Below are 241,217 nucleotides of genomic sequence, written 5' to 3'. Positions count from 1 at the left end.
ATGATTTAGCTATTTTCAATTGTGCAGTTGAATTAAGTAATTGAACTCAAAGCTTGTAGCTTTTAGATACACGTCTTACTTATTCATTTTAAATCTCTCACTGGAAATGCAGCAGAGTAGAATAGTAGGTAGTAGGTAGAACATTGTATATAGCACATACCTGTTCTTTAATGATGTTTTGAAATGGATTTATGTAAAACCTGGCATTTGTAGAACAGTTTTCTGCATTCCGAGCAGGGCAAATCATCTCTAACGTTTAAGCATGTTACTATGCATGCAACATATTACTATGGGTTCTTTCTTTCATTCTCTCTTTCTTGAATAATTCAACCATGGCACTCTTAATTAATTTATGCACATGTAATTATCCTTCCATGTGTAATTTGCTGCCTTGTTCCTTCCTCATACATATTGTAAGAAGTGGGTAGTGGGAAGAGGACTTGCACCAATTCTACGTATACACAGTCTTGACCTCTAAGCAGGTTATTCATACCAACAATTATGTTTTATATGTTCAGAGTTGCTAAGAATAATAGGCCGATTCTAGATGTTTTCTTCTTTTTTCCCAAATAACTGACTAATGTCTTGAATGCTGTAATGTACATGTAAACTTTTGCCCCTTAGTGGTGACAGGTATAGAGGAAATTTCTATGAAGAAATTCTATCACATTTGGAGCTATAAAGCTTACAATACATAGTAGAGAAATTAGGCTGAATACAGTGACTGTCCATCCTATGGCTGAGACCAGTTTGTTCCAGCAAAGGATTTATTTCTCTAAATTTTCTTTTTAAAATGCTGATGGTGTCTAGTGCATGTTAACATGTTAATTCATTCCCAAGACCTAATTTCACATCAACCTTTTCAATTAATAGAATAGAAAGCATAAATTTATTTTTAATTTCCAGGCTAGCATTTCAAAAGCACCAAAAAGAGAAGATGCAGCCTTTCATAACTTGAATCTAAATCTGGCCTATTCACATGTCTCAGTAATGATTGTTTTCTGTTATTTCCTCATAATGTTATCTTCATGTGATTTCCTATCCTTCACCAGAATTCTTATTTCAATGTAGTGATATTATAGTAGTGTTTTTCCTCTTTTGTATACCACCCTATGTCCTTCAGCAATGATTCCGTTGGTAGGGTAGTCAAGTGATCCCTCAAGAATGGGATTAATCGATTGGCCACTTTATACTAATAAGGACATCCCCTTCTTCTGTCTCTGAGCACCAGGGGCATTTAGATTTAAAAGTAGGAGAGTTCTTCAGGTATAAGCATCAGGCATCTGAGTTGACCTCTTGTTTGAAACCAGGATCACCCTAAATAGCAGCTGACAAGCAATGGTGGTGAGGAGGGGATGCACAATGAAGTGAGAGAATGGGAGTGTTGGTCAGAGCTGTAGGTGAGACTGGGAACTTGAAAAGGCCACCTTATTTGATCTTGTAACTAAATTTGGTTCTTTAATTAAGAAAACAACATGAAAGTATGCATGAAGTCACTAGGAATGAAGCATAATTTGTTTCCTCAATACAAGAAGCAAGTGTCATAATCTGCTTCCTTAATTTTGACATTTCCATGAAGTAAGAAACATTGTTTCTTTCACATGAAATGGACTGACCATTTCCCAATTTAACCAAACATTTAACCAGCATGCTTAGTTGATTTCACAATATAAAATGGCACTTACTGTCATGAGAAATTCCACATAAAGCTTATGACACATGTAATTCTGTGTATGTGTGGGAAAAAAATAAATACAGTCCTATAATGGTATTTTGTTAGTTTTGAAGCCCAGATTTAGTAATAAAAATTGGCTGTGGAGAATGAAGTCTTTGTGTTAAAACCTTAAAATTGTTTGGACTAAGAAAATTGACTACCCGCATGCACACAATAAAATATAAAGTGATGATAATGGGATTTTTTAATTGCCCTAAAATAGAGATGTTCTATTGAAATATAAAATGCTGTAATCCCCACTGGAGAATTAGACAACCCAGCATTCAAGTGACTGAAACTCTGTACAGGCACAGTAGGCAACCCATTCAGAGATTGAATGTACTAATTAAAAAGCTAAATGAATATTTATGTAATCTGTCAGGTGAGAAGATTTCATAGAGCTCTAAATTCAAAAGCTATATTTCATGAACAGTAATTGCTTTCCTAAATCAAGTTTTTGCATATAGCTGTATTGCAACATGATCTTATAATATATTTTATGTATTGTTCCAAATTAAGCTCCATCATCAAGAGCAGGCATTATTTTTATATAATGAATTTTATTATTAATATATTATTGCCTTTCATTATGAAAGAGTATAATTATTTTTTTAAAAAAAGATGTAAATTCAGGCATAGAAGAATCTATAGAAGAAAGGAGATTATAACTGATTTGCTTATATCTAGTCATATTATTAATATAAAATATAAACTGATGTGCGATTTTTCCGTGACCATCTGCATGCATGGCTTTTTAGATTAAATACAGTTTTGGTCACTACCAGTAAAATTTTCCCATTCCTTCTTGGATTTCTGTTTGTAAAATATAAAGATTTTAAAAGCATATTCTTTTGTACTGTAAAGATTGTGATAATCTTTAAAAGATATACAAAGATTAAGGACCATATGCAATCTACCACCAGTAGAATTTCTAAGAATTGGTGGAATTGCAAAATTGATCTTTTTACTGTTTTTAAATTTTTTTTTAAAGGTTTTTAAAGAGAAAAATGCACAGCACAAACTTTACAGAGGCTTAAATTTCTATTTAATCTCTTGGCTCCTAGCATGCTTGAGCAACCTTCAAGTTCACAGAAGAGGCAAAACTAGATATAGTTGAAGGTAAAGCACTAAAATGCTGATAGAATATCAGAAGAAAATTCTGTTCCAAGCTAGGTTATGAAAAAAATGCACTGGACAAGGAGGGTAGTTTATTCTACAGCATGGGTGTCAAAACTCAATTGTGTCACATGACATATCGTGATGTATCGTGACATTTTTGCTTTTACAGAACTGGCCTGGCACGTGACACATCCGGCCTGCGAGATGCCCGTTTGACACCTCTGTAACACAGCATAGGTTACAGCAATTCAGGTAGCTATCAAATGGGAGGTCCAAGAGTGGTGATATTTATAGTACAGTTGGTCATTTGTGAGGTGTGGGATCAAGGTGTTTGTCCTGGTGGACATGCCATTCCAGAGAGTGAAGACATCATTTTTTTTTCACCTTACTGGGTATCTTGATGCTACTGCTAAGCTTGTAAGCCGCCCTGAGTCTTCGGAGAAGGGCGGGATATAAATGGAATTAAAATAAAAATAAAAAAATAAAAAAAATATTTCTTGAGTGTATCTGGAATGTAGAATTAGGGGTACCCCCTTGCGTAATTTCAAGACTTCTGCATCCTGAAGAGATTTATTTTTAATTATAATTAAATGGCTGGTGTTTGCTTTTCCCAAGGCGACATGCTTTTATCAGTTTCAGTCCCGCCGTCAATTATGGGCTGAGAAGAACTGAAGTGGTCTTTTGCAAGATTGTATGTTCCCTGCTTGCCACACTGTATATCTTGCTTTCAGTTTAGTCTGCAGCTCAGTTTTTCCAAATGGAAAAAGAATGTTGGAGCAGCAAATAAATATGATTTTTCCAATGAATATAATTGTTCCTCTTGCAACAGTATACTATGTATCCGGGTATAATTCCTAAAACATGTTTTGCATCATGATTACTCATGACCCACTGTTTCCTTAAGAGACCCTCTGAATGGAATATTGTAAAGTAACTGAGCCCAGAGGGAAAGACAAACCAAAGTTGCTGCTTTCTCTGTTACTTTAAAACGGCTATAAAAATGGATGCTGGCACAGAAAACTAATTTTGAAATGGTGCCCTTGTAATGTGTGTTCAAATTAATCTATGGATGACCAGGAAGAAGCTGCGAGAGGTGATTTGCAGTGGAGCAGTGTGAGACAACTGAAAATCACAGACAAACAAAGTCAAAAAGATGCCCAAACCCTGTCAGATGACCTACTTAATGGAGCAAAAAGTAAAATATGATGGACCTGAAACATTCATGAATGGTAGCTATTTAGTCTTTAGTAAAATGCTTCTAGTGATGCATATACAACCAGCTCCTGATGTTGTCTTCTGTTGCAGAGGTAAACTGTTCTTGCCATTAATAATTTTCTTATACATTTATCTGAAATTTCTCCCTGCTTGTTCTACTTCTGCCCCTTGGAGCAAGAATTCTAGAAGAGATTACCAATGGTCCCAACAGACTTTATTCTGCTTCTTTAATTTATTTTTGCTTGCTCATGTATTTCTAAAGTTGAAACTATCCTAAATATCTTAGATGAAAGTAGTATTTTCATGGTCAATCTTTTCTTGAAAACCTCCAGTGATGGAGCACCCACAATTCTGGGAGCCAAGCTGTTCCATTGATTAATTGTTCTCACTGTTAGGAAATTTCTCCTTAGTTCCAGATTGAATCTCTCTTTGAAAAGCTTCCACCCATTGCTTCCTGTCCTGCCCTCAGGTGTTTTGGAGAATAAGTTGACCCTTCTTAAGTATTGTAAGAGTGCTATCAACTCACCCCTAATCATTTTCTTCTTTAGGCTAGACATACCTTAGTTCTCTTAACTGTTCATTGTATGGTTTAACCTCCAGATGCTTCATCATCTTTGTTCTTCTTCTCTGCACTTTTTCCAGAGGCCTAGCATTTGTTTTGTATCATGGTGTCCAGAATTGGATGCAGTATTTCAAGTTTGGCTCCACTAATGCAGTATATAGTGGTACTATCGCTTTTTGTGATCTTGATGCTATCCCTCTGTTGAGGTGGCCTAGGAGTGCATTGACTTTTTTGCAGCTGCAGCACACTGCTGCCTCACTGGTGGTCCACTAGGACATCTAGTTCTCTCTCACAGTCACTGCTGTTGACTTAGTTACTGCCTATTCTATACCTGTGCACTTAGTTTTCCTGCATAGGTGCTGGACCTTACTTTTCATACCAAGCAACATAGCAGAAGTTGTAAAGAAAAAGATGAAAACAAATCACATATTTAGTAGATGTAGCAAAATTGCTCAGCCTAGTGATAAATGATGTTACAACAGAGTAGCCACTTTATTCCATTGGCATCTATGCAAAAATATAATTTCTGAGATTCTTAAATGTAGTATGATGACAAAATTAAGAAAATAGTTGAAATGAGGATGTTAAGTTGTGAGACTTTTGCATACAGGTTGATCGCCATCTAGAATACAGCAAACCAGATATAACAAAGAAAAGAGTATTTTTTGTATATGTGGCAATATACCTGGATAGCAGGATCAATGAAATAATTCAAATAAAATAAAATATAGAAATATAATCATCAAAATAGGTAAATTATTGCAAAGGCACTGCTTTATTTATTGGTGTATTATGTGGAATACAAGCAAATTAAATACATTTTACTTGTATTAAATATTTCACCTGTATTAACTATATATGTGCTTCCCCACTTTTGTTCATTATAATTATGTTATATGGATAGCTTCCTGACTGGCATCTGAATTTACAAAAATATAAGTCAAAGATGTGAATGATTATTTTTATTTTTTGCACTGTTATTCCTTGATTCTGAAATAATTATAGCAATACACCCTTATTATCAAGCAACAAAGTCTGCCTATCTCAGGTCTTTGGAAAGGACTGAACAGATGGATGAAAATGCCAAATCCAGTCTAAATATCTGGTTGATTATGTGACTAACCATAATAAGAAAAGACAAACAACAATTCAGACATGGAATTTGATATATTTTGTGTCAGCAGTGTTTGGTGTGGCTAGCAATATGAAAATTTCATCTCATTTTTTTTGAGTAATTGACAAGCATAAATTGAGAGGGAATTTTTTTGCAGCCTATATTGCTTGTCCAAACTTATTCTGGTGTAAAATTATTTCAGGCTTCTTCTAAAAACGGTTACTTCTCCAAATATCTTTATGGCCAGGAAGCAGTAATCTTACACCTATGGCCCAGCTGATGATTTATCATTTATGCCTACAGGAAAATAGAACCCTTTCTGGGTTCTCCATAGTGGGCATTATAAATAGGGGCTGAATGGCTTCTAAATTTTGGGGGCAGGCCGATAACCTACCTGCCTTCAAGCAAACTCTAAAAGCTTGGTCCTTTCCCCAGGCCTGGGATATTTGAAGGGAATGTTTGTTTCTTTCCCTGGAGTGATTATTTTTCTTTTTATATTCGTGTTGCTTTCCTTTTGGCTTCTCTTAATCATGCCCAGAGTTGTTTTGAAATTGGGCAGCCTAGAATAGATGGTTAAATGAGTACACAAATACACATTTGGCATTTTGCTCTCACACAGTGGATACCTTGTGAAAAGTCCTCCCAGTACTAAACTACCCTTTTAGCAAAACACACATTGGTGAGATTCTTTCTCCTTAAATTCTCAGGATTGTCATCCCATTTTTCCTTTATCTTTTTCTTGGGAGTGGGGGGGGGGAAATTCAGGCTTTATTTTTATTTTCTAAGAACATTTGAGGCTACAGGTGATATCCAGAGCTATTCAAACTTAACTCGGCGTTTTTACTTTTACCATAAATTAAACAAATGGAAGGGTAATAAACTGAGTTTAGTGACATTTTGGAGATTCAGAGAGTGCAAGGCCTTACATATGCCTTCTGCAAATTGGGCTCAGTGGGTTAGGATGCTGAGCTTGTCGATCAGATGGTTGGCAGTTTGACGGGTCGAATCCCGAGTGCCGCGTAACAGAGTGAGTGCCTGTTACTCGTCCCAGCTTCTGCCAACCTAGCAGTTCGAAAGCACGTAAAAAATGCAAGTAGAAAAATAGGGACCACTACGGTGGGAAGGTAACAGTGTTCCGTGCACCTTTGGCATCTAGTCATGCCGGCCACATGACCACGAAGACGTCCTTGGACAAGCGCTGGCTCTTCGGCTTTGAAACGGAGATGAGCACCGGCCCCTAGAGTTGGAAACGACTAGCACACATGTGCGGGGGAACCTTTACCTTTACCTTAGGCACTACAAACAGAGGGGCAGAACGATGGAGATCACCCTTATGCCTCTTCCTTTCTCAGTTCTGGCTGATCTATGCCCTTTCTCTGGGAAGTCAGTGTGAATAATGATGAAAGCTTTGCAAGCTTGGTGGTGCCATGGAGGACACTACATTTCTTGTGCTGCTGTTAAAAGCCACTAGCCAAGTCAGTTGCAATCTGTTGGAGTGGCTGGTTAGGTTGTCAAGAGAACAAATCTTTGTTTTTAGGATCTCCTGTGTCCTGGGCATTGATTAACTATTTGATTGCATCATATATTTTTGTTGCACTGATGTAGCAGATACAGATTACACAGTTAGGTCTCACTGGAACTTCTTTAAGTAAATATTCAGAACTGATTAACATAGTTTACGTAATATTCCTTAAATACCTTGTAGCAACTTTTGTATTTCCATTAAGTAGTTTCTCTTCACAATCTTCCAGTGTAGAAAAAAAAATGTTAATTTGTCATGCAAGTACAAAAACAACACATGCTAACACATTCCATCAGTCAATGCATTTAATTAAGGAACCGATGTGGTTGAGATATCCTGTTTAAGCCAAGTCATAGTCAAGATCAGATAGATTGATTTTACTCTCTCATGCCAGTTTATAGGAGAAGTGGGATTTCACTTATCCCACGCTAGCAATACCGGGCATGAAAGTGGGGTTCATAACCTACTTTAGATCTGAGGTACCCGATCTTGTGTGGAGGATATTTGAACTTGGAACTTTGAAACCTCATGAGTTACTGGGGCAAAGACAGTGAGTGTTGTCTGCTGTCATGGGAACTACATCCATGTTATTTTTTTTAAAAAAAAAGCCTTTAAAAATCTCTCTGTGAAATTTGGCCTAGGGCAAGAGAAGGAACAAACCCTGCAAGTATTGGCAAGGAAGGATTCGTCTCTTCTGGGAAGGGCGAGTGCAGGGCTCTTTTCTCCCTGGCCTCTCTATCCAATTTCACCCCGGCGCTTGATCCTTTTTGTCACCCACCGCCACCCTCGCCGTCTCTCAGCTTTCCAGGGATGTTTGTCTGCGCGTGTGGGGGTGTGACATTTGCCTCTGTGGGCGGGCTGGGTTGCCATCCTGCCGCATCCTAAGCCGCCCTTTGCTCTCCCCGCGTACGTATCTATGTATGTCTCCCACGTAGGAAAAGAGCCAGACCCGGGGGGGAGTCTGTCTGTCTGCCAGCCAAGTGCTGCTCCCTGGTGCTCAGAGGCTGCTCCATCTCCAACTCCTCTCTCTCTCTCTCTCTCATTCATTTCGCCGGCTAACATGAGAGATCATGGCCGCCTTCGGGCTCCTGAGCTATGAGCAGAGACCTCTCAAACGGTCCCGTTTGGGGCCGCCCGACGTCTATCCTCAAGACCCCAAGCAGAAGGAGGTAAGCTGCTGTGTGTCCGTCGCACACACCTGGTCCGGGGGAGAAGTTTGCCTGGCGACCACCTGATCGGGGGAAGGGAAAGCAGGCTAGGTGGGTTGAAGGAGAAGGAGGAGGAGGAGGAGGCGCCTGCCAGCTTCAGAGCGGAGTTCCTCGCAAGGCTGTTGCGGACCCTGAGAGATTTCGTAGCGTTGAGTTATTGTGTGTGTGTGTGTGTGTGTGTGTGTGTGTGTGTGTGTGGAGTGATATGCTTGCGCGCCGGGCCCTGACGCACTCCGGGGCTGTGTATTAGATACCCGCCCCCTCCTCTTCGTCTCTTTTCGGTCCACTTCCTTCCCCCCCCCAAACTTTTGAAAGACATCAGCTAGAAAAGAAAAGGGCGCTTCCCCTCCTCCACAACCCTGACTTGCGTTTTACGCACCTAAACAAACCCCGGGCTAGTCTTGAACCCCGGGTGACTGAAGCCACCCCTCCCCCTAGCAGGTGGAAACGGCTTCTCTTCCCTTCCCTTCCCTTCCCCGGATTCCCGAGCTTTTCTTAAACGGTGCTTTTCTGGCAGACATTGCCTGTGGACCAGTGACTTGACATTTGATCACTTCTCTTAGTCACTAGCCACCCCAAATCAGATGACTTTCAAAACACTGGTACTTTGCATGTATTGTTCCAGCTAGTGGCACTGGGTTGTAACCATGACGTTATGGCACTGTGTAATTAATATAATTGCTGGGGGGTGGGTGGGGGGGAAAGGAAAGTTGTTATAATGCTCAGTACAATTTGTCAAGGGATTCCTTAACTCACCTGCTACTCAGTTGCCACTAATTTCTGTCTCTGTAGGTTAAAGTTGCAAGTTACTAAGAAACTGATAAATTAAGGGCTCCTTTAACTGTATTACAGCCTTTATGTTGGAGGCCTTAGTAGTCTGGCTGTAATGTTGGCAGACCGTTTCTTGCTTTGTTATGACCATTCCCATAAAAGGACTGTGTTTGGCCCACAGGAGAACTATAGCTAACCATAGTTAACAATCAACGCTGTCAGTATTCATGCATGCTAAGCCAAAAGAAGCAAGCAACAATTATGTCTTATCCCGATGGTCTGGTTCAGTCAACATGCTCCAACATGTTTTGGCTGGTTACTTAATCATAGTTTACACTTCATCATATTGGATGAATCCAAGTAAAATCTGTTTTAATACTTTTTAGAAATGGACGTTATACTAGGAATTTTGTGCTATTGGTGCAACTCTTATGTAGTTTGAAACTCTCATAATTCCTATAGGAAATAGTTGTAAACAATAAATGTATATACAGGGGCACTATAAAGAATTACTTTTGGTGCCTTCATTTCCGTGTTGACTCCTGGTGACTGCCTGGAAAGGCCTCTGCAATTTCCTTGGCGGTGTTTTTCACAAGTGGTTTGTCATTGCCTCTTTCCTAGGACTATGCTGGAAATAAGCTAAGTACTGGGTCTAGAGCAGGAGTCTCCAATCTTTGCAACGGACTTGTGGACTTCAACTCCCAGAATTCCTCAGCTAGCATGGTCTAGAGAAGTTAATCCAAAAGGAAAGGGAAAAGTGTGCAGAACTCTAGTCAGCAGCTGATTTAAGAATGGGGTATATAATATATTTATCTTTTACAGTGATGTTTATGTTATGGTAAATCACACCTACTTTTTATTTAAAAATATTTAAATTACAATAGTAATTTAAACTAAATTGAGAGAGAGGAAGACAAATAGAAAAAAAGAATAAAAAGGGCAAAGAAAGAAAAAGAAAAGTAAGATAAAGAAAGAAAATGTCATCTTTGTCTTAGCATTTGCTAAGATAGGCTGGAAAGTACTGTGAGCTGTGGAGAAATCTTGATTCTATTTTATAGTTCACGTTTTCCAAAACACTTTATGGCTTTATGGAATCAATTGCCGGTGGAGCTCCGGATGGCACCAGACCTTCGAACTTTCCGTCGGGGCCTGAAGACCCATCTGTTCGAATTAGCTGGTCTGGCCTGATGGGGGATTATGGGCTTTTAATTGTTTTTAATCTGTACTTCTGTTTTAATTGGGCATGGATTTAATTCTTTTTAATTTTTGTATAGTGTTTCTTATGTATGCCCTGTGAACCGCCCTGAGTCCCACCAAGGAGAAGGGCGGTATATAAATCAAATAAACTATAACTATAACTATAACTAACTTTAGAATTATAATACTAAAGATCTTTCTTTATCTCTCCAGTCTTTCTGTTATTAAAAATACCCACATGAAATGTGAAAAAATAAGTTTATTTTTCATTTTATTTTTCAGATTTTTAATAACTTTTGTCTCATGTTATGTAAGAAAAATCAATTGTTCCAACATCTATCAATTTATAGAACAATTTTGTGTACTATGTAATATGTCATCAGTATATTGTTTACTACCATTTAAAAAACTTAAACTAGGCATTGTTCTCTGGGTATACCTTAGGAAACTGATATTTGTACTGCTGGGCTCTGCATTCTAATGAATCTCACTCCTATTCTTTAATTTAATGTATATAAGTATGTACCATATTTTCATGCCATCTATCTTCTTAAAATAGATTCAGAATGACTTAAAGAAATACAACTTAGAATCTTTGGTATGGAAATATATTTCATGTTTTGATTATGCCTGAAACAATAATCATTGACCTAGCACAGGGGTAGGCAACCTCGGCTCTTTTATGACTCATGGACTTCAACTCCCAGAATTCCTGAGTCAGCTGACTCAGGAATTCTGGGAGTTGAAGTCCATGAGTCATAAAAGAGCCGAGGTTGCCTACCCCTGATCTAGCATCTTTCTTTGTAGAGATTTCAATTCAGCTGTGGTTTTATGGGCTTGAATTCCCTTGATTCCTATTTAATACACTCTCTATGTATTGATGATGTAAATATAAACTCCCAGAATTCCAAATTAATCTGATGTAATACATTAGACTTGAGTTTTCAAACAATTTTAAGATATAATGTGGTTTGTTTGGTTTGGCTTAAATTATCAAGTAAATTTAGCCATTGTGGTTATTAACCATTGACTCTAGCTTAATGTGATGCTTAAGTCTAACCAATAGTTGTATCTTCAGCAAAGTATGATTAAGTTAAGTATCACATAACTGTCTAGATGCATGCATTACACCATTCAAAACTGAACAAAGCACATTATAGCTTAATAGGTTGCCTGGATTCAGCCAATATATGCAAAATTCAAGGTGCTGGTGATGACCTATAAAGCCCTAAATGGCATGGGTCCGGATTACCTTAGGGAGCACCTGCTGCCAGCATCAGCTTCCCATCGTCCTGTGCGCACCCACAAGGAGGGCCTCCTTAGGGTTCCGCCAGTTAGAGATTGCCGGTGGGTGATTCCCAGGGGGAGGGCGTTCTCTGAGTGTGCCCGCCCTTTGGAACGAACTGCCGATGGAGCTTCGGACTGCCGCCGACCTTCGCTCGTTTCACCGGGACTTAAAAACCTGGTTGTTTGAATTGTCTGGCCTGGACTGAGGGATTTTAAATTATATTAAATTAAATTAAATCAAATTAACTTAATTTTAAATTTTAATTTTTAATGTTATCTTAATTGTGGGCTGTATTAATTTAATTTTATTTTATTCTCTCTTTTGTATTGTTTTTAACTTGCCCTGTGAACCGCCCTGAGTCCTTCGGGAATAGGGCGGTATATAAATTCAACTAATAAAATAAATAAATAAATAAATAAAATTTAATAACCAAAATATCTAAAACACTGGACGTTTTTAAGAAGAGACTGGACAGCCACTTGTCTGAAATGGTATAGGGTTTCCTGCCTGAGCAGGGGGTTGGACTAGATGACCTCCAAGGTACCTTCCATTGTTATTGTTATTGTTATTATTAAATCATTGCTTTTGTGCCTTGAGCATACACTGGATATACAACATATCGTATAACCCTTTCTAATATGCTGAGCTGGTGTGTTAATTTATTGTAGTAATTTTCTAGAACAAGAAAAGTTTTGTATGTATTTTTTGGTCTGCCTTTCAGCCAAGAGATTCCCAAAAGTTGATGCATAGCAATAAATAAAATTACATATATAGTTGTGCAATATTATAAATTAAAGTATTACTTTTAATATAGTTTGTGTAGGGCTAGTTCTTCATGCAGTATATAAACATTTGACTGACCTTGCCACTTTCTCTTTTTCTTTCTTTTTGCATAAAAACATGCCATTAAAATAGTACTGAATTAAACTGCAATTGTAAAATCTTCCCTGAAGAATCTCTTAGTCATAATGTAAAAGGGGTCCAACTCTTGAAACTGCTGTATTAGTTGAAATTGATTCTAGTCTCTTGAAAAGGTTGTATGTGCTTAATGTGATCCTTACTAGGGTGTTCCTAAAACTTGGGACAAAGTTTGAACTTGGACCTAATGGGGAACAATTTGGATAAAACTTTACTTATCAAAGATGAGGCAGTTGGATCCATTTTGATTCAAAAACTTCTACAAAACCCTAGGACAATTTCACCAGGTCAACTTCACCAACAAAGTTTTGTTGAAAAAGGAAAACACATTGCTACCTAAATTGCAATCTTACTTGGAAGATATTGGAGAAGGTGTCACATGAAATAGGAATAGGAGAGCTGTCATAGTGAGGAATGTCATCCTTATAAAGAATACCAACCTGCTTTATCTCTCTAGAGATGTGGAATGAACAGATCTTTATGAGCATTTGATGATTTGTAGCCTTGGGCTAAATGGGCATTGTGAACAGGCTTCTAGATAAATTCTAGCCTGTTGACTGCCTAGGAGGGAGGGAGCTGCTTTTGCACTATTGTATTTGACCCTCCAAGTGAATATGGTAGTCTTTGCACAGTTGTTAATTATGTATAACTAAGGTTGGGGAAACCATTTTAGACCTTATTGTACACCTTTTAGTATTTTATCTGAAAGTTCCTGTGAATATTTATGAATATGATGGAATTATACTGGGGAAGTGTTTGGGCTTGAACTACACAGAAAAAGTCAGATGGGTGCATCCTAGCAAGTTCTTATACAAAGTCTATATTAATTTAATGATGGATAGTTCTAACTTTCATCCAATAGATAAACCTTTCTGGCTGTTACACCTTTAAAGGAGAATATTTGTAGCTCAGGGTTGAAACGAGGGGTACTTGGTGGTCTCTGAGCTTGGCTATTTTCTTGCAGATGTTTCATTATACAAACTAGGTAATGTAATCAGTGCTAGTCATAGTGAGTAGCACTGATGTGTTACCTATTTTAGGTACCCCAATGTGTACCACAGAATGTTACACAGAATGTGTACAGTGCTTGTTTGTCTGGCTTTATGTAGCTTCATACAATCATCAGGGGAAATAGTCATAATATAAAGCATACATATTATGGGCTATGCTATTTCTCTTATCTCAGTCCTGTCTAGTACTTATAGAATATATTAGCAAGCAGAAGTTCAATAGAATAGATTTCCCCCCCCCCCAATTTGTGATATTATGACAAGACTGGCAACATTTATATGCATTTCAGAATCTTTTCATATCCCTAGCTCAGCTATGCTGACTCAGGAATTCTGGGAGTTGAAGCACATGAGTCATAAAAGAGCCAAGGTTGCCTACCCCTGCCCTAGCTTAATGCTGGGAAAATAGCTTCCCCCCTTCTCTTCTACTAAATAATTTTTGGGTTCACTTTTGTCTTTTTTAAAATTAACATTATGAATAACTGGTTCTTTAATTTAGAATTTATAGGTTTAGAGTATTCTATTTTTCAATATTATATAAACATTCAGAATCAAAATAACTGGCTCCATGCTTTTTCTTACTGAACACAATACTTAATTTAATGGTATTATTAAGAATTCAATGAGTTTGGATTTAATATCATTCCTGATTATGGATTAAAATGAAATAAATTACATTGAACTTGTAATTATCCACATCTGGATTCAAAGCAAGAAATCTGAATAATTTGATGCCCAGGTTTCCTCACAGAGAAATGCTATTACAATATAAGGGAATCTATCCTTTCTGGCAATCAAAGCATGTCCTATGAAAATTAGTTCATAAATGTTGACTTGGGATAGAAAAGATAATACAGATAATACAGATTTCAAGAAGTGTGGGAAGGTTGCTGTTGCAAAAATTATGTATGGAACTCATTGTCTCCTTTGAGTAATTCTAATTTTTATGTTCTTTCCCCCCCTTTCTGGTACGCTAAATGAAAATGTGCAAAACTATAAAAGAATCACTTTTCTTTTTCTTTTAAAGAATTGGGCGTAAGACCAAGCAGTATTTATAGTGAATAAATCCAATAGATTTCCTCAAGGTTTTTTCAGAATAAATATGCATTTGTTGTTTGGGATATGTAGAATGTCAGGGAGTTACAGTTCAGTTTTCCTTTAATTGTCTGCCAATAATTTCCAAGTGTAAAAGCTTGAAAAGAGGAAAAAAAATCTTCCTTTGTATAAAAACTGTTGTAATTCAGGCTATTCAGGTCCTCTGTACAGTTGTGCACTGAACAGTGGTTGCTCTCTGAAAGCAATGTGTGATTCTGTCTGTCAAGACTACTGAAATGACAAATTCAATGGAATAAAGACAATTCAGAAAAATTAAATTTGGGGATAAACACTGTAAATTGTTTACAAGATGTAAAAAAATCAGAACTGAAAATTACCAATGGGATCTAAAGGTAGAATGGTTCCAAATAGTTTGCAGATTCTGATTGTGTATTGTATCTGTAATTCTACAGATTGCATCCTAAAGTAGAAACAATTTATTAGAATATGTGGTTGTGCTGTCTTTCACAGGTAGTTTAAATGCAGGTTATGATTTTGTCCAGATTCGAGTGAGGATTTGATTGATTATGTGAGATTAGTGGTGTTGACTTTTAGCAATCACATAGATTTTTACAAGTGAAAATGAATCAGGGATCTTATTATCTCAACGTATGGAACCACCTTTGAAACATTTTTTCCCATGGAATGTGAACACATTTTGTTTAACCTTGGTCCTTTTAAACCATCATTTCCTTGTGAGTGTAATCTTAATTTGTAGCTCTAGTGAAGAAGCAGAAGAAGAGCAACTGAGGTATAAAAGGGGAGATTGTTCTATACTTGGAGACAGAGAATGGGTTCCTAGATCATGGCAAATTATAGTTTGCTTAGTTTTGTCACATTGTCTTCTGTGAGTCCAACCACTATCATTTGTGAATTTTTCTTTATGGCTTAGGGCAGTATATGAACCCAGCCAATTGTGATTTAATTTGAGGAATAAACTAGGTCACTATGTCATGTCTGAATCATTGCTGTTTGGCAGCTGGTTTTAATTGCTGAATAACTCTAATAACCCCTAACGCACCTAACCAGATCAATAAGATAGATTGCCATTAAACCTTTAGGCCATATTGGCTGGATACATTGGGAGTTGTAACCCCAATACTTCTGGATAATGAAGCTGGGCTCTCATGAAGTATTAAAAGAATAAAAATGCAATTGGTGAATATCATGTTCTATACAGCAAGGCCAAGGATGCAGGAACTGCAAGTAGCCATTGACTTGCCACCACAACTGAGCCCAAAATTTCTGTGGCTAACTGAGATAGTTGTTAAGTGAATTTTGTCCCATTTTATGACCTTTTTTTGTCACAGTTTTTAAGTGAATCATTGCAGTTAAGTTAGTAACACAGTTGTTAAGTGCATCTGGCTTCTCCATTGATTTTGCTTGTCAGAAGGTCACAAAAGATGATCACATGACCTTGGGACACTGGAACCATTATAAATACATGCCAGTTGCCAAGAGCCTGGATTTTTATCATGTGATAAAATGGGGATAGTGCAGCAATTGTAAATATGAAAAACTTTCATAAGTCACATTTTCCAGATGGTCACTAAATGAAAACTTCAAATGGTCACTAAATGATTGGTTATAAGTCAAGGTCTACTTGTAGATGATTGAATGGTGGACAGAATTCATGTTAGAGATACCTATCCTGATAGAACACTTTTATTACAATATTTTACGTCTGCTGTTCCTGATTTATTTCTAAAATTTATCTGTGTTATCTATGGTTAGAAAAAAATTACTTTTCCCAACAGAGAACAGCCAGTTCTTGGATAAAAATAAGATCTAAGGTGCAAATCAATTGAATGCTTTGTGGTTGCTGTTCTTTGAAGCTGTTCATCAGGTTCATGTTCTGAATCAGGAACTGTGTACATTTGATAATGTAGTAGTACAACAAAGACAAACAGTATGGGCTTTTTTCTTGCAAACGTTAAGGTTGAACACACATTTTTCAGGGAAGTGCTGCGATTACAAGCCTGTAGGCACAAAGAACATTTTTTTGTTCAAAAGTATCCCTATGCATTTAGAGAGTTAGTGTGCTGGCTTTATTTAATCAGAAGGATGTGTCTACGTTGGCTCAAAAAAAATCCTTATATACATTTTGAAATTACATAGTTGAACTTGTTCATAGGATTAAATTTTTGTTTTTCAATAAAGTTCTGCCATTTGTTTATATAACATAGTACATATTTTATGGCTTAGAAAATACATTAAAATATAGCATTAGTTTCTATCTCTTGCCCTTTAAATGGGCCTGATATACTTTTTTTTTGAACTGGGAAAAATGCTATACTTTTCTGATATGCACTGTTTGATTCATTACTCTTCCACCTAGTAGCTAGTATATGCAAGACAGAAACTTAGGAAACATATGATGATGATTTATTGATTTGTAAATAGGAGTTAATTTCAATGGAAAGTTGATGTGGCAGAAATATTTTAAATGCTAAGCTGTGACATGGTATATAGTTTTCACTTTATTTGCACATGATCGCTGTTAGATTTTTGCAAGCTTATGCATATGGAAGGTCTTGTACCACTGATGGATATGGTATAAGAAGGATATATAAGGATATCTTCAAAATTATGTCTACATCTTTTAATTAGAAGTTCAGATGGGTTACAGTGGATCCCAGTCTCATCTGTACAGCTGTGCTATTGTTTAAACAGAAGGCTGGTTAATCTTCACTGTTGAAATGAGTTAGCTTCAAAACTAATGACCAGGATTTGAAATTTAGATCTCTGTTGAAGTCCAGAGCTTTTTTGTTGCCGAAACAACAAAAAAGGCTAGCTTTAGTCTTAACTAAATTAACTAAAAGTAGAAATCTAAACCTCTGTGGAAGTTCTCAGTCATCCAGGTCACAGGTGTCTCAAAGGTGAATTGTTGTTTTTCTCAAAAGGCAACTGGACTGTTTTTTCTTTGAGGAAGAAGAAGAAAATGTTTCGTTTCTCACCCAAGAAGCTTCATCAATTCTGATGGTGGGGGGAGCGAAGGATAGTTTCTGATAGAATGGTGGGGGAGGGGGAATGGAAAGATTGTATTTCTTTGGAGTCATCTGGTCATTAGCACCTTCTCTAAGAGCTGTTGAGACCCCTTGAGAGTTTACCTGTGCCTTCAGTGTCACCTGAATCACAACCACAACCAATTACACCCTAGGTTGTCTAATGATTTGTTATTGTAATGTAAAATGCTGACTGAAACAGCTGAATGAACTAACTGAAAAATAACAGAGTAAACCAAAATACTCAAATATAACAGCAGGGGTTTTTTTTGTATTATCCATAAATTGTCTCATTCTTAAATGCCAATCTAGGTAAGATCTTTGATTTTTTTCTTCTTCTATTCAATCATGTTCAGTTCTTAGAGACTGCCTGGATGAGTTCCTTCATTTTTCTTTGCGAGCTTTTTTTCCAGAAGTGGTTTGTCACTGCTTCCTTCCTAGGACTGAGACAAAATGATTGGCCCAAGGTCACCCAGCCAGCTTCATGTCTAAAGTGTGACTAAGACCTCATGGTTCACTAAGTTTCTAGCCTGATGCCTTAATTGCTACATTAAACTGGCTTTTCCCTGATATTACTTTAGGGTAAAACAAGAAGTAGTGGAAGAAATGATTACCTATATGTTTAAGAATCCAGAGATTGTATCATTAATGTATGAAATCGTCTAGATTTTTTAAAGTATTTAGATGACTTTGATAACTATCAAATTTTAATTATTTTTAGATAATATAAGAGAATTGTGTATGAAATATTTGTGACAAAAATTCATAAACAGATTTGCATTTGCAAAGAAAGCGTGAAATTAGTATATCTTACACATAGCACAACAGAAGTTTTAATTCCTTAGTGAGAATCTAACCTCACTAAAATTTGGAACTGCTGCAAAACTAAGTTAACATTATACTTTATTTGCAGGATGAGCTAACTGCTGTGAATGTAAAACAAGGTTTCAGTAATCAACCAGCTTTCTCAGGAGATGAACATGGGTCTGCTAGAAATATTGTTATTAACCCATCAAAGGTAAGCGCTTTTTGCAACTAAAAAGTGCTTCCTCTAAAGAATTTCTAATTTTGTATGCTGTTTTACAATACCTTCTTTATTGATTTGGTAATGTGTGTCTTCATTTTTTAAAATTTTTTAGACAGAAAATTTGTGTAACCTGTAAGTTATAGACACATAGGTGAATGCATGCAGGGTCAAAATGTTGATTTCCTAATGCTGTGAGTGCCTTCTTCTTCAGTTTGAATCAAAACATCTGGATATATTGATTAGGCTTCATTTTTCTGAAATGAGCCCTCGATATGCTGATCAAGTATCTACTTTTACAAAAGATTTTTAATTAAAGTATGAAAAAAGAAAATGTCATAGGCTTCAAATTTAACATTTGTCTTTTCTGGACAGGTTCTTTAACTGCAAATATCCTTTAATAATAAAGTTTATTTTTATTATAACTTAAGAGATACTTTAATATTCAGAGTCAATAACTTTTATATCCATAATATCTATACCTGAAACATAATGGGAGACCATTTTAGTTATTCATATTATCAAGTTCCTGATGACTACAATAGAGAATTTAGAAGCTAATCTTATGAAGATAATACTTAAAGTACACTTGATCTCTTTAATCCGAGACATTGTATATATTTCAAGTTTTAGAAAATGCTTATTATGTTTTTGTTTTCCCCCCTTATCAGATTGGTGCTTATTTTAGCAGCATATTGGCAGAAAAGTTAAAACTTAATACATTCCAGGATACAGGAAAGAAGAAATTGCAAATAAATGCTAAAGACAATTACTGGCTAGTTACTGCTCGTTCCCAGAGTGCAATTCATACTTGGTTTGCAGATTTGGCAGGAAATAAACCTCTGACTTTGCTAGCAAAAAAGGTAAGCCATGGTGGCACAGTGGGTAGAATGCAGTACTGCAGGCTACTTCTGCTGACTGCCGGCTGCCAGCAATTCGTCAGTTCGATTCTCACTGGCTCAGGGTTGACTCAGCCTTCCATCCTTCTGAGGTCGGTAAACTGAGGACTCAGATTGTTGGGGGCAATGTGTTGATTCTGTAAACCGCTTAGTGAGGGCTGTGAAGCGGTATATAAGTCTAAGTGCTATTGCTATTTTGAAGGTTTCTTATCTATTTGGGAAAGCTATTTGGGAAAGGAAATTTCAAGAGTTCTTGTTTTAGTTTTTACCTCTAAAAATCTCTATTGTTTTTTTCATCTCCTTTTCTCAATTTTTTTTGGTGTCTTCTTTCTTATGTATGAGCTGATGCTAAGCCAACTGAAAAGGATGGCCGCATAAATGATTTCTGAGGACTCATGCAAGTTTCTACAGCTGCTTGTGCAATGTATTACTTATGACACTCTGGTGGACAGAACAATTTTGTTCCTATTGCTATTGTGCGATGAATGATACCTTAATTACTTCTTGCAAGAGATTTAAGGAAAGGGATTGGTGGATTTTTCTCCTTGATTTCCCTTGATTGGTGGAAGAACAACCACCAATCATTTTTGCTCATGTGAGATAGTGCAGAGTAGTGTCAGTTTGGGCAGATGTTTAAAATGCTAAGTTTAGTCACTGGTCAAGGTGACTAAGGGGTGTACGAGCTGGAGCAGGAGAGAATGACTGATAAATGAGTACTTTATCTGGCCAATGTTACAAATGCTGGCAACAAGTGGCCAAGGAATCAGGTTTTGACTCTGTGCCAGCTGTAGACAGATGTAGCTACTGGGATATGTATTGGATATGTATTAGAGCAGACTTCTGGATTTTCACAGTTATGATTGGCTTGTACATAATGGCAACAATAACTGCTGTGACCCTTTTATTGCCTACGCTGAAATGCAGTGGAAAATAATGACACCTCATCCTCCAGTGAGTTGTAAGTAACTATGGTATATTGCACAAACAGATACTGAAGCTTGCACGAGTCCTCAGAGATAATAAAAAGAGTAAAAACTCATAAAAATGTATAGCTGCATGAAACCTCTTGTTGCTAACTCTGAGAAAATTATGTTAGAATTTTGTCTTTCACTAAGAATCCACAACTTTAGGTGCTGACTTGCTTGTATTGTTTCAGACTAAAGCAGACACACTGTGTGTAAACTAAAAAGGAAGTGTTTGAAAATAACAGGAGTCCTAAACACAAGAGTGGAGGAAGCTGACTTTTCAATATTTCAGGAAATCTGATAAAATCTATTTCTTGTTACTCATTTTTAGATATTGTTAAGATCAAGCCTAAATTTCACTTAGGAGTGTTTACCAAGTCTGCATTAGTGGAACTGATCTTTTTTCACAGGGCTTAGATGCAACACTTTTGGGCTTGCATCTTTAAGAAACATGGCATTTTAAGGATTGGCATTGATGGGAGCTGTTAATTACATTAAGATGTAAGAGTAGTCATTGTGACATAATATATAAGTTTACCATATTTTGCCTCAAGCATTTTCAGAAGCAGCATATTATAGCTATTATGGCTATTTTTGAAAAAAAATGTTTGATCAATGAATAAAATATTGATTTTGCCAGCAAGTGTGTTTTAAGCTCACAAATTTAAAATCAAGCAGGTTTTAATGGGAATAATAGATAATTTCATTTGATCCAGGTTAACTCTGTATTATTTGAACCTATAAATTATTTTTGACATACCAAAGAGCAAAAATCTGACTAATCTGGTACCAGTAGTCACTAGCTTACTTTCTCTAATTACTGTCATTATTTTTTTCTACATATCATTCAGTTATTCCTAGATCTCTGTAGTTGAATAAAATTTTACAATTTGTCATCTAACAGGTTTAGAGTATTGTAGCCATTTTTTAAAATTATTCCTCTTTTTTTTCAAACATAGGTCCCAATTCTCAGCAAAAAGGAAGATGTTTTTGCTTATTTAGCAAGATATTCGGTGCCACTCTTGCGAGCAGCATGGTTGATAAAAATGACTTGTGCCTACTACTCAGCCATCTCTGAAGCTAAAATTAAGAAACGCCAGGCAGCTGATCCAAATCTTGGTAATAAAAGCTGAATGAAATATCTTTGCATCATTAATGTACCTTTTTGTACTGTTGTGTGGTTGCACTATTGAATGGAGGGTATAAGTTGATAAGCTTCACTTTATCCTGTATGCTTCATAAACTACAGTAGGTGTCAGTGCAGTTCAAAAAACCAAGAATCATAAGCTTGTTGTATCAGAAAATGACAAAACAAGCTTCCATTTCCTTTAGGTTCTCATTATTGATCAATGAAAACATATTTGAATTTTTAGTACAAGAGCAGAAATAAAGCAAAAGCATGATTAATGACCTACAGAGAAAAATGTATTAACTGCTTTCTTCCTGTTCTAAATGATAAATTTGAGCAGATTCTAGACAAGTAGGCTGTATCTATTAAATGACTTTTGGTTTTTACAGTATGTACATCATTAATACCGCCGGGTTTTCAAGAATGGTAGTTACCACTATTTTAACTAGAAATTTAGTAACTGTAGATTCAATTTCCCAAATGGAGAACGCCTTTTATTTAAAATATTGATATTTGTAGATAATACATCCCTATCATGCTACTTCCTTTGGGGTAAACATTATTTGGAGTCAAGAAACGTAGTAAAAAATAAGTCAAATAATTTAAAGGAATGGGGTAAAAAATGGAAGGAAATACAGCTATAGCGAGTGTACACTATAGCTCTCGTATCTTGCTAGCAAAATTTACAAAGATAATATAACTTTCTATACCTTTTCACTTGAAAACTTGTATTTTTAGTCAACTTATATTCAGAATTCTTTCAGATTTTTCCCCATTTGTTTAAATGTGGCTTCTGAAGAATGATATTCTGCCAACTTCATTCAAGGGACTTGTTTTCACTAGCTTTTTCCATACTAACCTTGAGAGCTCACCTCACAGTAAAATTCTTTAACTTCTTATGCAAAGCACTTTTCCTTTTTAAGAGTAATTTGGAAAGTTTAAAGTAAAAAATGCATAATCCAAACCCCACAGTAGAAATACATCATACTGGCATTTAGCTTTTTAAAAAAATATTCTGATTGTTGCTGTTACTTTAAAGATGTTTATACCTTTATTTTTCCACAAAGTAGATTCATTCTTGCATACTAACCTATTCTGTTTTTTGGGGGGCATTCACTCAATAAGAGGTGCTTCGTTGCATTTCATTACAAACATGCATATAGATAAGAGTTTCCCTTACTTAACTGTTGATGTGGCATGTTCAGGATGCCTAATTAAACCTGCCTCACTCAATAATTCTTTTCAAATACTTTTATATTATAGACTTTTGTCTTCCTACTTGTCTGTTGGTGTCTCCAAGCAAATATAATTGGCTTGCAAAATATGACCTCTTATGTGTAAAATAGTTTTTCAACCTTATGCTCTCCAGAGGTGTTGAAGTATAGCTTCTAAAACATCTGGAGAAGAATAATGCAATGTATTCCTTGTCTCTGATGAAGTGGGTAGCTTTGCTGCTGTATTTATGCTAAACCAATATTTAAATCATGGGTTGTTGAAAAAGCCATAGTGTTCCCTTTGGCATGTAATGTTATGATATCCATTATACTAAGCTGAAAAGAAGCCAAATTGTGCCTTAGGTTTTGTTAACTAAACCAGAGAATCTTCTAGTACTTATTTCATTGTCGTTGTCAGCCTTTCAGTCATGGCCGATCCTTGGCCACTCTATGGATCAGCACTCTCCATGCCCCTCTGTCTCATACCACCTCCTTCAGATCTGCCATGGTCATCTCAATGTCATCTTTTATAGTGTCCAAACAGTGGCCCCTTCTCCTTTTTCCAGCATGATTGACTTTTCAAGTGAGACAGCTCTCATGACATGACCAAAGTATGACAGTCTCTATTTGGCGACTTTGACTTCAAGTGATATTTTTGGTGAGGTAAATAAATCTGGTACTTACAGCACTAAGTAAAATGCCAGAATACAATGTACTGTGGCATGTTTATTGATATAGCAAATGAAGTGAATTCTAGTTTTTTTTAAATAGCTGTCACATTAAATTTCAGAGATACTTTATTGACTGATCTATAGATGTAATAAGACTAATTTATTTTCTTGAATGCCCAGAGGCATCATTTTATATCTAGGACTGTTTCATATCTGCTCTGTAATATGTTGATCTCAGTGAGTATCTCAGAGGCATGGATTATGAAAATAGAAAGGCTCACTCAGTAGTCAGCAGGAAATAGAGTTTTGCTGTAAAGATGATATGTTGACAGTTTGATTTGAATATTTTTCCCTTTGGCATGTTCCATCTGTAACTCTAATGCAGTACTGCATAAATCTTTGATAGCGATGGAGGATTCCATTCTGAAATATCTGCTATCTATTGAAATGATTCTCTTAGTTTATTTCTATAATATCTCTTGAAAGAATAAAGAAAGTATGTATCATTATATCTCTAAAGAAATGGAAATGTGAAACTTATCATTTTTACATATCATTTTTATGGAAAATGTAGGCTGGAAAAAAACTGAATTTCTGGCTTGTAGGAAATAGAAGCAATTTAGTCACCAAGACATAATCATTTCCCAAAGTGTTGCAGATAATCAAGAAGCTCTAAAAGATTATTCCAAATTGCAACTTTTCATGTTACAGAAGGGGAAAATCAGTAACTATATATGCAGAGACAAATATCTTAAGTATATTTAATTTCACTTAAATTATGCAAATAAAATAAATTTTGTGATTTGTTTTCCCTCTACACATTGGTTTGAGGAATATGTCCTTCTCAATATACCGCACAGATGTGTGATCTTCAGCTAATAAAAGCTGTGTCAAAATAGCTGAAAAATAAACTTTGTAAAGGTCATTTCTGAAGCATTTGACTCTGTAGAAATCTTAAGCTCAGCTATCATGTATTTTAGTGAACAACATCTAGCTTTAAACTCTATGCAATGAAATCAAAATGGTGTATTTAAATGTAACTACATGTTATGTAGAAGGGACGTGGTGGCTCAGTGGGTTAGGACGCTAAGCTTGTCGATCAGAAGGTCGGCAGTTTGGCGGGTGGAATCCTGAGTGCTGCGTAACAGAGTGAGCTCCTGTTACTCGTCCCAGCTTCTGCCAACCTAGCAGTTTGAAAGCATGTAAAAATGCAAGTAGAAAAATAGGGACCACTACGATGGGAAGGTAACAGCGTTCCGTACGCCTTTGGTGTCTAGTCATGCCAGCCACATGACCATGGAGACGTCCTCGGACAAGCGCTGGCTCTTCGGCTTTGAAACAGAGATGAGCACCGGCCCCTAGAGTTGGAAACGACTAGCACGCATATGTGGGGGAAACTTTACCTTTACCTTACCTTACATGTTATGTATTAGATAAAAGGAGTACCTTTGGTTTAAAATATGTTTGGGGATTAAAACTGCATTTTGGAAAAGATTCAGCATTCCTGAACTGCATTCTCCTTTTATAGTACATGATGTGTAGATGGAAGCTGATTTGAGAAATACAGTAAGAAAGATACAGATAAGGAGGAGAAGAAGAATTGAAGTTGTTTTGTTGGAATGGATGTTATCTTGAATATTAAAATGGATTGCTCCACATCTCTTGTCACCTGAGTTCATATCACTGGGGTTTAAGCAATCAAAATACGTATTGTTAACACTGAAATAGAATCTTAAAATAATATGCTACTCAAAGTTGTGTTGCTGTCCTTTTCTGAAAACTGTACACTTAGTTGCTCTCAAATGTATAATTTGAATCCAGTAAAATGATCTGGATTGCAAATATCAGGTAATCTGGGTCTTCCTGCTGCTACCTAATGGCAGTTTTGTAGCTCAGATAATAGCCACAAGATGGTGGAAAGTGAATAGCTATAGAAACCTAGGAAAATCCAGGGGTAAATTTCTAAGCAATGGGCAGCCAGATGTCACAGTTCAGCAGCCTAATGGATCATAAATGAAGATATTCATGTTTCCAAATGCAAAATGAAATTTGTTTCAGCATTGTATGCCTCTGCCTTAAAGCTCCAGCCTTCAGGTCTACTCTGTGTTCAGGAGCAAAGACTGGTTCCTAAGCAGAACTCTGTGTGTGAGGGAGATAAATATATGTTCCCTATAACTGAACAATTTCTCACAGTTTCAGAGGCATCTGCTCTTGTGAGGGCTGAGAATCTCTCCTTGGATTCAACTGTTGAAATATTGCAAAAGATAATCATGCTCTGAAGTCTGTAGGGTTTGTGTTAGAATCAGATGAAGACTCCTCCAGAGTGAGAGAAGAATTAATATTAATTTTAAAGGTAGTCACTTATTTTACATTAAGAGTCTTTTTATGTAAAGCCCATAATCAATTCTGGATTTAATTTCCCAAAGTGATGCAAATTATTTTCAGTTGATGACTGGATACTTACATGGAAATGCTTGAAGAACAATTTTTATTCTCACATGAATTATCAAACCTGATTCATATCAAAGTACAATTCATTTCTCCTTGCTCAAAAAACATAAATGTGATCCATGAAAATAAGACATTTGCAGAATAGACTTCCTTTAGCAAACTTCAGTACCAGCTTGCATTCTTTGAAATCACTGCAGTAAAGAGACTGTCATGCTAAAAGTCATTCAAACTGAATTTTGGTAGATCTCCCACTGATCACTGTTTTGAAGATTATGGGTTTGTGACAGGTCACTTGAGTATAAATCAAATTGTGATGAATTTTTTGGCCCAGTTTTGTCATTGAGGAAAAATGAATGTCAATGATTACTTAATTTGTGTCTCTATAGAATGGACTCAAATTTCTACCAGGTACCTAAGAGAACAATTGGTAAAAATTGCAGAATTTTATCACATGACCACAAGCCAAGGCAAAAATTCTGTACTTGTGCCTCGTGAGGTGGAACAAGCTCTGAAGCAGTGGGAATATAATGAAAAGTTGGCATTTTATATGTTCCAGGTAACCTTTATTTATAACGAAGCAGGATGAAGTTCTATAAAGCAGTACAGTGTGATTCTAGTTTGCTTTCAGTCTCCTTGCTCATAATGTGTTTAGTGTCTGATTATATTAAATATGTTAAATACTAGTAATTAAAGCCAGTCTTATTTCCAGCTAAATAGTCCTTTTACTGTTACATTTGAAATATCCAGGATGAAGAAATGTAGAATTTAAAGTAATGCTAAATAACAATAGTAGCAACAGCAACATTACAGATTTGTATTTACCGTATGTCATTCATCATCTCATGCAATGATCAGAATCACTGCCCTGACCACGAATTATTTATATCTGCATATATATTTATGTGAGCAGCTATAAGGAATGTCAGGTTATAGTGAAAAACACGTGTGTTAAACATATTCAGTGAAGACCTATTAGTCAGATGATTCAAAATTAAACAACTGCAAAAGAAATATGAATTTACTGCTTTAATCAGTCCTCACTTTATGACCATTCATTCAGTGACTGTTGAAACTTATGGTAGTGCTGAACAAATGATATTGATCACTTGTCCTCAAAGTTATGGCTATTGCAATGCTCTCATGGTCAGTTGATTAGAATTCAGGTGCTTGGCAGCCCACCTGCATTTACAATCACAATGTGTGCTTCAACTTCTATCCACTTAACTCCCTCCCATCTCTGCTCAGTTGGCTGCCCTGCACTCTGTTTCCCCTGCCATCTTGGCTTCTGCCATCTCTACAGCCCTGCACTCCATCCTGCACCCTCGCCACTCTGTACTCTCTTGCTGCTTGCTGAAAGGCCTGGCTAGGCACACCTTAGCAGCAGGAGAAGGAAGATGGTGAAGACAGCTGGGATGGCAGAGGTGCAGGAGCACAGGATGGTCAAAAGGCAGAGTTGGGGGCAGGTAGATGGGGGCAGAGTTTAAGTGGAAACCAGCATAGCAGGACAGGAGAAGTGTGAGGTCTTCAGCTAACATGGCATGGTCCTGGCCTAACAACTGCAACTGGGACCAACAAAACTGCTTTCACTAAGCGACGTGGTCACATGACATTTCATTTAAGAACTGCATCACTTAGTGGTAGAAATTCTGGTCCCAATTAGAGTTGTTAAGTGAGGATAAATGCTGTTAATTGATACGTAATGATATTAAAAACATCAGAAATGCCAAGACTGTGCATCTTTAATGAAAAAGAAAACTATACTAGTTGTAGACTAAATAAACCGTGTACATTTGGAGAAAGATGTACCTCTGTAGAATTATCCAGAAATTCCATCCTTTCATATTCTTTCCCAGAAAAGGGAAGTATAGAACTTGTTTAGCACATTTTTACCACATTTTGGATACACACTTAGGCTTTGCCAAGGAGAGAACAGTTAAAATATACTACAGCTGGTAGTTTTACACAACAAATTGTAGAAGACTTCTATTCAGACTTTCAAACATTTAGTCCATTTGTTCTCCCTACATTTTTTTTGCCTCCTGTCAGAAGAGAAAGCATTCTGTTCCCATTTAGTATGGCCACTCCATGTTTAGCTACACTTATATCAGTAAGTGCGTAAAATAATTTTTCAGTGTAAGTAAGAAATGAAAAATCAGACTACAAGAGCATTCTGCTCTTCTTAAACAAAAAACTGTGCCTTTTCTATTTTCTTCCTTGTTCAATCACTCAGCTTCATTCATTCTCCCACCCATTTGGGTGTTGTTTTGCTTAATGCTGATCTCTGACCATTGCATTTCACCGAAGTAAATCTATTGGCTTGCTCTTCTGATTCTTGTTTGTGAATGATAAGGTTTTGGTTTCATTAGCACCATCACAGGAAGAATTCAGTTGATACTGTAGGATGATAATGATTCTGTGCAGTCATTTCACATCTTTAGGTTACTGGTATGCAACTATTAATTTTAAATTTTAATTTTTTTTTGTAATTTATCAAAAATGTTCAAATGTTTATGTGTCAGTTTTGTGACATTAAATTTTGTTGCATTTATTCTTAAATGACATCTTAAGCAATGAAGCAGTGATGTAGTTGTTTTCTGTTGGATTTGGGAATTTCTTTACATATATTTCTAAAATTCATTAAGGAAGGAATGCTTGAAAGACATGAATATTTAACGTGGATCCTGGATGTCTTGGAAAAAATAAGACCAGCTGATGACGAACTTTTAAAACTCCTCCTCCCACTAATGCTGCAGGTACAAACGATAATATAATTTGCCACAGTCTCAAAATGCTCAAACAGATGATGTTTTCAGAATTCAGTATGTTAAACTAAGTTTATCTTGTTTGGAGTTGATTAGGTTTCATTGTCAGATAAGAAATCAAATAGCACAAATAAAGAATAACTGCCAACTTTCAGTCTGTTAGCTAAAATATCTGCCTCTTCTATGTAGTTAATAGTTTTAAGGCTATGAAAGAAAGACTCAGGTCTCAGATTCCTACTACATGGAAATATGTTGATTCTAGACCAGGGGTGTCAAACTCAATTTCATTGAGGGCAGCATCAGCATTGTGGTTGCCCTCAGGGGGCTGGGTGGGTATGGCCAGGGTGGGCGTGGCCTACTGGGTGGGTGTGCCTAGAGTGCATATGGCCTACTGGGTGGGCATGGCCAACTCTACATCATTCGCATCAAGGGTGCCTATGGGGGCTTGGGCAGGAATGGGACAGATTTGAGGGTCTCTGGCAGAAGGAGGGTCTCTGGGCCAGGGCCAAGGCAGTGGGGGCCGTTCCCTCACTGTTTCCAGGATGGCTTCATGGGCCACATGAAACCACTTCGCGGGCCAGATCCGGCCCCCGGGCCTTGTGTTTGACATGTCTGTTCTAGACTGAAGGTCATTCAATTTTTGGAGTTGTTGCTTCAGTACTAACATTCACCTTAGTAAGTCTTGGTAAAGAGAACTCAGTCAAATTCATGTCTGCAAAAAATTACTTTCAATTCATATATCTACTAAAGGCTTGACATTAGAATAGAATAGAATAGAATAGGAAGGGACCTTGGAGGCCTTCCAGTCCAGTTCCCTGCTCAAACAGGAGAATCTATACCATTTCAGACAAATGACTCTTTAGTCTCTTCTTAAAAACCTCCAGTGATGGAGCGCCCACAATTTCTGAAGGCAAGCTGTTCCACTGGTTAATTGTCCTCACTGTCAAGTTGCTTCTTTCTTTGGGACTTCCGGTGGCGGCGCGGCGCCGAAGACAGCCTTCCCGGGCTGCCCGCGGCTCAGCTGTTTGTTTTTTTCGCCCGAAACAGCGCTGATCAGCTGTTCGGGCGAAATTGAAGCCCCCTCCTCGGGAGAAGAGGAGGGGGTGAGGTCTCAGGTAGGGGTAGAGTTCTCCGGGGCCGCCTGAGCTTGGAGCTTGGGCGGCTGAAGGATTGAACTCCCCCGAAGCCTGGGTTGCTCCCAGCTGGCCGGCGTCTCTGCTCCGAACTTCTTGGAGCAGAGCCAGGCGTCTGCGAACCATCCCTGCCTGAGGAAAGAACTATGATTTAAAGGAGCAGGCAGAGCGGTGCAAGAGGGAAAGGTGAAGAGGATTATTTTACTATACTTTCTAGCTTTTTGGACTTTTTAAACTTTAAGTGAAAGTGCGTCATAATTGAGGACTAAAAGATGGCGGCGAAACCTCCCCCTAAAACTCTTCGGAGCGGTGGATCCTCGCCGGTGCAACAATCATCACTACAGGCGTTGCACCCTTCTGAAGTGCTGACACCGAAGGATTTACGAGATGCTCTGGATAAACTTTTGGAATCAATCAATCAATCAATCGGTGATAAATTTGCACAGATGGAGGAGAAATTGGAGAAATTGGAGGAGAGAATGGAAGAGAGGATGGAACAGAAGTACAGCGTGATGAAGGTAGACATTTTGTCTTCAGTGCATAAAGTGGCGGGATGTGTGGAAGAATTAGATGAAAAAATGGATGATCTGGCTCAAAGGAACGCTATATTAGAAGTAAAAGCACGGGAGAATGAAAATGCAAGAGACAAAATGGAAAGGGAGTTAAGCCTAGCCCAATATTACCAGATGCAGTTTGCTGTTAGAATCAGAGGGTTAAAAGAGAACATTAAAGAAGATTTAAAGCAGCTGATTTCTGAGGCTCTTGAAGTGGTATTAAACCAGCCAGCATCTGAAATAAGAGCAGCTATGGATAAAGTGTTTCGGGTGAATTCATGGATTGCCAGACAGAGAAAATTGCCTAGAGATGTGGTGGTCTACTTTGCAAAAAGAGAGATTAGAGATCAAGTTATACAAGCTGCCTATGATGCTAAAGTGGTGATTGCTGAACAAGAAGTCTTGGTTTTAAAAGAAATTCCTCCAAGGATTTTAAGGGGAAGGAAGGACTATACATTTCTCGTGCATGAGCTTAAGCAAAGAGATATAAGGTTCAGATGGGAGATCCCAGATGGGCTGATGGTGATGCATGAAGGTAAAAGGTATCGGCTGATTACTGTGAAGCAAGCGCGTGATTTCTACAATAACGTCTTAAAAGCAACCCCATCAACACTTCTGGAAGCTGGAAAGGGATCGGGAGAAGGAGAACATCAAGAGGATGAAACAGAGGAAAGTGGCCCTGGAGTAGATCAAGATACAACTTCTTTGGATGATCCTAGAGAGCAAAGAGTAACGCGTGCTGCTTTAAAACGAGCAAAGAAAATAAAAGAACAAGATCAGCAAAAGTCTTCAGATTCTTCACAACGTACGCAAGCTGTGGGAGGAGCACGGCCTAAAGAAATTAGTCCTATCAAAGCTGTGCTCCAAGAGCTTTGGGAGGATATGCATGGCAACTAAATTTCTAACCTGGAATGTTAATGGACTAAATTCACTGCAGAAGAGGAAGAAAGTTTTTCAATATTTAAAACAATTTAAGATAGATGTTATATGTTTGCAAGAAACGCATATTAGAGTTTTGGATCAAAAGTATTTATTGAACTCGAGACTGGGTACGCAATTTGTTGCCTCTGCAGAGAATAAGAAAAATGGAGTGGTTGTTTATGTTAAAAGTGCCTTAACAGCAGACTTAATTGAAGTAGATAAGCATGGAAGATATGTTATGATTGAGCTGTTGTTAGAAGGCAAAAAGACGCTTCTAGTTGGATTATATGCACCTAATCAACAACAAGCGGATTTTTTTAGCTTACTCCACACAAAGCTTACCCAGTTGGATTATAAATCTTTTATTCTTATGGGAGACTGGAATGGTGTCTTGGATGCACAGTTGGACAAGGCTGGAGCTTTTAAGCGCATTCCAAGTCATGCTAGATTGCCTAAATCTTTTTTTGAAATGAAGGATGACCTGGAATTGAGAGATATTTGGCGTGAGAGGCATTTGCAGGAGAAGGATTATACTTTTTATTCTGATAGACACCAATCTTTTTCGAGGATTGATTTTATTTTGTTGACTAATGATTTTTTTTTGAGAACTAAAAAGGTGAAGATTTGTGCAAGAACTATTTCTGACCACAGTCCAGTTTGGTTGGAGATTGATAAGGAGAAAAGAGACAGGCGCTCATGGCGTGTAAATGAGAATTTGTTTAGAAATCAGAGAAATGTGGAAGAATGCAAACAGCGGATGAAGGATTTTTTTGAGATTAATATGAATAAGGGTACCTCTATGGATATGGTTTGGGATGCTAGCAAGGCATATATGAGAGGGGTGTTGATATATATGAATAATAGACATAGACGTGCAGTGGAAACTAGAAGGAAAGAACTGGAGAATGAAATAAAGGAAAAAGAAAAGGCTTTGATTCTGAATCCAGAGGATGTGAAGGTTAAGGAGGCTATTAGACTGCTAAGAGGACAATTTGATAAATTAATGGCAGATCAAGTGGCAACCAATCTGCGGTTTGCTAAGCATAATACTTTTTGCAACGCTAATAAGCCAGGCAGATGGTTAGCTTATAGACTGAGGAAAAAACAAAGGGCCTCTAATATAGATAAGATTGAGTATAAAGGAAGGGTTGTGTTTCAACAGAATCTTATTAAGGATGCTTTTGTGGATTTTTATTCGAAATTATATACTAAAGAGGAAATTAATGTAAAAGATATTGATATATATTTGGAGAATGCTAGCATCCCAGTTCTTACGCAAGTACAAAAAGAGGGGATTAATCAACTGATTACAGAAGAAGAAATTCTTACAGCAATTAAGGAATTGAAGTTGGATAAAGCGCCAGGTACGGATGGCTTGACTGCAGCCTATTATAAAAATTTACAATTTGAGATGATAAAGCCGTTAAAGGAACTGTTTCAGACAATTCAGAGGGAGGGAAAGGTGCCACCGTCTTGGAGAACAGCTTTTATCTCTTTGATTCCGAAGGAAGACCAGGATGCTACTCAAGTTAAAAATTACAGACCGATATCGCTTTTGAACACAGATTATAAGATATTTGCTAAGGTTTTGGCTAATAGACTGATGAGGGTTCTGCAACAGGTGATTCATGGGGATCAAACGGGGTTTATTAGTGGTAGGCAAATGAAAAATAATGTGAGACATATAGTTGATGTTTTAGAGTTTTTGGAAAGGCACAACCAGATCTCTGCAGCGCTAATTTTTTTAGATGCTGAAAAGGCCTTTGATCAATTGAATTGGCAATTTTTGTTGAAAGTTTTAGATAAAATGGATTTTGGGGAAAATTTCTTACAGCCGATTAGGGCATTATATCAAAAACAAACTGCCCGAATCATAGTTAACAATAGCCTGACAGCAGCATGTAACATTGAGAAGGGCACAAGGCAGGGGTGTCCGTTATCACCCTTGTTATTTGTGTTAACATTAGAGATATTATTGGTTAAGATTCGGAGTTCGGGAAAAATTAAGGGGATACAAGTTGGGGATCAGGACTATAGATTGAGAGCATTTGCAGATGATCTGGTTGTTACAGTGACCCAGCCAGAGCACTCTGTTGTGGACCTGATGGAGATAATAACACAATATGGGAAGGTTTCTGGATTTAAGGTAAATACACAGAAAACTAAAATTTTGGCTAAAAATATGACAGTTTCACAGAAGGCTCTCTTAGAAGGATTAACTGGATTTGAGATTGTTAAGAGGGTTAAATATTTGGGGGTGATTTTGTCGCCCTCTAATACAAAGCTATATAAAAATAATTATGAAAAACTATGGGGGAAAATTCAAAAAGAATTGGAGAGTTGGCAAAAATTGCAATTGTCTTTGTTGGGACGGATTGCAGCAGTGAAAATGAATGTCCTGCCCAAATTTTTATTTTTGTTTCAAATGATACCGATCCTTAAGAAAGATTCTAATTTGGAGGAATGGCAGCGTGGTATCAATAAATTTGTGTGGGCAGGGAAAAAACCACGAGTTAAACTTAAGATTATGCAGGATACTCGTGAGAGAGGTGGTCTTAAACTGCCTAATTTTAAATTATACTATGAAGCTGCTGCATTAGTAGGAATAAGCGATTGGATTAATTTGACGCAAGGGAGGTTATTAAATCTTGAGGGCCATGATTTGTGGTTTGGCTGGCATGCATATTTGTTGTATGATAAGAAGGTAGACAATGTGTTTAGGGTGCATATTTTAAGACAGGCATTGCTGAGAGTTTGGAAGAAGTATAGACATAAGTTGAGTTGCAAGATACCATTGTGGGCAATTCCAAAACACGCAATAGAAAATATTCATGCTGGCTTCAAACATGATGTGACTACGTACAAGGAGATTTTAACTTTGGAAAGAAATGTTTGGTGTTTGAAATCATATAGCCTCTTGCGAGAAGAGAAGGTTGTTCAAAACTGGTTTCAATATATTCAGCTACGGGCCAGGTGGAAAGAAGACCAGAAAAATGGTTTTACAATGACTGATGAAAATTTGATAAAGCAAGTTAGAAATCAGGGATCAGCACATATCAAACGGATATATCTTGCATTGATAGAGATTGATTCAGAGACAGAGCTTGTTAAGGATTGTATGATAAAATGGGCCCAAAACATCCAAGAAGTTATCACAATGGACATGTGGGAAAAGATTTGGGTGAGGAACGTAAAATTTACTCAAGCTCAAAATCTAAGAGAGAACTTTTATAAAATGTTTTATAGATGGCATTTAGATCCTAAAAAGCTTGCAAGTATGTATCCGAATTACCAGCCTAAATGTTGGAGGTGTGGTGATGAAGATGCAACATATTTTCATATATGGTGGACATGTAAGAAGGTCAAGGCTTTTTGGATAAAAGTCTGGTGGAATATGCAGAAGATTTTTAAACAGAGGATAAAGTTTTGTCCGCAACTTTTTTTGTTGGGAATAATTGCAGACGCTACAGTTGTGGACACTAAGTTGATGTTGAACCTAATTACGGCAGCAAGACTTTTGATAGGCCAATATTGGAAGAAAGAGGAATTGCCGACCATAGAAGAGTGGACTTTAAAGGTTTCCGACCTGGCAGAGATGGCGAAGATTTCGGCCTATTTGAAAGATCATTCGCAAGAACGCTATATTATGGAATGGAGAAAATGGATTGAGTTTATCCAGAACAAGTATAGGGTTAAGAAGTTTTATGTAGCATTCGAATAAGTCTTCTTTCGTTTTTTTTTTTTCTTTTAGTTTTTTATGTATAGTTAATATTGTTAAGGTGTGTCTTATCCTATATAAGCTAGAGAGTAATGGATTTTAGATTTTATAGTGGGTAGTATATGGTTGCTTATGATTGCCTTTTTATAGATATATACCTTGTATTTAGCTCTGGGAAGTCGGGGGGGGAGGGGGGGATGGAGGGAGGGGAGGAGGGAGGGAGGTTGGGGGGAGGTAGGGGGGGAGTAGGGAGGGGGAAGGTGGGTTTTTTAAAGGAAAATTGTATTTTAAAACTTTTCAATTAAAAAAAAAAAAAGTTGCTTCTTTCTTTGGTCAGTTTCCAACCATTGTTACTTGTCCTGCCCTCTGGTGCTTTGGAGAATAATTTGAGCCCCTCTTTGTGGCTGTCCCTCAAAGTTTGGAATACTGCTATCATGTCACCCGTTTCTTCTTTTCTTTAGACTAGCCAAACCCAAATCCTGCATCCATTCTTCATATGTTTTAGTATCTAGGCGTTTGATCATTTTAGTTGCTCTTCTCTGAACTTTTTCTAAAGTCTCAACATCTTTTTTGTAGTATGGTGACCAAAATTGGTTGCAGTATTCCAGTGTGGTCTTACTAGAGTTTTATAAAGTGGTACTAATACTTTGTGTGATTTTATGCCTCTGTTTGTATAGCCCAGGATTGCTGCATCATCAATAGATCTTGTGAGATTTCAGGCAAGAATGCTGAAATCTTGCAATTTTTTTAAAAAAAATCTGGTAAGATTTGGCCCATTTAAAACATTGCTTACATATTCCTATACTGTTTCCCGATACTCCCATGTAACACCTCTACTCCGCGAGCTGCATTGGCTTCCGGTTGCCCTCTGGGTAAGATTCAAGGTGCTGGTAATGACCTATAAAGTCCTAAATGGCATGGGTCCGGATTACTTACGGGAGCACCTGCTGCCGGCATCAACTTCCCTTCGTCCAGTGTGCTCCCACAGAGAGGGCCTCCTTAGGGTGCCGTCGGTCAAAGAGTGTCGACTGGTGACCCCCAGGGGGAGGGCATTCTCTGTGGGCACGCCAGACCTTTGGAACTGTTTACTGGTTGAGCTCCTGATGGCTCCCGATCTTCGCTCCTTCCGACGTGACCTAAAAACATACTTATTTGAACAAGCCGGCCTGGTCTGATGGGTTTGGGGTATTTTAATATTATTGTATTAATTTTATTGGAATTGGGCTGCATTATTTAATTTTTTTAACTTTTGTATATTGTATTTTTATTGTATTTGCCCTGTACACCGCCCTGAGTCCTTCGGGAGAAGGGCGGTATAGAAATAAAATAAAATAAATAAATAAATAAATAATAGTGACTGAGAAGATTCCAGTCCTGATTTTATACTATTTAACATTTTAAAAGTCTATTTTAGAACTCACACTATGATTTTTGTTTACATACCATACTACTGATTCTGTCAGTATATTGCTTTTTTTATCCCTGAGGCTTAAGGTTTCCTTATATCCCTTAGCACTCACCAGATTTCTCCCCCCCACCTAAACAAGACAAAATGGACAACACAGAGCTTGTCCATGGTGGGAATGGTCTGGGACAGAGATGGGCCTAGAAAATCACATAAAAGGTGACAGAGATCCTGCGGCTGCTGTCTGCTAACTCTGATTTAGGAGAGAGGGGTTTGAAAAGTGATAGTTGAAAAAAAGATCTGGCAGATTCGATACACCAAACACTTCCTAGTGTGAGAGACTGGAAGTCCTTGGAAGGACTTAAGGCTTGGCTTTGGATGTTTGGGGATGCTAAAGAAAGTAGCAACAACTGGGTGGGGAGTTCTGATGTACATTTAAAATGAATGATCTGATGATTATTTTTTTTTAAATAATATCTTTCAGTATTCTGAAGAGTTTGTTCAGTCAGCGTACCTGTCGCGTCGCCTTGCTTATTTCTGTGCCAGACGTGTCTCTTTGTTGATAAGTGACAATACTAACCTCATAGCTGCCCATTCACCTCATATTATTATTGGACCAAATAATCCTCCTCTGGCAGCTCCCAGCTCTTCTACAACTGGTACTGTAGTCAATCCTGCTCAGCTTGCCTGTTCAGATTTTGTTTCCTGCCCCCAACACCGCCCTCTTGTTTATGGCCTAAGCTGTATGCTGCAGGTAAGTGCATGCCAGAGAGGAAATTCTGAAATGACGTTTATTGGCTATTTCATAGCTGAATAACATTTCTCTTTCTCCCCCTCCTCCTCCTCCTCCTCCTCCTCCTCCTCCTCCCCCTCCTCCTCCTCCTCCTCCTTCTTCTTCTTCTTCTTTCCCTCTCTCTCTCTCTCTCTCTCTCTCTCTCTCTCTCTCTCTCTCTCTCTCTCTCTCTCTCTCTCTCTCTCTCTCTCTCTCTCTCTCTCTCTCTCTCTTTCTCTCTCTCCCCAATCTGTATGCATTTAAAATATATCAGTTAAGCTTGAAATTTAATCAGGAAGAGATTGGAATTAAAATAGGTTTTTTCCTGAGAAATACTTGGCAATTATTCCTTATTTTCTAGCACATTTTCTAGAAAGGCTATTCTTTTCTTAATTTATAAAATAACCACATAGCTATAAAATTAGAGTAAAAGGTTTAGGGTTATACCCATTCACAGTGACTTTTTGTAATGTAGTATGAAGATAATAATACTAAGTATCTGCTTTTGTTTGTTGTTCATTTACTCCACCAAAGTCTGTAGTAAAAGTGGTGGAGAAGTAAAGCTCTGTGGTGGTTTTTTTGGTAGGAGGGGGAGAAACAGTGGTTTTCTTTTTAGTCTTTAATTTTAATTTTTAATCCAATCTGATGATTTGCTTCAGTATGAGAATCTCATTCAGAGCAGCAAATGTTTAATTTTTAAAAGTAGCTTTTGAGCTTTTGTATTTTGAACTGTAGTATGTTATATTTGTTTCTTTGTTGGTTTCTGTAGAATTGAACAATCTAATTACATGATTTAAGTTTATCTATTTTCTACTTCAGACTATAACTCTCTGTTGCCCAAGTGCCTTGGTCTGGAATTATTCTACAAATGAAAGTAAAACCATAAATCCTGGCTCACCTTTGGATTTACTTCAAGTTTCTCCATCTAGCTTACCAATGCCAGGAGGAAATTCTGTATTCAATCAGCAGGTAGTTTTTACTTGTATTTCAAAATGTGAACAATCTGCTGAAAAGTTTAATAATTATGTCTTTCAATGATTGGCTTTAAATAGGTAGTGGCCATATCTCCAATCATGTATCACCTTTCCCTGCTTCTTCATTAAAGGGTCCATATATTTATATAGGAAGGGGAGGGGGTTTGTTTCATGGAATATAGAAAGGTAGAAAAAAGAGTATAATAAAAGTGTTAAAATGAACTTTCTTAGAATGTTGGAATACGTATATAAAAGAATACACCATATAAACATGTTTAATTCTCATGGCTGTGAAAGTACTGTTTCACCAACGTTGTGCATATATCTTGAATCTCAAATGCAGTGGAATGGCTTTGATTGGTCATACGGTTTCAGTGTACCATACAAGTTCTTTACTCCTTCCAATATTGACAAGAGTTGTATAAATTTAAGTAAAATAATAAATAATGCACATAAGCTGAACCATTTATAAGAGATAATAAGCATCTTTAATATCAGTGCAGTTGTAAGATAAACAGGTAAAGGTTCCCCTGCACATGCGTGCTAGTCGTTTCCAACTCTAGGGGTTGGTGCTCATCTCCGTTTCAAAGCCGAAGAGCCAGTGCTTGTCCGAGGACGTCTCCGTGGTCATGTGGCCGGCATGACTAGATGCCAAAGGCACACGGAATGCTGTTACCTTCCCACCTTAGTGGTCCCTATTTTTCTATTTGCATTTTTACGTGCTTTCAAACTGCTAGGTTGGTAGAAGCTGGGATGAGTAACAGGTGCTTACTCTGTTACGCAGCACTCGGGATTTGACCCGCCAAACTGCTGACCTTCTGATCGATAAGCTCAGTGTCCTAACCCACTGAGCCACCATGTCCCTGTAGTGCAGTTGTATTCCCCATTAAAGTGAATGTCAAAATCTTTGAAGATATCACCTTCCATGTTTTTTTTTAATTAAGGCAGTAGCCTAATCCTAAACTATCCTAAAGCTCTTTCTGCAGTAAGGACATTTGCTCATTCAATTTTAATAAAGAATCTCCATGACATCATCACCACCACCATCAAACTCTTGTTATAATAGTTTTTATGGAGACTGAAGAATTGAATGATATGATATGCCAGTACCTTACCAATTTTTTTATGCTGGCAGCATTTTAGCTGGTTTTAAAAAAATAAATTTAACATTTAACTTGTTCTATTTCAAATAGGAAAAAGCATTGAAAGAATTATTAACATAGTTTTGCAGCAGACTATGAAGAAGGCATGTCAATTAGCCAATGTAAGTGACTTACATGAGAGTCTCCCCTAATTTATCTCCTTAACACAAATTGTTTGAGATAAACTTCAGCTGAATGAGTCACTGAACCAAAGGCCTCAGCAAGCTTCTTCTGAGACAAACATTTAGAGCTCATAGTACAACTTATCCTACCTCAAAAGAGATATCATATATGTCTCCTTGAACTCCTAGAGAATAGGCAGAATATAAATGTAATCAATGAATAATATTCATATTCAAATATCTGAAAAACTTGCAGCCTTTCAAGTCATTGTGTTTTGATTTTTATTTTATGCTGTTTTCAGCAATATTGCAATAATTGCACAATACTGTACATTTCAAAATATTTAAAAATTGAGCAGTTTTATAGACTATTGAGATGATTAGTTCTGCTCCGTCTTCACAAATAGTATCCTGTCCATAATTTTGAGCAGAAATCAAGGAATATGTTCTTTCCCTGAACTGTTGAAAATAGATTTCTTTTGTTGCTTTACAGTAGAGGAGTAATGATTGGTTAAAAAAATAGTGTCTTATTTTTAAAATGCTAATGAATTTGATTAAAACTTTCAGGAAGATGAACGTTAAGAATTTTCAGTTCAAAAGGCTATTTTGTTGTAACTTACATGAGTATGTTGCTTTCCTGATTTCTTGTGGTTTATCTGTACTTATTTTTCAAATAAATGCTCTGGCAAAGCTAGCACATTATGTGTTAATGTAGTAAATTATGTATTATATATTCTGTAATGGTTGCTTTCTTTACAGGTTCGTGCAAAGATTTTTGAAGTAGAACAACAGATAAAACAAAGAGGCCGTGCTGTGGAAGTACGGTGGTCATTTGACAAGTGCCAAGAATCAACTGCAGGTAGACACCAAAATGGATTGTAAAAGCCATAAAGCTTTATGGGCTTGTATTTCATCTAGTGAAATTTATTGACTTTTAAAACTAAGTGGTAACTGCGTTTTAGTTACCATTTATTGCTTTTCAGTCTTGGATTAAAGCCTTATTCTAAATGTATTGGTGTTGTCCACTTGAGTGTAGAAGATGAATTGATATGGAAGGAGTATGTTCAAAAATATTTGTTGCTACTTTTATGTCAGTTTTTAAAGTTTCTCAAAAACAACCCCATCTAAAGATGCCGAGTCATTGGATACGAGATGGGCGGCAAATAAATTTTCTAATAAATAAATAATGAAGCAGTGATTGCAATAGTAGAAATATATGCAGTTGTTGTTGTTATTACTATTATTATATACACAACAATGTGCAATCACAGCTGCCAGTTCTTTAGCTCATGTTGGCCTTCATACGCATGATGTTCTTCCCAAATTCTAAACACTTGGGGAGTTCTACACAGTGTGTGGTGTAGTGTACAGTATGTGTGGATCCAAACTATCCATGAATTTGAATATCACACTATAAAGATCTAGATCAGGGGTGTCAAACAGCCGGCCCACAGGCCGGATGCGTCATGCGGAAGCTGCGCCCACCCCATTGCCGGCAATGGCAAAACTCTCCCGATACGTTGCGTGACGTCACGTGATGTTGCGAGTTTGACGTGTCTGATCTAGATGCTGAATGCAACAATTCTAGCCCTGAATAATTAGTATCAATACTTAGTTTATTAGACTGAGTTATTTATTTGTGCAAAAATCATCATTATTATAATTGATCATCATCATTATGATAATTCATAATCATCATTCAAATAATTTTTTCCCAATACTTGGCAACACTTTGCTAAGAGGAAAATAACAATGCTAATTTGTATGGTGCTTCTCTGGAGGTGGTTGCTCCTCACCCACTTTGTCTGAGTTTGGAAGATAAGATGGCTCTGATTTGAAACTGTTGGAGATCACAGGAAATTCCAGAGCTTTGGGATAGACCTGGAACTTGAGAGAAAACATCTCAGAACAAGGCAGTGGAAATACTTCTGCATTATTTCCAAAACTCTGTGTGTGTGTGTGTGTGTGTGTGTGTGTGTGTGTGTGTGTGTGTGCACGCACACACACACACACAGACACACACATTCAAATTTACTCACTAGGAGATGAGCTTCACTCAAGGTCATCTTTTTTTCTTCTTTTTGAGGGAGGCTTGCTTTAAAAGTGATACTTAAAGGTGGTAATTTTTGCTTATGTGTTTGTTGAAAACTCAGTGAAAAAAATGCCTGTCTTCTAAAAAGAAAAAATATATATGAACATCTGGCCTTGTCTATATTTCAATTCTGGTTATTGACATATTTTGTCATATTTTGGGAATCTTTTTGGAACACTATGACCAGGTTATTTTTGGAAGGATTGTTTTGATGTAAGTAAGAAGCTGAATGTATTTTTGTACCCTGAGATCCCAAAAATCACAGCCTGTTCCTAAAGAAAAAATAGGAGAGAAGTCTGGGAACATGTCAGTTTATCTTTCTTTTTCTTCCTTTGAAAAGTTATAGTTTCCTCTGGTAAGCAGGCCAACTATTTGAAGGATACATTTTGTTCTATTGTTCCAGTAGTTTTATGTATTTTCCCAAGAGATTTTTGTTCCACATTTCACAGTCAAGCCTCATAGTACTTTCACATATAATTGAAAATAGCAGAAATATTCTTTCATGTTTTAAGTCTACAAAACTTTTCCATTTAAGCTCATCCAGAAAAAATGTATTTTCTGCAATCAACTGATAAGTTTTTATCACTTAAACTGAATAGATACTCACACTCAAATACTTATGTCATTAGTGCCATTTGAAGTTTTATCCATGTTTGTGCAAGAATCTACTCAGTTAATGTTCTTAGCATCTTTAAACTTTCTGTAGTATAGCAACTTTTCCCAATATGGTAGCCTTCAGGGATCTCAGGCTCCAAATCCCATTATTTGGCCATGCTGGTTGTGAGTTAAAAGATCTGTAGCCTAAGAGGTCTGGTGGACACTGTTTAGAGAAGCTTATCTTATAGATTTACTTGTGTCTAATAAACAATACAAGTTTTATAACTATTAAAACATTTCAAAACTCTTGTTATCACTGTAGCAGTTAATTAGGAGATAGAGAGCTCTTAGTGTAGGCATAGGGCTTGTGGGAGAGAGGTTAGTGATAAGGAAGACACTTAAAAAGTATAGTATGGGGAGTGGAGATCCATAAAACAACACACAGGCAGCTCCCAATCAATACCAGTTTTCTTCTAACAAATTGTAATAATTTTGATGCCAGAACTTGAATGTACCATCATTTTTTTCTTTTCTGTTTTTTCTTTATCCAGGGGTTACTATCAGCCGTGTTTTGCACACTTTGGAGGTTTTGGATAGACACTGTTTTGATCGTTCAGATTCTAGCAACTCAATGGAAAGCCTTTATAACAAGATTTTCTGGGGAACCCATAATAAGGATAACCAGGAGGTATTTGCATTATTCATATTCATTTTTCCATAGTGTTTAGTTATTATATTCTTCTTTAATATATTTGCTTCAAGTTTGATTTTCAAATCGTGACTGTATAAAATGTAGTTTTCAAGGTCTGAGGCAATTTTTCAATGTTGTGCCACTTCATTTACGGTGTGTTTTGTGATCCCAACTTGTCGAGAAACTGCATTTTTTTTTAATTGAAAAGTTTTAACATACAATTTTTCCCTTAAAAATCCCCCCTCCCCCTCCCTTCTCCCTCCCCCCTTCCTCTCCCCCCTCCCCCCCTCCCCCCCCGACTTCCCAGAGCTAAATACAAGGTATATATAAAAAAAAACCAATCATAAACAACCATATACTAACAACCATAAACTCTAAAATCTATCACTCTCTAGCTTATATAGGATAAAACAAACCTTAGTAATATTAAATATATATATAAAAAAACTAAGATAGAAAAAGAAAAAAAGAAAAAAGACTTATTCAAATACTACATAAAACTTCTTAACCCTATACTTATTCTGGATAAACTCAATCCATTTTCTCCCTTCCATAATATATCGTTCTTGCAAGTAATCTTTCAAATAGGCCGAAATCTTCGCCATTTCAACCAGGTCGGAAACCTTTAAAGTCCACTCTTCTTAAATTCAACATCAACTTAGTGTCCACAACTGTAGCATCTATAATTATTCCCAACAAAAAAAACAACAACAAAAAAAAGGTTGCGGACAAAACTTTAACCTCCGTTTAAAAATCTTCTGTATGTTCCACCAGACTTTTATCCAAAAAGCCTTAACCTTTTTACAAGTCCACCATATATGAAAATATATTGCGTCTTCATCACCGCACCTCCCACATTTAGGCTAATAATTCAGATACATACTTAGCTTTTTAAGATCTAAATGCCATCTATAAAACATTTTGTAAAAATTCTCTCTTAGATTTCAAGCTTGTGTAAGTTTTACATTCCTCACCCAAATCTTTTCCCACCTCCCACTGCTTGGCTGTAAGTACGTTGTGAAAGTTCCATAGACTTCTGCTGATCTTGTTCTTTTATCTTTTTTGATCGTTTTAAAGCAGCACGCGTCACCCTCTGTTATCTGGGATCATCCAAAGAAGTTGTAACTTGATCTCCTCCAGCACCATTCTCCTCTGTCTGTCCATCTTCAGCCTCTTGATGTTCTCCTTCTCCAGATCCCTTTGCAGCTTCCAGAAGTGTTAATGGAGTTGCTTTTAAAACATTATTGTAAAAATCACGCGCTTGCATCACAGTAACCAGACGGTACCTTTTACCTTCATGCATCACCATCAACCCAGCTGGGATCTCCCATCTGAACCTTATATCTCGTTGCTTGAGCTCTTGCACAAGAAATGTAAAATCCTTCCTTCTCCTTAAAATCTTTGGAGGAATTTCTTTTAGAACCAGAACTTCTTGATCAGCAATCACAACTTTAGTATCATAGGCAGCTTGTATAACTTCATCTCTAATTTCCCTTTTTGCAAAATAAACCACCACATCTCTAGGCAACTTTCTCTGTCTAGCAATCCATGAATTCACACGAAACACTTTATCCATGCCTCCTTTTATTTCAGATGCTGGCTGTTTCAATACCACTTCGAGAGCCTCAGAAACCAGCTGCTTTAGATCTTCCTTAATATTCTCCTTTAAACCTCTGATTCTAATGGCAAACTGCATCTGGAAATATTGAGCAAGACTCAAGTCTCTATCCATTTTGTCTCTTAAATCTTCATTCTCCAATACTTTTGCTTCTACTATGGCATTCTTTTGAGTCAAATCTTCCACTTTTTCCTCCAAATCTTCCACACATTCAGCCACTTTATACACTGAAGACAAAATGTCTACCTTCATCACACTGAACTTCTGTTCCATCCTCTCCTCCATTCTCTCCTCCAACTTCTCCAATTTCTCCTCCATCTGTGCAAATTTATCACCCATTGATTCCAAAATTACCTGGGTATGTTTTTCAAGAGCATCTTGTAAATCCTTCGATGTCAATACATCAGGAGGATGCAATGCCTGCAATGATGATTGTTGCACCGGAGAAGTTCCAGCACTCCGAAGAGTTTTAGGGGGAGGTTTAGCCGCCATCTTTTACTTTCAATTGTGACGCACCTTCACTTTAAGTTTAAAAAGTCCAGCAAGCTCGAGAGTAAAATAAAATAATCCTCTTCACCTTTTCCTCTTGTACCGCTCTGCCTGCTCTTTTTATTCCATAGTCCTTCCTTCAGGCAGGTGTGGTCGCAGACGCCTGGCTCTGCTCCAAGAAATCAGGAGCAGAGGCGCTGGCCAGCTGGGAGCGACCCAGGCTACGGGGGAGTTCGATCCTTCAGCCGCCCAAGCTACAAGCTCAGGCGGCCCTGGAGAACTCGACCCCTACCTGGGGCCTCACCCCCTCCTCTTCTCCCGAGGAGGGGGCTTCAAATTCGCCCGAACAGCTGATCGGCGCTGTTTCGGGCGAAAATCACTCAGCTGAGCCGCGGGCAGCCCGGGAGGGCTGTCTCCGGCGCTGCGCAGCCACCGAAAGTCCCGAGAAACTGCATTTTTGATCTGACAATTGTGTACAGAAATGTCAAATAACAGCTGTGCATATAACAACACAATGAATGTGTGTTTACATGTTTCCAGAAATGATTTGTTTCTAGCTGCTCTTTCCCATTCTTCTGGCACTCAAAATAAATTTTGTGATGCTGATTCATTGCTGAAACCAAACATTTATATAAACAACTGTACAAACCATTTCTATAACACTGCAGAGGACTATATTTTTATTTTCACATTCGGGTTAACACTAAAATTACAAGGTTGAATATTGAATTGAATATGTTCCTTTTAGTATTTGGATTTGATTGTACTTATATACCATATTTTGATTGAAGGACATTTCTGATCTGCTTTGGTAAACTAACAGCAGCATCTTTTCTTTTTATTCCCATTAAGTTCAACAAGGCTTACTATGGTAGTTGGAAGATGTACTACTGAGAAACCAAGGGGAATTTTGGTCACAATAGAAATATACATTCAAATATAGGATTTATCTTGAAAGATAGAATAAGGAAAGTATTGATTTCTTCCTATAGGTAACAGGATAATAGTTTGGAAAAAACTAAGTAAGATCAGAAGTGGTTATTACTGTGTGTGCCCTATTTCCCCAGAGACCTAATGGCCCCAACCTTGTTTGCTTTTTGCAGTGCATTAAATTCGCAGGCATTTGGGCCAGATGAGCCCCACTGGCTAGTTGTTTAGTCATTGCTTCAATAATTATATTAGAATTTTTTTTACCTCAAGGATATAGTGTATTATGGTGTCTCCCTGTGTGTATTTGTGTTATTTTTTTAACTTTATCTTTTGCATTTCATCTAAAGTCACCTCATGAAATGGGCTGCTATTTCAGTGGTGTGAATATATGAAAAAATAACTAAATTAATTAATATTCGGTGGGACACTTCCAAGAGACACCGGGGCTGAACTAGACTGGGAAAGAAAACTAATAGTCCTCTGAATATAAGCTTAACTCTTCACATTTATTTAAGAATGTTATTTGCATTTTTAAAATGTTCAAAGCAAATTCAAAAGCTTAATAATTGTGTTGTTAACATTGATGCATGCTTATGGTTTAATATTCTAACCTGTGTTGTGCGATTAACTTGATAACAGTGGAAGAAACAAAAAAAGATGTGTAAGTAGATATACCAAAATCCCTCAGTATAATATTTACCACAAAGGTTCATTTATTCAAGAACTGCAGTAACTAATGTTATCAAAGGAAAGGGAAAAAGAGCATTGTTTTGTAGAACATCTAACCAGTAAATAATCAGGATACCATGCTGTTTTCTCATGTATATTTCCCATTGTCTTGGCAAAATTGCATATAAGTTGAATGCTGCATAAGCTCATACAGGTAGTTCTCGATTTATGACCACATAAATGGGACTGGAATTCCAGTCAGGATGGTTATTAAATGGGTCACTACATGATTTCATTTGATTTTATGAGCGTTTTTACGATGGCCACAGTTTTCCAGTTTTCCATGCTGGAAATGACAAAAACATCGTAAATCATGGTCATGTGACGCTGCAAGCTGTCATAAGGGCAAGTTGGTTTCCAAGCAGCCGACATGTGATCATGTGACTGTGGGGGATGCAGGATGACATTTCATAACAGTTGGAAGTGCTGTTCAGGCCATAAAGTACCCTTTTCAAGACCCTCATAACTTCGAACAGTTATTAAGGAACTGGCTGTTAAGTGAGGACTATCTGTTGCTTGCTGATCACCCCTAACCTATATTATTTCATGATTCTGAAACAAATAGGAAATAATTGGTTTCTCTTCTACGCTATACCAAACTATTTTTACTATATTTCCTGGCTTTCATCTATCATACCAAATTGTTTTTTTAACTTTTAATGGAGGTAATATGTGTAACTCAGGCTTGGACTGAGTTTTGGTTATCTGCAAGAAAACAATATCCCAGTCAAGGAACTACCAAGGGAAAGCCACAACCTCATCAATATTATTAGGGCACACTACTGTATATAAACAAGGAGCAACCCCCCCGACTCATTAGCACTGATGATATTTCCTAATCAGGTAATGAAACGTCTACTAGCAAACAACAAAGACCTTAATTGATTTGTTGAGCTTACTAAAAATCAGTGTATTCACTTAAAGCCTTTAGCTTGCAACTGACAAAACAAATGCTATAATTGTGTATGTGCTGGTGTTGACTTCTGGCTGCAACTGCAGAAATTGCCAATTCTTCTCAGCTACAGAGGAATAACATTTTTAGAAAGTTGTGATAAACTTTTCTGGAATACATGGTCAAAAAACTGTAGCCTTTTGATATGGGATTGACAATATTGTTAGCTGGAATATCTGTTTTTCATGATCTCTATGAGAGCCTTAATGTCATGTAACAGATGTAGCACTTTTCCGATATTATATTTTGGCCATAATGACCACTAAATCATGGTTCAGTTGATCATGGTTTATTGAATAAATAAAATTAACTTACTGTTTTGTATATACCTAAAATTTGAAAAATTGCATCTGAACCACTAGATGGCAGTTTATTTCTTTATTTAAAAAGAGCAAAAATGTTACAGCCTATCTTCTTTTAAAGCTGGACACCGTGTTAGAAAGACATGAGTATCTTTCATGCTATTCTTTTTAAAAATAGTTTTTGTCCTTTTTTTCTTTCTAGCAAGTTATTGTTTATAGTTGAATTTTTATTCAGTTTGAGCATATAAATTTGGAGCCTCTTGTGCATATACAAGAGTGAAATTATTTCATAATTACAATGAAAAACAGTTAAATTATTTAGACTGAAATATTGACAAATTGCAGTAAAAGTCTACAAAAACATCTGAGTGACTAAATTTATTAAAAATAAAAGCAAGTGTTCGCTGATGTAAGTTAAAAAGTGTCATTTGGTTGATGTGCACAGCCATAGAAAAATAAATAGATAAATAAAAAGTTACCTTAGCAGTATGATTTTACTGTTATTTAATGTTTAGTTTGCTGTACCATGGAGAAAATGTATTTATGGGGTCAGAAAGTGTCAACACTGGGCACATAACCACATTTTTGATAATGAAAGTCATATACCTTTATCCTTGTAAGTTTGTGTAAACAAAGCCTTTGAACATAAGATTTGCAAACAAAAAAATTGGATTACCGTATATACTTGAGTATAAGCCGAATTTTTCAGCCCACTTTTTGGGCTGAAAAATTCCACTTCGGCTTATACTCCAGTCAACAAAAAAACTTACCGAGGACTTGTGCGCGGCCGAGGCTTTGGTGCTTCCGGGATCGCGCGCACCTCTCCCAAGCCACCGCAGTCCGAGACCTGCAGGTCTCCGTTCCTCCGCGCCCTGCCTGCCTGCTTCTTTCAGCTGTCTGCCCATCAGCTGTCCATAGGGATGCTGCAAAGCTCTCCTTCTCTAGGCCTTGGACTCCCTCCTGGCTGAAGAGTAGATGAACCAAGCCAGCAAGGAGACAAAATGTTTCTGCAGCTGTTTTTCCTCTGAAGGTTTTTTTGTTTTTTTTTTTAAAGTAATCTCCGAAGGTTATGCCAGAAAATGGAGGACGCTGGGTCTTTGCAAGCTTTAGCTGTCCGCCTGGCTGCCTGAAGGCCGCCCTTTTCAGGCAGTCTGACAGACAGCTAAAACTTGCAAAGACCCAGCGTCCTCCATTTTCTGGCACAACTTTTAGGGATTTATTATTATTATTCCTACTACTACTATTACTACTACTACTACTTCAGGAGTAAAAAGTTGCAGAAAAAAATTCTCTCCTTACTAGCTTAGTTCCTCTACTCTTCCATCTGGAGCCAAGGTAAGATTTTAAAAAGGGATATTGGTTGGAAGGCAGAGGGAGAGTTTAGTTTTAGCATCTAAAAAAAGGGGGGGGGAAATCAGCGAGTACATCCCAACCAGCTTTTTATGTTTTTGTTATTGAAGAAATATGGGGGAGGGGGAGGGGTTCTGGGGTGGGTTGGGGAGGGGATAATATTGTAACTTCAATAAAAATTTTCAATAAAAAAAAAAGAAATATGGCTTTCTGGGGGAAGGTGGGGAGGGCGTTAAGGAAGGAAAGGGTTTTTGGAAGCTCGTCCTGAAGCTGCCTTTTGTGCAAGGGGCCTTTTCTCAAAGCCTAGAGAGGCAGCTTTGTTGCCTCCCCGTAGACAGCTGATGGGCGAACACCAAAAGCTCCAAAAGGCTAGGGAACTAGTCCCAGAACACCTTGGTAGGAGGAAGGGCAGAGGCAGAATTGGGAAAGAGGTAAGACAGGGTTTTCCTTCCCAGATGTTTCTCTTTGGCAAGACAGCCAGCTGTGCTGAAGCCCAGTATCTGGGGGTGGGGGAGACCTGAGGCAGGCGGGGTGGTGCTTGCATTAGGCCTCCCAGGATCCCAGAGGCTTGCAGAGCGCGGATCCAGCCTCCGAGGCATGCAGAACGGCGGATCGGCTTATACTCGAGTCAACAACTTTTCCCAGTTTTTGGGGGTGAAATTGGGGGTCTCGGCTTATACTCGAGTCGGCTTATACTCAAGTATATACGGTATTTTAGCTTGTTAGAGATGTATTTTAATTTTATTAATTATATAACATTTTAAAAAATATGCAGAATTCTTTTAAGAACATATCAGGGCAAAGCCAAGTGTTTTGAGGTGATATTTATGACATGGTCATAAACATAAGTTGTATCCTTTTTATTTCATGTTGTGGGAGAATAACTTTTGGAAGCTTTAAGAAATAAAACTTCTGGGTAAAGGACAGAGGGAAATTACTCACAGCAACCTTTATCCCTTCTCTGCCTGCTGAGTATTTATCAGAACAAGCCTTGAAAGTTTTCCAGTAAAGTCCTTAGTAAAAATATCTGATTTAGCACTAAATTATCCATGGGTAGCAAAAGGTTTGATTCAGTCAACATCACAGTTTCATTTGGTTGCTCAAAGCCATGTTTTGTGTTCTCTTGAACTCTGCTCTTTAATACTTACCCTTTGATGTTACTTTTCATCTCACTTTGTGGAGAAGATACCCATCGTACTAAAAGTCTGTTTTCACAGACAATTCTGTCTACTGTCTACACGAAAACAATTTATTTTGGGAAATCAGTTCTTAGAGCTGTCTTCTGTTGTTGAGAAAGGAGCTGATCAGAAACATTTGCCTACTTGCTTAGTTTGCTTATTTTTCACTCGCTTGCTGCAGTTTCTCTCTAACTTTCATTATTCATGATGTGTGATCAGTTCATGCAAGGAGCATTAATGTATACATTAAGCATGCCTCAGCCTCAGCCAGAAGACTAATATAACCCTCCTAAACAAGCTGAGTTGGAGGAAAGATTCATGTCATACATCTTGTTGTCAGCAGCTGAAATTTGTAGAAAGGCTAACACAGACATTGAGTCAAAATGAAACATGTTCTTAAAAGTAAATCCACCCTTTGTTTTTGCCCATTTGGAGTGAAAAACTGGACTCTTACTCTTTTGGAAATGAATAAGAAAGCATAGGCTACCAGGAAAACAGTTGGGAAGGATGCCTGCCCTAAATCCTTATTCCACAAGTTCTGTGCTAGAAGATAATTAGAGGATCTTCATTAACCATTTTCCTAATAAGAAAAGTGCTAATTGAATAAGGAATAATGATGGTATGCTTATTCTCTTTCCACTACTACAGTATACAGTCATATTCATAAGAACCACAAATGAAATTAAATGAAAAATATACAATCCATTAATATAGATCAAAGGAACAGATGTGCAGATAGAGAAAATATCCAGCAGTCCAAATTATATGTGCCATTGTTTGCCCACTGAAATTCATTTGCAGGTTCTATCCCTGATTACCATAGGTTCCTAAGAGTTGAGGCCCACAAATCTTAAAGTTGCCAGATATGGAGACCTCTGATTTAGACTATCGAGTCTTATCTCCTGTTCAGTGCAAGGATCCAAATTAAAGCATCCTAGACAGATTGCTGTCTAGCATCCATACTTAACTACATCAGATCCACTATTTTGTATAATTGTTTCCGTTGTTGAATTGTTCTTACTATTAGAAAATTGTTTTCTGACATACAATTGGTACTGTATTTTCTGGCGTATAAGACGACTGGGTGTATAAGACGACCCCCTACATTTCCTGTTAAATTATAGGATTTGGGCTATACTCGCCGTATAAGACTACTCCTCTTCCAACGCACACCAAATAAAAATTACAAAACATCAGATTTGATTTTAATATGGTAATTTTAATTCAAATGCTTATGACATGCAGGTACTTAGTAGGAAAACTGTCACTTATAAACATAAGGCTGTTTGTCATCAAATATGTAAATATAAAACAGTGCAAGTGGATTAAACTTTTCCTAATTCACTCTAAAGCTTTCCCTGTGCAGACCAAATGGGAGATCCGCTCCAGGTTTTCCAGCCAGCCTGCCCAGTTCCTGAGTCAAATGTGTTCTTAGAACTAAGGAGCTGCTCTGGCTGCTGCATTCCCCACCTGCCTTTCAAGTTGGGATAGACTGCAGCTGCTCTTCAACTTTAGAAGGAAAGACGCCCAGACCCCAGCCTGTAAAAAATCACAGACTGCAGCTTCTTCTCCAATTGGTCCCACTTTCCCTGCACAGACCAAATGGGAGATCCGCTCCAGGTTTTCCAGCCAGCCCTGTCCCTAAAGTTTCAGCACCCGGCGTATAAGACGACCCCTGACTTTTGAGAAGATTTTCATGGGTTAAAAAGTCATCTTATACGCCAGAAAATACAGTAGATTTTTTTTTGCAACTTAGACCCATTATTGTGTCCTGAACTTTCAAACAAAAGAGAATATGTCTTCGAATCTTGATCTCTATCCATGCAGGCCACTCATGCTGAAATACTGGATCACATGTTTTATTGAAATCAAGCTATACTATATATAAAACTTTCTTACAGTCTGGTAAAGAAATTATTTCATCCAAACATGAGACAAAGTTGATTTGGCAAAATTTGTTCATAACAAGTTCGTGTTGACTTTTTTGGCCACCTGATCATCAGCTACCGTATTTTCCGGCGTATAAGACGACCCAGCGTATAAGGTGACCCCCGACTTTAAGAAGATTTTCAAGGTTTTTCATCTTATACGCCGGAAAATACTTACATGCCAGTTGCCAAGTGTCCGACACAAGTGTTCTGAACCAGCCCTCTTCTCGTAACCCCTAATTAAAAGAAGAGTCTGGAAAGCGTCCAAGGCTAAAAGGCTTCTGCCAAGATTTAATTACGCAGTTAACAAAAACACAAGAGCTTGTCTTCTCAAGCGGAAAAGTTGCTTTCAGCAACCAGCCCCTCCCCAAACACTTCTTTTATAGAGAGCTCAGGGCGTGGTCTCCCTGTGCCTCCTCCCGAGGAGTCCCATAGTCTTTCTTTGTTTGTCCCTGCTCGTCTGCCTCCTGCGTCGGGCGTCCTTGAACAGGGCCAGCTGTGGGTCATCATCCTCCGCACTCTCGGGCTCACACAGCTGAGAAGAGGTCCCCGGCTGAGGACTCTGCAAAGCCTCCAAATCATCATCAGCCGGTTCGTTTCCCTCCTCCCCCACATCTGAGTCTTCCGATACATCGGACCCGGCTGTCGGACCCACAGGCTGGCCCTGAGTCACAACAACAAGCCCGATTCAGCCCCGTCTGATGCAGATGGTGCAAAGCCTCCCTTTTGAAGCCCAAAGGGGCTTTTCCTTCCACCCACCCATTTGAGAGCACATTTGCAGACGGAGCAGCCGCGCGTCTGGAGCCAAGCCCCGCCCAGGAGGCGGTCAGCCACGTGGGCTTGGAAGACGTGCTGGAGAGGCGGGCTTGGGGCAGCCATGCCGAGGCTGGCTGGCGAGGGCCGCTGCGTGGTCTGCGGGCGAGAGGGGTGCCAGGCCCGCCGGAAGTTCCCGGAAGTTCCTGGAACAGGCTGGCAGGCATGCTCTTCCCCGGCCCGCCGGAAGTCCCCGGAAGTTCCCCAAACTTGGAACGGCCTGGTGGCGGGCGGGTGCTCCCTCCCCGATCCGCCGGGGAGCGTCTCCCAAAGCGCAGCGTCTGGCGGCCGGGAGTCCATCGGCCTGGTCACTGGCGAGCTGGCCCGCAGCTAGGGCCAGGGCCCAGGAACCGGTAGCCGGGTGCGGGTGGGGGGAAGGAAAGCCGGGCGCGGGCTTCTGCAGCTGGTTGCGAGGCCGGATGCGGGCGTCTGCCGGGAGAGATAGCGGGTAGCAGGGCGCGCTCTGCTTATGCTCAGATGCCGCTTGGGTGAGGGGGAGGGGCTTCCTGCCGCTCCCGGGGTCTGGCGTTTGCAAGGGGGAGGGGAAGGGGCTTAGAGGCTCTTGGGGGTGGGAAGGGAGAGTCACGATGGAGGGGGGACTGGACTAAGGAGGCTTGAAGTTGCTTTGCAAGAACGGGGACGCTCGACTGATTTATGTTTTTTTTCCCGGCGTATAAGACGACTGGGCGTATAAGACGACCCCCCCAACTTTTGAGAAGATTTTCATGGGTTAAAAAGTCGTCTTATACGCCGGAAAATACGGTAATCTAGCAATTCTTATTTTTTTCTAAATCCTCTACTGGCTTTTATTATATACTTTAGTTCTTACAGAAGAACTTATATTTTCATATCTTTTTAGTCAGAGTTTGGTCAAATATGGCTGCAGCTCCTGCCTTATTTTATCATGCATTACTATCAGCTATGGCTAATCTACACTAGATTAGTATTGCTGGCTTAACAGATGAACTTTGTCAGTTTATTGATGTACTAATGTATTTTTCAGCTGCAAAGTGTTTTTTGCTTTAGTGGATCTGTGGTGGGTGATACTTCATTAAAAGGCCTCAATAGCATAATCTTAACCTCTTCCTGTCATAAGAGGTGGTTTGCTGATAAAATTTGGTTGGCATACGAAGAAGATATGCTTTGCTTAATAAAAGCATTGCAGTCAGATGTGCTTTGCTTAATAAAAGCATTGCAGTCATTTTACAACTAAATATTATTTAGCAAACTCTAAATGGCAAATTAGAAAGTTGTCTGCAAATCAGAAGATAGCATTACATGCAGAACAGAATGAAGTTTTGGGAAAATTCAGAAATACCAAGGAGAATCCTATTAGTTGATTTTGCTGAATTGTATGAGAAATTTTGACTAAACTAAACATTAAAATGTTTAATTTTAATTCTAAAATAGAATTTTCAGTTGACTTCCTGTTGTAAAGACTGAGCTGTGAAGCAAAAAATATTGTAAGATATGAAGCTGCAGCTTTTGAAATTTACTCTTTGATGCTTGGGTTGACCTTTGGGTTCTTCTTCTGTTTTTGTCAATTTACCTAGCATTAAAAAAGAGCAAGGAAATTGGTAACACATATCTTACTAAGAATCAGCAGCACACATTTAGTTTACTTGAAGAGTTTACTGCATATTAAGAGCAAGATTTTTTTTAATGTAGGATGCATTTGCCATCCCACAGGAAAGGAACCTTTAGCAAGCAGACTTTCAGATATTTTTTTTTATTTTTTTTATTTTAATTCCATTTATATCCCGCCCTTCTCCGAAGACTCAGGGCGGCTTACAAGCTTAGCAGTAGCCTTCATTCTATGTATATGCCTGCTTATTAGGGCTTTCACACACCCCCAAGTGGCATTATTACAAAGTCAGCTTAATTGCCCCGAACAATCTGGGTCCTCATTAAATGCCCATGTTCCAATAGCTTAAGCTAATTTCACTTTTTTGCTACGATTCCATAGAATTGGGAAGTTGAATAGGCTTTTTTTGCTTTAAGCATCATTGAGTCAACAGCTTGTCTTTTTTCAGTTTCATAAACATGGCCATAAAAGGTATTGAAAATCTTCCATGCATAAAAGAATTGTGTCAAAAGGTAACCATACTAGTCTTCCATTAAAATTCTTGAAATCTGGATTAAAATGATATGTAACATAATTTCAGTCATCAATACAGTTTTAAAAATGATATTTTACACATTTCTCACTATTTGTATTAAACTATTGGTAAGCGTTCAAACATTATCTCACATTCCTTTTTAAATAGAAAATTTAATTTACTTCATGTAAACGTTTACACATTGGTTGCAGAAAGTCACTGTTGTTATTCTGAGTTGCTTAAGAATGTTTAGCTTTTGTGAGGCAGAACAAGCTGGTTTTTCATATTTTTGCTTTGTTTGTGCTACTGTCTACCCCTCACCCAGTTTTCTGGATCTCTGTTAAACAAGCAAGGAATTTTTACAAAACTGAATCCCACCATACTTTCCTAATGAAGAATTTACTGTTTCTTACAATGCTATGCCTTGAACTTTGCCTAGCAGCATCTTCCTTATCTCTTTGGTCAGTGCTGTTAGACTGGAATGTCACTTAGGAACAAGGACTATGGGATACCCCGTGCTGCTTCTGCATTGAAAGATCAGGTTAGGGATAGATTTTCGTGGTGAAAATCTATGTAGTTGCTAAGAGTTGACAACCTGTTGGCATGTAATCAATTAACCAATTGTTTGTTTAAAGAAATATTCCACATCTATCTAATAATATATTAAGCTCTGGTACTTAATTTTGTAATATTCACTGTTAGAATCCTTCATATGAACTTAAATTGCAAGAAAGTATTGTATAGATTAAGCAGAATCTGGAGTATGATGGATAAATAAAAGATGGAATAACAGACCTATGGTTCATAGAGATTCTGAAGTTTTAAGGTCAATATTTTTGACCTAAAGCAGGAAGATACATAAGCATGAGGCTACAGAAATCCAGACCTTTTACAGCTTATTTTGTAATTAGACTCATCAGCTGTAGAGTAGCCTAAAAAAAGGAAATGGCATGAATCTTCATACTATTTGTAGTCACAATGCTGGTAGTACCCAAAATAGCTCAACATGGAGAACATCAGTTTTGTTATTCATAAACCAAGACATTTTTAGTGGTAAATTTAGTTATATACTTTGCCTACAGACCTTAATCTGCTTTTCCTAGCAGTAAGTTTTACTCCTACTTCCTGGATTTCTCCTTGGTTTTAGTCATTGTGTTCTCCTGTTCATAATCAAAATCACCTTCCATACAATAGACAATATGGACATCTATAATTTTCCAACTCAGAAAAGATTAATTTAGAATAATTACCTGAAGATTATTCTGTTTCAATAAATTGTTGCTATTTCTAATTGAGCTCTATACTCTGTATGCTTTTGGAGAAGTCTCTGAAAATCATAAATTCTGAAATATGAGCAGAACTTCAATGCTGGCAATTGGGTGTTTTTATTCTTTTATGGTATTAATTCAGTCTCTGGCTTTGGTCTGTAGATAAAATTATTTTGCATGATCTTGTTTCCAGGTGTTCATAGGAACAACTGTGCTTCTCTGAAACTGGAAGCAAATATTTTCTATTTCCTCTAATTGTGTCACTATTAGTTTTTACTCTATAGTACCATAATATGTCTATTTATATACATTTATTTATTCTAAACATCTCTTTTGCAAATCTAATTTATTTCACATTTGGGGTTATAGATATAGCTGGAAAAAAGGTGTGTAATAAATAGATATTTAAATACTTAAGGCATTTATGAAATGAACTTGTTAAAAACATTTCTTCAGTTTTACAATCGAATTTATTCTGAACACTCTGTTTGAAAATTGTACTGTGAATTTATTTTTTATTTTATTTTTTATTTTAATTCCATTTATATCCCGCCCTTCTCCGAAGACTCAGGGTGGCTTACAAGCTTAGCAGTAGCCTTCATTCTATGTATATGCCTGCTTGTTAGGGCTTTCACACCCCCCCCCCAAGCGGCATTATTACAAAGTCAGCTTAATTGCCCCCAAAAATCTGGGTCCTCATTTTACCTACCTCGGAAGGATGGAAGGCTGAGTCAACCTTGAGCCTGGTGGGACTCGAACCTGCCCTAATTGCAGGCAGCTGGTGTTACTTAAGGAGGCATTAGCCCACTGCTCCACCAAGGCTCACCAATTTGTATCTTGTGTGTTAGATATGAGGACTTTGTGCACTTATTCTGCTTACATCTTTAAACCTTTGAAATGTTTGCTTTAAATCTGCAGTTCCAAATCAGAGCTGTGTCAGTCTGAAAATTGCATCAGGATTTACACAGTATAAGAGCCAAAAGTAAACAGGGCTTGTTTAAAATTCTTTTTGAAAACAGCACTAGACACTGGAAGGACATGTAATCAATCCAGTGAAGGATAACATTATTAAGAGTTAGATACAAAATATATCAGGGATGGAAAGTATGGCTTTAGAGATGGGGCAGTCTAAAACCTTCTTGATTTCAGTCTTTTCGTACTCCATGTCTTGTGCCATACCTTCTAACACCTGGTGAGGCTATTCCCAGCAAGATAGATAGCTTGTCAAAGGGTGGGACACAGACATCTATATATCACTCATGCAGCGAGAAATGTGCAGTAAGATGTATATGTATGCAAAATTATGCAAAAGATATATATGTGTGCAGCAAAGTGGGCTACAAACACATTTAATAAACAAATAAAACACTTTTGAACTTCACTGCTGGAGAAGACTCATGAGAATACAGTAGACAGCCAAGAAACTGAACAAATGAATAATCAAACAAATCAACCCAGAGCCCTCACTTGAGGCACAAATGATCAGGTTAATTTTTTTCTTCTTTAGACATATTATGTGAAGACTTAACTCTGTGGAGAAGACTCTAAGTTAGTGCTGGGAAAAGATGAAAAGAAAAAGAATAGAATGACAGCAGCAATGTGGATGAATTCAGTTACCATGACAATGGATTCATTGTTAGAAGATCTGACAAACAAGATTAGGGACAGATTGTCATGGGAAAAAATGTATGTGATTGCTAAGGCACATAATCAATCCCAGCTGTTGTGTTCTTTAGCCATTGCTTTCTTCCTGGAAATTTTGGTTTCCTGGCATCTGCTACTTCTCTCTATCTTATTTCTGTTTCAATCCTATCCCTCTCTTGTGGCATCTTTCTATTTGTTACTCATGACTAGAGGCCTGAGATGGCCTCTGTTGAGAGGAACAAGTGACATTTTGTGTGGGTGACTACCAAAAAGTGATCAATTCCTATCATACTAGGATTGGAAGTGGTGAGCAGCTGTGACTTATCTATTTCACTATCTTGGGGTTAATTGTTATACGCATGGTAAAGAAAGAGAAGAGGAAGAACAGGATGTTCTTAGCTGTTCTTCCCCTCCTTCTACAAGGCCAAAACTCTGTTTTGCAAGAGTTTCAGTTTCAGGTGTGTAATGGGTTCTTAAAGCATTCCCTTGCTGTTGTTACATTTTTTGCTATTTTTTAAAAAAAAATAATTCACAATTCCATTCTATCTTGGATCAAAAACAGTACTTCCATTTTCCTATTCCTCCTTTTTATTTTTTCAACCTAATGAAATACTGAAAAGAAATGATTAAGAAAAGTTTTTGCTCAATCAGCTGAAGGCTGTTACCCCTCCAGACCCACAAAGACTCCAGGCACTGAAAAAGGACATCAACAGCATCAATTAAGCTCACTAGGAATAGAGATGTAAAGCTGAATATCATCAGCACGCTGATGGTTTCCCACCCCATGATGACAAATTATCTCATCCAGCAGCTTCAGATAGACCTTAAACAGGACTGAAAAGAATCCTGAATCCTGCAGGGCTCCGCATACTATAGGCTGAGGGGGTGGAATCTCTCATTTCTGATCAAGACTCCTTTACAATACCACCATCCCCTTACCCCCTTCCTTCCTTCCTTCCTTCCTTCCTTCCTTCCTTCCTTCCTTCCTTCCTTCCTTCCTTCCTTCCTTCCTACCTTCCTTCCTTCCTTCCTTCCTTCCTTCCTCCCTCCCTCCCTCCCTCCCTCCCTCCCTCCCTCCTTCCTTCTTTCTCTTTCTTTCTTTCTTTCTTTCTTTCTTTCTTTCTTTCTTTCTTTCTTTCTTTCTTTCTTTCTTTCTTTCCATCTTAAATTTTCTGACAATGCACTAACTAAGGAGAAGCTGTTCTTGGAACGTATACCTTATCTCACTTCTTTGGGCAAACTGTCTCCAAGGCTATCAATAGTGAAGAATAAGAAGACCAACAAATCTCAAACAAACTGAAATAAAACATGATTTATGAGTCTTAATAAAAGTGTAAACACTCTAAAATATTTTAATATTATATTCTATAAAAAGTTCTAACATTCAAATGAATAATACATTTGCTTTTGTGATTTAATAGGTTGCACCTAATGATGAAGCTGTTGTAACATTGCTTTGTGAATGGGCTGTGAGTAGTAAAAGATCTGGTAAGCACCGGGCAATGGCTGTAGCTAAACTATTGGAGAAGAGGCAAACTGAAATTGAGGCAGAAGTAAGTTATCTGCTAGTCTTCATTTCTAAAGGAAAATTTGGTTCATTTTTTAGAGACCAAGCATGATGTTCCTGATCTTCAGTGCAAATCTGTCTACAGAGAATCTTTTGGACAATTCTAAAGAAGCTTTAGCATGCTTCTCACATTTTTGGGACAAAATAAAGAAAAAACACTTACATATTGGACTTCCTATAGTTCACTTTGAATTTACAGATGGTACATGATCAAAGTTGCATAACCTAAAGAAAGTACTAAACTGCCACTTTAAAGCTGCTGGAATGATTTTTCAGGCTATGGTTAAATATCTTTTACCACATCATGTAAAAAAAGTATTTAAACATAGTGGATAGATGCAATAATCCCCTTTTATTCATGTATTTCAGTAGCAGCCATAATAATATTTTTAATTCATAGAGGCATGCATTAATTATTTTGTTCTCTGTAGATAATATTTGTATGCAACCTAGAGTCCTATCGGTGCTTGTGGCTATTTACAGAAAGATTATAAAAGATGTTCCAGTGTTGAAGAGCGTATACTCTATATTTATTTATTTGTTGAATGTATACCTACTGCAGGGACACGGTGGCTCAGTGGGTTAGGATGCTGAGCTTGTCGATCGGAAGGTCGGCAGTTTGGCGGGTCGAATCCCGAGTGCCGCGTAACAGAGTTGAGCGCCTGTTACTCGTCCCAGCTTCTGCCAACCTAGCAGTTCGAAAGCACGTCAAAATGCGAGTAGAAAAATAGGGACCACTCCGGTGGGAAGGTAACAGCGTTCCGTGCGCCTTTGGCGTCTAGTCATGCCGGCCACATGACCACGGAGACGTCCTCGGACAAGCGCTGGCTCTTCGGCTTTGAAACGGAGATGAGCACCGGCCCCTAGAGTCGGAAACGACTAGCACACATGTGCGGGGGAACCTTTACCTTTACCTTTTTATACCTACTGCAATTAACTGATCCCTGGCAGTTTACAGCACATGAAAGAATAAGCAGCAATACTTATCATATTTTAAAATGTCCACAATAGAAAATAAAATTAACAAATTTATAAGCTCACTAATTAATAATAATTAAGCAAGCTTAAGTCAGGGAAGAGGTTAAAAGTGACTATATCATAACTATGAAGAAGATAGGTAAAAGCCCAAACTCAGTGGGATAAATACAGTTAATGCAATTAACACCTGGGCAATTCTGCTCATCAGACGCACAGTTGGAATAGTGAACTGGACTCGAGTAGAACTAAAAGTCCTAGATAGGAAGACCAAAAAAATGATGTCAATGAATCATGCCTTTCATCTCCACAGTAATGTTGGCATATTCTACTTACCAAGGAAAATAGGTGGGCGTGGAATGTTATAAGTACATCAGACAGTTGAAGAAGGAAAAGGGGTACGGAAGAATATCTGGAGAACATTGTAGAAGATGCAGTGAAGCTAGTATATCATGAAGGCTTACTGAGTACTGGATAAAACAGACTGACCTACAAGCAAGAACAAATGAAGAATAGAATAGACATGGCAAAGCAAAATGTTAAAACAAGATCTAGCAATGGCTAAGAAGAGAAAAAATAGAAGAAAAAGAGGAGCTAATTCTGGCTCACAAGATCAAGCCTTAAGAACAAATGAATACAAAGCCAGAGAAGATAGCCATAGACAAAAAATGCCATATCTGCAAAGAAGCTGAGGAAATAGTGCATAGACCAGTTCATTGCTGCTGGAGGATTGCATAGATTGACTGAAAAAATATCATGACAAAGTAGGGTGCATTGGAAGATCTGCAAGAAGTACCATTTGCCGCAAGCAAGAACTGGTCGGACCATAAAAACAAAACAAGAACAAATGAAGAAGCTAAAGTGCTCTGTAACTTTAGAATTTAAACAGACAAGCATCTACCACAACATTCCAGGTTTAACATTTGTTCAAAGAAAAGTAAAAAAATGTCTGGATAATGAACATGGCAGTATCTGGACATAGCAGAATAGAAGAGAAATAACTGGAGAAAATCACATAATACAAAGACATGCAAATAGAAATAGTTTTACTTGTAATAGCTTACATCCTTGACAATACCTTTAACACCATCAACCAACATCTGCCTACCCTAGACTCACCTAAGGTACTGGTAGCTGTGACTTCACATTGTTGTTAAGAGATCTCAGTCAAAGGTATCTTCTATAATTCTAGTGTTTGAGAGTGATGTAGGAATAGCTTTTCATTTCTTTAGCAAAAAGAACACAGTGACACTGCAACACAGTTTCTTAATTTGCACTTGTGTTTTATTAAGCCAAGATTCAAATAACTCTTGAATTAGATTTTTTTCATAGAATATCACATTGTTCCTATTACAAATGAATTGATAAGTCCTTTCTCCTTAATTTAGTTGTTCTTTGGAATTTCTGGGAAAAGAAGGGGAGGAAAGTAATTTTATAGCTATAATACTAAAAGTCTATTATTTTATTTTATATACTTTTATAGAGATGTGGTGAAATTGAAATCATAGATGAAAAGGAGTCCATTTCTTCAGCATCATTTGCTGGATCTAGTCTGCCTGTTTTCCAGAATGTTCTCCTTAGGTTTTTAGATACTCAAGCCCCCTCATTACGTAAGTATCAAATTATATCTGTTCCAGATTAGGATTAAGTACATTTAACATTTTCCCCAACAACTGTATTGCTTTTTGTACCTGCTTGGATTTATTGGGAAATTAACAAAATTCAACCCTTTATCTATTGTTAGCTGATCCAAACAGTGAATATGAAAAAACTGAATTTGTGAACCTAGTGCTGCTTTTTGGTGAATTTATACGGCATGATGTTTTCTCGCATGATGCTTACATGTGCACTTTAATATCACGTGGAGATTTATCTGTCACTGCAACTTCTAGAGCACGTTCACCAGCTGGGGAAAACATGGATGACCACTATTCTAAGGAACATGATGTGAAACTTGAGGTGAGGAGTCCATTGTTGCCTTATCATGGAGATGGGCAGCATATACATTTAATAAATACTTTATGTGTATAAGATTGGATTATTTGACCTCTGAATTGATATATAATATTAGAAGAAATCTGAAACAGTAAGTTTAAAAGATAATTTGTGATTTGCCATAATCTTTGGGCTTCCATGGCTGCTACTGGATGAAATGAAATAAAATGCTACTTGAATGTGACACCTATCATGTTGTAATTGTCTGGCTCTCCTACATCAAATGGTATTTATTAAAAAAAAGCAATAGACATAGTTGCTTTTGAAAAATAATATAAATGGATTTCTCTCATTCAAATACTTCCAAAAATGTGCAACTCCTGATGATTTACAATAATAAAAACTAACAAAACAATGTGGCCACAATAAAAATACAATATTAAAAAATGAAAGAAGTAACAATAAATGTTATAGAATCATTGTGCGAACACATGCCAGGCAACAGCAACTTTCCAAAGTCCTGAGAGACACATCTTTGAAAGGTGACTATAGTTAGTGCAAGTCTATTATTCCTGTGTGGGGACACCAACATGGGAAAAAGGATGTAGTTAGAATTTGCAAGCAAATTTTGGAGAACTTTTTGTTTTAATTATAGAGGGTCTTGCTTCCCTCTTTGAGGCATTTGGTAAAATCTAATAATGTCTATGGGACCCTTTGTGCTTTCTGACCTTGGTGGTTTTCTTGCACATATTTCACTACCCAACTGTGTGAGAGGAAACTTACAAACATATATTTAATACTGCTTATTGTTTGGAACTACAAGAATATTTCTTTCCAGCTTTCAAATACATTGTAATTTATGCTGCCTTAGAGAAATTTTAATCCTCTAGAGCAGCTGAAATTGGTTTGCCACACTTTTTCTTCCTCTTCACTGAAGCACCTGATCCCACAGCAGAAAGACACATTTCCTGAGAGATCATTCATTCATTGTAAACAAACCTACAGACTGATCTTCTGAGTACAGTCTACTCAAGCTTGTTAACTTTATTATTTTAAGCACAACTCCAAAGATAACCTATCTTGATTGTAATGTCTATTGATTATTATAAAGTATTCACTCTTACTGCATATAATCAGTAATTTATATTATGCTTGAATTCATATAATTTGTGACGAGTCCAAAGGGTTTTCAGTACACTCTGACTCACATTATTGTTTTTTGTCTCTTTGGTGACAATTAGGAACATAGTCTTATGGAACACATGTATATTGACTCAGGAACCACTAATATTTTTGATGATGTAGACAAGAATGACTTTAAGACAGACTTTGGTTCGGAATTTCCAGTAGGTTTAACTCCTTATTTTAAAACCCACAAACTATATATTTATTCATTATTCCTTTTGCTACATGACATCATGGAATATGCTCTGCTTATCTAGTGTACATTTCTTTTCATATTTTCACATACCTCAACTTGTTTAGCAGAAATCTACTTTTATTCTGTGAAACAGTATCACATTAGGTTTTCAAACTTCCTCATCTATTTCCACTAATGTTCAAAATATCATTGTGGTTACTGCGTCATGCACACCTTCAAGCATAACTTCATATTGTTTTGGGTTTTTTTTTCTGTTGAAAATCCTGAAATTCAAATAATTTCATAGACCTGGCAATGTTGGTATTTATTAGTGTAACTTGGATAGCCACTTCATTTGAACCAAATTTCAGAATGTAGAGGCTCAGGTTCCCAGAGAGGATGTTTGAACATGGTGCGATGAGGCACTTCTGAATAATCAGTCATCAGTGGCCTGACAACAAAGCCGAATGTTTCCCATATAAAAAAAATAAGAAAAATAAATAAATAAATATATTTTACATTTCTTTGATGTACAGTATTGTACAAACACGTAGTGTAATTGTTTTCTTGCTAAAATAAGAACTATTAGTTGTAGATGTGTCTGAAAAATGTTAATCCTTCCTCCCAAAATTTATGCAAAATTTACTGTAAGCATTTACCTCAGTGTTAGCCTTAGTTATAGGTTCTTCACCATTTTGTGTGATAGGCTATTTTCAATCTTTATATCAATAGCATAGGGAAGAGGTGAAAAGGCATTTTTAAAGAAACTCTTTCTATTGGGCATGCTAATTGAGGTTGTCCTCTTGCTAAAATCCTGGAGAGCTACTGCTAACTGTTGGTACTAAGTTAATTAGTACAGATTTAATAGAAATCTTGCAGTAAAATGATTGCAAATGTTATTGTGTCACTTGCGAATTGCAGTGAAGGAACTGGATGTTAACTGAAAACTTATAAATATCAGATAGTCCTTGACTTAGAACTGGTCTTCTAATGATCCCTTCAAAGTTACGGTGGCCTTGGGAAGTGTGCTTTATAGCCCGTAAAGCACTTTCGGATGTGCTAAAATTAATTAATGTATAGGTCGCCCATGTTACCACAAGGTAAATTTGGGCAGCTTATAATCATGAAATATAAAAATATGTATCTATGTTAAAATAAATAAATTAATACCCTCAAACACATTTATAGCTGGCAAGGGAGGGGGAAGGGTGGGAGGGAGGTGGGATATGTTAATTGATCAACTATCACTGTGATGCTACCCCATTGGAGCCCCAAGCCAACTGGCAAAGCCAGGCCCTTAATGAACGATCAGGAGGGTTGGGGTCAACCTCACATCAGGGAGGAGGGCAAGAAGTTCCAGGTGCAGCAGCAGAGAAGACCCTTCTCCTGAATCCTGCTGGCTGGAACAAGTGGGCTGACAGGGCCTGCAGCATGCCTGCTCTACTGGCATGGGTGGGACGGGCCAATCCTAGTTGCCAAGCATCTGAATTTTGATCATGTTACCATGGGGTTACTGTTACAGATTACAGTCGTAAATGTGAAAAATGGTCATAAGTCATATTTTTCAGTGCTGTTGTAATTTTAAACGGTCACCCAACAAATAGTTGTAAGTTGAGAGCTACCTGTACATAGGCAGGTTTCTTTGGCATAAGAAACGGTTACCCTATTTTTATGTCTTTTTACTCAAAAGCTTTGCATTTGCTCCATTTTCTTATTACTACAACATAAAGGCTGGGAGCTGGAATAGGAAATTGTTCAGTAAAATTGTCTGTTGGTGCTTTCATGGAATGTAGAAAGTTTGCTAGAATAGTAACTGTTATATTGTTGGTACTGAATGCTATTCCAAACTCCTCATCAGCCTCTACAATCATTATTGCATATTTGAAGATAATTCCATTATATTCAAAATAAATCATAGATACCTTTGTTTTATTTCTTTTTTTCTTTTTTCTTTTTAAAAAAATAACCATGCTATAAATCTGGAGGACATTTCTGTTTATAATATTAAATATTTTAAATGGTCTAGATCTTTTCTCCAATGCCTGGGGAGTCTTGTGAAAATCTGAATTCAATACCAGTACAAGACAGAAGAGCTTCAGTAAATAATGAAAAGTCTACAAAGAAAGAAAAAGTAAGGGAGCTGATTTTTCCATCAAATTACCACCTTCTTCGACATTTGCAGTATGCTACACATTTTCCTATACCTTTGGTAAGTAACCCTTCCCATCTTTAAGAGTTGATGCAAACTTCTCAACAATGAGATCCACTTCATATATATATTAATTAGGAAATATGTCTGTGTAAGTTTATTGGGTTCCAAACTTATTGTCATCAGTTCATAATGTACATCACAATTTAGTTGGATTGAGACTGGCACTCTGATTGGCTTCTCCATTATTTAAGTTTCACTGAAAAGAGTAACAGTTTAATCATAGTTAAACTATTCTATTATGCATAACGGGATCTAATCAATTAGAAATACAACTTGGGATGGATAGAATCAATATTATGATATGATGTAAACAGATTAAACTTATGAATGATTTTTTGTTAGCTAGACTTCAGGTGTATTAGTTAAAGGCATTAAGGCACAAATTGAGACTGTGAGTTCTGGTCCAATCTTATGCATAAAGCCAGGTGAGTGACTTTGAGCCAGTCACTCTCTCTCAGCCTTAGAAAGAAAGCAGCAGCAAACAACTTCTGAATATCTTGCCGAGAAAGCTGCAAGAACTTGGCCAGACAGATAAAAGCATTTTGTTTAATGAACGCACCATGGATTTTATAAAGAATTAAAAATGCTGGCCTTTTGAAAGGCGCACTACCTCACAGGTGTGAGATATTAGGTGTAGAGCCAGAGTTGGTAATTGGTGCCCTGTCAGATTTTGAAAACTGGATGTGAAGCTCTTAAAAGCTGCAAATTCAGGATTACTTATATTTTTGGAATGCTTCTTATTGCAAATAGGATGAAGTAATGTTTAAAGCCTAGCAAAGCATTTCTTCAGAACAACTGATACCTTGCATAATTAAGGCAGAATTAGTTTGACTCTCTTTCACATACTTGCCTCTTTCCTGAATCAGTGTTCTACCTCCAGGTTCCTGGGGTCTGTTAGACATTCCTTCATATAGGACTAACATTTTCAGATTTTTTAGAAGGTGTTCTTCAGAGAATAATAATTGAAAATTGTACAGTCCCTCTTTAAAGAAAGAATTGCCTGAAGTTACTCAAAAGGGAAACAAATTATGGAAGTTTCTTCTAATGAAATCCTTTGAAAACTGTCTTCCTATTTAGTTCTACTCAGAGGTGCTTAACATTTCCATAGCTTTGAAGGACACCAGTTTGGGAATAATGACCTGAGACACATCTGTTCTTCTTTTTTTAGCAATAGCAGATGTGCAATAAGGGGAAGAATAAGGTAGAAAATAGTGTATGAAATTATATATATCTGGTTCAGATGCATGCATGAGGAAGTTCTCTGTGTATTTTTTTCTTTTTTCTGTGATCAATTTGATTAAACTTTTTCTTCCCACACATATAGTTTATCTTTGTATTAAAAACAGCAAAGTAAGAATTTACTTACTATTAAGCAGATCATGAAAACATGGTTCTCTCTGAAGACCTTTGTGTGAGTCACCACATTCAGAAGTTCTTAATCTGAACTCTGGCAACATCTAACAATTATTGCTGAAATAACTTTTGCACTAACTTTGGAGACATTTTCCAGTAACAAGTGAGATTTAAATCTTACCCAGGCCTTTTAAATGAGCTTTTTAGCCAGTCTTTCAGCTGTTTTCTACTGGTTTAATTATAGGTTTGTATGATGATGCTGATCTTATATTTTTACTATTTAATTTTTACTATTTAATTATGAACTATTTTGGGAGGTTCATTGCAATCTAGAACAGGGATCCCGAACTCCGGTCCACAGCCCAATGCTGGCCTATAGCCTATTCAGAAGTGGCCTACAGATGTGGTGGGTGAGTGTGTGTGTTTGAATCTGCATTTGTGAAAGTGGCGTGTGTGTGCACAAAACCATCCCTTATTTCACTCCCGACCACCGTTGCTTCCACTGGCACTGGTTCACCAAGCTGCCGAACCCAGAAAGGTTGGAGACTGCTGATCTAGAGGGTGAAGTATGAACTACTGTTTGGCATACCACCAGAAATGTCCATGTTCTTCTCCTGTTCAGTCTTACCACCTCCCCAACAATCTGCAACCTTATTCAAACCATAGAAATCCAAACTATGCCAAAGAAGTGGGAATACAAATGTATTTTTAATGTCCTGTTCATGTGGAAAAGATTGCAATTTCAGCTGAAACCTGAAACTGTGGTATTTTCTCTCCATGCATTTCTTGATCACCTAGAGAAACATGTCTACCTTCAAAGGGTACAAAACGTTTAGTCTTTGTTAGCCTAAATGTTTTTGAAAAATAAAAACACAAAATGGGGTCAAAGCACAGATTTGATACACCAAAGAGCAAGGTGGATTCTTTTGCTTTGTAAAGAGATTCTCTAAGAAAACAATCTGTGATTATAGTTTTACTTTGGCTTAGCGTATATGGGATTCGAACAATATGGTAAGGAACAAAGCATATGATGTAGCTTGCAGTAACTAAAAGGATGTTTACCAGAGCTCTTTTTACCCTGGGATAGCCTTCTGTACCTTTGTTTTGATATAGTAATCTGATCACAAGAAAATTAGAGATAAGCACCATAGCTGAAAAATACAGAAATATTGCAGTACATATGAAATTGGTGAACACATGCCAGTCTCTTCCCACTTTTGTTTTGAAATCAATGCATCCTACATTTGATGATTCTTCGATCTCTGTGATTGGAATAATCATATTTGGTACCATGATGAAGAGAACCATTACCCATACAACTGCTGATATCATCTTGGCAAAACCAGGTTCCTGAATCCTATAGATCTTGTATCTCTTTGTTAACTGGAGACATCGGTCCATGCTTAAAAATCCCAGGAATATGATTGATAAGTACATATTAATATAGATCAGGCATGCTGTGACTTGACAGTGGAAAATTTTCAGTTTCCATGGGGCAACTCCTAAATCTACAATTATTTTCATTGGCAGGGCAAGGGTCAGCAAAAAATCTGCTGTCAGTAGGTTAATTAAGTAAACATTCATGCATTTGTGATGCTTCTTGGTCTTCAAGAAGTTCCAGAGGGCAAAACAGCTCCCAATGAACCCAATAAGAAAGATCAAGTAATAAATATAAGTGAATGGCTGCATCTGAGAATAAATATTGCATTCTGAAGAATTGATGGAAGCCATCTGAAATGTTTAACAGTAAAGGCAAATTATAGGAATCACCTTGAATCTGTGAATGAAAGAGAGAGAAAACAAGAAAGAAAAAAAGAGAAGAAAAATAATTGTTTGGGTAGAGTAACAAAACACAGCCTAACATACCTATTAGGGTAAGAGCCCCTCAACCTATACATTAGACCAAACCTTATGTAGAAAAAGATTTTAAAGTTTTTGAATGAAGTCAGGATAGGAAAATTTTAGGCATTGCCTATAATCTTAAAGGTAGTTTAATTAAGATGTTAATAGTAGTGTTGTATAGAATGTTGGGATCATGTTCAAGTGCTACTCTGCAACAAAACTAGTATTTTTTTTACCAGTATAAGTAGTAACAATTCTTTAAAAAATGTAGTGTCACTAATAGGGTAGTGTCACTAATAGATAAAGAGAAACCAGTACTCTGATGATGTTACCTAGTTTGGGTTATAAAACAACTGCAAGAAAACAACCAAGCACAGAGATCACTAAGGACCTTTTATTTCAACCCTACAAATATCTACAAATATCCTGCTTTATTGGTACCACATTATGATTGTCCATTATCTTCACAATCAGAATGAGAGAACCTTCTTTTTTGCATTTCTTCAGCAATTTGGCTATCTGTTCATTCATTCTTTTATTTCTTTGCTAATTGTTTAACCAATGTTGTACCCAGAAAAGAGGGGGAAAAATAACAAAGAAGGCAATGAAAGGAAAATAAAGAAGTTAAAAAACCCTCATCTCCTGATCAATCTATATTTCACCTAGAAGAGAGAGAACTGTGGAAATTAAGACCTACCTCAGTCTGCCATAAATAAAGAGAAGCTCCGTTGTGCTGTTTTGTTTCAAAGATGGTTTTGCATCATGTTCTATGCCTGTTTATTTAATAGTAGAATAAACTTATAATAACAATAATACATTATCCAATCTGGGTGGGCATTTCAATGGTTTGAAGAAGCTTTAGTAGTATAAACCTTGCCATGAACCTTTTATATTACTTTTAATTTCTCACATGCTTAATTTATCTCAGGGTAAACCCCTAATAACTGGTGAAATTCAACATTATCCTTGAGATTTAGAAAGAAATATGGCAGTACATATGACATTAAGCATAGTTAAAAAATGATAATGAGATATATTTTAAGACTACATACCTGCTGTCTTAGCTAATGTTTCAGAAAAACAGAAGTAGTTCTGTTTAATGTTGCCCAGTGAGTTCTTTCTTCGGTTTGTGGCTTGTAAAATAGAATTTCCTGTGTCTTTCAAGTTTTCCAGTTGATGCATGGGAAATCAGAAGTTAGTTGAAAATCTTAGGTGTGCAAGATAGCTAGTTAAAAGCTGCTTAAAGAAAGATATAGAACAATATTTTATGCAAGATAGCAAAGTAAAGTTGTTGCAGCAGCAGAAAATCCATTCTCTGTTTTTGTAACAAGGATTTTGTGTTTTTGTGTGAAAGAGAAAGTGAGAGCAAGTAAAGTTAGGAATATGCAATAATGAATTTTTATGAGAAGAGGAAGCTAGTTTTCTTGTAGAATTGCTATTGTTGTATTTCTGTTGTGTAAAGATTCCCCTGTCCTTCAATTGATTTAACTCAAAGGAAAGACTTTGCTGAAGAAATGAGAGTAAGAAGAGCATTGAATGGAAGATATTATGCATTGGTGGACATTTTGTTTTTAAGAGAAATTGATGCTGAGTGTAGACAAACACTTATCTAGAACTTTTAAAAAGGTAGGGAATGAGGACTGTGAGGTTATCTATAGGACCCAACCCCCCCCTTTAACTTGAGAGATGTTACAGGAGTATTTAGCCCACTCAACAAGCTAGCGCACATGGCTGCCTTGTCTCAACCAGGCGAGTCACTCATCCCCAGTTAATACCGGGACCTAACTGAAGCATTTAGTGAGAAGGAATGCCACATTCCCCATTGTTGTACAGGCCCAGGGCTGGGTGGTCAGTAAGCACATTGATCCGAGGTTTGGCTGTCCTGGTGATGGTTCGTGCTCTTATCCCGTTGGCAGTGATCTGGGCTTTTGGAGGGGTGACGACTGGAGCTGTCTCTCCCCGCAGGGCTGGAGGCCATGGTCAGTGGCTTTGAGGATGGGGAGGCTACCTGATCTGCACAGGGGGGACTGGGGGTTCTCCTTGGTAGGAGTTGGTGGCTGCCTCGCCCATCATCATGATCACTCGCATATGGGGAGCAGGAAGGTTGTTCTCCACTCTTCATCTCTAGCTCCTCAAATCTTTCCACTAACTTCTCCACTGACTGACTACGGGCTGCAGTCGGGTACTTCCACTCATCTGAGTCCTCAGCGGTAGATGGTTTTGTGGTCCTCCACCAGTCTGGGGAACGCGACGTGTGGGAATCCCCTCTTTGCAGCTTAACCTCATCCACCTTTGAAGCACTTTATGGTGGCAAGGCCATCTCAAGGTGTCTGGAGTCGCTGCTGGGTAGGGTCCATTCTGATGACCAGATCAGCTGTCCTTGCAGCTTGGGCTTTGCCCCCAGCTGGGAGGCCTGAAAAAATTCCTTCTCCACCAGTGCGCTGGCTGTTGCTCCTCCCACTGGGGTAGCAGCCGCTGCCAGGGTGCTGGTTTCAGGCGCTCTTTCTTTCTCCATGCTGAGACCTTCCCTGAATCTTTGTTGGTTTATCCCTCAATTCTAGGGACAGCGACTGGGGCTTGGGACCCCGAGATAGTTAGGGAAAAATTGGAGTTTTTGGCTTAATGTCATGGTTCCGACAGATGAAACTCTTTAAAAGAACTTTGAGGCATTGTTTACCTTAAAGAATCTTTTATTCAAGAAACAGAGTATTCCCCTCCCCCTGGGCACAAAGTATCAAAGCACAATTCCCTCCTCCAATTAACAGTCATAAATCACATTCCCCAATTAGCTTGAAGTGCAGGCTTTCTCTCCAGCTCTCCAGCCTGCCAAATCTTTATCAGCTGTAGGCTCAACAACCTTGATTCCCATGGCTGAGTACTTGTTATGTCTAACTGGACTCTCATTCACATTGCCCTCCCAGCATCATCTAACTCTAAAAGCAAAAGAGAAAAGATGGCTACATTCCCATCTGTTGTCAAAACAAGAACATCCGATGCAAGCAGTGTTGACATCAGATTTTAATGAACTCAGAGCAATTATAATAGCATTTTATGGTAGGAGCAGCTAAGGAATCAGCACTGACTGAAAGGCCCCACCCCCTGCTCTGCTGCCTTATTGTGCTGGTAGTGGTGTGTTCCAGGGAGGGATGAGTGAAGACTGTTAGCAGTGTATACCAATGTTGGGAATGTATGCTATGTGAAGGTCAACCCAGCTGCCAGCTAAAGCAAGCAGGCACCTATTAGGGGCAACAGTGATATAGGGAGATGCTGGAGGCAGATTACCACTTTAGTGATAATGGCAAAGACATCATTTCATATACCTGAGATAAGGCAATGATAAACCACTCCTATATTTTTACCATGAAAACAGCATGCACAGAATATATAATTAGAAGGGAAGAGAAGGAAAGAATGACCAGCATCAATGGATTTAGTTACAAAGGTATGAGTGCACCTTTGGGAGACATGAAATAGGTTAGGAGTAAATCATATATTGGTCACTAGAAGTTAAAAATAATTGAATGGTATATAATAAATCAATTGTAAAGAACTTGAAAACAATACAGTATTTATTTCCCAATGTAGTTATTTTGTAAGGACTCTAGGTCCTTACATTGCTTTATAATGGTGTGTGTGACAACAGAGAAAGTAATCCCAGTGTAGGAGAGAAGAGGAATAATTCAAAACATAGAATGCAAAAACATTACAGTGCTCTCTGATTATTTTTACTCATTAGTAAATATTTCTCCCAGTGTTGTCATATTTATTACTTGCCTTTGGGCACTTAAGTTTGAATTTGAAGTTGATTTCCATGGTTTCTAGGCATATTAATAATGCAGATTAGAAGAGCTTTGAGATCTGAAGCTAAGGGAAAAAATCCTAAATTGATGTCTATCTCATTAGAGATATGAGTTGCAAATGACAACTGATGGGAAACTTGTTTGATCATCACAAATCTTTCATAAACTGTCAGATAATGCTAAACCTCAAGTTGTCAAATCTTAATATACTGTCTATCTGGTTCAACTTCTGAACTACAATTCAGGGACATCTGCCAATGAATAAAAACCAAGATAGCGTGTGCAAATCATATGATTGAAGCCTGGCTCCTTTGTACATGCATACAATGTTGACATATATACAAAGAATCAGGATTTTGATCATGAGGGCTTTGATCATTGATCAAAACTCAGCTTTTTGACTTTTTTGATCTCTCACCAGCAGATGCCCCTGCAAATGAATACTAAGAAATACAACTTCCAGGAACATATTGTTGAAAACAGAAACAGTATCTCATATACTGTATGAGATAACTTAGTATATCATGTGCTCTGATGCACATTAAGTAGTCTCAAAGTTAAGATTTTTGTCTATTGGCCAATCCCATGCAAAGCATCACATAGAGACTAAGAAGGTTCTTGTCTAATTCTTGTGAGCGGATGTCTGCCTTTTGGAGCAAATATCTCTAAATTTGGGCTGTGAACAAGGTAGTTGGTGCTGTATAGCCTGGGGCTGCTATGTGAATGAAAGAAAAATTAGGGGAAGAAAGGAGGAATGTGTAACTAGGGATCTAACAGCAAGCATGACTTGAAAGCAAGGAGAAAAGTATCTGTTGAAAAAGAACTAAGATGACAGCAATTGGAAAGGACAAACCAGGAGTCAGTGAAGAAAGTTTGACTAGGGCCCTGGAATTCCAAAAGGTTCAAAAAGACTTATTTTCCCCTTTGCCATCACCTCTCTAGGTTAAAAGTAAGCTTAGAAAGTATGGAGGGTAGGTGTCTAACAGAGTCTAACAGAGTGAAGATATCAAAGCACAGATACAAATATCTGTGTGAAGAAGGAGGGAGAAAGAGAAACAGTTAAGAACTTGTAAAAAGTTCTGAGTAGAAACGTATGCACGTATATAAACACATACTTTGCTAAGCTAAGGCCAGCACAATTCTTTAACTTGAAAAGCATGGTAAGAACAAACAACACTGTATTCAGAGAAGAAGTCTGCATGCACGCCCGTACGAGTGTTTGTGTCTGGAAAGATCCTGTCCTTTTTTCACCCTCTGGCATTCCACTCAGCAGAATGTCTTTCCTTTATTTGGTAATTCAACTTTCTGCTGAATGTTCTGTCTGCTGTCCAAAATGGCCTGTACAGTTGAACTGGCAGGTGAGTTGACACACTTTTACTGTGTTGAATCAAAATTGAACTACATCCTGATTTTCTAAGGAAGAATCATAACCCTCAAAAGACAATGCTTATTTCTCATCCAATTGTTCCCATTCCATACAGCTCTCTGCTTCAAATGGGACTGAAATACAAATATTGGTATCAAGCTGTATCTCTAAAAGGAAGAAAATCTCTAGGACTCTGTCCTTATTGTACATATGAAATCATTTGACGTTTTCATACATTCACCCGCATGCCCTTGACTGGGCTACCTAGTAGGATGTCTGATGGCTGAGTTGAATTTGTGGATATGCTAATGTGGACGAGGGTTTCTTTATAAAAGAAAAATGATGAAACAAACTGGAAATCTTGGAGAAACTCAGAAAAAACACAGCTAATTTCTTTAGTATTTTCAATAATAAAATCAGTTCTAAAATCAGTTGTTGGGCTTTCAAAATGATATTTGGTGGAATGTGTTTATTTTGCTACACTTTAATTCATATATCATTCACATGTATGTAGTTGGACATCTTCATAATCAGATGTATTAAGAAAAAACAGAAACTAAACCAAAAACAGGTAGTCCTTGAGTTACAACCATTCATTCAATGATTCTTCAAAGTTACAGAAGCTCTGGGGGAAAAAAAAGTTGACTTACAACCGGTCCTCGCACTTACAATGATTGCAGAATCCCAGCATCATGGGGTCACCATTTGTGACCCTCCCAGCTGGCTTTTGCCAAGCAAAGTCAATGGGAAAAGCCAGATTCATTTAACAACTGCAGCAATTGAAAACAATGGCAAAAAGGGTCCTAAAATTGGAAAAAGTCACTTAACAATTACCCTGTTTAGCAATGGAAATTTTGGTCCCAACTGTGGTCCTAAATTGACTATGACCTGTAATCAATTCATAGTGTAAGGAAGGGGAATTCTGGATAGGTATTGCAGTGATAATTGAGTAGGGCAAATATTCTTCATCAGTCATAAACTGTTTGCTTAATTTAACAACATGCCCACATCTCCATAACGTTGAAAATGCTTGCTATTAAATTTATAAAATAGTAACTGTTTCGACAGCATTTGACTTTCTTGATTTAGAATTTTCGAACTCTTCGGATGTTTTAACTTTCAGATGCAATTTTTGGTACAGTTTTTCCTTAAATGGTTGACAAAGGAATACATAAATAACTGGATCAAGACAAACATTTGCAGCAGACAGTAGCAAAGTAAGTTCTTTTAGGTAAAACAGTATATTTTTAATCTCACAGGGGTAATCACCTTTGATTTGATTTAATGTATATGGGGCTCTGACCAGGTGGTATGGAACAAAACAAACGATAAACACAAGCATGATGGTGAAAATGTTTCGATTGGTCTTTTTCTTTGCCAGCTTGGAATTTTTCTTAAATTTTTGGTGTGAAGTATATATTTTCTTTGCAATGGAACTGTAGAAAACTATTAAGAGGAAAAACACAATCCAGAAAATTCCTAGACATGTATAGTTTGAAGCTGTGTGCCATTGGATTCCAAGATGGCTTTTGAGTTTCATACAGTCATTTGAATTGTCTTCCGTAGGAGTTTGGTTTGTTAAAATAATATTGGGAAAAGAGATAAAAATCTGTAGGAGCCATATGACCAGACATACAATTTTGCTACATTGGACATTGTAAGCCGAAGTGCTGAAATGGGGCTTCATTATTTTAAAGCATCTGTCAAAACCTATGAGTCCAAGTAATGTTATACTAATATACATATTTAGGTAAAAGATGACAGCAGAATAGCGGCAGACAACAACATTAAGCTGCCAATGTCCAATTTTGGAGTCAGAAAATATTTTAAAAGGGTAAGTTAAGCTCATAATAAGGTCGGCTGTGACAATGTTCTTGAGATAAACAATAAAACTTGTCTTGCTAGGAATGTGAAGAAAGATCCAAGCTGCCACTGCATTTAACAGTATTCCACCTATAAAGTTGAAACTGTAGATCAATGGAATAACTTGTTGTGTAATGATTTTATTGCTACCACAGTTATTTTCTGAAGTATTGCTTGAATCCACCATGTTTAATGCATTTTCAGCTCCTGAAAATAAAATTTAAAAAATCAAGTTAAGTTGAAGAAAACAATTTGCATGCATTTTTCTCTTTTAAGATATCAGAAAGTTATATGCAGGCCTTTTTTTTGTCATAAAACGCTCAGAACGGAGTTCCAGCACCTTTTTTGGATGGAACCTTGTAGGGTAGGCAAGGCGGGTTGTATGACATGTAAGTTCCGGCACCTTTTTCTTTTACAAAAAAAGCACTGATCATATGCAATTGCAAGTAAAAAGGCAACGTTCTAAAAGTATTACTATTTTGAAATATAATTTCAAACAGAATCAAAGAAATTTCTAGCAAATACTTGTCACAAAAGCAGCATGTGATTTTTTAAAATGCTTTTATGTTACTATATTTATGTAAACAGCTTCATCTAATGCTGAGCAGAATTATCACTGATAATAATTAATGCTGAGATGCACTACCTAAGCAGCCCCTTGTAGTCCTGGGTACTATCAGAGAATTGTAATTTTGAATATGATAGAAGAAATAATTACTTCTACTAAAAGTTGAAGTCAGCCTCTGATAAAATGTGCTTTTCTTAATAAGAATAAGAAACATTTTGCCATTATTTTTTTATGATTTTTTTCAACTTGCCAATTTAGTTTAAAGCCTCATTTCCTGTTGGTTTTCCAGTCCAGTATTAGCCAGTAATAATTCTGCTCAGCTTTTAAAAGTTCTGCAAAGTGACATATAAATATTTTAAGAAACACATAAATAGTAAGAAATATTCATTCCTGGTTCCTCCATACTTTAGAAACTCACCTTTTATAAAGCAGCTTTAAACAAGGAAATAGCCACAGTTCCCGATTATGGACATTGATTTCTGCATATATAGAAGCCTCTTCACTATGAGCAATTTTTTAGAATATAAGATCATTATGTGATATTTTTTAAAATAAAATCATAAGTATGTATATCATCCCTTCCCAAACACACAGAAAAAAAAATCTGTCGCATCCTTCAGTATATTGTTGTGTAATCCTGTTTTAATTGGGGAAAACATAACCGGATTAAAATTCTTGTTCAGGACACCATAGTTCAGTTATTATAATGATAAATATTACAATCATCCTTTCACTTCCCATAAATACAGCTTTTCCTTTCAGTCTCCTTTTTAAATTATAAGTCTATAAAATCAGTTTTTGTCATTTTACTATTTCTCGTTCTTTTGATAAATTGAACATGAGAAAATTATAGGCAAACTTTTTCAGTAGGAAATTGCTATTGATAAAGATACCCTGGGGCTTATTTTTAATAAGATTTCATGGGACAAACACTGAGGATTGCAGGAAATATGATTTTAGAGAAAAGAAGCAGTTCATGTCAGTTTATTACATTCATTTAATGTTGTACTGAGAAGTATGAATTGAAAATTAATGTGTTAGGTGCCAGAAATGCAATTATTGAATCCAAATTACATGTAAATGTTGAAAAATTAAAGTAGATGAACTTATGTACCTTGGTAAAAGTTTTCTAAAATTGGAACATAGGCGGGGAAACTTTAAGATGTAGAAATGCTGAAGGAAATGCTGAGTAATGCTGAGTAATATGCAATCTCTTGTAAAGGATAAATGATTCTTGGAATAAATGAAAATGGCTGTCTTGAAGAACATGCCAAGAAGTATGTAGCGGATGAATGAGGACTAAATTACAAGTAAGCTATAGATGGTTGGAATTATGTTTTTCAGAGAAAAATGAGAAATTTAAAAAATAAAAGACAATATATGAACTATATGAAAGTGATAGAAGGTATAGCAAATGGTATTGGTATTACCCAGCTTTCTTTTCTTTTCTTTTCTTTTTTTTTAAAAAAATCCCTTCTTTAGTTAAATCACATTAACTGACAAGTTACATGATTGCAGCTATTAAACAGGATCTTTTCTCTTCCAAATCTATAAATGGCTTTGTGAGAAATATTTTTGCATATATGGGAAATTTCTGTGATTGTCATTTACAGCTGAAAATTTAATGAGGTGATTTAAAAAATGAAGAAACAGCTAAAAGAAAAATGTGATATTTATGCAATTGAACTTGACTCTGTACATGGGAAGGCCAAAGAGATTGCAGAAATAAACCTTGCACGGGATTACATATATACTGTAATATATTCCATACATTTACGGGAATCAGTAAAAAATATATCAACTGTTCTCTCTTTGAAACAACTCCAAAATTTCATGCTGCAGTTGTATGGCCTCTAAGACAACAGCTCCATACATACTGTAGATCCATTTCCTTCAGTCAAATTAAGATCAGAGAAAAAGTGAAACGTTGGAGACACTAATGAATGAACCTTTATTGTCAAAGTACAACCATGTATACATTGAGATTGGCTGAGCCTCCCTTTGTGCCCCCACCCCCAACTTACAGTGACACAAACCCTCCATCTTATTACACCATGTGGGCTAATTGCACAACACACCGGCCTCGCAAGTCAATCATGCATAAAGTTTATAAAATTATATCCCGTTCAAAAGCGTAATAGCCCATGGATAAAAGCTGTTCTTCAGCCTGTTGGTATGGCTGGCTATACTCCTACATCTCCTACCCGATGGTAGGAGAGTAAAGAGATACCATCCAGGGTGTGAGTCATCCCTGAGAATTTTCCTCACTTTTCAAGGCCGTGAGCCCTGGCGATGTCATCCAGTGCTGTCAGGGGACAGCCCACAATGCCTTGTGCTGTGCTCACCACCCTCTGTAATGCTTTCCTATCCATGGCTGTCAGACCAGCATACCAAACCACAATACAGTACGAGAGGACGCTCTTCTGATCTTTTCAGACTGGTTGATTTCTATGTGAGGAACTCAATACCTACAATAATTTTTGTGACAGCTTAGCACAGTATGGCCCAAGAAGAAATCTGGATCCATTTCATTTCTCTGCTTGCAAACCAGAGTAGCATTTATACCAACTGTTAACATCCAAAATAGAATTGCAGGCCCAGATAAAAGCCCCTAAACCAAATATATCTTCCCAAGGAAATCAAAGCACTACTTGAGTCTATGGTGTTCAATTGAGCCACAAAATATATTACAAAAATGTATTTCCAAGAAAATTAAACTTGTTAGCTCAGCCATTAAATATTTTGAAGGCCAAGGAAAGCTCGTAAGTTAGGAAATGGGAAGCAAGGGAACAGGAATAGAAAGTGAACAGGAAAAGCAAAAGAAAGTTACTTCCAAAAAAGAAACTCTGTTCATAAAGTATTGCTTCTTTTTTGCTCTTTTGTTTCCATAAGCCTATTATCTTTGTAGTCCTTCCTTATTAGTTCATAATTGTAGCCTAGTAGCCTCACTGAGTGGCCTAAGCCTATAAGAGGGTCAATTATTTTAGACCTATTTTTGCCTTCGGTACTGTCCATAGGGCAGTGTAATGTATCCTAGTATCCAGTTCAAACCTATCCCTAAAATGCACAGCCGTTTTTTTTTTCATTTCTACTGTGCAGAGCTTTGAAATCACTGGATTGCTTTGATGTCACAAACTCAACATTATTCTGCCAAGTATGAAGTTTACAGAAAAAGAAAAGGGGCTCTAACAATGAATTACACTTTTTTTAATAATAAAAAATAACTTAGTAAGAAATATAGGTTAAATATTGTTACTTGTATAATGTGTAATATTTCTGTACAAAATAATAATCAGCATGGGCTCAATAATGCTGTATTATTACTGAATATTCATAGTAAGAGGTAAGTCATTTATTCAGTAGCACACTAAACATGCTTAGTAGACCATTGTTAAGTGTCCAATCCAATGACCTAAATAAGTCTTTTCAAAGAGTCTTAACTTGGCTTCTTTTTCTAATTGTGGTACTTTTTGCCTTTCTGGTTTCACAGATGCACATACAACTTGTTTTCTGTTTTTATTTTTCTCCAGAATCTTTTTTTAAAAATTAAATTCTCATCCCATCCCAGTAACTATAAGTACTGATATACTGATATATTTGAGATGGAAGCAATCTTTACTACAAATGCAATCAGATTTAACTTTTTAAAACTTTTTTTAAAGTACCAGAGGTACAAAGATGATATAAGTTAACTAGTTTTATAACTACTTGAATAATTAGTTCAGTGGAAACTATATTTAATACAACGTAATGTAACTAATGCAATTTAATGCAATGTAACTAATAATGAACAACAAAATATTTTCTTTATTTTTATCTGTAAAACTATTTCTTAAAATAATATATACTACCAGTAATATGATGACATATTCAGCATACATTTACTCATTTGTTGTTTTTCAAATATCTTTTTCTAGTCTGCGGTTTGGAGTTACAATCCTATGGCAAGATTTGAGAGTAAGCATTTTGACAAGAATGCATTTTTTAAAAAAAACACCAAACAAATTAATGTATAGGAACTTCTTACCAGTACAGACTTTGGTAGTTTTTCACATGATTCAGAAGTGATGATACCCTTTCAAATCCAGCCCAAAATAAAGTTCCCAGCACTTCCCCACACTGGTTTAAAAGTCAGAGTTGTAGAGTTTGCTGCTTCCAGCTGATGCTGCAGCTGGCCATGAGAGGCTGATTAAACTGTGAGTGACAAATCTAAATAACTCTCCCCCCCCCAAAAAAAAAGAAAAAAGAAAAGAAAAAGGAAATACAAGAAGCTGAAACCATAAAAGTTCCCTACTGGTCATAGCAACTCTTTCAAAATTCTACCCTCTCCAGTTCTTAGAAACTAAACAGTTCCCAAGAAATTGGCTTAAAAACAAACTACACATTTATTTATTTACTTTAGAAATTTCCCAAAATTACTGAAGTACATATCTTTGGTCATAAATGTTCTACTTCCATATTAAGCAGAAAAAAAATATTTGACCATACTCGTTTTTGTTTTCTTTTTTTAAGTGGTACAATTTGATGAACTTTTTCAAAGTGATATGTGCCTTGTATGGAAGGAGTGAAAATCTTTTCTAGGATTGCATTCTTTTTATGGAAGCAATGTTGGTGCTTTGCAAAAAGATAATACCCTGTTTTACAATAGCTGCAGACAAATGCTGTTAGATTTTAATTAGTATGATTTCCTTTTTGGTTATATTGAGACAGAAATGAATACTGTTTAAAATGAAAATATATGAAGTCATGATGAGTAAAATGTTAAAAATCCTTGTGGGAACTGCTGTATAAAATTAGTCATATCTCATGGAAAATTGCCACCTGCTGAGAGCAGCACAGGAAGAGCCCATAGTTGCAATTCCTGGTGTAATTATGTGAAAGAAGGGGGGGGTTGGTGCTCTTTTTTCTGATTTAAAGTTAATTATATAAGGAATAACTATTTCACTCTGACCCAATATTAATATTATTGAACACACTGAAATTGCTACAGTATAAATTCGAAGGGACAGTGGTGACATGAAATATACCACTTGAATGAACCATCAACTAGATTCACCTTTTGTCTTCTAAGATTGGGAAACATCTTGTACCACAATGTCTGCTTTACTTCCATATGAACATTTAAAAGGAAGAGGTAATGGTGCTTATATAAAGTAGACTAAATTGCTGAAGTCATACATAAGAATGAAATAACATTGGGTGCTAGAACAATTCTTTCTGTACGTATTTAAATTTCCTTAAACATTGGTATTACCCTCGGCATAATTCCTATTTTTTATCTTTCTTTCTTACCTTTCCCATATTCTATGTTTACTTCAGTTATAAACTGTTCTTGAGCATTCTTATTAAGAAGAAAATCTGTCCCATTGGGGCTTACCATCAGGAAGATAAGATAACCTTTGTCAATTTTTTTACTGTGAGCACACTAGCCCACAAAACAAAGTATATATCTAACCATACATAAGTTATATTTACACACACACACACACACACACACACACACACACACACACGCTATATTAATCACTGTCCATTCTGAGTACATAGCAGAAAGAGGAAACTTGTAAGTTCAGAAGGTTGATGCTATATGGAACAATATAGCTGAATCTGGAAGTTCTGCTTCAGATACCACAAAGCCTCCCAGAAGGTAACAAGAAAATATAACTTGGTATCAAATGTGTGCAAACTTTCAGCCTCAAAATGCCAATCCAGTAGAGGTGGTCCTTTACAACTATTTGTAAACCATTTACAACTTTTTGAAATTACAATGGCACTGAAAAAAGTGACTTGCAACCAGTCCTCACTTTGCAGTATTCCTTTGGTTATGTGATCAGAATTTGAGCATTTAGCAATAGGCATGTATTTATAACAACTACGGTGTTCCAGTCAGCTTATGACAAGCAGTGTCAATGGGGGAAGCTGGATTTGCTTAAAGATTCACTTACAATTTCAGTGATTCAGTTAACAACCATGGCAAAAAAGATTGTAGAAGAAAGTATGGGCTCACTTAACAATTTAGCAATGGAAATTCTAGTCCCAATTGTGATTGTAGGTTGAGAACTACCCGTATGTCACTGTTATTTCCCAAGAAATTCACAGGAAAGTTTTGATGTCCTTATACAAGCACGCAAAACAACTATGAGTAGAGTGCTCTGTGTCAAACCCTTCCCAACCATCTGCCACCATGAAAGTTAGAAGATCACAGAATGTTATTAACCAGATTTATTTAAAGGGAAACAGAAGTTGGATGATAGAATCTTGCCAACTAAGTATGTTTACTTTAGCATCATACTTCTCTCCAATAGTTTGTTGCGAGCAGCTTTCCTTAATTTTTCTAATTACAGGAAGTTCTCAACTTGCAACCAAACTGGGACTAGAATTTCTATTGCTAAGTAAGGCAGTTGTTAGGTAGTTTGTGCTGGATTTTATGACCTTTTTTGCAAAGATTGTTAATCTGCACTTGTTAAGCAAATCCAATTTCTCCCATTGACTGTGCTTGTCAGATGCCATCTGAGAAAGTCACAAATAGAAATTATATGCCTGCAGTACACTGCAACAGTCATAAATATATGCTGGCTGCCAAGTAACCGAATTTTGATCATATGACTATAGCAACGCTGCTATGGTCATAAGTGAAAGGATGGTTATACGTCACCTATTTCAACCCCATTGTAACTTTGGATAGTTGCTAAATAAATGGTTATAAATCAAGGACTAGCTATATCTGTAAATGTGGAGGAGAGATGGATATCTATTTTCTGGTAAGGGAGAGGTGTACAGTTATGATAATGTTTGGCTAGTTTGCTGGTGAGACAATAATTCCAGATTAAAATACAGTATCTTCAGTATTAAAGTCATTGTGCTGATAGGCTTTCAGCCCCAATTTAAAATGCTGATTATTACCTTTAAAGTCCAGTAAGATGCAGCACTGGGATTCATCCAGTGTTGTCTTGCCAGTGCCGATTATGCCTATGTGGTCAAATCTACAAAGTCCCTCGGAATCCCCACTCCTCAGGAGCTCCATGGGACAAGGACTATAAAACAGGCTTTTGCTGTGGGAGCACCTTTGGCCTTTGGAATATCCTGGATGTTTCTACAAAAAAATAAAATGAATACACTACTTTTTCTGTCTCTCTTTGGCTTCAGTTAATTGTGATTGGCCATCATAGGAACTGATTTTGTTTTGTTTTATATACTTTATATTATTTCTTTTGCTTCTTTTTAATACATTTTATATGTTGCTGTTAGCTGCTGAGAAACCTTTCCAAGTAGGCCTATTTTAAAATAATGCATAATTAAATTTATATGAATTTTTAAAAGGCTTGATGCATGTGTTAAGATACCTCTGTCATAAGATCAAAGAGTTGCAACTGGATTTTGTTTAACTATACACTAAAGGTAAAGGTAAAGGTTCCCCCGCACATGCGTGCTAGTCGTTTCCAACTCTAGGGGCCGGTGCTCATCTCCGTTTCAAAGCCGAAGAGCCAGCGCTTGTCCGAGGACGTCTCCGTGGTCATGTGGCCGGCATGACTAGACGCCAAAGGCGCACGGAGCGCTGTTACCTTCCCACCAGAGTGGTCCCTATTTTTCTACTTGCATTTTTTACGTGCTTTCGAACTGCTAGGTTGGCAGAAGCTAGGACAAGTAACAGGCGCTCACTCTGTTACGCGGCCCTCGGGATTCGACCCGCCAAACTGCCGACCTTCCGATCGACAAGCTCAGCGTCTAGAGACACTTAAAAATGATTTTTAGAGTGTAGTAGAAGTGGTAGAACCTAAGGGTGGAGTTAAAAGAGAGATCAGCCTAGAATCCCTACATAGCCACAAGCAAACCAAGTCCAACCTCCCTTGAATTCTTTTGACCTTTATCTGACTCCAACTCTAACTCCGTTCTCCATTAGTTGAGAATATTTCTTTGCATAGGTGTGAGTAGCAATACATCAGTTTAATTGGACCTTCAAGTATGGAACTGTTCTTTCACATCTGACATGAATTGCATCTAAAATCCACATCTGAATTAATGTTAGCATGAACTTGTTAGGCATGTCAGTTTATATATTATTAACAGAGATATATTGCCACCTTTTGTCTGTGCAATATAACTTTTTAAACTTCCATTTGATAAAATTAAAAAGGGCATTTTTGCTTCTATTGATCATTTTAAAGATTTGCATTATGATTTGCATTGCTTTAGGAAAAGTTTGTGGAGAAGTTAATATACTTTTCATACTTCAGGTAATGCTATAAATATGAGTAAGTGGATTGGCTTGATTTTTAATTAGTATTCCTTTTTTCAAGGAAAAAAATTGATTGGAACAGGACTACCTCTTATCTTGGCACAATGTGAATCCTTTCCTGATTATTTGTTTGCTATTTAAATTATTCTTGTGGTTGATGCCAAAGTTAACCTGACTGGAAACTAGGTTGGAGAAAGTGTCTAGCCATATCTTGTCAGATGAATTAAAAATAGCTTATTATGAATTCTGTGCCTAAATTGATTGTATTATTGCCTGATTTAAGTCTTACATAATATCAGTTAGGCAACTGTGAGTTTGGGCAAAGCCATACTTTCTGTTTGGCCCATTGCTAGTATAGCCACCTATCATTTCTTGATTGCTGAAACCTATGACATCCTCTTTCTCCCTTTCCCAGGCCAATGGAAATGAACCTCACACCTGTATTTTCCAGCTTCTGGTTCAAAACTGCTCTGTTCTGGCCTAAGCAGATAGTCTTAAGGGCTTCCTTTCAATCTATTGACAGCTTAGGTCTGATTGGTCAAAACTCCTTACATGCTTCCTCCCCTCCAATATTGGGTCATTGTCCTTTGCAGCCATTTTGTTCTGCTCTATCGGGTTACAATGTCCTCCGATGGTTAACAGATGCTATTTTTTTTCATAATCTCATTTGATCCACCAGTGGCCAGTTAAGTCAATGAACTATTCTCAGCTCCAGAAATGATGCTCCATTCAATCCTTACCTGTCCCAATAAGCTCCCTTTTGATATCTACCAATGCTGAATGAAGTATGTACCCCCTGATTTCCTGCCCCCAGCCTTAGTCCTGCAAAGCTTCTCTGTCTTTTCATTTTCATTTTTTAAACATCTTAAGGATGTTTAAAAGTGTAGAAATGTTACAATCAATGTTCTTTGCTACAAAATTCCCATGGATCTTCAGATGAGTAAAAGCAAAAGGAAAACATGTCCCTGAATGCATTGAGTACAGTAGCACCACTGCAATAATGGTACTCATAGGTCCACAAAGGAAAGGTTATTGTCAAAAGACATAATATGGGAAGGGTGGGGCATGAAGGGCAATAATGGCTTCCATGTGTGTGAATATCTGGGAAAACAAAGGAAAATATGAGGGCTGGTTAGGAGGGAACAATCAGCAAGGCAGGGATGGGAAGGGCAAGAAATCAGGCCTTATGTTTATGGCTCAGCCCGATTGCCAGCTCATCAGACTGGGATTTCTGAAGTTGGCGTTAGAAACAGTTGGGAGTAGCCTGGGAGAAAAGCAACTTAGCCTACCTGCAGTTTTGAACTCTCTTTAGATAGCATTGTTTGAGCCACTCAGTCCTTGCATTGTATCACAACCTTGCTTTTGTCCACTAGATGGCACCATATATCTTTTAAAGTCATCCTAATGTAAGTAAAAAATACTCAATGGTCAAGCGGAGATATATTTTGTAATAGTGGACTGCCCACCTCCTTTTCAAACTGAGAATCATGGAAAGGATGTAAACGTTAATCATATGTTGCACGGAATATATTCAAATTTGTATAACAAGCAAAGCACCTTTATTTACAAATAGAAAACATTGATACAAATAACATTTTTTAAAAAAAAAATATGCTTAGCAATGATGTCACAAGTCAGTATATTCATGATATATGCGCACCTCTGACTTTCTGATACTCTGAAAGGATCTGATGCTTTCGCTCCTTGTCCGTATGTTTGATTTTCTGAAAAGCCTCCGTGAAAATGATCTACACATAAAAAAGTAGATGATTGGATCTAGGCAGACATTGCATGCTGATAGGAAAATAGTCACTTCCTTGCAGTAGTACAGAATCTTGTGAGCTGAAGCATCTAAATAATAATCTAACTGGCAGAAATTAAAAAGGATCGTGCATAGGTGGTATGGCAAAAAACAAATAAAAAATACAGTCACCACCACCCTTATGCTTTGACTGTGTTTCCTCTTGTGACTTGAAGAGCTAATAAACTGCTTGCTGGATTTATAGATATATTTGGATATTTCAATATAACAACCTATTAATACAATCATCACAATGATAAATATGCAATTATTGAAGTAAATGACAGCATTGTGCCATTTGACTCCCAATGGGGTTTTCAGTTTTAAGCAGTCACCCGTATTTATCCTAGTTGGGTTATTAGTGAGGACCAGATCTGGCAAAGCTAAGAATGCCATAACAATCCAAACCACAAGTGACAGAATCTTAGTGAATGTAATGCTATACATCCTGGAATCTCCAAATGGTTTTACCACTTTTAGATAGCGATCAAGGCTAATAAGTCCAAGAAAAACAATTGTTGTATACATGCTGGCATAAAACAAAACTATTGTATACCGGCATAGGAAAAAATGGAAGTACCACGGTCCCAATCTTGAATCTTGAATAATTTTAAATGGAAATGTCAGAGTCATCAGCAAGTCTGCGACTACAATGTTTTTGAGGTATAAAATAAAGCTGGTCTTGCTTCTGATGTGGAAGAAAATCCATACTGCCAAGCTATTCAGAAAGATGCTTGCCAAGAATATAAGGAGGTAAAGCATAGGTAAAACAATAGTTGTAAATTCATTACGGGTAGCATTCCCAATTAGGTCTTGTGAATAATTGGCCAAAATATTGTCTTGACCCGGAGATTGATGATCTATAGAAATGATGGTTAAAAAGGTTGGTTAAAAATTGTAACTATTTCAACGATGCTCTCAGGTAAGTATTAACAGAAATCATAATCACATTGAAGCTGGCTCTGAATGATGAACATTAAAGTCTGACTCATTTCTCTCTTGATTTTAGTTCACAGGCCCAGGACTCATAAATCATAAGAATTTGCAGTGTGATGTGTGTCACTTTCCTTCATTATGACAACTCAGTATTATGTTGAAGTTCCCCTCTTTGCTCAAGCCAAGATTCTTTAAGAAGTACTTTCTAGGCATCCTCTGATAAATAAAAATATATAAATCTCTTTCCTAGCATCTATTTAGTATAGTAGGACTGGCACATATGGTGATATAAGAACTGACCAGTTTTCTACCAGGTTTATATATATAACTGTCCTTGAAGCTAATCTTCATATTGTATTATTTTATTATGATTGTAGAGATGGTATATAACCTACCAAACCATTAGAATTAGTGCTTTAACATCATGTCATTTTGGTTTTATGGCAAGGATGCAAAACTGGGAGTTACAATAAAGTAGCATCCTTTTAAAATAAGTCTTTACACATATGAATTGATCATGCAGTGGATAATAATAAAGAGCATTTGATCATTACGGCCTATTAATGTACTACTACATGCATTCACACAATGTCCTGTAAATACTTGAAAGTAATTCTGAACATGTAATTGAGAAATTGCCTGAGAATGCAGCAATAGAATTAGTGGATGAAAATTATAAAAAGGCAAAGTTCAGCATTAGAAGGAACTGTGCAATAGAAGAATGGTGCAGCAGTGGAATGGACTTACTTGGGGAATGTTGTTTCGTAATTAGTAGGAAATATTTAAGCCAAGGATAAGGATAGTAAAAAATATGGTAAGCTTTCAAAAATGCTGAAGTTGCCAGAAATGAGCTCTGAGCTGCTTGTTGGACTTGAGGTTCTCAAAGATCACTTTATGGTCCCTCAAGTGTCTAGGAATAATGCTATTGGGCATGATAACTGAGTTTGAGAGTTTCCATATTCAAACGAATATAATCACTGAAGAACAACACAGGAAACTGTTGCTGCTTTAATTCATCCTTGAGAGTTTTTTAGAATCTTCTGGTTGACCACTATAAGAAACAGGAGACTAGACATGATGGATTTTAAGTCAAGCTTTTTCTGCAGTGGATCATATAAAGTTTGACATCTAATAATCCATTTGGGAAACTTTTTCCTCTAAAGCTGCCTTTCAGCAACAAAACTGGTATTTCAAGAAAATTATTATACTCTACTGTGTTAGTATTTTATAAAAAAAGCTTTAGACCACAGTTACAGCAATGAGGTGGCAGGGAGTATATTGTTTTAAATAATGAATACGTTTAGTGATGCAGATGACTAAGTTCCTGCTGCATGCAAGGGCTTGTTGAGTTTACTCTCTGAAGACTTAAGACAGGGACACAAAGAGGAAAAAAATAACTCCTGAAACATTTGTTGTGTTCAGCATTTGGACAAGCTCGCTAAGAAAACTTTGAAACCTTTTTTTGAATACTCCACGGCTAAAATATGAGATTGTCCAGTAAGATACATATGTGTGAACTACTGAATAAAGGAAAAATAGTTATATAGGATTGGAGAGGTAATTGAAGTCTAATTCTAAATTTATGCCAGTGTCGTTGCTTTTTTAAATACAAAGGTCATACAAGTATGAATCAACTATACCGAATTGGGCTGCATTTTTGTAGCTAATTACAAATACTGTACAACATGTACCCTAGATACTATTAAACATGGTTTACACTGTTAGAAGGATGCATAGACAAAGAAGGAATAGTTTATGGGAAATTCTTGAGGAAGATCTTCAACCCAATGCTCTGTGACTTTAATTTATAAAAAGGAGGAACTCTTTTAAAGATTAATAAAATAAATGAGAAAGATGGAATAATCCATAGAATAGCTTTATACATGCTTTTAAGACAGGAACACAGAGAGCAATTTTAGATTGGAAAGGTTTGTGGGGACTTTTAAAAACTAAATAATGTAATTATTAGGAAAATTAACAACTTTAATAATATGAACTATAATTGAAATAACTTTATTAGGCCAATTAAAATTTTGCATAATTGTTGCAAGCTTTCAATTCATTAGAGCAGGAAATAAATTTATGAAATATTATAAAGACAATACAGAGAAGGAAATATAGCTGATATATGGACTGTGTCTAGGAAATCTAAGTTGGCATTAGCATAATAAAGTTATTGCCTTAATGGTTTTTGGAATTTTTTTCTCCCTAATTTCCAAAATAGGGCTTCTTCTGTCATGTTCATCTCATGATTGAAATAATATTATGTTCCTGGGCTAAAACTAATAATGGTTGCAGGAAGGAAAAGGCACTTTGCCTCTTTCAAAACAAATTATTTTCTGATGCCTTCTTTTAATACTTAATGAAATTGGGATTCACAAGCATCTAAATGTTTCTCAGGAGCTTCATGAAATTGCATTGTTTTTGTGGATAGCAGAGGTTTAATTTTGTGGGAAAACATATGCTTACCTAATGGAACAACTTTACACCTTAATCAAATATAATTCACATGTAAAACAATAAATAAATTGGCTGCGGTGTCAATAGTTTCCTTTGAAAGTATTTGCTTTCTTTGTACCATTAACACTATTTTGTATGACTTCGTCAAGAATACAGATTATTCAAAGTTCTGACAATTTTTCTTAAATGTTATATGAAGATTAGAAAAAGTACTCATTATGATACTGAAGCCAATTTGGTGTAGTGGTTAAGGCTCCAAGCAAAAAAACGTGAGACCGTGAGTTCTAGTCTCAGCTTAGGCATGAAGCCAGCTGGGAGACCTTCAGACAGTCACTCTCTTTCAGCCCTATGAAGCAGGCAATGGCAAACCACTTCCAAAAATCTTGCCAAGAAAGTAGTGGGGACTCATCCGGGCAGTTGCCAGGAATCATGACTAACAGTATTGAAAAGGAATGAAATAATCATAACATTTGCTTGCTAAATGTTATGTGAATCTTGCAAAATTATGCTGAAAAAGCAGTGGAAACTGTTTAAAAGTTATAGAAGTCCTTTTCTATTTTTTTTCTAAAAAAACAAAAAACAATTACCTGTAAGGTTCAGATATGATCTATTAGACCCCATTATTACTGTTGATTTGCACATCAAATGCTTTTCAGAAGTCATGTTGGTGGCAACTGATCTGCAGTATATGATGGATTGTGCAAATTTTAATTTCTGTAAAATATAGAAATGAAAATATTTACAGTGAGCAAATAATTCAGTATAACTATCTTATCTATAATTGGATAGAGAAATAAACAGATGGAGATGATGGTATCTTTGTTAAGAAACATGTTACAGTTATCTTCTCTACTGCCGTTATTTTATGTTTTCTTTCCATATCTTATAAGTAAACACAAACCAAATGAGTGGCCTTGATTTGGCTGGAATACTCGATTTCAAGTTATGAATGAACCTTTATTATCGAACTACAACATGTATACAGTGAGATTGGCTGAGCCTCCCTTTGTGCTCCTCCCACCACAACTCACAGTGACAACAAACCCACCATCTTGTTACACCATGTGAGCTAATTGCACAACACACTGGCCTCACAAGTCAATCATACATAGAGTTATTTCCCATTCAGGAGCCTGACAGCCCATGGACAGAAGCTGTTCTTCAGCCTGTTGATGCAGCTGGCTATACTTCTATATCTCCTACCTGATGGTGAGGTGTTAATATTAATTTTTTTCCAATAATGACAATATTTCTAATCGTTAATATAGTTTGCATTCTTCTATATGAATGCTTTCTATTTTGTTTTAGCTGTGTCTTATTCCTCTTTTTTAATCCTTCCTTTTCCAATAGAAAACATTTCAACAACTATAGTTGAATTCTATGCTGCAAAGTTGGTGGTTTAGTCAAATTACCAAACAAATAAGAATTCTCGAAAGCCTCCAGTTATGGAGCATCCATAACTTCTGAAGACAAGCTATTCCACTGGTTGACTGTTCTCACTGTCAGGACATTCTTCCTTAGTTCTAGGTTGCTTCTCTCTTTGATTAGTTTCCATCTGCAGTTTCTTGTCTTGCCTTCGGGAACTTTGGAGGATAGCTTGACTCCCTCTTCTTCTTTGGGCAGCTCCTCAAATATTGGAACACTGTTATCATGTCTCTCCTTCACTAGACTAGCCATACCCAGTTCTGCAACCATTCATCGCACATTTTAGTCTCCAGGCCCTAATTATCGTTGTTGCTCTTCTCTGCACTTAGCAATGTTTTCCAGTCACATGAAAGTTAAATAAATTAAGAAACCATATCATTATAAACAGAGAAAATAATACTATTGAATCATTCTGTTCCTAGAATTATTTAACCAGGAAAAAAGAAATACTAATATGTGGAGTTTATTTGGATGATGTGAAGGGATTTTCCACTGTTTGCACAAGTCATCAAACCTCCCCTCAACTTAGTTTCATCATGATACTTCATTGAGTGATTTTTATAAAGCTGCTTTAGCTGTAAACAGAGAATTTGAGTGTATATATGGATAAGCGGAGCTAATCTTGGCTTTCTACATGCATCAGAAATCATTTTAGACTGAGGTGGAGATATATCACATAAATATTTGTCAGCAGAGGTTTATCCACATAGTATTTTTAGTGGGCACAGTCTTTTTTCTCCATTTTGTCTGCATTTATGACATTTTCTGACATTTTCTGACCAGCAACATTGTCCTTGTGTACAGTATATTTGTATAAAAGATACTTTGGAACCTGTATGAGAATTACTGAATACCAGATGGTCTTCTATGTTTTGGGCACTTGGAAAATAAAATAGTTTGTATGCCTAGTGTTTATATAATAGCAAAACAATGCTTATATACAACAAGTATTGCATAAACAGAACTTATTGGGATGAAAATAGTTCAAACTATTTGACTCATTTGAGGCTGCTTGAAGAAGAGAAAGTGTGTGTGAGAGAGACAGGGAGTGACAAAGAGAGAAAGACAATAGTGTATTGGGACCATCATATTTTATATGAAAGTCTGAAATTTTTCCTTCATAAAAATGACTTCAGGTCTACTATCTTCTTTGTCTCTCTGTGAATGCAAGCAAGAAAGAAGGTAGGGATTGAGATACAAAATGAACTAAACCCAGACTGAATGTAAATATGGGAAGACAGCTTTGATTTGGATTTATTTCAAAAATTTCAGGAGAAGAACAGAGCCTGAGGGCAGAGTCAAAAAAGGAATCAGCCTAGAGCCACTATGTAGCCACAAATGGACTAAGTCCATCTTCTTTTTAATTCCATTAATCTTTATTGCATGCCAAAATTTGCCTTCCCAAATACATTAACCCTTATGGCAATCCATGCAATCACTGGCAGTGAATTTCAAGCAGGTATAGCCTATTCAAATATAACATAGATTATGATTCCATAAGAACATATGTTGGAAATGGTTTAAAAATCAAGTAACATTTAAGGAAGAGTGTATGTATAGGGTTGGAGTAGAAAGGAATAAAAGTCAACTAATTTATTATGAATCTCCAAATGGAAGCTATTAACATTTTGCTGTCCATCAGGTCTTAAAGTCATTCTGAAATTTCATGGCCAATTGAAGATTGCCTCCACATTTCATTTTGTCAAATGCATATGATTGTTACTTGTGTATTCAGAAGGGAGTGACAATCAGTTTGGTTCCCATTGTTTGCACTTTTTCATTTTGTGCATTTTTGACATTAATTTATGATAAAGCAAGTATTCTTGTTTCATTCTTAATTGCGTATTGGTCATAAAGATCTGAACTTCGCTCTTGAAGGAATTCAGTTTGACAGCATTTAACATGTTAAAAATTCCCCCTATTGCTCAACAAAATAATCCACTGCCTTGCAGTCAATATACGTAAATTGCTTCTCATTCATATCCAAATAATCCTAACCAGGTGTGTCCAAATAAATGCTATAAAAAGTTTATTAGGTGTGTTGTAAATATTTTAGGTTTGATAATTTGACTATCAACACAGGTTTTAGTTGTCCTTTGCTAGTGCACTATATGTGTGTTTCTACAAGATTTGTTTTTAAAAGAGGAATATTTATAACCACTAATTTTAACAGATTTTGTTATTCTGTGTTTGTTTAGCATCTATAAAGTTAGAGTTTATCAGATGGAATAATTGTATAAAAATATGTACAGTGTTACAGGTATTATGTAATTTGTCAGTAAGGTTGATGGACTGGTTTAGGTATAGAAGTAACAATCTTACTCAAGAAAAAAATCATAGATTGAAGGATAATAGCTGATATATTTATATATGTTTCAAAACGAAGGATGATAGAAAACATTGCATAAAGAGATACAAAACTCATCTTGAACTGCCATTTCCATTTCCATCTGTTTTGTTTGTTTCAGTATCTGATAACAAGCAATGCAAGAATTTGAATTCTGGATGTATTTTTGATGTAGCTGCTGTGGATGCTCTTTCCTTCTTGAAGCCTGTGGAATAAATATTTAACAGGTTGACAGAAAGTCTGTTCTGTTGGAGAAAAATCTCCTTCTCCACTCTGATAGAAATGAAGGAGGCTGACAGGGTGGGAACATTTGCTTTTTGTATATTTTTTGTTGAATTCCATAAGAGAAGATTTTGTGTAATTGTCTACTGCAGTGGAGCACCAATTCAGCACTTGTTATTTGAATTAAAAATTGCCATCATTAGTTTTTACAAGTTATTATTCTAGTGGATTAATACAAATTTAGATTTTTCAAATAATGGTAAAAGGTATCTTGGGAACTTTCTTGTATATTTTAACCATTCTTCCAGTTGTGAGGTAAAGAGCCTTGAACAGGGCAATGCTACTTTTTTTTGCAGGCAAACTTTGCTATATATACCAGAGCAAATATGGAATATACTGTATATTAGAACAGATCAGTTTGGTTAATATAATCACACATCTTTTTGTATATATCTTCAATCAAAGCAAACACCACTGTTTGACTAGACTATATTTTGGGGAATATAGCTAGAACATTATCTCTACCCAATGAATCCATTATATTTATATTTTAGACTACAATATTGTTAGGTAACTGTCAGAATTTCAATTTAATTCTAGACACAGTGTGAAATTATCTTTTAATTTTAATAACACATAAATTTATAGAATTGGGAAGAAGGTTAGAAGCCATCTCCTGCAACCCATGCACTATGTAAGATCCACTAGCACATCTCTGACAAATGACTATTCAACTTTTATTTGAGGAGTGCCAGCAAAGTAGAACTCACCCCTTCTTGTCATAGCCTGACTGACAGCTTGCACAATCAGGAAGGTCCTTCTGACATCTAGACTTTCCTTGTACTTTTGCAGATCATACAAAATGACAGTGGGTGGCTAATATTCTAAAGGAGATTTATTCATCTTCCTTATCATGTAATTGCTGAGAACAGAAATATAGATCATTACAATATAGATTATTAGAAAATCAAAGCTTTGCTGAGATCCATATAAAATATGTGCATAGTATTCACATAATCTACTAAAATAATAATTCTGTTGAAGGAAATAATGTTCATCTGATATGATTCATTAGAAACTAAACCTTTGCTAGCTCCTCTTAATTGTAACATGCTGTTTAATAATCTATTGGAAATTTATTACCTGTCAATAATACTTGGCAAATCTATATTTATGGGTTTTTCCCCAGCCCCACCATTTTGAAAATGGAGATAGAATATGTTCTCTTCCAGTGTCTTGGCACCTCACCGATCTTCCAGGAGTTCTCAAAGATTATAGACAGCAGTGCCATTCTCATTTCTGCTAGTTTCATCATAGCTATATTTCATCAATTTAATAAGCGTCAGGCCCCACCTTCTTCCAATGGCATAACAATTGCTAACTAGGTTCTGTTTCCATTTTGAGAGAAGAAAAATGCAAAAGAGCACTTAAGAAGTATTATCTTCCCATCATCAGCCATTACCAGTTCATCACTTTCTTCTCGCCCTACACCTTCTGGCATTCTCCTTTTGTCATTCTTTTATCATATAAATTTCAGTTCAATTTTAGCTTTTTAATACTGTTCCTATCAATTTCTGAAGACTTCATAATCTTCGTATTCTTGATTGGTTATGTGTTTCATTTCCTATCCATCTCCCCCTTTTCAGCATTTTAAGAAATCCAAGTTTGTGTCATAGTTTCTCTATTTTTTTCTTGATATTCATGATAGCTCATAGCTTATATATTGAATTCAATGATAATATGATTGTTATTCCTCAAGGTACAAATCACTTTGATTTTTCTTAACAAATTGATGAGAATTATATTTAGGAAAGCAGATCACCCTGTTCTTTCTTCCACCATCTTCCATACAATGTTATCAGCAAGAAAGGACATGCATTTGTTAAGGGTACAGCTTGACAGAGTAAGATTCCTAGTGGATATTTGGATAATTGAATAATTGAAACCCCCCATTATCCCTATCATCTGACACAAGGCCTGATATTAATTTTTTGTCTGCTCAAATAGTCCATAATAAACTCCTTGGACAATGATATTTTTCTTCTCTCTCCGTTTATTCTTACATAAACTTTTAACAGAATTTCCATGTACTGATTACTCAATGTTTTGCAAGTATATTTCTTTATGTCAGGTTCAGATACAGAAATATAAAATTACCTCAGTCAAACCATGATGTTTGACTGAGGTAATTTTGTATTTCTGTATTTTCAGTCCTCTGTTCTATTACCCTGGCTATTGTTTTTTTTAATTTTTATTGCAAATTTTATTATTTAAAACTTTGGACAAGGTGTTAACGGTCTGACATTCCTTCTTGTCTTACTGTACATCATTTTTGTGTTTTATATACATATATACACTTTATGTACATATCATTTATATACAGTTATACAATATTCAATCTTATCAACCACCTAGTTCTAGTAACACGTGAAATCAGCATCCTGTATATTTCTGTTGAGACCTTCCTTTCTGTTCCCACCATAGGTAAAACTTATTCCAAATTTTGTAGTAATCTGACTGATCTTTATTTTTAATTTCCAAAGTTAAATTGTCCATTTCTGTGCACACCCAAATTTTATTTATCACTTCACTCTCATCCGGCATTTCACTGTTTTTCTATTTCTGGGTGAACATCATTCTCGCTGCTGTGATGATGTGTATCTTTATATATAACTTTTCTTTGGTATGCTTCTCTGTTGTTATGCCTATTTTTTGGCTATTGTTGAAGCCAAAAAAATATATATCTAGGGAAAGATCATAAGAGAGCAACCCAAATGGGTCCAAATCAATCTGGCAGGCAGCTCTTTCACTCTCTGGCTGAAAATATCCTTTTCTGCACAGGGAGTGGATGGTGGGGGGAACTCCTTCTCTAGCCCAGCCAAAAAAATCCATGCATTGTTCAGCCAACCCAGAAAAGGCATGTACAGGGAGTGAAATAATTGTCTGTTGAAGGAGGACAGGCTGCTCTTTCACTTCCTTTAGGAAGTTTCTTCTTCAACGTTTTCTGTGGAGTCTCCTCCTGTGCAGAGAATGCCTTCCACTGGGTGGGCTGAATTTTCCCCATCTAGTGGAGGAATTCTTTTCTGCACATGGAGTGAAAGAACTGCCTGTTCTCCTTTGACAGCCAGCTATTTTGCCTATATCCACTTAATGACCCATATGGTCATTTACCAACAGCAACTGGGTGAATGAAGTGGTTACAAGGGCTTCTCATTTAACTGCAACAAACTATGACCAGATAATTCTGGGCTCAATTGTGATATTTAGGTGAGGACTACCTATGTTGACTTTTTATTATAACATTCATAGCCATTCTAGAAAATTATAGGGTGTATATAACAAAACAAAATTCAAAATCCAATAGTTCAATAGCATAAACATAAATTAATACCGCTAACCAAGTCACTAGTTTATTAAACCAAAACAAAATCTGCATTATTTCAGTTGCTTTGTATTTAACTGCCAGAGCATTTAGCAAGATTAGTTAATGTTGAAGGGTGAGTACATGTTGAAAGCAGAAGTAAACCAGGGTTTTCCCCATAATAACAATACATTAAATACTTTCAGAGATTGAATAATCCTGAACAAATGCCATGGAATATTTCTACTTCACCAGAGTAGATTCAGAGTCAGTCTGGTGGACATTGAGTCCCTTAATCATATTCTTGTCAGGCATGAAAGACTAGGACCACATTTGAAGCTCCAATGAAACTGATTTATTCTTACTCATACCTATCTACAGGAATCTAAACTAATGGTTAGCACTATTTTGGTGCTAAAGATGGGTTAATGATACTTAAGAAGAGTTGAACTTAATATGTTTATGGCTATATAGGGATTCTAGGCTGATTTCTTTGTTTGACTCTGCCGTTCTGCCACTCCTGCTCCTACAATTCTATAGAGTTGTCATCCCAAGTTATACAAGTGTTAATAATAGCCTATCCACCAAATTATATCACAATTATGCTTTATTTTTCCCCCAAACACAAAATGTACATAATCCATGAAATTCATAATTTAAGAAGCAAAATAATTCATTATTTTGAACTTCAAAACATGAAGTACATAATAGTGGAAGCACAATTACTTTATCCATTCTACGTATACCAAAATTATGCAATAGATGTTTACAGTCAAAATATTTTGTTTAACATTGACTAAAAAGGAGAAAGTTACAAGAGCTGAAAAAATAGGCATATTAATTTATGCATCTATTATATTGATTTATTACCTGATAGTTAAGAAATGTGTATCATTATTTCTTCAATTTGGGTGTTAGTATAATAGTTTGGACAATATTTAGTATATTAAAAGAATTAAAAGTCCAAATTACAGTAACTTAACTGCATACGTCTTGCCTTGCTTACCTATGGTATTAATTTTAATACTGACAGAGTTTAAATAAAGTAAATTTACTTTGGCAAATTGGTAAAATAATTAACTAATATACTCTGGGACTGCAACAACAAATTGAAACTTCTTAAATTCCTTAAATTCCTGCTGTGATCCTGTTCAAGATTGTGCTGCACCTGCCCAATGGTGGAATGGCTTATCTGTCTATATAACTTACTATGAAGAAAAAAACACAGTTAACATAATTTTAGCCCTGAATAAGTAAGTCTATACACAGTTAGTAAGAAGTCCCAGCATAGCTGGAGGGGAGGAAGTGTACATTGTTCTTTCCTCTATATGTGCTTCATATTGACTCCCTGACTATATATTTAATTTAACCAGTCTTAATTTAGGATTATCAGAGAAAACTAATTTTATTGCTTTGTTCTATTGAACTAGGGCTAAGAAAATAAAATGGCCCTAATTCCTAAGATGCATTTATGTAAGGAGAGGCTGAGACGGTGTTGCAGTTTGTTTCAAGGCTGGATTTTTGTCTTCTTGTCAGATACATGAGAAATATCACATAGCAATTAAATCAGTGCAGGAATTCCAAGAAGCTTTGTACTTAATTGTATACCAGGTAGTTAATTAGACTTGTAATTAAAGTGTATAGAAGTCCACTGTATGTTATTAAAATATAAATATAACTGTGTTGTTGTTAGTTGCGAAGTCGTGTCCGACCCATCGCGACCCTATGGACAATGTTCCTCCAGGCCTTCCTGTCCTCTACCATCTTCTGGAGTCCATTTAAGCTCACACCTACTGCTTCAGTGACTCCATCCAGCCACCTCATTCTCTGTCGTCCCCTTCTTCTCTTGCCCTCAATCTTTCCCAGCATTAGGCTCTTCTCCAGTGAGTCCTTCCTTCTCATTAGGTGGCCAAAGTAGTGCTCTGAGCTTGGTTGTTTTCTTGCAGATGTTCCATTATCAAACTAGGTAACATCATCAGTGCTAGCACTTTGCTAGCAGTGATGAAGTTACCTAATTGGATAATTAAACAAGTGCAAGAAAATAACAAGCTCAGGGCAACCACCAAGGCTCCACAATTTACCTTTTATCCCTAACTAGGAACCTGTGTTTGTGTTTTTGAATAAGATTTACTGAAGCACAGTCTTTTAAAAGTTTCTGGCTGATATCATTCTGCACATGATCAAAATAAGGATATTTTGAATGTGTTATTTGTTAAATATTTATAATTGAATGTATATCCTGCCTTGCTGTTTATAACCAACAAACAACATGCTTAGAACATGCTCAATATCAGTGATTGATGAGATGGGCTCATTGTCGCATGCATACTAAGTTAACACTCTTAACTAGTGATCTCCAGATAAGTTGGAGATGAGAATTTCCAGGATACCTATTTAATATGATTTTGTTAATTGGAAATTCTGAATCTGGGATTGTGAAGGTGCAAATTTGTTCCAAGATCAGAAATGTTAACTACTTTATCCTAAAGCAGTAAAAGCATCCATCCACAACACATTAATATAACACTAATTTTACATACACACTGGAATTCTATTAAAAGAATATTATTGACTATCTCTAGGAAAGACAATTCTGTGCCTGAAACTTGCAGAACAACTAAGAAACAAAGTAAGGCAATGCTGGCTTTAAGAAACAATAGGAATGATAATTTTAGTTTCAGTTTATGTTGGGTTTTTTTTGACTATGCTACCAACTGACCAGGTTTCCTTTTACATCAATCTGTAATCTTAAAGTTGTTAAAGTTGAGAAACACTGCTTTATATAAAATTTCATCAAAAAGGAATTTATGGATGTCCATTGTAAAATTCTTATAAAATTTAACATGCATGATATGAGCCTTGGTGGAGCAGTGGGCTAATGCCTCCTTAAGTAACACCAGCTGCCTGCAATTAGTGCAGGTTCGAGTCCCACCAGGCTCAAGGTTGACTCAGCCTTCCATCCTTCCGAGGTAGGTAAAATGAGGACCCAGATTGTTGGGGGCAATTAAGCTGACTTTGTAATAATGCCGCTTGGGGGGGGGGCAAAAGCCCTAATAAGCAGGCATATACATAGAATGAAGGCTATTGCTAAGCTTGTAAGCCGCCCTGAGTCTTCGGAGAAGGGCGGGATATAAATGGAATTAAAATAAAATAAATAAATGATATATTTCTTTGTCAATCAAGATATAAATTCTTAAGGTAATGCAGATTTCAAGAATTGTTTTTGTAAATGGATACGAGCAGGGTCATCCATTTTCAGTGAAAAAGACTTCCCCTTTATCACTTGACACAAAAGCTGTTTCAAGGAAGTAGCAGAAGGATCCAACCACTTGTCTGAGGTGGTATAGGTTCTCCTGCTTGAGCAGGGGGTTGGACAAGACCTCCGATGTCCCTTCCAGCTCTATTCTATTCTGTTCTCTTTCTGTTCTGTTCTATTCAGTTCTATACAAAAATAGTTCAGTTGTTAAAATTCTTGTAATTCTTGTAATTTATGTCATAAAAACTCTGGGGCACATGCTTAGGAAAAGGAATATTTTTATTTTAAGACCCTGACATTAGTGGACAGTATTGACCATGTTAATTTCCATTTTTTATTTTTGTGAATAGTTTCTCTTCTATATTAAAAATGTTTAGATTTTTTACAATGCGGTTTGGAAAGAATAAAACCTCGATATTGTACTAATTGCCCATGTCAAATAAACTACAAACACTGGGCCTGTGGCTGCTTAGGGGAGCATCTTATGATCCTTGGACCATGACCCATAGGATTCTTTTGATTTCTTCTTCCAGCGTCAAGACCCTTCAGTATTTCAGATCTTGAGATCTCTACTCATGCCTTCTTTCACTGGTCTGTTTTTTCCCACTTAATTTCTAATTGTGGAACAAAGTAGGACAAATTTTGCTTAATGTTTTTGTTGTTGTTAGCTGCGAAGTTGTGTCCGACCCATCGCGACCCCATGGACAATGTTCCTCCAGGCCTTTCTTTCTTCTACCATCTTCTGGAGTGCATTTAAGCTCACACCTACTGCTTCAGTTACTCCATCCAGCCACCTCATTCTCTGTCGTCCCCTTCTTCTATTGCCCTCAATCTTTCCCAGCATTAGGCTCTTCTCCAGTGAGTCCTTCCTTCTCATTAGGTGGCCAAAGTATTTGAGTTTTAACTTCAGGATCTGGCCTTCTAAAGAGCAGTCTACTCTAGGACTGACCGGTTTGATCACCTTGCAGTCCAAGGGACTTGCAGGAGTCTTCTCCAGCACCATAGTTCAAAGACCTCAATTCTTTGGTGCTCAGCCTTACTTATGGTCTAACTTTCACTGCCATATATTGCAACTGGGAAGACCATAGCCTTGACTATACACACTTTTGTTGACAGGGTGATGTCTCTGCTTTTTAGTGTGCTGTCTAGATTTGCCATTGCTTTTCTGCCGAGGAGGAAGCGTCTTTTAATTTCTTGGCTACAGTCCCCATCTGCAGTGATCTTGGAGCCCAGGAAAATAAAATCTGTCACTACCTCCATTTCTTCCCCATTTATTTGCCAGGAATTGAGAGGGCCGGATGCCATGATCTTGGTTTTCTTAATGTTAAGTTTCAGCCTAACTTTTGCACTCTCCTTCTTTACCCGCAACAAGAGGCTCTTTAGTTCTCCTTCATTTTCTGCCATTAGAGTGGTATCATCTGCATATCTTAGGTTGTTAATATTTCACCCGGCAATCTTAATTCCAACTTTTGATTCATCTAGCCTGCCTTTCTCATGATGTGCTCTGCATATAAGTTAAACAGGCAGGGCGACAGTATACAGCCTTGCCAGACTCCTTTCCCAATTTTGAACTAATCAGTGGTTCCGTGTCCAGTTCTCACTGTTGCTTCTTGACCTGCATATAGGTTTCTCAAGAGACAAATAAGATGGTCTGGTACTCCCATCTCTTTAAGAACTTGCCACAGTTTGTTGTGATCCACACAATCAAAGGCTTTAGCATAGTCAATGAAGCAGAAGTAGATGTTTTTCTGGAACTCCCTAGCTTTCTCCATGATCCAGCGTATGTTGGCAATTTGATCTCTAGTTTCTTTGCCTCTTCGAAATCCTGCCTGTAGTTCTGGTAGTTCTCAATCCACATACTGCTGGAGTCTAGCTTGTAGGATGTTAAGCATAACTTTACTAGCATGTGAAGTGAGTGCAATGGTGCGATAGTTTGAACATTCTTTGGCACTGCCTTTCTTTGGAGTTGGAATGTAAACTGATCTTTTTCAATCCTGTGGCCACTGTTGAGTTTTCCAAATTTGTTGGCAAATTGAGTGTAGCACTTTTACTGCATTGTCTTTTAAGATTTTGAATAGCTCAGCTGGAATACTGTCACCTCCACTAGCTTTGTTGTTGCTCAGCTTTTCTAAGCCCCACTTCACTTCACATTCTAGGATGTCTGGTTCGAGGTCAGTGACCACCTCATTGTGATTATCAGGGACGTTAAGCTCATTCTTGTATAGTTCTTCTGTGTAATTTTGTCACCTCTTCTTAATCTCTTCTGCTTCTGTTAGGTCCCTGCCATTTTGGTCCTTTATCATGCTCATTTTTGCATGAAACGTTCTCTTCATCTCTCCAATTTTCTTGAAAAGATCTCTGGTCCTCCCTATTCTATTGTTTTCTTTTATTTCTTTGCACTGTTCATTTAAGAAGGCATTCTTATCTCTTCTAGCTATTCTCTGGAATTCTGCATTCAATTGGGTATATCTTTCTTTTTCTCCCTTGCCTTTCGCTTTCCTCCTGTCCTCAGCTATTTGCAAAGCTTCTTCAGACAGCCATTATGCTTTCTTGCATTTCTTTTTCTTTGGGATGGTTTTAGTTGCTACTTCTTGTACAATGTTGCAAACCTACCTCTAGGTATATCCTGCTTTAGAAACAGCCTTCTATTTACAGTAGGTGTCTTCTATTTATACTTAAAGGAGTCCAATATCTGAGGATTGCCTCAAGTAGACCATTTAATCTTCATATCATGGCAAATGGTATCTGGCCAACAACCTTAAAATGAAATCTTTCTAATAAAATGTTCTCATCATTCATTGACTTGGTTGCTAAAGTAATCCATTCTTATTCTACTATTCTGTAGTTATTTTTATTTAACTTTGCAAGCCATTTAAAAAGATACTCAGAGATGAGCAATAAACATAAGGTAGCTCATATTTACTCTAAATTCCTCTAATTTCTCAGCTCCTATCTTCTTTAATGTATCTGCTTAAAATAAGTTCTGCAAATTGAAAAGCTGTTCTATTCTGGGACAAATTAAAGCACAGACAAAATTAGTTCCAATAAATCATCACAAACTTGCCTTTATTCATTTGGCATTTCACAGTCACCTCTGCTTTTTTCCTGGTGTAAGTACATGCAGAATAGGTTGTGAGACTGTACTGGGCACTGTAATACCTTTATGAAGAGCACATTGTACTGAACAACATGTCCTAAATTGCCAAGTAGCTTGGAAGTGGAGTAAATCCAGAGAATACTGCATGCTATTACTTGCATAAGAAATTGTATAGCTGAGTGACTTCACTCTATCCAGAGTTCCTTTAGGGTGGGGAGTGGAGGAAAGGCAATCATAATTAAATTTTGGAGACACTAAAAGACGACTTCTATGTAACGGGGAAGGTTGCAGATGAAATGAAGTAAGAAAATACAGGCTGAGAATGTTCAAGACTTGTGGACCATCTCTATGGTCCATGTCATATGCCACTGTGAGTCAAAAATGTTTGTTGACTCTCCACACATTCATGTAATTTTTGGCAACAAACAAGGAGATATGGTTTCACAATGTTACTTGAAAACCACAGAATGAACAAATAAGTTGTAAAGAAAGGCACTTGGTCTTTGGTTCTACTTTTGAAGGAATCAAAAGTATTGAATAATTACGTATTGAATAATTCTACATATTTAATAGAAATAGAAAGAATGATTTGATTAAAGAAAAATCCTAAAGCAATGTATCTGCTAATGTGCAATGTTTGTAAAATTATTCAGAATAATGTGTAACAGAAGCTTTATCTTTACATATAAAAGGGGAAAATATTAAATATAAGTGCAGTAGGATAGCTTTAATATTTTATATGATTTATTTCTAAACTTCCTGAAAATTAGATAATTAGATAACTTTCAGATAAATTACAGTACTGTCCTGTTGTGTTTTTTTAATAAGAGTGCAGCTTTACCAACTATATGGGTATTTAAAACTCTGGAATTTTGTTTATGGTAGTTTCTAGAATTTCTAATCTGACATGTGCTAGCATGATTTCAGAACTCCTTCTGTAGCCTTAGTACAATTAAGAGAGTTAAAATCCAATGTTGTTTTTCTTGGACAAGAACAAGCAGTTCTAAGAGCATACTTTCACTTTTTTAAAAAAATTGGAACATACACAATTTACAATAGAATGCTAATTTGCCTGTAATACAATTTTTAACTTTATCTTCTTTTACATATAGAGCAACTTATTTTTTCTTTCTATATAATTAATTCAACAAAAATCAATATACCGTAGATTTATCTATAGAGATCAAATTCTGCATTCAGAAACACTTTCCTTATCACTAATTGCACTTCACTTCAAGTTACACTTCCTTGTTGAACAAGGAGATAATGAAATAACACAAAATTCAATCATGACTGCCCATAGAGAATCCCTATTTGAGAGCTTTTAAACATTACCTGTCATTTTTCTTTCTTCATTTTCCCACCACTGCTTCCAGGTTGCATCGTATTCTTCCCCAAAAGTACAACAACAACAAAATCTTGTTAGCTTGAACCAGGAGAGAGAGAAAAAAAGATAAACATATATCCTGAAGGGAATGCTGTAAAATCTCTTTGAATAAACTGGATTTGTTAATAAGAAGGGGCAACATCTGATCCTCAGTGAATGTCCTTCAGATCTTCTATGCCTGAAGTGTTTCAAATGGCTCCAGCAAGGAGAGAGCTTGGGAAACTGGCTGTCTCAGAACCTGGGCATGACTCACAGACTAGTGTAGGTGAGATTTGGAAATTAGGACTATTTTTCTGAGTCAAGGGTAAAATTAAAGTGACAGACGGCGTAGAAAAAGTTGGAAAAAATGTGTTTTACCAATATAATATATGTAAAAGATGCTTACTTTTCATTTGAAATATGTGCAAGGAGAGCAATGCTGTTTTAAAAACAACCATGCTTCACAGAGAAAATAATTCAAAGGGACAGAGAAAAATAAATTATAATTTATAATAATTTATATGGTATATTATCACTGAATAAAGCAATTAATATTTTATGCTATTTTTGTTTAAATACTGTGCTGTACAAGGATGCTGGGGGGTCGTCTGAAGGAGAGATCATGTTTAGACTGACTTTAATTCAGAAGAGACACAAATGCAAATAAAACATCAGCGGAACATTATTTTTACCTGCAAAGATTTGGGGGAAAAGTCTGAACTTGTCTCTCTGCTTGTTCAAAGACTGTCATTTTTTTTTACCAGTTGAGCTTTCCTAAGAAAAGAAAATCTGCACATGATAAACCTGGTCATTTACCAGTATATAGGTAGTCCTTATTTAACAAATGCAATTGGGTCAGGCAACTTGGTTGTAAAATGAAGTGGTCACTAAGTGAGACCTCCAGAGATTACAAATGTGAAGACTGGTTGTAAAGATATTTTCATCACAGTCATAATTGCAGCCACTAAATGGGCCAGTCTCTAATCGAGAACTACCTGCATAGTTTTGTAAAATCCAAAGGGAAAGCATTTTCTAAAGTGCCTTTTACGTCTTCTGCAATACTACGAGCTATTTCTGTCTAAATCTCATTGTTATTTAACTAAAGCTTCAGTTTCTTTCATGAAAAATAATATTAAATGAGAGCTAATTGCATATTGTTGATATATTGGTTTTTTTAGTTTCTATTAACTTACACATTATTGTTATGTGTATTGTATTTGGCCTACAAGAGTCTTTTTAATTTCTTTGCTGGTGATTTATGAAACACGGTGGCTCAGTGCTTAAGACACTGAATCTTAGACCATTGAAGGTCTATAGGTCTATAGTTCGGCAGTTTGAGACCCGAGTGCTACAAGATGGAGGGAGCTGCTGTCACTTGTCCTAGTTTGTGCCAAATGAAAGTAGATGAATAGGTACCTCATAAAAGCATTCCGTGTTTCATCATATGTTCTGTGTTTCGTCATATGTTCTGTGCTGTGGTGTGATGTCATGCTGGCCACATAACCACAGAAACATCTCTGGACAACCTGAGATAAGCACAGTCCCCTAATGTTGGTCACTAATAGTATAGTAAAACCTGCAGGGAGACCTTTATCTTTACTTTTTCTACATCTGGTGATTATCCCAATTTTTACAGCCCAGAAACTGTAGGGCTGATATTGTGGCAACATAGACACAACATATAGTTGAATTGATAGATTCAAAACAGTCTGATGGGTTAACATAGTTATTGTACTGAGGTAGTTGAAATTGAACTTTGATTTGCTTCTGACATAGGTATTTGTTTGCCAGCTCACAAGCTAAGTCTTGTTAAACTCATTCAGCAGGTAATGGAAAACATCATGACATTAGTAACAAGAACAATGCCAATACAAAGTAGATAGTTGACAATCTATATAGAGTATTATTTCATTTGTATTACAAGGTGGATTAGCAAGAATTCTGTAATAAATAATGGCATGGGAGTGAACTGGGAAGAGATTTTATCCAGTTTACAGGTACTACTTAAAAACCAATGTGTTGGTTGTGGGATGTGTTGGATGAAAAGCCAGACAAACTTGTATCAAGATGGCATTACTTTTACTAAACTTTTACTAAAACAGTAAAAGTTCAGAGTCTTTCAATAGAAAATACAAGGTTTCTACTTACAAGTTGTCTAAGTATCATGTTTGCAACATTAATGTTCAGATCACTTAAATCCCAGATGTGAAACTGCAACCTGGGCATCCTAAGAAGGGACATTAACTCCATCCATCAGTTGTGTCCACTATCTTGACTTTTTTGATCTCCTGCAAGCCTCCTCCTCTATTGGAATGTATTCCTTAACAAAGTGTGCAAAAACTTGTATGGCCACTGAGCCATTTGTAACCAGTGCCAGTGCAAGATGCCCCTAGGCCACATTGACTGATGACTCCACATCCTGCTGATGTGAAAATTAGCACTTTGTAATGATTCAGATGAAGAGGTTGTGTTGATATTGCCTAGATTTTGGCATGCTAAGTGTGAGCCTGCTCAGCTTTGGCCTAAAGGTGACCTTACTTGTGACAAAAATGTTTAGATTTCATAATTGTAACAATATTAAAGATATTTAATATGAGTTTGTTTATATGGATTACTTGTCCATATTTTCATAGTTCTTTTGCTTATCATAATAAACATATTTTGTTGCTCTCTTTCTGAAGTAGAAGAACTCTTACTTAGTTTTTAAACCCTCCCACTGCTGACTCAGTCAGTCTATATCTCACTTATGTTCTCAAGTTATATAAATTTCACATTTGTTCTTGCCAAAATACTTTAATCATTCAACCTCTCCTGCAGTTTTACTCCCTGAATCTTTTACATTCTAAATGAGATTTATTTGTTCCCAGCATGGCTGATTATAGTGATTTAACAACCATTTGTTTCATGATCATCCAAAGCTACACTGGCACTGAAAAAAGTGACTTATGAGTGTTTTTCACTTTTACAACTGTTGTAGCATGTGATCAACATTCAGACATTTCCAACTAGCAACTGTTTTTATGATGGTTGCAGTATCCTGTCATGTGATCACCTTTTGTGACGTTCTGACAAAGTCAATTGGAAGGACAGATTCACTTAATAGCCATGTTACTAACTTAACAATAACAGTGGCAACTGCTGGCATGAAAAGTCATAAAAAAACTCATTTAACAAATGTTTTACTTAGCAGCAGGAATTTTGGGTCCAATTTTGGTCGAGGAAATCTGTACTGTTATGCATTATGGTTTGCTAGCATACATTTTATAAACTATCCTTTGTATGTTGTTCACATGGAATTGGGTCTTCGTATGGGTCTTTTGCTTGTGTCCTCAAGGTTGCATTAAACTGAGAATTTCCAATTTCCTAATATAAAATAAACAATAGATAAGATAATTGATAATTGATATTCAGCCAACCTTTTCAAGCCACAAATGTAACAAGGAATGGAAGGCTTCTGCCATTGCCTGGACATTGCAGGCTGATGATGACATCTGCTCACATTAGGAAAGGCCACTACTAGCATTTGCAGGGATAGTTTCTGTTATGTATTGGGCTTGTGGTGTTAAACCACGTGCGTTACTGGAGCAGCTAACAGCTCTCCAGCAACCCAGACAAGCCGTCTCCGGTCCTGCAATTGGTTAGCCCCAGAGGGCAAGAGTGGGTTCAAACCTATTGGCTGCTTCCTAGCGGCTAGACTATATATTGTGGCTGGTTGCGGCCCAAGTTCCAGTACAGTTCTAGCAAGAATAAAAGTATGACTTATCCTGTACTCAGCCCCATGTCATCATTCCTGCTCCCAAGAGCCCACGACTTAACAGTTTCAAATCCGTGTAAGGTGTACGTAAGGCATAATTCTAATTCAGTGGCTACTTAACTTGCCTTCTGCTACTTCTTGTCATTCAGCAATACCCTCTTCCTTTCTTAGTCATGCTGTTCTAGGAGTTATTCATAGTGAATATTTGAGCATGTCTTGATACATAGGCCTGATGGTATTTGTCAATACTTTTTCATTACATTCCTTCTAAAAATACCAAACTCTTTTTTCAATTATCCTTTCAGATTTCTGAAATCTTTGGAGGTATGTATAATGCATATTATGTACAGTGCAAATGATGTACTGAAGTTTCATGGTTCACAAGATGCCTAGTTTGTTTACAGTAATTTCTGTTTTGATGGTAATATGTTTCAGCATGAGATTATCTTCGTGCTGATAATGGAGGAATTAAATGTTCATATTTGGTACTTTTGTATTTATTTGAAGAGGCAGATCTGCGTGCCAAGATAGTTTCTGATTACATAACCATACTGCTATAGGAATTTGAGTTAATACTCATAAAGAAATAATTATACAAAATAAATTCATAGCTTTATTGTTCAGATAAGATTATATCCTGCAGAGAAATAATGTTATAAAGAAGACTTATAGTTTTAATCAATTCTGTTAAGGAACTGCTTTAGTGTAGCACATCTGATTTTATAAATAATGCAAAATAACTACAGGCAGTCCTCAACTCACAAGGCAGATGTTAAGTGAGTCACATCTGATTTACACCGTTTTTGCCATAGTTGTTAAGTGAATCACTGAAGTTCTTAAATAAATTATGCTGTTATTAAGTGAATCGGGTTTCTTTCATTGATTGCTTATCAGAAAGCAGCTGGGAAGTTCACAAGTGATAATAACATGACCCCAGGCAGTGCAACTGTTGTAAATACAAGCTGGTTGCCAAGTGTCTAAATTTTGAACACTTGATCATTGTGAGTGTGAGGACCAGTTGCAAATCATTGAATCAGTGCTGTTGTAATTTTGAATGGTTGCTAAACAAATGATTGTAAGTCGAGAACTACCTATATACAAATAAAATTAATAAATAATAAAGAAAGAAAGAAACAGCCTGAATATTTTATGAGTAGAGCTTTTCCCACCAATTTTGTGTGAGATATATAATAAAAGGATATTGCCATAGGAAGGATAGTTTAAAGGAGATATACCACAAATTTTTGAAATGTAAGATATGGAAAAGGCAAATGATGATAACAATTGGAAGAACAAGTAAACAGATGTGAGTCTGTACAAATGTACAGCAGAATGATATTGTGTACTTTATGCTAGTATACTTTGTGGACTGCAAAACTCCTAAAAACCATAGAATTGGAAGGGATCTCAATTATACAGTTCAATTCCCATTACGATAAGAAAGCCACTGCTCAGCACCCCTTAGGACTGATTCTAGCCTGTGTTTGAAGCTTTTAGTGATGGAGTGGCCATCATCTTCTGATGCAATTAATTCTATTGTGAAATAGGTCCTACCATCTGGAATTATTGTTTACTTTGCTTTGCAATTTGAATTAATTGGTGTGTAATACTTAAGTTATGCAATGGAAAGACATACATCGTGAGAATGCCCAACTAGAGAGGGGTTTTACTCTAGTTTCAAAGAAAAAAGTACAAACAATGTGCACTTTTGCAAATGTAAAAACAAGATTAGAACTTGGTGAAAGGAAAAAAGAATTAAAGAGAATAAAGAGCCTCACCCCCTTTTTTTGCCAAAGCTCTGGAGGCAACAGATGATTTTTTTCCCCCTTCACAACAGACCAAAGATAGTACTGCTTTTAAAAAGGGAGGAAACCTTTTGCAGGGTTTGAGATTGACTTTATCTAAACATAGAGCAAAAAGAGATGTTTTTCCTGAACATTTTTGGATTTACATCCTTCATCCTAGCATCAGAATTTCATATTTTTTTTCATTTTATAAGAAATGCCCCACAATTCTCAGATTTATTGAAAAGATTGAAAAAAATAAAAAAGCATAGCTAGCAGCTTTTAGTGCTAAACTGATTTTGAATTCATAAATATGCAATAATACTTCTGGTAATGAATTAAGATTATATCTCCTTTTATCTGTGAAGATCTTTGAAGTAAATACAATATGATTGCCATTCTGAAAAGCTGTTTTAGTTATCTTAAGCTGATATGTGAACATTTTCTCCTTTTTTGTTTTTTGTTTCAGTAAGCATTTTTGTAGAGGAGCTTGAGAAAAATTTAAGATGCAGAAAATTTAGTTACAATTAGTAACTTTTGAAAGATATTATCACAAATGTAGTTACCAAATTATATATCACCTATATCTGTACTTTTGTGCGTGTGTTTTCTTAGTAATGGCTCCATATGCCTCTGTTAAATTGCACTGTTATTTTTAAATCCATTTCTCTAAGTTTTCCAGATTGCTTAAAATTTTATTTCTTTTAACCTATTCACTAGTTAATTCCAGCTGAGTCAGCTGCAGTGCTCATAAGCATTTTCTTCACTTCAATCAAATTATTAATAAACTGTATTGAAAACACTAGGCCTAGGAACTAACAACAATAGTTTACCCCATTGTTTTCAAGACTGATTTATGCTTATTACCACCTGTTTTCACAGATATAAAATATAGAATTACAGATACAAATATTAGGTTATTTTTAATACTAAATTTAAATTTACATCAATTTGATCTTTGAAAGAATCAAAATGCAATGTCTCCCTTTTGTCTGAATCAAACTTCCTATAAATTGATCATGGTATTAATTACTTTTTAGGCAATACCTAAAAGTTTTACTTACAAAAATGTTTTTATAGGTTGTTTCCCTAATATCAATTTATTTTGAATTTTGGCTTTTTTGGTATCCTCTTTCCAAACGTGGTTAACTATTCTTCCTTGGTTTTCTCTCCTTCTTTTCATTTCCTATACATATCCTTTTTTTCATTTTCATTATCTTAGTTAATCTGTCAGGCATAGATTGGCATATAAAAAACTGAAAAAGATTACATCGCTTTAAATCTTTTCTAAACAGTATAATGTTATTTAAATAAGCAAAATAATAATAACATTTGTCATTTCATTGCTCAAGTTCATATTTCAGGTTCAATAAAATGAAAGTATTATCTCTTACAAGCAAGAAATATTGCAATGGTAGAAGGTAACTTCTAAGAAGATTTTGCTTTTCTTTCCTGGAACTATGGTTTTGAAAGATTGTCTGTCAAACTAATGAGACTGATTGTCCTTAATTTTCACTCATTAGGATCTCTGATAAAGGAGTCCTAATTCTAAATTGCAGCTGCTTATGTTTGCAAAACATGATCATAGATTTTAGCTTAATGTGCAAGATACCACTCATTTAATATTATGCCAAGTATATTACTAAACAGAACTCACCAAATAGGAGCATGTATGTTTTGATCTGAAAAGATTAGATGTACATATTAAGTTACACAATCCATTGAAAGTATCAAATGCAGTGCAAAATGAAGAAGGCAAATAAGAACAACAAATATATTAGAAAATTACATTTCTAATTAAAAAATTAGAAAAATTAGCTTATTTATTTATTTTTGTTTTATAAAATACATGTTACATAAATATGATTATATAATTATAAAACATACTGTGCTGTATTTTAAAGGTACTGCAAAGCTCTCCATGGTCTACCAATAGCTTTGAGGATCCAGAAATAATTGGAGAAAATCTGGAAAATATATTATTGATTTTCCCTGATGACTTCTTTCAAAATGCATAGTACAATACAAAGTACTTAAATATAAGATAGCCTACAAGAGACATAGAGAATAATTCAGTTATGTATTATAGACATATTTCTGAAGGTTGAATATGCAGATGTCATACTGAGAGAAGCATAAAAGTATTAATACTACATTACAATGCCTTGGTAAGACCACACTTGGAATGTTGCATCTAGTTTTGGTTGCCATAATATAAAAAAGATATTGAGATTCTAGAAGAGGGGTCCCCAATTCATGGCTCACAGCCCACTTAGTATCCCCTCCATACCCCATCGTTCCACAAAGCCGAAAAGATTGGGGAACTCTGCTGTAGAAAAAGTGCAGAGAAGAGTAACAAAGATGATTAAGGGACTGGAGATTAAAACATATGAAGACTGGCTGCAGGAATTGGGTATGTCTTGTCTAATGAAAAAAGGACTAAGGATGACATGCTAGCAGTGTTCCAATATTTGAGGGGCTGCCCCAAAGAAGAGGCAACCTATTCTCCAAAGCAAAATATTGTGAAATATTTCCTGATAGAACAATCTATGGAATAGCTTGCCTTCAAAAGTTGTGGGAGCTCCACCATTGGAGTTTTCAAAGAAGAGATTGGATAGCCGTTTGTCTGAAATGGTATAGGATCTCCTGCTTGAGCAGGGAGTTGGTCTAGAAGATCTCCAAGGTCCGGTTCTGTTATTCTGTTATATCTGCTGTCCTTTTAATCTGGTCCCTCGTTTAAGTCTTTCCAGCACAATTGTTCTAAGCTACAATGGGCCTTCCCAGAGCTACTTACCAAGCATTTTTGGACTTGCAACAGCTGCACCCTCTATGATTATATTCTAGGTGTTTGACAACCAGCTCACCTTTATAACCATTTGCAACATTCTGCAGTCACTTGGCCACAATTTGCAACAGTTTTGGCTGATTTCCAGCATTTATTTCTGGTTTCCAGCAAAAAATGCTTTGGAGAAAATTGATTCACTTAATGACTGCAGCATTTCACTTAATGACCATCATTAAAAATACAGTTGTAACTTTGAAGTTTGTCACTTGGTGCTGCAATGACTTGTAACCATAATTCCAAGCTCAATTATGGTTTTAAATTGAGGACTATTTGTAATACAGATTCCACACTTTTCTCATGTTGCGTGCATAACCTTAAGGGCCAGGAATGCTTGTAGCAAGTTAAAAGGACTTCTTTTGAGAAAAATAACATGAGGACTTAGTGGTATGGGTAAAGATAACCTTTTATGTAATCTGGATCAAGTTCATTGAAATGTTAAAGATTAAAATCATAACCATTTTGAAAATGAAGCATTACCAACCAGGCACATTTATCTATCTATCTATCTATCTATCTATCTATCTATCTATCTATCTATCTATCTATCTATCTATCTATCTATCTATCTATCTTTCCAACATTTATTTAGTTCACTCAGAAACACTCTTTCTCTAGGTGGTTTACATAATATATCATAAGACATATGCAATATATATTAATACATAATACTAGGACAATTATTTTTAAATGCTTGAGAGAATATTAAAATATTTATCTACCACCAAAAGGATTATTAAAAATCCCAGTCAAATTACTATTTAATATGAATGAATTGATAGTAACCAAAATGGTCAAAGAAAGTACACAGTCTAAGTCCAAAGCCTTGGAGTGCAGATCTGTATTCTGCAAAGTATGACACTAAACACAGGTAGTCTATTTTCATTTTAAGAAAAAAATCTTTCTCAAAAAAATGGACTATGATAACAGCACTGTGGTCTTGCCTCTGAAGCACCTTCAAATAACAAGTATAGTTCTATTTTCCCACATAAGACAATACATAACTCAGGTATTGAGATACAGTGACATATTAGCCAATCATATAGGAGTGTTATTTAATCTTTTTCTATTAATAGCCTGCAATTAGCATTCAAAAATAGTTTCCAACACTTACTTACTGAAAATTGAACATCTATGTAGATATTCCAGTATCCAGTGCCAGGGTTGGACTTTCTTGAATTATATACCTGGATTTTTGTAATTTAAAACAAAATGCTTTTTCTATAAATTTCCGGCATAAGAATACATATATCAAGGGATCCATACATATATTTGCAGTAGCTAACCAGAGAGTGCTTTCTTTGGCTATGAATAATTGATTCTGTTTAGTGCAACCCATACTTCGGGCACTTTGGCTAAGAGTATAAGGTACCCGAACAAAATGAAAAGGGGCAAAACAGATGAAAAAAACAGCTACAATTATAAATACCTTACTTTTGGCTTTTTGTTTAATTTTACACTCTGATATCTTTGTTCTTTTATAAGAGCTGTAAATCTTTTTAGCAATAATTACATAAAATAGAAGCATCAAAAGCAGCACAGTATAGAAGACGATTTGACAGATGTAATTGACAGCTCCATGCCATTTCAGTCCCAAGTTATTTTTCAATGAAGCACACTTCCTCACTGAGAGAGGTGTAGCCTCACGGTCTGTCAAAATCATATTGGGTAGGGAGAGGACAAAGAAGAAGAGCCAGACAAATAATGAAACCACTTTAGCTGAAGTGATCTTGTGCAACCAGAACTTTCCAAAGGGCTGAATGATCTTGAGAAACCTATCTAAGGAAATAAGTCCAAGCAGCACAATACCTATATACATGGTCTGGTAAAATATTACGGCTGAAAAACGACAAACAAATGCTTTAAGTTGCCAAAATCCTAGTTCTGAGTCTGTTAGAATCTTGAAAGGCAGCATGAGAGTCATGATGGAGTCGGAGACCACGATGTTCTTAAGATACACAATGAAACTTGAAGTAGATGGAATCTGGAAAAAAGCAATTACAGCCACGCTATTCAGTAGAAATCCCACAAGGAAAAGAATGCTGTACAAAATTGGAAATACAACATGAGATGTCCTGGTATCTCGGTAGCATTGCCCAGAGAAGGATGTCCAGTTGGAAGCGTTGATACTTCCATTCATGGTTTAATCAAGAAGCTGGAGAAATAATAATAATTATAGAAAGTAAGTATGTGTAAAGGTTTTTTTTTAAAAAAAGGATAAAAGCAAGAAGATCAGAAAGCATCTGGGCTCTACAGTGAAATAGAACCATTTTGGATTGCTGGAGCAATATTATGACATACATTTTGATAGTATATATGACATCATTTGGGACATTTCTTAGCAAAAAAAGAGGTTTAGTTTTCTATGTAGTTAAGAATTGTGTGAACCTGGTTCTACATTTTGGTGCAAAATAAAAGGGTAGGTGAGTTGGTTCACATGGAAAAATGATCTGAGTTTTTTCTTCTGAATCTTCTGGATATTCTAGAATCATTGAAACCAAAGCAGTTACATTATTTCTTTAACTAATATTACTTATAGACTATCATATATATTCATGTCCAGGAATAGAAATTAGATTATTTAAGATATAAATTTTTTTTAAAAAAATACTTACCAGTTCAAAAACACCATAAAAGTAATGCTGAAAAGACCCTTTCACTTATGGTTATTTGCTGGATTTCATTTGGCAGAGACCTTGGGAAAAAAAAGGTGCACAAGAAAATCCTGCAGTTTAGGTTAAGTACTTGTGGAAAGAGACATTCTTCCAATTACTGTAGGTAGACCTCCAAGCTGGAAAACTGCTTAAAGCTCAGAACCATCAGTTTGGCTGAAGAAACAAACTGGCTGCACATTCTGTTTGGCTGTTTTTGTTTCCTGGAAAAGGAAGTTAAAAAGCTAAAGCTTTTGGTGGAAATTGTGGTAATCCGACTTAATGAATTCATTTTAACAAAAGACAGGATGGAAACTGGACGCATACATTTGGACAGCTGCTAATGTTACACAAATGCCAAATGGGAAGGAGAAAAATGTGCTTGCCATATTTCTTAACCCATAGTCCCCCACAAAATTACAGATGTGCATTTGTGATATAAATATAAAACTTTAGGATAAACATACACTTAGAAGTTCAGGTAGAGTCAGTGGAAAACTAAGCAAAACAAAAGCAATAAAATAATTCCATTGCATTTCTGAGTGCAATCTTTTCTTGTTTATAACTGATTTTTGAGATTTTGTTGTACACATTTGTAAATTACACCCTGAGAAGGTTCAGGATTGCTGGCAAAGCAATCCATCTGAAGCAGACAGCAGATCTGTGCCTTTTCTCTAAACAGTAACCCACCGAAGAACACTATTCATGTACAGTATTATGTGTGTGATATGATAAAGTTGTTGGTTTAAAATTTGGTTAGTTTTCCTATGCATTAATGTGTTATGAGAACCCAGCCTTTACAATTAGTTCATGTTAAATGTTATATATGAGTAAAAAATGGGTTAACTTATTAAATGGGTGAATGTAATTTCTCTTTCACATCTGGCTATATAGACTTTTATAAACAGCAGCATTTTTCTCTGTGGAAAGTCAGTGGGATTGATGTCCTTGGATTAGTTGGGTTTGTATTATATTCCTACTTCAAACAGTAAATTAGATAATTAAATTGGTCAGCTTAGATAGCTCAATATTGTATTTTATTACTGGGTTTTGAATTTTTACTGCGTTCCAAGTATGACATAAGCTGTACTTTAAGAAACTTCCTCCCTTTGTGAAAAGACAAAGATTCTGCTCTGTGCTTCAGACCAGATGGTTTCTTTGGAGCACAGCTATTGATAACTTGGGTGGCCTTAAAATTGTCACATTTTTATTTTATTTTATTTTATGTTCTTCCATATCCTCTCTTCCTAACCTGCAATGGGACTGTTGTAACTGTAAGTGAACAGAGTTTCCTGCAGAAGTGCAATAAGAATAAATAATAAACATGATTTAGCCAACCAATTTTGATTTTGTCTAAATTATAAGAAATGCCTTTCCTTAAAATATTTCATATGGAAATAACCCATTTTAAAACTTTTTGGGGAAAAAATGACCTCAAGGATTTCTCTCTGTAGCTTGATAATAATAATACTGATGTTAATGATCCGTAAAGCAAGAATAAAATGCTTACCTCTCTGTGAAGAAATACTGGATTGCTGTTAGACTTGGAAATATACTAATGTACTAACAACAGAAAAACCTAGTTTCGTAAGCAGTTTTGTTGTAGGTTTGTTCCTCATTTTTCACAAGCCTATCTTCTCTTTCTCCATCCTCCCCACTTCCCCTAATCTGGATAAAATGCTACAAATCTCAAGAAAAATATTCACATACAAATATTTGGAGATATCTTACTTAATATGAACCTCTTTCTGTGCACAGAAAAAAATTTGAAACATGGAACTGAGTTTGGCTAAATCTAACAACCAAGGAAAGAATGTTGGGAAAAACTGATATCATGGGCAGGAAATATAGAAATAGGAAAAAATGGCAGTACAATATCGGATGTATGTATATGTGTGTGTACTTTTCACTGATTGTTTTTAATTGGTAGTTTTGGGGATTCTAAATAATGTAAGAAGTCTTTAGAACAATGGATGTTCAATGGCAGTTTCTGTTCTATACAGTTGTAATGGCTAATGTCTCCAGAGAGACTCAATTATCTTTTAATTCTTTTAAAAATTCTGTACATTCTAATTTTGCAAATCAGAAGATAACAAATTCTTCCATCAAAATACCTCCTATTGATGTTATTTACAAAATGACAGTGACCATATTGTGAAAGGTATCTAGATCACCTTCATATTGTGACTTGAGATATAGAGTTTGTGACTTTTGCAATTGTAGCTTGCCATGATTTTCTTACTTATAATTTGCTACTTCACAGTAGCAAGATGTTATTTCAGTAATTAGTTAGCAATTGATTACCATTTTCATGTCAGTAAAATTCAGTTTTATATTGTATTACATGACATCCATACCAGAATTATAATTAATTTATATATTTAAAAAATGAAATTGAAGAACATGAAGCCATTTATTTATTGTAAGAAAGCGATTTAGAAAAAAAACGCTGTTAGGATACTTACAGATCAAGCAACAGATACTATAATGCATGTATTATTCAGGCTACACAACTACTGTGTAGTTGCAATAAGTTTCACCCTAAATGAACTTGTCCAGATGTTTGTTTATATCAACATTTCTATCCAAATCAGATGGCAACCAGAGTTAAAGTTTTTGACATGGAACAGACTCACCAGAAGGACTGATTAGCTGACATCTAGCTTCAGACTTTGAAATCTGTCATGTTGTGATTAGGTTTGGTCTCTTTTTTTTAATAGGTTCTGCTTTTATCTTGTTATGTCCTTTTGGATGTTTTTTTTTAAAAAACACAAACCACAATCTAGAACTGCTTTCATTTCCCATTTATTTAATTCTCTAATTCCTCTACCATTATCTTACACAGCAATTTCTTCAAGCAAAAATTGGTCACAACTGTTCCCCAGGAATTTGTGAATTAGATTAAATTCATGCAAAATTCCATGCAAACATATTGTGAAAGGTATCTAGATCACGTTCATATTGTGACTTGAGATTTAGAGTTTGTGACTTTTGCAATTGTAGCTTGCCATGATTGTCTTACTTATAGTTTGCTACTTCACAGTAGCAAGATGTTTTTTCAGTAATTAGTTAGCAATTGATAACCATTTTCATGTCAGTAAAATTCAGTTTTATATTGTGTTACATGACATCCATACCAGAATTATAATTAATTTATATATTTAAAAAAATGAAATTGAAGAACATGAAGGCATTTATTTAGCGATTTAGAAAAAAAGGCTTACTAAGCAGAGATTTTTTTTATTATAAGGCATATTTTCTGTTATGTAGGGGTATTTTTTGAACCATCAAAATATTACTTCATTTAATAAAAATAAATTGTATATGACATTATTATTGTATTTCTTAAATTATTTTTAAGGCACACAAACAGTGATTTATAAGTTGTTTATTGATATGTAACCTTGAAAAATATATGGTCACTAAACACCATCAATTTGATGGTACAGTTCATAATCAGACACTAATATGGAGCAAATAAGATCTTATTCTAAAGTAAAAATAATGAAATGGCCTTATAAAGTAAGAACAGTGTTATTCTATGTTCTTAAATATGCATTGTAGTAGAATGTTATAAACCAACTAAGTGCCTCTTTTCCACAATTTTGGGGAAAATGATTTATAATAAATAATTGCCAGTGTTATTTAGTTTTATTAACTAAATAAACTACCAAGTTATATATTAAAAACTGCTTGGTTAGCTTACATAAGTAATCCAAGGAAGAAAGACTTCTAATTAATCAAGAAACAAAGGGCCCAAGGTTCCTTGAGAAAATTCAGTTATAAATATAATTCTTAATTTATTGATGCATAAATAGTTTTGCCTTTCTGAAGGGAAAGGGAGTTGAGGGTGTTGATTATTAGAGTGTCTGGGAACTAGACCTTAAAAATATGTAAAATTACTAATAGCAGTTTCTGGATTGACGATTTTGCAACACCTTTTTCTTTGTATGTGTGTAGGATTTCTGAGTGATGTCTACTTATCAGTATAACTGAACTTCTTAATAGTTTTTTGTTTTCTGTATACTTAGTTCTCCCTGCCTTCCTCTAAGGAGACTTTTTCTTTAAGTACACAGAATTTTTTTTATTTTCCAGTTATTTTTTTCTTAGTATGAATCAATCTTTGTAACTATGATATTAAAAGAAAATGCAGCAGTGATAATTTTGTAGCTGGCTGTTAGTATCATGGGCTATGTGTGATTTCTGTTTTCTGTAAAACCAAGAATGTAGAATTTAGAAAATATATCTTGGATCAGACTGGTACAAACTATATTTGGCTAGGTTTCTTGTTTATCTACATTGGTGTCTCTTCATCTGTAGTTTCTCTACTATGATCCTCTCTTGTTTTTGTTACACATTTATGCAAAATATTTAGAAGAGACTTTCTAAATGATCTGCAGAGGGCAAAATAAATGAATGGGTCTAAGCATGCATTCAAGGAAGTCAACCACAATGTGCTCTCTTTTATATAAAATAAAATATTCTGGGTTGAACACTGAAAAACATCTCTGGTTTGGCTCAAAGTATAAGGAATTCTAGCAAAATGGAAAGGAACAAAGCAGATAAAAAATACACCAATAATTATGAAAATCTTGATATTCACAGTCTTCTTGTTTGCCTTTCCCAAATGTCTTGTTCTTTTGTAGGAGTTGTACAGTTCCTGGCTAATGAGTATGTAGCATACAACTATTATAACCAAATTAATCCAGAAGATAAACTGGCAAATATATGTAACAATTTCATGCCACAATAGTCCTAAGGAAGATTTGAGGTCTGCACATTTCTTCACATTCTCATATGTTGGCTTCTGGTCCGTCAAAATCATGTTTGGGAGGGAAATAGAAAACATGAAAATCCAGATAATTATAGACAATATCTTAGCTGCTGACACTTTGTTAGTTCTTGATGATTTGTAAGGTTTGACAGTCTTCAAATATCGATCAATTGTTATAAGTCCAAAAAAAATAATGCTGATGTACATGGTGAAGTAAAATATGACCTGAGTCAACTTGCAAACAAGCCCTCTCAATTTCCAGGAAGTCAGTTTTGCATCACTGAGAATTTTGAATGGAAACGTTAATACCATCAGGATGTCAGAAATCACTATGTTCTTAAGAAAGACAATGAAATTTGATTTGCTGGAGATCTGGAAGAAAACTCCCATGGCCAGGCCATTCATGATTATGCCAATGAAGAAGATAATAGTATATAACAAAGGAAAGAGAACTTGATTCATCTTGCTGCCAGTAGTGCAGTTGCTGCTGTTTCCAGGAGGGCTGTATTCCAGTCCCATCGTAGCTTTAATTGCTTTCTACCAAAGCAAAACAAGCACATTAGTCATAAATGTCAGCTATTTTAATTAATGCTTCAATCCAGCATTTTTAAACCCTCTCTATATACAAGTAACAGCATGAATAGCTTTTTAATATAGAACTTATGATATAGAAAGATTTTTCAAAGTCATGAACAGATCACTTTGTGAGCAAAAGACCTGTCCTGAAACGAAGGGCTGGGGGGGGGGGGGAAAGAACAATGTTCCAGACTTCCTTGAAGGAGGTTAAGATGAAGAAATTCTCCCTGATCCTTGTTTTTCACTACTACTAAAAAGCCTGTGAGGAGGTTGGCCTGAGAGCAATGGCCAGAGGTCACTCAGTAAGCTTTTATGATTGAGGGTGGTCTTGACCCTGAGCCAGTTCTAAACCATCACCATCACCATTACACCTCACTGCCTAAGAGGTTGCATGAATTCACCAAAGCACCAGAGGGCAGGACAAGAAACAATGGTTGGAAACTGATCAAAGAGAGAAGCAACCTGGAGTTAAGGAGAAACTTCCTAACAGTAAGGACAATTAACCAGTGGAACAGCTTGCCTCCAGAAATCGTGGGCGCTCCATCACTAGAGATTTTTAAGAAGAGGCTAGACAGTCACTTGTCTGAGATGGTATAGGTTCTCCTGCTTAAATGGGAGGCTGGACTAGAAGACCTCCAAGGTCCCTTCCAGCTCTATTCTAAATGATCTGGGATGCAGCTGCCAGTAATGCCAGCCAGGACTCAGCCATGCTGGTTATGAATTCTAGGAACTGAAAATCCAATCCACATGGGAAGCATTAGTTTGGGAAAGGCATTGCTGGAAATAATCTGCTTGTTTAAGAATTGCAAAAGTACAAATTCAAAATTAAATTAAATAATCTTGCAAATAAATGGCAGTTTAGGTTTACAGCTCTGTAATCCAGAGGATAAGCATATAAAATGCACCCTGTTTCAATAACCCACATAATTGAGTCTAAAAAAAAAAAACTTCAACCAATGTTTTCGGTCAGAAAGTAATATACTCAAATGGAAGAACAATACAATCAAATTGAAGGAATGTCAGTATAGTAAAAAATAAAGACATTATGACTGCAATATCAGTGAACTCAGAGACCTTTTAATAGGAATCCTAGTGCTTCATCTCTCTCATAAAATCAAAACAAGAAAACACATTTTACTCAGTTCACATCAAAACAATTCCAGCTGTTTTATATATCTTTACTTTGATAGGCAAAGTTAATTAATGCAAGTGTAACTGAGCTTATATAAATACACGTGATGCTGGTTTGTCCATTTATTTCAAAAATTTAAGACATGTTTATATTTAAGTTGCTTCTTAAGCAAATGTTTGAAATCTCAGCATTTTATATAACTTTTCCAAAATTAATGAAAGTAAAATGTCTTTACTTTTAGAAGTCATAGAGTCAATTTTTGTTGGACTTCAGAACAACAGAAATGTCTGTTGTAGCTAGCATTTTACTTTAAACATTACACAATTACAACAAAACAAAACACCAATAATCTGAGTATTTTAAAAGATTAAAATGTACATACTGAACTGTTTGCTTCTGGAAATCATAAAGAATGGTCTATTGAACAGAAAGGAAATGCATACTAAAATTAAAATGAAAAATATGAAGTTACCTCAAGTACCTGGATTTTCCTTCATTGGAAAATTATTTTTCCTGGAAAACAAAGGTTTCCTGATCTGTCTTTCTCTCTTTTTATTTTGGCTTGACTGATTGCTCCAAAATAAGGCTTATATAGAAAATTCCATCAGCAGAGATCTTTCTTGCAAAACAGAAGTGATAGAACTGAGTGAGTCAGAGCACACATGAGGAAGTAAAGAGCTTACTTTTTTTCTTTAAACAGCTGGAATATAATCAATTAGAAACCAGAAGGAGGTTTCTATATTTGTACGCTTGCTGTCCTGCATAATCAGATTTTCTGATTAAGAAAATAAATTAAAATATATTTTATAGCCAATGTCATTATTCCTTTAGACTCGACTAGAAGAGCGCTTATATAAACTAGTAGAGTCTGGCACTAATCTTTTGATGAAAATCAAATTAAACAATATTTCTGAAATATAACCAAAAATACTCACTATAATATAATTTAAAAGCTTTTTGGCAAGAACCATGCTGGGTAGCTCAACCACATTAATGAAATGAATGGCTTTCTGATTAGTAAAAGATAAGAGTACCTCTTTTCAGAATGGATTCAATACTGAATTCTTTGTGCATTTTTTATTATTGTGAAGTCTTGTTTTAAGGTGTAATCTTTTGTGCAAACTCCTAAACACTGCACAAAGCCCTCTGCTAATATTTTATTTTATTAGCCCTCTGCTAATATTTTATCACCATCAAGATGAATTTTTAAATTTTCATTGAAATGAAGAAAATTTGTGCATGGTCAACCATTGATTATGTTGGTTGGGATTGTAGGAAGTTATACATAGGAAGACTTATGATGAAATATATGAAATATAACCTTATAATTATACATTTGGAAGAACCCTCCCAATTAGAGTAGCCCCAACTAGGGTTCACAAAATATTCAATGCAGGAGTTTTCCCCCTAAATATTTACTTTCTTTGAAATGATATTTAAAGACTACTGCTTCTAAATATAGAGGTCTTCACTTTTGTGTTCATGATATCTTTGAAGCCTCTCCTCTCCTCTCCTCTCCTCTCCTCTCCTCTCCTCTCCTCTCCTCTCCTCTCCTCTCCTCTCCTCTCCTCTCCTCTCCTCTCCTCTCCTCTCCTCTCCTCTCCTCTCCTCTCCTCTCCTCTCCTCTCCTCATTCCTGGTGACTTCATGGACAGATCCATGCAGTTTTCTTGGCAAGATTTCAGAAGTTGTCTTCCATTGCTTTCTTATGCAACCCAAAATAACTCAGCTGGCACATGTGGTGAAGGAGGACTAAAACCGGTGTCTTCCCCACTCCTGTTCTACCATCAGTACCAGACTGCATGGTCTAGCTATATTATACTCTTCATTGCTTTTAATATGTATGAACTGAACATAAAGGTTTATGCTTTAGCTCAAAAAGCAGGCGAGACAGCAAGTTGAACGATTTAACTTTTATTCCGAACCAGGCAAACAACAGAAGAACATGACATCTATTTATACTGGCAGCTGTCAGTGGGTTAGCCAATCAGGGGTGAGCTGGTTCCCGCGCCGTTGGTCTCCTCCAATCCAATCGGAACTGGCAGATTTTGACAGCTCGGAGCTGTCAGTGGAGGCGCGTGCAGAACTGTCAGTCGGTTGCGCCTGCGTGGTTCTGTCCGGCAGCTTTTGACAGCTGTCAAAAGCTGCCGCGGCTTTTACCTCAGCCCTGTTAAACTCTATTACAACAATTCCTAACAATGTAAATAATGAATACATAGCAATATGAATTATAAGTGAATACATAACACCCCTTACCCCTCCCTCTGATTGAGTTGATTTTCCCCCAGCTGTTTCTTTTTTGGGTTTCCCCATTCGAAGTCTTGTAAGTAGGCGGGGGGTCTTTTTATCCTTTCGGAGCGCCGGGGGGTCGTCTCAGCTGGTTGTTCCTTTTCCCCAGGCAACTCGATGACTGGTTCAGGGGTCAAGGGGTCTGGTTCCGTTGTTTCAGCATCGCTTGGAGTGGGGTCTTGAAATGGTACATCCTGATCGGGGGGGTTGCGGTATGAACGTGTTTGCAGTGGGGCTTCTGCCTGCATTTCGTTGTTCCCCCTTTCCCCCATATTTTGTGGGCTGCGCCGTCGGAGTTGGTCGATGTGTCTGCGGATGTGGGAATTGTACCCTGTGTCTATGATGTATGATAGGGGCCCCGTTTGTTCCACGACAATCCCTTGTGTCCATTTGTTGCCCCCCCCCATAGTTTCTTGCCCAGACAGCTTGCCCTGTGCTGAGAGTTCTATGCTGGTGGGGCGGTTCTGGGTCTGGAGGGAATCTGTTAGGATGTAGGCGGTCTAGTCTGGTAGTTAGTCTTTTGCCCCAGCGGAGCTCTGCTGGAGATTTCCCCGTAGTTGTGCATGGGGTGGTGTGCTGAGATAAAAGGAATTGAGCAAGTCTGCGGTGCCAGTTGCCTGAGACGATTTTTCGCAGTGCCTCTTTTGTAGATTTTACCATCACCTCTGCCAAGCCGTTCGCGGATGGGTGAAATGGCGCCGTGGTAGTGTGCCTAATAGAGTTCGCCGTTGTGAAACTCTGGAATTCGTAGGAAGTAAATTGGGGGCCGTTATCGGAAACTATTACATCTGGAAGCCCGTGTGTTGCGAATAACCCCCTTAAAACTTGTATTGTGGCTGCTGAAGTCGTGCTAGTCACTGGTGCCACCTCCAACCATCTTGAATAGCTATCCACGACTATTAGGAATGATTGTCCCTGGAATGGACCTGCATAGTCTATGTGGATACGTGACCAGGGTGTTTTTGTAGTTTCCCATCTGTGTATGGGGGCCTGGGGTTTATTTATTTATTTATTTATTTAATTAAATTTTTATACCGCCCTTCTCCCGAAGGACTCAGGGCGGTGAACAGGGCATATCTTAAAACTACAAAAGTACAAAAGTTAAAAAAGAATTAAATTATTGCCCACAATAAAAACAATAAAATATATATATAAATATTAAAACCCTAAGTAATTCCCCATCAGGCCAGGCCAGCTTGGGTTGAGCGGCTCTGACAACTTGGCAGGGATAGCAGCCGGCTACATACGTTTCAATTTGCTTGTCTAATCCTGGCCACCAGACATAGCTTCTGGCCAGAGCCTTCATTTTGACGGTCCCAGGGTGACCTTCGTGGAGGCTCTCTAACACCTTGAGTCTGTGTTTGTCAGGTATGATTACCCTGCTGCCCCATAATAAACACCCCTGGTGGGTGGATAATTCCTTCTGCTTTAAAATATAAGGTTGGAATTCTGGGTCTGGCGGTGCGCATTGCCAGCCAGAGGTGACATAGCCTAAGACTCTGCCTAATATCTTGTCTGCAGCAGTGGCTGCAGAGATGTCTTTAACAGATAATGGGCATTCTGGCAGGTCTGAGATAGCCAATATCTTCCCAGCTGGTGCTGGGTCTGGGTCGACTATCGGTTGGGGCAGTCTGCTAAGGCCGTCAGCATGGCCCATGGATTTTCCTGGCTTGTATTCTAAGTTGTATGAATAAGCTGACAAAAAGGTAGACCATCTCAGGATGCGGGGAGATAATATTTGTGGCGTTAATTTGTTTACTGTAAAGAGTCCTAATAGGGGCTTATGGTCTGTAAAAATGGTGAAGGGTCGGCCGTATAAGTAGTCATGAAATTTTTTAACGCCGGCCACAATAGCTAAAGCCTCCTTATCAATCTGAGCGTAGTTACGCTCAGGCTTTGACAGCGTTCTGGAATAGAACGCTACAGGGGTTTGCGTTCCTTCCTTAGTTAAGTGGCTTAAGACCGCTCCGATGCCGTAGGGGGAAGCATCACAAGCCAAACATAAGGGCAGCTGTTCGTTGAACAGGGCTACCGTTGCGTTGCTAGTGAGTAAGTTTTTTAGTAGATTAAAACTTTTATCATGCTCAGATGACCAGTTCCAGGGTTTGCCTTTATCTAATAGCCTGTGTAGGGGTTCAGCGATGGAGGCTTTATGCGGCAGGAAGGTATGATAAAAGTTAACTAACCCTAGGAAGGCTTGTAGTTCCTGTTTATTTTTTGGTGTTGGTGCTGTTTTAATGGCTTTAATTTTTGTTTCAGTGGGGTGGATTCCTTTAGCATCAATTTTAAATCCTAAAAACTCTGTTGATGGCACCCCGATGGAGCATTTGTCTCGTTTTAATTTGAGGCCAGCCTCCCTGAATCTAAGGAGCACCTTTGTTAATTTGTCAGCCAAGTCTTTTTCTGATTCCCCTGCAATTAGGATGTCGTCGAAATATGGACAGACCCTGGGGATCCCTTTAAGTGTTTTTTCCATGATTTCTTGGAAGATCCCCGGGGCTGTAGCGATGCCGAATTGAAGGCGGTTAATTTTGAATGCTCCCTTGTGGGTGACGATTGTCTGAGCTAAGGCGGTGTCAGGGGTGACAGGCAGCTGTAAATACGCCTGCGCCAAGTCTAACTTGGCAAAAATGGCGCCTGACTTAATGGCCGCGAGGATGTCTTTGACAGCCGGGACCGGGTAGGCATGGGCATTTAATGCGCGGTTGAGTGTCGCCTTATAGTCGGCACATAATCTTATTTGGCCATTTGGCTTAATTGGGGTCACTATGGGCGTCTCCCACTCTGCCCCTTCTACAGGTTCTAGGACTCCTAAGTTAGTTAATCGGTCTAGTTCCGCTTCTATTTTTTCTCTCAAGGCGAAGGGAACTCTTCTTGCCTTGATCCTGACAGGCATTACGTTAGGGTTCAGTTTTAGTGATACAGGCGGTCCTGTGTACTTCCCTAGCGAGCTGTCAAAAACGTCCGCGAATTGAAGGCAGACGGATTCTAAGTTTGACAGCTGAGTGGCGTTGACATCTGTCAAAGCTATTCCTAGCGCCTCAAACCAGTCTAGTCCTAGCAGGCTGGTTCTATTTTCCAGGGTCACTAGTATAGGGAGGGATCCTTTAAATTGTTTGAACTCCACGGGGACGGAAGCCTTTCCCCGGAGTTTAATGGGCGTCTTCTGAAAATCAGCTAGGCGGAGTTTGGTGGGTCGAAGGGCGGGCCGTTTTCTACTGCGGTTACAAATGTCCCTGTAAGTTTGCCACGAAATGAGTGAGACAGAGGACCCAGAGTCCACTTCCATCTCACAGGGAATCCCATCCTCGTCGCCAGTGCTTTAGCTCAAAAAGCAGGCGAGACAGCAAGTTGAACGATTTAACTTTTATTCCGAACCAGGCAAACAACAGAAGAACATGACATCTATTTATACTGGCAGCTGTCAGTGGGTTAGCCAATCAGGGGTGAGCTGGTTCCCGTGCCGTTGGTCTCCTCCAATCGGAACCGGCAGATTTTGACAGCTCGGAGCTGTCAGTGGAGGCGCGTACAGAACTGTCAGTCGGTTGCGCCTGCGTGGTTCTGTCCGGCAGCTTTTGACAGCTGTCAAAAGCTGCCACGGCTTTTACCTCAGCCCTGTTAAACTCTATTACAACAATTCCTAACAATGTAAATAATGAATACATAGCAATATGAATTATAAGTGAATACATAACAGTTTACTTGTATATATGGTAGTGATGGTGCTAGATCAGTACCTTTCCCCTGACTATTTTCTGTTTATTTCCTCTTCCATTGTGGTCTTCTACACTGGTTAAAGCATCCTGCAGATTTTGGGAATGTTCTAAGGCAGGGGTCCCCAGTACTGGTCCATGGCCTGCTGGCAACTGGGCCATGCAAGTGGCGGATGGGCATGTGAGTTTCCTTTTGCACATGCGTGGAATTAGGTTGCAAGTGCAAAACCATCCCCTCCCTGCCCCCACACCACTGCCGCTGCCTGCCTACTGCTACCACTCCCAGTCTGCGAAGCCAGAAAGGTTGGAGACTGTTGTTCTAGGGAAAATAAGGAACTTACTTAAAATTATGTTTTTCTCATGCCATTAGTTAAAGTATTTAGTGGATCAGAATTTCCATTATTGAAATAATGTCAAATCCAATATAATAACTATTTTCAAGTAGTTAAAAATTTTAAAGAGGAGTCTGCCTTTGCTCTTCCAGAACCACGGGTGAACCTCTACTTCCATAATTCCCAACCAGTCGGTTCTTCATGGAAAAGCCATGCAGAAGTACTCTCTTATAATAATTCATTGATAGGACTTTCTTACTTTATTTATTTCTCAATACCTTTTGTTTCTTTTCTGATTAAAAGGATGAATCATCAAGTCATGAATATAACCAGCGCATGATACTTCTTTACGGAGTTGGCAAGGAACGTGAAGAGGCAAGGCATCAACTGAAGAAGATTACCCGAGATATTCTGAAAATCCTAAATAAGAAAAGCACTTCTGAAATGAGTGGTAATTAACTAGCTGTTGATGTTAATTTTGCAGTGCACAGAACAGCACAGTTGTGGGTTGAGAAGGGGCATCTTTGTAAAGTTTGCAAGTTTTTAATGAGAATTATCTTTCTGGAAAAACTATTCTAAGACTGCTGTGAAGCATAACATGTAAACCAATTATAATTAGCTTGCAATTTTTTCCAAGGCTAATTTTTAAAAATGCAAGCATATACTATACAAGTATTAGAAGAATTTACTGTATCATTCTGAAGCCACTAATATAACCTTCAAAAGATTGTAAATTGAAAGGCAAGGTGTTTTTTTTTTAAAAAAAAAACAACCTGAGGGTTTTCTTTTTTTTTATTTAAAAAGTTTTACAATACATTTTGACTTTAATCCCCCCCACCCCCACCCCCACCCAACAACCTGAGGGTTTTCTATACTACATTGCAAAGTAATTTCATATTCTTTATTCTGAAATATATTTAAATAGAGATGATTTTTTAAAATAAAATTTGCTTTTGACATAACATATGACATATGTTTTAGGTGGTGAGGAAGGACCAAAAGTCAGGAAGAACAAGCAAGAGGCATTTCCAACTTTAGAGACTGTGTTTACAAAACTTCAGCAGCTCTCATACTTTGACCAGCATCAAGTGACAAGTCAGGTACTTATCAGCTGCCATTGATGACAGAAATTGCTTTGAAGTTAGAGTATAATATAAAATACATGCAGTATAAAGTGGAAATTGTGGAGAGGAAAATGTTCATCCCAGGAAAAGAACTGCTAGATGAGTACAACAGGGCTGAATTAATGAAAGCAAGTTTGTGTGTGTGTTTCTGGGTATACAAAAAAGGATTGGACTATGAGAGGATGCTAGAAGGTGGATTTTAGGTGAGTGGGTGGTAAAACAAAGAGAGCATTTCAGACTAACTAACTAAACTTACTAACTTTTGAATCACATTTAATTGTTAGTTCATCTAGATTACTTTAAATGGCATTTCCCTATGTCATTTTAAATCACAGCTGCTAGGAACTTAGCGTCTTGATTCATGCTACAGTCATCACTAGAAAATTAGCCCTAGACTGCATGTTTCGTGAATAGCTGAAGGTACTTGCTATGATGCCAACCACAAAAGAGACACAGCAGCATTGCAAGCTTATTTCTGTAATACTTTCATTGTATTTCAGCAGTAAAATAGAGTATAAATCAGACATTCTCACCACATTAAAACTTTATTGTGATGTTGAAACAATTTAAAAGAGTTTAAAACTGTCCTAGACCTGAGCCAGGAAGAATGCTAGTGCTGGTACATTTTTGTCTTTTTGGACAAAATATATAAACTGGGCAGATGATACCACTTTAATGGCAGAAAGTGAAGAAGAACTAAAGAGCCTCTTGTTGCGGGTGAAGAAGGAGAGTGCAAAAATTGGGTTGAAACTTAACATTAAGAAAACCAAGATCATGGCATCTGGCCCTCTCAATTCCTGGCAAATAGATGGGCAAGAAATGGAGGTAGTGACAGATTTTATTTTCCTGGGCTCCAAGATCACTGCAGATGGGGACTGTAGCCAAGAAATTAAAAGTCGCTTGCTCCTTGGGAGGAAAGCCATGACAAATCTAGACAGCACACTAAAAAGCAGAAACATCACCCTGTCAACAAAAGTGCGTATAGTCAAGGCTATGATCTTCCCAGTTGCAATGTATGGCAGTGAAAGTTGGACCATAAGAAAGGCTGAGCGCCAGAGAATTGAAGCCTCTGAGCTATGGTGCTAGAGAAGACTCCTGCGAGTCCCTTGGACTGCAAGGTGATCAAACTGGTCAGTCCTAGAGGAGATCAACCCTGACTGCTCTTTAGAAGGCCAGATCCTGAAGCTAAAACTCAAATACTTTGGTAACCTAATGAGAAGGAAGGACTCACTGGAGAAGAGCCTAATGCTGGGAAAGATTGAGGGCAAGAGAAGAAGGGGACGAGAGAGAATGAGGTGGCTGGATGGAGTCACTGATGCAGTAGGCGTGAGCTTAAATGGACTCCAGAAGATGGTAGAGGACAGGAAGGCCTGGAGGAACATTGTCCATAGGGTCGTGATGGGTCGGACACGACTTCGCAGCTAACAACAGCAACAACATATAAACTGGAATTTTGTATTGACTGCAAAACTTAGCTTGAGGAGAGTATGGCAGGTTGGAGGAAGAAACTGCTTAAATTAGGAGGAGTCATTGTTAAACTTGGTCTGAGTTAAGATTCACGTTTTCCACTAAATACCATGACAAAAACACATAGGAGTACAACAGAGTTAGTAATTATGCATGGATATTAGAAAAGTACAAGGAATGATGAATTTCTATTTGCAGACAGTGTAGGAATTTTTTAACTTTAACTTTAAAACCTGCTTTTTAATAAAGTTATTAATTATTATTGTTTTGGGTAGGTAGAATTAGGTAACATTTATACTTATGTTTCTACTTACAGCAAGAATAAATTTCACACAAATAGTGAGGAAAAAGTTGAGTTGTTGTAAATTTGAAAGCAATTAAGAAAGAATAATTAACCTTCCATATTTAGTGATCAGCAAATGTAACCTGGTCTGAATTCAGGAGCTGAGCAGGATTAGTACTTGGATAGAATGTTTACCATTTACATCATGGCTGTAAATCAATGGCAAACCATCTCTGTATTATGTTAGGAAAAATTTATAAATGTGTTCATTAAATAATCAGGAGTTTAGCTTTATTTGAAAATGTAAAGTAATAATAATGTGATCTGTAGCAAGAAATCTGCTTAATTTCAGAAACTTGATTAGAATTATTTTGTTGCTTTGGAAATAACAAAATGTTATTTCTTAGAATACGACTTTTATGCTCATCATTTATTTATATTCTCATCGTTTAGATGAGTTTCTAAATATAAACAACTGATTCTTATCTACTGCAAGCATTTTGATTTAGATCCAGCATAAACTGCAATGGGATACTTATTTATTTTTATTTATTTAATTTTCAATTTTTAGATTAATTTTGTCACATAACTCCAGGCAGTGTTGAAAATATATATTAAAATCTCCTGGCCTACTATAACATAGAATAAAATTCCTTTCTCCCAAGCTTATTAAAATACAGTATATTGAAAAAGAAATAGCAGCAGCTGAATGACCCTTAATTTTTGAAAGTTCCTTTCATGCCTTTATAAATTGCAGTAACAAGAGGGCCAAGCACCTCCCTGGGAGGAAAGTATACCAAAATATTGGGGCTACTAGCATAACTTGGTCTGTTCCCCCTTCCTCAAAATAGGTTGTCAAGCAATATAGCCATAATAAAATGATTGCAAGAGACTGAATATATGAATAACTGAACTTGCCAAGTAATATCTCTTACAAATAAGCAGAATTTTCACAAGTACAGTATACATTTTTTTTCATGCATGTATGTATGATTTTGAAACATACCTGACTCCTGGTGACATTCTAGAGAAGGACCTACAGTTTTCTTTGCAACATTTTTCAGAACTGGTTTCCAATTGCCTCCTTCCTAGGGCAAAGAAAGAATGACTGGCCCTAGGTCACTCAACTGGGTTTTTTTCCCCATAAAGCAGAAATGGAATGCACATTGTTTAGCCCAGCGCTATTAACCACTACATCAAACTGGTTGCCATTTGAATTATTTAGATGGAAGTATACATTTCTCTTCCCCCTAAAATAATTCTGGGGAAATAAGTAGAATGTCCTCCAGTTTCATATCTGCCCCAAAGAAGATAGGTGCATAGTTTATTGTCTCAGGTGGTATTACCTGGAAATCAATCAATAAAAAATAAACAATAAACAATAGGCATCAATAAACAGAAGCCATGAAAATCTACACTCTTGAAATAAATTCCATTTAATGAATCCAGCATCCATCTTTTTCCAGAGCTTCAAAGCATCAAATTATTCATGAAGCCTCATTTTCAGATCTTTGTAGAGATTCACTTTCACCTTGGGCTACAATTTTGATCTGAATTAATTTCTCTATAACTTTATACTCCCATCCCACCCCTTACAGTTATGTGTATGTATGCTTGCTAATTCTTTACTGTACTGGTTCCCACAATGCTTCACTTTACTAATGGGTCTGTTTGTTTTTAAACAGATCTCCAACAATGTTCTGGAGCAGATTACTAGTTTTGCATCAGGAACATCATACCATCTTCCACTAGCTCATCACATAGAATTTATCTTTGATCTAATGGAACCTGCTTTAAATATTAATGGACTTATTGACTTTGCTGTTCAGGTACCTGAAATAAAGTTTATATATACATATTTATTTAAACAATTTTATTTCACCTTTTATACCTTTTAAGAGAACTACAAAATATTTAAAACAATACTTTCAGTAATTGGCCAGGGGCTTGATAAGTTCCCCTCATTCCATTTTATTAATATGGAAGCCCCCCCTTCTCTCTCCTGCTGTGTTCCTAGCCAATTTTAAATGCTAGATATTTCATGATCAATAGAATGTTCACTTCCCAATCAGCAGAATCTTATTCTGCATTGCCTACATTAGGATCTTGTAAAATAATTAAATGTTACAAGATAGAAGAAAAGAATTCATACCAAATTCAGCTGGTCAGCTTCAGACACTACAGCCCTGGCTACCTGTGTCCATGGGGAGAAAGATTGGGATCCTAAAAGGCAAGATAGTAGTTGCAGCAGCATGATTAAAGTCCCTCCACTTTGCATGTTCACGTGACATCAACCATATGCAAATGTATTGGCCTTTTTTTGCCTTTTCCTGTGATAGTGACTTTAGTAATAAATTTGCAAATGCCAGTGTGCATGTGTTCCAGTGGCACGAGAGCTTATTTCCATTCTCAGATAAAATAAGGCAAATTTTCTAGTACCTTTGAAATGGCTTTCACTCCTGAAGCCAGGAAACTACATAGTGTTTAGAGTAATAACTACAATACTACAATCTATCCAATTCTAGTAATACATTTTTTCATGTTAAGAAATATCTAAATCAGATTCACTTCACTTTTGTATACTTTAATTATTGGAAAATCTTTTTTGAAAGAGAAAACATAGAAATTTGTTCCAGATATAAAACTTTGAGAGAAAAGTCAAAGACTTCTCAGATGAGGGAAGAACCTTGTAAATTACTGACTTACCTAGGAGTATTTATATTTCTGTCCAAAATCTATTACATCTTTAATGCATCTCTTTGAAGAAAAGGGGATTACAGCAGTGTAAGACCATTTATACATCACAGGAAGTCAGAATTATGGCCTTCTAAGTTATAAGTAATGAGTATCAGTATAGGAGTGTCAGATCAGTGTGATGATGCTTTCTGACTCCAAGTGCTTATGGGAACATCTAGAACCATCAATAATATAGATCCATAAAAAATCCATGTTATATGAATGGCTTCAGCTGTGGTTTCTTGAACATGCCATTTAGATCAATAATTAAGTCCTTGTTGTTCTTAGTTGAGCTAATATTCTAAATAAACTATGGATACAACTATATGTAAAAGAAGGCTAGGACACTTCATTTAGTGGATGTGATCAAATTAGTGTACACTTGGGTGTCTTTTCATTAGGATTTGATTAGGAAGCCAGATTTTTGGCTATGTGAAACCACTCTATATCTACTTAAATAGTTCAGCAATGATGAACAACTCCAATGCAACTCTGTAGCATTTAGATTTAGAGAGGAATCCTAAAGTGATATTTAACCTTTTATTTTAGCTGCTGAATGAGCTGAGTGTGGTGGAAGCTGAACTACTACTGAAGTCATCCAGCCTGGCAGGAAATTACACAACTGGACTGTGTGTTTGCATTGTAGCTGTACTAAGGCATTATCATCCTTGCCTCATTTTGAATCCAGATCAAACTGCTCAGGTTTTTGAAGGGTTTGTAGTGGTAATGTTTTTCAGACACGTCTTAGCTTTCTAACATTAGTATGTTCAGTTTGTAATTTGGATGCAGCATTATTAGAGAGTTTGATGGGAAATTTAGTACCATCGTGTAATCAGAAAGGCAGAAACTTAATAGAACTTGAAATGCAAATACTCATTATTTTCCCAATCTAATAGATTTTAAAGTGCCTGAAGTAGCCTTATCTCTTGGCTAATGACTTCTTCCAAGATAGGCAGTAATCTGAGAAGGAAGATATGAATTCTAATTTAATAAATACATTTACAATGTATTGGACAGAATACATCTCCACATATATCAAGTCGTGGTTTTATATAGTTGAATTCTTTTTTTTTTGTTATTCTATACATGTTATTTTTATTACTTTATACAGATATTCTTTTTACAACTAGATTAGTGTTAACTAAATTTATTGAAGAGGCATTGTGTCTTCTGGTTTTGTGAGGTTGATTAACTTGTATATCAGCTATTAGGTCTTAGTATCAAATTGTCTATAGTATAGACAGATCCAGGGTGGGTATACAGAACCTTATTTTAGGCTAAGGTTGTTTCTAGTTTTAAAGTTGAGTTCCAGCAAGCCAAGATAAATCTAAAGTTGAATAAATAATAATTAAGTAATTATATACATTTAATTTTATTACTTCCTGTGCACTTGTTTATTTTCCCTGTCATCACATTTACAGTTATAATTTGCTGGCAACCTTTGAAAAGGCTTTACAGTAGAGTCACAGATAGTGCCAGATACATAAGTTGCAGATTCTTCATCTAGTTTGTACACAACTGTATTTCTAGAATTAAATATAAATAAATATTATTCCTTGTCTTGGAAACACAGAATAGTTTTTAACACCATATAATTCAATCATATAGTTCAATCATGTGAAAGGGCAGTACTGTGACTGACTTCTAATTTTTAATAATGAATTTATCTTCCTATAGATTATGTGGTGTGGTCAAACATGTTGTCAATCCATCAGAATGCTCTTCCTCTGAAAGATGTATTTTAGCCTATCTGTATGATCTCTATGGGTCCTGTAGCCATCTTAGAAGCAAATTTGGAGATCTTTTCAGGTTAGTAGTAACAACTTATACTTTGCTTTATATTTCAGCTAACCTTCATGCAATAATTATTCACCAGTCTGATACCATTCAAATGTACTGAATCTATAGCTCCTGGAATTGGAATTAATAAAATCAATCCCACACATCTGAATGCTACAAAGTATAGAAAATATCATGTAGATGCAGATGTACATGTTTTCATTTTGACTTACACAGGCACTTCTACGTGAAATGTTTATATGTTTTCAGTTACAATTTACTATTACTGACATTTTTTTATATTTTACCCAGTCTTTGCTAAGACATTTTTATATGTATTTTCCTAATACCTACATTTTGTATGCATGTTCTGTTTATGCACAGAATTAACTTAACATAAAAACAAGTTAACTTAAAAATAGCTTAAAAGGAGTTACAAACTTGAAGGAAGGCAGAAAACACCCATATGACTCCCCCCCTTATAGTAAAGACTAGTTCTGATTATTGCTATTTAGTAATAGTAAATTGAGTAAATTCATGTTAAACTATGAACTGAGGAAATTTATCTCCATTCCTTAATAGCTTTTAATCATACTTCCCTTCTGAAGTGGTACATTTTTACCTGTTTTAACAACGAACAAGTTGTTTCTAAGATATAAATAATAACAACAACAACAATAACAATAGGAGAAGATAACAAAATACAAAGACCTACAAATAGAAATGGAAAGACTGTGGCAAAGTCAAGCAAGGGTAGTACCAATAGTAGTAAGCGCCTTGGGTGCAATCCCAAAACAACTGGAGCACTACTTGGACACCATCGGCATTGACAAATTTGCCATTAATCAATTGCAAAAGGCGGCCTTACTAGGAACAGCTTCCATCCTGCGACGATATCTGTAATACCATCAAACATCCACATCTGCCTGTCCCAGGTCCTTGGTAAGGACTTGGTAGATAGACAAATATGTCAGATCCAGTCTGAACATCTGGCTGACTGTGTGATAAATAACAACAACAACAACAACAACAACAACCTGCAACATAACACTCCGGACTAAACAATTGTCGATAAGAGAGACAAAAAATTCTGGATAGTGGATGTGGCAGTTCCTGGAGACAGCAGAATAGATGAGAAAGAACTGGAGAAGATAACAAAATACAAAGACCTACAAATAGAAATGGAAAGACTGTGGCAAAGTCAAGCAAGGGTAGTACCAATAGTAATAGGTGCCTTGGGTGCAGTTCCAAAACAACTGGAGCACCACTTGAACACCCTTGGCATTGACAAATTCACCATTAGTCAATTGCAAAAGGCAGCCTTACTAGGAACTGTTTCCATCCTGTGATAATATCTGTAATACCATCAAACATCCACAGGTCCTTGGTAAGGGCTCGATAGGTAGACAAAAATGCCAAATCCAGTCTGAACATCTGGCTGACTGTGCGATGATGATGATGATGATGATTAACAATAATAATAATTCACTGTCCCCATTGTTCAGCTTAAATATTTTTCCAGAAAATCTGAATTTATTGCCAAGTAACTCAGTCCCTTTCTTTGATGGATGCAAACCATCTCTTTTGTACACTTTTTCATTGGACCAACTGACAGAAACAGTTCTGTCTGGCATTTGATACACCTGTTCTAGTGTTCTGCTATGGACATTTTTATTCCATCCCTGATTATCAGTTGACCTTACAGTTAGAAGAAAACTAAATGATTTTAAAAAATGTTAGAGATAAAATTTTGGAATTTTCTGTTTAATATTTTAAACATATTTTCTTGGACTTGAAACTTTCCCCCAAAAGTTGCCCACTGGATTTCTTAGGATTTCAGTTCCACAGATTTAGAGGCAATTTTCTTATTATGATTTGTCAATCCTGTGTACATGAGTAACTTGGAGAAGGAAACTAGTATAAAACATACTACATTGTTTAAAAAAAGGATTGAACAGTATCATAATTGATTTTAGTCAATATTTTACTTCAAACTTTTTCTGTTTTCTAATAGATTTACAAAGAGGACAGATTCCTCCTAGATATTTGCCCATACTTAAATGTATAGCTATCCTAATATTAATATGTAGCCATTCCACATAAAATAATTCACTTCTCAAAAAGAGAATATGAAATAAACACTGCTTTTTGGGGGTTTGGCTTTCGGTCTGTTTACCACAGTAAGACAAGTCAATTTTACTTTTTTAAAAATGACTAAAATTACCTCACTGGCTTTAATTTACATAGTTTTATTTCCATTAGCTGACAACTTAATTATAAAAATTCTGATTATTCTACTCTGAAGTTTTAATTTCCTGTGAAAGTACTTTTTTAAAAAAATCCCCACAATATATCAATGTATTAGAAGTATATTGTTTTTGCTGTATCACACAGATTAGCTTTTCCAATAATCTTACGATTTACAGCTCAAAGTAACATTTTACAATTATTTAAAATGTGGAATCAGATGATCTAATAAAACTTTGCAAATGAAGTTCTTACCTCTGTTTTCCTTGCAGCATATGCAATTTCTATACAATTCAGAAGTTAAAATTCTGTGACTTCTTATATATTATCCATTTTGACCAAAGTTCCTTTTAAAAAAAAACCTCATTTTGGAAATGAGTTATATTATCTACACTTTCTAAAGCTTCTGGTCGTATGATGAAAAGCCAAGCATGATCTAATAGTGCCTGGTCTGCTGTGTTGAATAATACTTCTGCAAATCTCTTAAATCTTCCACTATGGACAGGTTGCTTAAAGGAAACTTAAAAGTATTTCCTAAAAGATTGCATGTATTGAGAAACCAAGTGTTGAGTTTTTCCTATTGCTTTAAAAAAGAAGCACTAAAAATGTGTGGAAGATATTTTCTGTGGGTCTCTTGATTATTATTCACTTCTTATAGTCCTAATTATTCTAAAGGGACAAAATATGATTTATTCAAGGCAGAATTGATTCTGAGCACAGCTTCAAAATCACAATCAACACTATAGTCCCAAATTATTTTGTGGCATGAAGTGGAATTAAATGTCCCTCTCCCAAGTTTTTATATAACTATATAACCAATATTTCCTTTCTTCATCTGTCCATCATTATTACCATGCATTAGTGGTACCTCCTATATTATACTCTGAAAGATAACCAGCCCTAAAATTTAATGGATGTACAATAGTGATTCTCGGATCGTTCCTGTTCCTTTCTCTACTGCTTAGTTGGGTTTTGTAAATTATAGGAATTGAAACAAATGCTATAAATGTGTCTCCGCCTCTCCACAAAAAATGATGAAAAACAAGTCAGAATTTTTGAATGTTGAAAAGACTACAAGTATTGATGCCATATCTGGACAAAAGTTAAAGTGTCGATCCAATTTGCTTATGGAATAGTAGTCTGACTTTTTTACATATGTGTGAAGGATGCATCTGTACTTGACAATTTAAACAATGCCATTATCATGCATTGGAATATGAATGTGAAAAAGACTTGTGATTATCTAGGAATGGATGCAGTTGGTGCACAAGACATACTGTATATGTGTAAAATCCTCCCCCCTGCATAGATGTCAGATTGTGCACCAGCTATCCCATTCAGAATCAAACATAACAGGCCAATTAGTAGTGGCCACAGAAGCAGGAGGAGAACCTCTGCAGAAAAGGGCCTTCGACACCCATTTTCTATAGTAAGTCCAGAAAGATGCCATGGTTGATGGTACTGAAAGCTGCTCAGAGATCCAGAACAGTTGCCTTATGCCCATCCCAAGCCCTAAAAAGGCCATCCACAAGCATAAACAGTGCTCTCTTCATATGATACCCTAGCCTGAACCATATTAAAAAGGGTTCAGATTATTCATCCAGGTCTCTCTATAGCTGAAACCAATTTCTCTTTCAACTATCTTCCATAAAAAGAGAAGGTTAGAGACTAGATTGTGCTTTTTTCCAGTACAGTGGGGTCCAAGGACAGCCTCTTAAGAAGGGGGTGTGCCATCTTAAGATATATGAAGGTGAAAAGAAAGGGGAAGACCAAGGATTGAGATAATAAAATCCTCAAAAAAAGATGGATAAAAACTTAAATAAAAGTCAATATATGAAGCAATGTATGGATGATTCAGAAAGATAAATAACTGGGAAAGTACTAATATGAAATAGATTTAACTAGATTTGTCTTATCTTGTACCTTTAATTTTTTTTGTTTTACTGCTCTACTTAATGTTAGTAATCCTAAAATCCTAAAAGGGAATTGAAGGGGAAAGAAATTTGGACGAAGGGACAGGAATTCAGACCTGAGTCCATAGAGAGCTTTTTACCAGCCAGGCAGCCTCGTCTCCAGAAAAGAACCCCCGTGAGCACTGCCCGCTGAACTTTTATGCACCTCCAGTATTACAAAAAACTCCATCCCTCTCATACAACATAGCATACATAGATAATTGGATACACAGAGAGAATTTCTCAGGTGCCTCTGAGATCATACAAAAACAAGGTACTAAAAGATGTATGTGAAGGCTTTATCATAGCGTTTCCCAAACCTCCCACATGCCAGCCCTGTGAGCCAGGAGAGTGTGCTCTCACTGAAACCAACAGAGAGGCCCATTAGGGGGGTCTGGAAAGGCTGAAGGGTGAGAAACCAAATTCTTGAGAAGCCAAATTCTGGGTGTTCCCACAGGAATAATGTTTGTGGTGTTCTATATGTGTATACATATTGATCAACTTCCCTTTTCTAGTGATTGAGAAACATTCTCTGTGCTTATAGAGGAGATGTGTATGCCTGGTTCAAGTCATTAATGTTTTAAAACTCTCTCTTTGCATCACTGCCACATATTTCAGTACTGTGATAGTTCTGTTTTGCATAGTATACACAGAGTAATGGATAAGTTTTCTTCTGAATTCTGGAATAAGACACTTATAGAGATTTGTACCATTATTTTATAGTCTTTAGCATCACAGCACTGATGTTTTGGAATCACAGAATCTATTAATCAGCCTGCTTTCAGAAAATGTGTTGTAGACCAGGGCAGAAAAAATAAAAGTTTGAAAAAATAAATAAAAAGATTGGTATGTGTTTATAAGCATTGGAATAATGTCACCCCATTTGGAATGCACTTTGTATCATACAGCTGCATTCAGAATAAATATTTAACCAAGAAAATTTCTGGAATTGCCAGATGTTAAGTAGGATCTGTAAAAAATTTCAAGGGGTATTTTAATTATCCAGGGGTTGAATGTTCATTTGAGATTCTTTCTCTTACTAATTAGAGGATTCTGTTAATGCTAATGTGGCTCCCCAACTATATACAGTAGTGGCCAAAATTATGGAAACCCTTTGAGAAAAGTGTATTTTTGAGGTTTGATGGCTAATAAGACCACTTTTTTGGAGTAGTACCATAAAATTATATATCAATGAAAAGATAATTTAATCAAGAATGTAATGCAACATTCTGGAAAAGATAATCAAACAACGAATCAGCAAGCACCTAGAGGCAAACAAAGTCATTACTAAAAGCCAACATGGGTTTTTCAAAAACAGATCGTGCCAGACAAATCTTATTGCATTCTTTGACCAAGTGACAAAATTAGTGGATAAGAGGAATGCTGTGGATATAATTTACTTGGACTTCAGTAAGGCATTTGATAAAGTAGATGACAAAGTACTACTTGATAAGATAGAAAAATGTGGGTTAGACAGCATCACCACCAGATGGATTCATAGTTGGCTGACCGGCCGTACTCAGCATGGAACCGCATCTACATGGAGGGAAGTGTGTTGTGGGGGTGCCCCAGGGCTCTGTTCTGGGCCCAGTGCTCTTCAACATCTTCATCAACGATTTGGATGAGGGGATAGATGGGAAACTCATCAAATTTGCAGATGACACCAAGCTGGCAGGAATAGCCAACACTCCAGAAGACAGGCTTAAGATACAGGAGGATCTGGACAGACTCGAACACTGGGCACTATCTAACAAAATGAAATTCAATGGTGAAAAAAGTAAGGTTCTACATTTAGGCAATCACTTAAATATGAGCCAGAAGTGTGTTGCAGCTGCCAAAAAAGCCAACACAAAGCTGCATTAACAGAGGGATAGAATCAAGATCACGTGAAGTATTAATACCACTTTACAATGCCTTGGTAAGGCCACACTTGGAATACTGCATCCAGTTTTGATCACCACGATGTAAAAAAGATGTTGACACTCTAGAAAGAGAAGAAGCAACAAAGATGATGATTAGAGGTCTGGAGACTAAAACATATAAGGAACAGCTGCGGGAATTGGGTACGTCTAGTTTAATGAAGAGAAGGACTAGGGGTGACATGATAGCAGTGTTCCAATATCTCAGGGGCTGCCACAAAGAAGAGGGAGGCAAGCTATTCTCCAAAGCGCTTGAAGGCAGGACAAGAAGCAATGAATGGAGACTAATCAAGCAGAGAAGCAACCTAGAACTAAGGAGAAACTTCCTGACAGAACAATTAACCAGTGGAACAACCTGCCTCCAGAAGCTGTGAATGCTCCAACATTGGAAGTTTTTAAGAGGAGACTGGACAGGCATTTGTCTGAAATGGTATAGGGTTTCCTGCCTGAGCAGGGGGTTGGACTAGATGACCTCCAAGATACCTTCTAACTTTACTATTATGATTATAGTTTGTTCAATTATCTGTATTGTATTCTATAAAAAGTTATAGGCAAATAACCAGAAAAAGGAAGCACAACTTGCTTAGGTTGATATCAGGTAGTTTTCCTTCATCTGATTGTAGGCAATGAGAATGAGTGTTTAGAGAGCCAATCAGGTGTCATCTTGCTTTGGCAATGAGCCAATCATATCACAGTAGGATTCAGTTATTGATGTCATGAATTGAATCTGAGAGGAGGATATTTGTCAGTGTGTTATGTGATAGCTATCAAGTTGGTTGGGTTTTTTCCCCTTTCATTTAGTGAGCTTGTAAAATGTAATAAAATTAAAGTAATGGTGCAAAGAGTTGACTGGTTCCGCAGAAAGTGATGTAAAATAGTACAAAGCTACAGTTATAAAGAAATTAGAAGAAAAATTGGTGGAAACATAACCAAAGATGGCATTTCTACTGTACATTTTTCTCAAAAGGTTTCCACAATTTTGGCCACTACTGTATCTGGCATGGGGAAATCTCCACTCTCTTTCCAAAACGTCTGCAGCAAGATTTTGACTGCATTTGCCGCTCCTCTTATTTCTAGTATGACAATGTCCAAGATGTTTCTCATAGAGAATACAAAGTAGATAGTCAACTTCATGTATTGAATCATACCCCAGCCATGTGGTTATACAATGATTTGCCACTTGATTTACATTTACATTTGCTATGGATTTTTTCCTAAATTAGCATGGGTCATATATATATGTTCTTTCCTGCTTTTGAACTTGCTGTTTAAAAGTCTTCTTACATTTTTCCCTTGTTGTGCTGCAACATCTTAATCCTGCACTCAAGATTTGCCCAGGATTTACTTGGTTTTGAGACCCATTATTATTCATTTTTAGTAGAAAATATACTGCAGGTGTCCTCAACTCCCGTTCTGTGGACTGGTACCAATCAGTGATCTTTTGAGAAAAGGGTCATGCAAGCGGTGGGCGAGTGTTTGAATCTCCATTTGCGCAAACAGCATGTGCAGGAAACCATCCCCTCCCCACCTGCTGCTGCTGCTGCTGGACAATGGAGCTGGAAAGATTGGGGACCGATGATATACTGCATCTTTTCAGTCATGCTGTTTTGGCTGGTTCAACTATGTATTTTCTGATCTCTTTGAAAACTAGAGTTTCAGTTCTTCACAGTTATTTTATAGGTACAGTGCTTTAAGACCAAGTGCTGCAAAGTAAATTGTGCACAATTCTAATTAGCTGTATAAGTTTGTTTTGTAAGAAATTGTTTTACTTGCTTATTTCTTTCTTTCTTTCTTTTTTTTAGTAGTGCCTGTTCAAAGGTAAAGCAGACTATATATAGCAATGTTCAACCTTCAAATTCCAATTTGTTATGGGATCCTGAATTCATGTTGGATTTTATTGAGAATCCCTCTCTTCGCAACCTTAAATATTCAATGTTGGGCAAGATTCTGAGTGACAATGCACCAAGTCGCTATAGCTTTGTGTGTAATGCACTAATGAATGTCTGCATGGGCCATCAAGATGAAGACAGGTAAGGCTATTTTGCAAACATAAAGCTTCTTATTTAGGCAAATTTCGCAAGCACTGTACCCATTGGGGTCTGCAATGAGATCAAAACAGGAAAGATAGATACAGCTACACAAAACTAGATGTGTTTCTTTCATTTGTCATTGCATTTGTGCATACAAGAAGTGGGGCATGTATCATAACCTGCCATCTTGCTCTTGTACGTCACTGATGATTAGTCTCTTACAGCAGGTTTTCCTGCCATGGGCTCCTTCCCTAATCTCTGGCATTATAAGATGTGCTAACAATACTTCCTATAACAATACAGCAAGAACAAAATTGCACATGAATAATTTTGGCATAAGAATTCAATCCTATAAATTTTATTTCAAATATTAAAAAATGATGAAAGCAGACTGATTGGGCTAAGAGATTGCACTTCATTGGCTGGACCAGCTGCAGGGTTTGGTAGTTGAAGCACTGTGCTATGGTGGTTCTCTCCTTTCTCAGAGGCTGAGTCCAGTCAGTGTTGACAATGGAGGGAAAATAGATCATGCCGTTGGCACCTGTAATGGTATGTGAGAATGACCTTAGGAAACAGGAGGAAGTGCTGTAGCCTGGACAACTATCATGCAAAAGGTATCTCAGCCCACAGAAAGAAGAGGGGGGAGTGTGAAAAGTCACAGAAGGGGTCCTAGATATCTAATTTTCTGGAAAGTAGAAGTAAAGGAAGAAGAAGTACTTGCAATGTTCTATTAGTATAAGCTTATAATAAATGTATTCTTAGTACTCATGGTTTGTACTTCTTGTCTGGAGCACCCCAAAGGGCTGACAAATTTTCATGGTGGAGTGCCCCAGGGCTCAGTTCCTTTTTGTTCAATAGCTACATGAAACAATTGGGTGAGGCCATCAGTCAGTGTGGGTTCTGATATCATCAATATGTGTATGTACACTTGAACTCCAGGCCACCCAGGTGATGCTCCAATGCTTTGTCCTGGTGCCAAGGTTTGCAACTCTGGATGGAGAGGAACAGACTTAATCCTGCCAAGGACAGGTTGCTGTGGATTTTTGGTCCCTGGATCTGGGGATTTTCCATCTTTATTCTTAGATGGGATTCTCCTTCACCCATTCAACATTGCTGCAGAATCTAGGGACTGTATTGCACTCACAGCTCCTATTTCAATGACAAGGACACCTGTGGCTAAGAAGATCTTTGCACAATTTCAGCTTCATTTGGTCTGCTAGTTGGGCCTATTTTTGAATCAGTAGCTCCTTTTAGTTGGTTATTCATGGCCTAGCCATTTCACAATTAAGCTGTGGTAATGCACTGTAATGGGGCTGTCCTTGAAGACTACTTAGAAGCTGTAGCTGTTCAGAATGATGCAGTGCAGGCAGTCATCCATGTGACACTACTCTAATAGTTAACTGGTTGCCAATAGCTTCTGAGTAGAGTTCAGGGTGCTGTTTATCACCCATAAAGCCCTTCAAAGCGTAGATCCAGGATATCTCCTGTGGTCTCTGCCCACTTGGTATGCTTTGGTTCCCTCAATTAAGTAATGCCATTTATTGGGGACTAGAAGGTATGACTTTTCTGTCATGCTGTCTGCCATCTAGAATGATATTTCCCCTGAGAGGTGTTTATATCCCACTCTGATGGTGGTGTTCCACAAGTCTTTAAAAACCTGGCTCTTCTCCCAGGACTTAGAATAGGATGTTTGTGAAGCTCTGGCTGGTTGGTTCTACAGTTTGTTCAGATGTTTAGGTTCTTTTGTTAAATTTAAATTTACCGACAAAGAATTAAAAGGAGACTAGTACAGCTATTTCAAGCTGTTTAGCTCTCATCAGCTAGCCATACCCTTCTGAGATTCAAACTAGCTGATGAGAGCTAAATAGCTCAAAATAGCTATACTAGTATTCCTTTAATTCTTTGTCGGTAAATTTAAATTTAACACAGAAATAGTCTATCGCAGAAGTGACTGCCTGTGAAGGCTCCTAGATTGGAGCTGAAAGGCAAAAGCGGAAGCAGTATGCTCCATCTCATATTTGGGGTAGACCAGGTTGCCCTGATAGACTGGTCTCACCAGAAAACACTTTAAGTTGTTTTGTTTTCTTATTTTAAATGTAAGCTGCACAGAACTATTCTGGAGTCAGATGGGTTCTACCAAATAAATAATAGTTTTGGCATTCCTTCCTCCAAATTCTGAATGTTGTAATCATGCTACTGTTATAGTATAATATAATAGTACATTTGCTTTTTCTACATATACCGGTATATCTTTTTGAAGGAAAATCATGTGTGGAGAAAATCCCTGATGATGCAAAACTTTCCAACAATTCTATCATTGACTAGGTCCATAAATTCTAAATACTAATGTGCTTTGTGTGCTTTAGCTAACCATGAGGAAGGAACCTAGCATGTCTTATGGCTTAACTTGATATATGAAGCCGATCACTATAAGTCATTCAACCAACAATGTTAAAATAAAACTTTGTCTTAGCATGCTGCTAAGAAATTGATTTACCCCAGATGCTAGAATTTTCACTTAAAGCTCATGTATCTTCCTGTAAGGTACTGTGGTATACCTATTGTAAGATATCAGATTGTCCAGCAATGTTGCAATCTCTTGAATTTCAGACAGAGGACCAACACTTCTAACTCTGAAAATTATTAAATAATCCATTATTTAATTATCTATTTGATAATTGAGTGATGATATTTTAAGAAGACTTTTTAAATAGCTTATACCCAGAATTAATTTAAATCATATATTTTAACTCCCTATATTTTACATTGACCCAAGCATATTTGTTTTTCTCTTCTCCTTCTCTCCACATTTATTTTATCTAAATATATTAATAAAAAGTAAATGTGTTTGGTTGCAGACCACCGACATGGCAAATATTTGACTGCCATTAAACTGTTATTTTTTTTACTTTGTTAGCATGGTTTTTTAAATTTATTTTTGTCTCCTAGAATTAATGATATTGCCAACTTGTGTGCAGAGTTAACTGCTTGCTGTACAGTGCTAAGTTCAGAGTGGTTAGGAGTCTTGAAAGCCCTTTGCTGTTCTTCAAATCATGTCTGGGGATTTAATGATCTTCTCTGCAGTGTGGATGTAAGTGCAAAAAATGTAATTAAAATAATAAATCTGATTTTTGTTTTGCATGGTGGATATTTGTAGCTTTCCTGTATAATAAAAAAGGCAGATAATTCTTTGATATTATGCCTCTTATACATAACACAATATTAGTTGTTAATTTTCATGAGTTATTCCTGCAATGTTTTGTGTTTTCCACTGGTTTCACAAGAGATTTCAGGAGAGATTCTACCTGATAGTTGAGTGTAAGGGAAAGCAATAGTTTGAGAAACCTGCAACTCTTCATTGAAATCCAAGGACTTTTCTCTGTAGAACTGTTTTAACAGTGAATTATGCCCATGAAATTAGGGTAGCATTTTATGAATAATACCTTTATTCTCCCGGTTTGGGGAATAATTCCCCATTGGCAAGGTAACTGAATCAAGGTATCTTGTCTTGGCATAATGTTATAATAAGGTGCAGTAGATATATCAGCTGATGGCAGCTGATATATCTATCTGTCATTAATTGTGATGTAGTTACCTTAGCTACTAAACACTGTTACTTTTGCCTCAAGTTGTATTACCTCTGTACAGCAATGGTGACTTCACACTTTCAGACCTCTGACTGCTGGGATCATAGCAAGTTAAAAAACAGCAACTGATATATTGTGGCACAGAATCAGGAAAAGGTAGATCAATCAATAGAAAGAAATAGAAAACCATACTGCTACATAATTAGATCTATGTAAAAGTATTATAGGGACGTGGTAGCTCAATGGGTTAGGACGCTGAGCTTGTCGATCAGATGGTAGGCAGTTTGGCGGGTTGAATCCCGAGTGCTACGTAACAGAGTGAGCGCCTGTTACTCATCCCAGCTTCTGCCAACCTAGCAGTTCGAAAGCACGTAAAAATGCAAGTAGAAAAATAGGGACCACTACGGTGGGAAGGTAACAGCGTTCCGTGCGCCTTTGGCATCTAGTCATGCCGGCCACATGACCACGGAGATGTCCTTGGACAAGCGCTGGCTCTTCGGCTTTGAAACGGAGATGAAGCACCGGCCCCTAGAGTCGGAAACAACTAGCACGCATGTGCGGGGGAACCTTTACCTTTTTAAAAGTATAATGTTTTTGTACTAGCAAATGACCCAACAGAAATATTGACCCTGGGTTTTTCTTTTTCTCTTTTTCCTTTAAGGTGAGTGATCTGTCATTCCATGATTCATTGGCTACCTTTGTTGCAATACTGATAGCTCGTCAATGCTTTTTCCTTGAGGATGTAGTTCAACACGTAGCTCTTCCTTCTTTACTTACAGCAGGTGAGATTTCAAGGTGTATTAAAACAGTAAGAGTCCCCACTTCTTTGGGAGAAAGATTTGCTAAGATTGTTTGTAGAACAACCTGTTTGCCCACTAACTATCTCTTTGGGCTAGAAAGCAAAGCATTTTATCTTTTTTTGCATTTATAAATTGAACATGTATTTTTATTATCGTTTTATTTGTGATTTCCTATTTCTACCATCAAATATTAATTTTGCTTTGGACTTTGTTACAGTGTCTAACTGAAACTAACTGAACTGTTAGTTTCACACTCATGGTATTGTTACCTTTGAATTTTTATAAATTCATATGATCTCACTTCTTGCATTATGTTTACTTGAAACCACTTCTTAGAGTCTCACACGAATTCATATTTAGCTTTTAAAATACTATTCTGTATTTTCCAGTTTTCCCATTGTTATTTCCCATAATCTTTCCTTATTGTACATCTGAAATTTGTGTGTTTTTCCTTTTTTTTCCAATCATGTCTTTCACATTTGTCATTTTTCTTCATAAATTGTCAGTATCTATCAAGTCTTCAAAATACATTCAACATGTTAAATCAGTGCCCCCCAATCTTTTGGGCATCAGGGACCAATTCCATGGAGAGAGTTTTTTTCCATGGACTGGAGGCAGCTTGGTTTCACATGCTGCCTGCATCCCACAGATGGGACTCTGCTTGTTTGTGCAGCTCAGTTTCCAGCATCCCATGGGCTGGTGTTGGTCCGTGGACGGGGAGGTTGGGGACCCCTGTGTTAAATAGTAGCTTAAATCTTTTCTCATTTCATATAAAGGTGAAATATTAAGCTAGAAAAAATAGAAAACAAAACAGAATTAAAATATATTTATGAAAAAGTCTTTATAAAAAACCTTTATTTTGCAAAATATTTGATATAGTAAGAATTTTCCTCAGCATTAATATGTGAAAGCCTTATTTTTTCTTTTTGTTTTATTCCAATGTTTAAAATTAGTTTCAAGGGTTTTTTCCAGCTGGCACTAAAGATGACAATTTATTTTTCTATGATATAATGATAAAGTGGTACCCTTTTCTTAGCTTGTGGAGATCCAGATGCTGAGCCAGGAGCAAGAATGACTTGCCGGCTTCTTCTACATCTCTTCCAAACACCCAAGATTTCCCTATTGTCAAGTGGTAAGAACTCCAAATTCATTTCCTCTCTTAAGTACAATAGTTTTTGTGTCACTGAAATGGAAATCAGTATTCCTAAAGAATATTATTCTCTTTTTACACAGAAAAATGTTTCCCAGGAATTCGATCATCTTGTGATCGCCGCCTTTTAAGTGCTGCTCACAACAGCATAGAAGTGGGAGCAGTATTTGCTGTTTTGAAAGCAATTCTTATGCTTGGTATGATCATGCTTTAAAGTTCTTCATCTCTGTGTTTACTTTGAAGCTAGGCATATGTTCCTCAGAGGGATAGAGAATTCTTTATTGGCCAAGTGTGATTGGACACACAAGAACTTTGTCTCCGGTGCATAAGCTGTGAGTGTACATACAAATATACAGTGTACATACAAACATACAGTGTACATACAAACATAAGCTCTCAGTGTACATACAAACAATAAAGTGATAAATTATAAGATACCAATAGGAGAAGGTAATAGGAAAGATGAGAAGGATGATAGCAATACAGTCCTACTACATAGGTAAATATCCTTAGGCAAGAGACAGTGCTGTGGGAATTAGGTGTTTAGCAGAGTAATGCCATGGGGGAAAAACTCTTTGTGTCTAGTTGTTTGGACATGCAATGAGATTTACTCCCACGTATACATTCAGACATTTACTGAAAACCTGATAGATTATAAGCTTGAAACTTTTCTAGGAAGTGAATAATGGTGTCAGAAACATCTTCCAGGATGAATCATAAATTAATAGAAGTACAAATGGGAGCTAGTATAGGGTACTGTACGAGATGATCTGGAAGGCACTGGTTAAAATATTGTACAGGCTGTAGGGGAAGAGCAGGCAGAACTGGGAAGAAGAGTTATGGTCCTGATCCTTTGCGCTTGACACAGACCAATGGAGACCAATTTGAAGCACCACTTGCTCACAGATATCAGTGTTGGCTTTGGGCCAATCCCTACCTCTTAGTTCAACCTAAAAAATAAGTTATTGTACTGGCTAAAAACAAAGGGGTATCCTCCATTTACATTTAAGGTCCTAGAAAAAAAGACAGAATGTAAAATTAATAATTAAATAACATGTTTACCAATCAGTATTTTTCTTCTCCAGTAATATAAATGTTTGCTTATTAAAGTATGTAATTTTGGTGTTGTAGGGCATTGTTTCTTATTTGCTTTAAGATAAAATTTAAAAATGTTTATCTTGTATATCTGTAAGAACTCTAGGGAGCAAGCAAATTATATCATACTATAGCATAGGTAATTGAAGAAATGTTTATTAGACTAACTTTTCTACAAGAATAGCCAGACATCCTCAAATGTTAAAATAATATACCAACAACTTCTAAAACTGGAAGTAGCATTAAGCAAAAATAAATTAAGAGGGCACTTACTGTAGGTGAAAGCCAAACTATATTAAAGGACTAATAAACCTTTTCATCTTTTTTACTATTCCTACAATATAGGTGATGCTGAAATTGGAAGCAACAATATTCCCTCCTTGAAAAATTCAGATTATTCAGTACAAAGATTACTGGGAGATCTAAATGATGATGAGATATGGGAAGCTACCTCAAAGACTTTGTATGGAAAAACAATTTCCATAGAAACAGCTACTCTCAGTGAATATGCTAGATATGTACTACGAAGCATTTGTCAACAGGTAACACTGGTCTTTGTTTTCCTTCATTATGTTGTACATAGACATAATTTTGCAAAAGTAACATTGTTGCCATACTCCAGGAATTGTGAAAGTTGGTGAGTGCAGGCTTTCTGTGCTGTGCTTCGGTCTATGTCTCCATGTGTAATTGAAGCAGTTACTCTTGCCAGTATATTCTGATAAGTGTGAATAGGATCAATGTGGAGTAACTGTTGGAGTAGGACCAAAGACAATTGGTTTCCAATCTCTATTCAGCCATGGCCAGTCTCTGTTTTATAGCCTAAACTGGGGCTAAGAGTATTATGATGATAAAATGCCATGATGTATGCATTTTAACTCTTGCAAAGAAAGGTGAGATGTGAATATATTAGATGCAATAACTACCACACTGAAAAGTTGTATTTTATTCAAAATTATTTCAAACCATGTATATGGTGGAAATGACATCTACTATATTTGTGTTTAAGTCAGCTCTTCAGTATAAGTACTGAAGTTACAGTGCAAGATGAAGTTAGACTCATTTTTTGTCATACAGAAGTAATATCCAATACGAACTCCATTCTTTCTGAAAAATACTATGTTTTTGTTATACAGTCGAGTTACAAATTACACAGTTAAGTTTGGCTTTGACTTTTGTACTGATGGTTATTCTCCATCAAATTCTTTTGGTAGGAATGGGTGGGGGAACACTGTTTGAAAGAACCTGAGAGGCTATGTACTGACAAAGATCTTATCCTGGATCCAGTTCTCTCTAACAAACAAGCACAGAAATTGCTGCAGCTTATCTGTTACCCTCACAGTATTAAAGAATGTGCAGAAGGAGACAATCCTCAGAGACAACACATCAAGGGCATTCTTCAGGTAACCTCATTTAGATAAGAAAGAAGTTTGTGTTTGATTTGCTTTTTTCATTGCATTATTGTTGCTTACTTTTTTTCTAAATGAAGTAAACACTTGGATTATTGTTTCATAATTATTCATAGCACTTAAACTTATATACAGCTTCATAATGCTTTACAGCCGTCTTTAAGTGGTTTACAGAGGATGTGTATATATAATGTATGTTCTTATTTGTGTTTTTTACTTCTGTGTGGTGTGCACTGTGGACAGCACTTAATTTTGTTGTGAGTTACACAACGACAATAAAGATATTCTATTCTATTCTATTCTGTTCTGTTCTGTTCTGTTCTGTTCTGTTCTATTCTATTCTATTCTATTCTATTCTATTCTATTCTATTCTATTCTATTGGATTGAGAAATAGAAAATAAGATTATCACATCTGCAAGGGATACAGAGATGGGTGCAGGTGTGAAGAGAAACATCATTTTGAGAACATTATAATAAAAGGATAATAAAAGATTGAAACAATCAGAAGAAACTAGCAAGTTGAGTTTTCACAGCAAAAAAAATACAAAGTCCTGCATTTGAACATGGAAACTCAAATGGCATTCCCATTGTTAGATTAGATTTGAATGGAAGACAAACTTTGATCAAGTGTATATTGCTATAAGGTCATATTCCCCTTCTCTAGCCCTGTTTTCTCAATCCACCCACAGAATTCTACCAGCAGGAATTAACAAAATTAGCTATATCCAATATACAGCTATAACAAAATATTTCATATGACATAATAAAACCATATATCAATTTTATTGATGAGAATAATAATTTTACAAATGTTATGAGGAACAAAATTCTGCTCCCTTTTTTGATTCAGAATATAGACCAGTGGACTCTTAGACAGTCATGGCTGGAACTTCAACTAATGATCAAACAGTGTCTGAAGGAACCTGTGAGTATTTCTTGCTTTCTTTTTAATTAATCATGTACCTTTACAAAATAATGTAGTGTATGAGCAAACATACCATGAATGCGCTAGTTTACTTATGTTTTACTGTAGGGTTCTGGGTCTGTGGCTGAAATGAACAGCTTGTTGGATAATATTGCAAAGGCGACAATTGAAGTGTTTCAGCAATCCGCTGATCTAAACAATAACTCTTGTAACTCTGGTATAGGCCTCTTCAATCCAAACTCTCTTGGAAATGCTGACACACATATTACAAGGCAGAACTGTAAAAAGACATTCCTAAGGTAATGTAATCAATCTGAGGAAATTGTGTATACTTTTTAAAATAGAAACACTTGAGAGGGGTCTACTCACAAAGGCTGCTGCTGAATAATTATGGTTTTCACTCTGAGAAATATAGTGTGCTGAACCAGCAAACTTCACAGAATACTAATTTCTTCTGCATGCAAAAACTATTGTCTCCGAGGAGTACCTGGGCATGCAAGAATTTCTTCATTCTCTTGATTGTTTACTAAATACACACTAAAGAGGATAAACACAGTGTTAGCTGCAGGTTAAATAAATACTTTGAGTCACTGAATTAAGAATTTGATAATCTTTCTCTGATTTAAAAATAAAATAGGTTGTTGAAATTAAGAAAATTTCATTTTAAAGAACCTAAGCTGCAATTTAGACCTGATTCCTCAGTGAACTCTATTATTTTTTAACTTTATGGAAAACAATTATTGGTTTAAGATGAGATATATATTTTTTTTATTTTTCATTTCTAACAAGTGCATCCTTAATTGGAAGAAATAGGAAATTTTTACCTAAGCGGACAACATTTGGAGTGTCAGATCAGGAGTTCTATATAATAGTCAAACTGAATTTAAACCATTCATTCATTCATTCATTCATTCATTCATTCATTCATTCATTCATTCATTCATTCATTCAATTTCTATAGCCACTCATCTCATCAATGCCTCTGAGCAGCTTACAATTCAAAAATTAGCTGTAAACTATTACTATTTTACCCAGTATATATCTTGCCTTTTCTTCTGAAGCATAAAGCTGCATACATAGCATTCTCTCTTCCAGGTTTTCCTCTTCAAAGCAACCTGGCCAAAATCATGCACTGAGCATCCACCATGGCTGAGGGTGAAACTGACTCTCCTAAGTCCTACTCTAACACCACATCCTTCACACCACACGAGTTCTCAGTTTAATCTAAGATTTGTTTAATCTTTACTTAGCATTCTTTATTTATCACCTTGTGTGGCTCTGAACCTTCCCAACTGCAGTGTCCATTTGCATGGCAACTCCAGGGAAGGAGCAGCCTAGTATGATGCTACAGGAAGAGCCTCTTGCATTTCTTTCTGGTACAAAACCAGCTCACCCTCTTGTGGTACACCTTAGAAAGCGTGCAAGCATTTTCTTCAACTAAGCTGGTAACTTGGCAGCCAAACTACTACTCTGCAATAGCATTGTGGTCTCCTGGCTAATGTAACAATGCCATTTGCAAATAATAATAATTTTTATATATACAGTGAGAATATATTAATATATTATATTATAATATATTATATTAATATTCTGTTCAAAAATCTTATTTGTTTCATGTCTTTAGCTCTTCTGAAAGACAAGGTGTCTGGTTGGTGGCTCCCCTGATTGCAAAGCTGCCGACATCTGTTCAAGGTCGAGTCTTGAAAGCAGCTGGAGAAGAACTAGAGAAAGGCCAGCACTTGGGATCATGTTCTAAGAAGGAGAGAGACAGGCAAAAGCAGAAGAGGTAGAAGATACTGAAAAATATGGCTGAATTTTAAACTAGTAATTTCTTCTGCAACAATGAAGTGTAGAATTTGAGCTTTCTTTAATGAAACCAGTAGAAACCAGATATTGTTTTGGGGGAAAAAGCCCAACTGTGTGGCATATTTATTTTTAAGAAAATGGACACAGTAAATTCTTAAATGAAATAAGGTCTATCTGTTACTTAGAAATATTGTTTTTTGAAAACTAAACTAAATACTTACCGTGAAGATTAAGAAAAGAGCATCAAAGTAACTCATTTTGTTCTTAATTTGCACATGAAGCTAACTACTTTTATCATAGATCTACTTATCACAAACATGTTTTTCTTTTCTGAGTTAATATTAGGATTGTACCTAGGAGTCTGGTAAATCATGACATATTAAGATGTCTTTTACTGAAAAATATTCCACTAATTCATATTATAGGTGGGAAGTTGTTTGTCTAAATTTGGAATTTCCTTTCTTTTCTGTTATCATTCACATCGAATTTCACATTTAAAAATTAAATTTATGCTATTAATTAGTATTAATTTATCTTGAAATAATTATCAGAAAAGAATTAAATAATACTTTGTTACAAAGATGAGAAAGTGCTCCTTGCTAAATGTTTTTGAGTTGTTTGGTAACCTAAATAATCTCAGAAATTGCATACTATTTTTGTCACCATGAAAGTAAAATACAAAATGGAAGAACAGGGAAAACAAGAATCTTATCCTTCTTTTCCTTATCTCTAATAGGATGAGGTGACTTGTTTCAAAGTACAAGAGGACTTGAGATGCTTATATTTCATGAGAAAAAAGTGTCACACACCTCTCATTATTAGGCAATATTAAATCATTTGCCAAAACAAGTAGTTTTGTGCTTGCTATCCTCAAGATTCCTATATAAATTGATTTATATATCACTGCAGAAAATTTTAGAAATACGCTTTCAATAGTGGAAATATGAACTTCTATAAATTATTATTCTCAGAAGCTGCTTATTTCTGCAAAAGTTATCAATGTTTTGAAGAAGCTTTCTACTTTTATAACATTTTATTTATTTATCACATTTACAAACTGCCCATCTGCCTCACAGAATGACTCATAAAGCTCTCTTTGCCTGGACCATATAATCTGTTTAACACTTCATTCTGGTCACATGTATGAGTAAAGGCAGAAACAATTTTGCGGTTTTAAAATAGTGATGAGAGTTTATAAAGAAATCCTTTTAGAGAAACACTGAAAAGGGGAAGGAAGGATTTGGGAGAGGAAGTATCAGAAAGACACATCTAATTCAGTGTCCACTCTGCTTTTTTAAAGTATGTCTCTTCTGAGTCAGCAACCATTCCTGTCTTTGGTACTCACATGTCTCAAGGGACAGGATGAACAGCGTGAAGGGCTTCTAACATCTCTACAAAATCAAATTAATCAGGTAAAAACAGACAATTCTGTGCTCTGCATCTGTTCAAGACCAGTTAAAGTAATGGATTGAGGCAGATGGGAAATCATATCTGAAACTACATTCATGCCATTTGTGGCAAAATGAGTGAAAGTAATTCATTTATAAATCTTGTTTATCTGATTTCCTTCATGATTTTTAGTATTCTACAAAACACGCTGAATTTCTCAAAAATAGAAATAGTCACCAGGCCAATAATAACTCATTACTTGAATTATAGTAGTGGTCTTGTCTCATTTCAGTAAGGCCTTCCAGTTCTTTTATAGGGATAATATGAAATTCAAGTGAACTCATATGAAGTTAGTGAGATATTTAATTTTTCATTGTAATCTTCTATAACACCTGTCTTTGTACTAATGAAGCTTCTATGGCAAGGAGATTTGGTTTTTGAGGCACTAAGACACAATTTCCACTGGAGTCCTGCCCAGCAACTATGCAGCTATCTATTAAGGTCTATTACAGGGGTCAGCAACCTGAAACAGTGAAAGAGCCACTCGGAACCGGTTCCCTCACAAAAGGAAAAACTGGGAGCCGCAAAAAAATGTGTGCACATGCGCATACATGCACACATGCGCAGAAAAGGGTTTGACTGAAGAGTGGAGCCAAGGCGAGATATGCACCTACCCTGCATATTTGAATTGATTGGTTGAACTTTTTTAGTCCCGCTTTTTTTTTTGGACTGCACATGGCAGAGGACTGGGAGCCGCAGGAGACGGCTGAAAGAGCCGCATGGGGCTCCGGAGCCGCGGGTTGCAGACCTGTGGTCTATTACATCTATTACACATTAAAGTAAATGAGGTAGTAGAATTAACTACTCCTTTTATTTGGAGCAGATATTAATTTTGAATATTGTGTAAGAAAAAAATAGTGCATCCCGCTTTCAAGGTATTTTCTATAAGTTCTTGACTTACGTCCTATCTGAAAAAGGGGACTTATTATCCACATCCAAAGTTCCTATGGTTGCCTACATTGTCAATTACCACATTTTGGATGCTTGGCAACACAGCCACATTTACACCCATTTGCAGAATGCCACAATCATATGACCATGTTTTACGCTGGTTTTGTAAAAACCCAGCATTTCCAGTTTTCAGCAGAGATTTGTTTAACAACTGCGGCATTTGGATTTAGATTGTTGCATTCACTTAATGACCACCACAAAAAAGTTACAGTATCATGACTCCATTATGGTCATAACGCGAGGACTACCTGTATATGGATAGGGCAAGTGGAAAGATATTATCAGCCAGTTCCCCCCAAAAGCTTGTATTATCTAGAAAGCATATTTACTATTTGTCTTGTTAATATGAGATTTTTATGTAGATATTACTAGAAGAGAGCCAGTTTAGTGTAATGGTTAGGGCACTGGGTTAGAAATCGGGAGACCATGAGTTCAAGTCCCACCTTAGGCACAAAGTCTGTTGGATGACTTGTCATTTTCTCTCAGCCCTAGGAAGGAAGCAATGATAAACCACTTCTGAAATCTTGCTGAAAATATTATTATTCTTTTAACTTAATTATTCTTTTAACTGAGAATAGCTTACTTTGAAGATTTCAAAATAAACATTATAATAGAAATAATACTATAATTTCACATATGTGTAACATTCTGTTTAAAGGGAAGAGAGAATAAATAAAGCAAGCAGAAATGCAACAATGCTCACAAAAGAAGAGAAGTGTGCCATAAAATAACAGAGTTAGGAGGGATGTTGGAAGTCTTCTAGCCCAACCCACTGCTCAACTGGAATCCCTATAACATATTAAAAAGATATATAATGTTGTACAGGAATAGGTAAATATTCATAGAAAAAGCACATCAGTGCAAATCATATTTTCCTTCCTAGATATTAAGCAACTGGAGGGAAGAACGATACCAAGATGATGTTAAAGCAAGACAAATGATGCATGAAGCATTACAACTCCGTCTTAATTTGGTAAGAAAGGGGAATATTTACTTATTCAAGGGTATATTTGTTTATTATTTAGGATAATTTTGTGCCTTTTCTCATAGAAGCAGAAAGAAGCTTATAAGGTTTCTTAATTTTATTACTGTTCCTTCTCCTCTCTAAATACTATATTGTCTTACAATTTAGCATTATTTATTTGTTTATTTTTCCTATTTCTTACCTTAATTTTGCATCACAAATATAAGATTAAACAAGGATGACACTTAAAAAACAATGTGCTAAATCAAACATCAGAAAATAGCTGGACAGAAGTCAAACAATAAGAAAAGGTGAAAACAGTTCCTACAGCTTCCTTACCGTGGATGACAAAAAGTCCAGGAAACAACAACAAAAAAGTCTTTATCAGATATTAATTGGTAATCCTTCATAATTTCAGCCCCTACTTAAGCTGCTAGTAATTCATACACAATGCAATATTACAATCTAAAACATTTCCAATGCAGGTTTACTCATAAAGAATAGTTAGAAAATAAAGATTGTGAAGTACATTTGATTTACCTTTTTTATCTTTATTTTTTTTTCAATGCTTCAATTCTAGGTGGGTGGAATGTTTGATACGGTGCAAAGAAGTCCTCAGTGGACCACAGACTGGGCACTTTTACTCCTTCAAATAATAACATCCGGGACAGTTGACATGCAAACCAATAAGTATGTGTACTCTACTGCATATTATATATTATGGTTTCTAGTAGTTTGACTAACAATGTTATTTGTAAAGCTAAAATTGTCATTCATTTTGCATAAATGGAAATATTTATTTATTAAATTTATATGTCACTCATCTCACTATCAAGTGACTCTGGGCAGCATATAAATTTAATAAATAAATAATAATGGTTCTAATTGTATTTTTCTTCTAAAGTAATTTTAAAAGAAAATTCTTCAAGTTCTAACAATGATGTTTCTTAAATTAAGGGTAACTTTAGTACCTTGGCTTCAGCCAAGGATGTGAATGAGGGCTGGCTAGTGCTGGTCACTGTTTTTCTCCATTAGAACAAGGTAAATATGGTAATGTTTGTATTGACAATGTAGGCTTGACTGCTCCTCAGCATTTACAAATAGAATAAAATAAAATAGAGTGTGGAAGACAGATACTACTCCACAATCTTATTTGAAATATTGCATAAGGTTTATGGTGTTACATGGTTTTTCTCTTTGAGAATAACAGTTGCAGATGCCTTTCCTTTTTTAAAACATAAACTCTGTCCTTATATTCCTGCATGTGACATTGCAAGTCAAGTTTAAAAGTGTGGGGCTTGTGTCATGATGTCACGACATACATGTCATGATACACACAACTAAGATAATTAAGAGCCTGGAGACAAAAACATATGAAAAACAGTTGCAGTAATTGGGTATGGCCAGTCTAGAGAAAAGAGGTTCTAGGGATGATATGATAGCAGTATTCCAGTATTTGAGGGACTGCCACAAAGAAGAGGGGGTCAAATTATTCTACAAAGCACCAGAGGGCAGTGGATGGAAACCAATCAACCTGGAATTAAGGAGAATCTTCCTAACACTGAATACAATTAACTAGTGGAACAGCTTGCCTTCAGAAGTTGTAGGTGCCTCATCACTGGAAGTTTTTAAGAGAACATTGGACAATTACCTATCTGAAATGGTATAGGGTCTCCTGCTTAAGCAGGGGATTGGACTAGAAAACCTCCAAGGTCCCTTTCTGATTAATGTCATTAGTTTGGCATCTTTGTGTCTAGTTGCCAACGGACAACTTGCAATGATTTTAAATTGGAACTTAAGTATGTAATACCGCATTTGTGTGATGATTTTCATGGCATATGTGTAACTATTTTGGCATTATTTTGGTTTGTTGTAGGACATGGCTACTTCCTCATCCTTGAGTTGATGTAAAAGTGGATTATTTGACACTATAGAAAGAAATATTAAGCTTCTGCTTTACTATAGGTGCTAGTACTTATATTCTGCTCTTCAGAATTTAATTTGGTTTTTTTTCTTTTCCCCTTTTAGTGAATTATTTACAACAGTGCTTGACATGTTGAGTGTGTTGATCAACGGTACTTTAGCTTCTGACCTCTCAATGGCATCTCAAATGGGATCTGAAGAGAACAAGAGAGCATACATGAATTTGGTGAAAAAACTCAAAGTGTGTTTTCATCTGACCACTGAATTCTGTAAAATGTTTAGTAGCTAAGGTGCTGGGTTATAAACCTGGAGACTGTGAGTTCTAGTCCTCACCAGGGCTCAAAAAATGATTGGGTGATGTTGGGCCTATCATTCCCTACCATCCTTACCTATTCAAAAGTTTTCTGTTGTGGGGAAATTAGGTGTCAGGAGCCAGCTATCTGTGCATTTTGAATTGACCAAAAATAAAGGTGGAATAAAAATAAGATAGAAAAGGTAGATAGACAGACTGATAGATAGATATAGATAGAGAGATAGATACCGTGGAGAGATACACAGAGGGATAGAGAGATGCCATACTGAATGAGGAAATCTGAGATTGTAGTGACCCAAATTTTAAATTGTCTTGCCTCTGCTGCTATCCAGCAGATTGTAGTGTTTTGCAACTGCCAATGATTGAACACTTGTAATAATAAATTAGCAAACAAACACACAGTAGCAATATACTAATTTGATTAATTAAGAGCACGTATACAGAAACAATTGTTTTAAATCAAAGTTATAAAAATAACATTTTCTTACTTTCAAAAAACCACTTCCTCACATGGTTTAGCTGTGTTCAATGTGAAAAAGCCTATTCTATGGACAGAAAAAACATTCAGTTTGAACTTTTCCAACTTTTTTGTCAGAGACAATTGCTGGCTTCCCTATTAAAAAGGGGGATCAAGTAGGATGTAATGCAAAAAAATTACCCTGGAGTAAGAGTAGATGATAGTTACTGTATATGGCAAACAATCTGACATGACATGTATTCCTGTCAAGATGCTTATAAAGTAGTATTGCATATGGAAATAACATTAAGCATATTTTAGAAACAAAAGGGCCCAATCCTCTGCATTGCTGCTTTAAAAATTCTTGATAGCAAAGGATAGGAAAAACTTCTGCTTGAAACCTTGGAAAGATTATGCTTGTCAGAATACTTAATCCTGATAACCTGTTCTGGTTTAATGCTAAAATGAGGATCTGATGGTCCATAGCTCTCTGACTAAGATGATAGATAGATAGATAGATAGATAGATAGATAGATAGATAGATAGATAGATAGATAGATAGATAGATAGATAGATAGATGATAGATAGGTAGGTAGGTAGGTAGGCAGGCAGGCAGGCAGGCAGGCAGGCAGGCAGGCAGGCAGGCAGGCAGGCAGACATTGCAATTAATTTTTAGGAAGAGAAAAGAAAAGCTTATGAAGCATTTTTCAAAAACTCTGAATAAAATTAATAAAAATACAAGGAAATGATTCATCTAAAACTTTTCCATGTTGCAGCTACGATTTTATTTTATTTTTTGCCTTTTTGTCCTCTTATAGAAAGAACTGGGCGATAAAAGTTCAGAAAGTATTGACAAAGTTCGTCAGCTCTTGCCATTGCCCAAGCAGATGTGTGACCTCATTGCCTGTGAGCCTATGGGATCATTGATTGATACAAAGGGAAACAAAATTGCTGGATTTGACTCCATAGATAAGAAACAGGCAAGGATAAGCATTTTCTTTAAAACCTTCCTGATGTATCAACTTTCTCATGAATATAATTTTGTAGAATTCATCTGTTTCATCTCATGTTTATACATGTTTCAATCCAATATATAAAATAGCATTCAATTAATTGTATCTTTATTTACATTATATTACCAATGTTTTTCTCTGTTGATTACATGCAGCACTATTTTAATAATAAGCTCATAAACTTCTATTGTAGGCATTTGAAAATTAGAAGGAAATTGTGATGAGGAAAACTCACTTTACATTTTTGTTGGAACAGGGGCTCCAAGTCTCAATGAAACAGAAAATATCTCCATGGGATTTACTGGAAGGCAATAAGAATCCAGCTCCATTGTCTTGGGCTTGGTTTGGAACTGTTCGCATTGATAGGAAAGTGATAAAATACGAGGAGCAGCAGCAACTTCTGCTTTACCACACACACCCTAAACCTAAGCCACGAAGTTACTACCTCGAACCTTTACCTCTTCCTCCTGAGGAGGAGGAGGAGGAGGAGGAAGAAGAGCCTACCACTCCTGCATCTCAGGAACCAGACAGAAAGTCAGCAGAGCTTTCAGATCAGGGAAAACCTTCAGCAGATGAAGAAAGAAAGGGGAAAGGCAGAAAAAGGAAGACAAAAACAGCTTCTAAAACTGATGTAAGTGGTTAAATTGTCTAGTTAAAGTTAAAAAAATGTAGTGCATGAATTGGCCATCTTGTCAGGTGCTGGTAACCATCAGATGATTTCATGTGAGTTAGACATGAAAGAAGTTACATAAAATGTTGAAACAATTACATTAAATATCCTAAGTTCACGAACAGAAATACAGTATCTCATTATATTAGTTGATTTTATGAGAAGGGAAATGTAGGAGATGTCCAGGCTGAGCCCCAGGGAGGGGATCAAACGAGTCATCCCTCTTGAATCCCTTCATGCCCATAAGAGATCGAAGTCCAGCCATCTTGAATTCCATTGACTTTTTTTATCTATCACCAATTTGCTTTGACTGTTAGTAGTTCAGATTCTTGTAGATAGATAGATAGATAGATGATAGATAGATAGATAGATAGATAGATAGATAGATAGATAGATAGATAGATAGATAGACAGATAGATAGATAGATAGATAAATGTGCCTGGTTGGTAATGCTTCATTTTCAATATGAAATATGAATATGAAATATGAAATATGAATATGAAAATGTCCCATTCTAGGGGCATTATAGAAGCTACATTGCCAACCTTTACAGAATGGCAGAATTTAAGATTCACTTCCCCATCTATAAAGATATTTATTGTTTGTTAAAAAATGTACTATACCTTCTCTATAGAAAACAAAATATAGTCTTGTGCTCCCGAATTGTCTGTCATCCAGATATTGGCCTGCTTAATTACATCCAGTTGGTTTTGTTGCATATCTTTAGATAATATTATGCAATGAAGCATATAGTTTACTCTATTTTTGGATAATAGCTTTCTTTTTTTGAATCAAATTTGATAGGGAAGCATGTGATAGCTTAAGCTTTCATAAGAGCCGTTCCTTTCATGACTATTGCTTAATTCTATTGGCACTCACAAATATAGAACTTAGTCATCTCTGCTGATTTAGCAGAAAAGTTTGCAAGTCTAAGACTTTTGCAGAACTTATTGCTTCCTTCTTCAAGCTTGAGATAGCACTGCTTTTTGGGATGGGGTGGGGGTAAAACCATTGGATGGATCACCAGGTTCAATTCTATAGATGGCTGTCATAATACTTGAAATATTTTTTTCAAATTCTCACATATTATGGGAAAACAAGGCAAAGTTTTAAGACATGTTCCAGGTTGAATCCCATCCTATCAATGAAATTGAAAGGAGATGAGAAAATATCTAGAAATTAACTGAAAATAAATTCAGTTTTCATTTCTAAGAAGCCCTACCAGTCCTCTTGAACCATCTTGATATAAAATCTATTCAGAAGTGTTTCAGTAAAGATACACCTGCTGCATAATGCTTAATGAAGGGTTAAAACAAAAGATGGTTATTTTAGGACTGTATTTTCAATATATCTTACAATAGATTCATTGTCCAGTGGTTCTCAAACATTTTGGTCTCAGGTCTCCTTTACATTCTTAAAAATAACTGAGGTCCCCAAGAAGCTTTAGTTTATTGTATATGGATTATATCTATCAATATTTTAAAATATTTACTCATTTAACTTTCTTGGCCACACTGAGGACTTCTGTCTTTACACCACTTGATTTTAGGTTGTATTGCAAGATATTAAGTCCCTCGGTGAAACTATCAATAAAGGGCAATTTTCTCAATACTATGAAAATACAATTTCACATTTTTAAATACATTTGAAGAAAATATATTTTTTCAGTGAAGCCCAACAAACCCGAACAGTGATACATACTCATTACATACATCTTAGAGCATGCTCAAGAGTCCTTGATAATGCACAGGAATACTGTGGTATTAAAACAAATGTGAAAAGAATTTCCTGAAATTATTAAAATTTAGAAAGCTTCATTTTTAAAAATTTGAATTTATTGACACTTTACTCAATTCCTTCCTATAAATTCCTTCCCAGGATAGGTACAGTTAGTAGATTATGATATGCAGAAAAAAGTAGAAAACTAAGCATTATGAGACAGCCAAATTGTATGTGAGATAAAGCCTAATTGTAAAAGTCATAAATTGCCTAATAATTCACTAGGAAAAATGGCTTATTTATCAATTGGTATTTGAATGTCAGTAATGTTTAATGTTTCCTATTTTGCTCAAGGAATATCCTCAGAACAATGGATGTAGAATGGCTCCTAATTTTTCAGCACTTTATCCTCAAATGTTGCATCATCCACAGACTGCTTTGTGGGGCTACAATGTTATAGGACAGCCCCAACAGTCAGGTTACTTTGTCCAGAACCAGCCTCTTCCACCAGGTAAAGCATGGGGATCTGTCACAGCAAATATTTTTTTTTAATTATTATTTTGTTTGGAAAGTACTCACACTTGGTGAATGTGCTTAAATTAAGTGGAACTTTATTTGTAGTTGATGTATCATTCCAATGAAATGGTTGAAAAGTGCTTAAATATAGCTTGCTTTTGCTCTTTGTAACAAATAGGAAGATTTATTAGGAAGAAGATTTAGATAATAGGTATGGTGATTTTTAGTTGAAATTTGTTTTCTATAATATGTTTCCCAAACCCATAGCGTACAAGGTAATTTTTCTCACATATTGTAGAGAATGTAAAACAGTAAAACTTTAGATTCTGAAGGTTGACAATATATACTCTAGCATACTACATGCATACTATACCACTATAGTATTTAATGTTAGATTTTAGATATTTCTAACAATATTGTTCTTCTATTATCTTTTACTTTACTTTTGAAATATATGTTGTATTTTCAGAAAACCATTGCTGGTTCACAGTTAAAAAATGTAATGGCTATATAAATAATCTGATTTAAGTGGAGTAATCAGCTTGATTCCCAACCAATAGCATCATCTGGAGAAGACGTTGTGATTCTATAATTATTTTGTTAATGTCTTTGAAGGTGGTTCCAGATTGGATCCCACAGGCTCCTTTGTGCCAAGCAACACAAAACAAGTGCTCTCTAACATGCTGCAGAGACGTTCCAGCAATATGATGCATCCCCCAGCAATTCACACTATTACTTCTCAGCAGCAGCAGCAGCAACAATTGCTTCAACAACAGCGGGTTCTAAGGCACCAGAGCCAGGCAAGGCCTTTCAAACTGTGTTGTTTTATATTTAGAAGTGGGATGGATGGGGCATGATTTATTTCAGCTTTTCTTCATTTAGGACAATGAAGTAAAGAAAATAATGATGGGGTTCAAAGTAAGCTTAGTGTATACTGTATATGCAGGACAAGTACTGTTTCATTATATCGTGTACCTGAGGTAGGAGACAAAATAGTATCTCTCATTCCACATCCAAAAATTCACTGGACTGGAGTACTGGAAGGTAATCCAGTTTCAAGAATACCAAATAGATTATTTACACACATGCTTAATATCCCAACATTCACTGCTATACTCTACCCATTGCTGCCTGTCATTTGTCTCAATTAAAGGTAGGGTTGGTCTGTGCAGGGAAAACTGAAGAGCAGTTAAGGAGGCAGAATTTAGAGATATTGTAGCACTAGTGTGCCCATAAAAACAACCTCACTTAAAAAAGAGTTTCTAGTCGCACCAGCTTACTCTTGCACTACATGTGTTTTAAGATGCCTACTGTGCCTGCAATAAACTGTATGTCAAACTACCAGCCACATGGACCAAGAGCTGTGGTAGCGCAGTTGTTAGAATGCAATATTGCAGGCTAACTCATTGCTCACTGTTAGGAGTTCAATCCTGACCAAGTCAGGTTTGACTCTGCCTTCTCTCCTTCCAAGGTTGATAGAATGAGGACCCAAATTGTTGGGGGTAATAGGATGACTCTGTAAACAGCATAGAGAAGGCTCTAAAGCACTATAAAGCAGTATATATGAAGTGATATTGCTATTGAACCTATTGCTGTTATCACTTTTTTTTAATCTTGCCTTTATTAGTTTTAGAAATAACTCAAGGCAACAAACATACCCAATACTCTTTCCTTCTGTTTTCTCAACAACAGCAATGCTGTGGGGTGTGTTGAGCTAAGTAAGAATGACTGACCCAAAGTAACCCAGTTGACTTTGATGTCTAGAATTCACCATCTCCCGATTTCTAGCCTGGTGCCTTAACTACTAGATCAAACTGGCTCAAAATGGGCATGTTTAGATTGGTAAACTTTTAATATTTAATATATAACAAGAAGCATTTATTTCTATTGGTAACTGTTTTACAGGGTCCAACAATTGAACAGGCTGCTATTTTTGCTCAACAAGTCCGCCCCTCTTCTTCTCAGCTAACACAATATCCAGGGATACAGCAATCACAGGTAGAGCACCCCTGTTAAAAATTGGTTCAGTGGGCTTCAGAGAAATATAATGGTGGATATGGTCATCTTGATTTTATAGTGTTTGAAAAATATGAAAGTCCTTAAAGTGGCCAGTCTCTTTCATGACTCCCCCTTAGTTTGAGATTAACCTAAATACAAATGAACAGCCTGGCCTAGTTGTTGTAGACAAGCAATAACCACTAATAGATATTATTTGTGGGAACTATTGTTTTTATATCAAAGCTACGAGTGACACAATTACAAAGCTGAAAAAATATTACTATAATCCTAGATAACCTACCCATTTTCACCTAAATTGCACTAGAGGGAAGCACCTATTTCCCTACCTTTAATTTCTTCCACATCGTTCAGACTTTCTGCTAAAGAAACAAACAAAAAATGAAGTTGACATGAGAGCCATATGAATACCTAGAACACTCAACTGAACCTGGGAAAGAAAATGAGATGCAAGGTTTCTATTTCAAGTTACAGTATTTTTAAAACCAGTAAAATGGATAGATTTTTTAGAAAACTAAAAGTCAAAATCATGTGTTTTGAATTGTTTTCCATATAGACAATTCCCCATGGCTACACAATGTATAGTACTCAGATGTCATTGCCACCTCAACAGACCGGAGATTTAGTTCTTTCACCTACCTACAATCCTAGATCATTTCAAGCAACTCATTCCAGTCCAGTTCTAATGGAAAGGTTAAGGCAGATGCAACAGCAGCCAAGCGGGTACATTCATCAACAAGCAGCAACCTACCTTCAGCCTTTAGCAGGCAATCAGCGGTAAGAGCTAAATACATCTATAATTCCAGAACTTTGTTAAGCCAATGTTTTGTAATTTTCTGAAAAATAAAAATAAAAAACAATGTATTTTTCATAAATTCTGACTCAAGAACATCACTGAATGCAAAGGAAGGTGATATAAAGCATCATCAACCAATCTAATTCCTTCCCAATCACTTGAGCTTCCAACTTAGCTTGAAGAACAAAACAAATTAGAGTTGAAACTTTAAGCATCTGAAGGGGATCAGACTGGGGAAAGCTGATATGAGCAATTAGCTCTGGACAGGTAGGTTATCTCTATACTATTTCCCAAGCCCCACTTTGCTTTGAATTACATGTAGCTGCAACCAATATCTCAGTCTTTTTATTACTCAGACTAGATGGATTTAAGCCAATGCTAAATGCATTTGGGAATCCCCTTGTCTCATAAAATATTACTAGTGTAGCCTCACATGTGTATATAGTACACATGGTATAATTTAATAAACATATCATTGTGTATTTTCTGTTTATTTAATGTATGTGTTTTAGAGTTAGTAAATGGACCTGTGGAAATTATAAACCAAGTGCTTCTCAAATTTGCTAATCAAATGGTCCTATTAACTTATTTAGTCATTCAAAAGAAGTATAATATTTCTAAGTGTCTAATTCCACAGAGCATCTTTCTAATGCTGTAATCTCTATTTTAAAAAATCTGTTTTTCTATTTTAAAAAATAGTTTTTTGAAAGCAACCCTGAGGCAGTAAAATAGATGTTTTATTTCTGTGTTTATGAAAATAGTCTTTCTTGTTCTAGCACCATTTGAACCCAGATTTAATCATGGATCAAAAGGCAAGATCTCTTCAAACTCTTCTCTGTGGTAAATCTTTCTGTGACAGGCACTTCAAGTAAAGCACATGACTTACCTTAAATGGACAGAATAGAGGCATCTAAATTCTATTCTTCCTCTACCATAGGAACTGACAGGCAAGATAAGTTCAGTTGCTCCACTGGTGAATGGCAAATGTTGGGTTTGTTTCTGCACAAGTTTCATCTTTCAAGGGAATCATGAAAAGCATGTTGCAATCTTAATGCTTAATAGTGAATAGGAAAAAATGGTTTATTTTACAAAAGAAAGCAGATGTCTTTTCAGCTGCAAATTAAATTTGCATCTAAATTATTATTGCTCATTTTTGTGTGTGTAAAAGATCATTTTTTAAAATCTTCTGCTGTATGGAATACTAAGTTCTTGTATCATTGCTGAGGCTTTCACTTGGAATGGTGTTTAAAGCACAGTTTCCAGAATTTCCTGTTATTCACATTAAATGCTTTTGTAAGCTGTAAAATGAAAATTACACATCAATTTACTAATTAATACTTGCACATCCTTAGTACATATAAGCAATAAATATAAATTATAATTAGCTGTACTTGAAAAAATATCTCCATTTTCCAATTATTTTCTATACAAGTCATAAATGTTATTTTAACAAATTAATTTTAACAAGGTAATGTATCTTGCTTCTCTGGCAGTAGCTGAACTCTCTATTGTGTCGGCAAAGATATATATGTGAAGCTTTCAAATTTTATTCACATAATTTTGAAATTGATTCAAATCTCTTGAGACCTCAATATAACCTGATACTTAATATTTTAGCTTAATATATCATTCAGCTCTAAGCTATCTATATTTTTAGACAAACTGATTTATAAGAGAATATTTGTAGATCAGGTTGAACTGTGAGATCCTTGATGCTCTCTGAGCTTGGTGGTTTTCTAGCAGACATGATGTTATCTAGTTTGCTAATGCAACCATTCCAAGAAAATCAAGTTCAGAGAGCATCAGGACCCCACATTTCCATGTTTAATATGAATATCAGAGTAAAGAATTGTTAAATGAAAAAATGCATGTAAAACACATATATTGTGAAAAAACTGCAGAAACCCTGTGTACATACTTTAAAAGAAATTTGCAGACCAATGTGAGATTGGTGAGATTGGCCCCCGACCTTCGCTCCTTCCGACGTGATCTAAAAACTTATTTATTTGAACAAGCCGGCCTGGTCTGATGGGTTTGGGGTTTGGGGTTTTAACATGGATTTTAACTAATGTATTATATCGGGCATAATTATTTAATGTTTTTAACTTTTGTATTATCGTATTTTAACATTTATTGCCCTGTACACCGCCCTGAGTCCTTCGGGAGAAGGGCGGTATAAAATTTTTAATAATAATAATAATAATAATAATAATAATAATAATAATAATAATAATAATAATAATAATAATAATAATAATAATAATAATAATAATAATAATAATAATGTGGAAAAGACTTCTGCAGTGGAATAATTTTCTATCTTATCATGCGCTCTACTATATATTGCTTTTGCAGAAATCTTTTGGTATGAATAGGAACTGCAGACAATATAGCTCTATTTTAAGCCAGAACTTTTATAGAGTATTGTGGAGAGACACACATTGGGGTATTTTTTTGTTGGAAGCAAAACTGTCTAAAGGATAATTTCCCTTTTAGTTAAAATTGAAGATGGCACTACATGTAGAAATGTAAGGATACTGATATGTATATATTATTATTTGTTGTATTTATATCCTGTCTTTTCTGAGAGAGCTAGTACCGTATATATGAAAGTCAGCCCTTTCTCTATACTGTTTAGTAAGGTAAATTGGGATGAGAAAGTTTCATTTCCCCCCAAATCATCTAAACCCAGTGAAGCCTAAACTCTTCTTTCTAGTCTGCCATCTTAATCTAATCTGCAACACAGCTGCTATTCTGTGTAGAGTTCACAGCCTTCCAGTTTCACATGTATCAATATCTTTTCTGATCAGTGTGTATTGATATCAATATAAGTACATACTCATCAGAAAAGGATAAAACATGGTAATTTCCTGTTTCTCAAGGAAACAATTTCATAATGATCACATTAGAATCCTTAAAGTAGAGGCAGAGCTTTTTTCCTCATAGAATGCTCAGAACGGAGTTCCGGCACCTTTTTTGGATGGAACCTTGTAGGGTAGGCAAGGCGGGTTGTATGACATGTGTGAGTTCCGGCACCTTTTTCTTTTACAAAAAATGCACTGAGTAGAGGGATATTTAAATTGGAACTATCCTTTGCTAATATATAGTTTATTTTAACTATAGATTATTATTTTGTTTTATAATGAATTCATAATTTGCTGGATTCATGCAACATGACAACTTATAAATCATGGTTTATGAATTATAATGTAGTTTGCATAACATACTAAGCTAAAACCAAAGAAATTAAATTCTGGTTTAGCATAGCATGCCAGCTCACTTTCAAAGGGATACTGGTATAATTAATATTATCTGGATTTGGTTTAGTATATTTTTTTGTTTCAAATATTTGTTTCAGAAGAGTTCCATTATAATTCTATTATGGGATGAAAATGATTTAAATAAAAATATTTATTTACAAATTTTAGGTGAGAAATGAAATTTTAATATGCATCTGTTTAATTTAACAATCTTTTATTAATATCCATGTATTGCTTTTTGTTAGTGATATTCTCCTGAAATTGTTTCATGCACTTCTAGAACATTGAACTTATTTTTTTTTACAATGTCTATACAATCAGAAAGACTGAGCAGTGCATAAGGAAAGCAATATAATTAGAAACTATGTTAAACTACAATTACAATCAATCAACAGTTGCATGTTCAGATGTATCTTCAGTATCTTCAAACTTCCAAGTATCTTCAATCACCCTACAGCCAAGAGTAAAATGTATTATTTTTGAAATAAAATGGTTTATTTCACTAATTTTATTTTTAAATTTATTTTTCATTACCTGCAAACTTTCTTTTCTTTTCTTTTCTTTTTTTAAATTCTGCCTCTCAGTTCCGTTCACCAGTCTTTGCAGCAGAATCATTTGGTTGGAGGGCCTCTGGATGCAGTATCAGCCACACCTTCCCAGGCAAATTTTTATTCTGTCCAGGAACAGATGAGGCAGAGGCAACAGCAAATTCGGCAACAAAGATTCGTTCAGGTTTGGTGTCTTTAATTTTGTTGGTTAGAAATGATGGTTTTTATTATGATAATCACAGTGTTCAGAAGACAATATTTTGAGCTGGCAATGCTCTGTTATGTCAATATATGAGGGCAATTTGGAAATAAACCTCCATTTGGTTATCAATGACAGAACTCACAGATACAGAACTTTCATTACACACGTTAGAATACTACAACATTACATTATTTTTTGACATAATCACCATTCAAACATAGGCACGTCATAATGTCTTACAAGGTTTGAAATTCCTTAGTAGTAGTTGCTCGGTGCCAAATCTGGGCTATTGGGGGGGTGTGTGATCAAAAACATCCCAATGGAAATGCTTCAAAAGTTCTTGGGTGCATCTAGCGGTGTGTGGGTGAGCATCATCGTGAGCCAACACAACTCAGACAAGCCATCCATAACAAGATTTGGGGCATGCTGACTTCCGGTGTGGTGCCCGCACACCGCTAGACACACCCAAGAACTTTTGAAGTCACTATGAAATGCCTATTTGGAATGCTAATATCCTTGCTCTTACTCAGAAAACCTTCTACCTTCTATTGCTTAACTTCACAATTCTTCATAAAAGAAAATTGTAGAAGCCTAAGTTTACAGCAAATGGTTAAATCCCTTACTAAGTTTAGTTTAGCCTTTCAGTAGTGCAGTTTGTGAAAATTGTAGAAACTACAGTAAATTACAGTTATAGCCCTTTTATGGATCCAGTTTCTTGATCAGATCTACCTTGTAGGCCTGAGGACACTAATAACTCATTCCTAGGACAGTCTATGGTGTCAGACCTCAAAACAAACATCTTGGAAAAATGGGATTTTAACATAACCACTAAGGGGAACACTGCTAAATACAAATGTATCCAAAGTTTTCAGACTATCTCTAAAGATCCTAGCAAATATAATGTGTTTTAATGCATTGCAATTATTAATTGATAAAGTTTTGGTAATCTGATTTATGTACATGTAACCTGCATCTGCATAGCCAATCTGTCTTCTCCTCCCCCACCTCAGTTTAAATCCTTTATCAGTCTAGCCATCTGATGATGGTCTACAATTCATAAAAGAGTATTCCTTTTAATAAAATCTGTTAGTTGGAAACTGTGCTACCCATAAGCTACCATACCTTTTCTTCTGCAATGTATGCAAAGCTCATGAACTGCTTGATTGAACTACATAGTTTTTCCTATATGCATATCTATAAAAGTTTCAAACGTTTCCCTTCCCCTGTCTCCAGAAGAATCTTTATTAGTACTACTAGTTTAACAATCTAAGGCTGTGAAAATTCATAGATGATTTAATTAGAACAATTAGACAAAGTCTGATGAAAGGAGAATTAAATTTGATCATTTGGAGAAAAGTTTATTAAGCACAACCAAGGTAGCAGCTAGAAGGAATTCTAAAATACAAAATTACACTTTGTGAATACACTCATAAAAAGCAACATTTCCTAGGGCAGAATATTACTCAGTATATGCTCTCAAACTGGGGGGTACTCTGGGCATGTTGGCTGTCAATCTAATCTGAAAAGCCTTCTGTAAATGACCAGTCCAACTGTCAGGCAATTCTGATCTGCCCTTCTATTAGGCAATAAGGAAGAGGAAAGAATAAGAAGGTGGGGGGGGGGCAAGGAAGAGAACTTAGTTATCCAAAAGAAAAAAAATCTGATATTCAAATGCCAGCTTTAGCTTCTACTACATCAGCGCTCCCCAATCTTTTTAGCTTTGCGGATTGGCGGAGAGGGGGAGAAGGGATGGCTCTGCACACATGGCATGCACACGTGTGTGCACAGTTCCATTTGCATGAGTGATAGGCACGCATGCTTGCTGCTTGCACAAATGGAGCATATGCGCACGTGCTTGCCTGCTGCTTGCATGAGTGGGAATGTGTGTGCTTGCGCTCACTCACCATTTCTGCAGCCCAGTTCCGAAAGGCTCAAGGCCACGTTGGGGACCCCTGAATTACAAGATTTCTCATCCTCTGAAAGTTTGGCATTGTTATTGCCTTTCTATTGCAATAGGAGTTGCAAAAGCATCCCAAGACAATTTCCTTATTGTTACCAGAAAAATGGACATGTTAACAAGTTCAGTAGGTTGAATCTTGTCTCTAAGAGGGACTATACCATTTTTTCAAAAAAGATAAACAGTATTGCAATCATTTTCCTTTTTTTTCCCCTTTCAGCTTCAGCAGCAGCAGAATCAGCAACAAATCATTAGCCTTCAAGCAATGCAGCCTCAACAACAATCTTTTGTAAGAAGAATATTCATAATAAAGCATATTTGGGGGTTCTTGCACAATATTGAGAAGTCATAGGGTTTAAAATAACATGTTCCAATACGGCTATTCATGTCCATTTTTCTTGGAGAAAGAAGGAATTGATATGAGAAGACACTCGCAATAATAAGTGTGAGTGGCTTTGAATTTCTATTTCTCAGTCTCTTGTGTAAAAAATAGGCTACACTACAGTATGTGCTCTGTAAATTTTATAATAGGGTAATTATTATTTTCAATATTACCCAGATAATGCTTCTTAATTTAAGTAGATATTCTTCCTCAAACCTGAAACATTATGATTGTAACTGTGCATATATTTTTAATACTTGCACAAATACTCCATCTAGTGGATTAGGTATCAATGAATTTCACTACAATTTAACCACTAGTTTGGTTAAATCAAATTTATAGCTGCTAAAATGTGTTTAATTTGTCTCCTAATAGTAATAGTAAAGTTGGAAGGCACCTTGGAGGTCATCTAGTCCAACCCCATGCTCAGGCAGGAACTCCTTTACCATTTCAGACAAATGGCTGTCCAGTCTCTTCTTAAAAACTTCCAATGTTGGAGCATTCACAGCTTCTGGAGGCAGGTTGTTCCACTGGTTAATTGTTCTAACTGTCAGGAAGTTTCTCCTTAGTTCTAGGTTGCTTCTCTCTTTGGTTAGTTTCCATCTGTTGCTTCTTGTTCTGCCTTCAGGTGCTTTGGAGAATAGCTTGACTCCCTCTTCTTTGTGGCAAACCCTGAGATATTGGAACACTGCTATCATGTCACCACTTGTCCTCCTCTTCATTAAACTAGACATACCCAATTCTAGCAACGGTTCCTTGTATGTTTTAGCCTCCAGTCCCCTGATCATCTTTGTTGCTCTTCTCTGTACTCTTCCCAGAGTCTCAACATCTTTTTTACATCATGGTGACCAAAACTGGATGCAGTATTCCAAGTGTGGCCTTACCAAGGCATTGTAAAGTGGTATTAATACTTAATGTGATCTTGATTCTGTCCCACTGTTAATGCAGCCTAGCACTGTGTTGGCTTTTTTGGCAGCTGCAGCACACTGCAGCCAGCTATGAATACATCTGGTGGTGATGCTGTCTAACTCACATTTTTCTATCTTATCAAGTAGTAGTTTGTGATCTACTTTATCAAATGCCTTACTGAAGTCCAAGTAAATTATATCCACAGCATTCCTTTGGTCCACTAATTTTGTCACTTGGTCAAAGAATGCAATAAGATTTGTCTGGCATGATCTGTTTTTTGAAAAAACCATGTTGGCTTTTAGTAATGATTTTGTTTGCCTCTAGGTGTTCACTGATTAATTGTTTGAATATCTTTTCCAGAATCTTCCCAGGTATTGAGGTCAGGCTGATAGGTCTGTAATTTCCTGGATCCATTTTTTCCCTTTTTTTGAAGATGGGAAAGACATTAGCTCTTTTCCAGTCCTCTGGTAGTTCCCCAGTGCTCCAGGATCTTTGAAAAATATAGTTCAGTGGTTCTGATATCATATCTGCCAGTTCCTTGAGAACCTTGGGGTGTAATTCATCTGGCCTTGGTGATTTGAACTCATCTAGGCTGGACAGGTGCTCACTTACCATTTTCTTGCCTATATTAACTTGTGTTTCTATTCTGTTTTTTATGGCACTATTTTTGATTTTGGTCTGTTTTTTCCCTTTGTGTAAAGACAGATGCAAAAAATGAGTTAAATAGTTCTGCTTTGTCCCTGTTGCTTCTTGCCACTTTCACCCACTAATGGACCAATCATTTCCTTTATTTTTTTGTTTTTTACATGTTGAAACAAGCTTTTTTTTGTTATTTTTGACTTTGGTTGCAAGCCTTAGTTCATTTTGGGCCTTAGCTTTCCTCACTTCATCTTTGCAGGCTCAGGCTATTTGCTGATATTCTGACTCAGTTATGTGCCCCTCTTTCCACTTTCTATACTTGTCCTTTTTATCTTTCAGTTTATCAGAGAGATCTTTATGCAACCATGCTGGTTTCTTTTGAGAGCTGTTATTTTTCCATTTTGTTGGTATTGTGCTAGACTGGGCTTTTATTATCTCACTTTTCAAAATTTCTCAAGCTTCTTGAGTCATTTTCCCCTTGAGGATTCTCATCCATGGAATCCTTCCCAAGCTCTCTCTAACTTTATCGAAATCAGCTCTCTTAAAGTCCAAGATTCTAGTTTGTATTATATTGCTTGTGCTTCCATAATGTTGAATTCCAATATTGCATGATCACTTCCTCCCAAGGTTCCTGTGGCTTCAGCACCTTCTATCATTTCATCTCTGTTAGTGAGAATTAGATCCAAAATGGCTAATCCCCTAGTTCCCTTCTCTAAGGTATAATACTGCTGCTCTCTGCCCTCTGCTTGATAATTGTCTACCTCCAGTGAAAAAGGCTTATTTGTATTACTTTTTTTAGAGAGTTAGATTAATTTATTTAAATGTTCTCAGGGGACATGCAGGAGACCTTGTTAGGAGAGGTCTATTTGCCTTTCACTTTGCAAATGTTCCGTATGCTGTTATTATTGAGAGTAAAGCCATCATCTTTCCTACAATGTTAGCACTTTATAGAATAAACAGATAGCACAATGATAAGATGCTTATGTGTGATCACCTGGCTATTCCAAGAAGTACTAAAGTTATTCATGCTCCAAAGAAACATTTTTAAAGATCCATTCTCTTTAGCCAAAGAGTATGTAGCAACATCCAACCTCTTCTATCCATTTATTGAGTTTTGATCAGTGCTCTTCCAAATCCTAATCTCGCCACCCAAATTGTGAATGTTCAAATGTTGAACCTTCTGAATATATTGAACGTTTAAGATCATTTGTGCAGTTTCCTTAGTATCTAGATGCTTCTGAATTTCACATTGTTATGAGATACCACATGTTCTTTCACAAAAAACATTCATCATTCACATCCTAGAATAATGGATATCAACAGTCGAATATTTATTTCTGCCAGGCTCATTTAAATGCCAGACAGTCCTAGTCAAATTCAAATTTCCATAACTAGCAACTTCAGGTAACTTTAAAGTACATAAATCAAGTATGAAACAGAGACTTTTCAAGAATTCAGGCTTTTTTTTACAATTTTATTTTCTGTATTAGGCATAAAAGAGAGCTTTTAGGGATAATTGGGGCATTTCTGGCCATTTGAATTGGAGTCTTGCTCCATGGGCAAGTTATTTTTCCGACACCATAACATAATTGCATTTGATTTAAATTAGAAAATGATATAATATTTTCATTTATCTTGATTCTTCTATTATTTAAATACTTTGTTTTGATTATTCTGTAAATTCATTTCTAGATTTTTATAGCTAAGCATGATCACTAGAAATGTGTGTTTGTGCGTGTGTACATAAAATCAAATTTATGTTATATAAGTTTTAGTTTGACCCTTTTTCACAGTTGCTTTTAAAAATGACTTAATATTTAAGACAAAATATTGAAATATAGCTGAATAGCTTGGATTGTTAAAATGCTTTCACCATTTAATAGCGGAATCAATCATAAAGATAAAAAAGGAGAGGAAAAATAAAATTGCAAATTTTTCTGACTTGTACACACAAAAACTTACCTCAAAATGTTTAATTTTTTTCCCCTATCACAGTCTTCTCTACTGAGAGCACATTTTGGTTAATCTATTCTAAACTCCTCCTAGATGATAAGAATTTATCAGATAGCCTGGATAGCATTTTTAGCATTTCTGCCAGGATTTTATTTTAGTCTTTAAAATGCATTTGGTTTTTGTGAATGTGGACAAGTCCAAAATGAGTTGGCTTGAGCGTTTTAGGATTTCCTGTTTATTTTCAGTCTTGAGTATAAGGGCAGTTCTTATAGTTAACAGGTGCTGCTATTCTGTCTGTCTATATCAGAATCCATAACATATTGGCCTGATTCATACAGTCATTAAGCCAATAATACAAATGTTTTACCATTTAGCACAGGGTTAACATTCCACAGGCTACATGCACTTCACCAAACTGTGAAATGGCAATACATTTAGATAAAACATACAGTTTATACTGCATGCATTAGCAGCATTGAAAACATGTTGTTGTTGTTAGTTGCGAAGTCGTGTCCGACCCATCGCGACCCTATGGACAATGTTCCTCCAGGCTTTCCTGTCCTCTACCATCTTCTGGAGTCCATTTAAGCTCACGCCTACTGCTTCAGTGACTCCATCCAGCCACCTCATTCTCTGTCGTCCCCTTCTTCTCTTGCCCTCGATCTTTCCCAGCATTAGGCTCCAGTGAGTCCTTCCTCCTCATTAGGTGGCCAAAGTATTTGAGTTTTAGCTTCAGGATCTGGCCTTCTAAAGAGCAGTCAGGGTTGATCTCCTCTAGGACTGACCGGTTTGATCGCCTTGCAGTCCAAGGGACTCGCAGGAGTGTTCTCCAGCACCAGAGTTCAAAGGCCTCAATTCTTTTGCGCTCAGCCTTTCTTATGGTCCAACTTTCACAGCCATACATTGCAACTGGGAAGACCATAGCCTTGACTATACGCACTTTTGTTGACAGGGTGATGTCTCTGCTTTTTAGTGTGCTGTCTAGATTTGCCATGGCTTTCCTCCCGAGGAGCAAGCGTCTTTTAATTTCTTGGCTACAGTACCCATCTGCAGTGATCTTGGAGCCCAGGAAAATAAAATCTGTCACTACTTCCATTTCTTCCCCATCTATTTGCCAGGAATTGAGAGGGCCGGATGCCATGATCTTGGTTTTCTTAATGTTTAGTTTCAACCCAACTTTTGCACTCTCCTTCTTCACTCTCAACAAGAGACTCTTCAGTTCCTCTTCACTTTCTGCCATTAGAGTGGTATCATCTGCATATCTTAGGTTGTTAATATTTCTTCCAGCAATCTTAATTCCAACTTTTGATTCATCTAGCCCTGCCTTTCTCATGATGTGCTCTGCATATAAGTTAAATAGGCAAGGCGACAGTATACAGCCTTGCCGGACTCCTTTCCCAATTTTGAACCAATCAGTGGTTCCGTGTCCAGTTCTCACTGTTGCTTCTTGGCCCGCATATAGGTTTCTCAAGAGACAAATAAGATGTTCTGGTACTCCCATCTCTTTAAGAACTTGCCACAGTTTGTTATGATCCACACAATCAAAGGCTTTAGCATAGTCAATGAAGCAGAAGTAGATGTTTTTCTGGAACTCTCTAGCTTTCTCCATGATCCACAGTATGTTGGCAATTTGATCTCTAGTTCCTCTGCCTCTTCGAAATCCTGCCTGTACTTCTGGAAGTTCTCGATCCACATACTGCTGGAGTCTAGCTTGTAGGATTTTAAGCATAACTTTACTAGCATGAGAAATGAGTGCAATGGTGCGATAGTTTGAACATTCTTTGGCACTGCCTTTCTTTGGAATTGGAATGTAAACTGATCTTTTCCAATCCTGTGGCCACTGTTGAGTTTTCCAAATTTGCTGGCAAATTGAGTGTAGCACTTTTACTGCATCGTCTTTTAAGATTTTGAATAGCTCAGCTGGAATACTGTCACCTCCACTAGCTTTGTTGTTGCTCAGCTTTTCTAAGGCCCACTTCACTTCAAATTCTAGGATGTCTGGCTCGAGGTCAGTGACCACCTCATTGTGATTATCAGGGACGTTAAGCTCATTCTTGTATAGTTCTTCTGTGTAATTTTGCCATCTCTTCTTAATCTCTTCTGCCTCTGTTAGGTCCCTGCCATTTTGGTCCTTTATCATGCCCATTTTTGCATTGAACGTTCCCTTCATCTCTCCAATTTTCTTGAAAAGATCTCTGGTCCTCCCTATTCTATTGTTTTCTTCTATTTCTTTGCACTGTTCATTTAAGAAGGCATTCTTATCTCTTCTAGCTATTCTCTGGAATTCTGCATTCAATTGGGCGTATCTTTCTTTTTCTCCCTTGCCTTTCACTTCCCTCCTTTCCTCAGCTATTTGCAAAGCTTCCTCAGACAGCCATTTTGCTTTCTTGCATTTCTTTTTCTTTGGGATGGTTTTGGTTGCTACCTCTTGTACAATGTTGCGAACCTCTGTCCATAGTTCTTCAGGCACCCTGTCTATCAGATCTAATTCCTTAAATCTATTTGTCACCTCTACTGTATATTCAACAGGGATATGATTTAATTCATACCTGACTGGCCTAGTGCTTTTCCCTACTTTCTTCAGTTTAAGCCTAAACTTTGCAACAAGAAGCTCATGGTCTGAGCCACAGTCAGCTCCTGGTCTTGTTTTTACTGACTGTATAGAGCTTCTCCATCTTTGGCTGCAGAGCATATAGTCAATCTGATTTCTGTGTTGACCGTCTGGTGATGTCCATGTGTAGAGCCGTCTCTTGGGTTGTTGGAAAAGAGTGTTTGCTATGACCATCGTATTCTCTTGACAAAATTCTATCAGCCTGTGCCCTGCTTCATTTTGTACTCCAAGGCCAAACTTGCCTGTTATTCCGGTTATCTTTTGGCTTCCTACTTTAGCATTCCAATCCCCCATGAATTGGTGTTAATATTGGTATATGTTTTGGATGAGTGTTAATTTATGGTACTTTTTATAAACAATTAAAAATTATTAAGGTGAATATCAATTATTCATGAGAATTCTAGCATAAAGAATAACCATTCTAACAAATTAATGGTTAAGAAATTCAAAGAATATGAAGTGTGCTTCTTCATATCTTGAGATGATTATAATATATGAAAAAATACTACTTTATTGTAGATAATATTTGCTACCTGTCCATCTCATTATCTTGCACCTCTACATGCTTTTTTTTCATTCATGAACTAGTTTGCCATCAGTGGATTTGAAAGAATGGATCAATTGTATTCCATATGCTCACAATTTAATGATGCACTTAAGAACTGGCACAATGTCTTCCTTTTATACTTTTTACTTGTTTTATTTTTGCTTGTTTCTTTGTTTTTGTTCTAATGTTTTCTTACATTAAAGAGATAAAAATTAAAATTAATGGGAGCAGGAGGCTTCTTTGAAAACAAAATTGGAAAGAAACCATCCTCTAAAATTGTCAAAGTGCTAAATGTTGAATATTTTTTTGAAATTTATTGCACTGGAATATTTGTTTAACTGAACCATATTTTCACAAATAATGTTAATACAGTATTCAGCCATAATAGCACCTATATTGAAAGTCCCATTGGCTTTCTATACATTCCTTTGTCTCTTAGAAAAATCACTGAGAGCAAAAATCTGTACCCTACATGATATGATATATGCCACTCAGTCTTTCCTTTGACTAATTTTTCCTTCTAAGACAGGGGTGTCAAACTGCCGGCCCATGGGACAGATGCGTCATGCCAAAACCACGCCCACCCCAGCTCCGGCAATGGGGAAAAAGTTGCGAAATGTCACATGATGTGGCGAGTTTGACACCCCTGTTCTAAGACATAGCCAAACAACAGCAACAATCATAGTTGATGGGATTCCACTTTTTTCTCATACTTCTTTACTTTTTCCCTAATAAGAAGTAACATGAATAATGAAAGAACAAAAAGCTGAAGAACATTCTTGTCTTCATTTTTAGTTTATCTTGCAGGTTTGATTTTGAAACAAATTGTTCTTTATCTGAAAAAAGTTAAACTTTTAAACTTTTATTTAAAAGGCTACCTGTTTTGTTTTTGCCTACAGACTTACTTGTACAACTCATTTAGCAATTGTTCAAAGTTACAACAGACCTACTTTGGGGCTAGTTATACTGTACAAACATTTGACGTTCTGATGGATATTGCCCTCCCCCTTGTCACATGACTGAATTTTGGGCATTTGGCAACTTACAACTTATAGCCATTTTCAGCCTATCATGGTCATGTGACCATATTTTATCAAGGTTGTGCCAGAACGTAGTACTTATCTCCGGTTTTATTTATTTATTTATTTATATCCTGGCTTTATATATTATATTATAATGGTTTTAATAAAAACCATTGGTTTATTTTACAACCGCTATATTTTCTTTATGACCAATGCAAAACAGGTTATAGAATTGTATTGTTCAACACGTTTTATGACTGTCACATCTTATGACTGTGATGGCAATTTCATTATGGTCATAAATCAGGGATTACCTGTATTTGTGGCACACAATATTTGTCCTCTACTACTACATCCCCTGTCTTTACTTGCAACATTCTGTAGCTGAGATATTGAGAAGTTGTGTTATTTATTTTATTACCTGTTTGAAGATAATAGTGATGGAGAATGAGAAAAACAGGCAAGTTTGACTCTGTTTAATTGGTCATCTGATTTAAGAAAGTAAATTATAATATCTACTAAAATAATTTGGTTATCCTGAAAACATTAGATAATTCTAAATCTAAAAATTCAAGTGTCCAAAACCTAAAGCAAAAGGACATCTTTAATGTAGAAAAGATGAAGGATACATATTTGCCATAGAAAAAGTCTATAGGAAATAAGCACTTTCTCATTACTTTCACAACTAACATTTTCTGAGATTAGGAAGACAGGATACACTGTCTCTATGTGTAATTTGCTATTTTTTTTTCTAATGTTGAATATTGCAGTTCCCAAGACAAGGCTTGCAGCAGACACAGCAGCAACAACAGACAGCTGCTCTTGTCAGACAACTCCAAAAACAGCTGTCAAGTAAGTATGTAGAATTAGATAAAGATTGTTTTCTGCTTCTTTCCATCTGGGCTTTTGCATATTTGGAAAACAGTTACTGCCAACTCATTATGGTTAAATAATAAATCTGGCTATAGTTGCTTGTGAGTAAAGGAATGTTATTAGTGATAAAGCCTCTATCTTTAAAAATGCAACATGTATGCACACTGCTATTTAGTAAGAATGATTTTAAATATTGTATTTCATCTTATTTGCCATGGATTGGTGATCAACCTACTTGTATATCAAAGTATTTTTCATGGTTTATGAAATAAGATGGATGGAGATCTACTCATATACATTCAAGGTTATGTAGCTAACTAACTAATTAAGTAACTAACTAACCAACTAACTAATAACTAATTAATAGTATAAGCAATTAATATATTTATGTACACACCTGTATACTGACCTATCACAAGGCTCTAGACAGTTTACAGCAGTAAAATCTCCAATAAAACATGCTAAACCCAACAAGCCAAAGACTTTCCAGTTCAAATCCAAAACATCAGTAGATTCTAAATGCCTGTCTAAATAAGATCATTTTTACTACTTTGCAGAACTGCAACAGGCTGAGAACTGATCTATCTCAGGGCCAAGCTATTGCATAATTCTGGAGTGGCTACTTGAAATATATTTCCAGGCTCAAATTTCCTTGACTCCTTGTGGAATAGAGATCCCAAACATCTTGTACTAGAATTTTATACAGGGTGGACAGATTTTGATGAGGGCAAACATTGAGTCAAGACATATAGATGACATATGTGTTGACACTAGTATTTTGGACTTTGAAAACCTATTGGCAATCAATCCTGTAATGTGATTGTTCTATCATTATAGCAGTATTCATAGCAGCCTTATTGTGAAGCAAGTTTCCGTTGCCATTTCCAAATCGTTTCAAAGGTAGTCCTGAGTAAAGAGCATTATAGTAGTCTAAGCATGAGGTGGTAAGGATGTTACATACAGGTACCAAGAAAAATCATAACTATACATTAGGAAAAGCTGAGCAATGCCCCTCCCACAAGCTATAGGCTTTACCTGGTACTTGAGTAGGAGCCATGAGTCAACCCTCAAGTTACACACCTGTTCTTTCAGGGGGAATGAGACCCATCAAAAACCAACATAGCTGGCTGTTTATACATGAACAGAACTTACTGTAAATAGATATTTTATTTTTTGCCAGAAGTGTGGGGTGGGTGGGTTGTGAGCCGCCCAGGGTTTAGTACAAGAATGTTGGCTTTGAAAATGTTAAATAAATCATTCTATTCAAGCTGATATCTTAAAAAAAATTTCAAAATCATCTTCGGGGAAGCATTTATCAGCTCCCAAAGTAGGTGAAGGAGGCATGAATGGGCATGTTCTGTGATAGAACTACCTACCAAAACAATTGGGGAGAAATATTCTCAGTGACTCTTAAAGCCCAGGATTGTCTGATCTATGATATACCTGGAGTGGACCATCTAAATTAGTTTTCTATCCTTTCAGAGATTAAAGATTCTAATAATTCGTATGTTGACCAGAAAATGACCAGACCATGCCTCGTCTATTCTGAAATACGGACAAGAAGCATACCTTCTGTATGAGTTGAATCAGAGATCACCTTAGCCAAGGCTATGGTTTCCATGGGGAGAGGGTCATGAAATATTGAGTCTATTCAAAACTCACTCCCAAAACAATTTCCACATTGGGAGTTCACACCACAAGCTTATTCCTGCAATCCAAATACACTCAACACTTGGTCCTCTATAGAATCTTTGGTCATTGCCAAAGGTTCTCATATTTTGCTATTAGTCTTATTTATTAACCATTGTTTTCCCATAGCCTTAAGTGACAGGAAAGGTATATGAGTGGCATGAAGATTTTATGAGGTGAGTGGAATCAGAACATTCAGATTCTTAAAAAAAATAAACTAAAATAAACGTTTTTTTTAAAAAAATCCAGTTTAAGTATTTGTATTTGTATGTTGTTTGTCTTAAGTATGCACAATCTATCTATCCTATTAAGCAGCATTTAACATTAAAGAAAATATTATGATCCTTCAAAATATATAAATTGCCCCATGCACAAGAGTCTTTGGATAATGATCATTTGAATTTTGAGCATATAAACTTATTTACCCCCACTATTTTTATCTGGAAATACATTTTGACATGATGTATGGGATTTTAATTTGATGACATTATAGCATTTTTATGTTTTTGCTCCTTAGGTAACCAGCCCCAGCAAGGTGTGAATCCATATAGTCATCTTCCACACTTCTAAACCTGAAAGATGTCAGGAAGAGAAAGTATTTGCACTGAAGAACAAGGAGAGCAAAATTTGTTGCACTAGTTACTCCTCCCATTTGTGTGCGTGTGTGTGCTAATAATGTGAATATATAGGAAATAGATGATTTTATGTTATTGTTTGGCAAATTACAGAAATATAAATTATGTGAGACTTAACCTGTGGCTGCAAAACACATGGATTTGGTGCTTTAAGATTTTTTTTTTCAAGAGAGTGAAAAGTCCTGAATTTCTTTTTGTGCAAAATAATAATAATCTTTTTTTAAAAAACAAAACAAAACCCGTAGTACTGCACTGGACCAAATATTGAGTAAAAAGACACCTTTATTTATTTGTTTATATATTTATTATTTATTTTTTCTCCAGTTGCTATTTTTTTGTCAACTGTATATTTATATAAGAATGCCATATTTTTTTTCATGTCCTATGCTAAGCACATTGGACTATAAACATACTCCACAGTTCTCGATCTTCAGCCATAATTTAACCTAGATAAAATTGCTAAATTTATTTTTCAATACAAAATCTATGGCGAGAGATATGCAAAGAATCAAAATGTGATTTCAACACCTAAATTATCACTGTACATCTTACCCAGAGAAAAAAAAAAGTTAGCTGGTGTTGGAGATGTCACAGCTGATTTGCAATGTGACTTACTACCCATACACTTTCACTGCTAACATTTGTGCGATGTAAATTTTGCCCTTTCTTCAGAGAATTACAGCTTGCACCTTTAGATAGATAAGAAGAATTGTGTCTTTCAGATTGCTTCCTGTTTTCAGAAACACTGGCAGAGACATACTCCAGGGTTTTCAAAAGATGGAATAGATATTAAGATGTCCTTTTGCTATTTCTTAGTCTATGAATGTTCCAAAATAATTTCAAGAATTATTTCAATTTTTCAATAGGTAATGCAAATGATTCTGACTAATGTGAAGAGATCTGTTAGGATTAATGCTTTCTCTAGTAATCCAGCACTCAACATGCCAGAGAATGTATATGTGCGTTTCTGTATGAAGATATACATACATGTGCACATATGCATGTATGTGTTTGTAAGTGTGAAGGTATATATCTATATGCATGTTTCTATAGATGAGAAATATTCTATAAATAAGAACCCTAGCCTAAACTTTAACATGTCATAGGCTGTTGATATAAGAGGTCTTTTCTGGTCCAACCCTCTGCTCAAGCAGGAAACCTTATACCATTGCAGAGAAATGGTTGTCCAATCTCTTCTTTAAAACCTCCAGTGTTGTTCCATTGATTTATTAAGTGCAGATCCAATGGAAAACCAATAACTGATGATATTTATGGAAGGTAGGGCTTTCATTATAAAATGTCTCAAATGGAGGAGTTTAAAAAAACTGCTATATAATGACAACTAATATATTAAGGGGGCATGTCTAGAGTGTTAGCTTTGTGAGGAAGTGCATTTTGTAATGAATCATCAAGTAAAAAACTGATGTTATACTGTAGAATTCAGTTTAGGTTATCTCAGTGGTAGAGTCCAATATTTACCAACTTATCAATTATTTATAAGAACTTGGCTTTAGTTCCTGAGCCTTTATTTTGTATGATAGGTATTCAGAGGTTAAAACGTTGATTTTATTTATGTAAATACATTGCATTTATAAATTTGCTGCACAAGCACAACTATATTATTCAACAAATTTATATCTGAAATAGAAACTATTTTAACTTTGTGGAAGTGATATTTGCTCATATTTGGGTAAAGAATAAATAGAAGAAACTGTTTTGTGAATTTTGAGTATTTTTAGAATTAGATGAACAAATTTTTGAATGTGTTTCATGTAGGGCATATTTAAAATATTTGAGACTATTTTACCACGTATTCTGTCATAACTATAAATTTCCTTGTGATAGCATTACAGTAAGGATTACTATAGTTGAAATAAAATCTACTAAGCAAATCAACCCATTGATATAGAATAAAATTTGAATTGTAACACCAAGCCAATGCATTCCTATCTTCTCATAAAGTTATGAGAATATTTAAGGTAATAAATACTTCTGTGAACTACTATGTACACTGTGAAAATATTTAGGTTGCACATTGTGAAAACTTTTTGAAATTTCTTGTAATTTGAATGTATAACATTATTTACATTTAAAATGAAACCATGCCTATTTTCCTTATTATATACTTTGTTTTCTTAAAAATAATTAACAGCTGTAAATATATTTTAAAAATATTTGGTATTACAACAAATTGCTGATTCAGGTTTATATTCTTTGTCGTCACTGTGCAATTAGAAAAAATGCAGAATAATATTCATTTCTGTGCTCTATTAGTTGCTAGTTAAGAATATAATGTGCAAAAGACAGCACATCCCAGCACTATGGGGTAGGCGTTTCAGCCCTCTAGTTTTGCTATATTCATCTTTCATTTGGTGATAATCCATCAAATCTGGAGATCAATAGATAGTCCTGAGATTTTACCATTGGATGGAGTCTGGCTTATCATCCAAAAATATATCTGAATTAATAGTATTCAAAAATATGCCTAATTGTCCTAGAAAATCCTGTGAAAATCCAAACCAGAACCAACAATAGTACATGCTTTTTAGATGTAGAATTTGAAATATGAAATTAAGAATTGGCTGGATGTTTCAAAGAAAGGCGTATTCTGTTTCCTGTAATAATTATTCTGGAAGCTCTTGACTGAATGATGGTGAAAATCTCTGTCTTTTTGTTACCAGTGCCTGATAAACATCTGTTAAAGTTACAAAAATATTGATAACTTCATTTTTATAATTTGTGAAGCCAAATATGGCTACCAGAGTCTTTATGAAACTTCAGTTGATATAGAATAAAATTTGAATTGTTCAAATGATTCAATGATTCAACTATTCCCATTCTGAACATGCTCCAAATGTGTATGCATGCTCCCAAAATTATTAGCAGTAACCATGCAGGCAAGTAATTTGGGGAGTTCATATTCATGCATCTGGAAGACATTCAGGCTGCAAAAGATTGAAGTTATACTTCTGAAAAGGGGATTGGTATGGAGAACATCTGTCAAGGGCAGAGACAAATTAGGATTGTTCTAGATTGTGCATCAAACCGAATATTCTGTTTTAATTTTAAGGTGTGGTTATAACAATGCATTTCCTTTCTGTTTCAGCTCTGCCAGTTCTGAGATTGGAAATACAGAGTTCCTGTTATTCATGAAACAAGCTCTGTTAGCTGGGGTCTATGGCAAAGTTGTGAAGAGCTTATTAAGATTCTGTATTTAGTAATACAGATTTAAACAAGTCAGTATCTATCAGATTTATATTACATAATTCCATGAGAGAACATGTGTTCCAGGCAACCTCTGATTCTCCCCCCTCCCCCCTGCCTTATATTCACATACAGGTGGAATAAATCTTGGTTTACAGGACATTTGTTTGAAATTTGGCATTTTAAACCACCTTATTCAAGGAGAATAATGCCAGAGAAAATGTCAGTTTGAGGTTCTTGTTCATAAAAGGAAATAGTTTTTAAGAGTAAACTAAATTTCTTAAGAGAACCTTGAAATATTGATTTTCTCCTATTGTTAGATATAACAAAGTTAATGAAAATATGGCTGAATTTAGCCGTATAAAAAGGTTTGTTCAGTCTCCTCTTTTCTCTTACCTAGCCATGAAAATTAGGCAACTTCAGCAGCTAACACATTGGGAGGGAAAATAAGTTGAACTCCTAGAGCAACCACTATAGATTTAGGAAAATTAGGTTACACAAACACCAAACTTCTGATGTAAGACAAATTCAGCAAAAATGAATTATATCCTTCAAAGTAGAAGAAAAATAAGATATATAGTCTTTATATTAATAATAGCAAGAATCTTGGTTCAATATTAAACTTCATGATTAGGCAACAAAGTTATCTTACTAACACTGGAGGGACTACTGAATTCAATCTCCTGCCCAGCTTTTCCTGCAAAAGATAGTCTATCAACTGCTTGAACTCTTAGTGAACCTAGAATAAATAAACCTACAAATAGTGATTACTATTTGGTAATTTCTTCTTCTGCTGAATTACATGATTAAGATTTTTATAACATACAACTACAATCTGTCTTGTAATTTTAATCCATTTTTCTTACAATTCTTTTGTGTCACACTGTTTTCATTGTTTGAAAAATTATTAGTTTTTCCCCCTGAAAGCTAAACATGCTAGTTATTTTATTCTCTTTTAAAGGGACTTAATTCCTACTCTTCTGTATCAGGCTGCCATTTTTAAAACTGTAAATTCAGTTTCTCTGAATTCCTCTTAGGGTATGGTGCCCAGAACTGGACATAGTACCCTCAATAGGATCCGATCAAATTATTTAACTAAAAAAATGTAAGCCTGACAAAATTTGTTCTTGCTGAATACATTGTCAGATTGCCTGTGTAAAGCAGGGGTGTCAAACTGGCTGCGTCACGTGATGTGACGTATTGCAGCTTTTTCCCCCGTGCCGGAGCTGGGCTGAGTACGGCTTCCATGTGATGCACCTGGCCCACGGGCCAGCAGTTTGACATCCCTGGTGTAAAGAATCAAGATCTTCTAGAAATAACCCATTATGTTAAAATAAATCAGGTGTCTTTCAAGGCCATCCGGTGAATGGCAGGTGTCCATAAATTTAGAAAGACAAGAAGAAAAAAAAGCTCATAAAATATAAATCCTGGAGCATAGGCCTATAAATGAGTTTTATTTTTGTGTATTGCATTGGACATTCTGTGTTTATATGGCTCCATTTGTATGTGCAATAAGGAGACTAAGCTTGTTGAGTCATGTCTTATAAGACTTCTGCCAAATAAAGACAATCCCTGAATAGGGGGTTACCTGAGATTTATAGCCATGCCTGCATGAAGCTTATAGTAACTATTCTATTTCATGCCTTTCTTCCCATGCACTAGCAACTTTAGAAGTTGAACCCATGCATGCTGCTGAGAATTAGCAGAGCTCTTCTATCTTTCTGAATAAAGCTGAAATGTTGTATTCAAGATGTCCACTTATATTTTGGAGATTCTGGCAACTTTGTATATGGATGCTCTAAAAAGATTACCTCCTCTTTCCAAGCATTAACAAAGTGTTGTGTTTGTGAGGAAGGTGGGGACGACAATTTGTAGATAGAAACTTAATATGCTATAGACCTGGTTGCTTGTAAATTAAGGAATCCCAGCTTTTAGAGGCTGATACTGAAACAACCACAAATTAAGTGCAGTCCAGATAGTAATTCATGTTAGTATATCCACTGTGACTGGCCCTGAAGTGCAACTCTAAATTCTGGCATCAGGCAACTATCCTGAAGCCTCTAGCATGCACAGATAAGATCTCTTTAGGTTGGCTAGGTAGACTACTGGCCAGGATGGACAATGAAGATTCATGACAAATTCACTGGACAGTTGCTATACAGACTCACAATCCAAACATTCACTGACACAATGATGTCATCCCCTTTTCCCCCAGGGATTTAAGAATCTCTGCCTATAGAACTCAATCTCCACCACTGATCATCCAGTTACAAGTACACTTTCATACTTTCCAGGATGAATATGCAAAATATGCAGACTATATTGAGATATTTGAAAAGAGAGGAACATAGTTCCTGCTCACCTTCAATTCTTTATACAATCTCATTCTCATAAAATGTCATCACACAACACAGAGTTATTCTGTCTGGTGGATTAAACTATCAAGTGCAGAGTCATCCTATCTAATCAGTATAAGAACACATTTTTTAACATGGCTATGATTGTTGGCTCTTCCCTCATCTAATCAAAAGGGATCTTACACTGTTCCCATCATTTCTAAAATCTTTGAACACTGCAGAGAGCATATGCACTCTTTATTAGATTGTATTTAAGGGGAGATATAATCTGGTTAATATGAAATAGTAACAGGAATATTTAACTACCTTTCATTCTTGTTATGGGAAGTTTAAATATACAGTAATAATGTCTTTTGGCCTCCAACCTGGTTGATTTATAGTATATTAAACTTTTCATTCAGTGTACATACAATGGACTTGGAGCAATGTACACACCATTACTCACAAAAATTCAGTGAGGTAGGTAGGTAGATAGTCATGTCATCCTGATGACTTCAGCAGTTTTAAAAATATTATAATATTTGTAATGATTTTAACTTAATGTTATAATCATATATCTTGATATGCTGTTTTACTGATCCCACTCTCCACCTTGATCACATTCTTCAAATCTTTATGATAGTTTATGCTAAGCTGCAGCATAGACCTACTTGTATTAGATATTAGACATATTTCTTCAAAAATATTTCAGATAAAGCAAGCTAAATAAAATTCATTTTCTTGTGCATTCCTGCTCCCCAATCAAAGATCTAGGTGCCCTATGGGATCTGTATGAATTTATTCTTAATTTTGATCTTATCAGGCAAGGAGTTTCTTTTAAGTACCCCACAAGCTATAGCATTCATTTCTCAATCCATTCACCATCGCCCAAATCCCACAAAAATTTTTATTGTGAAGGCTGATGTTTTTTAAATTTTATTTTGGGAGTTATAGTTTTATAAACTACTCCAGAGTTTGATAACAATCTCCTCCCATGCACATTCATTTCTAGACATCTCTTTCCAGTTTTTAACATGGTAATTTTGGCTATCAAAGATGTTCTTCAGCATTAGCACCATCTTCTAAGAAGTGTAGAATACCCATATCAAAGAATTTGGAAGACTCACGTTATGCCAGGTCAGATGGTCACAGTTGTTTTTCTTTCATTTTCACTTTCATAATTATTACATTTCCTCAACATGCTATGTAGCAACATTAGTTTACTTTGCTGTTTTCCATTTGAGGGTCATTGGAATTATTTGCAATTGTTCTTTTAGTACATCCTCTCTTTAAATAAATTCCTATTTTTAAGCTCTTTTTCTTATCACTTTTTCCCTAACACAAAACCATTTTTGTCATTACTAACTTTATTAAAATCTGATTTTTTAAAAAGTTGAATACACATATTTATTGTATTCAGGTTTAGCTTCCTTTCAAATCAGCATCTCCAATATTACATGGTATCTTTTTTCTGATGTCCTTGCTACTTCCGCTTCCTCAACTACCTTTTCTCTTGTCAGTTAGTAATTATGTTCTTTCTTCCATATTTTAAAAATTTGCCCTGAGAAGAGAATTTAATAAAAATATGAATGTGTTTAGTACATAATACATCAAGTACTAGGACAATATTCTTGGACATACTTTCTGTTATTTTAGGAGCATTTTGAATCATATTAATTTCATGTGTCCATAAAGAGAAACACAGTTTCTTGCCTTTCAGTAAAGTATAATAATAATAAATAGTATGCTTTAAAACCTATGATATATAAAATTATTTCCTCACAATAATTGGCAATATAATTAATATTTATATTTTCATTTCTTCATATGCAGTTTTGATGGCACTTCATTGTAGAAAAATAATGCAGCTTTATTAAAAAAAATGAAATAATTATTTCTTATTTATGCTTCCACTGCCCCCCAAAAGGACTTCTGCATGAAAGAATATTGTAGTATTACAAGCAAATCAATATTCTTTGTTTTAAAATATTTGAAACTATCAAGAATAAGAAAATGGTCATTCACATCAACAATAAATGAAACCAGCAATCCTGTTTTTCAATAGCTTTACAATGTTTATGCTATCAAGTGGGAAATAAAAACTAGCATTTAAAAAAATCCATTATTGTGCTATAAATATTTTGTATTGCAAGTATCTTTAGAGAATATGTTGTCATTTTCACTGTTATTTTTGTTGGAAACATAAGTGCCTTAAGTTTTTAAGGTTACTTTTTAATATTGTTTTAAAATCAACACTAGGTAATAATGCAAACTCTTCCAAAATCTATATGTCTTTTAGATTGACAAACTGTAAAGTTAGAATTGTAATAGCACCAAAATTGAAATGCCTTTTGACTGGTTTTGATTAAACATCTTTGAAAGCCAAATGATCCATTTTAGACTTTATTCCTATTTGAAATAACTTGAACATACGTCACTGTGAAATCCTTGCCAAACTGATTCTTAGCCACACATTTATATATGCCTGAATCTGATGAATTTGGATTGTGAATTATTAATGTTCCTTGTGGATGAATAATCTCACTTCCAGATAGTTGACCTCTGATGCCTGTGAAAAATAATGAATGGTTAGGCAGCTCCCATGTAATTTCTGGATCTGGTATCCCAAATGCCATACAATGAAGCTGAATCGCCAACCCAGTCACAGTGTGAATATTCCTTGGAGGTCGTTTTGTGATCCGTGGTGAATGTCCCACAATTGTTACAAAAATGACTACTGTTGAATCACCAATATAGTTCTGAGCTTTGCACATATAACCTCCTCTATCATGAATATTGGTTTCTCTAATAAGTAAGGTACCATTCTCCAGTAACGTAAACTTCCCATTAATTTGAGGCCGATCTAAGACAAAGCCACTGGGAAGTGTCCATATAATGTTTGGCTTGGGACTTCCAGCAGCAAGACAGTGAAGTGATAAAGATTCTCCACTAATGCTTTTTATTGTCGCTCCTGAGTGGATAAAAATCGTGGGTGTTTCACCAGTTTCCAATATGATCAACTTTTCAATATAGCCTACTTGATTTTTAGCTGCACATCTGTATTTTCCTGCATCTGCTTTAGAAAGTCTATTGATGACAAGGGTGCCATTGCTTCCCAAATAAAACCGTAATGTTCTAATACCAATGTAGAGCCGTGTACCATTTGGTAATATCCAAATTATCTCAGGATGCGGGTTTCCATCAACAGAACAATTCAAGAATATGGTTTTTCCTGGTTTTGCTATGACTTTCTCATTAAATGGGTTCCTGAAAACTGGGCGCCTTAGGATCTCAAGCACTTCCAAATGGACTACCAGCATGCTTTCTCCCCCATCATTACGTGCTATGCAAATAAACTCCGCTGTATCTGAAGACCTTACATTGCGAATTTCAAGAGTCCCATTTCTATGTACGGTTATCCTACTTCCATAGTATGGGGATGTTAGGAAAATATTATCAGGCATGATCCACATAATCTGTGGCACTGGATCTCCTTCAGCATTACAAGCTATTTGTTTTTTGGAGTGCTTTATAGCTGTTGCTTTAATGACAGACTTGTTAGAATACAAACCATTGATCAGAGGTGGTTTAGAGATTACATCTAGTTTATAAACCTTGGTCTCATCTCCACCAGAATTGCGTGCTACGCATATATATTCTCCAGCATCTAAAAGCCTTACTTTAATGATTGACAATGACCCATTAATATGGAGAATATATCTCTGTGTAGAAGCTAAAATCATATTGTTAGAAGGTAACAGCCAAAATATTTTTGGCTTAGGTTCCCCTATTGCATCACAATCAAAGAACGCATCATCTCCTGCTTTTATCTTTGCATAGGCCTTTGAATTCTGCTTGATACGAGGCGCAGCTGCAACCACTTTTATCTGCACTTTCATCTCATCTTTTCCCAGTGTATTTTGAGCATGGCAAGTGTAATCTCCCTCTTCCATCATTCCAACCTTATTGAAATATAGAGTCCCATTGTCAAACAGAGTATATTTCTTCAGTGTATGTCCACTATCATCAGCTTGCATTGCATTATTGATTGTTGTACCATCTGGCAAACTCCAAGATATTTCTGGCTCAGGAGATCCTGAAGCTTTACAATCCACTTTGAAGTCTTTCCCATAAGGTACCAATTTCTTAAAATATTGTTTGTGATCAATTTTTGCAGGCTTCATTGTCACACTGACTTTCAAAAGGGTCAAATCATCGCCCATTCTGTTTCTTGCTACACAAATATAATCACCTGCATCCTTTTCTGTGATTGAATCAATAACTAAGGATCCATTGGGATACACATGGATTCGGCTCCCCATTCTGGAAAAAGAAGGGGAAAAACAATCATTTATTTTGGGCTGTATGACAAATTCCAAAGTTGTTGATTCTCATTGTAAGTGAAGATTTATTTTAAAAAAAGCTTTATAGATTGGAAGGAACCCAACTCCAACTCCAATTCCAACTTTGTGGTACAGGAATCCAAATTAAAATATTTCTGACAGACAGCCTAAATATTTCTGACCCACTGTCAGAAAATTTTTCTAATTACAGTAGGTGTCAGGGTCAGTGCTGGTGAAATACAACATATATTAATGGGATCCTAAAAGTGAAAGGAGTAGATTTCTGTGCAATACAATAGCTGTTAAAAGAAATTTTGCAACTATCCTAAAGATGTTTCTTTGTTTAATTCTATGGATGTCCATCTCAGGCAAGAACACTGGGCATCTTACAGATAAAATATATAGATTACAATTGAAAATATCAAAAACATTTTAAAACAATCAAAACAGTAAAACTTGAATGAGGAGTAATGTAAATAAAAAGAGAGTCAGTTTTGTCTAGTGCAGGGGTAGGCAATATTGGCTCTTTTATGACTTGTGGACTTCAACTCCCAGAATTGAAGCTGGCTCAGGAATTCTGGGAGTTGAAGTCCACGAGTCATAAAAGAGCCGAGGTTGCCTACCCCTGGTCTAGTGGTTAAGGCACCAGGCTAGAAAGGGAGAGACCACAAATTCTAATCCAGCATTAGCCATGAAAGCCACCTGGATGACCTTGAGCCAGTCATTCTCTCTTAGCCCAACACAACTCACAGAGTTGTTTTGGGGAAAATAGGGGGAGGAAGGAATATTGGTATTTTTGCTGCCTTGAGTAATTTATAAAAATAATAAAAGGGTATTTTAAAAAATTCTTTAAAAAAGAAAGAAATGAAGTTTCCCTCAGAACTAGTGGAAATACTATTATTAAGTGGAATATACAGTAGGGTGCACAAAGAACATCTAAAATATACATGGGTAGAGTTTCATGTAACGGGCAAGTTTGCTTCTGCAAATGAGGTAATGATACTTTCTCTCCAAAATTGCAGAAGGCAAGACAGGCTAAAGAAAAAGTTGTGTTATTTGTGGGGCACAGGTGTCTTCTATGTCAGAGTTTCCCAAACTTTCTGGCTTTGTGGACTGGCAAGGGAGAGGGGGAAGAGGGGATGGTTCCATGCAAACAGCTGGCAAGTGGGCATGCACAACTCCAATTATGCAAGTGGTGGACACGCATGCACAATGCTTATGCAAATGGAGCGCTTGCACACCCTTTTCCCCATGTGGGGATGAGAGGCCCAATTCCAAATGGCTCCGGGTCTTGGGGACCCCTGTTCTGTGTGATACGTGCTTGGTACTAGAAAAATGTCTATCCCTCAGTCATATTTTCTCAAGGTTAAACAACATACTCAATTCCCTCAGTCTCTCCTTACAAGGATTAGTTTCTCATCCGCTAATCTTCCTTTCTAATGTTCACTATTGGATGCAACACTGAAGTAAACTTAGTGCAAAACTTAGTGAAATTATTACTTCATGTGATTGTAAAATTATTTATTTATTTATTTAATTGGTTTTATATACCGCCCTATTCCCGAAGGACTCAGGGCGGTTTACAGGGCAAAGTTAAAAACAATATAAGTTAAAATAGAGTTTAAATAAAATTAAATAATTAATAGCCCAAAAAGTTAAAAAGTTAAAAATTTAAAACCCCTCAGTCCAGGCCAGATAAATCAAATAACCAGGTTTTTAGGTCCCGGCGAAACGAACGAAGGTCAGGGGCAGTCCGGAGATCCACAGGCAGATCATTCCATAGGGCAGGCGGACCCACAGAGAACGCCCTTCCCCTGGGGATCACCTGCCGGCACTCACTGACCGGCGGCACCCTAAGGAGGCCCTCCCTGTGGGAGCGCACAGGACAATGGGAAATTGATGCTGGCAGCAGGTGCTCCCTAAGATAATCCGGACCCATACCATTTAGGGCTTTATAGGTCATCACCAGCACCTTGAATCTCACCCGGAGGGCAACCGGAAGCCAATGCAGCTCGCGGAGGAGAGGTGTTACATGGGAGTATCGGGAGACTCCCATCACAACTTGCGCGGCTGCATTCTGCTCCAGCTGAAACCTCCAAGTGGTCCTCAAGGGCAGCCCCATGTAGAGAGCATTGCAGTAGTCTAACTGGGAGGTCACGAGCGCATGAGTGACTGTGCGTAGGGCATCTCGGTCCAGATAGGGCCGCAACTGGCGCACCAGGCGGACCTGGGCAAAAGCCCCCCTGGTCACGGCTCCTATATGATCTTCCAAACTGAGCTGTGAGTCCAGGAGGACGCCCAAGTTGCGAGCCCTATCAACGGGGGGGGTAACACCTCACCCCCCCATAGTTAACGATGGACAAAACTGGTTCATCCGAGATGCCGGTATGCACAGCCACTCAGTCTTGGCGGGATTGAGTTGAAGCCTGTTTCTCCCCATCCAAACCCGGACCACCTCTAGGCAACGGGACATCACGTCGAGGGCATCACTGGGTTGGTTCGGGGTGGAAAGAAAGAGCTGGGTATCATCAGCATACTGATGATACCCCACCCCGAAACCATGAATGAGCTTGCCCAGCGGCTTCATGTAGATATTGAACAAGAGGGGAGAGAGAACTGACCCCTGAGGGACTCCACAAATGAGAGGCCTCGGGGCGGACCTCTGCCCTCCCGTCAACACTGACTGCGAGTGGCACTGTAAAACAGTGCCCCCCACTCCCAACCCCCTGAGACGCCGCAGTAGGATACCATGGTCGATGGTATTAAAAGCCGCTGAGAGATCTAACAAGACTAGGACAGAGGAACAACCCCTGTCCCGAGCCCGCCAGAGATCATTCACCAGCACAACCAATGCCGTCTCCGTGCTGTACCACAGCCTAAAGCCCAATTGGTACGGGTCTAGATAATCAATTTCCTCCAGGAACAAAGGAAGCTGATGCGCCACCACACTCTCAACAACCTTCGCTAAAAAGCGAAGGTTGGAGACCGGACGATAGTTGTTTAAAATAGCCGGGTCCAGAGCAGGCTTCTTGAGGAGGGGCCTCACCACCGCCTCCTTCAAGGTGGCGGGAAAGATACCCTCCCTCAAAGAAGCAGTTATTACTGCCTGGAACCAGCCTCGTGTCTCCTCCCGAGCTGCATACACCAGCCAGGAGGGGCACGGGTCCAATAAACATGTGGTGGAACTCAGTCTCCTCATGATCCTGTCCACTTCATCTGGGGTCACAGGATCAAATTCATTCCAAATGACGTTCTCAAGGTTGCTCGATTCCTCCCCGTCAGTCTCCGCCCAGTCAGAATCCAGACCGGCTCGAATCTGAGTGATCTTGTCCGCAAGATGATGACTAAACTCCTCGGCCCACCCCTGCAAGGGCTCCTCCCTACAATATAATTGTAAAATTGTATTTTGAATGAGCAAATTGCATTTGCCACATGTTGCCTTTTGCTACATAGAATAAACCTTCTGATAGGGCATTTTATTGTGGTAGGCCCAAACTATCAGAGCTTTACATAATGTCAACCAATTTTCTGTAGCATTACATTTTATTATACATTAATAATTTTTTACTGTGTAAGTTCATCGCTTGAATTTTCACCAACAACGTGTTACTTTAACCTGTTAAGAAAATTATCCTAATGAATATATGTCATATGGTCTGCTCATCACACTTGCCAATAGTGAGATATTTCAAAAGAAAAATGCTTATTGTGTTTGTTTTGGAAGGGAATTGCTGGGGGCTTGTAACATTTTGTAACAGTTTCGAGAGATTTCCAAATAGAAATCATCCATCCCAAAACACTACTATTCTTAGGACCTCTGCCATCAGTCATAAAAGCTACTTCCATTGTTTATGATTCAAAGATGGATTACTCCTTTATCTGACTGCAGGAGTGAATAAAAGAGAATCAACATCTCCAACCATCTCCTTTCTTCCTCTTTATGCATCCAAATCTATGCCTGGGATTTCAGTATTAACAAAATATATAACTATAGCTAACTATTTATCTTTGCCCATCCATTGTATTATTCCTATTTCACATTATTCCTAACAATTTGTTCATGTTGTGATTATGGACTGTCAACAGACATTTGGTTATTACCACTGGAATAGAATGCAGTACCATATACAAATGTCTCATATAGTAGGTCTGTTCCCAGGATCTTGCATGCCCAGTCTTTAAATTACAGCTAACCCCAAAGCCAGCAGGTAAGCATTTGGCTAATTATTTTAAATTAGTTTCTTCTCTCTTCCATTGTTCTCTCATCTGCATTTCATTCTCCTTTAGCTACTTCTAGAATTTTATTTCTCCTTTTATTCTTCTGTACTATTCCATCTTAAATACTAAGTGCTAAACTCCTTTACAGCTGTCCCAGCCATCATTTTTTTGTATCTCCTTGCCATCTAAGCAGTTCAAACAACAGCCGTAAAAACTTTCCTATCAGAAAAAATCAGTCAAGATCAGCCAGAAAATGTTCTGAATTAGTTTCCAAGAAACCTACCTGTGCCACTGGTCGACAACAGCTTTGGAAGGTAATCTCCACATTATCCTGGGTTTTGGCTCCCCTGTAGCTGAGCAGTTTAGAAGTAACCTATTCCCAAAATTCAGTTGAGTCAACCTTTGGGATGTAGCTCCAATTCGCGGTATTATATCTTGGTGTTCCACTTGAAGTAGTACTACTCTCCTTTCTGAACCAGTGGAGCTTGTAGCTATACATTCATATTTCCCGCTGTCAGAAGGAACTATATTCCTGATAAGAAGTGATCCATTGGGGAACAAAAAAACCTTGCCATTTAGGTAGTGCAGTGGTTTCATCTCTGTTCCATCAGGGAGGACCCAGTGAACAGTTGGATGAGGGTCTCCTTTGACAGTGCAAGGAAACTTCAAACTTTCACCCATAGTTTCTAGTATAAGTTGCCTCTTATCTTCCAGTATAATGGGCGGTGCAGCAATGACTTGTAACCTGATTGCCATAGTATCTGAGCCAATTGGATTATCTGCTGTGCAGGTATATATCCCTCTGTCATACACACTGACTTTCTTGATCAGTAAAGTGCCATCTGAGTGTAGAGAAACAGCCTCATTTTCTACTGAAAATTCAGAGATATGAGTTTTGTTTGCGAGGATCCAAGTTATAGAAGGAATTGGATGGCCTTCAGCAGCACACCTTATAAATGCTGGCTTGCCAGAGTGGACAGTAATGATCCTGGAACCTTTCCTTAGAATTCTTGGTGGATAAGTAACCACAGACAAAGTGACCAGAAGCTTGTCTGAACCTTGTTGATTGGCAGCCACGCACAAGTACTGTCCACGATCCTGGATGTTGACATTCTGAATGGAGAGTGTGCCATTGGGAAAAATCTCAAATCTGTTACGGTGTCTGTTTTTTGATGCATCAGACCCTGATTAATCAAAAAGAAACTAAAGTTATATTTATTTAAATGTTGCCTATTACATACTGTAACTTGTTCATTATTAATTTGCAAACAAATCAGATTTTGAATTTTTTCATAAATTACCTTTTAATTATTTTCTTGACTTAACTTCCTCCCCTTAAAACTACTATAGAAGCAAATTAAATATCTCAATTAATTTTCATATACTGATTATGTTTAGTTATGTTTATTATACACATTAATCAGGCATGTGTTTGCATGCTTTAAATTCAGAGCTTACGTATATATTGGAAATATTTTTTGTTTTTGCCTTAGTCAAATAACTGCATTCATATATTAATCCAAGAATCTCAGTCTAACCAGCATGAACAATACCTTCTCTTATTAATAAAGTAGATAAAAAAACACTTGCAACAGCTTCATATAAACAGCCAATCACGGTTATTGTATAACAGCAAAATTCAGCTTTAAGATGATTTGTGGTTATAATTGATTTGAATTACTTGACTCTTTTATTCCAGGCTTTTGATATAATGTGATGCTATCCCTTCTTAGATTATTTACCCATTTTGATCAAGAAATGGAAAAATAATGAACTGTATACACTAGCACAAGCCCTGTTTACACTGAGGTTTATAGGACAAGATTCCTGGTTTTAAGTAGCTTCTTTTATAATTTATTTGAAACAATTCTTGTTGGCACTATATGTACATTATTTATACGTGCATGTTTTCATCCAGTTAAGAAAAAGCATAAATACAATTCCCTCATGGGATGGATTGTATTATTCTGGACCAGAGAAAATAGATTACATTTTAATGCTATTTTTTATGGAAAGCTGAGGCTTTAGGTTTTGCATAATGTGCCAGCGTGATGTGATTACTAAGGCACTGGGTAGAAACTGGGAGGCTGAGTTTCCCTTTTTAGGTACAAAACCAGCAGGATGATCTTGGTCCAGTCTTTCTCTCTCAGCTGTAGGAAGGATGCAATGGCATGCCACCTCTGAAAAACCTCGCCAATAAAACTTTTGGGACTCATTGGAGAGTTGCCAGAGTCAACAGTGCCTTAAAAACTCCACCTTACTCCATCCAGTGTATACTTTATATACTATTCTCTTAAAATATTCTGGCTTGATTAACTCTCAAGTTAAAAATGTTTTTAAGTATAGCTGTTCAATCTAATACTTCAGAATTATCTCAGAATCATTCTGAATATTCTGAGTATGGCTTCAGAGCAGCTATACGTACCACACTATTACTTTCTGTGCTCAGAGCAAATTTAGCTAAAATCTGAATTAATATTGCTCATTTTCTTTCTATCCATTTATTTTCCTGGCACGTGAAATTCTTTTCCTTCCAATGAAAGTTTGTAGTTAGATTTGCGACTGGCCCAAGGTCAATAGAAAATCTCACTGCTGGTTTAAAATCTGACTTTAGTCATAATCTAACACTATATCACATTGTGGTTATTAAATTTCATAATTTAATTATAGGACTGTAAACATGCATAAGAAATTAATTTTGTATGCTTTACTTAATTCACATCTTGTTTATGATAAAAGAGAACAAATGTAAAATATTAATTTGAAAAGCTCACCTGCTGATATCTTGGTCCAATGGATGGTTGGTTGAGGATTGCCACTGGCTTCACATGGAATGAAAGCATCTGAATTAGCCAGGACAGTAAACACTGCAAATTTCCCCCCACTTATTCTGGGTTTTGCCAATCTGGTTTCATAGAATGAATTTAAATCTTCTGGATTGGTGGTGGTGGCTACCTGGTCTATTCTTTCAGAACAGTTTTTGATGTAATTGTTCTTATCTATCTTCCACAAAGGGGTATAAAGGGTGGAGCTTTGAGGTGATTTTAATACTGTTTTAGTTATGAGTGGTTTTTCAGTATCTCTGATTTTAGACAATGGAAACTGCCATGAAATTTTACCCCATCTGGGAGATGAAGTGGTTTGTGTAGTTTGGATGAGCCTTGTTTGGGATACTAATGGACTAGTGGTCATGTAAATTGCATTAGTAGGAATCTGTGGATTTATCTCCTTTTTCACATGAAGAGCCATTTTTGTTATTTGTATTTTTGGAGTTGCTGTTAGTCCCACATACTGGTAAGATTCCTTATCTGCTTGTCTAGTAGTTTGCAGTACATTAGTAAACATTGGTCCAGTTGTTACCAAGGATGTGTCTGGTAATACTGTGCTTATCTTTGTTGTATCCAGTGACATTTCAAACTGTGGAGTTGTAGATGAAAGCTTTTCAGATGACAGTTCCATTGGTGGCTTAATGCTGTAAGCATTTTCAAGGGATTCCTGAGTAGTAGTTAAGAATGTATTGTCTCTTTTTATATCTGCTGTGCTAAGAATTGGTGGTTGTGGTGTAACTGTAACTATATCCATAGTAGTGAATTTTGAAAACAATTCAGTCAGTATGAGACTAGGAGGTTCAGTTACATTTTCCATTGTTTTCAATCCTTTATTGACCAAAATGTTCCTGTGAAAAGGCATTGACTTCTGCAGAGGTCTTCTCCTCCTTTGACCTTTCTTTCTATGTCGTCGAAATGTTTTGAGTTTGGAAAACTTGTTTGCAACAGTGGTAGTTGGATTATGTATCAGTTGTTTGTTTGTAGTATCAGTTTCTTTATTAAGATCAGTTGTAAAGTTGTACATAGGCACTAGGGATGGTGATTCTGTACTACTGAGTGATAATATTGGATTGTCTTTTAGTAATGCTACATTCTCACTGATACGTTCAACTGAGTCTCTAGGAACATCAGTTTGATTGTCACTTCTGGAAACATCAGTTTTATATATTGATGAATTTTTGTACGTTGGCCCTGAGATGTGAAAATCTGTAACATTTATTTCAGATGAGGGTTTTGTTTGTATTATGGATTGCTTCTGAAGTAGCTCTTTTTGAATGTAGCTGGTAACAAAAGAATTATGTGAAGGTATTTCTCCATTTGAAACACTAGAAGAGACATCGTGGATACTAAAAGAAGGAACGGTGGATTTGATCATGGAAGGTGATATATTAGCTTTAGTAAATGTACTTTTTAAGTTAAGCTTAGGTTTATGGATATTGGTTGTGAATTGGATGTTAGCTGATGGATCTATGTCAGGGATTGTTTGATGCGTACTTGATTTTATTTTTCTTTGTGGAACAACTTGCGTACTTTTAGAGTAGAAGGGGATAGTTTTTGAAGCTTCATACACTTCATCTGTATCTATCTTGTTACTTGAGGATATCACAGTGTGACTTGAAATTGTTGATTTTGGATATTGAGGTTTGATCGATGTATACATAAATGTTTGTGGGGTAAATGATTCAACTGATATGTTGGAAAGAGTTTGTATGCTTATTTCTGCAGGGAAAGTAAGACTTGAGCTTTCTGGAACAAACCCTGATCTAGGAAAAGTAAATCTATGCCCTGCATTATTGGAAATATGGTCAGGTCTAATTATTCGTCTTCTTCCAAAGGTTTTTCTTCGTCTGCTGTACCTTCTGGGGAATGGACTATGAGTTTCAGAATCCTTAACTACCTCAGTCTGTTGATGGCCAAGAATGGCTGGACCTGGAGATACCTGAAATATTATTTTTTTTCTACTGTAAATATAGCCATGTTGTGATGCATCATTAGACAGACTGACTGCTGCTGTGGGTACTTGATGGCTTGGTTTTTTTGATGCTTTCTCAGCATTCTCTGCCAATAAATCATGTTTTTCAATAATTGTGTGTGAAGTTATAAATTGGCTATTATTAGTAACAGCCACTGTTGGCATTACTATTGGTTTGCTTTTAAAATAGACATTACCTTCTTCAGATGTTATCGATCTCTGAAAAGAATTTGAAGTGTTTGCTGCACTGTCGGGTTCTTTAAACAATGATGGCATTGTTGCTTCCATTAGGGTTGGTGGCATAGGCAGTGTTTGATATCTTTCAAGGCCTATTCCATCCATTTCAGATTTTGGTTTATTTAGCCAGTTCTGGTCTATAGGTATCTCAGACTGCATAACAATAGAACTGGTTGCTGAAGGTTCTGGTTCTGTAACTGTGTTATATGTTGCAAAAGAGCTGTAATTATCTGACATACTTCCAAGTTTTGCTGTCACTACATTTCCTGATGCTTCTCTCAAAGTGTATTTTGAAGATCTTCTAGTTGCTAGAAAAATAAGTTCTTCTTCAGCTAATATATCATCCCCAGATATCTCTCCTTCATTTTCTGAACTCTTTGAAGACAAAAATGTATTTTCTGTTGGTTTTACTGTTATATTTTCTTGTCTTCTTAATAATGTGATATTCCTTGTTTTTTCTAAAAATGTTGCCCAGTGCGATGAATTGATTCTCTTAGTAGAAAGACCAAATCTCTTTTGTCCTCTAAACCTTCTGCTTATCTTGCCTCTGTTGGTCTTGTAGACTTCTTTGTACTTGTTTTTGGTTTTATTGTGTATAAAATAATTTGTAAATGAACTTTGCATGGATGCTTGGCTGGTTACTTCAGCAGTAATGGTAGAAGGAAAATTTTGAATTTGGCCATTAAAGTCATGTTCTTGATTGCCAGACCCTTCTGTTGCTTCACTATCTACCTGAGTATCTTTTTTTGTGAGTTGTTGAAACTTGCTCAAATTCCTTTTAACCAGTACTTGGTAAACTAAATAATCCACACCATATTTATTGGACATTATACACATGAAGTAGCCATTATCTTGTCCTGCTGTTGGTTGTATTTTTAATGTACCATTGTGAAACAGATGTTTATTTTTAAAAGAACTATGAAGAATCATGTTTCCTGGTATGACCCAATTAATAGAAGCATCTGGGACACCTGTAGAGGGGCAGGGAAGATCAATAATTTCACCTAAAAATACTGAAAGCTGTGCTCCATTTAAAAGGTTGTGCTTCAGATTTGGATCTATCACTGTAATTCTAAATGTCAGGACATCGGCATCTTCATAGTTGGTTCCTATACAGTGATAAAGTCCTGTGTCAAAATGATCTGCTGAATATAGTAAGAGCTTACCAGATTTTTCTATCACTATTCTTCCATCTTCACTTACATATGGAGCCTTAACCTTGGTCCCATCAGGTAGCAGCCACTCAGTTACAGGGGTAGGGTCTCCAATTGCTTGGCAATCCAATTCTACAGAACCATTAACTAAAACTGAATGTTCAGTTTTGGAGTTCTTGTTTTGTAAGATCATGGCCCACATTTGTTTGGTGGGCTTTGGGACATCATCAGGAAGAATGATTTGAGCATCTATTGAATATTGGATATGCAACATATTGAGTGTAGTTGCAGTCCTGTCCAATTGTATTGACACTTGACTCTGCATCAGCCAATGAGGCTCAGCTATCAGTTCAGCTTCTATGTTAGTGAAAAGTTCCTCATTTTTAGAATCTATTTGTTTGTACTTGTACCTAATAGAAGCCATTTCTGTTAATAAATGTTCCCGTCTTAGTTTTAGTGGAGAATCACTATAAAGAGCAAGAATACTCCATAGTTGATGAATATGATCATGGTCAATGCTACACTTAAGAAAAGTTGACAATGATATTTCAAGTAGCGTATTGTTATCAGTTTTTTTAAATATAACTGGAGATACTGTTGAAGGTTTCTGTACATTACAAGCTATATTTGCTTGATTTCCTGTTTGGTCTATTAAGTTTAATGACATAGATCCTATAGGGGCCATAAAGTCTTTGGGAGACACTGAAGTGAGTTCTCCATCATCTACCACAGTTACAGTTTTCCATTTTAAATCTGTGTCTACAGTTGGTTTACTACAGTTAAATGAAGAGAGTGGAATTTTAGTTAAGTGTTTCTCTTTAGAATTCCTGGGGTTGGTGCATAGTGGACATTGCAGTGCATCTGTAGCTTCTTTGCCCTTTTTGCATTTTACAACATCTAGAAAGAAAGAGATCAGAAAAAGTAAATTGATGTTCTATTGTTCAGTTGAAAGATATTTCTGGTACCTCTGAGGCAAGCATTTAGTACCCATTACAAAATAGCATTGGAAGGAGCGAAGTAGGCAATTAAACCCAAACTTCAATCCAAATTACTTTTTTATTTAAACATTTTTGGAAGCCTTTGAAGTTTAGCTGGCTGGCCTATATATCTTATCTATCCACCCACTCACCTTTGTATGTCACCTGAAGTCAGAATTAATACGTTTCCATCTTATTCCAGTGTTCATGTTCTTGTACTAGGTTTTCACATACATAATTATGTAAACATCTGGTGTCATTCAAAAATATAAATAGGTTTCTGCCAGGATTGTACTTACATGATATTTGTACATATCCTGCAACTTCGATAAAAAAAATAATCTAACAAATTATAATCAATAAACGTAAACACAAAATACTGCAATAAATAAAAACTTATTCATTGCTACTCTTTCATCAACACAGTAGATCTAATTCCAGGTTTTTCTGGGTTTTTCTCCAGCTGTATAGAAAAGTGGGAACAATGGAAAAAACTGAAAAATAAATGGAACTATTATCCTAAAGTTTGAGGAGGGCATGAATGTTTTTAATCTTTCTCCACATCCTATCACTTCTCAGTTGATTGATGGAGAACAAGAGAAGGGGTTGAATCTACAATTTTAAATCTATAGGACAATTACTGTATGCCACAAGTTAAAGTATCTGCAAGCAATGTATACCCAGCTTCTTGAAGATATCCAACAATGGGTAACCCACTATTGCTCTGAATAATTTATTCCACTGTTAAAGCACTCTTATTATTTTTCTGACATTTTTCTAGAATTTGCTATCATTTACTGTAATTTCAACATTCTGTGTCTTGTTCATTGAGATGATAGAACAGGTTGTTGACCTCTGCATAATCATCCTCAGATATTTAATATATATCTTCTTGTATTCTTTCCTCAAAGCTACACATAGCCAATTATTTGGAATGAAATATTTTCCATTTTTTGAAAGCATACTTGCACCATTCCAGTCTAAAACCACTGTTCCTGCCCATTTTACAGCCACTGTTGTGTCAACCCAAAGCCTCTTATGTTGCAGGTGAGCATTCTACATTCCATATTAATTCATATGGAAGCTGATTTTGAGATGCTCTCTCCAACATACCAAATTACTCTACTGACATTTCACAGCCATATGTTCAAATCTCAGTAATACCTTTTGTTCTTTTGCTCCTCCTCCTCTGAGTAGGATGGGACAAACCATACACGGGGAGCTTCTGCTGCATCCTTAACCCTCCCAAATCCCAAACTGTCCTCCAAATAGCAAACTGGATTGTTATTACAGGTTTGGAAGAATTGAAACTGTAAGTTGTGTCATAATTTTTTTGCTCCCAGATTGTTTCCTTTAAACCCATTTTTATTTGCTTCTTCAGCCTCCCCAAACTCCCTGACAAGCTTTGTCCCCACCCCTTTTATTGTCACCACATCCCCCAATGGTTTCTGTCATCACCATCAACACCATCTCTGGAAAGTTAAGAGACTGAGTTGCAACTCAAAAAACACACTGCCCAGTTCTGCTTTACATGCAAACTATAGATGAGTCAAGTGCATTTTCTCTTTTTCCCTGAGTGAAGCACCGTCTTTGTGACTCATCTAAATATCACTGTAGTATTTTCAATTCATTTTCATCTCAGGATGATTTATAGGGTAATAGATTTCTCACTTAGTTTTGTGTTATCTAACAAGATTTCTTCTACTTCATTACCCAAATCATTAACAATAATATTGAAGAAAATGAGATCAGAATTCTGTGACATCCCACTAGATGCTCAATCTAGCTGTGCAAGCAGACTTTAACAACCTTATTTTTGCAGGATATTTGATGCTCTCTGTACTTGGTTATTTGTTTGCAGATATTTTATTACTTGACTACGTAACATTATAAGTGCTGGTGATTGCTCCTGCTTGTATACAATAGTCTGTTCTGCCAGTGTTGGTGGCGGTGTAGCTTTTTTCCTTGGTAATTTCTTGAATAGGATATTGTTTTCTGGTTGATTATCTGATGTTAATCCCTGCAAATTTGAATGTTGACCAGCTAGAAAGGATGTGTTTTGATCTTTTAGTTTCCTTTTTCTTTTTGCCTACAGATTTATCTATTGATGGCTGGTTTGTTTTAATGACAAACTTCCAGGAATTTCCAAGTGTTTTTGGATTTAGCCCATCTTCAAGCAAACAATACTTGAATCAATGAGTTACCAAAAAGAAAACCACACCCCACCAACCTTGTCAGAGAAAACTACTATGCCTTATAGGGCAAACCCCACACTATTTAGTACTGATGATATCACTTAGTTGGGTAATGAAAGATCTGCAAGCAAACAACCAAGCTCAGAGAGCACCAAGGACTCCACAGTTCAACCATGAATTACATATATTCTCTCCTATTGGAACGTATTTTTAAAGTATAATATGTTCTCTGTGCATCCTGTCAATTACTGCAATCTTTGTGAATGAGACCAGCAGATATCTGAGGTATATGCTTGCAATTTATACAAAGGACAATACGTACCGGAATGCATTTCTGCCCATTTGGCAAACCATTTCAAAGCACAATCACAAGTCCAAGGGTTTCCATGAAGATAGAGGCTTTCTAGTTCAGACATATATGAGAAAATGTCTTGTGGCAGAGAAGTCAGGAAGTTGTCTGACAGGTAGATATGCTTTATGACAGATGTTCTGAACACCTCTAGGTACCGCAAAGTGACAAAAGTATCTGGATGAAGTTGTTTAAGTAAATTTCCTTCCAAATTGACTAACTTCAGCGATGTGAGACCATATAAAGCTTTTGGGTTTACAAATTCAATTTTATTATGATCCATGTGCAAACGTACCAAAGACACGAGACCATGAAATGTGTCTGCTTGAATAACTTTGATCTGATTATAGCTCATCTTTAAGATCTGTTGATAAAAAAGAGAATAAGAAAAGGAATCTAAGGTGAAGTTACATTAATTCAAAGTATTCAAGAAAGTTATTTTCAGACTAGCATAGCAATAGAATATGATCTCAGTTCACACATTATGCTAAACCATGTGGTTTCATTGATTTTTGACTTATGTTATATCTCCCAACATTGTGATTAAACCATTTGTAAACCTATGAATGAACCTGTAATTATGCTCAGTGACTCTTATATTTTATCAAATATGTTTAGGATTGTAGCCATTTATTCAATGAAAAGAAAGATGAAAATGAAAGGTGAATAAAGTATGATAAACATAGATCTTATACTCCTCAGAACCATTGTTTTTTCCCCCTAACAACAGGTTTGAGGGCAAAATTTTGCCAACTTTAAACAAAATCAGTGATGGACAATTTTCAGCTTAATCTTACCTTTAACAAATGTAAATCAGAGAATGTCTTGTCTTGAATTGTATGTATCTGATTACTGTGCAACATCAACAACTCCAGTTTCTCCAGGCCAGAAAAATCTGTCTCAGTCAGTTTAACCAAATTGTTGTAACTGTAACAAATATTTCATTCCATATCTGGGTTTAGTTAGTCAGCTAGAGTTCAAACGTAAAACAAACAAAAATAAAATCTCTCTTCTGAAGGTGTTTAAGCAGACTGTAATTAAATTTTGTGATTTAAAGTTGAAAACACTTTGGTCAAAGCAATAACAAATGAAAATGAAAAATATGGCTCTTGTTTTCATGCACTCGGGTGTAACCTAATCAATGTGAAATCTATACAATTTTTCTGTTGTTCCTCTCAAAGTGTTCTGATAATAAAAATAGTGAAACACTACAGATATAATACGTTTATCAAATTACACTACAAAGTACTATCAAACCATCAGGAACACAACATGTGTAATTAAGAACATGGAATAGTTAGAAAAAAGGTTAGAACCTAACTTCTTAATATCTTTAATACATGGTGCCCTTGACTTACAAGTTCATTTAGTGACTGTTTAAATTTACAATGGCACTGAAAAAAATGACTTATGACCGTTTTTCACATTTACAACCATTGTATCCCCATGGTCACATGATCAAAATTCAGACGCGTGTTCATAGTAATGAGGGTCGCAGTGTATCGGGGTCATGAGATCACCTTTTGCAATGGGATCAATGGGAAAGCTAGATTCACTTAACAACCATGTTATTAAACACTGCAGTGATTCCATTAACAACTGTGGCAAGAAAGGTCATAAAATGGGGCAAAAGTCACTTAACAAATATTTCACTTAGCAACAGGAATTTTGGGCTCAATTGTGGTCCTAAATTAAGGACTACCTGTATTCAAATTCAGGGTGTTTACAGATAGTGAGGGTTCAATCAAATATTTATTGTTGTCATGGACCAATATAATAGTGAGGTTTTAACAGGGCTGAGGTAGATCCAATAGTAGCAAAACACAAAGGAAAATAACAATGCACGTTATGATACTATAATAATATAAATAAAATAAATAATTAAGAAAGTATTTTACAAGATAAGAAACAAAAACATGAAGGCATCCTAAAAGCAACCAACATAATTCAAAAGAAGGTATTTCTATTTCAAACAAAAAAAATCAATTAATCAGGCATAACATAAAAAAGCAAAGGTTTTGCCCACTGGAGGGTTGGATGGAAGTTCCAGAGTAGAGGAGCAATTTCCAAAAAAAATTCTCTATCCTACCATGGAATGATAAAAGGCTTTTCCAGTTTCAAGTCTAGATAATCAGTTATTGGGAACCATGAATCATATACATTTAATAAATAATAATTTGGGTTTGCTGCAGGGTTCAGCTGTCACTTAGAATCATCTTCCTATGGTTTCTTTCCATAAATACTTGCATACAAACAATCGTCCATCTTGAAAGAGGTTCTTATAAGCAACAACAGTTCATAGGCTCTGCATTCTAGTGAATTCACTGCCCCCCACCAAGAACTGTATACTGTCTGTACTAAAAATCCCTCTTACAGTGTGAGGCATAACACATGAGAGAATTATTCCATGCATTCAGAGTTATGTTTCTATATTATTTGTGACATGAAAAGATGAGGAATAAATCTTTCCTGAATTCTTGCATCTTATGGAATATAGGGTAATTATTCAATGCACCCTAAACACTGAAGGCATTCATGAACAGTGATCATCTTTCTTCCTGCTACTTCATGTTTGTAAATGCCAGCAGGCCTCTGAAAGCATGAATATTTGTTCACTGCCAAAGTCTCAGAGAAATTGCTGATTTATGAGTGACCACTAAAATATTGCTGGTTATCAAAGCAGCCTCAATTTATGGTTCACTGCCAAAGATGATTTTGTTAGCCGATTTGCATACATTAAGTTTTAAACAGATGCTATAACAGCTTTGAGCTGAAACTGTTAACTATAACATTGCAATACTGGGGAAGATGATGGGCTTTAGATTTCCCTTGACCAACTTTTTAAAAATGTTCTATACAATCATTTTAAAATGTTTTATACAAAATATAAGTGTACATTATCGCATACTAAACTTGTATTCTATATTCTGTAGGATCTACTAAAAATGAACCATTATCATCGTTCCTTCCTTCCTTCCTTCCTTCCTTCCTTCCTTCCTTCCTTCCTTCCTTCCTTCCTTCCTCCCTCCCTCCCTCCCTCCCTCCCATCCATTGTATGAGATGGCTCCAAGTATAATTTGAATAGCTTCATTCAATATAGCTAGGACAACAGGAACGTAATTCATAGCTGTCTGAAACTAACCATGGGTGTGCAGATGTATACAGGGTTGCATTTACACTTCTGATTTCTAAACTCAGAACTTTACCTTCTTTTTCAAAAGCAAAATGAATGGTTCAGCTCATGACTCAGAATAAAGTCTTCATTTTCCAAGCAAATATGGTTCATCTTAACTGGCTGCATATCATAAGAAGTTTGGCTTCTAATTACACTGTTTCACCATTTCAATCCTTATTAGACTTAGATGTGAATGACTGAGTTCAAACTTCATAAGCCAGAATCAGGAACAAAAACTAAACCTGGGTTCAGGAAGCTGTGGCTTTCAGGATGTATATAGTCAATCTATAGCTCCCAACTGTATTCTACTTATGTTATGTTAGCTGGGGTTCCTGGAATTGTGGTTCACAACACTTAAATGTCCAAAAGTTTCTCATACCCCTACTAAACAAACCCTGGATAATTTTAATATGATTTGTTTCCTAAACTCTCCCAAACAAGCCAGAAATTAAAGTAAAAACAAACCAGCAAACAAGATAAATTTATTTTAATTTCACATGGAACAGCACAGGATTTATTCTTTACTATATTTGGGATATTGTTCCTCTTAATTGCTGAAAAATTATTTACACAAATAAAACATTATTTAAAGCATTAAATAATGCTCTAAGCTTTGCAAATTAAATAAATGCTTTAAAGTTAAAACTTTGCAAATTTTTAATCTGAATTGCTATAATAATTATTTCATATTAAAAGGAAAACAAAAATAATTCCTTCCGTCTCTTGGCCCACATGTTCATTGCTGACCAACCACAGAAGCCCTCTCTCTTATTCGACAGTTAGAAGGTAACTGTTTCTGGAGATGCTTTATATTTTCCTCTTCAACAACTAAAGTAAGTAGTAGAATGTACCATACACTTATGCATCCTCTGGTGTATGAGCTTCCGTATGCTTCTAAATAGAAAAAGAAACCAAATTCTAGTTGACTCAATTTATGTTAGATACTGTTAACACATCAAGGATGCCATCGTTTTTTACCTATACCAGGCACTCTGATCCATCTGCCTTTATTATTTTTTCTTTTTAAATTTTTTTAAAAAAATATCACAATCAGCTGCCAGTCTTGTGTATCCTTTCTATTTACAATAATGCCTCTGGAACTCACATTGTTCTTCATTTCCAGTTCTTCATGATCCAATGGACATTCATTTGCCAGGATTGCCTATCTGTCACCCCTCTGATTTCTGGTAAATTTGTGCTTGTAATAATAGTCACCTTACCTTTTCTCATCCTATTTTCATTCATTTTTATTTTCCTAAGCATCATGGTCTTGTCCAGTGACTCTTATCTTTGTTTTATGTGTACACAATAGGTTCAGATTCATTATTAATGATTTCAATGGCTAGTCTGGTTTTACTTCAGCCAGAAATAGAGGTTTAATCCTTTTGCAATCCAAAGAATTTTCAGCAATTTTCTCCAGCACCACACTTCAAAGGCATTTGTTTTTAATTTATTCAGTCTTTCTGATGATTCAATTATCACTGCCATATTTTACAACTAGGATAACCACATTTTTGGCAATATGCACCTTTATTTTTTGTTGACACTGTGATGTCTTTGCACTTGAATATGTTGTTTAGATATGTTGTGATGTTTCTCCTCAGAAGCAGATTTCACTTTATGTCATGACAATAGCCATCATTCCTATTACTGATCCTATGAAGATAAAGTATGTTACTGCTACAACTTGTTCTCCACCTATTTATTTCAGAATGGCATTAATATAATCTTATACCTATTGATATAATCTTGGGCTTCCTAAATTATTGACCAGCAGTTCACCTTTTCCATTTTCTTCTTTATCTTCAACAAGAGATTCCTTAGGCTTTCCTCATTTGCAGCCATCAAACTGGTATCAACAGCATTTCTAAAGTTGTTGGTGTTTCCCTCAGTAAATTTTATTCTGATCTTTAGTTCTTCCTATCCAACTTTTTTCATGATATAGTCTTCGTGAAAGTAAATAAGGTGACAGTATACAACCTTGCAACATTCTTTCCCCAATTCTGAACCATTTAGTTGCTCCATATTCTCTTCTGTTGCTTCTTGATCAATAGGTGAAATTTTCAATAAGTAGATGGGATGATCGAGCACACTCATATTTTGAAGAACTATCTACAATTTGTGGATAGCATTGTCAAAAGCATTCATATAATTAATAGAAGAAAAAAGCTCTTGGAAGGTCCTTGCCTTTTCCATTATGCACCAGATATTTGAAATCTTGGGAGCCTCTGCATCTTCTAAATCCAGTTTATATATTTGATTTATGGACTTGACAGTTCTGATTCCATGTACTGTTGTAATCTGGATTGCAAAATTTCAAGCATTATTTTACCAGCATCTGAATTAGGAAAGCCAAATGCCTCACACATTGGATCCATAAAAGGGATGACTATATTTCTGTGTCATGCTTGGAACTATATCCACTCACCCAGAAAAAAGATAAAGGATAACTGGATTGATGTATATTCTTGAGCAGAAGAAGGTAGAAATCAACAAATTTAGCTTTTTTTCTGATGTTCAGTGACTGTCATACACATTATGGTAATAATTTTGTGAATAGCCAGACAATCCTCATTTGCAAATATACGTACAAAATATTGCCAGGTTTTCAAATTTCTACTTGTCTAAAAATCCTGAACCATGAAAGGCATAAAAAAGAATTTGTATGCATGTGTTTTATCACCCTAGGCAAATTAAGCAATATTTGATCTCTGATAAATTAATGCCAGGAGGCTTCTTACCATTAGTTTGGTCTGATTTTTATTTTATTTTAGTGAACATGTTATTCTGTTCTCACTACTATTTCTTACTGTCATGCAGACATAATTTTCATTTTGTTCCTATCAATTATCAGTGAAAGAGATGAACAAGATGTTGTTTCCCATTTTTATAAGGGAAAGAAAACGGATGAAATTCCAAAAGAAGAGAGTTTGGTTTCCCTCCACTGCTCAATATCCAAAGTAGTGGCTGCATTAGACAAGATCTGGCTATTCCCATTTGACAATTCATAATAAGGATGAAACCAGTCACATACTGCCTCTTAGTTTTCTGTGTAACAGGTCACTAGTATGTGACAGTATGAATATAATAAGTAACTGCTTTTTTAAAAAAAAACAGCTGTGACTTCTTGGACAAGAACACTTCACTTTTCAGTTACCACATATTCCCATAAAAAACAGCTACTTTCACAGTTGCTAACAGGGCTTGTTTGGGCTACTGCAGGTTTCAAAACCATGCCTTTGTAATGTAATTGGAAGCATTGTGCAGCATTATTATTTAGTTAAGAGGTTCCATTATCTCTCTAGTAATCTGAGCCTCCTTCAGTTAAAATAGGCAGCTACTCTAGAAAGTATAAAATGCTGAGTAGGGGGTAAGAATGATGGATAATAGAAAAGAAAATTGCAATCGCACTTAGACTTATATACTGCTCAATAGTGCTTTATAGCAATCTCTGACTGATTTACAAATGTTAGCATCAACAATCTGGGTCCTCATTTTACTGACTTCAGAAAGATGGAAAGCTGAGTCAACCTTGTGACAGTCAGGATCGAACTCCTGGCAGTGACAGAGTTGGCCTCCAGTATTACATTCTAATCACTGTGCCACCATGGGTCTTAACATACACCGCCACCAAAGAGTAGCAAGTAAATTCAAAAATATTATTAAGAGAGCCAGTTTGGTCTAATAGTTAAGGCACCAGACCAGAAAGTGGGGGACTGTGAGTTCAAGTCTCATCTCAGCCATGGCAGCCAGCTGGGTGACCTTGAGCCAGTTACTCTCCGTCAGCCAACCTAGCTCATAGGTTGTTGTGGGGAAAATAGGAGGAGGAACTTGTCTGAGACATGTTCACCACCTTGAGTCATTTGTAAAAATAATAAAGGCAAATAAATAAATAAATAAATAAATAAATAAATAAATAAATAAATAAATTTTAAATAAATTCTTAAGCATCGTGGAAAAAAGTAGAAAAAGAGAAGCCCCTTTCATAGGAGAAGGGAAGTTCTGAGAGACTGCAAAACAAATTTTAGCACAGCAGTACTAATTTCAGGATTTCAGCATTATCATGCAAACCTACCCTAAATTGATGCGTTCCACATTTTGGGAGATGTGCAATGGGATGGTAGTAAGATATCGGAAGGTGCAGTGAACTTCAGTCGGTACATAGCAGGCACAAAGCTTAGGACAGGCACCGCTGCCAGGAAAGATGGCCAAGAAGAAACCAAAGAGGACTCCTACTACATAGGGATGGTTTCCTTTTCCTCCTTTCATCTTGTGTGACAAAAGTTTTGAACTGACCATCCTTCCAGCCAAGTGTGAACAAAGAATGCTGTAGAAAATGACACAACAGAAAGCATCAGATGGCACATCAAAAGGTTGTGGCTTTGAGCAGGCTACTTTTACTTAGTTTTTCTTAGCAGTTCTACAGAAAAGCTACACATTTAACCTGTAGCCTTTGGATATTGTGGATTGCAGCTCTCCTCATTGCCAGTCAGAATGGAGTTTACCAGTTGAAAAAATGGGAGGTTCAGTCCAACACACTTAAAGAAGGGCAGACTGGAGAAGGCTGCCATAAGAGTTACTACCGTATATACTTGAGTATAAGCCGAATTTTTCAGCCCACTTTTTGGGCTGAAAAATTCCACTTCGGCTTATACTCCAGTCAACAAAAAAAACTTACCGAGGACTTGTGCGCGGCCGAGGCTTTGGTGCTTCCGGGATCGCCCGCACCTCTCCCAAGCCACCGCCGTCCGAGACCTGCCGAAGTTTGGGGAGGTTTGGGGAGGTGCGCGCGCACCTCCCCAAACTCCGCGCCTTGCCTGCCTGCTTCTTTCCGCAGCGGAAAGAAGCAGGCAGGCAGGGCGCGGAGGAACGGAGACTTGCCGACGTTTGGGGAGGTTTGGGCGCCTCCCCAAACCTCGGCAGGTCTCCGTTCCTCCGCGCAGACCTGCCGACGTTTGGGGAGGTTTGGGCGCCTCCCCAAACCTCCCCAAACGTCGGCAGGTCTCCGTTCCTCCTGCCGACCTTTGGGGAGGTTTGGGCGCCTCCCCAAACCTCCCCAAACCTCGGCAGGTCTCCGTTCCTCCTGCCGACCTTTGGGGAGGTTTGGGCGCCTCCCCAAACCTCGGCAGGTCTCCGTTCCTCCTGCCGACCTTTGGGGAGGTTTGGGCGCCTCCCCAAACCTCGGCAGGTCTCCGTTCCTCCTGCCGACCTTTGGGGAGGTTTGGGCGCCTCCCCAAACCTCGGCAGGTCTCCGTTCCTCCTGCCGACCTTTGGGGAGGTTTGGGCGCCTCCCCAAACCTCCCCAAACCTCGGCAGGTCTCCGTTCCTCCGCGCAGACCTGCCGACCTTTGGGGAGGTTTGGGCGCCTCCCCAAACGTCCCCAAACCTCGGCAGGTCTCCGTTCCTGTTTGGGGAGGTTTGGGCGCCTCCCCAAACCTCCCCAAACCTCGGCAGGTCTCCGTTCCTCCGCGCAGACCTGCCGACCTTTGGGGAGGTTTGGGCGCCTCCCCAAACGTCCCCAAACCTCGGCAGGTCTCCGTTCCTGTTTGGGGAGGTTTGGGCGCCTCCCCAAACGTCCCCAAACCTCGGCAGGTCTCCGTTCCTCCGCGCAGACCTGCCGACCTTTGGGGAGGTTTGGGCGCCTCCCCAAACCTCCCCAAACCTCGGCAGGTCTCCGTTCCTGTTTGGGGAGGTTTGGGCGCCTCCCCAAACCTCCCCAAACCTCGGCAGGTCTCCGTTCCTCCGCGCAGACCTGCCGACCTTTGGGGAGGTTTGGGCGCCTCCCCAAACGTCCCCAAACCTCGGCAGGTCTCCGTTCCTGTTTGGGGAGGTTTGGGCGCCTCCCCAAACCTCCCCAAACCTCGGCAGGTCTCCGTTCTTCCTGCCGACCTTTGGGGAGGTTTGGGCGCCTCCCCAAACCTCCCCAAACGTCGGCAGGTCTGCGCGGAGGAACGGAGACCTGCCGAGGTTTGGGGAGGTTTGGGGAGGCGCCCAAACCTCCCCAAACAGGAACGGAGACCTGCCGAGGTTTGGGGACGTTTGGGGAGGCGCCCAAACCTCCCCAAAGGTCGGCAGGTCTGCGCGGAGGAACGGAGACCTGCCGAAGTTTGGGGAGGTTTGGGGAGGTGCGCGCGCACCTCCCCAAACTCCGCGCCTTGCCTGCCTGCTTCTTTCCGCAGCGGAAAGAAGCAGGCAGGCAGGGCGCGGAGGAACGGAGACTTGCCGACGTTTGGGGAGGTTTGGGCGCCTCCCCAAACCTCGGCAGGTCTCCGTTCCTCCGCGCAGACCTGCCGACGTTTGGGGAGGTTTGGGCGCCTCCCCAAACCTCCCCAAACGTCGGCAGGTCTCCGTTCCTCCTGCCGACCTTTGGGGAGGTTTGGGCGCCTCCCCAAACCTCCCCAAACCTCGGCAGGTCTCCGTTCCTCCTGCCGACCTTTGGGGAGGTTTGGGCGCCTCCCCAAACCTCGGCAGGTCTCCGTTCCTCCTGCCGACCTTTGGGGAGGTTTGGGCGCCTCCCCAAACCTCGGCAGGTCTCCGTTCCTCCTGCCGACCTTTGGGGAGGTTTGGGCGCCTCCCCAAACCTCGGCAGGTCTCCGTTCCTCCTGCCGACCTTTGGGGAGGTTTGGGCGCCTCCCCAAACCTCCCCAAACCTCGGCAGGTCTCCGTTCCTCCGCGCAGACCTGCCGACCTTTGGGGAGGTTTGGGCGCCTCCCCAAACGTCCCCAAACCTCGGCAGGTCTCCGTTCCTGTTTGGGGAGGTTTGGGCGCCTCCCCAAACCTCCCCAAACCTCGGCAGGTCTCCGTTCCTCCGCGCAGACCTGCCGACCTTTGGGGAGGTTTGGGCGCCTCCCCAAACGTCCCCAAACCTCGGCAGGTCTCCGTTCCTGTTTGGGGAGGTTTGGGCGCCTCCCCAAACGTCCCCAAACCTCGGCAGGTCTCCGTTCCTCCGCGCAGACCTGCCGACCTTTGGGGAGGTTTGGGCGCCTCCCCAAACCTCCCCAAACCTCGGCAGGTCTCCGTTCCTGTTTGGGGAGGTTTGGGCGCCTCCCCAAACCTCCCCAAACCTCGGCAGGTCTCCGTTCCTCCGCGCAGACCTGCCGACCTTTGGGGAGGTTTGGGCGCCTCCCCAAACGTCCCCAAACCTCGGCAGGTCTCCGTTCCTGTTTGGGGAGGTTTGGGCGCCTCCCCAAACCTCCCCAAACCTCGGCAGGTCTCCGTTCTTCCTGCCGACCTTTGGGGAGGTTTGGGCGCCTCCCCAAACCTCCCCAAACGTCGGCAGGTCTGCGCGGAGGAACGGAGACCTGCCGAGGTTTGGGGAGGTTTGGGGAGGCGCCCAAACCTCCCCAAACAGGAACGGAGACCTGCCGAGGTTTGGGGACGTTTGGGGAGGCGCCCAAACCTCCCCAAAGGTCGGCAGGTCTGCGCGGAGGAACGGAGACCTGCCGAGGTTTGGGGAGGTTTGGGGAGGCGCCCAAACCTCCCCAAACAGGAACGGAGACCTGCCGAGGTTTGGGGACGTTTGGGGAGGCGCCCAAACCTCCCCAAAGGTCGGCAGGTCTGCGCGGAGGAACGGAGACCTGCCGAGGTTTGGGGAGGTTTGGGGAGGCGCCCAAACCTCCCCAAACAGGAACGGAGACCTGCCGAGGTTTGGGGACGTTTGGGGAGGCGCCCAAACCTCCCCAAAGGTCGGCAGGTCTGCGCGGAGGAACGGAGACCTGCCGAGGTTTGGGGAGGTTTGGGGAGGCGCCCAAACCTCCCCAAACAGGAACGGAGACCTGCCGAGGTTTGGGGACGTTTGGGGAGGCGCCCAAACCTCCCCAAAGGTCGGCAGGTCTGCGCGGAGGAACGGAGACCTGCCGAGGTTTGGGGAGGTTTGGGGAGGCGCCCAAACCTCCCCAAACAGGAACGGAGACCTGCCGAGGTTTGGGGACGTTTGGGGAGGCGCCCAAACCTCCCCAAAGGTCGGCAGGTCTGCGCGGAGGAACGGAGACCTGCCGAGGTTTGGGGAGGTTTGGGGAGGCGCCCAAACCTCCCCAAACAGGAACGGAGACCTGCCGAGGTTTGGGGAGGTTTGGGGAGGCGCCCAAACCTCCCCAAACGTCGGCAGGTCTGCGCGGAGGAACGGAGACCTGCCGAGGTTTGGGGAGGTTTGGGGAGGCGCCCAAACCTCCCCAAACAGGAACGGAGACCTGCCGAGGTTTGGGGACGTTTGGGGAGGCGCCCAAACCTCCCCAAAGGTCGGCAGGTCTGCGCGGAGGAACGGAGACCTGCCGAGGTTTGGGGAGGCGCCCAAACCTCCCCAAAGGTCGGCAGGAGGAACGGAGACTTGCCGAGGTTTGGGGAGGTTTGGGGAGGCGCCCAAACCTCCCCAAAGGTCGGCAGGAGGAACGGAGACCTGCCGAGGTTTGGGGAGGTTTGGGGAGGCGCCCAAACCTCCCCAAAGGTCGGCAGGAGGAACGGAGACCTGCCGACGTTTGGGGAGGTTTGGGGAGGCGCCCAAACCTCCCCAAAGGTCGGCAGGAGGAACGGAGACCTGCCGACGAGCCGCGGCCACACAGGGTATTCCTGTGTATTCAGGCTTGCAGAACGGCGGATCGGCTTATACTCGAGTCAATAACTTTTTCCAGTTTTGGGGGGTGAAATTGGGGGTCTCGGCTTATACTCGAGTCGGCTTATACTCAAGTATATACGGTACTTCAAGGAAAAAAAATCAGCAGTTTAAATACCCATAAGCATTATAGGCAGTCCTCAATTATTGATGGTAATTGGAACCAAAATACATTGCTAAGTGATATGGTTATAAAGCATGTCACATGACCACATTGCTTAGTGATGACAGGTCCAGCAGTCCTTAGGCAAGGATCTATCCCAATCCAAGCCATTTTTCAGCTTGATCTCTGCCAGGCCTGAGCCTCATAAAAGCTTCCAACTCCACCCATTTACCTATCTCTGCCTCTGCCTCTGCTTCAATTGCCCTTCTGCCCTCGCTCCACTCCTCTTGCCACCCTGCACTCCACTAACCCTGCCAAAACCTTGCAAGAAGATCATACAGAACTTGGATAAGGGCCTGGGTGGCCTTGGCAAAAAGGACCGGCACAGCCAGCAGCTGCCTCACAAAGTATCAGGCCAGGTGAGCACTTTGTGAGCAGTTTGAGAAAGAAGATGGTGAAGAAGATGCTGGAAGTTGCAGGGCCGATCATGTGGCAGGGCAAGTGGAGTGTAGGGCAACAGAGGGCAGGGTAACAGGTTGAATGAAGCATAAGGAAGGTCCAGTGCCGACTGCAGAGTGGCCAAAAGAAAAATCGGGAAGGATATAGATGGATAGGGAGAACTGAAATGCCCTTGTAGCTAATAATAAGTGCTGGTGGGCTGCCAAGCACACAAACTTTGATCATGTGGCCAAGGAGATGCGACCAGAGATAAATACAATTTGTTCAGCTCTGCTGTAAGTTTGCTGAATGAATAGTCATTAACCAAGGACCATCTGTACTTCCTCTTAAACATTCCCAAGAAGGTTTTTGCTTTTAGTGAATATAACAGGGAATAGAAGCGATTGTTGACAAGTATTAAAATCTGGAATTTGACATACTACTGAAACTGGAATTTGAACATTCTGCTTGATGAACCACAGTTTTATTTTTAAAGCACTCATAAATCTGCTTGTGATTTGTTTTTTTGCTGATGAATACATCAATCTTTCCCAAGCAATTTGCCAAGCAAATTAAGCCTCAAAGAATTAGGAGTTTAAGAAGAAAACTGTCCTGGTGAAAAAACAACTAAAGAAGCAACAGCAACAGTGGAAACAGTTAAACGTTTTCCTACTTTCTTCCATCTTTATAGGGAACAAAAGCTATGCTTTATCTTGTCACTGCCAACTTCTGTTTCATTCTGGTTTATCTTTTTTGGTTTTGCTACTTGAATAGATTAGAATTAGTTTAATGGAAAATAAGAGTGCAATAAACTATTATAAATCTCCATGTTCTGTTTGGATGAGTTATTCTCTTACAAATATTTTAAAAACTAGACTTTGCAGTTCTATGACCTCAAAGAGGATAATGTAATTCTGGGGCCATTTGTGCCTTGATCAAACAGAAGAGGCAGATTAAGAAATCTTAGCTCTTTTATCCTTCATTTCCTCAGAATGTTTTCAGAAATGTTTGCTTTGTTGTTTTCCCTCTTACTAATGTCAATGGGAGGTATTTAATTAAACAATAACTTAATTGCTTAAAAATGTAAATGTACCTTCTATTCTAGGTACAATAAATTGCAAGGTACAGAACCTATGGTTTCTCCCTTCCTTCCAAACTATAGAATTCTTTTCCTAATAGTATTTTGAAACTGAAATTAGTTAAAACACTAAAAACTGGATTTCCCATCAAGATCCTGAACAGGAGCTTGTCCAAAATTCTTGGTAATTCTTATTCAAGAGTCATATCAGCATGGAATGATGTAGGATTATAATGTTGGTGTAGTTGTAAAAGAATAATGCTCAAATCTCTGGTCCCCTTTGAAGTCTATAGAATGACTGGACTTTTATGAAAAAGAATGTTTATTCTACCCCAAGTTATTTAGAGAAGTGGTACTAAATAAATGAAAGTACTAATAATTATTTTAGCCTCAATTTCTCTTCCCCAACACCAAACTTCAGATACCATATCATGAAATACAGAAGTTATTAGAATCAGTGATCCTCTGATTCCCATGTAAGCATTATAAATCACTCATTTGATGTCATATTTGTCATTACTAGATGACAAATCTCTTTCCAGATGACCAGCATGTGTGAAGATTTTAGATTCATTCTTAATTTTGTTTCCTCCTTCCCTTTCATTTATCAGGACTGTCACATGTAAATAGCTGATAGTGGTCTGCACAAGATAGTCTTTTAGGGGACAAAAAATGAAAAGTAAAGGTAGTTTCAATTATCCTTTGAGATTACTGTAGGGTTGTTTAGAAATTGCTCTTCTGTCCGCTTGGAGATTTTTTTTAAAAAAATAATGCAACAAAGCCACAACAAAATAAATATTCTCCCTTGAAGAAATTCAGAAAAGTCCAAATTTAATAAAAAGCTTTTGTGCAGTGTATTTTGATTTAAAAGTTCTTGTCAAATCATTTCAATGAATCTGAAGCCTGCCAAGAAATTACAGCAATGTAGTTAAGCGCCTTAGCGACAAGAATTAAAGTCTGCACTGTAATAAATAGCCTTTACGGTTGAAACCGGGAAATGCCTCATCCCTATCAGCTCGGAAATAGTTTTCACTCTCTTGCAACCAAACCGACGAAGTGTCTGCAATATCTTGAATATTATTATGGCATATTTTCACGAATTGGTGCTTACTACAGACGGAGCCAGGGAATCAGGTGGTTATTTTGCAAAGCAGGTAGTTTTCATTTTTTTTTTTTTAAAAGTCCCCAAACTAAGATTGGGCTGGCGAGGAAAAAAGAAGGGCTTTCGAAAAATATCGTTCCGGGAAATAACACGTAAAAAACGTACCTGAACTTTATTATTCTTACTTTCTAGCGTGGATCCGCGTGGACGTCTCCTTACACCCGTGGGTGTAGCTCCTCGATAGCCTCGCTTGCAGGGAGGACCCGAAAGATGCGCGGCGCGTGAGGGAAGCCGCTGCAAGGAGGCGCGGTTGGATCCCAGTTTGGGAGAATGAAAACACGCCCCTGGAGCAGGATCTGGAGCAGGCGGGGTGGGGAGCCGGAGTCCCCACGCGTGTTGACCCTCTAACGCCGCTTCAGTTCTCTTTTGCCCGGTCGCCTTTTGTAAGGGAAGCTTCCCAGACCTCCCGGCTTCCCTTGATCGCCCAGCGTCTCAGAAAGTCTTAGCCGAAGGCGGAGGTCGCATGGACGACCCCTTCACTTCCTCAGACATCCGCTTGGTCTCTTCAGTTTGGCTAGACGCGCTTACAACCCCCCCCCCACACTCCCGGAGGAAGAAAGGGGAGGAGGCGCAGTTGAGGGGCCGCCTGCAATGGCAGGTCCTCCAGCTTGCCCGGGAAGCGTGGCTAAGCGAGACTCGGACTCCTGTCTGGCCGTACCACAGTTGCTTTTTCAAAAGGCAACTGGGACTTTTGTGTTTTTTTTTCCTTGAAGACGTTTCGTTTCTCATTCAAAATCTTGTTCTTGGGAGAGAGGCGAAACGTCTTCAAAGAAAAAAACTAAAGTCCAGTTGTCTTTTGAAAAAGCACCGTGACCTGGATGATTGAGAATCTCTATAGACATCTGTCTGGTCCTAGTTCCAGAGGAACTCCCCCCCCCCCCGCCACTCGGTTCTTGAAAACTGTCTCCCCCTTTAAAGCAACGATCGCCAAACTTGGCAACTTTAAGACTTGTGGACTTCAGGTCCCAGAATTCCCCAGACAGCATGTGGGGATACTCTGCCCTAGAGGGAGTGGCATCCTTCATAGGCTTCAAAGTAGCACCATTTCGCCACTTTGCTCCCTCCCTTGAAGTTCTCCTTTCCTTCAGCCAAGCGGGTGGAGCTGATTGATGGAGTTGCAAGATTGAGAAAGTAGGAAGCACACAAAGTACAAGGTGTGTGTTTCTCTCTCCCCCCCCCCCCCCGCAAACAATAGACAAAGCTTCTAATGCCATCAACTTTTCAGGTACAACCTGGAGGAAAAGCTAAATACTGAGACCAACTCATTACGCTCAGCTAGCCCTTGCAACAGCGTTGGTTGAAATTCCGGGATTTGGGCTTGATACATCTGTATGGTGCTAAACTGGGGAAAGCGTGGAGTGAGGGAAGGTGAATACTGGCCTCGAATGGGTAGAAACATTCCAATATTTTTCTAAACGTCATTTGCGCTCCATCTTCCAGCATAACTCCAGGGTTATCTTTCCCATTGGTAAAGATAGTGCTTTGCAACAAAGTCTTAAATCTAACACACCTTTCTTAAAACTACCAAATTGCAAGGATTTCTGGTTCTACAAAATGTTACATCAGGCAAGATGTATGAATCACACTTTCCTCTTCCAAATTATTTCCCAAGGCATAGACCTCCTATATTTAGACTTCAGAGGTTTGAATATAAATCCTGTTGAAACACTGTTAGTTTGTACATCCAACTCTGTTGTTTTTATATAACTTGACCATTCTCATTCCAACAATTTAATTATCCCCACTGGGCCAACAAATATTAATATATTTTTTCTCTTAAAGGACAGAACTGAATCCAGACATTAGGCAAAGTCACTTATTTATATTGTCAACATATTGACGAATGTTAGATGTCAACAGTTTTTAGGAAATATTCATTTAATGTTATTCTCATGTTTTTCTTTTTCTTTGCTTGGTGAAAATCCTATTTTGGCTTTCTATTTGATGTGCCAAATATTTTTCAACCACTCTGGTCTGCACTATTGCAATTATTGCAAGGATTTTTATTATGGGATTTCCACTGGTTGTTTCTTTATATTTGTTTGTAATTTTATTGGAAAATTAAGGTTGAAGTATGAAAAGGATTTTCCCCTAATGAGAAATCAGGTTATTTTGAATTCATAGTAGGTGTTTCTCTATTTGGTGAGTAATAACAATAATCTATAAAGCTTACATCCTGCAACAATACCTTTAACACCATCAAAGAACCACACCTGCCTATTCCAGGTCCTTGGTAGGGGCTTGATAGGTGGATAAAAATGTCAAATCCAGTCTAAACATCTGGCTGATTGTGCAGTGAACCATTTTTAAATTGCTGCATCCAGTCTAAACATCTGGCTGACCGTGCAATGGACCATAGTTGCACCACCTGGAGACAGCAAAAGAGAAAGAAATGGAGAAAAATCACAAAATGCAAAGGCCTGCTGATAGCAGTAGAACAACCATAAAAAAGAAAGCAAAGATAATATTATTAATAATAAGCACTTGGATGCAATGCTAAAGAACTGAAGTACGTCTTGAACACCATCAACATTGACAATTGCAAAAGGCAGCTTTCATTGAAACAGCTTACATCCTGTGACACCTTAAATACCATCAAACAACAACACCTGCCTATTGCAGGTCCTTGGGAAGGCCTCAATAGATGGATAAAATACCAGATCCATACTAAATATCTAGCTGACTGTTGACCAACCATAATAATGATATAGTATCTTCTAAAAAACATGGATTTACCCATTCTTCTTATTCACTAGATTTGCTTAATATTTTTGAATTTCATATGGTGCCATCAATCTGTACCTTCTTTTCAAAGAGATCAGGTCCTTTTGTATTTGTGTAGTTAGATATATTGTTTTGCTAAATTATATATTACCGGTATATTGCTCCTGGTTGCTGCATTTGAAATGGGTCCTGTCAAAATCAATGAAGCCGTATTTTCAGTTATCATGCATATAGAAGGATGTTGCTAGGGAACTGTTTAGAGCAATTCTTCCTCAGCAGAAATCAGCTAGGTAAGGTTCCACAGTAAGGTAGCACAGTTTAGCTGAGCTGCGATGGAGGCCAGGACAAAGACACATTTTCAATTTCTTTCAACAAGTGTTTTCCATTCAAGATTTGCAGAGGGAGGAAGAGAAACTGTTCACATTCACCCTAATAAAATGGTGCTGAAAAATAGGATGAGGAGCCATCCATAATCCCGGCAGATTAAACATTTCTCATCAGTTATGGCAGCAGAATGCAAGGATGCAGGATGATATTGTGTGGCTGTTCAGATTTGCAGGCATCTGAGAACCATGTGCAATTCATTAGCTGAAGGGTTTCTTCTGACTTGCCTGCTTTGCTGAACTCAGGCCTGGAAGGACAAATGACGCCCTTTCTTTTAGACTCCTACTGCAACTTTTTTCCGAAGCTTAGTATCCATATGCTGAATGGGTGTTATTGCAATTATAACTATCAATTAAACTATGGATCAGATTACCAAATAAAGAGAATATAAACTTATTTATCTAAAGAGACAAAATATACCGTATGCTAATGCTAGAGTGCAAGCGTTTCTTGTCCAAAATTTTTGCCACACCCATTGTATTAGCAAGCAGGAAATTTTTTAAGGAGGCTTTTAAAAAGTTTGACTTAATAATTCAACACTACAGTACTTTCCCCTTTGTATTAATACATGCAACTCTGACTAATACATAGGGGATGAGTGGAATAGAAATAGGGATTTTTCCATTCTTGCCTTTACCTTCTCAACTACATTCCATACTGACAGGGGCTTTCTTTCTTTTGCCTCTTACCAAAATTCAGCAATCAAGAAAAGCAACAGCCCTTTGACTTTAGATTGGAAAAAGTGAATTATTGACAAAGATTGACCAGGACCAGACAAAGCACTAAGCCACAGTTTTAAAATAATCATTGAATAAACTTTATTGAATAAACTTTAATGGATATTCATATAGCGTAGAAAGCACAAATATATTAATCCTATTTTAGCTTTGTCTAGTTCTTGAATGGTAGGATATGGATTTATTTGTTCATTCATTGCATTTGTATACTGCTAAATCTCACAAAATTCCAAGCAGTTAGCAGTGATGCCCAGAAAAAACATCTATTTAAAATATTCACGGTAAAAAACCCAATAAAACACATAAAATACGGTGAGAAACAAATCTCTGTGGAAAAGCTTAATTTGGAGCATCGTCCTTAATAAAATCAAAGTAGCCTCAGTTGAAAGGGTAAACCAAAAGGACCACAGAAAAACAGTAGTTCTGCACCTCAGTTTTCCTAATTTCATAGAATCAGGACACAACTAGAATTGTCTGCCAGGATATTTTGATTCTCCAGTGGATTGTTACAGGACCTAGTTATCAGTCTGCCTATATTCTCCAAACATTTGGAAATAATCTATTAGGTGATTCCCTAATAGATTATCACGGGTACCACCCACAAACCTTTTGGAAGGTTTAACATTATTCCTAACCTACTTCTTGTTGGGAATTCTAGGAACTGTACTGCCAATACTTTTGGAAAACACTATAGCCTGCTGTCAACCCTTTCTCACTAATCCAGTTTGGAGGCAAATAGATTGATTCCTGCCCTAATCTGAAGCAGATGTTTCTGAATTGTATCTGCTGGCAATTCTTTACCAATTTCAAAGAATTCTGACAGTTGTACTTTAGCATCTGGAAACACAGTTGATCCACCCGTGGCATGATACCGAAGTAAATGAAAGTCAATTCCATATCATGTAAATTTCAATAAAGCCACTTTAATAAAGATATTTTACAATAAATATCTACTCCAAAGGAACATGTTTCCTAAGGAATATTGCTTTGGCTGTGATAATGTGATAATGTGATAATGTGATAATCAAGTTCCCTTCGTCCAGTGCGCTCCCACAGGGAGGGTCTCCTCAGGGTGCCGCCGGTAAAAAATTGCCGCCGGATAACACCCAGAGGGAGGGCCTTCTCAGTGGGTGCGCCTGCCCTCTGGAACCAGCTCCCCGTGGAGCTCAGGACTGCCCCCGACCTCCGTTCATTCCGCCGGGACCTGAAGACCTGGCTCTTCGAGCTCTCTGGCCCAGGCTGAGAATTTTAATTTTAATTTAATTGGGGTTTTTACTTTTTTCAGGGATTGATGTAATTTTCTAATTGTTTTTAACTTTTGTATTTCTTGTTTTAAATACCCTGTAAACCACCCTGAGTCCTTCGGGAAAGGGCGGTATATAAATCTAAATAAATAAATAAATAAATAAATAAATAAATAAATAAATAAATAATTCAGGTTTAATGATAAATACATTATATGTGATTCCCCTTGAAAATGGCCCAGATATTTTATTTGAAATACTTCCTTTTGTTCATCTACAAATGCATCAGATGTCTAGGTATACTTGGTCAAATGGTACTTTCCAATGAATTTACAAGATAACAAAAGTTGACATAGTATGGTATAGTAGAAGTTAAATGCTACATCTTTCAGCAAAATGATTGCTCATCTGAGGAAAACCCACAACTGTTTCAATTGTTTCAAGCAGCAGATCATGAAATGGCAACACTCCTGTGTCCACTAGTCAAGCTTTCTGGTTTATTATATCAAGTAATATAGTGTTAATATGTATTATTTCTATCAGTTTTATTTGTTAATATTGGCTGTTTGCTTTAAGAGTCCATTGGATGCCTTTTTTAAAAGTTCTGAATTCATATTGAAGAAAAGAATGTCTTTGCCTAAATTTTATATGGTGGATTTTAGTTTTCACATTAGATCATCACTTCTTTCAGCCCATTACACTCATTTTTCTAGCTGTCATTTCTTGCTCAGATATCTTCACCCATTTCTTGTCTTTTACTGGTATAAGTTTCCAACAGTTATAACTAATTCTACTACTTGAAGTAGCTCCTTCAAAATGATCATGAATTTGGGACATACAATCCACATACCACTTTCCCAAGATCCCATTCACAGCTCCCAAAAATTCTAGGGACTCCATTTTGGATCTTTCTTAGTGATTTTTAATGAAGTTTTAAATGACCTTTGGGATTTAAGACACTAACCTTGTCCCCAAAACACTCTGATTTCTCCAGATTCTGCAAAGATAAAAAAAACGTTCACCCAGTCCAGTGCTGTCACAAAACCACCAAGTACGTTTCAGCAATCTTGAGGCAGAATAAAAACAATGGCTTATTATACAGCTTTAAGCCAAGGCCTGCAGGCATTACTGAAATTTATGTGTAATTTTCTTGTCTCTTTCTACATGGTTATTTTCCCTGGGCTGAATTTTAAATTTTGAACCTCTTGGCTTTTGGACTATAAACTCCTTGGCATATTCTAATGTACTTTGGCTTCATACAGAAAAATGATGCTATATAAATAATCAGTGGAATTATTTCAACATGATGAGAACTGCTTCAATACAAGAAACCAGACTAGTAAGCATATTGGTAGGGATGTTCTAGCCCCTAAAAACAGTGACTCTTTGAAGAAGTATCTTCTTTCCTCCCCCAAAAGTGATTCTGACAGCGAGTTCCAGTAGAAACTTGCTATTGGTCACTTATTAATTCTTGGGTTTCAGTAGAAAGAAGTAGAACTCCATACACCATTGGGTGGTCTCTTTATAACCAGCCATATTTCCAGTTGCTTCAAGATTATTAGTGGTTACTGGACAAAATGTACTGTTGAGTGCTTTGGTCTGTGAGCCAGTTATTAGTACCATTGGGCCTCTGGAAATCTGCCTTGTAACTATAAAACCATGAATTAAAAATAATAATAATTGGATACAGCAGAAAACTAAGTTGTAGCTCTTATAGAATTACGTAAGTGATAGAAAAGCTCAAAGGTCATCATTAAAAGAGCTCTTACAAAATCATGAGCTTTGACTATGAATGAATCTGATTCTTTGAAATCACACATGCTTTTAGACAAGCCCACGCTAGTGGATTGCTTTGCCAGCAAATCTTGGCACATTTTAGTTATTAAACAATGGTGATTTGGATGGGATTCATTACTAAACAGAGGCAAGGGAATTTTCTGTGTGAAATTAAACTGTGCTTTGGCAGGGATGATTGGCTCAAGGTAAATCTTTGTCTATTCAAAATGAAAAGAAAAGAGAGGCAGTGGCTTTATATGTGTTTCTGCAAGTGTGTGCATGCATATAAGAGAAAGAGAAAGGGAGTGTAAATTATTGGATTTGGAGAATGATTGGTGAATGTTGGATTTAAGTGGATCAAATATGATTAAGTAATGAAACTATTTTGTTGGTGATAATGTGATTCTGGTCATATTCCAAGTGAAGGTTAGAATATCAATTCTTAAATAAGAATATGGAAACCAATGTCCACCAAAATCTATGTGTCAAAAGTCAGGTTTTTAGCATATCAAGGGAAATCCAGGTGCATGGGAAGATGAAAGGCACAAAGTTTCATACATCGTACTAAGCCAGCATGTTGACTGATTTGTTACTTAGCATGTTTTGTGAACTCTACCACTATGACCCATGACTTCATAAAGTGTCCACTCAGCCAATTGTAGCTCACTCAGCAAACCACACTGTGGGAACAAACAAATCATACCTTCCCACACTGTGAAAACCTAGACATTTTATTTCTAGCAATCAGGAGTCTAGAACTGAAGCATTTTATTCAAGGCTCCAACTGTGGATCATCTGTGGGTCATTTTAGAAACTCCTCCAAAGTTTCCATTCATGAACAAAGTCTTACTTTAAGAAGCAACTTTACTTACTATTTTTTTCTTACTTAAATGTATATGTGTACATTTGGCAGCCAACCTATCCTACTCTTTCTGCCATAAGCACCCTCTAATATTGGGGGGACCACTGTTGTTTTCTTGGAAATGGCAGGGATCCTGTCCATATCACATAAGAGAGGATCTGATAATATTTCCTTTTAAGAATGATGAGCCCTGCTCAGCCTCAACTGTCCCAGAAGTTCATTGCTTTTCAGGGAACTCCTCTTCAAGAAGGAAGCCATGTACTTATTAATCAATGATTTATATTTATGTAGAGCAAATGGAGTAGAATATGTTGTGAGAAATTGGAGGAATGATATGGATGCCTGAAGAAAAATCACAATGCAAATCTTGCAAGCAAACTCATATTTAGACCCTAGTGGATTATGGCAACTGCATTCTGCATCAGAAAGTTCTTTCAGACCATAAAGGTTAACCCAGTTTAAAACATAGTGCAGTAATCCCATCATGACTGAAACAATCATGAAACTACCGGATATGCTAATTCAGGAAATGTCATTGTTGATTCACCAAATAGGCAATGTTTGGCTAACCAGAATTTACCACATTTGATATTTGCTATTGTTCAATTTTTTTGATTTGGATAGATCAACAACTTCATTTAAAGAGATACATTTTCTATCTTAAAATATAATCCAAAGTGGAAATAACTGGGTGTGGGTTTAGGAGATGTGCATTCTCTGCCTTGTCTGTGGAACATCTCGCCCCATGATGTGAGTGTTAAGACCTGGCTCTGTCGACTAGCATTTGGGTCCAATAGTGGTATGCAACCAGAGGGATGGTTGGTGGCTTGAGGGCACTCTTTTTTTTTAAAAAAAAAAACAACTTTGTTTACCCTGTAACATTTTTTTCCTTTTACTTGTAAACGGTTCAGAGTCACCTAGTGAGATGGGTGGTGCGTAAATTTGATCAACCAATCAATAAAAATGCTTTGCTATTGCATGGTTTGACAGAAGGGATTTAGTGATGGACATGATAAGTCTTTGAAGCTGTTCTGTCACTTCTCTGATTCATGCTCTGATAGACATCACCTTTCATGTGCTGGTTGGCCTGAATGACATTCTTTGTAGTTATTCCTTTTTTTTTCTTGTTTCTTCCTTCTGTTGAATTCCACTAACATACTTCTGTTAGATAATGCTGTTTGCTCGCTCAGTGACTATCTTGTTGTGTCAACTTCATGTAATAGTTGTGGCTTATGTTACACCTTGGCTATTGCTTTTAATGTGTGAATCTACAGAAATAAAGACCAATGAGACAGCTATGGATAGGATAACCACAGAGAGGAGAATATTCCAAGAATCTTTAGTTTCCTCCTACCAAATTTCTAAGTGAAAATGTAATACCCAGATAGTCCTTGACTTATGACCACAATTGAGCCCAAAATTTCTGTTGTTAAGCGAGACAGTTGTTAAATACATTTTGATCCATTTTACGACTTTTCTTGCCATAGTTGTTAAGTGAATCACTGCAGTTTTTAAATCTGTTACATGGATGGATGTTAAGTAAATCATGCTTCCCCATTGACTTTGCTTCTCAGAAGGTCAAAAAAGTTGATCTAGTGACCCCGAGACACCGCAAATGTCATAAATATAAGTCAGTTGCCAAGCCTCTGAATTTTGATCATGTGAGCACGGGAATGCTGCAATGGCTGCAAGTGTGAAAAACAGTCATAAGTCAGTTTTTTCCAGTGCTGTTATAAATTTGAAAGGTCACCTAATGAACTGTTGCAAATCAAGGACTACCTGTATAGTAGATTATATTTTTACTTCTAACTGATGGCTTACGAATCCTTTAGTGATTGTATTTGGTGGTGAGAGAGAACTGATAGACGTAGATTATCAGACTTACATATATAATCTCTCCTCCTTTCTCTTCTATAGACCCTACTCTCCACTCCATTGATGGAAATGGCATCTTTTCTCAGGTAAGATTACACACACACAAACACACACCTTTCTCTGATTGGTCTTTTCAGTTCAACTGCAGCACATAAAAAATCTAGAGGGGTGGGTTTTTTTACTTTCAATACTATAAATTCTGCCTCTTGGTATTTCATTATTTGCATTATACAGCTGCCGGGAATTGTTTATCTGCCTGAAGCAAACTTAACATGTTTAGACTTTTACTGTAAAGCCATTGAAAAAGGCCACTTTTTTTCAAACCATTGGGAAAAAAACCCATCTGTTTTTAATCATAAATTACTTTAATGTGATCTCTGTATTCCCAACAAACTCCTATGTCTAACATTAAGTTTTTACATTAATTAAAACTAGGAAAGTCCTTTTGAAGTTATTATAAATGCTGTGCAGAATAGTGAGGGCTAATTCTTGGAAAACGAATCACAAAAAACAAGAAGCACATCAGTACACACAGCTTCTAAAGAAGACGTACTTATAGTGATCATGTGCTTGAAAGATAAAATCAAGGGTGGTGGATTTTCCCATTTAGTTCTAGCCTATGACCTTTTTCCATATGTCGCTAAGTCTTGTTTCTGCATTGCTCTTTAATTTAAAAAAATGTTCTAAATCTACATTTACATTTTGACTTTCAGGAAAAATCTCATTCGGTGCTATATATTTTCTGACATTCTTTCTGTGTGCTTTGGATATGAGTGCCTGTGAGGAAGAGAGAAAGATTTATAGGTTTACTATGTAAAAAAGTATTCCACTCTTCCTTGGAATTAAAAAAAGAAGTCCAATTTATTATACAAGCAGTTAGAATAGGCTGAAAGGAATGTCATAAAGATCAGTGCATGGAATAAATGTGTGGAAGAAATACTAAGGAAATATTTATATTTGGTTTCATGAATTGTCTCCTTTTTAAACTATTTTACTATATTGTTTATTGCTAACAAATGTCAGTGGTCCTCCACTTATGACCACGAATGGAATCGGAATTTCCATTGCTAAACCATGTGGTTGTTCAGTGATTTGTGTCTGATTTTATGACCATTTCTTGTCTCCAGGACCACCATTGGTTGGCTCTAAGGTGGCAATAGGTTGCTTTAAACCTATTGGCCGCCACCTAGTGGCCAGACTATAAATAGCTGCGTTGCACTTCAATAAAAGCATGTTCGTGCCTAAACTCACTCGCCTCGTCTCTTGCTTCAAGAAAAGAACCCAGTGCACAACACATATCACTGCAGTTGTTAAGTGAATCACATAGTCATTAAGCAAATCTGGGTTCCCCACTAACTTTGCTTGTCAGAAGCCAGCTGGAAAGATTGCAAGTGCCAATCACATGAACCTGGCATCCTGCAGCCTTTATAAATACTGTATGTGCTGGTTGCCAAGCATCCCCATTTTTATCATGGGATCATGGCAATGCTGTGATGATTGTAAGTGCGAAAACTCAGTGATGTTATAACTTTGAATGGTTACTAAACAAATGGACACTAAAGATAAGGACTACCTGTAATGTTTTTCAAAGTTCATGGAAACAACTGAGGAAAAGTTCAAGGATATTAATTAATTAATTAATTAATAAAATTTATTGGCCACCCATTTAACCATACATAACTCTGGGTGGCTTACAGTGGGGCTTTTCAACCTTTTCACTGATTGTACCACTTTTAGGATATAACAACATCTGAGTACCACCAGTCGCCTAGCAAGGGGTCAAAAACTTGATGACCAAAGGAAAAAAAAGAGGAAAAAAGTGATGAAGTACAGGTAGTCCTTGACTTACAACTGTTCACTTAGTGACTGTTCAAAGTTACATTAGCACTGAAAAAAGTGCCCCCAAGCCACAGACTAGCAAGACACATGCCTGCCCACCCAGCAGCGCTCTTCCTCCTGTCCGAGGTTTTCATTGTTGTGAGCATTTCTGTTGAGGATTGGCAGTGGGGGTGGTGTGTGTGTGTTTGGTTTTTATTCCCCCCATCTGCTGGGTGTTTGCAGCAGGTTTTGGTCACTTCACATGACCCTGTGACACTGTGGCCGTCATAAATATGAATCAGTTGCCAAGCATCTGAATGTAAATCACAAGACCCTGGAGATGCTGCAAAATTTCAGCTGATCGGCACTTCTTCTGGGCTCGGAAGCACCAGGATCAGCGTTGAGCTCCAGCTGGAGCCTGGCGCTGATCCTGGCACTTCCACTGAGCCCTGACAGCCCCGAAGAAGCACTGATCCTGGCGCTTCCGCTGAGCCCTCACAACCCTGCAACTCCAGACATCTCTTGCTTAGGCTTGTGTGGTGCTACTACCGGTTCAGCTCATTCCCCTCCCGTGCTACCACTTTTCTAGGATGATCAGGTGCCAATGTACCACAGGTGGTACCCGTACCACTGGTTGAAAAGCCCTGGCTTACACACAAATAAAAAATACATCTACATTAAAACAATAAATTAAAACCAAGATTGAAATCAAGGACATGTGGGGAGGGTGGAGGTTTAATGGGGATGGGATGGGATCTGTTAATACTTGATCAACTGCCTCCACTATGCTGTTCCCCCATTGGGGCCCCAGACCAACTAGTAGAGCCAGGTCTTTAGGCCCTTATGAAAAGATTGGAGGTGGGGAAAATGTTCCAGAGGGCAGAGGCAAGAGCAGAGAAGACCCTCCTCCTGGACCACATCAGCCAGAATAATAGGGTTGATGGGACTCATAGCATGGCTCGTCTGCCTGCACGAGTGGGAAGGACCAATCCCAGTGGGGTGAGATGGTTCCTCAAGTTACCTTATTGAGTCTAAAGAAGAGAAGTTTTAAGGGATATTTTAGCAAACTTCCAGAACCTAAAAGGCAGATCCACTGGTGCAGACAAAGTTTTGTTCTGGTGAATTTTAAAAAATAGAACCAGATATAAGGGTCTCGTATTATAAGATGACAGATTTTGGTTGACCATTATAAGAAAATCCTTATGATGAGAGCAGATGAACGTAAAAGGATGGTAGGATCTTCTTCACTGAACACAGCAGTTGTAGCCAAAGTGATGCTCATGGGCAAGGGGTGCCCTTCTTAGGCACATGCTATAATAAATCAGGGCTTTGGGAGATAGTAAATCAATTTTTGAAGTTTTGGATGTCTTTCCCAATTTTAAAGACAACTTGTTTTAAAAGGAAATGTTGGATATTATCAGTTGCTTGAAACATCCAACAGGGATCTTGTTTTTGCTGGCTTTCCAGAAAACTGCATCTCTATCATCACAGATATAGAGAACATTTATTGAATAAACAAATTCAATAAATCTAAGGGGAACTTGATTAGATTCATCTTACACATTTCCCAAGTATTGTACTAGAGCTCATATACTTTAGAGAAAAATCTAAAAATAGTAGCACTGCTAGGACTCTAGAGATCAGTTTTATAGGAATGTTTCACAAGATAAATAGATCAGCACAATGTTAAAGCACCATGTTGTGGACTTTCTGAAGAAAAGCAACCACTTATAGTTTAATAACATTTTTATTAGTTTGTTTTATAGTTAAGTCCCTGGTGATACAAACCTCAAGGAGAAAAAACTAAGGCTTTTCTCAGTTTTAAAAAGTCATAAAAACATAATTTGCTGAACTTTTCAAAGGAATGGAGGGTGTTTTTGTTTAAATGAAAGTTATGTAAGTGGAATTTTTCATTAAAGTGACATAAGTGAAATTTCCCACGAAATGCTTCATTTTTATTTAAAATGTTTTATGAACAGCTTGTACAAATAGGATTGTTGTTAAATGTATTAGCGTACCAAAAGAAAGAAAAACTCACAGAAAATTCTTCTTACATGTGGTTCATTTCCCAGGAGAAGCATGACAATTTTCAAAACATAAAATAAAATTAAATTAATACAGTCCACTAACCACAGCTTTTGGTGTGTCTACCAGAACCATTTAGATCTACATTTCATTCATTTATGCCAGACATGTCAAACACAAGGCCCAGGGGCCGGATCCGGCCCGCAAAGTGGTTTCATGTGGCCCACGAAGCCATCCTGGAAACAGTGAGGGAATGGTCCCCACTGCCTTGGCCCTGGCCCAGAGACCCTCCTTCTGCCAGAGACCCTCAGATCTGTCCCACTCCTGCCCAGGCCCCCATAGGCACCCTTGATGCGAACGATGTAGAGCTGGCCACGCCCACCCAGTAGGCCATACGCACTCTACCCATGCCCACCCAGTAGACCATGCCCACCCTGGCCATACCCACCCGGCCCCCTGAGGGCAACCACAATGCTGATGCGGCACTCAATGAAATTGAGTTTGACACCCCTGATTTATGCCATCAATACAGTATATAATTACTGATTCATTTTTAAATCCTGAATAAATCAATGTAACTGGACATGCATGTATAAACCATTTTGTTTCTAATGAAGTTTCTCCCATTTGCTGTTGTTGGGTTAATATCACAGTTTATGCAGTGTGTTTATGCAGTTTAGTAAAGTTGGTTTTCTTTTTCTTTTTTTAAACAATTTTTATTAGTTTTTTAATTTACAACATATATATCTAAAAAGCATCATGGTACCTGGGTAGTTATCAATTGAATAACAGAGTTTTCAATACATAGTTCGGGTTACATTATCATAGCATCCTTCTCTATTTTCTTCAACATTCAATTCAACATATTTAAAATAACAGATTTATAAGAATAGCATGGTCAGTTAAAAAAGATTTTGTCAGTCCAATTTCAATGAAGTATATCTATGTCCTGTTATTAAATTTTATCTAGTTTTAATGTTAATTGTAGTATCCAAGTTTAACCTTTGACATCCCAAATAGTATTCAGAACCCAAAATTCCCTTATTTTATTACACCAAAGATTGTATCATCTAACATACAACCAACAGTTAAATAGCTAACTTCTACTAATAAACATTGTGTCATTGTTCCGATAAATGAGACAGTTCAAACAAAATGCAAGCTTTGTTTATCTAAAAAGTTTTAATAATGAAACAAAACATCGGCACTCATCGAGGGATGCCAGAATCTGACCTCTCCTCCCCTTGATACATCATATCCTGCACAATCTCCCTCCCCTAATTACACATTTATTTATTTATTTAGTTTTCTATACCGCCCTATTTCTGAAGGACTCAGGGCAGTTTACAGGGCAATATTTAAAAGACAATACAAATCAAGATAAAAATAGAATTAAAAAGAATTAAATTAATAATAGCCCAACAATAAAACAATGTTAAAATTTAAAACTAAAACCCCCCTCAGTCCAGGCCGGATAGATCGAAAAGCCAGGTTTTCAGGTCCCGGCGAAATGAGCGCAGGTTGGGGGCAGTCCGGAGTTCCACAGGTAAATCATTCCAAAGGGCAGGCGCGCCCACAGAGAATGCCCTCCCTCTGGGGATCACCCGCCGGCATTCCCTGACCGGCGGCACCCTAAGGAGGCCCTCCCTATGGGAGCGCACAGGACGATGGGAAGTTGATGCCGGCAGCAGGTGTTCCCTTAGATAGTCTGGACCCAAGCCATTAAGGGCTTTATAGGTCATCACCAGCACCTATCATAAATCATACATCATAAATCATGTTCACCAATTAGTTTTACATATGAAGTTACACTTCCCCTTCTGTGCCTGGCTAATCTTATCTTCTCAAAATAGCCGTTTGAAATTTCCCTCTCTTCAAGATTCAAAGCAAAGCAGTTTAAACAAAAGGCTGTCTTGTATATTGGCAGTGCAAAAACATGTCCATGTTTGCAGCATTGACACATTGTTTGTTTCATATCCTGATACATCACAAGTTACCAATCAGAAAGCCGTTATTTATCAATCTACTTCTACCTATACATAACCAAAATTTTAACATCAAAGATAGGATCCATAAGCCAATTTTCCATTATGTCAATATAAATTTATAATATTTGGAATAAGCCTAATAAGTACTTAAACACATTTTAATTCTATCTCATGAATATTTTCTATTCCAGATCCTAATAAGTCACTAATCACTAACAAAATGATCTATAAAAGTTCTCTAGGAATTCATTTTTTAAATCTAACTCTAGGTTTCTTTTTTTCCCAGTCGGGTTTCCAGACCAAGGGCTTTAAATTGCCAAGTAGGTCTTCCTTTGCTTGCATGCATATTATTTGCACCAGAGGAGGCCATCCAACCATCAGCGATGTACAAAGGTTGAACCATTTATAGTCATTATTTTAATTCCATGTTAATTCCACTCTCTTTATTTGCTCCGACATCTCTGTCTACAATTCAATCTGGATTCTTCTTCCATCTGGGTTGATCTGTTTTAAGGAGAAAATCTTATCCAGTATTATACTTAGTAGTTGACTGTCCAGGCTTTCCATAGGTTGTCTTAGTTGGTCTTCGGCATCCTCTATGTTGGCATCACTATCTTGCCTGTAGTGTATAGGCTGTTTAGAAAGGGTCAAAAGTTGTTTGTTGTTGATCTTTAGGATTGTCTGTCATAGTAGTAGTTCATTATACTTTAATAATTGTAGGTTCTTTGAATAAAGTCAGGTTTTGGATAATAGTTTTTCAGTACTTTGTTGCTGTTGCTTATATACCTCTGTCTCAATAGTAGTATCTTCCACGTTTGTTATATTCTGAAATGTAAATTATTTAGTTGCAGTCTGGGTTTCAGTTTGTAAATTAAAGTTGGCATATAAATTATTTAATCTGGAGATAGACATCTCAGTGACTCTATAGATTGTTTCAAATATAAGATTACAGTCAAGCAAGATTTGTGGCTGATCGTTCTCCATTTTGTAGTAATTATAGTCTTTAGCAGAGGCTATTTTTCAAACAAAAATCAGTAAGTGTCCACCTCCACAAGTCTAAGCCAAATTCATCCCCAGCTGTTTCAGGTTGTTATCTTAATGCCAAGGTCAGTCCAAAATGTAAGCAAGCTTGTTTGCTGATGGTATTCACTTGCTGTAACAGACTTGGCCACTAGATGTCCCCAGAGCACTTCCAATCCTTTTCCAATGGAGACTTTTTATTTATTTATTTTTTCTTTTTTGTCTCCTTTTTTAGATTGATAGGTAGAATAGTCCATTTCTGTTAATATAGGAACTTTGGGCCAAAAGTAGAAAGGCAGTAAGTCCAATTAATCAGTATCATATAGTTCAAGGCTTTTTCTTTTCTCTCCCAATGTAAACAAAGGCCACTATTAAGGGAGTGGGGGAAAAAATCCCTTCCTTCTCTCCTTGCAAAGGGAAGCAAATTCGGAAAGCTTTGACAGGAAGAGTAGACAATTAGGAAAAGAAGAAGGCAATTCTCACCCAGTTTTCAAGTGCTTTCAAGTGCTTTGTTGTGATTTTGGCTTTGGCAGGAGACGGCTAAACGATGGGCCATGGGAGTGGCCAATCCTTTCTTCTTTGGTTCAGAGAGTAGC

General features: G+C 37.0%; 7 protein-coding genes across 7 annotated transcripts; 1 reads left to right on the top strand and 6 right to left on the bottom strand.

The window, feature by feature from the left end:
• Positions 1-8,316: 8,316 nt before the first annotated feature.
• On the top strand, positions 8,317-186,009 carry MED12L (mediator complex subunit 12L; the record flags this gene model as incomplete). The annotated part of the gene is given in 45 exon segments (XM_081328791.1): positions 8,317-8,415; positions 18,652-18,756; positions 19,434-19,625; positions 21,586-21,745; positions 26,478-26,647; positions 28,734-28,844; positions 37,069-37,338; positions 38,176-38,325; positions 40,354-40,453; positions 42,835-42,971; positions 59,696-59,827; positions 62,300-62,426; positions 62,561-62,775; positions 63,993-64,097; positions 66,138-66,320; positions 129,772-129,919; positions 130,450-130,568; positions 134,028-134,171; positions 135,628-135,791; positions 136,756-136,887; positions 144,778-145,005; positions 147,955-148,096; positions 149,254-149,374; positions 150,429-150,524; positions 150,626-150,739; positions 151,983-152,179; positions 152,849-153,037; positions 153,895-153,969; positions 154,078-154,268; positions 155,594-155,755; positions 157,076-157,187; positions 159,059-159,148; positions 159,720-159,829; positions 161,168-161,303; positions 162,652-162,813; positions 163,103-163,477; positions 165,591-165,747; positions 166,368-166,569; positions 167,658-167,665; positions 167,668-167,750; positions 168,325-168,545; positions 172,409-172,556; positions 174,752-174,820; positions 183,365-183,446; positions 185,674-186,009. Coding segments are annotated over 45 exon segments (6,486 nt in total). The 3' UTR covers positions 185,727-186,009.
• GPR171 (G protein-coupled receptor 171) lies at positions 68,396-69,561 on the bottom strand. Its single transcript, XM_081328812.1, has one exon. It carries the CDS (start codon positions 69,405-69,407, stop codon positions 68,397-68,399), a length of 1,011 nt encoding a protein of 336 aa, XP_081184938.1. The 5' UTR covers positions 69,408-69,561; the 3' UTR covers position 68,396.
• P2RY14 (purinergic receptor P2Y14) lies at positions 75,727-76,743 on the bottom strand (the record flags this gene model as incomplete). The annotated part of the gene is made up of 1 exon (XM_081328819.1): positions 75,727-76,743. The coding sequence occupies exon 1, from the start codon at positions 76,732-76,734 to the stop codon at positions 75,727-75,729; it is 1,008 nt and encodes a 335-aa protein (XP_081184945.1). The 5' UTR covers positions 76,735-76,743.
• Positions 86,912-91,223, bottom strand: GPR87 (G protein-coupled receptor 87). Its single transcript, XM_081328807.1, has 2 exons — positions 91,136-91,223; positions 86,912-88,012 (listed from the first exon to the last, which is right to left on the bottom strand). The coding sequence occupies exons 1-2, from the start codon at positions 91,209-91,211 to the stop codon at positions 86,979-86,981; spliced, it is 1,110 nt and encodes a 369-aa protein (XP_081184933.1). The 5' UTR covers positions 91,212-91,223; the 3' UTR covers positions 86,912-86,978.
• On the bottom strand, positions 112,618-118,199 carry P2RY13 (purinergic receptor P2Y13). Its single transcript, XM_081328813.1, has 4 exons — positions 118,164-118,199; positions 117,121-117,151; positions 116,618-116,697; positions 112,618-116,157 (listed from the first exon to the last, which is right to left on the bottom strand). Exon 4 carries the CDS (start codon positions 116,140-116,142, stop codon positions 115,135-115,137), a length of 1,008 nt encoding a protein of 335 aa, XP_081184939.1. The 5' UTR covers positions 116,143-116,157; positions 116,618-116,697; positions 117,121-117,151; positions 118,164-118,199; the 3' UTR covers positions 112,618-115,134.
• On the bottom strand, positions 120,223-121,946 carry P2RY12 (purinergic receptor P2Y12; the record flags this gene model as incomplete). The annotated part of the gene is made up of 1 exon (XM_081328814.1): positions 120,223-121,946. The coding sequence occupies one exon, from the start codon at positions 121,944-121,946 to the stop codon at positions 120,948-120,950; it is 999 nt and encodes a 332-aa protein (XP_081184940.1). The 3' UTR covers positions 120,223-120,947.
• Positions 186,010-193,727: 7,718 nt separating the features above from the next.
• IGSF10 (immunoglobulin superfamily member 10) lies at positions 193,728-217,256 on the bottom strand (the record flags this gene model as incomplete). Its single annotated transcript, XM_081328790.1, has 6 exons — positions 216,855-217,256; positions 210,402-210,531; positions 209,578-209,968; positions 202,667-206,980; positions 200,176-201,076; positions 193,728-195,654 (listed from the first exon to the last, which is right to left on the bottom strand). The coding sequence occupies exons 1-6, from the start codon at positions 217,076-217,078 to the stop codon at positions 193,728-193,730; spliced, it is 7,887 nt and encodes a 2,628-aa protein (XP_081184916.1). The 5' UTR covers positions 217,079-217,256.
• Positions 217,257-241,217: the final 23,961 nt, after the last annotated feature.

Source organism: Vipera berus (assembly GCF_964194415.1).
Source record: "Vipera berus genome assembly, chromosome: 5".
NCBI lineage: Eukaryota > Metazoa > Chordata > Lepidosauria > Squamata > Viperidae > Vipera > Vipera berus.
The sequence above is the reverse complement of the archived record's forward strand: the minus strand, read 5'-3'. Positions and strand labels throughout refer to the sequence as shown.

Bases quoted from the DNA above. Each gene is read 5' to 3' on its own strand.
- GPR171 (XM_081328812.1), bottom strand. From the start codon at position 69,407: ATGGCTTCCATCAATTCTTCAGAATGCAATATTTATTCTCAGATGCAG.
- GPR87 (XM_081328807.1), bottom strand. From the start codon at position 91,211: ATGACTTCTGAAAAGCATTTGATGTGCAAATCAACAGTAATAATGGGG. The intron at 88,013-91,135 runs GTAATTGTTTTT...TCATTTCTATAG, and splicing joins ATCATATCTGAACCTTACAG to ATCATCAATCTCCGGGTCAA.
- P2RY13 (XM_081328813.1), bottom strand. From the start codon at position 116,142: ATGAATGGAAGTATCAACGCTTCCAACTGGACATCCTTCTCTGGGCAA.